Raw genomic sequence first — 245,347 nt, 5'->3', positions numbered from 1 at the left:
TTCAGCATCTTAAAGAACTCTCACCCTGGCTCAATAGCTCAGTTGGTTCGAGCAGTGGTCTCCAACCCCAGGCCATGGACCGGTACCAGTCTGTTGGCCATTTGGTACCAGTCTGCAGAGAAAGAATAAATAACTTACATTATTTCCGTTTTATTTACTTTATATTTAAGTCTGAACGATGTTTTATTTTTAAAAAATGACCAGATTCCTTCTGTTACATCCGTCGAAGACTCACCCTTGACACTTGTCTTGTAAGTTCAACAATTATATTTAAAAATACCACTGATTTTACGCCAGTCGCATAATTTTATTTTGTGCATTTATCCATCCCACCCTAAATGCCGGTCGGTGAAAATATTTTCTGACATTAAACCGGTCCGTGGCCCAAAAAAGGTTGGGGACCACTGGGAAGAGTATTGTCCAGAAGTACAGAGGCTGCCAATTCAATCCCTGGTCAGGACACAAAGCAACAGCTTGATGTTCCCGTCTCACTTTCTCTCTCTAAAATCAATAAACTAAACGTGTAAAAAAAACAATTCTCATTGTAGATTTGAATAGAATACTGCCTAACAAGACTTGTATTTCAAAAAAAAATGGAAAAACTATTTAATTTGCAATTAGCAAAGGACAGAATGACTTGAAAATTTTCCTTGAAGAGTTAGAAGTCTGGAATGTAGCCTTTACATTACTGGGCTAAATATGTCTACTTTAGCCCGACTGGGTGGTGGCACAGTGGATAGAGCATCAACTTGGGGCGCTGAGGACCCAGGTTTGAAACCCTGAGGTCTCGGCTTGAGCATGGGCTCATCTGGCTTGAGCACAGAGTTGCTGGCTTGAGGCCAAGGTGGTTTGCTGGCTTGCGCAAGGAGTCACTGGCTTGGCTGAAGCCCCATAGCAAGGCACATATAAGAAAGCAATCAATGAATAACTAAGGTGGCGCAAAGAGTTGATACTTCTCATCTCTCCCCTTTCAGTTTTTCTCCCTCTTTTTCTCTCTCTCTCTCAAAAAAAAAAATATATATATACATATATTGATATATATATATATACATACATACATACACACACACACACATATATGTCTGCTTTAGGATTTTTAAGTTTTTGGTATGTTAAATCACCATCAAAGCAATTATCCATTTAAAAATTATTAATACTTACTGACCTGTGGTGGTACACTGGATAGAGTGTCCATCTAGGATGCTGAGATCTCAGGTTCAAAACCCCAAGGTTGCTAGCTTGAGTGCAGGGTTGCCAGCTTGGGCGTGGGATTATTGAAATGGTCCCATGGTTGCTGGCTTGAGCCCAAAGGTTGCCGGCTTGAGGACCAATGTCACTGGCTTGAGCCCAAGGTTGCTGGCTTGAGCAAGGGGTCTCTGGCTTGGCTGAAACCTCCCGGCAAGGCACATATGAGAAAGCAATCAATGAACAACAAAAATAATGCAACTATGAGTTGCTGCTTCTTATCTCTCGACCTTCCTGTCTCTCTCTCTTTCTCTCTCTGTCTGTCTCTCTCTCTTGCTGAAAAAAAAAATTATTACCTGACCTGTGGTGGTGCAGTGGATAAAGCATCAACCTGGAATGCTGAGGTTGCTGGTTCGAAACCCTGGACTTGCCTGGTCAAGGCACATATGGGAGTTGACACTTCCTGTTCCTCCCCCTTTCTCTCTCTCTCTCTCTCTCTTCTTTCTAAAATAAATAAATAAAGTCTAAAAAAATTATTAATACAGATCTTCATATATTCCAAGTTATCTCAATATATGGACTGTGAAATGGTTTCCTAGTGTTATAAAGCTATAAATATATCTTCTAATATAGTTTCTCAATTTGTAATAGTCCTCACACTTATAGATTACTCTTAAGCTCATTAAAATATCAAGGAGAGAGCTCAATAGTCTCATACACACAGAGACACACATGCAAATACACACATAGTGATCATAAAGCAACCTGACTACTTGTTGTTGTTTTGTAATAGCAAATATGTCAAAACTAAAATATTCATGAATATTATTACCTTTAAAGAAGTCACTTTGGGAAGCTGTTTAGTTATTGAAGACTATCATGATTTTTTAACACATTTGGGGAATTCCTCTTTTATGGTTAATTTCAGAAGCTGGCATATCCTTTCTTGTATCTCTGATCATAATAAATATGTCCTTTTAAAAAAAAACTTTTTATTTTAATTTATTGATTTCAATGAGAGAGGAAGGGGGAGAGAAAGAGAGAGAAACAGGAACATCAAACTGTTCCTGTATGTGCCCTGACCGGGGATTGAACCGGCAACCTCTACATTTCGGGACATTCTAACCAATCAAGCTATCCAGCCAGGGCAATATGTCCTTTTTTTTAAAAAAATAAATTTTACTGATTTTATTGAGAGAGGAAGGAAGAGAGACAGAGAGACAGGAACATTGATCTGTTCCTGCATGTGCCTTGACCAGGGATCAAACTAGCAACCTCTGCACTTCAGGATAATGAGCTATCCTGCCAGGGTACAGATATGTCCTATAAAAATAAATTTATTATTATTATTATTTTTTTTTTTTCATTTTTCTGAAGCTGGAAACAGGGAGAGACAGTCAGACAGACTCCCGCATGCGCCCGACCGGGATCCACCCGGCACGCCCACCAGGGGCGATGCTCTGCCCACCAGGGGGCGGTGCTCTGCCCATCCTGGGCGTCGCCATGTTGCGACCAGAGCCACTCTAGCGCCTGAGGCAGAGGCCACAGAGCCATCCCAAGCGCCCGGGCTATCTTTGCTCCAATGGAGCCTTGGCTGCGGGAGGGGAAGAGAGAGACAGAGAGGAAAGCGCGGCGGAGGGGTGGAGAAGCAAATAGGCGCTTCTCCTGTGTGCCCTGGCCGGGAATCGAACCCGGGTCCTCCGCACGCTAGGCCGACGCTCTACCGCTGAGCCAACCGGCCAGGGCAAAAATAAATTTATTTTTGAAAGAGCCAAAAATTATCTGGGATCAATTCTTGTGAACTAAGTGATCAAAATAATATCTCCTTTCTAAAAGATGAGATATGATTATAAACTCATGTGACTCACAGTTTGATTTACAAGCAATGGCACAGCTTTGAAATAAAGTATATACTTATTCCAGAATTTAAAGGACAAGATTAAATTGGGTATTTAAATGTGTGAATGCACACAATCATTCATAAAGTGATGCAAAATTATTAAATAATATTTCTTTCATACCTTCTTGAACATGAACAGCTAGCTGTATTACCACTCCTACTTCTGGCTGCCAGGCCATGGAAAGCTGCAAGAAAAAATAATCTTGACCTCTTAGAAGGAGAGGATAAAGAGGGCAGGACGGAAAAATAGTATTCAAAGGAGTGCTGGCTGAAAAATTCCCAAGTTTGGCAAAAATCATAAGCCTATATTTGCCCTGGCCAGTTGGCTTAGTGGTAGAGCATCGGCTCGGTGTGTGGATGTCCCAGGTTCCATTACTGGTCAGGGCACACAGGAGAAGTGCCCATTGTTTCTCCACCCCTACCCCTACCCCTTCTGTCTCTCTCTCCGCCCACAGCCATGGCTTGATTGGTTAGAGTGAGTTGCCCTCAGGAGCTGAAGAAGGTTCTGTGGTCTCTGCCTCAGGCACTATAAAAAAATGGCTCTGTTGCTGAGCAATAGAGCAATGCACCAGATGGGCAGAGCATTGCCCCCTAGTGGGTTTACCGATGGATCCCAGTAGGACGCATGCTGGAGTCTGTCTCTCTGCCTCCCCTCCTCTCACTAAATTAAAAATAAATAAATAAAAATTTAAAATATTCATAAGCCTATAGTTTGAAGAAGCTAAGCAAATCCTAAATAGAATAAATTTAAAGAAATCCACACCAATGGGGGGGGGGCGAGGGGAAATAAGGGGGTGGGGGGAGATATATTTGGTGGGACACTTGAATCTATGTAAAGACAAATTAAAATTATTAGAAAAAAAAGAAATCCACACCAAGACACATCATAGTCAAACTTCTGGACACTATGCCAAAGAAAAAAATCTTGAAAGTAGCCAAAGAGAAGGGCCACATTGCCCACAGAGGAAAAACAATGTGAATGACAGATTTCTCACTAAAACCATGTAGGCCAGAAAAAAAGTGGCATAACATTTTTCAAGTGCAGAAAGGAAAGGACTGCTGACCTAAGATTCTATATCCAGTGCAAATATCCCTAAGGAATGAAAGAGAAAGAAGTTGTAGTTTTAAAATTTGGGATCCAATAACAAAACAATTTGGGAGTTTTCCCTTTGGAAGTTGAGGGTAAATAGCAAGACCAGGAGATACACTTTGGGGGAGCAGGGAAGGCATGGAGAGGTAGAGACTCTTAACTAAAAGACTCATCTAAGGGCTTAGAGTAGACTTGGAGAAATAAGGAAATCTCGGGGTATCCTGACAAATTGTTTCTGAACCCCATTTATACAATGACACTTTAACCAAGTCAGATGTTCCAAGGACTTAGCATTTATCACCTAGGAGCCAGAAAAGGGTCAGTCTTTTATTTGAATTGTACAGTTTGTACATCCTAAGCCTGCTGACTTAAACTTTTATTTCACATAGGGCAACAAAATGCAATTGTGAAAGTTGTTTGGATCCTGATTCTAATAAACCACTGTAAAACAAAACAACTTTTGTCTTTCAATAGCTTAAGTTATAATTGACATTAATAAAGTGCATATATCCATATTGTACAGTTTCATAAATTTTGATGCATGCATATATCTGTGAAATCATCACCACATTCAAGATAATAAATATATCCATCAGCCCCAAGAGTTTCTTGTTCCTCTGGAATCCCTCCCTCCAGCTTATCCCTGTCATCCCTACCCCAGGCAATCACTTATCCTCTGTTACTAAATTCATATCTTTTAGAATTTTATATAAATAAAGTATATACACTTTGCCTGCCTTACTTCACTCAGCATAATTATTCTAAAATTTATCTATGTTATTATTATATAGATAGTATATTTCTTTTTATTGGTGAATAGTATCCAATTGTTTTGATCTATCCCAATTTATTTTTACCTCAATTTGTCCATTACCTGTTGGTGAGCATTTGGATTGTTTCCAGTTTGGGGATTAAGGTACTATGAGTATTCACATACAAGTCTTTGTATGAACATAAGCTTTCATCGTTTTTGGTAATAACTAAGGGTGGAATAGCAGTGTCTTATGATAGGTATATGTTTAACTTTTAAACTAAAACTGCATGATAGACCTAAATGGAAAACCTAAAGCTATAAAACTTCTAGAAGAAAACATAGGGAAAAATCTTTGTGACCTCAGGTTAGGCAAAAATTTCTTGCCTAACAAAAGATATGATGCATAAAAAAAAAAAAAAGATAAACTGAACTTCCTCTAAAGTAAGAACTATACTCTTTGTAAAACACTATTAACAGAATAAAAAGGCAAGCCACAGACTGGGAGAAAATCTTTGTAAGTCATATTTCTGATAAAGGAGTTATTTCCAGAATATATAAATAATTCTCAAAATTCAATAATAAGAAAACAAACAACTTAATTTTTTTTTCCTGACATTGGAAACAGGGAGGCAGTCAGACTCCCACATGCGCCTGACCGGGATCCACCCGGCACGCCCACCAGGGGGCAATGCTCTGCCCATCTGGGGCGTCACTCTGTTGCAACCAGAGCCATTCTAGCACCTAAGGCAGAGGCCACAGAGCCATCCTCAGCACCTGGGCCAACTTTGCTCCAATGGAGCCTTGGCTGCAGGAGGGGAAGAGAGAGACAGAGAGGAAGGAGAGGGGGAGGGGTGGAGAAGCAGATGGGCGCTTCTCCTGTGTGCCCTGGCCGGGAATCGAACCCGGGACTCCTGCACGCCAGGCCGACGCTCTACCACTGAGCCAACTGGCCAGGGCCAACAACTTAATTTTTTAAATTGAAAAAGATTTGAACAGAAGATATATGAATGCAAATAAACACATGAAAAGATTCTCGGCAACATAATTATTAGGGAAATGTAAATTAAGACACGATGAGATACTACTACACATTTATTACAATGTCTAAAATTTAAAAGACTGACAATACCAATTACTGGCAAGGCTGTAGGGTAATTAGAATTCTCATAAACTGGTGGGAATATAAAATAGTTCTACAGCTTTGGAAAAAAGTCAGTGTCTTTTGTTGTATAATTTTGACTACAAAATACTATCAAACTTACATAAAATTTACAAGATTCACCCAAAGAATTCTCATATATCATTCACCTAAATTCCCCAATGGTTGCCATTCTACATTTGACTTATCATCATCTCTATTTTCTGAATCATTTGGGAGTTAATTACATATGCAATAACCATTACCCTTTAAGGCTGCAGTGGAAATTTTCTAATAAGAAGGACATTTTTCTATATGGCCACAGTACCGTTAAAGTTAGGACATTAATACTGATACAGCCCTGGCCAGATAGCTTGGTTGGTTAGAGCATCATACCTAAATTCAGGGGTTGATGATCCCCAGTCAGGGTTAAATTAGGACTAGATCAATGATCATGTCTCTCTCTCTCCCTCCCTCCCTTCCTCTCGCTCCCTAAAAATCAATAAAGTAAATATTAAAAAAAATAAAATAAAAAGCCTGGCCTGTGATAGTGCATTGGATGGAGCATCAACTTGAAACGCTGAGGTCACCGGTTCGAAACCCTGGGCTTGCCCAGTCAAGGCACATAGGACAAGCAACAAGCAAGCAATGAACAACTAAAGTGAAGCAAGAACTATGAGTTTATACTTTTCACTCTCCCCTCTCTTCTCTCTATAAAATCAATAAACAAAATCTTAAAAAAAAAAAAACTGACACAGCCTGACCAGTTGGTGGCGCAGTGGACAGAGCATTGGACTAGGGATGCTGAGGACTCAGGTTTAAAACCGGAGGTCGCCAGCTTGAGCGCAGGCTCATTGCAGGGTCTCTGGCCTGAGCATGGGATCATAGACATGACCCCATGGTCGCTGGCTTGAGCCCAAAAGGTCGCGAATTAAAGCCCAAGGTCGCTGGCTTGAGCAAGGTGTCATTCGCTCCGCTGTAGCCCCCTTATGCCCCCCCGTCAAGGCACATATGAGAAAGCAATCAATGAACAACTAAGGTGTTGCAATGAAGAATTGATGATGCTTCTCATCTCCCTTTCTGTCTGTCCCTTTCTGTTCCTCTCTCGGTCTCTGTCAAAAAAACAAACAACAAAACAGATACAATGTGCCATCTAATCCACAGGTCTGCCTTTACCTCAAATTTTGCTAATTGTTTTGATTATGTTCTTTATAACTCTAGATTCTAACTTTAGGCAAAGAATTTTGAACATAGATTGGGTATTAAATGATGTTAAGTAATTGTTACATTTTTACGCTGTAAGGGTGATATTATTGTATGTTATGTTTGTAAAGTCTTTACCTGTTAGAGATACATACTTAAGTATTTCTAGGAAAAAAAAGATACAATGTTTGAGATTTTCTTTGAGATTCACTCCCAGAGAAGTAGAAAGAAGAGTTGGGGGGGGAAGGGGAGAAATTAAATGAGACTGGAAGGATACCTAATTTTTCAAACTAGATGATGAATACAGGATTTATTATAATATTTCCTCTACTTTTATGTATGTTTGAAAATTTCCATAACCAGGATTTTGTTTTTGTTTTTAATAAAAAGACCAATGGAGAAATTGATGTAAAGGATGGGACTGAAACAACCATATATGTGATTTAGAAACATTACTATGGCTGCAATAGGAAAAAATGGCTTAGATTGGGGCAAGAATGAAGACCAACTGGTCTTCAAGCCATTGAAGACTTCTAGGGAAGAGATGATAGTGGCAGTAGGATGGTGTGAAGTGGCTGGGTTGAAGAAATGGTGACTCTCTGAATGTAAGAACTGAGAGAAAAGGAATCCAGGATCACACTTAATTGGCTTGGACCAATTTAAGGTGGGTAGTACAATTTATTCAGACAGGGATCCCTGGAAAAAGAGTATGTCCATGGAGAGAAGAAGATGGTTTGGGGATGCCATGGGTCAACCTGGTGCATTTGTGTAATCTAGCCAAAACTGAGTAGATAAATGACAGCAAGATACCCAAATAATCATTAGTTAGCAAACAGTACAGGGGTAAACAAGGTAGACAGAAGAAATGTCACTTAAACGTAACTTGATGTAATATGATTATTCTAAATCATGCAGCCTTCACAAGTGACTAAAGTTAAGTGCAGTGACAATGTCTGGGTAGATAAGTTATTTTATGAACTCGAAAAAATATGATTGTTGGCAGAATATTACAGAAAGATCCCTAAATGCACATTAAGTAAACTGGGCATGGAACATAATTGTTTTCATGAGACTGTAGCTCATGAAGATGCCTAAGTGGAAAGACACTTTTCAGTTGAAACTGCAACTGCGAGATCCCTAAAGGTGGGGCTGTAGGGGCAGAGAACATGCAGAGGGTGTGAAATTTATGCTTTAAAGGGATGAGTTTGGCAGTACAAAACTAGAGATAGGGGAGTAGTGGCCATGAATTTTACTCCTGGTGTGCCGGTAAGTGACCTGAAAACCCATCAAAGTCTGCCCTTTAAGATTTTCCTGTCCCTACCCATGACAGGGTGAAGGAATTTCTGTTAAAGAGACTTATTTCGTGAAAACGATGCCATTTGGCGTTAACAATCCTTCCGGATTGACTTGACGGCCCACGTTCCTGCAAATTCTTTGCTCGGGTTCTAGGTCTCCGGCACGGCGCCCCGCCCATCGACCGCCCAGTTTGGAGCGGGTCCACGGCGGGTCCGTGACGTGCGCGGAGCCCCGCCCACGGGCCAGGCCTGACGGCGGATCCCCACCCCGGAGCCCGGTCCCGCCCACCACCACCGCTGCCGGGAGGTCCGGTTTGGGCTGCAGGGTTGCAATGGCTGGGGGTCGTGGGGCCCCCGGGCGCGGCCGGGACGAGCCGCCGGAGAGCTACCCGCAACGACAGGACCACGAACTGCAAGCCCTAGAGGCCATCTACGGCGCCGACTTCCAGGACCTGCGGCCGGACGCGTGCGGACCGGTAGGAACGTGGCTCGTCGGGTGCAGGCTGGCATGCTGCGGCCCAGCCTCCCTCCGCTCGACCTCCCTGGGCCCGGCCGCCTCGGCCTTGCGGGAGCCCAGCCGCCACCCGCTTTAGGACTCTGCAGTTTTTTACCTTTCCCAATTCGACCCACGCGCACTTTCTGCCCTTGTAGTCGCTCGGCGGGTCTCCAGAACCTGCTCCTGGGCCGAATTCTCCAGCCGGGTCTCCAGAACCTGCTCCTGGGCCGAATTCTCCAGCCTTTTTTCCAAGTCGGCTCCTCTCGCTTGCCTAGCACTGCTTCTCATTCCTGCTTACACTCCATAATATCCCTGCTTCCTTCCAATCTTGCCCCCTTTTCCTCCTGAAAGTCCTTGAGTTTGCTACAACAGCGCATTCGAAGGGATCCGTGGCAACTTTGTTTTAGGAACGCTTTTTGGGCGCTTGCACAGACCTTACTGATGGCCTCAGTCAGTCAGAATTCTCTTTAAGTCTCACCCTCCCGTCTGCTCGCGACTGTAGAGGACGTACTCGCTGCTTTACTCCCCGGGCATGCTCCCTATGCTTTCCGGTATGGGGGAATTTTCCTGTACCTTCCTCTACGGCACTTAGCAGAGAGTAGAATACATTCATTTTTAGCTGTAATGGAGGGGAGAGTGTACTGAGTCTAGACATTTTTAAATGTCATTTGGTTTTAAATTTTATTTTCCTTTTTACTTGGAGTAAGTTAGGGCACGTTATAAGCTGGGGATACTTGACAACCAGCCCCCCCCCAATCCTTGAAGAGTTAATTACCGAACTGCTAGGTCTCGGAATATTATCATTTAAAAAGCGGTTTGTCCTTCACCTGCTTTTTATTGTGACATTTCACATCTTTTTTAAAAATAAATACATTTTTATTAATTTTAATGGGGTGACATCAATAAATCGGGGTACATATATTCAAAGAAAACATGTCCAGGTTATCTTGTCATTCAATTATGTTGCATACATTTCACATCTTTTGACCCAACCTTATCTACACATTCAGTATTTCCTCAAGGAATGGGATTTTTTTTTTTTTTTTTTTATAATTTTATTTTTTTAATGGGGTGACATCAATAAATCAGGATACATATATTCAAAGATAACAAGTCCAGGTTATCTTGTCGTTCAATTATGTTGCATACCCACCACCCAAAGTCAGATTGTCCTCTGTCACCTTCTATCTTGTTTTCTTTGTGCCCCTCCCACCCCAAGGAATGGGATTTTGATTACAGGCAATTGGGAATACAGCCCCAGACAAAAGACATAAACCCCTGCCCTCAGGGAACTTCTGTAGTTTTTAATTTCAAGAGTTTTTTTAAACCTGTAATATAAATATTATCCTTAGACTTTCTTATAATAAATAGTAACATAACTTTCTGATGATCTGGTAATTTCTCTGTTTCTAAACACTGAGAACCAGGAAGTTGGCCCAGTAAGCGGCCAAAATAGGTGACACACCTGGACTCCCTGCAGAGGCCCTAAGTCTTCATTCACAGTCAGTTTGTTTCCTTTATGCATGCCTAGTTATCTAGTCCTAAAGCTGAAGAAAAACGGAAAAGAGAAAGGAGCTGCTGGATACCAGTAATCCCAGAATTTATAATAAGGCAGAAGACTAAACAAAATCAAATAAAAACTATGGAACTTAGGCAGAAAAATTCAAATAGCTGTCTGTGGCCTGTGAGCACAAGGCAAGCAGCCTCAACACTTTTTTATAGGCCCCACAGGCAAATAATTGATGGTCATAAGGATTAATGAGAGTGTAGTCATTTAGCAAGTACTTATTATCACCTGCTGTTTGCAGTCTTCAGGGAAATGTTATGCAGCCACATCTTTTATCCAAAACTTTTTAGGACTGATGGCCTTCACAATTCAAAAGTGTTTGCATTCATGTTCTTTTGTGCACATTTCACACCTTACATAACCACTTGCCTTGATGTATTTTGGAGGGTTGGGGGCCAGCATCCAAAATCAAACAACTAAACATGTAACCTGGATAAATAAAACTATTAATAGCCTGTGTCAGTTCAGGCCAAATTTGCTGCCAATAAATTCAGGTCAGAATTTATTGACCTGAATAACTTCAGGTTTTTTAAACTTTCTGAAGTTTTTAAGTTCTTTTTGGGGGATGTGTTATAATGTAGATTTCAGTTTAGTGGCATGTGCATTATTACATTTGCAAATAACTAAACATTTTGGTAGTGAATGCTAAAAATTATTGTACATACCAAAAAGGTTTGGACACCACTAGTTTAAAATATAATTTCCTCTAGTTATAATATGATAGCTATTGCAAACTTCCCTCCCCAGAAGGTTGCTTTGTCTCAAGGCCCACTGTGAGAGTAGTTTTCTTACATTTTCACCAACATTGTATTGAATAGATGTCAAACTTTTTCATCTTTGCTAGTAAGTGGATGAAACATTTTTATTTCTTAATTATATATAGGCTACCTTTGTAAGCAAAGGATTTTTATTTTCTGTGAACTACTTGTTCATGTTCTTTGATTCATTTTTTCCACTGTATTGTATATTTTCTTATGTGTCAGATCTATTTATGTGTTAATAAATTTAGCACTTTGAGTTTATATTGCAAATATTTTCCCTAGTCAGTATGCATTTTGATATATATGTAATTAATGCAATTAAAAAAGCTAACTTAGAATGATCTATTTTTTGTTTTATGGTTCCTATAGGTTTATTTTTTTTAGAAAATATCTCTCTGCCCCATTACTAACAAAAAATGAATTTTTTGGCCCTGGCCGGTTGGCTCAGTGGTAGAGCGTTGGCCTGGCGTGCAGAAGTCCCGGGTTGGATTCCCAGCCAGGGCACACAGGAGAAGCACCCATCTGCTTCTCCACCCCTCCCCCTCTCCTTCCTCTCTGTCTCTCTCTTCCCCTCCCGCAGCCTAGGCTCCACTGGAGCAAAGATGGCCCGGGCGCTGGGGATGGCTCCTCGGCCTCTGCCCCAGGCGCTAGAGTGGCTCTGGTCGCAACAGAGCGACGCCCCTGGTGGGCAGAGCATCGCCCCCTGGTGGGTGTGCCGGGTGGATCCTGGTCGGGCGCATGCGGGAGTCTGACTGTCTCTCCCCGTTTCCGGCTTCAGAAAAATACAGAAAAAAAAAATGAATTTTTTGAGGTTTTCTTTTAAGTTTTTCATGACTTTTATTTTATTTATTTGTTTGTTTGTTTGTTTGTTTGTTTTTAATGTGAAGGAGCTAAGATAGTGCGGCAGATTCCCCCATGTGCCCTGACTGGGATCCACCCGGCAACCACTGTCTAGGGTCAATGCTGGAATACCAGGCTATTTTTAGCACCTGAGGCTGACTGGCTGGGACCAACTGAGCTATCCATAGTGCCTGGGGCCACTCTCGAACCAATTCAGCCACTGGCTGAGGGGAGGGGGGGGAGGAAGAGAGGAAGGGGGAGAGAAGCAGATGGTCACTTCTCTTGTGTGCCCTAACTAGGAATCAAACCCAGGATGCCCATACACCAGGCCAAGGCTCTACCCACTGAGCAACCAGCCAGGGCCGATTAGTTACCTTCTAAACCTGTAAGGAAGGCCCTACCCCACCACCTTCCCCAATACATCTTGGTTGTTAAACTATTTTTAATCAAGTTATATTCAGATCCAGGAGTCCTTGAATGCCCTAATATGAGGTAATGCTTGGTATTTTAAATATATTTTGCATAAAAGCTTCTTCACATATTGGGGAACCTCTCAGCTTGAGAAAAACTGGACAACTATTCTGTTATCTCTAAAATCAGTGTTCCCTGTCTCCCCCCATCCCTCTCAGGGAGCCAATACTGGTTGGGATTAAGTTTAGCACATACGATATAAAATTACAATGTTTGGTTTTTTTGCATGCAAAAGTCTGGAATCTAGGGCTTTTTCTAAATCACTGATTAACCATCTGTAATGTACCTTCATAATCCAAAATAGATGTCTGAACTTCAACCATCATATCTGCATTACAGCCACTTGGAAGGAAAAAGGAACAAAGAAGTTGCATGTGTTAGTTCTTTCATCTTATTGGCCAGAAATGAACTCAATCACTACACTTAGCTCTAAAGGAGACTGATAAATATATCCAGTTAAAAAATCTATTGCTAAGAACTGTCAACTTTTGATTGTTGGCATCAATTCAGTGCTGCCGGGGTCCAGCCCCGGCGGGGGGATCCAGGGGTCCCACAGGAGGAGACGGCGTCGGCGAAAATGGAGTGAGAGAGCCGAATTCTTTTCTTTCTCTTTATTCTCCGGTTAGCATTTACTGCCAGGCATCTCTACCAAATGCTAGTATAGCTCCCTTTTTATACACGCACACCGAGTTACAATCACATGGTGTTAATTATTACTTTTGTTTCACTATGTTTGCATGTTTCCGGATAACAGTTAATTTACATCTATGAGTCACAAATCAGGTAGCAAATCATTCAAAATACAAAATAACTTGAATAGCGATAACAACATCAGTAAAAGCTTTTAAAGTATTAGTCTGTTGTGAGTTAAGGGGCAGAGAGAGAGATTTAGCAGACCACTAACAATGGACCACCGCTTGCTCAGGTAAATGGCCTTGGGTTTATGCAGTGTCCTACTTTTTCTCAAGATTCTAAAAGGCTTGCCTCTAAAGAAATTAACATAACATCAAGAATAGCTTTCATTCAAAGATATGCAGAGTGCACTTGCAAGATAGCCCAACAGCAACACAAGACATTCCATGGATTTCCCTACAAGTTTAAATTTCATGAAAACATCTCATTGAGAAAGCCTAGCAATTGCCTTTAGTCAAAAGACAATTCTCTTAGTAAAACCTTCTTATCTTGCTGACTACGCTCATTCTAGGCCACACAATGGGCCATCCTACTATACCTTATCTAAGATACTATTGTCTAATCAAATATTACTTATTTATTATATTTAAACACTAGTTAAGTTCTGACTCTATTCTTCTCAGAATATACCACTATTTGCAGATCAAAGAAGAAAGGAATGTTTCTCTACTTATCACATGAAAAGGCTAGGGAGGAAAAAATGTTAAGTGAAGGCTGAAGGGTGCTCTGTGCACAGCCACTGCCTCCTAACCATTCACAAGTCAATCTATTCTTTTTAACATGATTAAGAAGGAATTCTCCTACAAACTTAACCCTTTACGAGGGATATCATAGCCAGCCTCTTATGTCTATGAGCCCAGTTCAAGGGGCTTACAGGCTTTTCTGTGGAACTCACACCCTCTGTCTCATTTCCAAAGAAATCACTACGAATCTACAGGGAAAGCACGGTACTATTATCCCTGTGCCACAAATAATAGCACACACCCAGAAAAGGAGGGATATAAGGCCAGATTAATTCAAAAAGTCAAAGGGGGGGAGTATCGTTGTGCCCATCCTTTGTGGTGACTTTGTCACTCCACAGCCATTGGTCTTCACTGCAGTGACTTTGTCACTCCGCAGCCATTGGTCTTCTCTGCTGTGACTTTGTCAATCAGCAGTTTTTGGTCTTCTTCTGCTGTGACCTTGTCAGCCAGCAGTTGTGGGTCTTCTCCTGCTGTGACCTTGTCAGCCAGCAGTTGTGGGTCTTCTCCTGCTGTGACCTTGTCAGCCAGCAGTTGTGGGTCGGCTCCCGACACAGTGCCATCAGGAATTCCCAGTTTGGGTGCGGTGAAGAAGGAAACTTTATTCAGTGTGAACAGCTCAGTGTGCTACACCATGGCTGTGCAGCAGGCCCCTTTCCAGATAGACCAGGGGTCAGGAACCTATGGATCGTGAGCCAGATGTGGCTCTTTTGATGGCTCCATCTGGCTCACAGACAAATCTTTAATAAAAAAATAATGTTAAAAATATAAAACATTCTCATGTATTACAATCCATTCATTTCCTACTGTTCATGGTTGCAGGTGGCTGGAGCCAATCACAGCTGTCCTCCGGGACAACAACAAATTTTTATTGGATAATGCGTAAGATATACGGGTCATTGTATGGCTCTCACGGAATTGGTCACTGTATGGTTCTCACGGAATTACATTTTAAAATATGTGGTGTTCATAGCTCTCTCAGCTAAAAAGGTTCCCGACCCCTGAATAGACAGTTCTGTTCTGCTCCTTGATGGTCTTCTCTGCTATGCTTCATGCTAATCTGTTCTGCTCTGCTCTGGTGAGAAATTTTTGGAGTTTTGGCTTACCTGTGAAATGAAGTCTTCAGTCTTTCATAGAAAGGGAAAATGCACTCTTAGAGCTAGATGTGAGCTGGCTTATATACACACAGAAGTCCCCGTTCCTGGTCCTTGATTGGTCTCCTCACACAAGTGGGGACTCCAAATCTTCCCAGTTGGATTGGTCCAAAAGGTACTATCCTGATTGATCAGAATGTACTCTGATTGGTAGGTGAAGATGTTGCTGGGGTTATAGCTGCGGCAGCTTCAATTGGATGGGCAAGCTTCAGTCCTATGAGTTGAAATAGAATTCTAGCCCTAGCCAAATAACTTGGTTGGTTAGAGCATCGTCCAGATGCCGGTTCAATCCCCAGTCAGAGCACATACAGGAACAGATGCTCCCGTCTCTCTCTTGCTCTCTTTCTCTCTCTAAAATCAATAAAATAAACATTAAAAAAAAAAAGAGCCTGACCAGGCAGTGGCGCAGTGGATAGAGCGTCGGACTGGGATGCCGAGGACCCAGATTCGAGACCCCGAGGTCGCCAGCTTGAACGTGGGCTCATCTGGTTTGAGCAAAAGCTCGCCAACTTGGACCCAGGGTTGCTGGCTCGAGCGAAGGGTTACTCGGTCTGCTGAAGGCCCACGGTCAGGGCACATGTGAGAAGGCAATCAATGAGCAACTGAGGTGTCACAATGCGCAATGAAAAACTAATGATTAATGCTTCTCATCTCTCCGTTCCTGTCTGTCTGTCCCTGTCTAGCCCTCTCTCTGACTTTCTCTCTGTCTCTGTTAAAAGAAAGAAAGAAGGAAGGAAGGAAGGAAGGAAGGAAGGAAGGAAGGAAGGAAGGAAGGAAGGAAGGAAGGAAGGAAGGAAAGGAGGGAGGGAGAGAGAGAGAAAGGAAAGAAAGAAAGAAAGAAAGAGAAAGGAAGGAAGGAAGGAGAGAGAAAGAGAAAGAAAGAAAGAAAGAAAGAAAGAAAGAAAGAAAGAAAGAAAGAAAGAAAAGAAAAGAAAAGAAGGAATGAAAAGAAAAGAAAAGGAAGAAACCCTGGTCAGTTGGTTCAGTGGTAAAGCATCAGCCTAGCATGTGGATGTCCTGGGTTCAATTCCCAGTCAGGGCACACAGGAGAAGTGACCATCTGCTTCTCCACTCCTCCCTTCTTTCCCTCTCTTTCTCCCCCTCTCCCATAGCCATGGCTTGATTGGTTCAAGTACATGGACCTGAGTGCTGAGGATGGCTCTGTGGAGCCTCTACTTTAGGCACTAAAAATAACTCAGTTGTGAGCATTGGTCCAAATGGGCAGAGCATTGGCCCATGAGACAGTGGTTGCCAGCTGGACCCAGGTTGGGGCACATGCAGGAGTCTATCTTCCCTCCTCTCACTTGGAAAGACGAAAGAAAAAAAAAGAAATAGTATTTCCAGAGCTCCTTTATAGGGGCTGGCTCAGGTGGCAGAAACACAATACAGGCAGGCACTTCAGTGCAGAGGCAGGTGGATCAGTGCAGGCTTCTCCATGAAGTGCAGTTTGCAAGAGAGGCCCCTGTTTAGAAGTGGCTGCTGGGCTCTGTTTTCTAAGATTTGATCCCAGATGGCCACCAGAAGCTCTTCTTAGTACATATGTTCTTTCCCGATGCACAGAAATAAAGGAAGAGTGGACATTGGGAAACAATTAATAAGCTCTGCTGAGGAATACCCTGAAGTCTGTGTCCTTTGGAGAGGAATATCACTCTAGTCTGGTTAGACTATCATCAGCCAAAGATAAAAGCCTTCAGAGTAGTCAGTCACCTGGTAGCTACAGTGCCCTGCTTTTTGGGTTGGCTTCATTTGGTACTCGGATCCAGACAAATTGTGAGGTTTTTGGTCAATCATGCACCATTCCTCAGTGGCCTTGGGTCTGTTCCTTTATCCAGGTCACCATCACTGGACTCCCTGTGCCTCTTAAACCTGAAAGCTTTATGCATTTAGGAGCCTTCACTTTTTATCAAAACTCTTTCCTCTTTCCTAAGAGTTTGATTGGATATTATCTGGGCTCACCACATTGTCACTGCTGTCCTCGTGGTGGTGCTGTGTTGTGGAGTAAATGGAACTCTAAGCCTGCATGTGTTATATGGCTGGTCCAGCCCATGAGGGTTTGTAGAATTTTAACTACTTTTGGGGGCTGGCTGAGAGAGGCCTTCTTCCCTGAGGGTTGCCAGCAATTCTTAACTAGATTTATGGTGTTTTATTAAACATTCCCTTTAGTAAAAGAGTATCTTCAAAATGTGTAGTCCTCCAATTTGCCTCTTTTTGCTGAAGCCTGCTTCTTATTTCAGAGACTTGGGGCATAAAGTGAAGGCCTCCCCTGTACCATTTCCCAAGAAGGTTAGTTACATTCAGATATACTCTTTACTTCCTACATTAAGATGAAAGAGAATAGGCCCTGGCCGGTTGACTCAGTGGTAGAGGGTCGGCCTGGTGTGTGGAAGTCCTGGGTTCAATTCCTGGCCAGGGCACACAGGAGAAGTGCCTCTTTGCTTCTCCACCCTTCCCCCTCTCCTTCCTCTCTGTCTCTCTTCCCCTCCCACAGCCAAGGCTCCATTGTGAGCAAAGTTGGCCCAGGAGCTGAGGAGGGCTCCATGGCCTCTGCCTCAGGCGCTAGAATGGCTCCAGTTGCAACGGAGCAACTCCCCAGATGAGCAGAGCATCACCCCCTGGTGGGCGTGCCGGGTGGATCCCAGGCCGGTGCATGCAGGAGTCTGTCTGACTGCCTTCCCTCTTCTAACTTTGAAAAAATAGCGCCAAAAAAAAAAAAAAGATGAAAGAGAATGTTAAACCAGATTTATTATCGTATATATGCAGAGATAACTCAATTCCTGTGGTATATGTTGTATATATGTTACAAGTTCGTTACCCTGCTAGGCTCAAGAAAGGCCTATTCTTTGGTTTGCCTTTGTAGTTTCTACTTATACAGCTTGCTGATGATTATAGTTCTGCTTATATTTTATGATACTTGCTTCTGTAGAGGGCTACTCCAACTCTGTTGCTTCAAAAACAGAAGATGTGCCATTTTTCCTGGGTGATGTGCTTGCATTTTAACATTCCAACTTACCTCTTTCACATTGGGCTTGTCAGGACTTGAATGTTTTAGTTTAAGAAGACCATCTGAATGGCATTTTCCCTCATTTTCTTACCATATTTCTTTTGCCTCTTTTCCTCAGTCGATACGGATTTAGAGCAGCAATATTCTCATTTCTCATTTATTGTTTAGAAATAAAGTTGTGGGTTTGTTTTTTGGGTTTTCTTGGTTGTGGGTTTGTTTTTTTTTTGGTGACAGAGACAGAGCAAGACAGAGAGAGATACAGATTGGGATAGACAGACAGGAAGGGAGAGAGATGAGAAACATCAGTTCTTTGTTGCGGCACCTTAGTTCATTGATCACTTGCTCATATGTGCCTTGACCCAGGGGGCTGCAGCAGAGCGAGTGACTCCCTTGCTCAAACCAGATAAGCCCACGCTCAAGCTGGCAACCTTGAGGCCTTGAACCTGGGGCCTCTGCATCCCAGTCCCACGCTCTACCCTCTGTGCCACCGCCTGGTCAGGCTAGAAATAAAATTTTCTAAACAGCTTTGGTTGACAGCCAAATGAGAAAATGAAAGGCCAACTAGTATATATGTGAAGATATATTAGCATGAGGTGAACTGACCTTTCTTAGGATAAGACTGAGTTCTACTCTATTTTTGTACTTCTTCCTACTTTGGTACTAAAATATTCTGCATTTTCTAAAATGATATATGAAGTAAGGAGGGAACAAAACAGTACTTTTTTTTTTTTTTTTACAGGGACAGAGAGTCAGAGAGAGAGACAGATAGGGACAGACAGACAGGAACGGAGAGAGATGAGAAGCATCAATCATCAGTTTTTCGTTGTGACACCTTAGTTGTTCATTGATTGCTTTCTCATATGTGCCTTGACCGCAAGCCTTCAGCAGACCAAGTAACCCCTTGCTCGAGCCAGCGACCTTGGGTCCAAGCTGGTGAGCTTTTTATTTTTTTATTTTTTGCTCAAGCCGGATGAGCCTGCGCTCAAGCTGGCGACCTTGAGGTCTCTTATCTGGGTCCTTCCTCATCCCATTCCGACGCTCTATCCACTGCACCACTGCCTGGTCAGACAAAACAGTACTTTCTTGACAAAATTTAAGTTGATGATCATAATGTCTCTTCAAAATGTGTGGCATGTTTATGAGATGAGAAAACCTGTAAAGATTTGATCTGGTAAAAATAAAACAGTAAAATTTTGTTTGAATCTAAGTAGCCTTTCAGCTTTGCCGCGGACCAGCGTGGCTCCTAATAACAGTGCGGAATTGAGGAAACACACTTGTCAAAACAAAACCGATGGGACCAGGAGGACTCTTCAAACTGCCTGGCAGTATCTGAGTGCCTCATAGCCCCAGTTCGCTTTATTATATAGACCAGGGGTCTCAAACTCGCGGCCCACCGAACAATTTTGTGCGGCCCGCAGACTAATCCACAGGCTTACTTAATTTTATCCAAAATATTTTGAACTTCGTGGATTAGTCTGCGGGCCGCACAAAATTGTTCAGCAGGCCGCATGCGGCCCGTGGGCCTCGGGTTTGAGACCCCTGATATAGACCTATGCAAATCAAGGACCCTGATACAAAGTTGCACATCAAAGGCTAAGACAGGAACTCTCCCAAGGCAAAAAACAGGATACACTAGTGAAATTTACAAACATCTGAAACAAACAAAGAGTCAGAGGAAGGGCATGTATATTGCTTCCTGCAACCCAAGGAAGCAAGTGGAGTGGGTGCAAATACTCAGCATCAAAGCCAAATATGGAGATGGAGAGGGGAGAACTTAGCCTTTTGCTAAGCCTCGAATCTATAATGGCTTCCTGCCATTAACGGTCCACAACACAGCTTTTACATCTCTGAAATGGAAATACATAAGCTCTCTGCTTCACTGGATTGTTAGAAAATGAGTAACGATAACATAGTAAAGACTATTTGGCATGATTTACATCAGAATAATCCAAGGTGGTGTTTGGAGGTAAGGGTGATATATAGATACATAATATTAGCCTTAAATTGATAATTGTTGAAACTGTCTGGCAGGTGCAAGATGTTGGTTTTATCATTATCAACTTTTGTTTGCGAATTTCCATAATAAAAAGTGTTCCCAAAAGAGAGCCTATTTAAGGAGACAGGTCAAGGCAATACTATTTCCTTTTCTTTTTAGCAACTGAAATGCTTCCTATGCTTAAGTCTATGTAATATATAAAGCAGATAACAGCTGGCCTGGCCTGGTTGGAGGGGACCAGGAGGCTTGGAGGCCCGTTAGTTCAGTCTCAGCCTTGCCCCTTTAAGGTGTCTTAGAGGAAACCCACCAGGCTCTTGTTTTTTTTCTCCTGTTCTTCTGTCACTCCAGAAGACAAGCTACATCTCCCATCAAATACCAAAGCCTGGTCTGTCTCTGTCATGCCCAGGATTCATCGCCTTCTGCCCTCTTCAGATCCTAATTTTGTCTCTTTCCCGCTCTTCCATAACATTCCCACCAACTTCTTCGCATGCTCTAGTATCTCCTGTCTTCACAACAGAACAAAAGAAATTTCTCCTTCGATTTCACACCCCTCTCTGTCTATGGCCCCATTCTGTGCCCCCCTTAATGGCCAAACTCAAACCTGCTTGAAAGAGTTGTCTGTCTAGACTTGCTGTGTTCCCTTTCTTCCTCACCAGCATTTGCTGCTCATCCCACTAGAGTCTGCATTCAGTGCCCACAAACCCATTCTTGTCCAGATCACCCACCGTCCCCACATTACCCCATCACTGGATGCTCTCTGTCCTCACCCTGCTCAGCCTCCAGGAGCATTGCGATAAGACACTTTCCTTCTGACTTGGCTGGATGGCTCAGCTGGCTAGAGTGTTGTCCCAAAGTGCAGAGGTTGCCAGTTCGCTCCCCAATCAGAGCACATACAGGAACAGATAGATCTTTCTTTCTCTCTCTCTCTCTCTCTCTCAAATCAATAAATGTTTTAAAAAACCTTTTTTTTTTTTTTAAAAAAAGGACACTTTTCTTCTGATTTCCTCCCTTGAGGCCAGTCTCTTTGTCAGCTTTACCTCAAATCCACCTTTTTATTTCTCCTTTGCCACCAACACTAAATTATTTTAAAAGCTTTTGACTTCTGTTCTTACTCTTCCCTGTTCATTCTTTACTCAGCCACCACAATGGTCTTTTAAAATATATGTTAGATCATATTTCCATCTTAAAACCCATCTTAAAAAGACAAATATTTTAGCTGGCTGACAAGGCCCACTGTGATCCTACCATTCCCTACCACACCTGCCACCCTGTAGTACTCCAGCCCGCTGGGAACTACTAGTGTCATGTGGAAAACACCTACTCAAGGCACAAACGTGTCAAGAGGAAGAGGGGGAGGCCTGCCAAGGGAGACAAAGAAGACCTCCCGAATCTCCTTCTCCCTTAGCTTTTATTGATCAGAGCAGAACAGAGGTAACAGAATTACAAGGGAGGGATATCAGGTGATTAGTGGAAAGAATGATTAATGGCTATTTGGCTGACATGGAGAAAGGGCTAATTTGGGTCAGTACATTCTTTTTCTTTTGCTAACTAACAAGCACAAAGGAGGGGACAATCTAGAATCTCTAGGCTAAATTTCTAAAGCCCTTTCTCGTGCATTCCTTTGTGTCTGCACAGAGGTCACTTACTCACACAGTTTCTTGGTGTTTGCATCCACGAAACGTTCACTCAGGGCTTTTAACTAAAGTCCCCCAATACAAGTCATAGAGGGTTCAGGGTTAGATGGGTGATTCCTTACATTCTACCTGGCCTCCCCTATTTCTCCTGTGTTCCAGACATGCTGGTCTCCTTTTGTTTTTCAGAATACACCAATCTCTTTCTTGCTTTGAGTCTCTTTACATGCTTTTTTCCCTTTTCTGGAATGCTCTTTCTCTGGCCTGTCTCAGCTTGTGCAGCATCGCAAATAGGTTTTCCCTGATGACCACGTCCAGGCATGTTGCCTCCCACCCACCACCACGCATTCTCTAGATAGAGTGTAGGGGAGGCAAAACTTGCCCTTACAGTCTCCAGCTGGGTCTGAGAACTAAATTGACATAAAACAGGTTAACAGAAGAAAAGCATACAGATTATTACATGTACTGTACTAGGAAGCCCCATAGGAAAATGAAGACCCAAAGGAGAGGCTAAAGTGTTTATATAGTAGGTTGAACATAGGCAGTTGTGAAAATGTAACTAAAATATATGGGGAGACGAAATAAGTTATTTTAGCAAGATCTGTATAGCATTCTCTTGGCCTCAACTTCCTGTCTTGGTTATAAGAATGTTCCTTTCTGGTATAGGAGGGCACATTTCACGTGGGAGTTTTATCTCTTGCTTTCAGGATGAAAAAAGAAGGTCAGAGTGCCCTTTCTGTTCCTGCTGTTTTCAAGCCCCTTTAACTCAAAATAATCCTTATGCTTAAGTGACATAATTTGGGGTGGCCTATTCTGTCACCCTTCCAGTGCATCATACCATCTCTTCAATAACACTTTTGAAACTTGTACTTATATACGTATTGTTTGTTTTCCCTACAAGACGGGAAGTTCCATGACAGTTAGAACTTCTGTTTTCTCACCTCTGCGTGCTAACAATGTCTTACAGTCAGTGCTCAGTAAGCGTGGGTGACTAGGTGTGATGGATGAATGAATGGATAAAAGACCTTGCGGATCACGGATGTTTAACCCTCCCTAGGACCACATTCACAGAATTGTGCTTTCTTGGAGCCTTACCATGGCTTTTGCCAAGGATTATTATAAAGCCATATAAAAACTAAGCTTACATATTTTATACACATAGTTAATGAGAACTTTATCATGTAATTCAGGGTACCATATGTAAGGCTTATGTTACACTTTTCTGCTAGAGTTTAGCATTGCAAAGTACTACTTTGTTGTCCCTGAAAGAATTTTCATATTCTGTCTTTTTGGTAAAATGTGATAAAATGTCACATGTCTCTTTTGGCCCTGGTAGCCTGGACATTGTAAGACGAAGTTGAGGCAACAAGTCAAGTCCCAGCAACTCAGATTGGCTGATGAAAAAGACACAGGTTTGGGAGTCAGAGTTGCATTAAATTTCAGCCCTATCACTGTTTATCTGTAAATAAGAAACTGAAAGTCTCTGAGCCTGAGCTGCTCCATCTGTAAAATGGAGACAGCACCTACCTTGCAGAGTTGGTAAAGTGCCTGGACTGTATGAGTACACGTTTCTTCCCTCAGCCTCTCTTTTCTCATGATACATAGATAATATAAACCACCTCAAATCTATTTCTTGGGAAAAGTGTACTTAAGCCTGACCAGGCAGTGGCACAGTAGATAGAGCATTGCCTGGGATGCTGAGGACCCAGGTTTGAAACCAAAGGTTGTCAACTTGAGCGTGGGATCATAGACATGATTTCATGGTCGCTAACTTGAGCCCAGGGTCACTGGTTGGAGCAAGGGGTCACAGGCTCAGTTGGAGCCCCCTGGTCAAGGCATGTATGAGAAAGCAATCAATAAACAACTAAGGTGCCACAACTGTGAGTTGATGCTTCTCATTTCTCTCTCTTCCTGTCTACTTATCCCTGTCTGTCTCACTCTCTATCTCTCAAAAAAAAAAAAAAAAAAAAGTGTACTATAAAGCTAGTAGCCGCCTGGCCCATGCAGGTTCACATTTGATTCAGACAGACGGTAATGAAACAACGGAGCCAAGAACTGGTGGGCCATTACCTTTAATCCTAGCTCGCACCCGGCAGGAAAGAAATAAACACAGTGGGAAAACACTTCCCTTTCCATTCAGGTCTCCAAAGCCAATGACTTATCTGAGTTTCCTAGAATCAAAGGTTTCTACCTCACCAGCCTTATTCACCTTTGTTCCCCATCTCCTCTCTGCACAAATGGGTTTCTCCTTCAGCACTCCGCCATCTTGGCTGCTTCTCCTCTGCAATGTTAATTTCAGGAACTGAGAGAGAGAGTGAGCCTCCAGTCTGCCCAATTTTATAGTATAGAAATCAGCCTGACCTGTGGTGGCGCAGTGGATAACGCGTCAACCTGGAAATGCTGAGGTCGCCGGTTTGAAACCTTGGGCTTGCCTGGTCAAGGCACATATGGGAGTTGATGTTTCCAGCTCCTCCCCCCTTCTCTCTCTCTCTTCTTCTCTCTCTCCTCTCTAAAAATGAATAAAGAAAAAAAAAGTATAGAAATCAAAATCTTTAAGCCAATATACAAACAAGGAAGTCTCTGACACAAAGCCACTTAATCTGAGGCTTAAATGGGATTCCTTATAAGAGTGCACCACTCCACATCATGCAACAGTCAAGGGTGTGGGAAAAAGCTTAGTGTTGAGAAGATTTTAGGACTAAAAGGGTGGGAAAGGCTTAGTCTTAAAACTAAGCCTTAGGCTATGAGAACCCTGCCTGCTCACAGCCTGTCCCCCACACCCAATGCAAACTATAAGCGAACAAACATATACATCATATTTGCAAACTTATTTGACCACATCTACTTAATACATTTTTTAAAATAGAGTATTTCATTATTTGGTAAAAAAAAAAGTTGATTGAAAGCTTATATGCGACAATTTTAGAAGAGCTCTCAGATTTCCATGTCAAGGGTTTCACTTATTATTCTTAGTATTCAATTCTCAAGTGAAATATCCTCTGACCCACCTGTCTGAATATCTTCACCCCACCACTGTGTTTCATTACTCTGCCATATTGTGTGTGTGTGTGTGTGTGTGTGAGAGAGAGAGAGAGAGAGAGAGAGACAGGCAGGCAGGCAGGCAGACCGGAAGGGAGAAAGATGAGAAGTACCAGTTCTTCCTAGTGCGCCACCTCCTGGTCAGGCACTCTGCCATATTTTCTTTACAGCACTCACCACTACTGGAAAGTAGTCACTTGTCTTCTAGTTAATAATATACTTGGGTCCCTGTCAGTCTGAAGTTACCCCTGTACTTCCAGCCTCTAGAACTGCACCGAGAAAGACATAATCACACTCAGTAACATTTATTTATTTATTTATTTATTTATTTATTTATTTATTTATTTGCATTTTTCCGAAGCTGGAAACGGAGGCAGTCAGACAGACTCCCGCATGCACCCGACCGGGATCCACCTGGCATGCCCACCAGGGGGCGATGCTCTGCCCCTCTGGAGCATTGCTCTGTTGCATCCAGAGCCATCCTAGCGCCTGAGGCAGAGGCCACAGAGCCATCCTCAGCACCCGGGCCATCTTTGCTCCAATGGAGCCTCGGCTGCGGGAGGGGAAGAGAGAGACAGAGAGGAAGGAGGGGTGGAGAAGCAGATGGGCGCTTCTCCTGTGTGCCCTGGCAGGGAAGCAAACCCAGGACTCCTGCACGCCAGGCCGACACTCTACCACTGAGCCAACCAGCCACGGCCCACACTCAGTAACATGTGAATGAATGGAAGCTACATGGAACATTTTGGTTCACTCCTTAATGTAACTGAAAAGGAAAATGCATTCTGCCTAGCACAGGTTTTATTTTTAACCTATGTTTTAGGAAAATATGGCCAAACACTGTATCAAATATAATTACATGTAACACTTAAAAAGTATGGTTTTTTTAAAAAAACTCCTATTTTATTTTATTTTATTTATTGGTTAATTTTTAGAGAGACAGAGAAAGAGAGAAAAGGAAGCATTTCTTTTTTTTTCCACTTAGTCATGCACTCACTAGTTGCTTCCCATATGTGTCCTGATCAGGGATCGAACCCGCAACCTTGTTTTTTCTGGATGGCTCTCTAAGCTAACTGGTTACAGCTGAAAAGTAGAACTTTTGAACTAAGATGATCATTATCTTATTAATGATTGGCTCTCTAGATTAAAATTTTTTTTTTTCTTTTTTAGGTCAAAGAGCCTCCTGAAATCAATTTAGTTTTGTACCCCCAGGGCCTGGCTGGTGAAGAAGTATATGTAAAAGTGGATTTGAGGGTTAGATGCCCACCAACTTATCCAGATGTGTAAGTACATCATAAATAGCTGTGATGTGATTTCAGTTCTCTGTTTTGACCGCATAGAAACAGGTAGAAATAAATAGTATTTTCTCCTATCTGCCACCTTTCCATTTAAAATTTCATATCCTATCACTTGTATTTCATTAAAACTATATCAACAATAGACATTTTCATAAAACCCATCTCATGTTAAGTCTGCTTCCAGTTATTGAATAGTCATTGCAGATACTAATATTTGCTCCATGACTAATTACTTCTTTTGATGTGTTAACTTTTTTTTTTTAATTATTTTGACAGACAGAGAGTCAGAGAGAGGGACAGACAGGAAGGGAGAGAGATGAGAAGCATCAGTTCTTCATTGCACACCTTAGTTGTTCACTGATTGCTTTCTCATATGTGCCTTGACTAGGGGGCTACAGCCAAGCGATTGACCTCTTCTTGCTCAAGCAAGCAACCTTGGCCTCAAGCCAGCAACCTTGGGCTTCAAGCCAGTGACCTTTGGACTCAAGCCAGTGACCATGGGGTCACGTCTATGATCCCACACTCAAGCCAGCAAACCCATACTCAAGCTGGTGAGCCTGTGCTCAAGTCAGATGAGCCCATGCTCAAGCTGGTGACCTCAAGGTTTTGAACCTGGGTCCTCTGCCTCCCAGTCCTACGCTCTATTCACTGTGCCACTGCCTGGTCAGGCTTGATGTGTTAACTTTTATTTAATTCTTCATAAACTGAGAAGAGGAACAATCTAGAAGAAGAGGATAAAGGCATGTTAACTTGTATATTTAGGTTTTCCTTTTATTTTTTTAATTAGCGAGAGAGACAGACAAGTCAAAAAGGAAAGAGATGAGAAGCATCACCTCATAGTTGCATCACTCCAGTTGTTCATTGATTGCTTCACATACATCCCTTGACCGGGGGCGGAGGGCGCGCTCAAACTGAGCCAGTGTCCTCTTGCTTAAGCTGGCTTGCCAGGATCATATTGATGTTCCTGCGCTCAAGCTGGTGAACCTGCACTCAAGGCCGCAACCTCGAGATTTTGAACCTGGGACCTCAGTGTCCCAGGTTGACACTCGATCTACTTTGCCACCACCAGTCAGGCATGACTTCTTAATTTTTAAAAAAATAATTATGCAAGGCTTGGCTTGGGGGAACGATTAAATCCTTTGAGACGATATATTTCAGGAGCTTTCTTTTTCTGCACAGTAATCCTTGCTGTCACTGTGAGAGAATCCTGAGTTAGATGGACCATGCATAGTATTGGGGCTATGTGGTATTTTTTTTTCTCATACATATAAACTTCTTTCTTTCAGATTCCCATCTATCCAAATAGGTAATTATTGTAGCAGCCTATCGCAACTGAAGCATTGAGAGAACTCGAACTCAGAGATAATGAGTAGTAAAGGGCATGCTACGATGAAATACCATGAATTACTCAGAAATGCTTGGTAGGAAGTAGAGTCCTACCTACATTGTTTAATGTCAGCGAGTTGCTATTGGAAGTTTATTGGTTGGGAATGAAAGGAAACCCAAGAGCTGGCTGTGCACTCTCCTTGAGTGTACTATGTTGAGTCTCACTTGGGCATGGTAGGGATGAAGAGGAGCATAGGAGCGTATTAGGTATCTTTGAAAGAGACAGAGCTTGGCCCTGGCCGGTTGGCTCAGCGGTAGAGCGTCGGCCTGGCATGCGGGGGACCCGGGTTCAATTCCTGGCCAGCGCACATAGGAGAAGCGCCCATTTGCTTCTCCACCCCCACCCCCTCCTTCCTCTCTGTCTATCTCTTCCCCTCCCGCAGCCAAGGCTCCATTGGAGCAAAGATGGCCTGGGCGCTGGGGATGGCTCCTTGGCCTCTGCCCCAGGCGCTAGAGTGGCTCTGGTTGCGGCAAAGCAACGCCCCTCCGGGGCAAAGCATCGCCCCCTGGTGGGCAGAGCGTCGCCCCTGGTGGGCGTGCTGGGTTGGGCGCATGCGGAAGTCTGTCTGACTGTCTCTCCTCGTTTCCAGCTTCAGAAAGAAAAAAAAAAAGAAAGAGACAGAGCTTGCAAAGTATGTAGGACTAGATCTATACATGAGTGAGTGAGCATTTTCCACCTCATTTACAAACAAAGTGAATGACTGCACCCAGCATGTTACGGGAATACTAGCTGGACCATCGTGGCTCCACATTATTCTTGTCCTGCTTGATGTTAGAGCACACATACTACAGCAAAGCACTTGGCCTCTTGCAGGTCAGCATCAAACCTGGGTTAACTGATGTTGGGGTCAAACCAGAATTGAGCATTACCATGCAAGGGAGTATGTGGTTAAATTATAGACTGGAGGCACACACACACCAACTAGGGTGATATTTTTTTAATGTGGTAAAATAGTTGATGTGGAAAATTTTTATCAAATTGTAAAACAGAAATCAGAGACAAGGACTTGGGAGATACTGGGATCAAGCCCCAGTCGGTCTGATCATCTTGAGGGTAGGGCCCCTGACAGCTCTGTTGCTCCCCATGGCCTACAGGGGGATCTATGACGAGCACTGTGTCAACTGAGCTGCTGGGGTGTCATTGAAATCCTTTGTGTTTTGTTTTTGGTTTTTCTTTTCCAAGTAAGAGGAGGAGAGGCAGAGAGACAGACTCCTGCATGCACCCCGACCTGGATCCACCCAGCAACCCCTATCTGGGACCCATGCTCTGGCCATTTGGGGCCATGCTGGTCATGAGCTATTTTTAGCACCTGAGGTGGAGGCTCTAGGGAGGCATCCTTAGCACCCGGGGCGAATGCGCTTCAACCAATCGAGACATGGCTGCAGGAGAAGAGAGAGAGAGAGAGAGAGAGAAAGAGAGGGGTGGGGGGGAGGAAAAGGGGTGGAGAAGCAGATGGTCACTTCTCCTGTGTGCTCTGACCAGGAATTGAACCCGGAACATCCACACTCTGGGCCGACACTCTACCACTGAGCCAAGCAGCCAGGGCCAAAATTCTTTTGAAATGAAGGAAAATTTTGCTGAGGGTATATAGAGAGGTTCACAAATGAGCCCTGGGTGAAATCCCCAGGCTTGGTGCTTAGAACTCTGCAAATATTAATGCAAACAGGCTACACTTTCTAGAATACTCTTGTTTTTTTTCTTTTTCAGAGTCCCTGAAATAGAGTTAAAGAATGCCAAAGGTCTGTCAAATGAAAGTGTTAATTTGTTAAAATCCCGCCTGGATGAAGTGGCCAAAAAGCATTGTGGAGAGGTAAGATTTGTCTAACTGGAATTATAAGAGGACAGTAAAAATCTCATCATGTTCACTGGTATTTGCCTTTCTGCCTTTTCTTTGGCTTAAAGGTTTTTCCATTGTACCTTAAATACAAATTTGACTAGAATGTTTGTTTTTTATTGATATCTACAAAGGAGAATTGCTGTTTATATTTCTTTAATTTATAGTATTTATGAATTACAAATTGTAGAGTATATAGATGATAGTAATTTTTTAAATTGATTTTAGAGAAGGAGAGAGATGAGAAGGATCAACTTGTAGAACTCGTAGTTGCTTCTCTAGAGTTGTCCATTGATTGCTTCTCATTTGTGCTTTGATGGGGGGAGGGGTGGAGAGAGCTCAAGCTGAACCCGTGACCCGTTGCTCAGGGCAGCAACCTTAGGATCATGTGGATGATCCCGCATTCAAACTGGTGAGCCTGTCTCAAGCCAGTGACCTTGGGATTTCAAACCTGGGACCTTAGTGTCCCCAGTATCCACTGTGCCACCACAGGTTAGGCTTTTTTTTTTTTTTTTGGCCACCTCGGGGTTTTGAACCAGGGAACCCAGCTTTCCGGGTTGACTCTATCCACTGCGCCACCACCTGTCAGGCTATAGATGGTTCATATGAACCTGGCCATATTTTTTGCACACTTTGGACCTGGTATCATGACTTGATCTTGCTTTTTGAACCTTTATATTGGAAAATGTTTACAAACAAGTGATTTCTGACCAAACTTTGCCACTTGTTTTTCCATGTCAGAAGATCTGATTCCTTTGCTTTTCAATAATTAGTGACATGCTCTAATCCTTCAATGCTCTTCTTTACCACTTAGTTCAGTGCTAGTTTTTTTCTTAATCTGCACATCAGGGTCTACCTGATTTCTCCCTTGGGTGACATGACTCTCTGGAGAGCTAGACTAGGGGACTTCTTAAGGTATTCGGTGTGCTTCTTAGGTCCAATCAATTACCTTTATATATAATCCTCACTTTTGTGTGAAACCACTCAGTGTTTTTGCTTAGCAGCTCATGCTGCCCTGTTCCATACTGTGAACACTGAGAGGAGTGAAGTGAGGACTAGCCCTAGGTCTCTTTCTATTTCAGACCTCTGTAAAGTACCTGGGCAGTTTTTCGCTTGCATTCTACAACGTAGTCACAGTCTGACCCGTGAAGTGCTTTTTGACATAAAAAATTTTGCTCACTTTAGTTGCTATTTCCACAGACTTCAGTGATTGTTGAGGTACAGCCAGTGGTTGTGTAACAGCCCAGACAAAAAACGAGGCCTTGGGAATTAGTGCAGGGTTCTTTGTAGTATAAAGGGACTCTGATGTCTAACTAAGAAATAATATGGAGTTGTATTGAAAATTCAGCTACAGAATTCTCTGGTTTCTTGAATTCAATGATTTATGATTCTTTTGAAAAAGAATTTTTGTTCTATTTTTTTATAGTACAGTGTTATTACCTATAATCAGTATGTTTTACAGTAGATCCCTAGAAGTTATTTACCTTAAAACTAGAAGTTTGTACCCCTTGACCAATATCTCTTTTGTTCCCCCAGCCCCTGGTAATCACTCTTCTAGTCTCTGTTTCTATGAGTTAAGCTTTTTTAGATTGCATATATAAGTGCTATCCTACATTAGTTTTCTTTCTCTGACTTTCACTTAATACAGCGGTTCTCAACCTGTGGGTCACGACCCCAGCGGGGTCTATATATATATACACACACACACACACACACACACATATATATAATATATATGTGTATATATCATATATCATATGTCATATATCATATATCATATATATTCCATGGACAGACACTTAGGTTGTTTCCGTGTCTTGGCTATTGTAAATAATGCTGAAGCACTGGGAGTACAGATGTCTCTTCAATATTCTTTTTTTAATTATTATTATTATTATTATTATTATTATTATTAAGTGGGAGGCAGGGAGGCAGAGAGACAGACTCCCACATGCACCCTTACTGGGATTCACCTGGCAAGCCTTCCGTGGGGTGATGCTCTGCTCATCTGGGACATTGCTTTGTTGCTTGGCAACCAAGCTATTTTAGTACCTAAGGCGAGGCCATGGAGCCATCCTCAGTGTCCTGAGCCAACTTGCTCAACCCATTCGAGCCATGGCTGCTGCGGGATGGGAGGAGAGTGGGGGTGGGGGTGGGGGTGAAGAAGCATATGGTCAATTCTCCTGTGTGCCCTGACTGGGAATCAAACCCGGGACTTTTACAAGCCAGGCCGACATTCTACTGCTGAGCCAACTGGCCAGGGCCAAATATTTTTTTCATTTCTTTTGGATATGTACTAAGAAGTGGGATTGCTGCATGATATGGTAGTTCTAGTTTTAATTTTTTGAGGAATTTCTATATTGTCTCCATAGTGGATGCAGTTGACATTCCCACCAACAGTGCACAGGGGTTCCCTTTCTCTATATCCTTACCTATATTTATCTGTCTTTTTGATGATAGCCATTCTAAGAGGTATGAGGTAGTATTTCATTGAGGTTTTGAGTTGCATTTTCCCTGATGATTAGTGATGTTGAGCATCTTTTAATGTACCTATTGGCCATCTGTATGTCATCTTTGGAAAAATGTCTGTTGAGTTCCTCTGCCCATTTATAAATCAGATTGTTTATGGTTTTGCTTTTGAGTTGTGTTAGTTCTTTATATATTTTGTATATTAACCCTTATCAGATATATGATTTGCAAATATTTTTTCCTGTGTATAGGTTGCCTTTTCACTTTATTGGTGTTTTCTTTTGCTATGAAGAAGCTTTTTAATTTAATTTAATATAGTCCCACTTGTTTATTTTTGTTTTGCTGCTTCCTTCCTTCCTTCCTTCCTTCCTCTCTCTCTCTCTCCTCCCTCCCTCCCTCCCTCCCTCCCTCCCTTCCTTCCTTCCTTCCTTCCTTCCTCTCTCTCTCCCCTCCCTCCCTCCCTCCCTCCCTCCCTCCCTTCCTTCCTTCCTTCCTTCCTTCCTTCCTTCCTTCCTTCCTCTCTCCTCTCCTCTCCCCTCCCTCCCTCCCTCCCTCCCTCCCTCCCTTCCTTCCTTCCTTCCTTCCTTCCTTCCTTCCTTCCTTCCTTCCTTCCTTCGCTGTCTTTTAAACTAGACTTTATTTTGAGGTAATTGTAGTTTCACACACAGTTGCAACAAATAATACTTGATCTCATGTACCCTTTACTTTAGTTTGCCCCAATGGTAACATTTTGCATCACTATAGTACAGTATCACAATTGGGATATTGGCGTTGATAGTCATACAGAATAGTTCCATTACCACAGGATCCCTCTGTTGTCCTTTTATAGCCACCACCTTACACCCACCTCCACACTCTCTGTCACCTGGCAACCACTAATCTGTTCCCCAGTTCTATAATTTTTTCATTTCAAGGAAATTAACAGGTACAATCTACAGTATGGAACCTTTGGGATTGGCTTTGTTTTATCTCGGCATAATTCTCTGTAGGTCATCCAGGTTGTTGCATGTATCCATAGTTCTTAATTTTTATTCCTGAGTAGTACTCTGTGGTATAGTATTTCATGTTACCACTGTTTGTTTCCCATCCACCGAGTGAGAGACATCTGGATTGTTTCCAGTGTGGAGCTATTAAAAATAAAGCTGTTATAAACATTCATGTATAGGTTTTTATGTGAACACAAGTTTTCATTTATCTGGAACAAATGCCCAGGAGTGCAATTGTAGGTATGTGGTAGTTGCATGTTTGGTTTTTAAAGAAACTGCCAAACTTCCAGATTGGCTGTATCACTTCACAGTCCCACCAACAATATGTGAGTGGTTCAGTTTCTTCACATCCTTGTCAGCATTTGATGTCACTTTTTTATTTTAGCTGTTCTGTTAGATGTTGTGATGGTTAATGTTATGTGTGAACTTGGCTAGGCCATAGTACCAGATATTTGGCCAGATATTTTTCTGTATAGGTATTTTTAGATGAAATTAACATTTAAATCTGTAGACTTCGAGTTTAGCAGATAACCCTCCATATTGGGTAGGTCTCATCCAGTTAGTTGAGGGCTTTAATAGAAAAGGACTGGCCTCCCCAGAAGAAGAGGGAATTGCCAGGAGATGATGGCCTTTGTACCCGAACTGCAGCATTAACTCTTCCCTGCCAGCCTATCCTGCAGATCCAGGACTTGCCAGGCTCCATAACTCTTACTCACATGAGCCAATTCCTTAAAGTAAATCTCTCTCTCTCTCAACATGCGCACACACACACACGCACACGCATACGCATGCATAGGCCCTATTGGTTCTGTTTCTCTGGAGAACTCTGACTAACATGGATGTATATTGTGAAAGTGAGAGTAGCTGTTGTAAATAAGGTTAGGAGAGCCTGACCAGGCGGTAGCGCAATGGATAGAGCATCGGACTAGGATGCGGAAGACCCAGGTTCGAGACCTCAAGGTCACCAGCTTGAGCGAGGGCTCATCTAGTTTGAGCAAAAAGCTCACCAGCTTGAGCCCAACGTCGCTGGCTCAAGCAAGGGGTTACTTGGTCTGCTGAAGGCCCGCAGTCAAGGCACATAAAAAAAATAATAATAAGGTTAGGAGAGGCCTCTGAACAAGGGACATTTGAGCAGATGCCTGAGGGAAGCAAGACAGTGAACCTTGTAGATAAGAGGAAAGAGAAGGATAATTGCCAGTTTTGAAAGTAGTTCTTATTTTCATCTAGTATTACATATTTTGTCACATTTGTTTGTTCAGAAAATGCTAGTAAATTAAACATATTAGCAAAAGAAATACCCTCCACCTGGAGTCTGGCTCCTTTCTGGTACAGAAATGGTCTCTCTTTGATGAACAATAGCTGTGGTTTCTCTGCATAACCTCCTAAGAAAAGGGCAAACACTAAGTCAGTTACTTAATAGTCTCGTGTAGCATGACTTCTATTGCTATTGACCATTGTGGTAAGTCCTTTTAGAAAATGTTTTAAACATATAATTGAAATAAGAATTTTGAAGCTGCTCTGTTGCATAATTGAGGAAAAAGTAGTCTCGGTGTTGTAGTTCTAATGTTAAGAAGGAGCTTGCACTCTTGACATTTGGGGTTGGGGTAGTAAGTCAGTATGAGGTCCCCAAAACTCTGTTCTATTGATTTACCAACCCCAGTATGATTTATGACTCCCAGGAGCAGGAGAAAGGGACTTCCTGTGGTCATATAAAGAATGTCTGAGCCTGACCAGGCGGTGGCGCAGTGGATAGAACGTTGGACTGGGATGCCGAGGACCCAGGTTCGAAACCCCGAGGTCGCCAACTTAAGCGCAGGCTCATCTGGTTTGAGCAAAGCTCACCAGCTTGGACCCAAGGTCACTTGCTCGAGCAAGGGGTTACTTGGTCTGCTGAAGGCCCATGGTCAAGGCACAAATGAGAAAGCAGTCAATGAACAACTATGGTGTTGCAATGTAGAGCGAAAAACTAATGATTGATGCTTCTCATCTCTCTGTCCCTGTCTATTCCTCTCTCTCTGCTCTCTCTGTCTCTTTTAAAAAAAAAAAAAAAAAAAAAAAAAAAAAAATGTCTGAGCCTGGCACAGTGGATAGAGCATCAGCCTGGGATGCTGAGGACACCGGTTTGAAACCCCAAGGTCACTGGCTTGAGGGTGGGCTCATCTGGCTTGAGCACAGGCTCACCAGTTAAGCACAGGGTCACCCACTTGAGTGTGGAACCATAGACATAACCCCTTGGTCACTGGCTTGAGGTCAAAGGTCTCCAGCTGGAAGCCCAAGGTCACTGGCTTGGCTGGAGCCCCACCCACCCCCTAGTCAAGGCACATATGAGAAAGCAATCAGTGAACAACTAAGGTGCTACAACAAAGAGTTGATGCTTCTCATCTCTCTCCTTTCCTGTCTGTCTATCCTTGTCTCTCTCTCTCACTTAAAAAATATATATATGAAAGCGGGACTTTTTCCTTCCGGTATTGTCTGAATGCTTCCCTAAGTGGACATGAAGTGCTTTGCAGGTATAGACTAGCCTCCTGCTGGCCCATTACTAGCAGGGAGATAATGAGGGCTTTAAGTATCTGCTTCCAGACCCCCAGTAGGGTTATTTTCAGTATGCAGTATGGACAGATGAAAGTTCTGATGTTAGCGTGATTATTATCTGTTCAGTTGTCATTAGATAGACAGGTTTTCTGGTTAGGAAGGTAGTTTTTTTCTTTTATGCAGTCTTAAACATTTTATCAAATTGTTTATACAGAAAAATATTTTACCTAGTTTATTATATAGAAAATGCCAATAAATGGAATAGGACTGCAAAAGACAAGTGAAGCTGCCTGACCAGGCAGTGGCGCAGTGAATAGAGCTTTGGCCTGAGATGCTGAGGACACAGGTTTGAGACCCCAAAGTCGCTGGCTTGAGTGTGGGCTCATCCAGCTCAGGCATACACTCACCAGCTTGAGTGCAGGGTCACCAACTTGAACGTGGGATCATAGACATGACGCCATGCTCACTGGCTTGAGACCTAAAGTTGCTGGCTTGAAGCCCAAGGTTGTTGGCTTGAGCAAGGGGTCGCTCAGTCTGCTGAAGCCTCCCCCCCATCAAGGCACATAAGAGAAAGCAATCAGTGAACAACTAAGGTGCCACAACGAAAAATTGGTACTTCTTACCTCTTTCCCTTCTTGTCTGTCTGTGTCCCTCCATCTATCTATCTCTCTCTTTAAAAAAAAAAGGAAAGAAAATTGAAGCTTTTTAATTTTTATTTATTTATTTAGAGAAAGAGGGGCAAACAGGTAGGGAGATGAGAAGCATCAACTTATAGTCATGTCACTTTAGTTGTTCATTGATTGCTTCTCACATGTGCCTTGATGGGGGTAGTGGGTACTTCCTAACCGAGCCAGTGACCCCTTGTCAAGACTGCAACCTTGGGCTTCAAGCCAGCAACCTTTGGGCTCAAGCCAGCGACCTTTGGGATCAGTCAATGATACCATGCTCAAGTCTGAGACCTACGCTCAAGCCAGGTGAGCCCATGCTCAAGCTGGTGACCTCAACATCCCAGGTTGATGCTGTACCCACTGTACCACCACTGGTCAGGCAAGTGAAGCTTTTTATTTATCTAGTGATTTGTGTTGATGTAACACGATGAGATGAATCCTGTTAAAGCCTTTTCCTGGTGTGCTTGCATTACGTTCTTAACTCAGAACGTGTCGTATCAAAATGAGTATCACTTATAAGTGGCTGTCTGATTGCCTGCATGTTTTTCTGTAGTCTCTCCTTCGCACCCTGTCTTCCCATTATTTGACCATTTGTGGTTGATTTTCATCTACATGTTTAGGTGATGATATTTGAACTGGCTTACCACGTGCAATCATTTCTCAGCGAGCATAACAAGCCCCCTCCCAAGTCTTTTCATGAAGAAATGCTGGAAAGGCGGGCTCAGGAGGAGCAGCAGAGGCTTTTAGAGGCCAGGCGGAAAGAGGAGCAGGAGGTAAGACCCTTGTCACCATGAACAGCCTGCCCAGACGACCGTGAGCTTCTATAGGCTGTGATTCTGTCTCCCCCTACACACCTATCTCTATTTAAGTTTTGCTCAAATTTGATTTAAGAACTGTGGGTTCATGTGAGAGGGCTGGCCTTACAAGTAAGTGAGAAAGTCCTTGAGCAGTTCCTTCCCATCAGTGCTGCCCCTATAGCCCTTAGTTGAGGTCTTTAAATAAAAGAATAAAGAAGACAGTTTAACCAAGCTTCTTGTGATCTTTCTGCACTTGTAAAACTATGCAGGAACTCGCTCAGTTTTAGAGGCTCTCTCTTCTTCTGTTTCTTCTTCCCTCTTTGAAACAAGTGTCTTATGCTCAAATGAGAAGCAAAAAGCAGAGATTGAATTTTTTTGTTCACTAACCGTTTGTAATTTTTCTTTACTTGTATAAGGCTATACACTCCTGCGTTATTTTTTAAATCCTTTAAGCAGAATCAGTATACATATCTAATTTTTTTTCTCAATTTTTAACTTGGTGAGGCTTTCCAAGCTTCTTCCCATAGATGTTACTACTTATTACAGTTACTTCTAGGGTCTTGTTTTTCCTGCTGTTCTTAAGTCTTACTCCTCGTTTGTTTTTTTCGTTTTTCTTCATTTTGTTCATCCTGTACTTATGTTAACACTGTCTGCTTGTGGGCCCCATTGAATTTGTTACTGCTTATCTCTTATTTAATTGTATAGGCTCATTACCATTTAGAATTTAAAGCTCCTTATTGTCATTGTTTTTAGGAAGGCACATTTTTATTAGAGGATAGTGGGCCCTGGCCAGTTGGCTCAGCGGTAGAGCATCGGACCGGCATGTGGAACTCCCAGGTTCAATTCCCAGCCAGGGCACACAGGAGAAGCACCCATCTGTTTCTCCACCCTTCCCCCTCTCCTTTCTCTCTATCTCTCTCTTCCCCTCCCATAGCCAAGGCTCCATTGGAGCAAAGTTGGCCCAGGCGCCAAGGATGGCTCCATGGCCTCCGCCTCATGCACTGGAATGGCTCCAGCCACAATGGAGCAGAGCCTGAGATGGGCAGAGTATCATCCTCTGGTGGGTATGCTGGGTGGGTCCCAGTCAGGCACATGTGGGAGTCTGTCTGACTGCCTCCCCACTTCTGAATTTGGGGGAGGAGGGGAAAGAAGATAGTGAATATTTAGCTGTCTTGTTTTGGTATACTGCAATAACTACCAATAGATTGGAGTATGTTTTTTTTCATTTTGTAATATTACTGTTCCAGGTTTTGGTAAGTGTCTTCTTTTTTTTTTTTTTTTTATAAACAGGTTTTTTAATATTTATTTATTTATTTATTTTACAGAGACAGAGTCAGAGGGATAGACAGGGACAGACAGACAGGAATGGAGACAGATGAGAAGCATCAATCATTAATTTTTCGTTGCGCGTTACGACTTCTTAGCTGTTCATTGATTGCTTTCTCATATGTGCCTTGACTGCGGGCCTTCAGCAGACTGAGTAACCCCTTGCTGGACCCAGTGACCCTGGGTCCAAGCTGGTGAGTTTTTTGCTCAAGCCAGATGAGCCCACGCTCAAGCTGGCAACCTTGGGGTCTCGAACCTGGGTCCTTCCACATCCCGGTCCAACGCTCTATCCACTGTGCCACCGCCTGGTCAGGTGGTAAGTGTCTTCTTAATAGTTTTGATAATTACAACTTTGAATTTTAGGGGACTGATAAAGACACATTATTTGTCCCTACCTAAATTGAGCAATATATACATAAGTTAATAGTATGGGGATCAAAATATCACTGTTAATACTGAGAAAGCTGAGTAGAGAATGCAGCTTGATAGGCTGTGGCATGTGGTGGTGGTGCCTGTGCCACCCTGGGTCCAGGCACTGAGGACAACCTGGCCCACCTCCACCAAGTCTGCCCTCTACCCACAAGTGCATGTTCTTCGCAGACGGGTGGACATCAAAAGAATGCGCTAAGTCAGGTGTGGGGGGACATGAGAGGCCAACAGTGTTGCTGCAGTGAAAGTCCCTCCACATGGAAACATGAAAAGTGGGAGGTAAATGTTCCTTCCCACAGTCTTCACACCTATTTAAATGGGAATGCCTGTTGCATAAGAACTTCGGTAAAAACAATATAACTACAGTTTGTACTAAGGTTCCACGTATTCAGGTTTCTTAGGAAAGGAGGGCTTGATTTTTTGAAAGAGAAACATCGATTATTTTGTCCTACTTATTTATGCGCTCATTGGTTGGTTCTTGTATCTGCCCTGACCAGGAAGTGCACCCACAGCCTTTGTCTATCGGGAGCTCTTACAAACTGAACTACCTGGTTAGGTACAAGGGCTTTCTTTTTTTTTAATCACAAGAGTTTTTGTAATTGCAGAATTTATATGTTGTAGAGATTTCAAAGATAGACATTTGATGGAAGTATGATTTCTTTCAGCAACGTGAAATCCTTCATGAGATTCAGAGAAGAAAAGAAGAGATCAAAGAAGAGAAAAAAAGAAAAGAAATGGCCAAGCAGGTACTCTGTCAAGTCTGCCATACTAAAATAGTTTAATTTTGCTAAACATAAAATCTTTTTATTGCCGTGGTTGATATTTTCCCCTCCTGTGTTATTATCAGTACTAAAGCTTAAAATGAAGAATCCCTAAATAGGAAGCACAACTTAGAATTGTGTATGTATTTTTTTGTTGTTGTTAAATGAGAAGTAGGGAAACAGAGTGACAGACTCCCGCATGCTCCCTGACCAGGATCCACTTGGCAAGCCCCCTACCAGGTGATGCTTTGCCCATCTGGGGCTGTTGCTCCATTGCTTAGCAGCTGAGCTATTTTTAGCACCTGAAGCAAGGCCATGGAGCCATCCTTAGCACCCAGGGCCAACTTAGTCCAACTGAGCCATGGCTGTGGGAGAAGAAGAGAGTGATAGAGAAGGAGAAGAGGGGGAAGGAAGTAGATGGGCGCTTCTCCTTTGTGCCCTGACTGGGATTCTAACCCAGGACATCCATGTGCCAGGCCAGCACTCTACCATTGAGCTAACCAGCCAGGGCCTAGAATTGTATATTTTTTGTAGATGACATAAGTTTATGTAACTAAAGTAGTTTATCAAATGAGTCGCGGGAGAGAAGAAATGGAAGCTTTGATAATTAATCCAGACTGGAATTCTTAATACTTAGAAAAATAAAACAATTTGTTCTTACTGAAGAGTGAGTGGGAACCATTAGGCTCTGCCTGAGATTTCATTTAGTGATAGAAAAGAAGGATTTAACAAAGCAGGTTTAAAAAGTAGTGAAAAAGGATGAAGTTTTTTTTTTCCTATATTTTTTTTGTGTCTAGCTTAAAAAAATACCAGTTATACATGTTTGGAGGAATCCAGAGAAAATTTTACTCATTCTGTTTTTTAGAATTAGTTGGCACTTAAACTATGAGGTGTAGTGGGAGGAGGCACTGATGTACGAGTAAGAAGCACCTGGCTTAAAAAGTTTTGGCTTTATTACTGCCAAATATTTATTCTGTGACCTTTAGGTGACACTCTCTGAGACTTAATTTTCTCATCTCTTAAAATGGGGCTTATGATGCTTCCCTTTGTAATTATTTCTACAGATAAATGTACGCCCCTCTGAAAGTACAAAGCCCTGCACAAATGTGAAATGATACCACTGCTTCCACCAGCTTTCCTGTCTTACATGTGATCTGCCTCCTGGTCTGCCCGAGCTCTCTCTTAGAATGCCTTCTTCTGTTCATTCCCTCTTGCTCTTCTTTCTGACTTTTTATGAATATTCTGAGTTCTAGCATTTCCATTTTAAATTCACTTTCTGTTGAAACTGTCATCTGACCTTTAGTTCCTGAACAAGTACATATTTGGACATTAAATTTTTCAAAGTTACCTGACTTGTGGTGGCACAGTGGATAAAGTGTCAACCTGGAATGCTGAGGTTACTGGTTCAAAACCCTGGCTTGTTGAGTCAAGGCACGTATGAGAAGCAACTACAATGAGTTGATGCTTCCCACTCAAACCCCTCTTCTCTCTCTCTCTCTCCCTCCCTCTCTTCTCTCTTTCTCTCCTCTTTCTCCCTCCCTCTCTTTCTCCCCCGCCTCTCTCTCTCCCCCTCTTCTCTCTCTAAAAAAAAATCAATAAATAAGATTTTTAGAAAGAAATTTTTAAAGTTCAGTTCAACTTGTACCCTAGAAAACAGTCAGTTGAAATAAATGTGTACTCTCTAAGGTATTCATAGTTAACTGTGATTGTCTTCCATTTATGACTTACATCTAAAGTAGGTTTTGCTTTCTTTTTTTCTAGGAACGTTTGGAAACTGCTAGTTTTGCAAATCACGATCATACCTCTAGGAAGGACCCAGGAGGACACAGAACAGCTGCCATTCTGCATGGAGGCTCTCCCGACTTTGCAGGAAATGGTAAACATCGAACCAACTCCTCTGGAAGGTCTAGGTAAGTCCTTGAGATTTCTGATCTGGAAAAATGAAAGGTGTAGAAGGAATAAAAACAAATTGTAGTAAAATTTCATGAAATTTCAGATAGTTTTAATAAGTTTTACAAAGTTTATATAAATACACAGTGTGATGCAAAAGTAGGTTTGCTGTTGTTCACATGGAAAATAATACAATAATTAATAATAATAACAAGAATAAGCTCAGTGTTTCACATACAGTTTTAAACCTTTTCCCCCACCCTCTTTGTTTGCAATATAAAACAAAATTTTCATTTAACACTTGCTAACTATCTTTAATTAAACCGTTTTATTCCTCATTCACCCTTATAATAGTCTATCATCACACTTCCTAATCTTGCCCCCAATGCAGTTTGATCTGACTTTTAATGATCTGACTATTCAATAAGTGATTTACAATTTTGTCTTCCATCAGAATCATCATCCAGTCAAATTTTACACTGTATTTATTTTCAGTCTCTTAACTCCTTAGGCCCTACCACAGATGTAGAGAATGCCCCAAAATGGACAGCTTAGAAGATTCTTTTCTTTTTTTTCTTTTTTGTGTGGAGGGTTCCTTACCTGAGAATGGGAGCCCCAGTTTGCTGCCAGGGCTCCCCTCCCTATGATTGCTGAGGACACTGGACTTCCCTGTCCACAGGTGGGCTCCCGGGTTATTTTCTGTCACCAGAGGTCGCATGAAAATACTACCTTTTCTGCCCTGGCCGGTTGGCTCAGTGGTAGAGCGCCAGCCTGGCGTGCGGAAGTCCCGGGTTCGATTCCCAGCCAGGGCACACAAGAGAGGTGCCCATCTGCTTCTCCACCCCTCCCCCTCTCCTTCCTCTCTGTCTGTCTCTTCCCCTCCCGCACCCGAGGCTCCATTGGAGCAAAAGATGGCCCGGGCGCTGGGGATGGCTCCTTGGCCTCTGCCCCAGGCGCTAGAGTGGCTCTGGTCGCAACAGAGCAATGCCCCGGATGGGCAGAGCATCGCCCCCTGGTGGGTGTGCCGGGTGGATCCCGGTCAGGCGCATGCGGGAGTCTGTCTGACTGCCTCCCCGTTTCCAGCTTCAGAAAAATACAAAAAGAAAAAAAAAGAAAATACTACCTTTTTCTCTACATCCTTTTCCACTAAAATAATGAGACTTCTCTAAATATTTTCTGTGACCCCTTGTAGATGAAAATTTTAATATATAATGCACTTATGAGTGGATGGATGATAAAGTAGTTTAAGTATTATAATTCAGCTTCCTTGTGTGTTTAAAGTATCTCTTTTGAGAATCTAAGCAACACTTCTATGGAAAGAAACATTTTAGATACCAAACTAAAGACTTTTCTTTTTTTGTGACAGAGACAGAGAGAGGGACAGATAGGGACACACAGACAAGAAGGGAGAGAGATGAGAAGCATCAATTCGTTGCAGCTCTTTAGTTGTTGATTGCTTTCTCATATGTGCCTTGAGTGGGGGCTACAGCAGAGCAAGTGGCCCCTTGCTCAAGCCAGCAACCTTGGGTTCAAGCCAGCGACCTTTGAGCTCAAGCCAGCGACCCCACATTCAAGTTGGTGAGCCCATGCTCAAGCCTAATGAGCCCACACTCAAACTGACGACCTTGGGATTTTGAACCTGGGTCCTCCATGTCCTAGTCCAATGCTCTATCCATTGTGCCACTGCCTGGTCAGGCCAAAACAAAGACATATAAACTTTCAGGTTATAGTTTATAAGAAGGAAACATTTCAGTTCTTTTGCTAATTACCCACTTTAAAAAAAACAAACATCTTAGAAATCATTTGGATATTAATGTTTAACCACCTACCGTTAAAGTGAGCTGAATTTTCTCTTGAATACTGATTCTGATAACAATTTAGTTTTAAGGTTATAACTCTTTACACCAGTTTAGATTATTTTTGAAACTGGGGTTCCAGTACACAACATAGTTTGAAGTTGTCAGAGCATTTCACTAAGAAATACTTAGAGCCCTGGTCGGCTGGCTCAGTGGTAGAGTGTCAGCCAGGCGTGTGGGAATCCCAGGTTTAATTCCCGACCAGGGATCACAGGAGAAGTGCTCATCTGCTTCTCCACCCTTCCCCCCTTTCCTTCCTCTTTCTCTCTTCCCCTCCTGCAGCCAAAGTTCCATTGGAGCAAAGTTAGCCAGGGCGCTGAGGATGGCTCCCTGGCCTCCATCTCAGGTGCTAGAATGGCTCTGGGTGCAACCAGAGCAACGCCCCAGATGAGCAGAGCATCACCCCCTAGGGGGCATGCCGGGTGGATCTCTGTGAGGCTTATGCGGGAATCTGTAGAGACAGTCTCTTCGCTTCTCACTTCAGAAAAAAAAAAAAAAAGAAATACTTACAAATTACTATTGCACTAGAATCAACAGAAATAAATCAACGCTATGAATAAGTCTTTTTTGGATATATATAAACAATTCTTTAAGTTTAAACATTTTCATTTTTGTAGCTAACTATAAACAGTGGGTCTAAGATTAGACTTGCTTTTAAGATCAAAAATCGTTTGTAAGTTTATTCAAGAGGAACGGGAACTTCTCTGTCCCCTTGACATAGGTAGAACAACTTTCTGTGTTATGCTTGTTGACTGATATTTGTGTGTCTTTGATAGAAAAACATTCCATGAGCATCCAAGAAAGAACATGAAAAGAAATAGTTTTCATCTATCTTTTGCCAAAGTTTTGCACATACCTGCATGGAACTGTCACTGTGTTGACTACTGAGTAGTAAAGAATGAATCTTTCTTCAAGTGTGTTCATGTGCTTCCTTGATTAAGAAATGAAAAGTCCTTGCCTGACCTGTGGTGGCGCAGTGGATCAAGTGTTGACCTGGAATGCTGAGGTTCCCAGTTTGAAACCCTGGGCTTGCCTGGTCAAGGCACATATGGGAGTTAATGCTTTCTGTTCCTCCCCCTTTCTCTCTCCTTCTCATTTCTCTCTCTAAAAATGAATAAATAAAACATCTAAAAAAAAAAGAAATGATAGAGCGTCGGCCTAGCGTGCGGAGGACCCGGGTTCGATTCCCGGCCAGGGCACACAGGAGAAGCGCCCATTTGCTTCTCCACCCCTCCGCCGCGCTTTCCTCTCTGTCTCTCTCGTCCCCTCCCGCAGCCAAGGCTCCATAGGAGCAAAGATGGCCCGGGCGCTGGGGATGGCTCTGTGGCCTCTGCCCCAGGCGCTAGAGTGGCTCTGGTCGCAACATGGCAACGCCCAGGATGGGCAGAGCATCGCCCCCTGGTGGGCAGAGCTTCGCCCCTGGTGGGCGTGCCGGGTGGATCTCGGTCGGGTACATGCGGGAGTCTGTCTGACTGTCTCTCCCTGTTTCCAGCTTCAGAAAAATGAAAAGGGAAAAAAAAAAAAAGAAATGAAAAGTCCTTGATATACCAAGTGACCTCATGATATACTCTTGATTTGTTTCTTCCTTACAGTTCATTGGTCTTTATGGCTTAGAAAGTCAAAGAAAATAAAGTGTTGCGTTTTATTGTTTTATTTTTATTCTCCTAAAAAGCAAATATGTACACATCTTTTAGGTGAAAAGAGGAAACATCAGTGGTATTGGTTTTTGCCTCTTTATTCTTTCTTTTCAAACTCAATGTGATTTACTTTGTATCCTTCAGAACTGTTTCTGCTGCCGTCTGTCTTAGTGGCATGTACCACATTTGCCATTTTCTTGGTACTTTTAATTTTATTTTAATCCTAGTGATATATCTTTTCTTATTAACACTCTTAACAGTCTCATTTGTGTTTGTACTTAACAATCATGACAGGGTGATTAATATTGTAAAACACCTTAAAACAAAGCATTTATACACTATAAACTAAAGAACATAAAGATGACCTAGACCAAAATGATTATTTGTACCATCGTTGGAGGGGGTAGAGCTGATACAGAGGTGCTTCTGGATAATCTATGTTAGTAAACCTAATATATTGTTTTAAATCTTTACTTTTATTCTTTTCTCCATAAATTTCAGTGTGTCCTGGTTATACAAATAACCAGGAGAAGCACAGTGAGTTTATTAATCATTCCCTGGTGTTTAGACTATGTGGATACATGAGACTCATCAAAATAGGGCTTATCAGCCTGACCAGGCGGTGGTACAATGGATAGAGTGTCAGACAGGGACGTGAAGGACCCAGGTTCCAAACCCCGAGGTTGCTGGCTTGAGTGTGGGCTCATCCGGCTTGAGCACAGGCTCACCAGTTTGAGCGAGGGGTTGTTGGCTTGAGCATAGGATCATAGACATTACCCCATAGTCTCTGGCTTGATCCCGAAGGTCTCTGGCTTGAAGCCCAAGGTCACTGGCTTAAGCAAAGGTTCACTCGCTCTACTGTGTCCCCCTCCCCCTTGTCAAGGCACATATGAGAAAGCAATTACTGAACAACTAAGGAGCTACAACAAAGAATTGTTGCTTCTCATCTCTCTCCTTTCCTGTCTGTCTGTCCCTATCTGTCCCTCTCTCTGACTCTCTGTCTCTGGGAAAAAAAATAGGTCTTATCAGCAGTAGAGTAGGGAAGGGAAGATGTGTAGGATTGGAGGTGGAGAGACCAGTTAATAATGCAGTGTTGCCCTGGCCGGTTGGCTCAGCGGTAGAGCGTTGGCCTAGCGTGCGGAGGACCCGGGTTCGATTCCCGGCCAGGGCACATAGGAGAAGCGCCCATTTGCTTCTCCACCTCTCCGCCACGACTTCCTCACTGTCTCTCTCTTCCCCTCCCGCAGCCAAGGCTCCATTGGAGCAAAGATGGCCCGGGCGCTGGGCATGGCTCTGTGGCCTCTGCCTCAGGCGCTAGAGTGGCTCTGGTCGCAATATGGCGACGCCCAGGATGGGCAGAGCATCGCCCCCTGGGGGGCAGAGCACCGCCCCTGGTGGGCGTGCCGGGTGAATCCCAGTCGGGCGCATGCGGGAGTCTGTCTGACTGTCTCTCCCTGTTTCCAGCTTCAGAAAAATGAAAAAATAAAAATAAATAAAAAATAAAATAATGCAGTGTTGGGCCCTGGCTGGTTGGTTCAGTGGTAGAGTGTCGGCCTGGCGTGTGGGAGTCCCGGGTTCGATGCCAGCCAGGGCACATAGGAGAAGTGCCCATCTGCTTCTCCACCCCTCCCCCTCTCCTTCCTCTCTGTCTCTCTTCCGCTCCCGCAGCCAAGGCTCCATTGGAGCAAAGTTGGCCCAGGCGCTGAGGATGGCTCTGGTTGCAACAGAACAACACCCCAGATGGGCAGAGCATCGCCCCCTGGTGGGCATGCCAGGTGGATCCTGGTGGGGCGCATGCGGGAGTCTGTCTGACTGCCTCCCCGTTTCCAACTTCAGAAAAATACAAAAAAATTAAAAAAAAAAATACAGTGTTGCATGTGTCCAGGAGAAAGTCTGAAATTATTACCTCAACAGGGCAGGGGAAATGGAGAGGAAGGTACTTTAGCAATCAGTTAGATGCAGGAGATCTAGGAGCCCAGGGAGACTCACAATTTTTACTTTTGAGACAAACTGGATGGCTGCCATGAACCAAAATAAGAGAACCAAGCGGAAAAGTCACATTGAGAGTGGGTAGGAGGGAGGTGGTGTTTTTTGGGGGTTTTTTTTGTTTGTTTGTTTTTACAGGGACAGAGAGAGTCAGAGAGAGGGATAGATAGGGACAGACAGACAGAAACGGAGAGAGATGAAAAGCATCAGTCATCAGTTTTTCTTTGCAACACCTTAGTTGTTCATTGATTGCTTTCTTGTATGTGCCTTGACCGTGGGCCTTCAGCAGACCGAGTAACCCCTTGCTCGAGCCAGCGACCTTGGGTCCAAGCTGGTGAGCTTTTTGCTCAAACCAGATGAACCCACGCTCAAGCTGGCGACCTTGGGGTCTCGAACTGGGTCCTCTGCAGCCCAGTCTGATGCTCTATCCACTGTGCCACCACCTGGTCAGGCAGAGGTGGTGCTTTTATTGACATTGCAGTAACTTGAGGAGTAAATAGAAGGGGCAGAAGTGGAGACTGCAGTGTAGAAGTTCAAAAACAACAAGAGTGGGTAAGGTGCAGGACTGATGGAGTAGAGTGTAGAGATGGGAGAGCTATATAGGCAGAGGGGACGGAACTAATCTATAGGGCAGATTGAATACACAGGAGAGGGGGACAACCAGTGGACCGGGATCCCAGAGAAGGCTGTAGGAAACGGAACTGAGGACAGCAGAGTTGACCTTCCTCAGAGTTTGAGAAAAAGGAAAGAATGATACAGATTCCAAGTAACTTTATAGGTGAACAGTAGAAAGTGTGGGTTTATACAAGAAGCAACTATAAGAAAGTGGGTTTCATTAATCATTGCCTCATGTTCTCTGAAAGTAGAGATCAAGCCCAAGTCAGACACCTTGGTTAGTTAGAACTTTGTCCAGGAGCACAGGGATTCCTGTTTCTCTCTCTTTCTTCCACTCTCTCTAAAATTAATAAACATTTTTTAAAAAGTAAGTAGAGGTCAAGATCATGCTTAGAGTGAGAGGGCTGCTTTATAGAGATGTGTCCATATGCCTCATCAAAGCATTTCTTACGAGTGCCCAATCCTGAACATCAGGAGTGCTCTCTCTGGCTATTCCCTATAACCCTCTCCCTCAATTTATTCATTGCTCTTTCTTTTTCATTATTCATTACTTTTGTATTGTAATGTTGCTTCTCAGAAAAAAAGGGGGGAGGAGTTTGGCTTTGAGTGTTTTGTTTTATTTATTTATTTTTATTGATTGATTTTTAGAGCAAGAGGAAGGGGGAGAGACAAAGACAGAGAGAAAGATTGATTTGTTGCTCTACCCATTCATGCTGTCATTGGTTGATTCCTATATGTGCCCCAATAGGGGATCAAACCCACAACCTTGGCATTATTGGGATACCACTGTAAGCAACTGAGCCACCCAGCTAGAGCTGGGCTTTGAGTGTTTTAGGGAAGTCATGAAGGGGAATGGTAGAGTATCAAAGAGAGTGAATGAGCATTCAGTGGTTGGGGGCTCAACTGGAGACCAGGAATTTGTAGTGCTCCAAACCCCTTTTTTCAGCTTTCTCCAGATGTGCATGTACATCTGAAATAAAGAGATTGTGAGGTCAATGTGGGTTGAGCTGAATCACTGTAGAACTGCTGTGATTAAATAAATGTTCTATATTAATGCTGTCCAACATGATAGCCACTAGCCATTTGTGGCTATTGAGTACCTAAATGTGACTACTACAGTTAAAGAACTGAATTCTTCATTTAACTAAATTTTAATTAACTTAAATTCAGTTAGCCACATGTGGCTAATGGTTACCATATTGGACAGCACAGACCTAGAATTGGGGGTTTGTAGAGTTCATGTGGAGAATACCTCAACAGCGAGTGGGGGGAGGTGAACATTTTTTCCTTTTGGACCTCAAGCTCAATTCTCAGTGGAGACAGATGTTAGATTGTGAATGGGCTAGTGAACAGGAGAAAATGGCCCTGGCCGGTTGACTCAGTGGTAGAGCATTGGCCCAGCGTGTGGATGTCCCAGGTTCTGATCCCAGTCAGGGCACACAGAAGTGCCCATCTACTTCTCCACCCCTCCCCCTCTTGCTTCTCTTTCTCTCTCTCTCTCTCTCTTCCCTTCCTGTAGCCATGGCTTGATTGGAGCAGGTTGGCCCCAGGTGCTGAGGATGGCTCCATGGCCTCTGCCTCAGATGCTAAGAAGAGCTTGGTGGCAAGCATGGCCCCAGATGGGCAGAGCATCACCTCCTAGTGGGCTTGCCAGGTGGATCCTGGTCAGGGCACACACAGGAGTCTGTCTCTTTGCCTCCCCTCCTTTCCCTGAATAAAAAATAAAAAGAAAGAAAAGAGTACACAGGAGAAAATGGATAGGCAAGAAGTTGAAAAAAATAATCATTGTCCAAATTTATTTTTAAGGCGAGAGCGTCAGTATTCTGTATGTAGTAGTGAAGATACTCCTGGCTCTTGTGAAACCCTGTATTTCTCTGTGGGTAATCCTGATCAGCTCATGGTGCACAAAGGAAAATGTATTGGTGAGTAAACTAGCTAAATTAATTTAAAGTTTATAAAAGCAAGTTAATCATGAAGAAACAAGGTGAAATAGACGCCATGTCATCTAAGCCATGTAGTCCAAGGAAGACTGGTAAGCGAACAGTCAGTCATTCTGGCTCCTATTCCTAATGACCAGAACAAGAAGTCACTCAGGTTTCCCCCTCTGTAAGATGGAAATTAACACGTAGGCCAGTGGTGGGATTTACCCGGTTCTCACCAGTTCGGCATAACCAATACCGAATTTTTTATTATTGAGTTCGGTGAACTGGTTATTAAAATGGCCCTTGTAATCAAGGTTCTCTCTAAGGTGGGCACCTAGGCAGCTGCCCAATGTGGAAATCACAAATTTACATTCTTGACCCTTTTTTAACATTTATCTGCGCTATATCGTATTCTAAGCACCTGTAATAGTGCTCGTTCCATCCATAGGTGAAAAGAATTTGACAGAACTATGCTCGTAATAATTTATTCATTTCATAAAACTCATACCTTTGATGATATACTACATTTTAATTCCCTCACGTTGGTTAAGTCAGTAAACAAACATAATGTAAAGAGAAAAAAGTGCCAACTAGGGGGTGACAAGCGGTCATTGGAAATAAATAACAGTATTATTTTTTGTCAGGTAGTATTTAATATTTTTTCATTAATATTTTAAAAGCCTTATGATCTATTTTTGTGTGCCTCTTTTATTCTTATTTAAGTATTAAATACATGAAATAACTACCTTTTGGTATATCATTTTTTGATACTTAAAACAGTCATTAGGGCAGAGAACCGGTTGTTGAATTATTTGAATCCTACCACTGACCTAGGCCCTTGAGCCCTGGCCAGATGGCTCAGTTGGTTGGACCTTCATCCCAGAGCACAGAAGTTGCCAGTTTGATTCCCCGGTCAGGGCACATATAAGGAATAGATCAGTGTTCCTGTCTCCCTTCTCGCTTTAAAAATATCAATAAATTTATTGTAAACACACACAAAACAACCCCTGGGCTCTTGAAAATATTGTTAGCGGAAAGATAGTTTGTCATTATAATTAGTCAAGCTTTTTAAAATCAAAATGGTTAAATGTTATGAATGAGTAGAATTTTGCATCACGTGCATTTATTACTGATGTATGCAACAAAATGAATTCTAATGCCAGTGATCTTTTTTAAAATATATTTTTTTATTTTACAATGACAGTTGATGTACAATATTATATTAGTTTCAGTAATTCCTGTGATCTTTAATGACCAAGTCATATTTTCTTAAGTTGATGTACATCTACTTAGTATCTTCCTCCTAGGCATGTGGGACCTGACTAGGAAAAACACTTTATTTTTTACATGTCTTGTATAGCAGTTTTGTCTGTTGGTAGCTATTTGGAATGAAGAGCTAGTTCAAGAATTTGGGATTTGAATTGTTTATATTAAAGTCAAGTTTTCAGTATCTACTTTGCCCTAAATGTATGTCATCTTTTACCAGCTGTAAAAGTACAGTAATGCCTAACCAGCTGGTGGCACAGTGGATGGAGGAGTGTCAACCTGGGATCCTGAGGACCCAGGTTTGAAACCCCAATGTCACCGGCTTGAGTGCAGGCTCATCTGGCTTGAGCGCAGGCTCACCAGCTTGAATGTGGGGTTGCTGGCTTGAGCGTGGGATCATAGATATGATCCTGTGGTTGCTGACTTGAATGCCAGGTCACTAGCTCAGCTGGAGTCCCCGGTCAAGGCACACTTGAGAAGCCATCAATGAACAACTAAGGTGCCGCAACTACGAGTTGATGCTTCTTATCTCACTCTCCCTTCCTGTCTGTCAGTCACTGTCTCTTTCCCTCTTTCTCTCTCTCTCTCTCTCAAAAAAAAAAAAAAAGATCCAGCCACTAAGTGCTGTAGGGATCACTTGGATATAATTAATTTGAAATTTTCAATTTCAAATGATAAGAGAAAGTTTATTTAAAAAGTTACAGAAGTAACAGAAGTGAGCCAGCGGGGCTGCCTAGGCCCAGGAGACAAGCTACAGAGGCAGAAGAAGGGCCCTTGGAACTTAGAAGAGAGAAAGGCAATGGTACACATCGGGGAGAAGGAGAGCGGTAAGAGAAAGGCACAGGCATGCTCCCAAGATGGGGAATACACCTACGTTTAATATTTAATTCCATGAATATTCTTATCAGAGCAAAGAAGTAGCCAAATCACCTAAATCAAGTTTGCTTTTTTTTTTTTCCTTCTTTAAGGAGATACAAATAAGCACGGGAGCTGCCAGGAAACAGGCACCAGGTGGAAGGAGAAGAAACCACATGTCTGAATAGTCTATGAACTGGACACTTAACCTTGGCTGCCTAGGTGCAGCCTGAACTGTACAGGATTCTGCACATACACAGAACCTGTCCTATTCAGGCAAAGCAGCCATCTGTGCAGGTTCAGGACCTGGGTACAGATGATTAGATTTCATCTTATGACTGTCCTAATTTAGGGCATTTTAGACTCGCGAATAAGCAGCATAAAACTCACTACTTTTCATAATCTGGGGAGATCAGAAAGGGAAATTAATTTAAATACTTACTACCTTAATTTGGTTCCCTATTCTCTTTGCTACTGATTAGACAGATGCACCTTAGTTAATACCCTCATCAGAAGACACATTTGAAATCTGAAAGTTTTTTATAAAACAACTATGTAAATTAACTAATTTTCTCACAACAGTTCTTGTTTTTAAAATGTCCTAATTTTCTGTGAAATGTTTTGATAAAAGATCAACTAATTAACATTTGTTTTCAGTTTAAAGCCTTTAGAACTTACTTATGGATAAAGCACTATAGACACTATCTGTCTAAATCAGTGGTAGTCAACCACTAGTGGGCGTTCCAACTTTCATGGTGGGCGGTAGCGAAGCAACCAAAGTATAAATTAAAAGCTAGATTTAACTATAGTAAGTTGTTTTATAAAGATTATTCTGCCAAACTTAGCGAAAATCCGACATAAAGTACTTGGTAGGTAATTATTATTATTATATGCTTTAACTTGCTGTAACTCTGCTTTATAAATTTTATAAAGTAAAGTTACTTCCCTACTTTACAAATCATCATTACTATGGAACCGGTGGGCGGTTAGAAAATTTTACTACTAACAGAGATACAAAAGTGGGCGGTAGGTATAAAAAGGTTGACTGCCCCTGGTCTAAATGATGATCATTGTTAGCATATATTAGACTCAGTTCTTTTGGGAACATATTTTCCTTCAGCCTCATTACAGTGTATTCTTTTTTTTTTTTTAAGTTTTTTTTTTTAAAAGATTTTATTCATTATAGTGAGGGGGAGTGGGGGAGGAGCAGCAAGCATCGACTCCCATATGTGCCTTGACCAGGCAAGTCTAAGATTTTGAACCAGCGACCTCAGCATTCTAGGTCAATCCTTTATCCACTGCGCCACCACAGGTCAGGCTTACAGTGTGTTCTTTTGATCTTTTTTTTTTTTTTTTTTTTTGTATTTTTCTGAAGCTGGAAACGGGGAGAGACAGTCAGACAGACTCCCGCATGCGCCCGACCGGGATCCACCCGGCACGCCCACCAGGGACGAAGCTCTACCCATCAGGGGGTGACGCTCTGCCCCTCTGGGGCGTCGCCCTGTCGCCACCAGAGCCACTCTAGCGCCTGGGGCAGAGGCCAAGGAGCCATCCCCAGCGCCCGGGCCATCTTTGCTCCAGTGGAGCCTTGGCTGTGGGAGGGGAAGAGAGAGACAGAGAGGAAGGGGGTGGTGGAGAAGCAAATGGGCGCCTCTCCTATGTGCCCTGGCCGGGAATCGAACCCGGGTCCCCCACACGCCAGGCCGACACTCTACCGCTGAGCCAACCAGCCAGGGCTCTTTTGATCGTTTTATTATCTCCATCATGCAAAACTGATAGACAGGATGGCAATAATATAATAAAACAAAAACCAACCAGCAATCATGAAATACCCACCTATCCCCAATTGGGGAAATATTGCAAGAAATTGTACTGCATAATGCACACATATAGTTAGGGTGTGTGTGTGTGTGAGAGAGAGAGAGAGAGAGAGAGAGAGTCAGTCAGAGAGAGGGACAGACCAGAACAGACAGAAAGGGAGATATGAGAAGCATCAATTCTTTGTTGTGGCACCTTCCTTGTTCATTGATTGCTTTCTCATATGTGCCTTGACCAGTGGGCTACAGCAGAGCAAGTAGCCCCTTGCTCAAGCCAGTGACCTTTGGGCTCAAGCCAGCGACCCCACACTCAAACTGGTGAGCCTGCTCTCAAGCCAGCAACCTCTGTGTTTCAAACCTGGGTCCTCTGTGTCCCAGGCTGATGCTCTATTCACTACGCCACTGCCTGATCAGGCTGTAATTAGTAGGCTTTATGTAAATAACATCACATTTTATCCCATAAACATTTTTAAAATTGATTTTGAGAGAGAGGAAGCAGAGAGATGAGAAGCATATCTCGTAGTTGCTTCACTTTAGTTGTTCATTGATTGCTTCTCATACATACCTTGACTGGGGGGCTCAAGCTGAGCCAGTGGCCCCTTGCTCAAGCCAGTGACATTAGGGTTTTGAACCAGGGAACTCAGCATTCTGGGTCAATGCTCTATCCACTGTGCCACCACTGGTCAGGGTATCTCATAAACATTTGATATCCGTGTTTGCAGTGTATACTGCTTAGATCTCACATTGCACAGGATGCTTCCTTTGGTTGATATATTGTAGGCATCAGGGTTTTTTCCCCTTAGCCTAAGAACATCAGGAGTTGTTTATAACTAGCATAACAGATCATTTTAATTAAACTTTCTTAAATTGTCAGTATTTTTCTAAAATAAGAACTGCTTCTTAAATAAAAAGTCTAGGTAAGCTGGTTCAGCCACATTTCTCCAAAATATTTTTGCAAAGGCCACTGTATCCTACATATACAGGTTACTCTACTTTTCATTTTTTAAATGAAAAAAAAAAAAAACTATTTCTTTGAATTTTTTTTTCAGTTTGGAGTCAATGTAGCATCATGGGAAACTATTATTTATATAACAACAGAGAAAGACAGAATATTGTATATCAGTGGTTCTCAATTGGGAGTGACCTTGTCCTCTAAGGCAGTGGTCCCCAACCTTTTTTTGGCCACGGACAGGTTTAATGTCAGAAAATATTTTCACGGACCGGCCTTTAGGGTGGGACGGATAAATATATCACGTGACCGAGACAAGTGTCAAGAGTGAGTCTTAGACGGATGTAACAGAGGGAATCTGGTCATTTTTTTAAAATAAAACATCATTCAGACTTAAATATAAATAAAATGGAAATAATGTAAGTTATTTATTCTTTCTCTGCGGACCAGTACCAAATGGCCCACGGACCGGTACCGGTCCGCAGCCCAGGGGTTGGGGACCACTGCTCTAAGGGACATTTGGTGATGCCTGAAGATATTTTTGATGGTTAAGATGAGGGTGGCGGTTGCTACTGGCATCTGGTGGGTAGAAGTCAGGGATGCTTCTAAATATATATCTTCCATTGCACAAGACAGTCCCCTTCCCCTTTAACAAAGGATTATCAAGTCCAAAAGGTTGTGTCAGGGTGACAAATTCTGTGATTTGGTAAATTAGGGGGAGAAAGGGTAGAGGGAACTAGAAGAGAAAATAAAATGGTGATATTGTGATTCTTTTTTATATTTTTTTGTAATTTTCTATTATAGTCTTTAATGAAAGTATAGATTTTTTTGTATACAGCATAAGGAATATAGCCAATAATATCATAGTAACTGCATGGTAGCAGATGGTTTCTAGACTTGTCATGGTGATCCTGTTGCAAGGTATACAGATGTCAAAATCACTATGCTGGGCCCTGGCCGGTTGACTCAGTGGTAGAGCGTCGGCCTGGCGTGTAGAAGTCCCAGGTTTGATTCCCGGCCAGGGCACACAGGAGAAGAGCCCATTTGCTTCTCCACCCCTCCCCCTCTCCTTCCTCTCTGTCTCTCTCTTCCCCTCCCGCAGCCGAGGCTCCATTGGAGCAAAGATGGCCCGGGCACTGGGGATGGCTCCTTGGCCTCTGCCCCAGGCGCTAGAGTGGCTCTGATCACGGCAGAGCGAGGCCCCGGAGGGGCAGAGCATCGCCCCCTGGTGGGCGTGCCCAGTGGATCCCAGTTGGGCGCATGCGGGAGTCTGTCTGTCTCTCCCAGTTTCTAGCTTCTGAAAAATACAAAAAAAAAAAAAAAATCACTATGCTGTACACTTGAAACTAATATACTATCCTATGCCAACTATACTTTAATAAAAAAATTTAAAGAAAATATAGACTTTTATACAAAAAGTGGTGGTATAGAAATTTAGCTCTCCAAGTATAAGTGAAAACCATATGCCTGTCACTAAATAAATGTCTCTCTCTCTAGCTTCAGATTTATTTATTTTATTTTTATTTTTATTTTTTTTTTGCATTTTTCTGAAGCTGGAAACAGGGAGAGACAGTCAGACAGACTCCCGCATGCGCCCAACCGGGATCCACCCGGCACGCCCACCAGGGGCGACGCTCTGCCCACCAGGGGGCGATGCTCTGCCCATCTTGGGCGTCGCCATGTTGCGACCAGAGCCACTCTAGCACCTGGGGCAGAGGCCAAGGAGCCATCCCCAGCGCCCGGGCCATCTTTGCTCCAATGGAGCCTTGGCTGCGGGAGGGGAAGAGAGAGACAGCGAGGAAGGCGCGGCGGAGGGGTGGAGAAGCAGATGGGCGCTTCTCCTGTGTGCCCTGGCCGGGAATCGAACCCGGGTCCTCCGCACGCTAGGCCGACGCTCTACCGCTGAGCCACCTGGCCAGGGCTCTAGCTTCAGATTTAAACTGTCATTTTTGGTTCCTCCCTCAGAACTGTTAGCCAGTTTGTATTTATTGAATATATTTCGATTTTGTGTTTAGAAAATAATTGGTGTTTTCAAATTTCCAGATTACTAAAACCTGTTTTTACTGTGCACACTAATGTACACTGATGGAGTAATGTGGGTAGAGTGTTCCTTCTGCCTCATTAGTTGATATTTAGCTGTGTGAGGGTGCCCTATTGCACCAAAAGGCAGTCATCAGAGGTGAACTGCTTATGAAAAAAACATTGTGAATACTGGCTACTAGTAGAAAACATTCGTCAGATACTAAAATCTCACTGTTGATTCTTGTCCCTTTATAGTAACTAATATTTGGGAGCTCAGAGTATATTGTTAAATATTAAAACTTAGTCTTAAAAGAGCACGTGTTATATGATGTTTTTCATAAGTAGCACGTGGCATCCACTAGTGAATGAATGTATGTATGTCCTTGTTTGTTTTTTTTTATCCCCACAGAAAATGTACCACTGAGAATTAATTACATTTTTTTTTACTGTGCAGGATGTGATGAGCAGCTTGGGAAACGAGTTTACAATGCTTTGGAAACAGCCACTGGCAGCTTCGTCTTGCTGTATGAGTGGGTCCTTCAGTGGCAGAAAACAATTGGTCCTTTCCTTACCAGTCAAGAAATAGAGAAGATTGCTAAGTGCAAAAAGCAGGTAAGCGTCAAAGAAGGCTCAGTGAGCAAAGGACCTAATCTCGAGCTTTAGGAGATGACACAGAATAGCTCTGCAGTTGATTGGCTAATGAAGATCAGAATGGTGTGAGATCTGTTTAACCAGAGAGATGGTGGAAGACCAGCACCTTCGTTACCGGTTTCCTCAGCTTCTTGCTGCCACTTTCAGAACTTTAACGACGTGGCCCAAATGTTTGCAGCTGCTTCTTTAACCTCCTTTGTCAGCCTCTATTATGGCATTAATAGCCATCTCTCCAACTGGAACTAAACTACTTCGTATTCATGCTTTTTGCAATCTTGAAAAAGTGCTTAAAAACTGAATTCAAAGGAAACTGGAGAATTTTAGAGTTAATTTATAATACTGAGTTTAAGGAGAAGATTTAATATTACATATTGAAGTGTTACATAATATAAAGGTTACAAAACAGTAGGTTTTACATGTGTATTTCTGATAGAAGAAAAACTGGAAGTAAAAAATGCACTGAAATCCTAACAGTTGTCCTTGGGTAGTGACCACATAGATAATTTGCTGTTTATTTTCTTGTGAGTTTTTTTTCTTTTGTATTGATTGATACTTACTAAAATTTTGAGGGCAAATCTTTATGACCAGAATGGGTTATTTTAAAATTAATGCTTCTTTTTTCTGGTGGTCTTATTGCAAAAGAAATTTTAAAAACTGTTCACTAATTTTGTAGTATTTGTATATAGGTTTTGAGATCAAAGAAGCTGAGAATTAACTAAATTTCTTCTATCTTTATGAACTATGGTTTAGGGGAGGAGTCAGTTTAGGGCATATTTCTTCTCTTATCCTTTAAAAGTACATTTTCTATTAAATATTCCACTCTTAAAGTGAAACACCAGTTAATGCTGATCACCCAATATTACTTTTTTCTTTCCTTATCAGATTCAAGGGGCAGAAACAGAATTCAACTCACTGGTAAAATTGAGCCATCCCAATGTAGTACGCTACTTTGCAATGAATCTCAAAGAGCAAGACGACTCCATCGTGGTATACATTTTGGTGGAGCACTTTCATGGGGTCTCCCTCGCTGCACACCTGAGCCAGTCAGGAGGCCCCATACCTATGCATCAGCTTCGCAGGTACGCAGCTCAGCTCCTGTCAGGCCTCGATTATTTGCACAGCAATTCCGTGGTACATAAGGTTCTGAATACCTCAAGTGTCTTGGTGGATGCGGAGGGCACCGTCAAGATTACGGACTACAGCATTTCAAAGCGCCTAGCAGACATTTGCAAGGAGGATGTGTTTGAGCAAACCCGAGTTCGTTTTAGTGACAGTGCCCTACCTTACAAAACAGGGAAGAAAGGCGACGTTTGGCATCTTGGCCTTCTGCTGCTTTCCCTCAGCCAAGGACAAGAATGTAAAGAGTACCCTGTGACCATCCCTAGTGACTTACCTGCTGACTTTCAAGATTTTCTCAAGAAGTGAGTATCATTGAGAGTCTCCCTAATTGCACTTTACTCCTGTACTTTTATTGTGCTTAAATGCTAAACATCTAAGTGATGTGAATAAGCTGAAAAGGATTAGAGTTAATTGCTTGTTCTCCCAATCCTTTCCCAGTGACTTATGTTGTTTTCTTGCTTGTGTTTGTTATTCCCTTAACTCCTCCTATACTCAATTGGGCTTAATAATAGATTTTCAAACTGCTTTTTGGGGACTGCCTGGCGTGCTCTAGGAAGTCAGTAGGGATGGCTGTGAGGGAGATGCCCCTGGTATTCCAAATGGAAGACCCTCTCTGTCTACCTTTACTTCTGGTCCCTAAGAGGTCAAAGGCAAGGCCTCTGGGTAAAGGTAGGGAAAGTAGAGGCAGAAAGAGACTTTGGCCTGATCAAGCAGTGGCTCAGTGGATAGAGCAGCAGACTGAGATGCAGAGGACCCAGGTTCAAAACCCCAAGGTCACCAGCTTGAGCATGGGCTCATCTGGCTTGACTCCAGGCTCACCAGTTTGAGCTCGGGGTCACTGCCTTAAGCTCAAAGGTTGCTGGCCTGAAGCCCAAGGTCACTGGCTTGAGCCCAAGGTTGCTGGCTTGAGCAAGGGGTCACTTACTCTGCTGTAGCTCCCCCTCCCCCATCAAGGCACACATGAGAAAGCAATCAATGAACAACGAAGGTGCTGCAACAAAGAATTGATGCTTCTCATGTCTCTCCCTTCCTGTCTGTCTGTCCCTATCTGTCCCTCTCTCTGTCTCCCTCTGTCTCTGTCCTCCCAAAAAAGAAAAGACTTCATCATTATTAGTATTCTTTAATAGTATTTGCAAGGAGAAGGTATTCATGTTTTGCTGACATAATTAAAAATTAATTTTAAATTTAAGAGGAAATATATTATCCAAATGCTTTTTGTTACCATGTTTTCTTTTTCTTTCGATGTATTAAAAAGGAGTACTTTACTTCTTAGTGCTCTGATATAAAAATAAAATATTACCATTTATGATAGCTGCTGTCACCACTCTATATAGGTATCGATTTTAAGTCTAGAGTTCAGAATGATGATTGATTCTTTTTAGGGTCAAGTGCTACCAAGTACTGCTACTTGGGTCATTTGTGACAAAAGCTTAGCAGTTTAGATTAGTTAATACAGTGGTTCTCAGACTTTGTCTCGCACTAAAATCACCTGGAGAGCTTGTGAAGGCACAGATTACTACCCAGACTCCCTGAGTTGCTGATTTACTAGGACTGGGATGGAGTAGAATTTGTATTTCTAATAAAATTTCCTGGTGATACTGGTACTGCTGCTGCTGCTCAGGAACAGGGTTAAAGATAATGGCTTTTTTCATTCATTCAGAAATAAAAATAAACAGGCCCTGACCAAGTGGCTCGGTGGATAAAGCAACATCCTAGTACGCCAAGGTCATTGGTTCCATTCCTGGTCAGGGCCCCTACGAGAAGCTGTCAGTGAGTGCACAAGTAAATGGAACAATTAAGTAGAGCAATGAGTTGATGCTTCTCTTGCTCTCCCTCCATCCCCCTCCCTCCCTCTCTCACCCTCACTGTCCCTTTTCCCCCCTCCCCTTCTTTCCCCTCCCCCTTCTCCCCCCTCCTTTCCCTATCCCTCTCCCTTCCTCCCTCCCTCTCTCTCTCTCTCTCTCTCTTTCTCAAATCAATGGAATTTTTTTTTTTTTTTAGCAAGACAGGAAAGGAGAGAGAGAGATGAAAAGAATCAACTTGTATTTGTATGACTTTGGTTCATTTATTCTCATACATGCCTTGATGAGGCAGGGGGGTTCAGCCAAGCTGGTGACCCCTTGCTCAAGCCAGCGACCTTGGGCTTCAGGCCAGCAGCCTTGGGATCATTTCAATGATCCCACATTCAAGCTGGCATCCCTGTGCTCATGTTGATGCGCCTGCGCTCAAGCAGGCGACCTCTCAGGGTTTCTAACCTGGGACCTCAGTGTCCCAGGTCCACACTATTCACTGTGCCACCACCAGTCAGGATCAATGGAAAAAATTTTTAAATACTAAAAAAGACTTGCCTGGCCTGTGGTGGCTCAGAGTTTAAGGCATGGACCTGGAATACTGAGGTTGCTGGTTCGAAACTGGGCTTGCCCAGTCAGGGCACATATGACAGTTGATGCTTCCTGCTCCTCCGCTGCTTCTCCCTCCCTTCTCTCTCTCTCTTCTCTAAAATGAATAAATAAAATCTTTAAAAATATATATTAAAAAAGACTCAAACAATAAATTAATAAGTTCAAGGAATGAAAATTAAAGTATATGATAAAATATGGAATTTCTAAAAAACAATTTTTTTGTTTTTTAAGTGAGAGGAAGGGAGATAGTGAGACAGACTCCCTCATGCGCCATGACCGGGATCCACCCGGCAACCCCATCTGGGGCGGCGCTCGAATACTAAGCTATTTTTGCTTCTTAGACTGATGCTGGGACCAACTGATCTATCCCCTGGGGGCCATGCTTGACCCAATCGAGCCACCGGCTATGGGAGAAAGGGGAGGGGAAGGAGGGAATCAGATGGTTGCTTCTCCTGTGTGCTCTGACTGTAATTGAACCAGGTTCATACATACGCCAGGTCGAAGCTCTGTCTTTGAGCCACCAGCCAGGGCCAAAAAATAGTTCTTAATTGTTACCAGCTTCATACTGTGATGAACAGGCTTTATCTAAAATATATCACATTGAACCCCAACCCTACATCAGATTTGCTTTTCCTTTGGAAAGCTTTATGACCAGTCCCTGGAAAGACCTGGGTTTGCATGGCAAGATATTGATCTATTAATGGGATTGAAAATTCATATCATACTTGTGCTGTCTCAGGTGGTTTAAAAATTGTTCTGCGAAGGTAAGTCTTTCTGCCTCTGGAGACTAGAGTAGTACCCCTATGCAGGGGGATATGTTCCAAGACCCCTAGTGGATGCCTGAACCACAGATAGTACCAAACACTATATATATTATGTTTTTCTCCTATATTTACATACTTATGGTAATTTAATGTATAAGTTAGGAACAGTAAGAGATTAACAACTATTAATAAAATATAACAATATACTATAATAAAAGTTATATGAATATGGTCTCAAAATATCTTATTTTAGTATATTCACCTTTGTGAGGCTGTGAGAGGATACAATGCCTACTTGATGAGATGAAGTGAGGTGGGTGACAGGCATCATGGGGAGCTTTAGGCTACTGTTGTGCTTGGAGAGCCATTATAAAGTAAAATAAAGGTTCCCTGAGCATAAACACAGTGGATCTGCTCACCGAGATGGATACTAAGTGACTAACAGGCAGGTTATGTATATGCTGGATGAAGGGATGATTCACAGAGCAGAACTGTGAGAGAGTGCATTGTGCTGCTCTGATTGGTGTCCAGTTTAAAACTTAAGCATTGTTTCTTTCTGCAGTTTTCCACTTAGTACTTTCAGACCACATTTGACTACAGGTAACTGAAACTATGGAAAGTAACACCGTAGATAAGGGGGGACTACTATATACTTATTTTTCCCCATTGAGAGAGAGGAAGGGACAGAGAAATAACTCTTTGTTCCACTTAGTTCCATTTAGTTGTGCATTCATTGGTTGGTTGCTTCTAGTATGTGCCCTGACCAGGAGTTCAACACGGGACCTTGGCACACAGGGACAGTGCTCTATCTGCTGAGCACCTGGCCAGGGCCTTGTATATACACTTTTTGATTCCCCACTTGTACCCAGCCTGGTGTTCAGCATGTAACTCCTGCAAAAATACGTATTAATTTAAATTCACTTCTGAATTCATTTTGGTCCATAAATTACATGAATTCTCTAATGTGGTATCTTTAAAAAAATAAACCCATAGCTAAATGCCTTGGATTAACTAGTTAAGCATTTATTCTGTGTTTCTGAGATTCTTTCTTCCCTCTCACTGAGATGTGTTTGCCTGGATGACAAGGAAAGATGGAGTCCTCAGCAGCTGTTGAAACACAGCTTTATAAATCCTCAGTCAAAAATGCCTTTACTGGAACAAAGTCCTGAAGGTGAGTCTTTCACCATTCTTTTTTGATAAGTTGCTTGATGTAAATTATTTTGAAAGTGTACATAATCCTAAAACTGGAAGGAACTACATAAATCTAAATGATTTTATCTGTTTTATGCTGAGCTATACATAAATCCATTCATTTAATGTGTCCTGTGTGCCTGAACCTGTTTTGCGTCCTGGTTGTTCTGGTCTCTGCTGATGGAGAGTCTACTGGCATAGCCCCTGTAGTGTTTACTAACCCTTGTTATCATGTCACCCTTGTTACCATGTAACTGGATTTCCCTGTGCTACTTAGGGAGCATATTAAGGGACCTCAGTTAGAGATCAGGATGGATTGGGAGACCTGGGTTGTGGTTCTGGCTCTGTCATTCCTGACTGTCTTACCTCCACCTGAAACATGAGCTAATTATATATTCCTACCTACTTTAAAGATGATAGGGTGAGGAAAGTATTAAAGGATCTGCCAGGTAAAAGATACTTTTTCAAACTACTGGTTGGGGCTCCTTCTTCCAGAGTTTCAATTGCTGTTGGATATTGCAGCTCTTTCTATATTTCTAATGCCTCATTTGCTTCTTTTTTTTTTTTTTTTTCTTCAGAGACAGAGAGAGGGATAGACAAGGACAGACAGACAGGAACGGAGAGATGAGAAGCATCAATCATTAGTTTTTCATTGCGTATTGTGACACCTTAGTTGTTCATTGATTGCTTTCTCATATGTGCCTTGACTATGGGGCTACAGCAGACCAAGTAACCCCTTGCTTGAGCCAGCGACCTTGGGTCCAAGCTGGTGAGCTTTTGCTCAAACCAGATGAGCCCGCGCTTAAGCTGGTGACCTCGAGGTCTCGAACCTGGGTCCTCGGCATCCCAGTCCGACGCTCTATCCACTGCGCCACCACCTGGTCAGGCTCATTTGCTTCTTGCCATTTGTTATATTTCAGATTCTGGAGGACAAGACTACGCTGAGACTGTTATTCCTAGCAGCCAGCTGCCTAGCGCTGCCCTCTTCAGTGAGACACAGAGACAGTTTTCCCGCTATTTCATTGAGTTTGAAGAATTACAGCTTCTCGGCAAAGGAGCTTTTGGAGCTGTCATCAAGGTGTGATACAGTTGTGCCCAGTCCATTTTAGTGCTCCTACTCTGTTCTGTTTCTGTAGACTTATGGACTTGACTTCTATTTTGAGAGTAGTGAGTGAAGTGAATTCGATCATTTGAAACTAGGATTACCTTAACCTTTATGGAGTTAAAGACTTAATTTAAAGTTACACTGAACACATTATGAATGCAACATTCCGCCCTGGCCAGGCAGCTCATCTGGTTTGGAGCATTGTCCCGATACACCAAGGTTGCAGATGTGGTCCTCAATCAGGGCACGTACAGGAATGAGCCAGCCGGTAGGTGTGTGACTGGGTGGAACAACAAATTAGTGTTTCTCTCTCTCTCTCTCTCTCTCTCTCTAAAATCAATAAATTTAAAAAAAAAAGAAGAAGAAGAATGCATCATTTGGATGTGAGGATGATCTGGCTGCGACATCTGTCACCCCATTGATTGCCAGGGTAGATTTGGCTGATCTGGCCAGCTAGGCGGGTGTCACCTTCCTCCCTCATCACTCCATGTGTGTGTCCCTCCTAAACTGCATGCTCATTTGAAGAGGACAGGCTTCCCTGACAGAGAAGACTGTTCTTTGGTCAGAGGTAATGAGGAGCTGCACACCCCTGCTAGAACCTCCAGACAAGCTCTTAAGCATGCATCATTCCTCTTCCTTTGGTTGATGCAGTGCATTAATGTGACCTCATGATTTTAACTGCCCAAGCGGAGTCAAGACCTTGACACAAATAACATTTTTGTGTGCTTCGCTTCAGAAAGAAAAGTCTTCTCTTTTTGTCCCATTTGCTTTTAGAGTTAATGTAGATAAAAAGGCTGCAAGGTTGGAACTAAGGTGGATTTCCAACTGGGAAATAGTCCCAGATGGTCTTGGTGGCTTTTCTAGCTCTTATTGAGATGGGAAATTAGTGACACGTTATTAAGGTATGCTATTGTTAGGTCTTATCTTCTTCACTCCAGTCTTTTGGGGTGACTTTTATTATTATCTGCCCCTTGAGGGAAAGATTTCAGCTATTTTTATATAATTTAAGTATTTTGTTCGAATTTAGGAGACCTAGATTAATATAGTATTATTAAATTCATATAAGATATATATCATTTTGCACATAAGAAAAGAGCCCACCATCAGTAGGGCATATGTCTATTTAGGATTCTGCAATTGTTATTAGGAAACATTACTAGTATTACTGTGGAAGGCCTTTTTAATTTTTCTGTGGTGATCAGGGACAGAAAGATCATCTTAATCAAATTTTCCAAAATGATGTTACAGTATGGGAAGTTTTTAATTTTCTTCTTGAAATTACAGACATTACATTTAGGTAATTAAACAGATACACTGTGAACAGATCTCCTGATCAGGTCATCTTAGTTATCTTAAAGAGGACTGAACAATTAAAGTATATATTATCCCTCTGGCTTAAACTATAGTTTTGATGAAGTCTTTTAGCTTTTTTTTTAGATTTTTTTTTTTTTTAGAGAGAGAGAGGGACAGATAGGAACAGAGAGACAGGCAGGGAGAGAGCTGAGAATAGTTGTGGCACCTTAGTCATTCATTGATTGCTTTCTCATATGTGCCTTGACCAGGAGGCTCCAGCCGAGTCAGTGACCTCTTACTTAAGCCATTGACCTTGGGCTTCAAGCCAGTGTCATTTGGGCTCAAGCCAGCGACCATGGGGTCATATCTATGATCCTACACTCAAGCCAGTGACCTCACGCTCAAGCTGGTGAGCCCACACTCAAGCTGGCAACCTTAGGGTTTTGAAACTGGGACCTCAGCGTGGCTTGATCCACTGTGCCACCGCCTGGTCAGGCTATTTTATATTCTTGAATGCAAAACATCAAACTTCATTTTCTTATATTTAAAAATTATTAAGCTAATATAACAAAGACATCACAGTAATTTAAGCCCCTGAGTTTTTCTTGTAGTTTCCCCTTCTGAGAACCTTGTAGCCCTCACACCCCATCTCTGTTTCCAGGTTAGGGCAGGGCAGTCCACTCAGTGGTCTGGCATTTCATTGGCAGTTGGACCCATAACTGTTTGTGCACCTTTCCATTTGAATAATTGAGTTCCTAGGAGTTTCCAGTACAGCAAGCTCAATGCTGAGACTTCCCACTATCCTCTACTCTATTAATGCCTCAGGAAAAGAGTAGAGGACTGGGGGGGGGTTTTGTTGTTGTTGTTTTTAATTTTTTTTTTTTTCAGAGACAGAGAGAGAGTCAGAGAGAGGGATAGATAGGGACAGACAGACAGGAACGGAGAGAGATGAGAAGCATCAATCATTAGCTTTTAGTTGCGCATTGCAACACCTTAGTTGTTCATTGATTGCTTTCTCATATGTGCCTTGACCACTGGCCTTCAGCAGACCGAGTAACCCCTTGCTCCAGCCAGCGACCTTGGGTCCAAGCTGGTGAGCTTTGCTCAAACCAGATGAGCCCGCGCTCAAGCTGGCGACCTCGGGGTCTCGAACCTGGGTCCTCCGCATCGCAGTCTGATGCTCTATCCATTGCACCACTGCCTGGTCAGGCAAGGACTGTGGTTTTTATTAGAGCAGTTTCCATATTTCAGGTTGTATGCAGGTAGCTTGCAAACATCTTTTATTCTCATGATATTCTTATAAGCAGACATTATCCTCATTTTCCAGATTAGGGAACTGAGGCTCAGAAAAGTTATGTAATTTGCCCAAGATAACAGAGATGAAAGCAGCATTCAGACCCGTATCTTTTAGTTGAAAGCATATGTTCTTGCAACTGTTTCCACACACAAAAAAAGGTCACCTGAAACTCATTTTTATAATACTCCTTTCTCATTCCTAGAAGTAGTTTTTAGTAGTCTAATTGAAGGCTTTGAGCCAAACATGAGAATGATGTGCTCTTTTGTCTTTTGTAATCAGCTAGTTTCTCCCTCTGTCCATGGCCAAGTTGTTGCTTTTGCTTACCTCAGTTGACCTGCAGGGTTAGGTCTAGAATATTCTGGTGAAATGGAATTTTATAAAAGCTACTTCAGTCAACCCAACTGCATAGTGAAATTGCCCAGCAGAAGGATGCCTGGAGACTTGCCTTGAAACTTTTACTTTTAATTTTTTTGTATTTAATTGTGTTCCTGATGATACTGTTCTAGTTGCAATACCTATTATTGGTAAATCTTCAGGCTTTGTAACAAAATCAGTGGGCATTAATTCTGTTAATGCCGACTGCTGTTACTTCCTGGCATGTTCCTCTGCAGCTTTGCCCGGTGCTTACCCACTTCAGCCCATTTGATCTTTATAGGTAAATGGCATAGATGTCATTTTGTAGATGAGAAAATTAAGTCTCAAGGAAATTAATTAGTCTCAATTCATATAGCTTTATAAGTTGAAAATTAGAATTTTCATTTAAGTCTGTTTAAATGTTTGGAGTTTAGTTTGTGTTTAGTGACTTTAAGTAAAAAAAAAAATCAGAGAAACTAAAATCATCTTCTAAAACCTTCCACATACTTTAGAAAATAATTACTTTTAAAACAAGGTTAAGAAAACAAAGTTTACTTAGAAATTTAGATAGCTGATGTGATACTGGAAAAGCAGGAATATAATTGTCAATAAAAATAATTGTTAAAAATGGAGATTCTTGGGCACTAATGAGTGGAGCCAGTAGATGAGCATGGGCTGGCATATGAATATCTCAGATTGGATTTCTGGTCAGGGCACAAAGGAGTAGCAACCATCTGCTTCTCTTCTCCTCCCTCTCTCCCTTCTCTCTCTCTTACCCTCTGGGAGTCAGTGCTTGGTTGGTTTAGGTACCTCAGCCTCAGGCACTAAAAATAGCTTTGTGCTCAGCTGCAGCCCTAGATGGGGGTTGCCAGGGTAGATCTCTGTGGGGGGCACATGTGTGAGTCAGCCTTACTATCTCCCCTCCTCTCACCTAAAAAAATAAAATTAAAAAAATAAAAATAAAGTGGAGATTGTTTTTCCCAGGGGCTCTTAGCAAGTTAAGACATCTAGTTTGGGGTGAGTTATTTTGTAAGTTTGGAGCAATCAAGATGTTTTTCAGCTTAAAGGGCCCCAGACTCCAGCTGTTGGTTTTCACTTAGAGCTGCAGGTTCTCCTTAGGAGGAGATGGGCCACACTACAGATGCCAGCCTGGTAAGGTTCTGGGCGACTGGCAGTACCAGGTTCCTTCCCCATTGCAGGTGCAGAACAAGCTGGACGGCTGTTGCTATGCGGTGAAGCGCATCCCCATCAACCCGGCCAGCAGGCACTTTCGCAGGATCAAGGGCGAGGTGACGCTGCTGTCGCGCCTGCACCATGAAAACATCGTGCGCTACTACAATGCCTGGATTGAAAGACACGAGCGGCCGACAGGCCTAGGCACTTCGCCTGATGATGTGGGGCCTCTTGCCCCAGACACCCGAGCCTTGCCCCCGCTGCCAGTGAGCGACAGCGTAGAGGCCGCCGCACCACCGCCCATCCTCACCAGCTCAGTGGAGTGGAGCACCTCGGGCGAGCGCTCAGCCAGCTCCCGCTTCCCCGCGGCGGGCCAGGACCTCAGCAGCGACGAGGATGCAGATGAGGATGAGCATGACGGTGTATTCTCGCAGTCCTTCCTGTAAGAGCACCCAGCGCTCACAGTGGGCTGTCAGAGGTTGGGCTGCCTGGGACCCGCCCACAATTTAATCTCCCACAAGCCTACCCCAGGGAAGGGGGGATTCAATTATCATCCAGTTTACCATGTTAAAAAAATAAATATATATAAAACCATATATATAAAACCCACTTTTACAGACCAACCAAATGCAATCCAAAGGATTCAAAAGATGTCTAAAATCCAAGCTGCAGAGAAAGGAAAAACATTTCTTCCAATACTTCATTTTAATACATTTAATAGACTGTTTTTAAAGGCCATTCTTTTTAGATAAGGGCTTCCAACTCTGTGGAACATCGAAGAAACTAATTTAGAGTCCTGATGTAGTCCCAACTGCAGCTCGAGTTACCAAACCAGTGATTATGATCCTAAACTAGAGTTACTCATCTCAGAATCCACCTGGGTCATTTGATGTTATGACTTTATTTCATTGTATCAAGTTAGATACAGTTTATCATAACTCTTAGCTATTAAATTTTTTCAGAAAAATTATTCAGGCCAATTTTTATTTAAATCAAGAGTTCTGTTTTTTTTAAGTCAAGAGTTCTTTATATCGTTATTAGGAGAATGCAAATGAGCATGGTATTGTGGACAGATTTATGCCTCCGGGGTCAGGGTGCGGTGTCTCTAGCCTCCTTGCTCTCTAGTCTTTAATGAGTGTTGATTTTCAAAATTATAGCAGAAATTTTGGTTTCTATAGTATTTTTCTATTTCTCTTTTTAAGACCTGCTTCAGATTCTGAAAGTGATATCATCTTTGACAATGAAGATGAGAACAGTAAAAGCCAGAATCAGGTAGATGTATAAATAGAAATTATACCATTTTATTCACCATGGGGTGGGTATGTAAGAAAACTTATTTTTGATGTTATAAACCTCAGGTAAAATAGTAAAGCCTTAATCTGATAGGCAAATATAGAATCCTTCAATTAAAAAATATAAGGTCTACCAGAAAGTTCTGTCCGTTTTTGGAATAAAACAAAATACAAATTTTTCTTACCATCAATAAACTTTATTAAATAATATAATTGCCATTATTATTAATGATTTCTTGCCAGCGTGAGGACAATTTGTATATCCCATTTTTGAAAAATGTTTTATCTTTTTTTAATTTTTTATTTTTTGCATTTTTCTGAAGCTGGAAACAGGGAGAGACAGTCAGACAGACTCCCGCATACGCCCGACCGGGATCCACCCAGCACGCCCACCATGGGGCGAAGCTCTGCCCACCAGGGGGCGATACTCTGCCCATCCTAGGCGTCGCCATGTTGCGACCAGAGCCACTCCAGCGCCTGAGGCAGAGGCCATAGAGCCATCCCCAGCGCCCGGGCCATCTTTTGCTCCAGTGGAGCCTTGGCTGCGGGAGGGGAAGAGAGAGACAGAGAGGAAGGCGCGGCGGAGGGGTGGAGAAGCAAATGGGCGCTTCTCCTGTGTGCCCTGGCCGGGATTTGAACCCTGGTCCTCCGCACGCTAGGCCGATGCTCTACCGCTGAGCCACCCGGCCAGGGCTGTTTTATCTTTTGATGTGAAAAATTGAACCAGTGCTTGTTTGGTATCTTCTTCATTTTTGAATTTTTTGCCCTTCAAAAAATTTGTAAGGACAAAAACAAGTGATAGTCGGAGGGTGCTAAGTCTGGGGAATATGGTGGATGCGACAGACATGCTTCTGTAGCATTTCTTCCTTGTTGAAATTCGTAAAAATTACAGTGGCATAAATGAACTTTATCAGTAGCCATGGGTACACTATCGCTTCACACATAAGACTAATGTGAATCAACTTTGTTTTAGTTAATTTGCTACATCAGTATGTATACATTAAGTGATAAAAATAGAGAGGCACACATGCGCCAAATAAACGTGCTTACGTGTCGAAACTTGCTGTGATAGAAATGGACAGAACTTTCCAATAGACCTTATACTATTTAAGATATATACTGCTTACATGTTTATTTATAGGACTTAATTTATCCACTGAATAGAATATGCCTGCTTTTAGAAAAGAAGTAAATTGATACCCTATACTTTCAAAATATAAAAACATACTCCTTGGGAATTTTGGGAAACTTTATATGGTTGGGGATATAGATTGAATATAAATTAATTGAGTAACTAAACAGCTTAATTGTGGAGTTAAATAGGTCTCTCTTTTATATCAATTAATCTTCATACCTTATTTTCATAATCTATCCTTATTTTTATAGTCCATCCTCTAGAATAGTGTTTTAACACTGAGCCATGATCCTATAATGGTTTATGAAATCAGTTTCGAGAATCACAACCAGCTGTATTTTTTCTTAGTGCTCTAGAGAGGAGTACAAAATACCAAAATGTATCACACTAATATAGTAAACTCTGTGGAACTTGTCTCATGAGCATGTGTGTTTGGTGTGATGTAAAATGTATTTATTCCTTCATGTGGATCATGTTCACAAAAGTTTAAGAAACACTACTCCAGGCCTTGAACTCCACTCAGTTCTGTTTTCTCATCTGCCTAGGCCAGAAAAGCCCCTTGATACTGGTTATGGAGTCCAGGGTGAAGCTTTGTGATGACTTCAGCCATCAGTTGCTGATGCAGAGAGGCATTCTGTACTTGGGGGCTTATTACTAGAAATAAAAATATGATCATTAGTTATTATAAGGGTCATTCATAGTAGATAAAAGTCTACATATAGATTCTATTAGATAAGCAGTTAAAGTGATTTGAAGGAAATTTGAATGTATTAGCTAGTGGTTTTTTTCTTTTTTTTCCTTTTTCTTTTTGAGGAGGGGAGATAGACTCCTGCATGTGCCCCAACCGGATGAACCTAGCAACTCCATCTGGGGCAGATGCTCGAATCAACCAAGCTGTTTTTAGCAGCTGAGACTGATGCTTGGACTAACCTAGCTATCCTCAGTGCCGAGGCCAACATTTGAACCAATTGAGCTGCAGGAGGGGAAGAGGGAAAGAGTGGGAGAGAAGCAGGTAGTCACCTTCAGTGTGCCTTGACTGGGAATTGAACCCATAGGATGTCCATGCACCAGGCCACCAGCCAGGGTTGGCAGTGTGTTTTTTTTTTAATAATTACTTCCTTTTCTATTAAAATCACCCTTAAATTTGTCTTCTTGACTTAAATTTGTAAATTATAAATTTAACCAGTCATAATAGTATAAATACTCTAAACTGTTAAAGCAAACGTTGTTTGGTTTTAGCATTAATTGTGCATTTAATTATTTTGGGGGCATCAAATTTGCAATCCTGCTTTTGCTCTGTTAAAGGAACTATCCCGTGGGCATTCTAATTGATGGGAGAAGTCTCCGGGAGATTAGCAATCTTCTACAGATAATCCCCAGAGTATGTAAATGATTCAAGAGTAGGATGTGATTATTTCCAGAGCAGAGTTTTTTCTTTTTTCTTTTTTTCCTTTGAAGGAAAGAAAAATGCTTCCACCAAAAAAACAGAAAAACCCAGTATTTTTCAGAAATAGTCAAATCCTTAGACCCAAATACCATATTTTTTTTCTAACTGAGCCAATTTTGAAATAATATTTTAAACTGGCATATTTGGCTAATAAATATAAGCAGTTTGGAGTAGAATAAAGACATCTATGACAAATAAAAAAAAGAATGGTCAAATACTGCCTAATGTTTTTTCTATGGGTGGGGTGGGTATTTTTTGAATAAAAAGACAGGAGTTAGAAAATTAGCTGTAGGGCAGTGGTCCCCAACCTTTTTTGGGCCGTGGACCGGTTTAATATCAGAAAATATTTTCACGGACCGGCCTTTAGGGTGGGACGGATAAATATATCACGTGACTTAGACAAGCGTCATGAGTGAGTCTTAGACGGATGTAACAGAGGGAATCTGGTCATTTTTTAAAAATAAAACATCATTCAGACTTAAATATAAATAAAACGGAAATAATGTAAGTTATTTATTCTTTCTCTGCAGACTGGTACCAAATGGCCCATGGACCGGTACCGGTCCGTGGCCGGGGGCTTGGGGACCACTGCTGTAGGGGACAAACAGACTAGCCAATGGGAAAAGAGTTGAGAGGATCAGTGGCTGTAAGTGGCATTGGAGTGCTTGTTCTTCAGCAGCAGAGCCCAGAGGTCATATGATCCACTGAAATTGTTTTAGTTAAAGATGAATTTCTAATCATCTGCTTCCAAAGGAAGGCGTTTTAGTAAAACTGAAGCCTTAAAATTCTATCCTGGATACATTCTGCTTTCTTTTTCCATAGAAAGATATTAATGGTAAGAACTGACATGGAGTCTTTCCATTGATTGCATGCCTTTCATACCTGCCTGTTTTCTATTTTCCCTCTCAGTTCTGTACTGTGACAGATGTGGAAACTATGCAGCGATAGATAATAGCAAAGTTGCCTTTTGAATGCTGTAAGCAGGCAAAGGACAGTGGTTGTGTTCTGCCCCTGATCTCCCCTCTAAGGCAACAAGATGGCCATGTATTTGTTGGGGGCAGGTACAAATGACTTGGTGATGATGATGACCTTGTTTAATTTCAGCCCCCATTTTGAGTTCTGTGTGCTCCTCTTGGTTTAGGATGAAGACTACAATGGAAAGAACAGTTGCTATGAAAGTGAGCCATCAGCAACCACAGAAGCTGTACACTACCTCTATATCCAGGTGAGGCCCAGGCGTGCAGCCTGGTGGCCAGGAGGCTGGTGGGCATGTTTCAGGAGGCTAGAGCAAGACAATGGGTAGAATAGGACTCACGGGCAGTACCAAAGATTAATTGGCTAGAGAGGGTAGGGCAGGCTAGAGGCCCTTTCCCTCAGCCTCAGCCTCAGCCTCGTGCTCTACTGTGCCATAGTACAAGACAGGATAGGACAGTGCTTATGGGCTTCAGACTCAGGCTGTGTGAGTTCACCTCCTGGATCTACCAATCATGGCTCTGTGAGCTCAGGCAAGGTTCTTCAGCACTCTGTGCCTCAGGTTCCCCATCTGTAAATTAAGTAGTAGCTATTTCAGTGTTTGTGTAGCATAAGTGAAGCAATGTATGTGGAGTAATTACAACCATTTCTGAGTTCCTCAGATGCTAGACTTTGCAAGTAAGAAACTCCACATTGTCTAACAAGTTGAATCTGGACAAATATCCTGCATGTGCATAAACATCCTGAGTGTGCAGAAGAAACACCAACATGGCTTTAGGCAAACTGACTTTATCCTGGAACCTCTGGAGGACAAAAGCCACAGCCAAACCATTTGTGTGTGTGTGTGTGTGTGTGTGTGTGTGTGTGTGTGTGTGTGACAGAGACAGGGAGGGAGAGAGATGAGAAGCATCAATCTTCTGTTGCAGGTCCTTAGTTGTTTATTGATTGTTTTCTCATATGTGACTTGACCAGGGGCTACAGCAGAGTGAGTGACCCTTTGCTCAAGCCAGTAACTTTTGGGGTCAAGCCAGTGACATGAGGTCATGTCTATGATCTCAACACTCAAACCAGCAACCCCACGCTCATGCTGCTTAGCCCTCGCTCAAGCAGGTGACCTCAGGATTTTCAAACCTGGGTCCTCTGCGTCCCAGTACAATGCTCTATCCACTGCACCACCACCTAGTCAGGCAGGCAAACTAGTTTCAATGAGGCATTACTAAAGGCTTTGGCCTGCTCCCACGCCTACGGGACGGCACCCTGGACAGTGGTGAGCTCTGCCAGCAGAGGGACAGCCCCAGACCGAAGAGGAAAACTTGCCTCTACCCCAACGGAACAGAACCATGGGTCATTATTATTATTTTCCGTCAGATGTGCAAGCAGGCAGATCTGCAAATGAACAGTAACAGTACTATGAGGAAGATAAGTTTGACAGTTTTCAGACAAGCTCAGTGTTTCGGTAGAAACTGATTAGGTGGTTGCTTTCCTGGGACTGGAGCTGGGTTTTGGTATTCCTTAAGAGAAATATCTTTGAGATACCACTCAAACACACAGCAAAAGCACTTGTCTCCCGAACTGCTGTTGAGTTATCTCTACCACATGCCATTACTCTCCAAACAATTATGAGACAGAAGTACGGAGAAGAGGTGCGTCTAAGGTGGGGTAGGATCGTGGCGTGGGATTCAGGCCCTTGTGAGGCATGGAGGGAGAGTCAGAATTTGTGGACAGTTCTGATCATGAGAGGATATTTCTCTCATTAAAATGAGATGTTCTGCCTGACCAGGTGGTGATGCAGTAGATAGAGCTTTGGCTGGGACACAGAGGACTCAGGTTCAAAACCACAAGGTTGCTGGCTTGAGTGTGGGATCATAGGCATGACCCCTGGTCACTGGCTTGAGCAAGAGGTCACTGGCTTTGCTGTACCTCACCCCACCCACCCCTGTAAAAGCACATATGAGAAAGCTATCAGTGAAAACTAAGGTGCTACAACGAAGAATTGTTTCTTCTCATCTCTCTCCCTTCCCATCTTTCTGTCCCTATCTGTCTCTCACTCTCGCTAAAAAAGAGAAGAGAGAGAGAGAGATGTTCCTCTCTTTTTTTTTTTTTTTTTTTTTTTTTTTTATAATTTTATTTTTTTTAATGGGGTGACATCAATAAATCAGGATACATATATTCAAAGATAACAAGTCCAGGTTATCTTGTCGTTCAATTATGTTGCATACCCACCACCCAAAGTCAGATTGTCCTCTGTCACCTTCTATCTTGTTTTCTTTGTGCCCCTCCCCACCCCCTATCCCTCTCCCATTCCCCCCTCCCCCCCGTAACCACCACACTCTTGTCAATGTCTCTTAGTTTCAGTATTATGTCCCACCTACGTATGGAATAATACAGTTCCTGGTTTTTTCTGATTTACTTATTTCGCTTCGTATCATGTTATCAAGATCCCACCATTTTGCTGTAAATGTTCCGATGTCATCATTTCTTATGGCTGAGTAGTATTCCATAGTGTATATGTGCCACATCTTCTTTATCCAGTCATCTATTGATGGGCTTTTTGGTTGTTTCCATGTCCTGGCCACTGTGAACAATGCTGCAATAAACATGGGGCTGCATGTGTCTTTACGTATCAATGTTTCTGAGTTTTGGGGATATATACCCAGTAGAGGGATTGCTGGGTCATAAGGTAGTTCTATTTGCAGTTTTTTGTGTTCCTCTCTTTAAAAACAGTAAAATCGTCCCTTATGAGAAATCTCAACCTGGAGCTTGTCTGATCTGTAGTCCAATTTCATAAATCAAGTGTTACATGGTGATTTAAGATTTGAATAATACTGCATTCTTTTTTTGTATGTGTGTGACAGAGATAGAGACAGAGGGACAGATAGGGACAGACAGACAGGAAGGGAAAGAGATGAGAAGCATCAATTCTTCGTGTGGCACCTCAGTTGTTCATTGATTGCTTTCTCATATGTACCTTGACCAGGGGCTACAGCAGAGTGAGTGACCCCTTGCTCAAGCCAGTGACCTTGATCTGAAGCTGATGAACCTTGTTCAAACCAGATGAGCTCGTGCTCAAGCCAACAACCTCAGGGTCTCAAACCTGAGTCCTCTGCATCCCAGTCTAACACTCTATCCACTGCACCACCGCATGCATTCTTTTCTTATACATCAGTGCAGGTTATATCTTAAAGGGTGAGATAGAGCCCTTTCTGGAATGTTTTTATATTTATAGTATTTTATTCTAGATTGGAAGGTCACTGTTATTAATTTAATGTACAAATGAGAAAGACTAATGATATCATTAGGTTCATTAGCCCTTTTTGAAAATTTGGGTTTAGAAACAAAATTGCAAATAAATAAATAAAATGATACTTCTCAGTTTTTCACAGTAGTTGTGACAGGGATTTAAACAAGTGAGTTATTTTTTAAATGAACGGTAATATGAAAAACTGGTGATGTTAGGAGGCTAAGATGATGCATGTTTTCTCCTCAGTTTTTTTAATAGATGGTTTCTTTTTTTAGTTAAAAAAGAATCAAGCCTTTTCCATACCTATTTGGATTCTGCGGTCTATATTTTAACAGGAGGGAGTACACTAATTGCGGTTGTTCTCCTTAGTCAGACACCTGGTGTAAACGCCGCGGTCTGTTCTTGTCTGCAGATGGAGTACTGTGAGAAGAGCACTCTGCGGGACACCATCGACCAGGGGCTGCATCGGGACACCCTCAGACTCTGGAGGCTTTTCCGAGAGATTCTGGATGGATTGGCGTACATCCATGAGAAAGTAAGCTTGACAATATTTCATATCTGAAAACTTATCTTTATATAAAATTTAGGATCAAACAAAAGAACCAAATAATGTAAGATTGAAGAAAAACAGAAATAGAGGGAAAACTGTAGGTATATTGAAATAATCTATATAGGAACTAGAACAGTGCATCAAAACACAAGAAAATAATACAGAAATTCAAAATTAAAAGAAAATATTGGGTCCTGGCCATTTGCCCAGTGTATGAATGTCCCAGGTTCAATTCCCAGTCAGGGCACACAGGAGAAGCAACCATCTGCTTCTCACCTCCTCCCTCTCCCCTTCTTTTCCTCTTCCCCTCCTATAGCCAGTGGCTCGATTGGTTAGAGCGTTGACCGGGGCATTGCGGATAGCTCTGTTGGAGCACATCAGCCTCAGGTGCTAAAGATAACTGGGTACTCAGTCATCGGCCCCAGATGGATTGCTGGGTGGTTCCGGTTGGGGTACATGAAGGAGCCTGCATCACTTGTCTCCCCTCCTCTCACTTTCAAAAAAAAGGAAGAATGAATGAAAAAGAAAATTGAAGCCCTGGCTGGATAGATGTTTTGGTCAGAGCATCATCCTAATATACAAAGGTTGCAGGTTCAAACCCCAGTCAGGGTACATACAGGAACAGATAGATGTTTCTACCTGTCTCTCTCTCAAAATCAATAAATAAAATTTGTTTAAAAAATCAAGTATTGAAGGTTAGAACAAGGAGTAACAAACTGTGGCCCACAGGTCTAATCCAACCCACCATTTATTGATTTATAGCCTGACCTGTGAACAAAAAGTGGTTTTTACATTTTTAAGTGGTTATTACCAAAAAAATCAAAAGAATAATATTTCATGACACATGAAAATTCTGAATCCATAAATAAAGTGTTGTGCTCATTTTGTTCACATGTTGCCTAGGGCTGTTTCTGTGCTACAATGTAGAGCTGAGTGGTTGCCACAGAGATTCTATGGCTCATACAGTCTAAACTATTGACTTTCTGATCTCTTACAAAAATAGTTTGTGACCTCTGAGTTAGGAGGAAATACATGAGTTTGCATGGAATGTGAGGATGATTCCTAGATCGGTTTAGAATAAAGTGAGAGTGTGACTGGTACATGCCAACCTTCTTAGGAACATGGAGGAACCAGAAAGTCATCTAGCAAGGACAAGAGATGGGACTTTTTGAGTAACATGGTTTGCCACATGTATAAAATACTATTTTAAAGCTAGAACTTGCCATTACAATATAATGGGCCTAGCTTTAAGATGAAACACTCCTTACTTTTTAAAAAACTTGGAATTGTCTGATGCATTGGCCAGTGTAAATATGTCTTTTTTTTGGTCTCAATTTTCTTTAATCTCAAAATATTTATACTGTACCATATTTCTACTAAAAAGCCAGGACTATAATTTACACATTTAAAATGTGTAGTTTATAAATGATTTGATGGAAACAGAATTTATAAGCCTGGAAATTACAATAATTGTGTGTGTGTGTGTGTTTTTAAGATTATATTAATTTATTTTAGAGAGGAGAGAGAGGGGTGGGAGGAGCAGGAAGCATCAACTCCCATATGTGCTTTGACCAGGCAAGCCAGGGTCTTGAACTGGCAACCTCAGCGTTCCAGATTGACACTATCCACTACGCCACCACAGATCAGGCCTAATGATGAGTTCTAATGAGGCCCCCAGAACTCTCTTATTATGACATCATCCTGGGGTCTGACAACTTTGCCTGTGTGCTCTCTTCTCTTGATATAATTTGCTCACTATGTACTAATCATTTGTTGGTATCTAACATTGTGCCACCTGGAAATACAGAGAGGCATGAGTATATGACAAACTCCATATTTGAGAAGTGCTTCTTGTTTTCTGAGAGAGCCAAAACTTAGTTTTGTGTAATGGTAAAAGATCACACAATGTGTTTTTATTATATTTAATTATCTTCTGTATTATAATACCTGAAACAATAAGCATTGTGAGAAACGCCATTAGGAAGGGGAGAAAGCATGTTCATGTAACAAATAATCATTGCGTACCGTCCATGTGAGCTGGGGATACGAAGTTGAAGTATTAGAATTACTATGGAAGGTTTCATGAATGAGCTGGCACTTAAAAATGTTGGTACAATTCAGATAAGTAGAGAGAAGCAAGAATTTCCCAGGTATGCCCTGGCCAGGTGGCTCGGTTGGTTGGGGCGTCGTCCAGAATTTCCTAGGCAGGGGAAATAGTGTGAAGAAAGGAATAGAAGAAAGATTGAAAATGGTGTGTGACTGCCTGATGAGAGCAGGGGTCTTGTGATGCAGCAGAGAGAAAGAAAATTGTGAACCTGGTAGAGGGGACTTACTGGTAGACTGGGAGATTGTGGTAAGGTCATTGACAGGCCAGTCAGGAAGCACTGCAGAGGATAAACAGCCTGGACCAGTATGGTCTGTGGGAGTAGGTTCATCCAATTTTGTCACTGCGTTGGCCTTTCAAATTAGGAAACAGGTATAACTATAAATTTGGTTTTGCCCTGGCCTTATAGCTCTATTGGTTAGACCATCGTTTCAAAGTACAGAGGTTGCCAGTTTGAGCCCGATCGGGGCACATACAGGAACATCTGTTCCTGTTTCTTTCTCTCCCTTCCTCCCTAGCTGAAATCAGTCAATCAATCAATCAGTAAATTTGGTTTCTTTGCTCTCTTCTGTCAGGGAATGATTCACCGGGATTTGAAGCCTGTCAACATTTTTTTGGATTCTGATGACCATGTAAAAATAGGTGATTTTGGTTTGGCGACAGATCATCTAGCCTTTGCTGTGAGTATTTTTTAAATTAGACTGTGCCTGAAAATGGACCTAAATGCCTTGAATATCATGAAAATGTTAGAAGACAGGATAATAATGAGTTCACTGAACTCTGCTGTGTAATCCCCAAGAAATGGCACAAGTCTGTAGGGTAAGCTGCAGATGATCTTTTACACTTTGAACTTGTGAATATATTTTAGTGAATATATTGCATTTGAGGGACGTAATTTAGGACATAATTATGTTGATGTTTAGGTCAAAGGCATATAATACTTGATGAAATAATTTGTATTTTGGTTTACCATATCAGGTACTGGGCTAAATGCTTTGCACATGAGGGACTTTTAGTTAAAGGAAATAAGGCTCAAAAATTATAAAGCACCACTCCCGGACACATAAAATCCACAGGTTTTTGTTCTTTACAACATAGTAGAGTAGTTGTTTAACATACAAAGCTAGAATAATGTGAAGTGGGCAAAATAGTGATATAAGAGTTAAAGACAAGGCCCTGGCCGGTTGGCTCAGCGGTAGAGCGTCGGCCTGGCATGCGGAAGTCCCGGGTTTGATTCCCGGCCAGGGCACACAGGAGAGGCGCCCATCTGCTTCTCCACCCCTCCCCCTCTCCTTCCTCTCTGTCTCTCTCTTCCCCTCCCGCAGCTGAGGCTCCATTGGAGCAAAAAGATGGCCCGGGCACTGGGGATGGCTCCTTGGCCTCTGCCCCAGGCACTAGAGTGGCTCTGGTCGCAATGAGCAACGCCCCGGAGGGGCAGAGCATCACCCCCTGGTGGGTAGAGCATCGCCCCTGGTGGGCGTGCCGGGAGGATCCCGGTTGGGCGCATGCGGGAGTCTGTCTGTCTCCCCGTTTCCAGCTTCAGAAAAATACAAAAAAAAAAAAAGAGTTAAAGACAGGAGAAAGTTTACATATGATTATGAGGATCAAGAAAGGCTGGATATAAAGAAAATAGCACTGCCTTGGCCGGATAGCTCGGTTGGCTAGAGCATCGTCCCAGAAGTGCAGAGGTTGCCAGTATAGCCCCTGGTCAGGGCACATACAGGAACAGATTGATGTTTCTGTTTGTCTCTCTCCATCACTTCTCTCTCTAACATCAATGAAAGAAAGAAAGAGAGAGAGAAGAAAAGAAAAAAAAAGAAAAGAAAAGAAAAAACTACTTCAAATGTGCTTTAAAGGATTGGTGAGGGCCTAGCAGGCCAAGCTTGAGGGCAGGGCATGGTGACACCAGGATAGGGGATTCCAGCAAAAACCGCATAAGCCCTGGGTGAGCAGCAGGCATGCTGTCTGGTTGGTTGAAACTATGAGGTGTAGGAGAGCAGTGAGAAGATGCTAGAGGGTTGGGAGTCTTGTAGGTGGCAGACCCTGACTGCCAGAGGAAGAATGTAACTTGACATTGGAAGACTGAGTTAATAAGTATCAAAATCTGTGGTAAATGCTGCTAATTCTAAGGGTGGTCAGAGAAAATAAAATAGGAATTGGGTTCATGGTAAATAATCCATTTGGATAAATGGTAAATTGAGGCTAAATTAGAAGGAGAGGTTGAAAGGAGCAGAGAAGGAGAAAATGGAAGGGGCACAGTAAGAACGTGGTCCTGACCAGAACAGGGCATTTTGAAGGGTGCTAGGACCAGGAAGGGCTAAATGATGGGGATCTTGATCTCAAAACTGAAGACTTTAACTTGCTTTCTGGAACACTTATATAGTCAGGTAGATAAGAGCAAAGCTCTGGAGGCCTACTGGCCTGGGCTAGAATCCTGTCTGTGTCACTTCTTTGTGGTGTGACATTGGACTAGTTAACCTCTCAATAACTCATTTGTAAAAGGTGCCTAATACTAGTACCTACTTTAGAGAGTTGTCAGCAGGGTAAAATAAGTATACTGCTCACAAAAATTAGGAGATATTTCAAGATGAGTATGAAGCGATAAAATATCCTTCAATTTTTGTGAGCAGTATAGCTAAAGCTCCTGGACAGTGCCTAATATCGAGAATGTTAAAGGTGCTAGCATTAATGACGGTGCTTGTAATAGCAACCTGTGGAGTGGCATCAGCAAAATCGCGCTTTGGGTTCATCTGTGAGGCAGCACTGTCACAGACCCAGTGGAAGACGGTGAGGCTTCTTGAGAGGTGTTAGCAGTGATAGTGGAATAGATTTGGTGACCAGGCTCCAGGGAAAAAAGAATAAAAGCTGACCCAGATAACTAAGAAAGTTAGAAAGTCAGGTGGTAGTGGTGGTTGTGAATATATTCTTACTCTTTCTAGTAAATAGACTCTGTTTTGGCTTCTGCTTCTATAGGCTTCCAGAGATTTTTGCCACAAAGTTCTATAGTGAATTGCCTTCTTGATCATACTGGGTTCTGGTAAGCTCTGCATTAGCAGGCCAACTGAATAAAAAAATTTAAAGCTCAAAACAAAGCATTATTATAATTATTTTGGTTTCTGTATATTTTTTATTCAGTCTTCATTTAGAAATGTAATAATATAACGATTTAATGTGATATTTGGCTTGTATTTTTAGGCTGATGGCAAACAAGATGATGCATCAGATCACTTAATTAAATCAGACACTTCAGGTAAATCTACTACATTTAATTCATGAATATTATAAAACATACCAGAGCCTACCCAGGCAGTGGCGAAGTGCAGTGATCCCCAACCCCCGGCCGTGGACCAGTACCAGTACGTGGGCCTTTTGGTACCGGTCCGCAGAGAAAGAATAAATAATTTACATTATTTCTGTTTTATTTATATTTAAGTCTGAACAATGTTTTATTTTTTTAAAATGACCAGATTTCCTCTGTTACATCTGTCTAAGACTCACTCTTGACACTTGTCTCGGTCACGTGATACATTTATCTGTCCCACCCTAAAGGCTGGTCCGTGAAAATATTTTCTGACATTAAACTAGTCCGTGGCCCAAAAAAGGTTGGGGACCACTGGCATAGTGGATAGAGCATTGGACTGGGATGTAGAGGACCCAGGTTCGAAATCCCAAGGTCGCCCACTTAAGCACGGGCTCATCCGGCTTGAGCACGGGGTCACTAACTTGAGAATGGGACCATAGACATGACCCCATATTCGCTGGCTTGAGCTCAAAGGTTGCTGGCTTGAACAGTGGGTCACTCACTCTGTTGTAGCCCCCTGGTCAAGGCACGTAAGAGAAAGCAATCAATGAACAACTAAGATGCCGCAATGAAGAATTGATGCTTCTCATCTCTCTCCCTTCCTGTCTCTATCTGTCCTTCTCTCTGTCTCTCTCTCTCTCTCTCTGTCAAAAAAAAAACAAAAAAAAAGGCCACTTAATTTCTTTTTTACACTCATTTTTTTTACATACAAAAATATATAATGTGTATAGCCTTAGGACTTTAGCGATATATATACACCCATGAAACTCACCATAATCTATGCAGGGGTCTCCAGACTTTTTACACAGGGGGCCAGTTCACTGTCCCTCAGACCATTGGAGGGCTGCCAAATACAGTGGTCCTCTCACTGACCGCCAATGAAAGAGGTGCCCCTTCCAGAAGTGCAGTGGGGGCTGGATAAATGACCTCAGGGGGCTGCATTGTGGCCCGCGGGCCGTAGTTTGGGGACGCCTGAATAGCATTCTATGCTATAAACATATCCATCACCTACGAAAGTTTTCTCCAGCCTTTTTATTTGTTGGTGGTGTTATTATTTATTTACTTACTTATTTTGTGATAAGAACTCAAATAAGATCTATCCTCTTAGGAAAATTTTAAGCATGCAATACAGTATAAAATATCTTAATCTGAAACCTGTTTTTCATTTGTAAAGATTTCATTCTAAAGCAAATTATAATTATTCATTAAATTAACAAAATTATGAAAACACTTTAATCATCATTTTCTTTTACTGTTTTAATTTTTTTCTTCAGAAAGCCAAAACATAAGAGCTTCAGTTAGAATAATTGGCTCCCATGGGTAGACAGTTACACTTTGGCTGCATGTGGTAATGTGAGTTGACCTTGTGCCCTGGGCCACCCCGGTCTTCTGTCTGGCACTGCCTCTCCTCTGCAACAGCAGAGACATCCTGTGTGGAATGGAAGGAGAGCCATAGGCGACTTAGTGTTAATCGCTTTATGAAATGCACACTGCTGCTTCCTGTGAATAGTGTAAACAATTAACAGATCATGCCTCACTCTGAAGAAACCTTTTTTTTAGTAAAAGTTTGCCACACCTCGGAGTCTTATTATTAGAATGCCTCTTCTTACTTCTTCCACGTAGGTCGTTTGACCGGAATGGTTGGCACTGCTCTGTATGTAAGCCCAGAGGTCCAAGGAAGCACCAAATCTGCGTACAACCAGGTAAAGCGGAAGCTTTTGGGAAAGAAGGGAAGGTCTCAAGAGTAAGATAATAGTAAACACATCAAGGTTGTGGCATTTGGGGTTTAGCTAGCAGCTGAAATAATCAGAAACATTTATTCACTTGATACACATACACATATATTGAGTAACACTAAATGGGACATGTTTTGCCCAAGGTGAGTGACTGAAGCTGGCACAGTTGCTCCCGAGATAGCTTGCAGTCCCTTCATCCATTCAGAGACTTGAACTAACCTGGTTCCAGGCCAGGCCCCAGGAACAGAAGTAATAAGGCAGTCGATAATAGGACAGATATGTATCTTATTCCAGCCCTCAGAAAGCTTATCCAGTAAGAGCTAAGAAGAAAAGGAGTACAGTGACCGGAGAACAATAGGGACGACATGTTTAGATTAGTCCAGGGAAAGTTTTTCCAAGTAGATGGTTTTTAGGATAAAGGAGAAGGGAAAAGCTATGCAAACTTGGAGGCTAGAGCATGCCTTGGAGGAGAAAAGGGGGTGAAGCGGGAGGAGCATGCATAAAGAGAAGACTGGGCACTCTCAAGGCAGTTGGGAAGAAAGTCTGTGGCTACAGTGTGGTGAGCAACGGAGAGAGGCACTCAGAGCTGGGAAGGGAGCTGGGGAGTCAGGTTATGTAGGGCCAGCCCAGCCGAGATAAGGAACGTGCAAGGGAAGCCACTGAAGGATCTTGAGCGAGAGTTCACGCTCGCTGCTGCTGGAGGCTTTGCAGAAGTCGAGGTGGAGCAGCTGATGGAGAGTTCACGCTTGCTGCTGGAGGCTTTGCAGAAGTCGAGGTGGAGCAGCTGACGGCTGGCAGCAGAGTGGTAGCGTGGGGGTGGGGAGGAGCATGCTGATACAAAATACATTTTGGGAGGAATTGACAGATTTTCCTTGGGTGAGGAAAAGGAAGGAAAAGAGGACACTGCTCAGGTTTCTGCCTGGGACAGCTGGGGGAAGGGAAGGTGAATGAGATGAGGAAATCTGTGGAAGGACATGGGGAGAAGAGGGAAAGTGGCAGGAGAACTCCATTTGAGACATGTTGAGTTTGAAACGCCTCATGAGAAATCCAGTTGTAGAGGTGCCGTAGGCTGTGAGAGACTCGAGGCTCAAGACTGAGAAAGGTCAGAGTCAGAGGTACAAAATTTGAGAGTGATCAGCACACAGATGGGACCTAAACCCATGACTGATGAGATCACTTAGGGCAAGAGTGCAAAGCTAAATTTTAAAAAGATGTAAGGCAGACAGTACACAATAAAGCATGTTTTTAGGTTTATAATGGAAACACAAACCTGGGTTTTGGCTCTGACAGGGAGCACTGGCCAGTGGCAGAGTTGAGACAGACTTCCAAATACCCATCTAGAGTGAGGGTGTGGGGAGATGGATGTGCACACACTGGGTGTGCGAGGGGACCTTCAGTGTCATCTTTCTGAGTGCAGTTCAGGATAGCATGACGAAATCCTTAAATGGGTTCTACTCTTTGGCCCACCTGTTCTACCTTTTGAAATGTACCCAAAAGGCAACAACCAGGGACAGTCCAAAAGAATTAGTGTGAAAAGAATTCTCCATAGTATTATTTATAACAGTAAAAAGTGACAGAAGTATAAAAGGGAACTAGTTAAATAAATTATGGGACTTACATGTGTTTTGAATACGGTATGTCATTAAAATCATGTTTTAGAAGCTTGTTTTAGAAAAATAATGCAGTATTTAAAGATACTCTTACTGTAGTAAGAGAATAAAAGTTATAAGTAATAACATGGTTGTAGTTTTATAGTGTGTATGTGTGTGTATTAATTTCAAAGAGCACAAAGTAGACACATCTTAGACATCAGTGGTAGCTACCGTTGAGTGGTGAGAATGTGAGTGCTTGCTGCTTTATCCTCAGAACTTTTCTATCTGTTCCACATTTTCTACAGCCAACACGTGTAGGAAATTCTACATTGAATGTTTAAGACTTTGGAAGTCACTGGTGGTAATTAGAGGCTATCCTGCTAAGCCTTGAATCCAACTCACTGCTAAGCCTCAAATCCACACTCATTCAGTTTTTCTTGAAAGTGGCTTCTGTGCCTGTGTGCAGTCCCTGTGGCCAGGCCCCTAAGCGGGCTGAGCGCGGCAGCCTTGGGCACACAGCCTTCTGGACGTTGTCCTCCCTTTGGCAGCTCCCTCGCTGGCACTGCACTGACTTGACCTTTTTCTTTATTTGCACTTTATTTTGTTAGGATTTGTCACATGATCTTCCTGTGCCATTATCATCATTTCCCCCCCCCCAGTGTGGCTTTGCCGTCAATAATAGATAATAGTTCATCTTTGCTGGTAAGGGCGGATTTGGGTCTGTGTTTCACTTTTGAGATTAGTAAAAATGCAAAGCAAATTCTTATGACCCATCTCAGTTGTCCGTGCTCTTCAGTAATTATTCTCATGGTTGACCAGTGGTTATCCATGTCTGTGTGCAGAGCTAAACCAGCTACAATTAATATTCCAGAAAAATGTTGAGAAGTCATGCCAAATATTTATTCTCATCTATACTTTATACCTGTGTTTCTTTAGAAGATATTGAAATTTCTTCTGTTTAATTGTCTTGTTTTTCACTTATGCAAACTTTAATTTCAGTTAACAGTGTTTATGAGATAATTCCCTGGTAAACTTCATATCAAGATTCTCTAAGTATAATTCTTTTTCCTCTTCAGAAAGTGGATCTGTTCAGCCTGGGAATCATCTTTTTTGAGATGTCCTATCACCCCATGGTCACAGCCTCAGAAAGGATCTTTGTTCTCAACCAGCTCAGAGATGTATGTATCAGGTGTTTTAGTGCATCAAATACCAGAGGCCTGAATTTTTTTTTCTTCCAGTAACTTGAATCTTACCATGGACATCAGAATTCAATGCAAGGTGTTTTTCTGGTATTTATAATATATATAATTTTCTATATTTCTAATAAATGGAAATCTACCTCTTACACACCTGCAATGATGAAAAACTCCAGTTTTGTTTATTTTTAGAGATCCTACTTAGAGAAATTGCTAGGTTATAGTTCCTTTTTTAAATGTATCCTGAGAGATTTACTCTTAAATTTAAAACAGAGGAGGACTTTAAGCATTTTTGTATAACATCAGTGCAGTTACAGCAGTAGGGCTGGGTTATAAGAATGATGTATATTTAGTTCTAGAAATTAAAGGTTCCAACTGGTTCCTAAAGAAAACCACCGTGACCAGAAATTAAAAGGAGTCTGGGGAAATATCAGCCACTTGAATTTTTTCCCCAGTGGAATTTTCATTTATGTTCTTGGGATGAACCCTGGCCCTTGTTATTGCCCAAACTAGAAAGTCACTAAGGTTACCAGTGCATGAGGTCAAGGATGCACATTAGAAAAGGCATTAAGATGAAAGGGGAGAGCAAGGTTCGGGTGAGGGTGATTTTAGATGTACATATTCATGAGCAAGAGATAATTGAGAGTCTTCTTTCTTCCTGAGCAGAGCTAAACAGTGCTTTGGAAAACACTTGAACTATTTTATTGTCAGAACAATCAGTACAAGGCCAATACCACGCTCATAAAGTAGAGGGGTAAATAAAGCGATCACTGTGCCCTTCCCTTGACTTGAGATGGTCTTAGTAAGTTGTGTCTTTGATGAAATGCCTTTCTCCAGTCAAAATTCATGTCTGTTCCCTCATTTCAAGAATATCTAAACTGTCAAGTTAATGCCATGATTAGGGTCTTATTTACCAGAAAGGTGAGAACTTTTGGGGAAGTAGAGGTTTCAGTTAATGTTTTGCTCGTACTCTGTGTTAATGGATTGGCGCTTTTGCCTTTTTCCATCTGTGTGTTTAATAAAGCTACTTTGTCTTTCTCTGAAACCATTAGATTTTTAAATACTTTGTCCTGAGATAAAGTGGTTTCTATCACTAAGGCTGTCATTTGGGTCAAGTTTGTATTAAAATACATATGTACTTGGAAGAATGAGCATCAGTTTTCAAGAAGGTAGCCTCAGTGTTCCCTTGTTAGCCCATTTTTATGTCTGTATTTGATTTTCTTACCTCTAGCAAAGAAATGCTTTTACTGTGGCAGTCTGCCAAGTTCTTACTGATTTGAATGTAATCTTCTTTCAGCCCACTTCGCCTAAGTTTCCAGAAGACTTTGATGATGGAGAGCATACAAAGCAGGTAATTTTTTGGTCCTTTAAATAGTGTCTTCTCTCCTGGGTTTTAATTATGTTTTTCTTCTTTTTCAATTAGTAATCTTCTGACACTCATTCTCTGGTGTCCTGGGAACAACATGGGGAAAAAAAAGAAAAGATAAAGCACTTCAAATATTACTATACTTGAAATACACCATAAAATGCCAAGGATTGGCATAGAAAATTAACAAACTACAGAGTTCTTTTGTGTGGTTCATTGTGCTTTTGAAATACTATTTGGAACCTTGCCTTAGCTGTTAAAAAAGAGAGAGAGAGATGTTTTACAGCTCATTGTTTTAAAGAGAGCTTGGGACTTCAAAAAAAGAAAAATAATTTAAAACTGTAATTTTGTTCTGTTTTGTGGTTCAAAGAGCTCATATTGTAAAGGGGAGGACTGGACAGTCTGAAGTTACAGTACTTTAAAGCAAAATAATTTCTCCCTCATTCTATAAACACTTGAGTGTGTGTATATATAACCTGTCATAGGTTAATATTGGCGTTCAGCTAATATGAAAGAATAATTATTAGTGAATTTGTGTATTGTACTTCTGGTGTACATTTTTTTCTTAGTTGGTTGGTTTGTCTTAGTGAAGCATTCCATAGTTAATACTCCTGCCATATGGACATTTATTCCTTAAACTGACCTTTCTTAACAATTATAATCATGACAAAATTCCTTACTTAAATAACAGTCATGTGTCACATAACAGTGTTTCGGCCAACAAAAAACCCATGGCCTGACCTGAGGTTGTGCAGTGGATAAAGTGACAACCTGCAACGCTGAGGTCACCTGTTTGAAACCCTGGGCTTGCCTGGTCAAGGCACATATAGGAATTGATGCTTCCTGCCCCCCCCCACTAGACTGAATAAATAAAATCTTTAAAACAAACAAAAAAACCTCGAAGGATGAATATGCAACAGTGGTCCCATTGAAATTAAAATGGAGCTAAAGAATTCCTATTGCCTAGTGACATCATAGCCATCTTAACATTTTAGTGCAGCTCAGCATTCACGTTTGTGGTGGCGGTGGGGCAAACACACCTACTGCATTGCCATTTGTATAAAAGTGTAACATTCAATTACGATAGGCTATCCCACCAAGGTTTGCGTGAGTGCACTCTGTGATGTTCTCACCGTGACAAAATTGCCTGTGAAGTCATTTCTCAGAACGTATCCCTGTCTTTAACCAGTCAGTGCATGACTGTGGTAATGTTGAGAATAGAAACCTAGCTAGAACATGGCATTTATTTACTGTTTCTTGCTTATTGATTATGTATCTGGGCAGACTATTCACTTTTCTAGACTTTTATTTTCCTCACTTATAAAATAAAGAGATTAAATACCTTTTATTTATATATAAGCACTAATATCCTGTAACTCAGTAGTGCTTAAACATGACAGTAATGGCTAGAGGGACCTATTCTGCCTCATCTATTGAATTAGTAAAGAACCATTAAGAAATACATTGAGTTGTGTTAGTTATCATTTTTTTGAACTGAGTCATTTCCTGTGTTTCTGGATGTCATAAGAAAATGTCGCCCTGGCCAGATAGCACAGTTGGTTAAAGCATCATCCCAAAGGGCAGAGGTTAACAGTTCTGTCCCCAGTCAGGGCACATACAGGAACAGATCGCTGTTCCTGTCTCTCTCTTACTCTTACTTCCTCTCTCTAAAATTAATAAAATAAACATTAAAAAAGAAAAAGAACGAAAATGTTTATTTCATAGCCTTTCCCTATAACAAAATCAGTCTTATACAGTATTTCCACATGTTGGCAGCTGTAGTAGCTCAGGAACTTTATCAAACTACAAACATGAGAGCAACTATGCAAACCATTTCTCACAACAGTGATTATTCTCCATCACAACTACTCATTGGGTACCCTTGAGCATTTGCGTTTAGACTATATAAAGTTTACTACAAAACCACCACTGCCACTTTCCAAAACATTGTAGTCATTACTTTTCATTTGAAAGGAGGCAGCATAGAAAATGCTTGTAGCCTTGCCTAGATGGCTCACTGGTAGAGTATTGGCCCAGCATGTGGAAGTCCCAGGTTCAATTCCCAGGCACGGCACACAGGAGAAGCGCCGTCTGCTTTTCTACGCTTCCCTCTCTCGCTTCTCTCTCTCTCTCTCTCTCTCTCTCTCTCTCTCTCTCTCTCTCTCTCCCTCCTCCCCCCTCCTCCTGCAGCCATGGCTCCAATCATTGGCCCAGGCACTGAGGATGACTCCACAGCCTCCACCTCAGGCGCTAAGAAGCGCTCAGTTGCTGAGCAACGGTTCAACACCCCAGATGGGCAGAGCATCACCCTGTGGGGGGTTTGTCAGGGTGATCCCAGTTGGGGCACATGTGGTAGTGTGTCTGCCTCCTCACTTATCAGTGAATAAAAAAAAGAGAGAAAATGCTTGTAGATGAGTGTAACATAGTGTTTGTCACACACAAAAATTAAGTATTACAGGGTCTGTTTTGCTGAATAGGCTATTGAGGTTTTTGTTGTTGTTGTTTGTTTTTAATTTTAGGGAAAGAGGAAAGGGGGAGGGAGAGAGAGACAGGAACATCAATCTGTTTCTCTGTGTGCCCTGATCATGGATCAAACTGGCAAACTGCGCTTCAGGTCAATGCTCTACCAACCAAGCTATCAGGCCAGGGCTAAGCTATTGTTTTTACTAGTTTAATTTGACATAACTTTTCATAAAAGTTCTATCATGTCAATTCCTTTTTTTATACAAAGAGCATTTACCTGTGTTTTATATCAGCCTAAGACTGCGGTAGGACCCTGACCTGTGGTGGTGCAGTGGATAAAGCGTCAACCTGGAATGCTGAGGTCATCAGTTTGAAACCCTGAGCTTGCCTAATCAAGGCATATATAGGAAGCAACTGCTATAAGTTGATGCTTCCTGCTTCTCCCCCCTCTTTCTCTTGCTCGCTCTTAAAATCAATAAATAATAAAAAGACTGGGGTAGAGTTTGGGGGTTGGGGTGGTGGGGGGAGCATACATTAAAGATATATAATTAGAAAATGCTTAATAAGATTCATCTAAAAATTGAGATTTTATTTTTGATTTCACATAATCTTTTAACTCAGGTATTGGGAACCTATGGCTGGCAAGCCAGATGTGGCTCTTTCAATGGCTGCATCTGGCTCGCAGACAGATCTTTTATTTTAAAAATAATAACATTAAAAATATAAAACATTCTTGCCTGGCCTGCGGTGGCGCAGTGGATAAAGCGTCAACCCGGAATGCTGAGGTTGCCGGTTCGAAGCCCTGGGCTTGCCTGGTCAAGGCATATATGGAAGTTGATGCTTCCTGCTCCTCCCCCCTTTCTCTCTCTCTCTCTCTTTCTCTCTCTCGCTCTCTTTCTCCTCTAAAAAATGAATAAATAAACATAAAAAATTTTTAAAAATATATAAAACATTCTCATGTATTACAATCCATTCATTTCCTACCACTCATGTTCATGGTTGCGGGTGGCTGGAGCCAATCACAGCTGTCCTCCAGGACAACAACAAATTTTTATTGGATAATGCATAACGTACATGGGTCGTTGTGAGGTCAGGAAGTAAACTTCCCTCCTTTTAATCAAATAGTCAGCTAGCTAATTGCAGAAACCCTTTTGACAAAGAAGATGGCTAAGAGAAAAAAAGATGTGGAGTATCATACTTTTCATAAGGAATAGACAGAGGAATTCACCTTTGTAGAGAGAGCAGGTTCTGCAGTGTGTCTAATATGCAATGATAAAATTGCATTGATGAAACTGTCAAATATAAAGTGGCACTTCGACACATGCCATACTACTTTTGCATTGAAATATCCAGCGGGGGACAGAAGGAAGAAAGCATGTCAAGAGCTACTGTGCAGAGTGCAAGCTAGTCAGCAGCAACTCTGTGTTTGAACCCAACAAGGTGACTGGAATTTGGCTAGCTTTGCTGGTGCTTTAGCAATTGTGAGAAACGGAAAGCCATTCACAGATGGGGAGTATGCCAAAACATTCATGCTTGATGTTGCCAATGAACTTTTTGACAACTTTTCGGATAAAGACAAGATAATCAAACGAAGAAAGGACATGCCTCTGTCGGCAAGAACTGTTCACAATCGTACCATCATGATGGCAAATCAAATTGAGGCAACACAAGTGAAGGACATAAATGCAGCACCATTCTTTTCTCTCGCTTTGGATGAGTCAACAGACATAAGCCATTTATCCCAGTTCAGCGTGATTGCAAGGTATGCTGTCGGTGACACACTACGTGAGGAAAGTCTTGCTGTTTTGCCTATGGAAGAGACAAGAGGGGAGGATTTATTCAAGCCTTTCATTGAGTTCGCTAAAGAAAAAAATCTGATGGATAAACTTATTTTGGTGTGTACTGATGGTGCTCCGTGCATGGTGGGGAAATACAGAGGATTCATAGAGCTTCTTTGTGAACATGAAAAGAGACCCATCCTAAGTTTTCACTGCATCCGACATTAGGAGGCGCTTTGTGCTCAGATGTGTGGTGAGCAGCTTGGTGAGGTGATGTCGCTGGTCATTTCGGTGGTCAACTTTATTGTTGCCCGAGCTTTAAATGATCGCCAGTTTAAAACACTGTTGGATGAAGTTGGGAATAATTATCCTGGTCTGCACAGCAATGTGCATTGGTTGTCAAGAGGGAAGGTGCTCAGCCATTTCACGGCTTGTCTGAGCGAAATCCAGACTTTTCTTGAAATGAAAAACATCGAGCATCCTGAGTTAGCTAACACTGAGTGGCTCCTGAAATTCTACTATCTCGTGGACATGACTGAACATCTGAACCAGCTCAATGTGAAAATGCAAGGCGTTGGAAATACAGTCTTATCCCTTCAACAAGCAGTGTTTACATTTGAAAACAAGCTGTAACTCTTCATCACCGACATTGAAACAGGTTGTTTACTACACTTTGAAAAACTGGGAGAGTTTAAAGATGCATGCACAGCAAGTGACCCTGCTCAACATCTTGATCTCCAGCAGCTAGCGGGCTTCACATCTAATCTCCTGCAGTCATTCAAAGAGCGCTTTGGAGAATTTCATGAGCGCACTCGTCTTTTTAAGTTCATCACCCATCTACACGAGTGTACAGTGGACAGCGCTGACCTGAGTTACATCCCCGGTGTCTCTGTCAGAGATTTTGAGCTACAAGCTACAGACCTGAAGGCCTCAGACATGTGGGTGAATAAGTTCAAGTCACTGAATGAAGATTTGGAAAGACTTGCACGACAACAAGCAGAGTTGGTGAGCAAACAAACACAAGTGGGGAGAAATTAAAAAACCTCAACCCGCGGACCAGCTGATTGTCAAAACTTGGAACACGCTTCCCATCACATACCACACACTGCAGCGTGTGAGGATTGCTGTACTGACAATGTTTGGCTCTACGTATGCATGTGAGCAGTCTTTCTCACATCTAAAGAATGTTAAGACCAACCTACGATCACGTTTAACAGATGGAAGTCTCAGTGCCTGCATGAAGCTTAACCTCACCACGTATCAACCAGACTACAAAGCCATCAGCAAAACCATGCAGCACCAGAAGTCGCATTAGTGGTAAGAAGTACTTTATTCATCACTGGTTAGCAACAGCATAACAACATTATTAAAAATAATTCAGAGACTATTGTACTTTAAAATGTTGGTCTTACATAAAATGCACACATTTACTTGTATTTAGTGTTAAACATATTGTATGGTTCTCACAGAATTACATTTTAAAATATGTGGTGTTCATGGCTTTCTCAGCCAAAAAGGTTTCCGACCCTGCTCTTAACTCCTTATAAACCCTTATTATAAACAAGAGAATTAAAGAATCATTAAGGAACGTTTAGAGGTTTATATTACCTTTTCTTTTTAAGTGAGAGGTGGGGAAGCAGAGAGACAGACTCCTGCATGCACCCCAACTGGATCCACCCAACAACCCCCATCCGGGGCTGATGCTCTGCCCGTCTGGGATCATTGCTCAGCAACAGGGCTATTTTAGTGCCTGAGGGGAGGCCATGGAGCCATCATAAGCATCTGGAGCCAACTTGCTCAAACCATTTGAGCGATGGCTGTGGGAGGAGAAGAGAGAGAGAGAGAAAGGGGAAGGGTGGAGAAGCATAGGGTCACTTCTGATGTGTGCCCTGACCAGGAATCGAACCCAAACTTCCCCATGCCTGACTGATGCTCTACTACTGAACCAGCCGGCCAGGGCCTTTATATTGCTTTCAAATTGTTTGCTCCTTCATGAGGTATTAGCTATGAAGGTACAGAGTAACATAAATCAAGAGAATTCAAGGAAATGGTATCGATATAGATAACAAATGGGAAAGAAAAAGTAAAAGCAAAATGTTTTATACTGCTTTAAGGATTCCAGCAGTTACTACACATTATAATTTCTACTAAAATTAGACATTTAAAGGTATTTGTTTTACATTCTCACTTTTTTTGGATACAATATTTTGTGTATTTAACACTTTGAGTAGTACGAACATTCATGTACATCCTCGTGCCTCCTGACCATCCAGAAAATGATTGTACAAAAATTTTTATTTTAAAAATGTGTAAGGCAACATTAAAAGAAGGCAAGTGTTTGTTCTTCTTGTTTCCATAAATTGGTTACCAAACAAACATGATTTTAGGTTAATAAAACTGTAACTAATTTCATTTTTTGAAAAAGAACTCACTCCCGGGAATCAGCAAGCATGAAAAAAACTCACTACTCAAAAGGTTAAAAGTCCTAAGTTCTGCTTCCAATTAGTTATTGAGGATTTTTTGGGTCATCTATAACAAAAAAAAATAAAATAAAAAGGGCCTCTATCTTAAGAAATACTCATATTATTACTTTGTTGCACAATACTGTAGCCATATTGAAGGGCAGGGGGGAAATGACAAATTCAGAGACTTCAGAAATGAAAATGCACTCACTAAGTACAAGAAGTGTGGTATCTTTTCTTTGACTGGAACCCACCACCAGCTTGTTAGATTTCCTGAGCATCATCTGTTGCTTCCCATGACCAGTATGCCTGGGTTTTGTTACAGAAATCCGTCATTTCCTGGCTGTTGAACCACGATCCAGCTAAGCGTCCCACAGCCACAGAACTGCTCAGAAGTGAGCTGCTGCCCCCACCGCAGATGGAGGAATCGGAGCTGCACGAGGTGCTGCACCACACCTTGGCCAATGTGGACGGGAAGGCTTATCGCACCATGATGGCCCAGATCTTCTCCCAGCGCATCCCTCCTGCCATCGATTACACCTATGACAGCGACATACTAAAGGTGGGCTTAAGCCAGGCTTTGATTAAGAGCTTAAGCTGGATCACAGAAGGCTCAAGTCAGTTTCTTATTTTTCATGGATTCCTTTAAGGCCTCCAACATAAATTCTTAATCTGAAGTCTGTATATGTAAAATGTGTGCATATGCATTATTCTGGGAAGAACCAGACTTTTCATCACTCACTTGAAGGAATCCCTGACCCTTTCCAGGAAAAGAATCTCCAGGTGTGAGGAACTTCAAGAATCTCTTTAAGGGTCTGGCCTGTGGTGGTGCAGTGGATAAAGCGTTGACTTGGAATGCTGAGGTTGCCAGTTCGAAACCCTGGGCTTGCCTGGTCAAGGCCCATATAAGAGTTGATGCTTCCTGCACCCCCCTCTTCTCTCCTCTCTCTCTCTCTCTCTCTCTCTCTCTGCTTCTCTCTATCTCTCTTTGTCTCTCCCTAAAATGAATAAATAAAATTTTTTTAAAAAAATCTGTTTAAAAGCTCCCAGATAGTTTCTGAAGCTTAGCCAGCTTTGGGAGCTATCAATGTTTTATTTTAAAAAAAGAAAGAAAAAATTATAATTAGCAAAATTATAGCAAAATGTTCAACTTTTATAAAATTGGGTGGGTGAATAGCAGATTTTTTTGTTACATGGTATGTATGTTTCTGTATGCTTCAAGTATTGTCATTTTAAAGTAGTAAAGGCAGTAGTGATAAGGTTTGTGGAAAGTCAGTAGATATTTTAGGAACCAAGCAGATTTTGCTGGCTGGCAATATTGGAAAGATACAGAATTATGAGTAACACTTGTCTTTGCTTATTTGTTGTTTCTAAATTTTCTCTAGCCTGATCTGTGGTGGCGCAGTGGATAAAGTGTCAACCTGGAAATGCTGAGGTTGCCGGTTCGAAATCCTGGGCTTGCCTGGTCAAGGCACATATGGGAGTTGGTGCTTCCAGCTCCTCCCCCACTTCTCTCTCTCTCTCTCTCTCTCCCTCCCTCCCTCCCTCCCTCCCTCTCTGTTTCTCCCTCTCCTCTATAAAATGAATAAATAAAAAAATTTAAAAAATAAATAAATAAATAAATAAATTTTCTCTAGTGAAATGGTACTACTTTTTTTATTTTTTAGTGAGAGAGAGAGGAACAGACAGGGACAGACAGACTGGAAGGGAAAGAGATGAGAAGCATCAATTCTTTATTGCAGTACCTTAGTTGTTCATTGATTGCTTTCTCATATGTGCCTTGACAGGGGGCAGGGGACTCCAGCAGACCTAAGTAACTCTGAGGTCAAGCCAGCAGTCTTGGGCTTCAAGCCAGCGACCATAGAATCATGTCTATGATCCCTTGTTCAAGCTGGTGACCTTTGTGTTTCAAACCTGGTCTTCAGCATTCCAGGCCAATGCTCTATCCACTGCACCACTGCCTGGTCAGGTGGTACTATTTTTTCTAATAAGGAACAAGTGAACAACTCTGGCCCTGGCTGGTGGCTCAGTGGATAGAGGGTCAGCCCAGTGTATGGCCATCCCAGGTTTGATTCTGGTCAGGGCACACAGGAGAAGCAACCATCTGCTTCTCCCTCCCTCTCCTCCTCTCCCTTTTCCCCTCCCACAGCCAGTGGCTCAGTTGGTTCAGGCGTGGCCCCAGGCACTGACGACAGTTCCCTTGGAGCGCATTGGCCTCAGGCACTAAAAATAGCTCAGAACTTGAGCATTGTCCCAGATGGGTTTGCTGGGTGGATCCCATTTGGGGCACATGCAGGAGTTTGTCTCACTATCTCTCTTTCTCTCACCTTAAAAGAAAAAAATCTAAATGCCATTTGCTTTTCACAGGGCCCATAGTGAATCACTTTAATATGTGGGAGAGGGCATGATGCTCATCGGGGTTTGACTGCTCTGTGGTGACCCTGAGAGTCCTCGAGGATAAAGTGCTTGTTTGACTGACTGTGTCTGAAAAACAGGTATCAACCTGGTTAAGAGCTTGGACTTTGAACCTTGCTGGCTCTCCTCAAGCAAGTGTATTTTAAGACTTTTGTGGTTTCTTCTTCCCTGAATATGTACAAAGAGGGACTAACTTGTTGAAATCTCTCCTATGATCCTCAGAATAAGCAGTATAATGCTGATTTCAAACCACAGATTAATATTTTAGGTGGTTCCTTTAATTAGGCTTTGATGACATTTTAATTGGTCATACCTTAGGGCAGCTTTTCGATCCGTGCAGCCAAGATACAGCAGCATGTGTGTGAAACCATCGTCCGCATCTTTAAAAGACACGGTATGTCCTTTTAAAAAAATCATGTGCCTTCTCAAAAGATAGGTTTTTTTGTTTGGTTTGGTTTGGTATGGGTTTTTTTGTATTTTTCTGAAGCTAGAAACGGGGAGAGACAGTCAGACTCCTGCATGCGCCCGTCCGGGATCCACCCGGCATGCCCACCAGGGGGCGATGCTCTGCCCCTCCGGGGCAGAGCGACCAGAGCCACTCTAGCGCCTGGGGCAGAGGCCAAGGAGCCATCCCCAGCGCCCGGGCCATCTTTGCTCCAATGGAGCCTTGGCTGCAGAGGGGAAGAGAGAGACAGAGAGGAAGGAGAAGGGGAGGGATGGAGAAGCAGATGGGCGCTTCTCCTGTGTGCCCTGGCCGGGAATCGAACCCGGGACTTCTGCACGCCAGGCCGACGCTCTACCACTGAGCCAACCGGCCAGGGCCAAAAGATAGGGTTTTTTAATTCCTAAAAAACTACTGTAAATAGATTTTGGTGCGATTATATTTTATTTTTAAATTCAGTTACAAACAACTGACGTGAATTTTAAGCTTATTTTTACAACTCACCTTGTTGAGGAGAAACAGATTTTAATATTCCAACCTTATTGTTAAAGTACAACTGTGGAGTCAAGAATATGACTAGATTGACAAACTTAGCCTTAGGTGAGTTCTCCACTGAGAATCAACAACAGGCTGATGAAGATTTCCATAGTCCCTGTAGTGGGGAACTTTACTGTCGGGTCTGTGTTTATTCTAACTTGCTTCTTAGGAGGAATGAGAATCTTACGATTAGTTATTTTTTCTGATTTGGTATAGGAGCTGTCCAACTGTGCACCCCACTACTGCTTCCCCGAAATAGGCAAATATACGAGCACAACGAAGCTGCCTTATTCATGGACCACAGCGGGATGCTGGTGATGCTTCCTTTCGACCTCCGGGTAAGGCTGAGCATGCTCTGCTGACAGTTCGGACGCCGTGTCTGGGCTCAGGGGTGCACATCTGTTAAAGAGTTAACCCTACTAATCCTTTTGGTTTTGGTGTTTTTTTGGCTGGACTTAAAATACTCCAAATATCACCTTTAGGGAACATTTTTAAGGAAGTTGTCAGACTGAGAGCATTACTGGAATTTAGGGATCGTTTGACCTGTATACATACATGCACCTTGCTAATTGCACAGTGGCTTTTGGCTCTAGAAACTGGAACCCTGCATTGCAGGTGCTGTCTGTACCTCAGTGTTGAGCTCTACTGAAGGAACCCTAGCAAGTTAACCGGCCTTCTGAGACAAATACGTGGAGTTTTTTTCTCCAGTTCCTGGGTAGATCTTTGGGTACTTCCTAACATGTTAATGTCTAGAACAATTAAATTTTTGTAACAGCAAGTGACTCTCTAACTCAGTGTGCTGAATTGTGCTCATCCTTGCTTTCTTTGGATCCCAAAGGTTCCCTTTTACAGTGACACTCTTAACAGTCGCTCAGTAATATGGCCATCTGTTGCACTATACATGCATGAGACAGACAAGAATTTAATACTCCTCATGTACTGAAAGCACTTAGAAGTAGAGACATGAGCAAAAAATATAACTAGGCAGTTCTCCAAAGATAAAATGTGCAGGGCTGGTAAACTTCCCAGACGTTCAGCCTCACTAATAGTAAGGAAATGCCAAGCAAACGGAATCCACGTCACCCATTAGACTGGCAAGAATGTTTAAATTAATATTCAGGGGTGACAAGGGTGTAGGAAAACAGGTACTTTTTTCATATGTTGCTGATGGAAACAAACTGTTAAACCCTTAGAAAAGTAATCTGAAAGTATTTAATAAAATAAAAAAATTTTTTTTTGATGCACAGACTGTATACTGTGAACCAACAGCTCCACTTTGAGGAATTGATTTAAAGAAAATAAAAAGCCTGACCTGGTGTTGGCGCAATAGATAGAGCATCAACCTTGGATGCTGGCTGAGATCCCAGGTTCCAAACCCTAAGTTTGCCGGCTTGAGCAAGAGGTCGCTGGCTCGGCTTCAGCCCCCAGCACAAGGCACACATGAGAAGCAATCAATGAACAGCTAAAAGTGATGCAACTATGAGTTGATGCTTCTCTTCTCCCTCTCACTCTCTCTCTCAAAAAAAAAAAAGAAGGGATCGTGTGCATACAGTGCACTATATGTTTGCATCAGCTGGTATGTGAGGGTGAAAACATGTTCTCACATTGCATGTGAATGACCACGAACACAAACTTGTTTGTGTGAAGTGTCAGAGTATACATTGAACCTTTGATTGCATTTTTCTGAAGAAGGTATGGAATCAAGGCATATTCTTTTTCATAGCTATGTTGTGCAGCTTAATGCAAGAATGTCTTTTATGGTTTAAGAAAAAATTCTTTACATATTCTTGTCTTGTTTTTCTTTTATAATAAGTAAAGTGGTTTTGGAGTGAGTCAGAGGTGAACAAATAACATACCAGAAATTTGGGCTCTGTTGAAGAAAGGGTAGAAGTATAAATTATATGGACAGTGATACTTAAAACTGGCTGCTTCTTCTCTAGACATTAGGAGACTAAAGTGTAGATTTTTAAACATCAGCTCCCTTTCTCTGAGCTGATGGATAGCAATTCCAAAAGATAAAAAGTAATAATTAGGCCTGACCTGTGGTGGTGCAGTGGATAAAGCGTCGACCTGGAAATGCTGAGGTCGCCGGTTCGAAACCCTGGGCTTGCCTGGTCAAGGCACATATGGGAGTTGATGCTTCCAGCTCCTCCCCCACTTCTCTCTCTCTCTCTCTCCTCTCTCTCTCTCTCTCTCTCTCTGTTTCTCCCTCTCCTCTCTAAAAATGAATAAATAAATAAAAATTTAAAAAAGAGAGAGAGAGAGAGAAAGTAATAATTACCCTTTAGAATTTGACCCATTAGTAAATGATACTCTCAGATCTCTTGGGACAATCTAAAAATTGTTTTATAAATTGTGTTGATTATTGGTGGGTAGTTATTAAGAATTTCTCCTAAGAGATGGATAGGAAAACCAGGAAATTCACTACAAGAGATAATGCCCATTTTGATTACATTATCATAAATGACACTTGAAAAAAATTCACGGATAACCAAATAACTTGAACTGATGTTAATTTGGCATAATAAAATTTGGCAGAGTATATTTAACTGAAAGTGAATTTTTCTCAAATTTAAAAAAAACCTAAGAGATACCACAGTGAAGAGGGTTGGTGGTATGTCCAGCATTCGGGCTACTGCGGACTGACACACTCAGGAACATTTCAAGGGATGTGAGTGACAGGCAGTGCCCAGCTTTTCTAATGTCCTTACGCCCACTGAACTGTGTGCTCTAGAAGGGTGAGCTCGACGGTATGTGACTTGCATCTCAGTAAAGCTGTTACTTAAAAACCAAAAGGAGTGTGTTACTTGGCACATGTTGACATTGACCTTTGCGACTTTATTTCTCAGGTTCCTTTTGCAAGATACGTGGCAAGAAATAACATATTGAATTTAAAACGGTAAGAAACAATACGGAATTCATTTAGTGGATGTGGGAAAGAAGCCCAGGAAGTACGTTTTATCTTCTGTGATCCTTATACAGTAAAGAATCTGGGATTTAAAGTATTGAGCTTGGAATATGGTCAAAAAGCACAGGCACAGTAGCCCTTTGTGTCAGTGACAAGGACAACAGCTTCATGTTTAGAAGGAAGGCAGCAGTTAGGTAGACACCCTGAGGTTCCTGCAGTCTATCCCGTGACTTCTCAGTTCCCAAGCAACACCACTAATCATTTTCACAAACGGTTGCTTGAAAAAAAACATCTGGCTGTTCTTTTTTTTTTATGAGTTTATTTTAGCTGAACTAATCACATATGCCAGAGAGCAAGATATCAAATGTTCCAACATCTGGCTGTTCTTGATCACAGATGGCCCCTTTTAAATTTTAATTGGAGGGCCCTGGCCAGGTAGTTCGGGTGGTTGGAGCATTGTCCCTGTGCGCCAGGGTTGCAGGTTCAATCCCCAGTCAGGGCACATTCAGGAATCAACCAATGAATGTATAGACGACTGAATGGCAGGTCTGTGTTTCTCTCTCTCTCTCTCTCAGAGACCAATAAATTTTTTTAAAATTTTAATTTAATTGGAGAAACAAATGGCCAATATGTGAAAACTGCCTACACAGGTAATTGAACAAGAGCTGTGTGTAGGGAGTGGAGTAAACCCAGCAGGAGTGCGGAACCGTGCGGAGCTCCAGGCAGGAGCGCTGGGAAAGGTGTTCTGTAGCCCCGTTACACCACAGGGGTCTGACGCCACCTCTCCGTGCATTGGAGCAGTATTGTTGTCAACGAGGCACCCTGCTTTAAAGCTCCTTCCCCCCCAAAAAAAAAAATCAAAGCTCTTACATGCTTTTATTCTCAGCTGCAAGTGAGCAATTAATAGTTTTAGTCCTAGATGTGGGTATCATTGTGTAGAAAGAAAGCACATAAGTAAAATTATTTTTGTGTGTAATTTTGTCTCTACTTCAGACATTTAATTTTAAAAAATTAAGCCTCGTAGTTTAATAATGGGAAAACTGGAAATTGGAACCTTGATCACAAGGCAAGAGACTGTTCTGAACAAATCTATCTTTAAGCTTTCTTGGTCATACCACTGATGAATTTTTTTTTCATGTTTGTTGCTTTTATCTTGTTTGACCATTTCTTATGTATATTTGATACCAGAAAGCAATGACCTTAGAAATCGGGGTTTCTCTCTCCAGATACTGCATAGAGCGTGTATTCAGACCGCGCAAGTTAGACCGATTTCATCCCAAAGAACTTCTGGAATGTGCATTTGATATTGTCTCCTCTACCACCAACAGCTCTCTGCCCACTGCTGAAGTCATCTACACTATCTATGAAATCATCCAAGAGTTTCCAGCCCTTCAGGTTCCTTTTCCATTTTCTAACATCCTGAGGTTATCCCACCGGAGACCTTCATCAAACATGGGGGCAGAGGGGGAGGCAGGCACTGACTACAGACTGCTCAGGGCCTGCTGACAGTGAATCCCTTTTTTACTGAGAAGAATGTGGTGATGCTGCTTTTGAGGTGCTCTTACCTCTGCCGTGACAGGAACAGGCTTTGTTTCTGTCTGTTCTGTTTTGGTGTAAGGGCCCATTTTAGGGTTTCTTGGCCCATTCTTCCAAAATGCAAGAAATTAGACAAGGATTCCTAAGATGCTTTTTTTAGCACGTTCATATCATAGCCTCCTACACCTGATCACTCAGTTCCCCAGCTTCACATTTAATCGTGTTGGCCTGCACCCTGGCCAGTGGAGACGGCTTCCAGCTCAACTGCCTGCTCTCCTCAGGCCTCTCCTCCCGTCCCACACACCTGCACTGTTCACTCCACGTTGCCGTCAGTCACGGGGTCCCTTGTCTTGAAAGACTTCTCTACCCAGCCTTGGCGTGGGCCCTTTCTTTCCAGGAAGCCTGACTGCTGCCCCACTGCTGGGCTAGCCACCATTTCTTTTCAACTCTCACGGTACTTGAGACATCACCTACTTCCTTGAGTTGTGTTCATTGTTAGTTATTCAGAGTGTATGCCCCTCCCCCCCCAATTATAGGAGAAAGCTTATTTCGAAAGTTACAGAGGTAGTAGAAGTGAGCCAGCTAAGCTGTGTAAGTTCAGGAAACAAATCACAGAGGCAGATGAAAGGCCCTTGGAGCTTAGGAGAGAGAAAGGCAAAGGTAACCACCTTGGGGGGAAAGATGCGGAGGACAGGAAGGCACAGACGTGCTCCCAAGAAGGAGAGTGCATCCAGAGTGTGTGCACTTTCCAGGCGGAATGTCTGTCTGTTTTTCTACATGCCCCACTGCACCCAGCTCAGTACACAGCTCACAATTCTGAACAGTTGGCTTCCATGGACAAAAGGAAGGACAGCTGTTCCACCCACCTGTGCTTACAAGTCATTTACCATTGAACCAGATCCTTTCCCTCTTGAAATCTGTGAATTTCTCAGGCTTTTTAACATAGCTAAAAGCCAAAGTATCTTTGGTAAGTGTTATGTTATATTATACTCTTTGACTACAAATGTATAAAGAATGTATATGAGAAAATAAGCTAGAAAGCAAGTCCTCCCATGTGTTAGGATAGTAAATTGTTGGTAAGATCCTAGGTTTGGTCATGTATCTATATTGTGTTTATAATGAAAATAATCTTTTTCTTTTCTGTGTCCTAGGAAAGAAATTACAGTATTTACTTGAACCATACCATGTTATTGAAAGCAATACTCTTGCACTGTGGAATCCCAGAAGATAAACTCAATCAAGTCTACATTATTCTGTATGATGCTGTGGTAAGTGATTAAGAGTAACTTCTGATTTTAAAAAAATAAATTATTATATTTATTATAAATTATTTCATTTGTAACATTAAGTTCTTCACTAACCTACTTCTGGAAGCAAAGAATCAGTCCTGATACTGGCTAAAAATAATCTTTTTGAGCACCTACTGATGTTGGCAAGCATTATTCTAACGTCTTTACATGTATTAATTCACTCCTTTCTCACAAATACTATCTTTTTTTTACAGAGACAGAGAGGGATAGACAGGGGCAGACAGACAGGAACGGAGAGATGAGAAGCATCAATCATCAGTTTTTCGTTGCGACACCTTAGTTGTTCATTGATTGCTTTCTCATATGTGCCTTGAACGCGGGCCTTCAGCAGACCGAGTAACCCCTTGCTTGAATCAGCGACATTGGGTCCAAGCTGGTGAGCTTTTGCTCAAACCAGATGAGCCCATGCTCAAGCTGGCGACCTTGGGGTCTCGAACCTGGGTCCTTGGCACCCCCGTCCAACACTCTATCCACTGCGCCACCGCCTGGTCAGGCTCACAAGTACTATTATTATTCTTAATTATTAAAGGCCAAAAGAAGGGAGTTTAATATTGAGAATAAAAGACTATGTCCTGCCTGACCAGGTGGTGGCGCAGTAGATAGAGCATGGGATGAAGAGGACCCAGGTTCGAGACCCCAAGATCGCCAGCTTGAGTGTGGGTTCATCTGATTTGAGCAAAGCTAACCAGCGTGGGCCCAAGGTCACTGGTTTGAGCAAGGGGTTACTCAGTCTGCTATAGCCCCACGGTCAAGGCACATATGAGAGAGCAATCAATGAACAACTGAAGTGCCACAATGAAAAATTGATGCTTCTCATCTCTCTCCTTTCCTGTCTGTCTGTTACTATCTATCCCTCTCTCTGTCTCTGTCAAACAAACAAAAAACAGACAAACAAAAGACTATGTCCTGGCCCTGGCTGATTGGCTCAGCGGTAGAGCTTCGGCCCGTCGTGTGGAAGTTCCGAGTTCAGTTCCCGGCCAGGGCACACAGGAGAAGCGTCCATATGCTTCTCTACTACACCCCCTCTCCTTTCTCTTTATGTCTCTCTTCCCCTTCCATAGCCAAGGCTCCATTGGAGCAAAGTTGGCCCAGGTGCTGAGGATGGCTCCATGGCCTCTACCTCAGGCGCTAGAATGGCTCTAGCCACAATGGAGCAATGGCCTAGATGGTCAGAGTATCACCCCCTGGTGGGCATGCCAGGTGGATCCCAGTCGGGCGCATGCAGAAGTCTGTCTGACTGCCTCCCCACTTCTGTCTTCATTTACCACCTCCTTCCTGTGGAACAGAGGCAGTGGCCCTTCCATTTATTGATCCTAATTAGCTACATCGTTGTGTTCGTTACTCTACAGTATGTGTGCAGAGCCTAGAGGGAAAACATTGAACATTTTAAATAATGTGGTATTATGAGGTTTGGTGTAGGTGAATGCTTGCTTATCTTTTCTAACTTCTTTTCATGTTAAATACTGTTTTATAATAAATAAGAGGCACCTAGCAGATTCAGTGACTAACACTGCCAGACCGTCTATGATGAAGGCAGAACCAATAGTGAAAGTCCATAATGGCTTAGTGCTTTTTATGCACCAAAAGGCTTAACTGGCTTTTCTTTAATTTGGTAGGTATACCTCGAGGACCCTAACATTACTGTTTCCTGTGGTCCTCTCCTGCCCCGCAGAGCACTGCTGCTGGTTAGCAGTGACAGAGACAATATGCTATCAGTCAGACGCTAGAGAAACCCCAGGCATCTCGCAGAGGGGCTCAGGTCAGCCTCTTTCATGTCCCACAGCGCAGCCTACCTGCTGGTGTGGGATGAAATGTGAGCCTGCCTGTAGGACCGTTGACTCCCCTCCACCCTCACAAACACCCTCGTCTAGCCTGTCCAGCTCTGAGTTGCCTCTCCATTTAGCAAGTTCAGCTTTCCCCCTTTTAATTCTTTCATGTCAGGGTTTTTCAAATTTTAAAATAGTTAGTTATAGTCTTTATGTGAATTGGAAAAACATTTTTTGTAAATCATAGAATTAAACCATCCTTCATGATTAGGAACAGTTTGTCCAAAATGAAGACCGTACTTGTCAGAATTAGCCTGGAAATTGTATCTTGTTCAGGGCCATTTGATCATTCTCATTGTTACCTTTTTTTCCCTTCTACATTAGACAGAAAAGCTGACAAGGAGAGAAGTGGAAGCTAAATTTTGTAATCTGTCTTTGTCTCCAAATAGTGTAAGTACATTCTAATGGTGTTATTACAGCTCTCTCTCTGTGGATTTGTTTTTCCAGAAAATGTTGCCAAATTCTGGCTTCAGGAGGCTGCAGCATTTCCTGATCCAGGGGCAGCAGGAAGTGCTGCCGCCTCACAGACCGCTTTTCCCTTGAGTGTTAACAGGTACCATGGCAACCTCTGGGACTAAGGGGAGAGAGAAACCAGTGCTGTGATCAAAGAGTGCCTCTCCATGCTGCTGCTTAATGTGCTGTAATCATCCTGTTCTTTCTCCATCACCAGATACTTCTCTTTCACACCCCTTGTAAAGGCTGTGCTGGGCAGCATCTCCTGCTGAGCAGACCTAGTACTAGCTCTCCTCTCTCCTGTGGGACTAGAATGAGTCCCAGAGCCCTGCAGATTCATATGGGTATCTACCCATCATGCACCCGACCCCACCTGGGTCTGTTGGCACCTCGGAACTGAATTAAAGCTCTTGCTTTTCTGGTACATTTCCTGCTCCTAAAATCTTGTCTTTGATCCCATTGGCCTTGAGGAACATCTCACGGGGTAACCGGGTTTGTTGTATTCTTTTACAGGCATCAGTGGACCCAGGTCTTTGGCATAGTAAACCACACTTAATTGAGTTGCTGAAAAGCAGAAGACAACAGGGCTTTTTATATCTTCGTGAATATTTATATAAGAAGATAAATTTTTTTTAAAGTTCTTCCAGAACCCTTGTAGCCCTTGGACTGACATGATCATGTGATGATCAGAATTCACATATGGGATAGACTAAAATATGATTGTACTCAGGTCAGGCAGAGTCACCCAGCCTCTTGGACACTTACAGTGGGCAGGCCAAGTACTTGGGGATATAACAAGTAGGTTGAGTTTACAGATGGCTTTTGATTTTTTAAATTAATACTGACTTTTAAAAAGCCATGAGGTGATACATGCAGCATGTATCTGCCCTCGGCCTTTAAAACAACTTTCACAGCCCTGGCCGGTTGGCTCAGCGGTAGAGCGTCGGCCTGGCATGCGGGGGACCCGGGAGATCAATTCCCAGCCAGGGCACATAGGAGAAGCGCCCATTTGCTTCTCCACCCCCCCCCTTCCTCTCTGTCTCTCTCTTCCCCCTCCCTCAGCCAAGGCTCCATTGGAGCAAAGATGGCCCTGGCGCTGGGGATGGCTCCTTGGCCTCTGCCCCAGGCGCTAGAGTGGCTCTGGTCTCGGCAGAGCGATGCCCCGGAGGGGCAGAGCATCACCCCCTGGTGGGCAGAGCATGGCCCCTGGTGGGCGTGCCGGGTGGATCCCGGTCGGGCACATGCGGGAGTCTGTCTGACTGTCTCTCCCCGTTTCCAACTTCAGAAAAATACAAAAAAAATAAAAAAAATAAAAAAATAAAACAACTTTCACAGGGCACATGTAGACCACAGTTTAAAGAAATCGCCCATACAGTTTGCAACCAAGGAAAGTAAACCAGATATAGTACATAGCACTAGGAATTCTAGAAATTCAGCTATGTAAATTTTAAATGTTAAATATTAGAGGTGATATTAATGATATACAGAGATCCAATGGCATACTATTCAAATGTGAAAAATAGTATTTATATGGCACCCAAGACATGAACACAGTACATACCTACATTCACAAGTAGTCCCATGTATCAATAGCTCAAAGAATCTGCTCAAGAAACTGCCCAGTTCAGTCATACCCCCAAAGGTTAAAGCCCAAGGGGTTCTTTGAACTAATGTCACATTTCAAAAAAGATTTCACATTTGCACAGGAAAGCTTCACTGGGTGCTAAAGTGTCAGCTCCTTTTTGCTAACTCTGCTCAGTGGTCATTTGATAATGATAAGCATTAGTTCAAAGTTATATGATCACTTTAAAATAGAACAATTAGTATCTAATAAAGGTAGTTGGTACCCTGTTTAAAAATAGAACTCTACTGACCAGTGGTGGTGTAATGGATAAAGCATCCACCTGGAATGCAGAGGTCATCGGTTCGAAACCCTGGGCTTCCCTGGTCAAGGCACATATGGGAATTGATGCTTCCTGCTCTTCTCTCTCTTTTCGTCTCTCTCCTCTATAAAAATTTGAATTAAAAAAAAACAATAACTTAAAAAAAAATTTTTAATATAAATAAATAAAAGGGGAGTAGAAATATTGCAAGAGGTTCAAATATCTGGCTCAGTTTTATTCTACAAATGAGGTGCTGAGGCCCAAAGAGATATTGTGAGTTGTCCAAAGTAAGTTGATGATACGGTGAGGACTCAAATCTGGGAGTGTTGACTCTACTGTTTCTAATATTTTGTTAATGGGAATTTCTTTTCTTTTTTTTTTGTATTTTTCGGAAGTGAGAAGTGGGGAGAAAGATAAACAGACTCCTGCATGCACCCAACCGGGATCCACCCGGCATGCCCACCAGGGGGCGATACTCTGCCCATCTGGGGCATTGTTCTGTTGCTATCGGAGCCATTCTAGCACCTGAGGCGGAGACCATGGGGCTGTCTGCAGCACCCAGGCCAACTTTGCTCCAAAGGAGCCTTGGCTGCAAGAGGGGAAGAGAGAGAAAGAGGAAGGAAAGGGGGAAGGGTGGAAAAGCAGATGGGCACTTCTGTGTGCCCTGACCAGGAATCAAACCCAGGACTTCCACACACACTGGCCAACACTCTTGTCGCTGAGCCAACCAGCCAGGGTCGTTAATGGGAAAATTTAATGTTAAAACTTACTGAGAAGAAATAACTTTATTAAGAAAATATTTAAATGAGACAATTTTTTAATTATTTTATTTTTAGTAAGACTGTAGATTTTAACACTGAACTTTTTAAAAAATACAAATGTAGGCCCTGGCCAGTTGGCTCAGTGGTAGAGCATTGGGCTGGCTTTGAGTAGAGCATTGGATCCCGGTCAGGCACATGCAGGCGTGTCTTTGATTCCCCACTTCTCACTTCAGAAAAATACAAAAAAAAAATACAAATGATTTATGACTATTATATTAAAACTATATTAAGACAACTCTTCCATCAACTCTGTTTCCAGGTGCCAATTTAGAGCTGAGCCAGCTTCTTCCTGCCTATAGCCTTAAAATAGCTATCATTTTGTCTCTTAATAATTTCCACTTTAGCTCCTGGGAGTATTCTCTCTGTCATTAGGATCCCAATTATTTCCTCTTTACCTGCTCTGTGCTAGCAATTGTGCCTGGCCCTCAGCAAGATCACCGCAGGCCCCGCCTCTCCTGGGGAGGACAGTGTGTGCAGCTGGTGGGAGCTGGGAACTGGGACCAAGGTCCTGGAAGGACAGAAGGGGAGGTGCCTGCAGCACATGAAATCTGAGCCGCATCCCCCAGCTACAAATAGGAATCATTCAAGGAAAGTGTAGAGAGGGGATTTATTCCTCGGAGTTGTATTAGAACAAGTCAGACTTTGCCTTCCTGCCTCCTCCCCGTTTGTGTGCCTGTAATGGGAATTCATGAGATTGGGGATGGGTAGGGAAACAGTACTGGCTTGAAAATATACAATAAAGGCTCTGCTAGAGCCAAGGTCTGCTCTATGCGGTCAGCATTAACTATGATAAGTGTGTGACTAAAAATGAACTTTGAGGAAGTGCCTGAAGCACTTCTGCAGGGCGCCTTACAGTCGCTGGAAAAGGATAATCCTCATCTGGGATTGTGGAAAAGGCTAAAATCGGCTTCAACTACAAAATCCTTCTCCTGGCGGTGTAAGGGCCCTGCTGAGTGTACAAAATACAGTGCAAAGTAAGTCCTCCCTGGCGTGGACTGGGAGCTAACTGTGCCTCTTTGCTTTCCAGCTCTGTCGACTCTACAAATTTATTGAGCAGAAGGGAGATTTGCAAGATCTAACACCAACAATAAATTCATTAATAAAACAAAAAACAGGTGTTGCCCAATTGGTGAAGTATGGCTTGAAAGATCTAGAAGAGGTTGTTGGACTGTTGAAGAAGCTTGGCATAAAGTTACAGGTTTGGCATTGTTTGATTCTGGCAGTACAGATATGTAGCATTAATAATAGCACAAGAGGGAAATGGGTTTTATTTATTAATGCTAATAAACATTTTATTTCTCCAGAAGAGCTCTGCTCTCTACATTTTTTTTTTCTTTTTTTTTTAAGTGCGAGGAGGGGAGATAAACAGACTCCCACATGTACCCCAACCAGGATTCCCCTGCAGCCCTGTCAGGGTCGATGTTTGAATCAGTTGAGCTATTCTTAGCACCTGAGACTCAAGTTTGAACTATCCTCTGCACTTGGGGCTTGACACTCGAGCCAATTGAGCCACTGGCTGCAAAAGGGTTGCTTCTCATGTGTGGTTGCTTCTCATGTGTGTCCTGACCAAGGATTGAACCCAGGATGTCTGTATGCTGGGCCAATACTCTATCCAATGAGCCAGCCTGCCAGGGCCTGTTCTCTACATTTTGGAACATTTGATATCTATTAATAATTTTGGCTTAAATCAAAATTTCTGTGCAAGCATCATGATTCCTTTTGTGCAGCAATTCTTATTGTGTCAGTTGGCCTCAGAGGAGTGATTAAAGAGCAGTTTCTCTTACTTGGCGGGCTACAGTGAAACAGACTTTGTGCCAGATCTTACTGACTATTTGGTTTATGCTGTACAGATTGTTCTGATGCTATTGATGGAAAACAGTGCCTTTGACACATTTGTGTGGCATTTTACTTGACAGATCTTGATCAATCTGGGCTTGGTTTACAAGGTGCAGCAGCACAGTGGGACAATCTTCCAGTTTGTGGCGTTCATCAGACGGAGGCAAAGGGCTGTATCTGAAATCCTTGCAGCGGGTGGCAGATACGATCTGCTGGTGAGAGCTGGCCCTAGATTTGTTGATATGTTCTGGCTTGATTTTACTTCTTCATAAACTTGTTCTGAATTTTTTTCAAACCTATAAAAAATTGAACCAGTGGTATAATTGAACATTGTATATCTTTCATCTAGGAATAGAAATGTTTTGTGAACCACACGTGTAATATGTTTAAACTTTTATTTTAAAATAGATTTACAGGAAGTTGCAAAGATAATAGAGAGGTATGTGTACCTTTTGCTCAGTTTCTTCCGCTGTTTAAACCTGGCAAAGCTCTAATAAATATCAACACCAGGAAATGGATATTGGTTTACTGCAGTGGTTCTCAATTTTTTTGAAGTCAGGGCACATTTAAAATCCTACAAATGCCTGATGAGGCGGTGGCGCAGTGGATAGAGCATCGGACTGGGATGCAGAGGACCTAGGTTTGAGACCCTGAGGTCGCCAGCTTGAGCACGGGCTCATCTGGTTTGAGCAAAGCTCACCAGCTTGGACCCAAGGTCGCTGGCTCGAGCAAGGGGTTACTCAGTCTGCTATAGCCCCGCGGTCAAAGCACATATGAGAAAGCAATCAATGAACAACTAAGGTGTCGCAACGAAAAACTAATGTTGATGTTTCTCATCTCTCTCCGTTCCTGTCTGTTCCTATCTGTCCCTCTCTCTGACTCTCTCTCTGTCTTTGTAAAAAAATAAAATAAAATCCTACAAATAATTGTAAGCAGACTATATACAAATTTCTGAGAAATATGTTATAATAATTAAGTCAAATATTAAAGAAAAAAAAATAAAGTTTAAGCTTGCTTTTATGGTAATTAAACAAAATGAATACGACAAAATTAAATTTATTCTGACATTAAAAAACATTTTTATGGCCCTGGCCGGTTGGCTCAGCGGTAGAGCGTCGGCCTGGTGTGCGGGCGACCCGGGTTCGATTCCCAGCCAGGGCACATAGGAGAAGCGCCCATCTGCTTCTCCACCCCCCCCCCTTCCTCTCTGTGTCTCTCTTCCCCTCCCGCAGCCAAGGTTCCGTTGGAGCAAAGATGGCCCGGGCGCTGGGGATGGCTCCTTGGCCTCTGCCCCGGGCGCTAGAGTGGCTCTGGTCTCGGCAGAGCGACGCCCGGAGGGGCAGAGCATCGACCCCTGGTGGGCGTGCTGGGTGGATCCCGGTCGGGCGCATGCGGGAGTCTGTCTGGCTGTCTCCCCGTTTCCAACTTCAGAAAAATACAAAAAAAAAAAAAAATTTGTTACATTTTTTGAGTTACGCTTTTTAGAATTCATAAAAGGATTGAAAAATGACAAAAAAGTTATCTTTTTATATATATAGATACATTCTTAGTAAGATTTTACTCTTAACTGTGTTGAGTGCAGAAAAACCCCACCATACATATCATCTTAACTTTACACCAAAGGATAGAAGAAACTTGCCTCCACTCTTTCTGGGGAACATGGGGGGTAGTGTAAACAATCTAGCACCACAGCTTAATAGCCTTTTACAACCTAATCAGACAAGTGAGGTGGGGGGTTGGGCAGACTGTCAGCTTACAGCCAATTCCCCACACCTCTGTCCCCCAAAAATCTAAACTCCAAAAATCCTGTTGGTTTTTTGGTCCCCAACAGGCACATATTTCTCTGGAATACCATAGGGCACACCTGGAAATCTTCTAGGATGCACCAGTGCACCCTGGCACACACTTTGAGAACCACTGGTTTACTGTATGTGTATAATTCTGTGCCATTTTATTCAAGTAGAGATTCCCGTAACCACCAATGAAGTGTAGAGCCTTATCTGTATGTCCCTTTATCCTGTCCCCCATTTATAATGTAATTGTCTTAAATACTTTCTCTACGTACATTGAGATCCACATCAGACAAGGTTATGCTTATTACTTTCTCAAACTCTGAGAAACTCAAGAGAAGGAGAAAGTCTATTGTATTCCGCTAACTCTTCTGATTTCTGATAAGAAATATGCGGTTATTTGAATTATTTTTCTCCTATAGAAAAGGTGATTCTCACTAGATGGTTTTAAAGAGTTTTGTTTTTTAATTTATCTTCGAGTTTGAAGTTTAGTTATGATGCGTCTTGGCTGGAACAGAGCAGCTGTTGTCTAAGTTTTCTGTCCTGTTGGGTGGCCCCTTTTTTTGGTCTTTTGGCCAGAAAAAGGTTTTCTTTGGGACTTTTTTGGGTTTTTTTCCTTGGCATGTCTGGGTTGCCAGTTTCTGCAGCACCCAAACCAAGATATACTAAGCAAAGACTAAACCCAGGGAACTAGCCACATGACATACGGTTCCTGGCCAGTCTGCCGCCTCCTCTCCACTTCAGAATCTAATGTTTGTTTTATATGTAGTGTGCAGGGTTTTTAGCTGTATTAAAGCAGGAGGAATAGGGGGAAGTATATTTACCCAACTTGGGTCCAGAACCTATATGTTACATCTTATTTTTTTTATTTTATTTTATTTTTTTTACAGAGACAGAGAGTCAGAGAGAGGGATAGATAGGGACAGACAGACAGGAACGAAGAGAGATGACAAGCATCAATCATTAGTTTTTCGTTGTGGCACTTTAGTTGTTCATTGATTGCTTTCTCATATGTGCCCTGACCACGGGTCTTCAGCAGACCGAGTAACCCCTTGCTCCAGCCAGCGACCTTGGGTCCAAGCTGGTGAGCTTTGCTCAAACCAGTTGAGCCCGCGCTCAAGCTGGCAACATCAAGGTCTCGAACCTGGGTCCTCCACATCCCAGTCCGACGCTGTATCCACTGCGCCACCACCTGGTCAGGCTATATGTTGCATATTAGATTACCTACTAATATCAAATAAGTAAAAAGAAACAAGAGGAATTAATTTTAATATTTCATTTAATACAGTATATTGAAAATATTATTTCAACATGTAATCAAACATTTTTAAGTTATTAGTGAGCTATTTTACAGTCCTTTTTTATTTGGAATCTTTGCAACCAGTGTGTATTTCACATACAGCATGTCAGTTCAGATGAACCATATTTCAAGTGTTCAAGCCACGTGTGGCAAGTGGTTGCCATGTTGAACAGCGCAGTCCTAGATGTAACATTTCCCTAAGTTTGCATGTGTGCTTGCTTCTCTCTCTTCACACACACACACACGACTTTCTGTTGACCCTTTGATGATAATTTGCTGAGAGTGCATGCCCTCTAATCATTGCTTTGCCCATAATTGCAATTTCTTCTCTATTTCATAATGAGAGCCATGTGTCTTTCTCGCAGATTCCCCAGTTTAGAGGACCACAGGCTCTGGGGCCAGTTCCCACTGCCACTGGGGTGAGCATAGCTATAGACAAGATATCGGCTGCTGTCCTCAACATGGAAGAACCTGTAAGTTCTGGCTTTGCTTTCCAGTGTGCCTTTAGTCATCTTTTATTATAGTAGTCATTTACATGGATCCCCAAATGTGGCATTGATACTTGGGTTTGGGGAATTATCTCTGCCATGATAGATAAGCCTAAAACTTGGTGTGAGTCCTTGCATTTCAGTCCTTAGCCTCTAGCTAAGGGACCTCAGATAATTCATCCTTTCTTTCCTAGCCTCACTCTCCTCATCTGTAGTTAGCTATGTGTGAGGTGTTATAGTTGTTAACAGACATATCGACACATCAAAGCCCCTTGCTCAGAAATCCTGCTGTACTCTACAGTGCTAAAAATGATTCTTTTTCCTTTGTGTATTTAAGCAAGATTAGTTTCTCAGAGGAAAAGTATCATCCAGATTGATGACTTAGGGGAGCTGAAATAATTTCTATCTTAAAAGACCAACATTAAAGTTTTTTTTACTGTGCTTTTTTTTTACTATAAAATTTTGAAGTAAAGGCTTCTGCACATATTTTGCTGTAGAAGATTTCAAAATGCCAGTCTGCACATGAATGCTGTTTCCCTTCTGATGCCAGTACCGCCTATATGCCTGTAGTCTGGCTCTTCTAAGTATCATCACTGTGTTTCTGATCCAGGTTACAGTAAGCTCTTGTGACCTCCTGGTTGTGAGTGTTGGCCAGATGTCCATGTCCAGGGCCATCAACATAACCCAAAAACTCTGGACGGCAGGAATCATGGCAGAAATAATGTACGACTGGTCACAGGTAATGAAACAAAAAGCACCAATCATCCTCTACCGCTTTGGGTTCTCACACTCTTATCTCTGTGGTTACGGTTGCTTCCTGTAGTATTTTCTGATTGCCTTAGTAACAAGTCACCACAAACTTAGTGGTTTAAAACACAAGTTTATTAGCTTACATTCTAGAATTCAGAAGTCTGAAACCAGTATTAACTGAACTCAACTCAAGGTATTGATAGTTATTCCTTCTGAAGTCTCTGCTAGGAGAGTCTCCATTTCTTTGTCATTTCCAGCTCCTAGAGGCTGCCTGCATTCTTTGGCTCATGGCCCCATCCTCCATCTTCAAACTTGACAGTGTAGCAGCACCTTTCCTCTTTGATCTATGCATGTCCTTATGTCTCTCTCTAACTCTGACCCTCCTGTCTCCTTCTTACAAGAACCCTTGTGATTACACTTGGCCCACCCAGATAACCCAGGATAATCAACCCCCCTCTAGAGCCTTAACTTTAATACATCTGCAGAGTTCCTTGTACCATGTAAGGTAGTATATTTACAGGATCTGGGGATTAAAACATGGATACATTTGTAATCCATTATCCAGCCTACCACATTTCCCAAAGGCATTCTGCGTTTAATGTGTTTGGCTGCTTTATATCCTCAGACCTCCCATCGCTGACTACTCACTTGCCTACGTGGGGCCTTTAGATAACTTCTCTACTGCCATGAGCGGATCACCAAAGGGGTGAAGGGATTGCACCCGTAGGTGATCATCCAGGTTGTACACATGTCCACTCGCACTCAAGGTACCCCAGAGCCTGAAGAGGTACTTGGGGAAGCAGAGCCTCACCCGCCCTCCTGCTACTTTCACATTACCTACCAAGTGGTTTCTGAAGCTGCTACTGTCCTTTTTTGTGTTATATAAAAATTCATGACAGAAGTAGGTTGAGTGATAGTTTTCAATCTTTTGAAACAGCAGTATCCTCTTTCATCTGTTAACTTGTTTCATAAATGGTTAGAGAAGTGCTCTGTCTTAGTGAACTGTAAGCCCAGTAATGGTGACTTAAATCCTGCACAGTGATATCCACGTGCAGACTTCTCTGCTCTGATGTTCTCTGCTTTATGATTCAGTTCTGCTGTTCACCTTCCACCAGTTTCTTTTGTTACCTTTGTTTTCCTCAAAGGCCTCTGTGTGTGTGAGAGAGAGAGAGAGAGAGAGAAAAAAACTTTTACTGTATCCTGACTACATTGATTGCTCACAGCCCCTTAGAACTATAGTGAAAGTAATGAAAACAAGAGAGCTTATTCCTCCTTTGAATTCTGTACACTTCTTTCTTAATATTTATAACCCCTGAGGTCAGCATGTTCACTTTGAGAATGCAGTTGAACACAGTGTTTTCATTCTTTTTAATCCTTGAAGCTGCACCAGGTGCTCTGTGTTCATTTCATACGCTGTTTGTTTCAGTCCCAGGAGGAATTACAGGAGTACTGCAGACATCATGAGATCACCTACGTGGCCCTCGTCTCAGATAAAGAAGGAAGCCATGTCAAGGTAAAGACCAGAGGAAATCTTTCACAATTCAATAGATTTCCAAAACTCTGTGTTCATATTAGAGCAAATTTTTGTCCTTGTTTTTTTTTTACAGAGGCAGAGATAGACAGGGACAGACAGACAGGAACGAAGAGAGATGAGAAGCATCAATCATCAGTTTCTCGTTGCGCGTTGCTACTTCTTAGTTGTTCATTGATTGCTTTCTCACATGTGCCTTGACCGCGCGCCTTCAGCAGACCAAGTAACCCCCTGCTGGAGCCAGCGACCTTGGGTCTAAGCTGGTGAGCTTTTGCTCAAGCCAGATGAGCCCGTGCTCAAGCTGGCGACCTCGGGGTCTCGAACCTGGGTCCTTCCGCATCCCAGTCCGACGCTCTATCCACTGCGCCACCACCTGGTCAGGCTTTGTTTTTCTCTTATAATAAGAATGGTTTAAATCTGTGTAAAGAAATCTTTTTATTGTAAAAAAAAGAAGAAGAAGAAGAAGGCCTGACCAGGCGGTGGCGCAGTGGATAGAGTATTGGACTGGGATGCAGAGGACCCAGGTTTGAGACCCCAAGGTCGCCAGCTTGAGTACGGGCTCAACTGGTTTGAGCAAAGCTCACCAGCTTGGACCCAAGGTCGCTGGCTTGAGCAAGGGGTTACTCAGTCTGCTGTAGCCTCCCAGTCAAGGTACATATGAGAAAGCAATGAATGAACAACTAAGATGTTGCAACAAAAAACTGATGATTGATGCTTCTCATATCTCTCCGTTCCTGTCTGTCCCTATCTATCCCTCTCTCTGACTCTGTCTCTGTAAAAAAAAAAAAAAGAAGAAGAAGAAAAAGAGGTATATGTCAGAGATAGTGTATGGCCTGCAAAGTCTAAAGTCTTTACTCTCTGGCCCTAAGCCAGGTGGTGGCCACCTGGCTTAGATCACTAATTATAGATTTTCTTCTTTTCTAAATATAAGCATTTATTCTGACCAGGAGTTGGTATAGTGGATAGAGCGTCAGCTTGGGATGCAGAGGACCCAGGTTCAAAGTACTCCACTGCTTGCTGTCCAATGTCTGAAAACCATTGTTTATATTTTTTCTGGTTTTCTAGTTTAAGGCAGGAGGGAAATTCTTGTAGTAGTTAATCCTTCATGGACAGATTTGGAAATCCCTACTACAAGTCTACGTGTTAGTCACAAAACCATAAATGGCCCTAAGTTCCACTAATCAAGCCTCTCAGCACAGTGATTGTTCCTGCAGTATTACCAAGAGATGACTGTCTAGCCTCTGCGGATAATTCCAGTGTCATAATGCACTGCTCTAATGGTTAGCACATTTTAGAAACTTCATTCGGAATCTGCTTACCAAAATTTATACTCACTGGTCCTAGTTCTACCCTCTAAAGTAGTCAAGGTGTAACACATCTAATTTTTCTTCCTTCTCTCAACTACCTTCGAGGAAATTTTAGAAGACGGCTGCCATGCCCCTTTAACTGCTCTTTTCTGGTGTAAGCATTGCAGTTACTTAAGCCATTCCTCATAACATGGTTTCCAGATCCTTGACCCTCTTGACCTCCCTTCTAGATGCACTTAACTTTGTCAATGTCTGTCTTTTAATGTGATACGAAAATTCTACAAAGTGCTCTAAGCATGTTCTTACTAAATTGGAAGGGTCTCTGACCTCCCTCAGTATAGATACCATTTCTCCTAATATAGCCTACAAGTGAGCTCTTATCAACCATGTGTTTCTTTCCACTCCTACTAAATTTAGCATCACCTAAAACCTATTAGGCTTTCCACAGTTACAACCATGTCAGGCTGGCCTTCTATACTGAGGGCTTCAATTTCAGGACTTCACATTTATCACCATTAAATGTGATCTTGTTCATTTTAACATTGTTTCAGCATGTCCAGCTCTTTTTAGTCTTGCTTCTGCCTCTGTTAATGATGGATCAATAGCATCATTTTCCTATTTGAAGGGCAAGGCATCACTTTATTCACCCATTCAGAAAATGCATTTTAAGCATTCAGTGTGGGAGGGATTAAAATTAGGTCCTTGAAGGACAGAGGGACATTTAAGCCACAGGCCCTGCTATTGAGGATCCTATAATCTGGTAAGGGACAGAAGACATTTGTGCATGATTATGACCTAGAAAATGCTAAATGCTAAATGAAAATCTTACAGAGAAAGTTCTCTGAGGGTTCACCGGCCCAGCAGATTATTTCAGAGGTAGCGAGGATGTCTTCAGGGTGGAGATGGGATTTATGCGGATCCTCATGGATAGGCAGGATATAGGTATGTGCTGAAGGAATAGCAAAGGTAATAGTAGTTCTTGCAGTAGATTGTCCAGAAGTTAGAGGCAGGCCAGCAGAGAACTATTCTGGTATTACCCTCAATAGTCTATTTTGGGTATAACAGTATTGTAAAGAAGGGGACTTCAGCAGGAAACATGGTTCTAGGTAGATCATGGAGATCAAAAATACCAAACCAAGAAATTTAGACTGTATTTAGCTATTAGTAGGGAGCCAGTGTATATTTTTAAGAGAAGGGGACATCAGAATTGTATATGAGAAAAATTAATCTGCAGAGATGTGTAGTAAGGCAGTGGTCCCCAACCCCCAGGCCGCGGACCGGTACTGGTCTGTGGGCCATTTGGTACCTGTCAGCAGAGAAAGAATAAATAACTTACATTATTTCCATTTCATTTATATTTAAATCTGAATGATGTTTTATTTTTAAAAAGTGACCGGATTCCCTCTGTTACATCCGTCTAAGACTCACTCCTGACGCTTGTCTCGGTCACGTGATACGTTGCTGCTAAAATTAAACCCGTAAACTAGCAAAATGAGTGAAATACAAAATTCCATCGAAAGTTTTTTTGCGAAGTAGAAAAGGGCCAGTGAGGAGACAGAAGAAGAACCTATGACTTTGAAGAAAAAGAAGGCTTCATTTAACAGACAATACCAGGGGTCCTACTTGAAGTATGGATTTATCGCAACTGGTGATTCTCGCGCACCAAGGCCACTCTGCATAATATGTGGCGACCGGTTAAGTAATGAGGCAATGAAGCCTTCAGAACTGCTTCGCAACTTGGAGACCAAGCACCCTACTTTAAGAGACAAGCCTTCTGAGTATTTCAAAAGAAAAAAGCATGAACAAGAAGGACAGAAACAATTACTGGTGGCCACTACATCAATAAATGCGAATGCACTGAGAGCATCATACTTGGTGGCTAATCGTATTGCTAAGGCTAAGAAGCCATCCACCATTGGTGAAGAATTGATCCTTCCAGCCACTAAAGACATTTGTCGTGAGCTTCTAGGAGAGGCTGCGGTTAAAAAGATAGCACAGATGCCTCTTTCGGCTACCACCATCACACGGCGCATTGAGGAAATAGCAGAGGACATTGAATCTCAATTGTTGGAAAGGATTAATAAATCACCGTGGTATGCTCTCCAGGTTGACGAATCTACAGATATTGACAACAAGGCAATGCTACTTGTTTACATGTGTTATCTTTATCAAGAGGATGTGCATGAGGATATGGTATGTGCACTATCATTGCCAACCAAAACCACAGCCGCAGAACTATTTAAATCACTGGATGACTATACATCAGGAAAACTGAAATGGTCTTTTTGTGTCGGCATATGCACAGATGGAGCTGCTGCCATGACCGGAAGGATGTCTGGTTTAACTACTCTGATTAAGGAGGTTGCACCTGAAGCGAGTCTACGCATTGTGTCATTCACAAGGAAATGCTGGCTAGCCGAAATTATACCACCGGAACTTAACAGCGTATTGAATGTCATTAGAGTTAACCACATCGCCCTGGCCAGTTGGCTCAGCGGTAGAGCGTTGGCCTAGCGTGTGGAGGACCCGGGTTTGATTCCCGGCCAGGGCACACAGGAGAAGCGCCCATTTGCTTCTCCACCCCTCCGCCGCGCTTTCCTCTCTGTCTCTCTCTTCCCCTCCCGCAGCCAAGGCTCCATTGGAGCAAAGATAGCCCGGGCGCTGGGGATGGCTCTGTGGCCTCTGCCCCAGGCGCTAGAGGTTGCAACATGGCGATGCCCAGGATGGGCAGAGCATCGCCCCCTGGTGGGCAGAGCCTCGCCCACGGATCCCGGTCGGGCGCATGCGGGAGTCTGACTGTCTTTCCCTGTTTCCAGCTTCAGAAAAATGAAAAAAAAAAAAAAGTTAACCACATCAAAGCACACACCCTTCACTCCACCTGTTCGAGCAGCTTTGTGAGGAAATGAACGCGGAGCACAGATACCTTCTCTTATACACAGAAATAAGATGGTTATCCCGAGAGAGGTCCCTGGCCAGAGTGTTTGAATTATGAGAGCTGCTGCAGAGATTTCTCTCAGAAAAAAAGTCACTGCTAACAGCACATTTCAGTGACAAGGAATGGGTCGCAAAACTCACTTGTGCGACATATTTAACTTCCTCAGTGAACTCAATCAGTCACTTCAGGGGAAAATGACAGCTGTCAAGTTGGCAGATAAAGTAGCTGCATTTAAAGCCAAACTGAATTTGTGGGGACGACACGTGAGCAGGGGTATATTTGACATGTTTCAAACATTTGTGGGAATTTTGGAAGAGACTGAGCCCAAGCCTTCATTGTCCCAGCTGGTGCACGATCACCTGTATTTGCTTTTAAAAGAGTTTGAACGCTACTTCCCAACCACAAAAGACCCACGAATTGCCAAGTAATGGATCCGCGATCCATTTGTCAACAAACCAGGTGAATTCAGTGTGTCTATGCAAGAAGAGGATCAACTACTGGAGATCGCAAATGACGGCAGCCTTAAAAAGATGTTTGAGACTACAACTCTGCTGGTGTTCTGGATTAAAGTCATGGCAGAATACCCCGAGATCGCCACAAAAGCACTAAAAACCCTGTTGCCATTTCCAACATCCTATTTGTGTGAAGCAGGATTTTCTGCAGTGACAGCAACCAAAACAAAATTACGGAATAGACTGGACATAAGCAACACACTTTGGGTGTCATTGTCTCCCATTACCCCTAGATGGGACCCTCTCGTTGCAGACAAGCTCAGGGCTCCCACTGATTTAGCTTTATGGTTGTTGAGAGAGAGGCTACTATCTCTCATTCTATATAAACATTATAATAAATAACCCTTAACTTATAATATTCATAACAATGGTGAGTTGTATTTTTCATGCACTTTATATTTGTTTTTCTGTTGTATCTTATTTTTAAGGCATGTTTAAATGTTACCATAGCGACTGGAAAGTGTTTGGAGGCAGAGGATGTTACTCGTGTTATGTTGTTGGTGTGATGTTAAGAGGACGCTTCTAATAAAGTTGCATACGAGTACACAGTGGATTCATGTTTATTTTTATTGTCGTAGGTTCATGATTAGTAGCGAGCCTGAACCTATCATATTACATATTGATGTCAGACATGAAACGTTGTCAGAATAACAAATTTAAATACAGCCTGAATAATGAGGACATGCTCGTTCCTCCTTTAACTTAGCCCAATAAATATCATAAGTTCGACAATTATATTTTAAAATACCACAGTTTTTACAACAGTTGCATAATTTTATTTTGTACATTTATCCATCCCACCCTAAAGGCTGGTCCGTGAAAATATTTTCTGACATTAAACTGGTCCGTGGCCCAAAAAGGTTGGGGACCACTGTAGTAAGGAATGGAGTGAGGGGAAAATTGAAGACAAGGGTAGCAGTGAGAAGAAAATTGGTCTGTCCCCCAGCCAAGGCTAAGTGCTGGCTATGGGAATAAAGATGAAAGGGCAGGTTCCATAAAAGCAGGATAGGATGACAGTATTTGGGTTTGGAAAGAAGAGGGAGGAGTTGTAGAAACCTTGGCGACTAACCAGAGGATGTTTAAGGGGAAGAATATATGAGAGAGAGTTTGGGAATATATGGGGAGGGGAGGGGAGAGAGGAGAGAGGAGAGAGGAGAGAGGAGATATATAGGTGCTGGTTTGTCCTAACCTTTTCTTTTTAAATTCTCTCATCTATGATAAGCTTGATAAGCTGTTCTAGTCTGGACTTGGCTTTCTTCACAGACACACTTCGACATCCATGGCCAGATAATTCCTTGTGGGGGCTGCTCTCTAGTGCATTGTAGGATGTTTAGCAGTATGCCTAGCCTCTACTCACTAGATAGCCCCCAGTTATCACAACCAGAAATGTTTCTGAGCATGACCAAATGTCCTTTGGGGAGCAGAATCGCCCCTGGTTAAGAACCACCAATCTAGACTTGCCTTGTCTTACTGTAATATTCTGATTTAGCCTATTGGCTTCTGAAATAATGGATCTGTTTCATTCTTTCTTAAGGTTAAGTCTTTTGAGAAGGACAGGCAAACAGAGAAACGAGTGCCGGAGTGTGATCTTGTGGACCATGTTGTGCAAAAACTAAGGACTAAAGTTAGTGATGAAAGGACTAACAGGTAACCTTAATAATCAAAAGCCCAGAAAATCAGCTTCAACTATCTATGTAGAACGTATGCACATTTACTTTAGAAGTCAGTTTGATCCTTTTTGGAAATAAAGATAGGTCTGGATAACTTTCAGTTGAACCTTTCTATTGCTTCTAACTCAGCACTTTAATTATATGACCCCCCTATATAAAACTAGTTTTATCTTACTTGCAACATTTGTTCTCTAGAACATGTCAAAGAATTATCATTTTGACAGGCCTAAATTTACTGCCAGACTCTGCCATTATCTTATTTGCTCTGTTAATCAGTGAATTACGGTAGTGTTTTGTCAATGTGTTTGAAAGGTCTAATAGGGGCCTGACCTGTGGTGGCGCAGTGGATAAAATGTCAGGCTGGAACACTGAGGTCGCTGGTTTGAAACCCTGGGCTTGCCTGGTCAAGGCACATATGGGAGTTGATGCTTCCTGCTTCTCCCCCCTTCTCTCTCCCTCCCTCTCCCTCTCTCTCTCTCTCTCTCTCTCTCTAAAATGAAAAAGTTTAAAAAAAAACAGAAAGGTTTAATATGTTCTGGGAAGAGAGCTCATATACTCATGATGGGAATGTAAAGGTTCAACTTTCTGGATAGGAATTTAATAAAGTAAGATTTAAAAGCCTAAAAATTAAAAAAAAAAAGAAAAGAAAAAGAAATAACCCCATATTGCACTTTCAGGAATTTATAGTGAAAATTATTCCACAGGGATAGGTATGCAGATGTCTATCAAGGCATTGTTTATAATAGCAGTTCTCAAATTTTCTAGTCTCAGAACCCCTTTCTACCCTTAAAAATTGAGGACCTTGAAGAGCTTTGTTTATGTGGGTTAGCCCTTTCAATTATTTGTGTAAGAAATTAAAATGTAAACATTTTTTAAATACTTATTTTAAAATAACAGTAATAGCGCAGTGGTTAGAGCATCACCTGGGAGGCTGAGGACCCAGGTTCAAAACCCCAAGGTTGCCAGCTTGAGTGTGGGAATCCTAGACATGACCCTGTAGTCACTGGCTTGAAGCCAAGGTAGCTGGCTTGAGCAAGGGGTCACTGGCTCAGCTGGAGTCCCCCGGTCAAGATACATATGAGAAAGCTATCAATGAACAACTAAGGTGTCGCAACTATGAGTTGATGCCCCCCCTTACGCGCACACACAGGGAAAATATGGTAATAAACCCATTATATGCAAACCTAAATAACATTTTTAATGAAAAATAACTATATTATCCAAAACAAAGTATATTTAGTAAGAAGAGTGGTATTCTTTCACATTTTTGCAAATATCGTTAATGCATTGTTTTACATCTTTTTAATCTCTTTAATTCCTTAATAAAAGAACCTACATTGTCAATACCTGCTTATGCATTCAATTTCTTGTGATACCCCACATCATGTAGTCTCTGGAAAATTCAATTACACAATTCACAAAAGGATGAGAATAAAAAGGATATTTTTGGATTATTGTAAAAATAGTTTTCACCTTAAAAACCTCTTATAAAGAAATCTCAGGGACCTTCAGGAGTTGCTGGACCATACTTGAGAATCTCTCACTTACAGAATTATGATAACATGAAATACTGTAGTCTTTAAAAATGATGATTCTAATAAAGCCAAGTTGATTGACATGGAAGGATGTCCACAGATAGGATGTACGATCCCATTGTCTCAACCAGAATACACAGCCCTTACATATAAAAATGTCTAGAATAATACACCACATTTTTAACTTGTAATTATTTCCGGTTATTGGAATTACAAGGGATCTTAATTTTCTTTAAGCTGGTCTGTGTATTTGTTCCTCTTGTATATATTCATAATCAGAAACTATATATGTAATACTCTACCTTGTTTGGCTTACATCAGTGTTCTCAACCAGCAGCGATTGTGCCCTCCAGGGCACGTTTGGCAATATTTGCAGACATTTTTGTTTGTTACAACTAAGGGCGCTACTGTAATCTAGTAGAGACCAGGGATGCTGCTAGACATACAGGGAATAGGACTGACCACCCACCCCAACAAAGAATTATCTGGCCCAAAATGTTAATAGTGCCAATACTGAAAAATCATGGCTCATATAAAAATAATGTTTCTGCTTTCTTCTCCATCCCTGACTCCTTGCCACCCACCTGCATCCAGCTTGTATAAATTCATCATCGGGCTTTTCCTGAAGGAATATGTTTTTGATGTCACCAGGTACTACAGTTGCAGATCTAAATCAAAGACAGCAATTTAGAAGAGAATACAAAAAAGTCAACTAATAGTACATGACCATTTTTAAGACACTTAATAAAGCAGATGGGATTTAGTTTTAGCAGGAAAGGTTTAAAATTTTTTCTCCCATATGATTATTTCCATTTTCCCAAGATAGAGTGCTGTTGTGTCTCCTAAAGGCTATATGTTGCTTTGTTCTTTTAATTTTTAATTTATTGACTTTAGAAAGGGGTGGGGGGAGAAAGACACAGAGAGACAGGAACATCAGTCTGTTCCTGTATTTGCCCTGACCAGGAATCCAACCAGCAACCTCTGTATTTTGGGATGACGCTCTAACCAACCAAGCTATATGGCCAGGGCTTAATTCCCTCTTTAAAAAAATGTTTTTATTTATTGATTTTAAAGGGAGGGCGAGAGAGAAAAACATCAATTTGTTGTTCCATGTACTTATGCATTTGTTAGTTGATTTTTGTATATGCGCTGACCAGAGATGAAACCCACAACCTTGACATATTGGGACGATTCTCTAACCAACTGAGCTACCCCATCTGGGCTAAATTAACTCAGTCTTTGAAAGAACACCCATTCAGCTTTTGAAAGAATCTCCTTCTATGCTGAATGTTCTCCTGAGGGGGATTGCAAAGTTGCTGCCATTAACAAAGGTGGGCCTGCAAATACATCCTTGTATTGTGAGGGGAGCAGAACTAACACCCATTAAATTAGATTTTTTTTTTTTTAGATTTTATTTATTCATTTTAGAGAGGAAAGAGAGAGAGAGAGGAGGGGTGAGGAACAGGAAGCATCAACTCTCATATGTGCCATGACTAGGCAAGCCCAGGGTTTTAAACTAGCGACCCCAGTGTTCCAGGTCAACACTTGATCCACTGTGCCACCACAGGTCAGCCTTTTTTTTATTTTATTTACTGATTTTTAGAGAGAGGAGAGAGAATGAAAGAGAGGGAGGGAATGAAAAGAAGAGAGAGAAAGAGGGGGGAGAAACAGGACACATCAACTCATAGTTGCTTCCTGTATGTGCCTTGATGGGAATCCCAGGGTTTCAAACCAGCGACGTCAGCATTCCAGGTCAGCTCTTTATCCACTGTGAAATTAGGCGAAATTAGATTCTTATATTGAGTCAGGATTTCAAATCCAGCTGAATAAGTCAGAATGTTGTCTGTAGGCATTTAATTTGAAGTGATATCCCTTATAATTTTTACCTGCTCTTGACTAAATGCATAATTTAGTGCAAATTTGTTATTTTTCCTCACTAATAACCAATATTTTAAAATACTTTAATATAAAAAATGGTTCACTCTTAGTTCACTGTAAGTAATCTGTGTTGCTTTAGGTTTATTGACTGTTTTCTAATTGTTTTTGGTTGGTTTTTAGAGAAGCTTCCGATAATTTTGCAGTACAAAATCTGAAGGGATCATTTTCTAATGCTTCAGGTATAACTACTAATTATAATTTAAACATAATGCTTTTATGGATGTGTTTGTTTTCTGTAAGCACTTACGACTGTGGCTTGTTGCATCAAATATATTTTTTTAAATTAACATATATACAATTAATTGTCTCAAATGGAATTTATCCCTATGCTTTGAAACTCGTATCCTAGAAAGTGATAAAACAACTGGGCATTTGGTGACTTCTGGTCCTGGTATTGTCTTATGTATTATTTTTACAAGTGGTTTAATCTTTTTTCAACTTAGTTTCTAGTAGAGATTTATTAAATATGAATACTTCTCCTGGGAATTTTCCCCATACGGAGGATTGAAGAAAAGTATTTTGAAATCGCTTGGAGAAAGACACTACATACTTTGTTTTCATGAAAGCCAAACAGCAGCACTGGTGATAGTTATGCCCTATTATTTTTTAATGTTTATTTTATTGATTTGAGAGAGAGGAAGGGAGAGAGCAGGAGAGAGACAGGAACATCTGTTCCTGTATGTGCCCCGCCTGGGAATCGAACCGGGAACCTTTGCTCTTTGGAACGATGCAACTGAGCTCTCTGGCCAGAGCGACAGTTATGCCTTTAACTTCATCAGATCTTTCTTACTGAAAAAGAAATGTCCTAAAAATGTTAAGTCCATGAGAAGACCTGTGTGGCTTTTAACAGAATTGGGTGTTTTTGGTTCATTTCTGTTAGCACTGACTCTGCCACCATCAGATTTCAAATACTTTGAGAAATTTAAGGCAGTATTAGAGTTTCAGAGATAATGTTTTTTTTTCTGATGTTCATGAGGTTCGGGTGCCTCATATTGCCTCCCTATGCTTTTTGTCACCTCCCACTCCCACCTGAGGAGAGAAGGCTGTTGGTCTTGACAGAAGCATCAAAACTGCTGGCTGTGGCCCTGGCCGGTTGGCTCAGCGGTAGAGCGTCAGCCTGGTGTGCAGGAGTCCCGGGTTCGATTCCCGGCCAGGGCACACAGGAGAAGTGCCCATCTGCTTCTCCACTCCTCCCCCTCTCCTTCCTCTCTGTCTCTCTCTTTCCCTCCCGCAGCCAAGGCTCCATTGGAGCAAAGATGGCCCCAGCGCTGGGGATGGCTCTGTGGCCTCTGCCTCAGGCACTAGAATGGCTCTGGTCGCAACATAGCGATGCCCCGAATGGGCAGAGTGTCGCCCCCTGGTGGGCGTGCCGGGTGGATCCCAGTCAGGCGCATGCGGGAGTCTGTCTGACTGTCTCTCCCCGTTTCCAGCTTCAGAAAAATGCAAACAAAAAAAAAACAAAAAAACCCAGAAACTGCTGGCTGTTGAGGTTCTGAGTTCTCCCTGAGCAAGTGCAGGCAGTTTCAGAGAGAAAGCAAGGCCCAGACAAAATCTAGCCCATAGAATTACCCCAGAGTGGTCTCTTATCAGTATCTCTGTCCTTTCTGTGATGTGTTACGGAACACGGGAACAGATAAGGCCATGAATTCTGAAATTCTTTGTTTCAGGTCTGTTTGAAATCCATGGAGCAGCAGTTGTTCCCATTGTGAGTGTGATAGCCCCGGAGAAGCTGTCAGCCAGCACGAGGCGGCGGTACGAAACTCAGGTACACATCAGAGTGTCCAAGGCTTTCTAATGTGGCCACAAAGGAGGAAAAAAACAAGAAAGGAAAATACAAAACAGTTTCCTGGAAATATTTTCCTTCCCACTTCCTTCACTTGGCAGCTTCTGAGAGTTTCAATACAAAGCATCTCTGGTGCCAGGATTTTGCCCCATCTGTCCTCCAGAGCGGCGTCAGTGTGGCCTGTGGGCACATAGAAAGCAGCAGCTGTTGTCAGAATTACTGGATCTAAACAAAAAGTTTCTGATAGGGCTCTAGTGGCAGATGGGGCTTGTTTTGCTTTAAATAACAAAGCAGAAGAAATTTATGCCAAGACTTGAGGCAGACTTCTCATTGCATACATATCTTTGGTATCTGTCATATGCTTGATTTGTGCTAAGTGCTGTGTAAACCATAAAAGACACAGAACATGGCCCCACTCAACGAGTTGATAACCTCAGAGCATATGCATTTTATAACTGAAGAACAGTAGATGAAAATAAGCAACAGAATGCCAAATTAAATATATTTGAGTGTTAGAGTGTACTACAGACAGACGGGTGAGACAGGTCAGAGTGTGCTTCACAGAGGTGGTCCCTGAGGAGCTGAAGGAGGCAGGGAGGAAAGGTCAGGGTATTCCAAATGGGAGGGACGGTAGGAAAGGCCGCGTGGACAGTGCTAAAGAGCGTAGTAAGGGCACTGGCCTCACTTGGGAAGAGGGTGTTAGTCATTTTTTAGAAATGTAATTAGATTTAAATACAAAAGATCAGGTTGGGTGGAAACTCATTTTTCACATCTTTCTACCATATTTCAGTTTCATGTTCTCACTGCTGTGACCTTCCCCTTTTTCCAAATTTAGCTCTGATGTGCATCGTTTCACTGCAGGGAGCTTTTACTAGATGTCACTTCAGAATTATAAAGAAATAAGCAATTAGGTGGGTTATTAAGTAAATTATAAAGATAGGCTATAAAATCTCATTTCCCCTGGGATCATAATAGGATCCACATACATCTGAGGTGGATTAAGAGCAAGTCCTAGAATAGTATTTCGGATCCCTTCTAGGCCTTGGTATGTTACCTGTGATTGTTTCCTGGAACAGGATGTAAAATGGCAAGAAAGACAGCTTGACAGGTTGTGAATTCTGACATGTTTTCTTCTTGTTAGGTACAAACCCGTCTTCAGACCTCCCTTGCCAACTTACATCAGAAAAGCAGTGAAATTGAAATTTTGGCTGTAAGTCACTTTCTTTTGGAGAACATTTGGAGGGTGGCTTCTGTCTGTACTGTCAAAGTAGTTTCCTGACAGGTCAGACTATTTTGCTCAGTGTCAGCAGTGTTGGGGTGCAAGCCTATTATCACTGATGTGAACCATGTGTAATCTGAATCTATAAAGAACTGGGGAGAAAATTGAAGGTTTCGTGTTTGTTTCTCCTACTTTCTTCCTCTGAAAGATGGAGGAGGCAGTGATAACGAAAACCATTTTTCTAAATGTTTCAGGCCTTTACCTCACTGAACCTATGCTAAGTGCAGGTAGTAGTGTCAGACCTTTGGAGTATGTAGTGTGTGGAACTGGGAGTATTAGTTCACCAGGGCAAGATCTTATCCATGCATGGTTCATTAAGTTTACTTTATAGCACAGTAGCATCCTAGACTGCCAGCCCTGGGCATGTTGTTCCATCCAAAGTGACACCATCATCACAAATCAACATGTGCTGCGATGGGTTCTCCAAAAGATGACATATATTTCTGTGTATTGATAGGTGGATCTACCCAAAGAAACAATCTTACAGTTTTTATCCTTAGAGGTAAGCAAAATGAACTCTTCTGCACTGTGGTTTTTAAAATCTCAAAGCCCTGTCAAAAGAAAACTGAAAATGGCATTATTTCCTTAGTAATTAATACTAAGTTTTTTTTCTGGCAGTTTCAGGAATTTAGTAACATTGTTCCTTTATGTGACATACATATTACTAAATCAGATTTTGAAGGAATTGTTCTCTCCTAGTGATTTTCTTTTAAATTTCAGAGATTTAACAAATACCTAGTGCTTTTATTGGTTCTGTCAGGCCTTGTCCTAAGCATTTTATAAATGTTAAATTCATTTAAATCATAATAACCCCAAGGGAGAGGTACAATTATTATCCCTATTTTACAGAAATAGGTTAAATACCTTACTCCAGGTCACCCACCTAGTAAGTAGTGGAGCCAGGATTTGAACCAAGACAAAGTAGTGTAATCTTGTTCTTAACCACTATACATGCTCTGCTGCCTCAAATCTTCGTTCCAACTAGGGAAGCTCATTTGTAGAACTAGAACTACTGTAGATGGAAGACCTTTTTGTAAAAATGTAGATCCTTTTTCTGTTTTTACAGGTACATACCCTAATTATCAAATAACCAAATAAGAATTTAAAGTTTTTTCTTTTTAATTTGTATTTTTATTGACTGATTTTAGCAAGAGGAAGGAAGAGAGGGAAAGACAGGAACACAGACCTATGTGCCCTGACTGGGGATCTAACTGGCAACCTCTGTGCTTCAGGATGATGCTCTAACCAACCAAGTTATCCAACCAGGGCAGAACTTTTTAAAATTTGAGTAACTGAACCCTTGCTGTTGAATGATTAATTATAAAGTCTACCAGAAAGTTCTGTCTGTTTTTGGAATGAAACAAAATACAAATATTTCTTACTGTCAATAAACTTAAATAATATAATTAAATAATATAATTGCCATTATTATTAATGATTTCTTGCCAGCGTGAGGGCAATTTGTATATCCCATTTTTGAAAAATGTTTTATCTTTTGATGTGAAAATTTGAACCAGTGCTTATTTGATATCTTCTTCATTTTTGAATTTTTTGCCCTTCAAAAAATTTTGTAAGGACAAAAACAAGTGATAGTCGGAGGGTGCTAAGTCCGGGGAATATGGTGGATGCGACAGACATGCTTCTGTAGCATTTCTTCCTTGTTGAAATTCGTAAAAATTACAGTGGCGTAAATGAACTTTATCAGTAGCCATGGGTACACTATCGCTTCACACATAAGACTAACGTGAATCAACTTTGTTTTAGTTAATTTGCTACATCAGTATGTATACATTAAGTGATAAAAATAGAGAGGCACACATGCGCCAAGTAAACATGTGCTTACATGTCGAAACTTGTTGTGATAGAAATAGGCAGAACTTTCCAGTAGACCTTATATAATCATAGCTGTAGGTGATTTTTTTTTCCTTAAAATTATGTTTGTTTGATAACCAATTTATGGAAACAAGAAGAACATACATTTGCCTTTTTTATTATTATTTTTTTTATTTTCTTATTTTACAGAGAGAGAGTCAGAGAGAGGGATAGACAGGAACAGACAGGAACGGAGAGAGATGAGAAGCATCAATCATTAGTTTTTCGTTGCGCGTTGCAACACCTTAGTTGTTCATTGATGGCTTTCTCATATGTGTCTTGACCGCGGGCCTTCAGCAGACCGAGTAACCCCTTGCTGGAGCCAGCAACCTTGGGCTCAAGCTGGTGAGCTTTTGCTCAAACCAGATGAGCCCGTGCTCAAGCTGGCGACCTTGGGGTCTCGAACCTGGGTCTTCCGCATCCCAACCCGACGCTCTATCCACTGCACCACCATCTGGTCAGGCTATAGGTGATTTTTTTTTTTTAATTTTTAGAGAGGAGAGAGTGAGAGAGAGAGATAGAAAGAGAGAGAGAGAGAGAGAGAGAGAGAGAGAGAGAGAGAAAGAAGGGGGAGGGAGGAGCAGGAAGCACCAATTCCCATATGTGTCTTGACCAGGCAAGCCCAGAGTTTTGAACCGGCGACCTCAGCATTCCAGGTCGATGCTTTATCCACTGCGCCACCACAGGTCAGGCCTAGGTGATTTTTGTAACAAGTCATATCAAAGAATACTTTGTCTATCCAGTGTTTAGCCACAGATTGTCAGATGAAAAATGAACTTTGCCCCAGAACATTTCATACTACATTTTGTGTTTTTGTCTTGTAAATAAATGCATACCACTATATTGGCAGTATACTGCTTATGATCCATTTGAATGACGCACATCAGAGGTGATATGTCTACTTTATTCAAAGTATACTATATTCGGAAATAACTGGTCTAACATCACATTAACACACTGCGGCTGCAGTACTGTTAATCAGGATCTAATAAGGTAGTCTGTTATAAAAACTGATGCTTCAAAGGAGGAACCCCAGCCGTCTCCCCACCAGTTCTAGTATCTCCCTATAATGATTTCTTCAATGTACTTAAAGGGGGGAATGGCACTGGCCTTTACTAGGGACCCAGGAAAAGCCAGTTAAAAACCCTGTTGTTAAGACCTATTTATGTTTTCCTAGTGGGATGCTGATGAACAGGCATTTAACACAACTGTGAAGCAGCTGCTGTCACGCCTGCCAAAGCAAAGATACCTGAAATTAGTCTGTGATGAAATCTATAACATCAAAATAGAAAAAAAGTAAGTTATCACTTAGGCATCATAGATTTCAAAATGGGTTAAAACTCAAGGAGAGGTTTTAAAGTGACTGTTTATAGCAAGGGTCGGGAACCTTTTTGGCTGAGAAAGCCATTTACGCCACATATTTTAAAATGTAATTCCGTGAGAGCCATACAACCACCTGTGTACCTATGCATTATCCAATAAAAATTTGGTGTTGTCCCGGAGGACAGCTGTGATTGGCTCCAGCCACCTGCAACCATGCACATGAGCAGTAGGAAATGAATGGATTGTAATACATGAGAATGTTTTATATTTTTAACGTTTTTTTTTTTATTAAAGATTTGTCTGCGAGCCAGATGCAGCCATCAAAAGAGCCACATCTGGCTCGCGAGCCATGGGTTCCCGCCCCCTGGTTTATAGTCTTGTTGAGGTTTAATGGCTCTTAAGCTGTTATGTTAGAACTGCAACTGGTAACCTGTAAATCTTGCTCAGGACTAAATCACAAGTCTTATCAATAATAAGAGGAGCAGCTATCCCAATTATAGTCACCCAGGTAGCTCCTAGAAATGTTTTAAGTAATAGAAAATAGCTGTGACTACTTTATGTCCTCATGTCAGAAGCCAGTTGCTCATATCATCTGCTTCAAGGCAACAACAAAGCCTGTGAAGAAAATGGTGGTGTCCTTGTGTAGGACCTTATACTGCATTGTTTTAGTGCTTAGCTTCCCATCTTGTTTTTGATTAAACAAAACTCTTACAGTTAAGTGGTCTAAAAATAATTTATTAACCCTGTTCTTCACCCATTATACTGATCCTACCTTTCCCCTTCTTTTGCAGGGTGTCTGTGCTATTCCTGTATAGCTACAGAGATGACTACTACAGAATCTTATTTTAATCCTAAAGAACAGTCATTACATTGTCAGACAGGAGCTTATACTATAAAATGTACATTCATTGTAATTTTAAATTAACTTTACATTTTAAGGAGCTGTCACACAAGGTTGAGTTTTGTAAAGTTTTTCATGTGTAATATATGTATATAAATCCAGCTTTTTGAATATAATAAATGCTTTCATATACTTGCTTTTTAATTGCAAATCTATTGACACTAAAGGTTTTGTGGAGCTAAAAGACAAGAAAAGCGTGTTCTTCCCTAGCTCTAAAAAGTATCCAAGCACATGAAAGTATCCCAACTGAAGAGCATAAAGAAATCAAGTACAGTGGTACCTTGAGACACGAACAGACCAACATATGAATTTTTTAAGATACAAGCTGCAACTTGGTCCGTATTTTTGTTCAAGATCCAAGCCAAATTCTGAGATACGAGTCGTAATTAAGTTTTTATGGTTTCATTTTAAATAAAGAAGGTGCAGTTTTGTTTAAAAAATGCAGTTTTAGTTTACATTTAATGTTGGGAAAGTGCAGTTTTAGTTTACGTGTCTACAGTGCCTGCATCCCTTCCTCCCTCCCTCCTCCGCCACTCACCTCCGTTAGCCGCACTCGTCTGTCTTCAAGGTAAGAACACAGTACTAAATAACACTTTTTTCTTTTATTTCATATATTTTGTTATGCATTGGTAAAGTATACAGGTGTGTTTCTTAATTAAAAACATGTCTTCATAATTTAGGATGGTTTGGGGATGTTTCACAGGGCTGGAACGGATTAAATCTATTTCAGTTATTTTAAATGGGAGTAATTTTTTTTTTTTTTTTTTGCATTTTTCTGAAGCTAGAAACAGGGAGAGACAGTCAGACAGACTCCCGCATGCGCCCGACCGGGATCCACCCGGCACGCCCACCAGGGGGTGGCGCTCTGCCCACCAGGGGGCGATGCTCTGCCCATCCTGGGCGTCGCCATGTTGCGACCCTCCTGGGTGTCGCCATGTTGCGACCAGAGCCACTCTAGCGCCTGGGGCAGAGACCACAGAGCCATCCCCAGCGCCCAGGCCATCTTTGCTCCAATGGAGCCTTGGCTGCGGGAGGGGAAGAGAGAGACAGAGAGGAAGGTGCGGCGGAGGGGTGGAGAAGCAAATGGGCGCTTCTCCTATGTGCCCTGGCCGGGAATCGAACCCGGGTCCTCCGCACGCTAGGCCGACGCTCTACCGCTGAGCCAACCGGCCAGGGCAAATGGGAGTAATTTGTTTGATATACGAGTTGACTGACTTACGCACTCGGTTACAGAATGAATTAAATTCGTATCTCAAGGTACCACTGTATCAACTTGTAGTCTTTATTCTTAAATTTATAATATACTTACCCTAAGATGGTTAAACAAACTCTCATTTGACTATGAGAACTCATTCAAATTTGCTAAAGAAACTGTGATGATGAAACTATATAGCCAATTGGGAAAAACACCCAGGAGCTAACAAGCTTTTAATAAAATTTTCAGGTTTCAATTCCAATAACCTGGAAGATAAGGCTAAAGCCTATTCATAATCACATCATTCCAGAATCAGTAGTTATTGCCAGAAACTATTACCATATTTCCCCATGTATAAGATGCACCTTTATTCAAAAATTTTGGGGTCTTAAAACTGGTTGCATTTTATACAGTGGTTATAGATTTTTTTTTTTTACTTGTATTTCCCACTTTTTCGCACTTGTTTTTGAGCTCATTGTTGAAGACAGTGATGAGTTGTATGAATTTTATGATGAATAAAATTTGAGTTCAATACCTTTTTTTTTTTTTTGCATTTTTCTGAAGCTGGAAACAGGGAGAGACAGACAGACTCCCGCATGCGCCCAACCGGGATCCACCCAGCATGCCCACCATGGGGCGATGCTCTGCCCATCCTGGGCGTCGCCATGTTGTGACCAGAGCCACTCTAGCGCCCGGGCCATCTTTGCTCCAATGAAGCCTTGGCTGCGGGAGGGGAAGAGAGAGACAGGGAGGAGGGCGCGGCAGAGGGGTGGAGAAGCAAATGGGCGCTTCTCCTATGTGCCCTGGCCGGGAATCGAACCCGGGTCCTCCGCACGCTAGGCCGACGCTCTACCGCTGAGCCAACCAGCCAGGGCTCAATACCTTTATATATTTTTTCCCCAAATTTTGGGCCCCAAAATTAAGGTGTGTCATATATATGGGTAAATACGGTAATATGGGGAGGGGAAAAGGAAGAAATAAGAAGAGTCGGTGCTGACAAATACAGGTTTAATGTATTCACACAAATGGCTGCGGAGCCTTTATAATCCAGAAATATACAACTATGCAACACAGACCAATTAAACAGATCCAAGATAAACTGGATTATAACTACCCTGTAAACATCACAGCTCTGCTTCTGTCCAAAGTGACCCTAATCTTACATGAAAAGTTAATGTAGGGGAACCAGAAACCTAGCTTTGTGGCCAAAAGTAAAATAGCAAATCAGTGGTTGGTTGGTGGAAGCAGGGAACCCGGTGCCCCTCACTGTGCTGCTTTGCTCTTCTTACTCTTGCTCTTTTTGTCCCTCTTCTTCAGCCCATCCATGTTAGCTCTCAACAGGTTTGAGTAAGCCTAAAAGACACAGAGCACGGCCTTAGTGGGAAAAGTGGCAAATTGGTAGAGCAGCTGCCCCATTTCTGTAATGGATTTAGTGAAGCCAAAATCAGAAAGTCTACCTGCTACAGCGTACAACACCACGGGGCACTGTGCCGAAAGGAAAATGGTCTAAGAGGCAAACACTCTTATTATGGCGGCTTCTGCAATACTCACAGCAAGATGCACTTTTTTTAAGCAAAAAGGGATAGATGCAGGCAACTTGTTCAACTTTACTATAGGTAGAACATATGTGAAGCCTGATGGCAAAATCTAGCTTATAAAAACTAAAAAAGGAAGACAGTGTTGAAAGTAACGTTCATAGCCTGGCAGCTTTGGTTTGTAAGCTCTTGGTAAAACATCTAGGAGAGCAGTGCGCCTAAATGTCAATCTTTAACCCAATGGTCAACAGCATGCTGACTCTTGTCCTGAGAAAAGGGAACATAGGGAACAGCAGAAACTCACCATCTGGAACTTGTTCACTTCTTTGGAGCTCACCTAGAAAAGAAGAGGGGAGAAAAGGTCACCCGTAGTGTCCACACAGGAATTCCCTGCCTCACCCTTCATAATTCAAAAGCCTCATGAAGACATCCAAATCATTAAAATATTTCTTCCCAACTTCAGGGGTCAAGATACTCTAAAGGCTGGCCTGACCTGTGGTGGCACAGCGGATCAAGTGTCGACCTGGAATGCTGAGGTTGCCGGTTCGAAATCCCAGGCTTGCCTGGTCAGGGCACACACAGGAGTTGATGCTCCCTGCTCCTTCCTACCTCCCTCCCTTCTTCTCTCTCTCCCCTCTCTCTAAAATGAATAAATAAAATCTTTTTAAAAGGGGGGGGCCTGACCAGGTGGTGGCGCAGTGGATAGAGCGTCGGACTGGGATGCGGAAGGACCCAGGTTCGAGACCCCGAGGTCGCCAGCTTGAGCGCGGGCTCATCTGGCTTGAGCAAAGAGCTCACCAGCTTGGACCCAAGGTCGCTGGCTCCAGCAGGGGGTTACTTGGTCTGCTGAAGGCCCGCGGTCAAGGCACATGTGGGAAAGCAACCAATGAACAACTAAGAAGTCGCAACGCGCAACGAGAAACTGATGATTGATGCTTCTCATCTCTCTCCGTTCCTGTCTGTCTGTCCCTGTCTATCTCTGCCTCTGTAAAAAAAAAAGGGGGGGGGGCCTGACCTGTGGTGGCGCAGTGGATAAAGCATCAACCTGGAAACGCTGAGGTTGCCGGTTCAAAACCCTGGGCTTGCCTGGTCGAGGTACATGTGGGAGTTGATGCTACCTGTTCCTCCCCCTTCTCTCTTTCCTCTCTATAATGAATAAATAAAGTCTTTAAAAAAAAAACAAAAAAAAAAGATACACTAAAGGCTATTTTTCTACACCACTTTCTTCTGCCTGGGGAACAAGCAAGGTAGCTCTGATCTTTTTCCTACAGGAAAATTGTACCAAAGTGGGAAAGAGACAGAAGTAGGTTCCTAAAGAAGCTATGCTTCTCACCTCTGTTGAAATCTCTTATACATGTGGCATTGACTTTTTCACCTTAGGTTTTTTTAAAAAAAATTTTTTTCTATTTCTTCATTTTAGAGAGGAGAGGGAGAGACAGAGGGGGAGAGAGAGGAGAGACAGAGAGAGAGAAAGGGGGGAGGAGCTGGAAGCATCAACTCCCATATGTGCCTTGACCAGGCAAGCCCAGGGTTTTGAACCGGCAACCTCAGCATTTCCAGGTCGATGCTTTATCCACTGCGCCACCACAGGTCAGGCTCATCTTAGGTTTTGAAAGATGTCAAAGAACTAAGTATTTATCTGATGTGCAAGATACATTTAAACTACTCCCTCCCCATCTTATTTCTTTTTTGGGTTTTCTTCTTCTTCTTTTCCAAGTGAGAGAAGGGGATAGAGACAGACATCACATGTGCCAAATCAGGATCCACCTGGCAACCCCATCTGGAGCCAATGTCCTGCCATTTTGGGCCATGCTCCCAACAGCTATTTTCAGTGCCTGAGGCCAAGGCTTCACAGAGCCAGGAGTCATCCTCAGCACCCAGGCTGATGCGCTCAAACCAATCAAGCCATGGCTGCGGGAGAGGGAGGAAGAAAGAAATAGAGGGAGAAGGAGGAAGTGGAGGGGAAGGGGTGAAGAAGCAAAAGGTTGCTTCTGTGTGCCCTGACCAAGAACTGAACCTGGGACATCCACTGGTCCAATGCTTTACCACTGAGATAACTGGCCAGGGCCCTTCCCCATGTTATTTCAAATCTACCATATTTCCTCATGTATAAGACTCACCCCTTTGAAAAATTTGGGGTCTAAAAACTGGGTGCGTCTTATACAGTGGTTGTAGGGGGGTTTTTTTACTTGCATTTCCCACTTTTTTTGAATAGATGAGTTGTATAAATTTTATGATGAATAAAATTTGAGTTCATTAACTTTATGGGGTTTTTTTTTTTCCAAATTTCGGGCTGCAAAATTAAGGTGTCTTATACATGGGGAAATACGGTACTTTCCATTAATTCAGGCCTCTAAGCAATATGGAAGCTACCGTGACAAGAAATTCTACCTTTAAAAATTCTGTAGGTTTTAGTATTTCATGATACCCAACTTTTATTTTAACAAGTGACCTTTGACTCTAAGGAACTGTTGAGCTAAAGCCAGACCCCAACTTTTATTTTAAAAACCACATAAACTTTACTGTAAATGTCCTTTCAAGATAAATGATAAAGGCAGGCATCAACCAATTATGATCTCTCATGAAATCCTCTACTGATGTGACTGGAGGGCAGTCTGGTTGTGCTGCAGCAGAATAAAGAAATACAGGCATACCTCAGAAGCACTGCGAGTTCGGTTCCAGACCACCGCAGTAAAGTGATGGATACATGAATTTACCAAAACTTCCAAGCTGCCCTTTTGCTGTTCCACTTGTCTATCTGACCCCACCCTTACTTACTGGACTATCGCCCCTGAAACAGAAAAGTTCTAGGAAGCTGGTCAGCTGCCCCGAGTTGAAGCGTTCCAGGAAGCCGAAATCGTAGGACTGCAGAAGGGAGCATACCAGAATTGCTGACTCAACGCACACTTGCACAAAGCTCTTCCCACCTTAATAAATGTTTGCCTCAGAGTCTGTTTTGGTGCTCTTCTCCCGGAGGAGTGCCCGCAGGGTTCCTTTCTTCCTTTCAATAAAGCCTGTTACTCTGGTCTTTCGGACTCCCATGGATTCAAACATAAAGGAAGTCACAGCCTTTTTGCTGGTGGAAGGTCTTGCCTTCAATTTATAATAAACAACATCTGGCAGCATAATAAAGCAAAGCACAATTAAAAGTATGCCTGTATTCATTCAGAATCCAGGGAGTCTCTTGCTTTGCCATATTCAACCTCCACCTTGAAAGGAAGGCTCTTGACTAATTTTATAATATTCTAAGTACCAAGTCTACATATAGCTTGCTATATGTAGCTTACTACAGGCTTACTACACAAACCATAAAGAATAGGAATAATCAGTTTAAAAAGCATCATCTAGTGACAAGTAATTGTTAATAGAAGACCCAGAGCACTTAATTAAGGGCATAGGTAATCATTTATTTATGCCAGCTGCTCCTTACAATGCTACTATGAGAACCAATACGCTAATTTTATTTCCAAAAAATTTCAGACCATTTGCTCTTGTGGTTTCTACTACTAAGGTAATAAAAGAAAGCCCTGATCCCCAAACAGCTGGGGAGCTACACAATAATTAGCCTTCATTTAAAAGAAAAAAGAAAAACCTGGTTCAGATATGTCACATGCTCCGTTAAGTCTTTAAATTCCAAAACTGTAGGAATCCCACTCACCACTGTGCTGATCTTTTTCTTCCCATCAGTAGCTCTTAACAGACACTTGTTGTCTGAAGGCTCAAAGCCCTCCACAGAACCTTTCCTTGGAATGGGTTTTGTTCGACCGTCATCTGCATCAAAAATACACCCTGGTGAACACATCCACAGACGTTGATAACAGGTAGTTAAGTTAATAAGTAGGAAACGGACAGAACAGGATACCTAATCCACCTGCATTGCTCTAGTTCTGTTAACTATGTCATCCGCCCTTATTGCCGGTTTTGCCAAAACTTGGGGAAACTGCTTGCTACTTCCACGACAATACTGTAACACCAAACCAGATTAAATCCCACTAATGGTGGGGTTTAGGGTCCCTGACAAAGACAAGAGCCATGACATGTTGGGCCCATTGTAACCGTTACCGGCTTAAGTAGCTAAGTGCTGGGAGCCGCACCCGCCACAACCCCGAATCTTCTCGGGTCCCTCGGCCCTCAATGTGCCCAGTACAAGGCGAAGAAAAGTAACGGAAGGCGCGATGGGCCGCAGACCCGGCTCATGGTTCCCAAACATCGAGCACCCAGGCTGGGCATCGCTCGGCCTCCCAGCTTCCTTCCCGCCTTGCCGTGCCGACAGCTGCTTACACTTCTTCAGGGTGATGAACACACTGCCCGACAACCGGCACTTCTGGAAGAGCCTGGTCAGCTCCGTCAGGAACTGGAACACAACACACCCGACCCGGTGAAGCAGCCCCAAAGCCCCGCCGCGTCAAGTCCCAACCCCACCCGCCGAAGAAGACACAGGTCCCCGAGCTAAACCCGAACGGCATCCCTCCCTCGGCGGGCCAGCTTGACCGTACCTGCTCACTCTCCAGCAGAACCATCCCGGGTCTTCGGGTTCCACTCAGTCAGCGGGAGACAACAAGCAACCGGAGCCGGAATTTCTGGCCAGTCTGGGAGGAGACTTCCGCTTTTAGAGTGCAACTCTCTTCCACCAATCCCGGCCTCTGCTCCCTCCTAGGCCCTCTTGCCCAGCGCCTGCGCTCTGGGATGTCCCCGCCTGTCCTCGGAGGAACGATCCTAAACGGAGTGGGATGTCACCTAAGGCAAATCCTCTCACCTAGTTAGGGTGAGGGAGTTGAGAGCGCGAAATTAAGGTTTAATAGAAACCTATAGTTGTTACCCAATTAAGGGGACCAATCATCCTCCTTTAGGGAGGACAGTCCTTTTGTAAGTTCCATCCTCCCTGGAAAAGTGTCCTCCTATATGTCTTCCTTTTTGATATTGGAAGACTAATCTGTAAATGTCCATATTTGATTGATGCAGAGTTGATCCATTGCGTGTGATGTGACGTATTTGTATCTAAATGAGTACTTTTTTCTTACAATTATTATTAAAAATTAATAGGCATGGAAGCATAATTACAATATAAAATATTACAAATGTTTTTTATTATGCATTTATCATATTATAGTGTGTTATTGCAATGAATAAAATGTTTCTTTTATTTGCGATATTGTTTTCTTCAATTTATTTTTGTCCTTTTCATTGTAAAAAAAAATTGGTCACCTTACTAATATCACAGTGCCTCAATTTACTCTTCCTTGAAGTGAGGATAATAATAGCATCCACTGTTTGTTGTGAAGAGGTAGGTAGGTAGGCAGAAGGAGGGACGCACAAAGCCTGATGAGTTTTACAGGAGGTTTATTTATGCACCTGCGAACAGAAGGGCTGAGACCCTCGTGCCTTCAGCAGAGAGCTGCAGGAAGGGGGTGTCTCATATAGCAGTGGTCCCCAACCCCCGGGCCGCAGACTGGTACCGGTCCGTGGGCCATTTGGTACTGATCCACAGAGAAAAAATAAATAACGTTATTTCCATTTTATTTATATTTAAGTCTGAATGATGTTTTATTTTTAAAAAATGACCAGATTCCCTCTGTTACATCCATCTAAGACTCACTCTTGACGGTTGTCTCGTAAGTTCGACAATTATATTTTAAAATACCACAGTTTTTTACACCGGTCGCATAATTTTATTTTGTGCATTTATCCATCCCACCCTAAAGGCCGGTCCGTGAAAGTATTTTCTAACATTAAATCGGTCCATGGCCCAAAAGAGGTTGGGGACCACTGGCATATAGGGACTACTGCAGGCATTTGGTGACATGGGGGTTGGTGCACCTGGAAATGCTCAGATTAGCATATCCTGGTTGGTGCCCTTGGTCACAGAGTGTCTCTCTTTCCCAACCCTCAGCCCAGATTGGCCAACCCTAGGTCATATGCTTGAGTCTAATGCCTGAGGGCAGGTAAGATGCTGACTTTCTGACCCCTTTATTTTCTTTGCCTTTCACCAGGAACCACAAATAGGTTCAGGTCCTGGGGAAACAAAAGCCGACATAGGTCTGCGCTACAAAAGATCATCAGCCTAAGATGAGAAGTGGGCAGAAGGTGCTGAACATTTGAAAGAAAGTGTGAAATTATCAGAAAGAAAATGAGATTAATTATGAGATTGCCAGAGAACATCAGAGCCCACTTGATAACGGTGGTCATGAATTTAAGTGGAACCAGTTGCAGTGTTTGTGTGATCTAAGGGTTGGCCTAAATGATGACCATTTTGCTCTAACCCTCTATCATTTACTGAACATTGAGCGATGTTCTTTGGAGCCATGGGGTTGGTGCTGGGGGAACCAGGGTAAAGGAAAGGCCCTACCCTAGAAGCAAACAGAGCCTGAAGGCCATGATTAATTGGAGCCTTCATTGGTATTAGCCCTCAGTTGGACACATCTCACTGCTTTCTATGGTCTCAGTCACACCTCAATTCTATTCAAGAATTAACAGTTATGCTGGCCCCTGGGTGACATCTCAAGGCCATCCACAACAGAATAAACTACTTTAGTAATAGAAATATCCAAGACTGCCAGTTTTAGCATCATACTTGGCCCAGTACAATTCAGCTACTGACAGAGGAGTCTTTGGGCTCTATTTTTCTGTGGGAAGTGATTAAGAGCACCAACTCTGCTCCTGGAGGGATAGCTTGATTAGTTAGAACATCATTCCAATTTATTGATTGATTTTAAATTATTTTTTTATTTATTCATTTTTTAGAGAAGAGAGACAGAGATAGAGATAGAGAGAGAGAGAAAGAGAAAGAGAGAGAGAGCGAAGGGGGGAGGAGAAGGAAGCATCAACTCCTACATGTGCCTGACCGGGCAAACACAGGGTTTTGAACCGGCAACCTCAGCATTCCAGGTCAACGCTTGATCCACTGTGCCACCACATGTCAGGCCTATTGATTGATTTCAGAGAGAGAGGAAGGGAGAGAGAGAGAGACAGGACATCAATCTGTTTCTCTATGTGCCCTGACCGGGGATAGAACTGGCAACCTCTGCACTTTGGGACGATGCTCTAACCAACAGAGCTATCCGGCCAGTGCCAATATTTTAATTTTTTTAAAAAAGAGTACAACAGTTCTATAGTCTAGTGAACTAGGTTCAGATCCCACTTCTGCTATTTATTAATTATATGACCTTAGGCAACCTCTGAAGATCTAAATCACTTTATCAGCAAAATGACAATAATACTTCATAGATGGTATAAAGATTTTTATAAAATACTATAATTAAGAACCTTAGGCTTACTCTAACATGGTAAGTATGGATGCTAAAGTTTAAATAATTAAAATTAAAGAAAAAATCCAATTCTTTAGTCTACCAGACACTTTTCAAAGATTCAGTAAGCACACATGTCCTGAATAGTACCAATATAGAGTTGTCATCACAAATTCTACTGGCTGGTGCTAATGTGGACGGCATGGCAGTGGTTCTGGCACATAATGAATACTCTGTAAATGGTAATAAACAGTGTTTTTATTTCTAGACCAGTCACTTTCCATCATTTGGATACCACCTTCTTGATTTTAGCTACTCTAATACCACCTGTATTATTAGTTAATATTTTTAAGTTGACTCACTTTATATGTAAACAAATTTATTTAAAATAATTATCATAAAAAAATAAAATAAAATAATTATCATAAATGAAAAACCAATAACATTTGCCATAAGTAAAAAGAATCATAAAAATAAGTACTTTGAAACAAAATAATGTGGCTCAATTTAAATTTTTCAGATTTCGGCCCTGGCTGGTTTCTCAGTGGTAGAGCGTCAACCTGGCGTGCAGGAGTCCCAGGTTCGATTCCCGGCCAGGGCACACAGGAGAAGCGCCCATCTGCTTCTCCACCTCTCCATCTCTCCTTCCTCTCTCTCTCTTCCCCTCCCGCGGCTGAGGCTACATTGGAGCAAAGTTGGCCTGGGCGCTGAGGATGGCTCCATGGCCTCTGCCTCAGGTGCTAGAATGGCTCTGGTCACAACAGAGCGATGCCCCAGATGGGCAGAGCATCACCCCCTGGTAAGCATGCCGGGTGGATCCCGGTCGGGCGCATGCAAGAGTCTGTCTGACTGCCTCCCCGTTTCCAACTTCAGAAAAATACAAAAAAAAAAAAATTCAGATTTCAAAAATTAAAAGCAATGAATAAAGCACTAATGAAGTAAACAAAATTATAAAAACAGATCTGAAAATGAATTCCCCAATGAAGAAAAAAAGGAGGGTTGTTAATGATCCATTGGAAATGAAAGTAGCTCAGTGAACATGAAATTGAGAATCTGTGTCAGAAAGACATTGTTAAAATTTGATGTCAAACACCCAAAATTTTACCTTGCAATTAGGTTGGTAGCTTTTGGCCCTTGGAGCAGAGGAGTATGTGAGGCAAGAAACTGGGTCATGGTTTCCAAGACACACTGGCCAGATCCTGAACTAAGAAATGAAAATGTCTCCCAAATCCCCTCCCACTTCCTGGGGCTTTCAGCAAAGGCAGCAGCAAGAGCAACACCAAGCCCTTCAGCACAGAACACCTGCTTCTGCTTGACCAGACTTAGCTGCCTCTTCAAGTGCAGGGCTGCTGCAAAAGACCCCAGAGAGAAGAACACCCTGCACTCCTCAGTGGCCTGGGGCCTAAGGGCCTGGTGAAATGTCCTGCTTGCACCACCTAAGATCATCTCTCCAGAGTGTTATGGGGTCACATGCGTCCTTTCCTCAGACAGAGTAAGATTGAATTTATTAGGTTTTAACTAGGGCTAGAGTTTGAATTAGGTTAGAAGGTCTTATTTAGGAGTGGGTTGATTAACTTACAGCTATGGTTACTTTAATGCAACTAAGCTTTGCAGTGTCTGGACAATAGAGAAATAGTTATAAACCCAGATGCTACATCCTGCTTGTCCGGGGTTGAATCCCAGCTCTGCCTCTTCTTGTCTAAGTGACTGGAGGTGAATTACACGACCTCTATTAAACGATCACTTTTTGAAAAAAGATGAAATGATTCCCATACAAATTTTTAAGATCGATTTAACTTATTATTAATGATGGAACCAGGGAGATGTTATAATCCATTAAAGGTGAATCCAAAGAACAGACCATTTAGAGAACAGGAGTATTGAAATGAATTTGTAAATGGAGACAAAAATTTAATTTCCTACAAGAGAGTAGGTTTGAGCAGAACATTTGCATATTCATAGACAGATCCTTAGCACTGTCTTCAGTCCTCTACAGCCTACAGGGTTGCAGACTAGCTCAAAGGCGTGGAAAGTTATAATCAGATGGCACAGAGGATGTGCTCTAATGTGCTTTTTTTTTTTCTTTTATTAATTTTTAGAGAGGAGAGAGAGAGAGAAGGGGGAGGGAGGAGCAGGAAGTATCAACTCCCATATGTGCCTTGACCAGGCAAGCCCAGGATTTTGAACCAGCGACCTCAGTGTTCCAGGTCAACGCTTTATCCACTGCGCCACCACAGGTCAGGCTCTAATGTGCTTTTAAAATTAGAAACACTGCTAATTTTTTATTCCAAATTTATTTGAATCCTTCTACCTCTCAATTTCCTCACCTGTAAAATGGGGACCTACATCACTGTATTTTGGGGAGGGGTAAATGAGCAAAGGTACGTATTATTACATCCCAGTCCCTTAGATTGGAGTTGGCTATTTCTATTTGTCAAGGTGGATTTGTTCTGCAGACGCAGTCAGAATGACAAGCATGGATTAGTGACCACCTTGCCAGATACTATGCTTGTTTCCATTTTCACTCTGAGGGGCACCCCAGGTTCTGAACTGCCTCACTGCCCCAGTGTGCTGACTTCAGGGTCAGCTCAGAATGAAGGAAGGTGGGAGGGTGTCATTGAAATGTAGCAGGGCCTGACCTGTGGTGGCACAGTGGATAGGGTGCCAATCTGAAATGCTGAGGTCGCCAATTTGAAACCGGGCTTCCCCAGTTAAGGTACATACAAGAAACATTTACTACAAGTTGATGTTTCCCACTCCTCCCTTCCCCCTTTCTCTCTCTCTCTCCTCTCTCTAAAATCAATAAATAAAATCTTTAAAAAAAAGAAATGTGGCAGGGAATGGCATTGTCAGTTTTGGGTTCAGAATGACAGGACTCACAGTCCTGAGGCCTAGAGACCTTCTGAGTCTGTGGGAAGTGATTAGCTTTGGTGGCAGCATCCTAGAGAAGGCCAGAAGAGTCTGGCAGAGCCTGACCTGTGGTGGCGCAGTGGATAAAGCGTCGACCTGGAAATGCTGAGGTTGCCGGTTCGAAACCCTGGGCTTGCCTGGTCAAGGCACATATGGGAGTTGATGCTTCCTGCTCCTCCCCCACTTCTCTCTCTCTGTCTCTCCTCTCTCTCTCTCTCTCTCTCTCCCTCTCCACTCTAAAATGAATAAATAAAAAATAAATAAAAATTAAAAAAAAAAAAAGAGTCTGGCAGAAGGAATTGAGGGTGTGTTCTACATGTCTGGGTGCCCAGGTTGAGAGAATAACCTCCCTGTAGCCATGGCAACACACTCCTTCAACTGAATCCACCCAGGCCTGACCTGTGGTGGCGCAGTGGATAACGCATCGACCTGGAATGCTGAGATTGCCGGTTCAAAACCCTGGGCTTGCCTGGTCAAGGCACTTACGGGAGTTGATGCTTCCTGCTCCTCCCCCTGTTCTCTCTCTCTTTCCTCTTTCTCTCTCTCTCTCTCCAATGAAAATGGATAAATAAAATCTTTAAAAAAAAAAAAGCCTGACCAGGTGGTGGCGCAGTGGATAGAGCATTCGACTGGGATGCGGAAGACCCAGGTTCGAGACCCTGAGGTTGCCAGTTTGAGCAAAAAGCTCACCCAGCTTGACTCAAGGTCACTGGCTGGAGCAAGGGGTTACTCAGTCTGCTGAAGGCCCCGCGATCAAGGCACATATGAGAAAGCAATCAATGAACAACTGATGTCCTAATGAAAAATTGATGATTAATGCTTCTCATCTCTCTCCGTTCCTGTCTGTCTGTCCCTATCTATCACCCTGTCTCTGTAAAAAAGAAAAAAAAAGAAAAGAATCCACCCAGACACTCAGAGCTACCAAGTCCTTTATTCTTTCCATCAGCCAGTCGATCAACAAGTGTTCAATGTGTGTCTTCTTAGAAGATGCTGGGCTCCAGGGTCTTCTGCCCCTTCCCACCCTCAGGGCTGAATTCCTGGGTTTAGATCCCAGCCACAATGCCCCAGAGAGACAGCATGAGAGTACTGGACTGGAAGTCAAGGTACCTGAGTTTGCAGCTGGTCCCTTACTTTGTGAGGGACTTTGAGCTAGGTACCTACAGGCAGTTTCCTCTGTATAGTACCTACCCCAAAGGGTTGTTTACAGGTGTCAATCAGATAATCTATGTAAAGGGTTCAAACTAAGCACAAAATCGATGTATGTCTTTTATTTTTCACCATTATATTAAGGACTTAGACTAGATTGCTAAGGTTACTTCTATTTCCAAAATTCTGGGAGCTACTGATTCCCTGATCCTGGCTCCTTTGTGGGGCCTGAGGGAAGTTTCAGGAGCCCACAGTGTCAGTGGTTAGCGCTGGCTTTCCCCTTGCTCACGGCAAATAGGAGAAGTAGCAGTGGTGGGATTCAAATAATTTAACAACCAGTTCTCTGCCCTAATGACTGTTTTAAGAATGAAAAAACGATATACCAAAAGGTAGTTTATCATTTCATGCATTTAATACTTAAATAAAAACAATAAAAGAAGTACACAAACCTAGATTATAAGAAAGAGTTTTAAAATATTAATAAAAAATATTAAATAATACCTGACAAAAAACAATAAAACTGTTATTTAAGATATTTCCATGTTGCTTCTTGATTGGCGTCCTCACTTGCAATTTTTTTCACCTATGGATGGAATGAACAATACAACGGGTGCTTAAAATATGCTGTTGCGCAGATGAACGTTTAAAAAGAACAAGGAATGTAAATTTGTGATTTCCACATTGGGCAGCTGCCCTGATTACAAGTGCCATTTTTTTTTTCTTTTTTGTATTTTTCTGAAGTTGGAAACGGGGAGGTAGTCAGACAGACTCCCGCCTGCACCCTACCAGGATCCACCCAGCACGCCCACCAGGAGGCGTTGCTCTGCGGTGACCAGAGCCATTCTAGCACCCGAGGCAGAGGCCACAGAGCCATCCTCAGCGCACGGGCCAACTTTGCTCCAATGGAGCCTTGGCTGCGGGAGGGGAAGAGAGAGACAGAGAGGAAGGAGAGGGGGAGAGGTGGAGAAGCAGATGTGCGCTTCTATGTGCCCTGGCCGGGAATCGAACCCCGGGACTACCTGCACACCAGGCCAACGCTCTACCACTGAGCAAACCGGCCAGGGCTACAAGTGCCATTTTAACAACCGGTTCGCCAGTATAGGTTCTGCCAAACCGGTGCATACCAGCTGAATCCCACCACTGGGAAGTAGGCAATGCCACTATGCCCTTCTTCCTGGCGGCATCTTGGGGCGGGAGCGCCCGGGTAGCCCTGCCTGCAGTGCTCCTTAGGGCCAGCAGGGTGTGCCCTGACTTCGTTGGACAAACACAGCCTCGAGCAGCCCTGGTCTTCCCAGATCTTTTGTCCCATTACCTTAGACCATAACAATATCCAAGATTGTGGTCATTATTTCTCAGTCATTTCTGCTGTGGCTAGATGTTTCTGTATAACAGATATTATCATTCATTCAACTACCATGCTGCCCTGTGTCTGTGCCCTCAGAGAAGAGCAGCTAATGGGTACAACCTGAGGGAAGCCCAGGCTGGCCACAGGGCTTTTTAGGTGTCCAAAGAGGTGGTAGGAAGCAGGTTTTTTCTCCCTCTTTCTTGGCATGGATCCACTTTCTAGGCCCCTGTCCACCACCATCCCATCACTGCCCCTGGTCCCCCACCAGCACACAGGCAAATCCTGCCTCCTGGGTCCTCGACCCTTGGCTTCTAGCCCCAACATCTTCTGGCTGTGTCTCTGGGGGAAAGTCACGTCTTTAATCCCCATGAGCCTCCAGTCTCCTCACCTGTAAAATAGGAGTGTGCTCCTCACTCTGCTGCGGGGTTGCTAAAAGTGAGAAAACATAGTCGAAGGCCAGGTTTCGTTGTCATTTCCCCCTCCTACTCAAGCAGTGCCCTGAGTACAAACATTCCATCCTCCAAACCCCCTCACCTCCACCCCCACCAAACCCAGTCTCTCTCCAACTTCAGCTGGCTGCGCAGACACTTCCATCTGGGAGCTAAACCATGCTAACATGTTCATGACAAATGGTTACATATGTCACACACACACTCTATTTTTTGGAGGCAACTTAGGCAATATGAAACAAAGAAAATACTCTGGCCTGACCAGGCGGTGGCGCAGTGGATAGAGCGTCGGACTGGGATGCGGAAGTACCCAGGTTCGAGACTCCCAGGTCGCGCGCGGGCTCATCTGGCTTGAGCAAAGAGCTCGCCAGCTTGGACCCAAGGTCGCTGGCTCCAGCAAGGGGTTACTCGGTCTGCTGAAGGCCCACGGTCAAGGCACATGTGAGAAAGCAATCAATGAACTAAGAAGTCGCAATGCGCAACGAGAAACTGATGATTGATGCTTCTCATCTCTCTCTGTTCCTGTCTGTCTGTCCCTGTCTATCTCTGCCTCTGTAAAAAAAAAAAAAAAAAAAAAAAAAAAAATACTCTGAAGGTGGTCTTTGGGGAGATTCAAAGGAATTCCCAGTACCCTACAGACTGCACCCCATGGGCAGTGGCCCCATGTGCCTAGTCAGCTGTGTACAGAATCAGGTAGCGGCCCTCACAAGAACACATGTGATCTTTGAGTGGTGCTCCTCTGTGATGATTTCCTTCCTTGATGCACCTTGGGAAGAGGAGGGTCATCACACCCCATATTATTATTATTTTTAAAATATTTTTAAGACTTTATTTATTAATTTTAGAGAGAGATAGAGAAAGCCAGAGAGACAGAGAGAAGGGGGGAGGATCAGGAAGCATCAACTCCCATATGAGCCTTGACCAGGCAAGCCCAGGGTTTCCAATCAGTGATTTCAGCATTGCAGGTCAATGCTTTATCCACTGCGCCACCACAGGTCAGGCACACCCCATATTATATGAGGGGAAACTGGGACCAAGAAAAGCAGGTGTGGTTATTGCTCAAACAGTCCCAGCGAGACTAGAATTCTGAGGCATGAAGAACTCTGTTGTCCACCCCCCTAAAAGAAAGAACTCTGTTCTCTTACTGCCTTCTTCCTTCCCCCACTTCCATGGGTAGTGAATGGAAGGAGGGGCTTCTTTATTCATGATGATTAGGGGTCCCCAAAATTTAAATTTCCTGCCTGGAAGTCAAGGACAGGAAATGATACAGTCAGAGTTTCTGCACAAATTACCCAGGTGTCCTAACTCCCAGAAGTAACAGATGCTGTTTATCTCTTGGCCTCTGTCATCATTCATCCCTGATTGTCCAAGGAAGCCCACTCTACCACTCTGACCAGCAGATGCAGAGATACGTAGGCAACCTAGACAGACACAGGGAACAGATTCTCGTCAGAGGAGAGCCAAGTCCTGGTAATAACATCCGTGAATCACTGACTTCAGTGAGTCACAATATCAAGCTGCAAGAAGCTTCCAAGATCTTTTTAGACCAACCCTTTACCGTCTGGTTACTGACAAGGAAGAAAACTGAGTGAGACCCGAGAGGTTACAGAGCTTGGTAATGGCAGAGTAGAAGCTGGAAGCCCTGAGCCCCAGGCCCCTGGTCTTTCCACCGCCCATTACACCCCTCTGAAAGCCCCATGAGACTGGGACAGAGGGCAGAAGGGAAAACACAGGACCCTCATGATTAGCCAAGGTTAGCTCCGGCTATCCCCTAGTGGGTGTGCGCTGTGTTGGCCTCAGCCCTCCTTTGGAAAAGAAAGAGCCCGGGGTCCATCCTCACACCCCTGGTGCCAGGACTCACATTAGAGTCTAGAGGAGGCAGCTTCCTGCTTGGCCCTCATCCAAGGCCATTTCACAGTGAGGGGAAGAGTGCAGGGCCGAAGAGTGTAGTCCTGGCTGCCATTCACTCCACCCCTACCTCAGCCCCTCGTAAACCCCTAGAGAGGAATGAGCTAGGCCTTCCCTGAGATTTGAGGTGTAGAAGGGAGACCAAGGCTGGAGAGTGCTGTGAGTGCTTTTTGAGTGGTGCCCTGGAGTGGACATGGAGGAAACCTCGCAGGTGCCCACCATTCTTCCCTTGCCCTTGCCATCCGCCTACAAGCAGGACAAGAGGCGGCTCAATTCAGGCCAGCCCCATAACACTCTCAGTATCGGTCAGAGGGAACCTGGGAGCAAGCCTGGAGAGGGGCAAGGCCTTAGCCAGCTTCCTGTAATGAGGCGATGTGACTGCCTGGCAGGACTGAAATTCAGGCAGGAACCAGGACAGAGACAGCAGGACGTTCAGCAAGGATTTATCATGCCCTTGTAATAGGGTGAGCTGTGAGCTCAGCTCTGTAAAGGATCTTCTTTGAAGTAGGAGACAGTGGTTCGGGAACCAAATGTTCCTATCTTTAAGTCTTTAAGAGGAGACAAAACAAACCCAGGTGAAATGTCAAACCACAAAACAATGCAGTATCAGATTGGGGCCCACTGCTGGACAATCCTAGGGCTGAGTGCCGGGAACAGGGCTAAGTCACCGCAGACAAGGTTGAGGGGCCCCAAGAGTGGCGAGAACTCAGCTCTGCAGAGATGATGGGAAAGGTCTTCCAGGCAGGGAAGGGAGAACGAAGCAGTAATGAGCTCGCACACTCAAGAGGCAGGACCCTGTTTGCACAGCAGTGAAGCTGGAAGCCCTGAGATGCATCCTTTCTCAGCTCTGGCTCTTTTACCCAGTCCTCCTCTGTGTCCATGAAGCCACTGGCCTACTAAGGCAGGTGACTGTGTAGAGAGCTAGGCAGAGGCAAAGTGGTGTCAAGGTGCTCAGCCCCTCAGTGGAGGAGCCCTCTGACAACAGGAAGCAGCTGCAGCAGCCGCCAGGGCTGTGCTGGTGTCTGTCACTCTCTTTCTACCCCAGCCACAGCCCCAGTAGAACAAACTGTTCTTCGAGAAGCTCTGGAGACAAAGGGTCCACACCTGCTCCCCAGGTTAATTTGGACAAGCCCCCGTCAGCCCAGGCAAGGTGCCCAGCAGAGCCATGACAAGGCTCAGCAGCTCTCCTCAACCCCGGCCTCATCCCACCCAGAGCTCTGCTGCAGCTTACTGAGGCAATGAAACACAAAATAAAAGCGGGGGGGGGGGGGGGGGGCACAACGGGGACTGCCTCTTCATAAAGAACTCATCTCCGGGTCCTAAACTCTGAAATGAGTGGGGAGGCTAAGTGGTGTGACTTTGCAGAAACAGGACTGGATCAAAAGTCAAAGTCGCCTGACCAGGCGGTGGCGCAGTGGGTAGAGCGTCGGACTGGGATGCCAAGGACCCAGGTTTGAGACCCCGAGGTCATCAGCTTGAGCGCAGGCTCATCTGGTTTGAGCAAAAGCTCACCAGCTTGGACCCAAGGTCGCTGGCTCGAGCAAGGGGTTACTTGGTCTGCTGAAGGCCCACGGTCAAGGCACATATGAGAAAGCAATCAATGAACAACTAAGGTGTCGCAATGCGCAATGAAAAACTAATGATTGATGCTTCTCATCTCTCCATTCCTGTCTGTCTGTCCCTGTCTATCCCTCTCTCTGACTCTCTCTCTGTCTCTCTAAAAAAAAAAAAGTCAAAACCCCTGAGTTATAATCTTAATTCTGCCACTACAAAGCTGTGTGACCTTGGACAAGTCACTTTCCATTCATAGACTTCAGTCTCTTCCACTGTAACACAGGGAGTTGGAATTGATGAAGACAAGGGTGCCTTCCAGGTTAAAAATGTGCAAGTCCAATGCTCTGAGGCAGCTTTGGAGTTGCTGAAGTGACTTTTAGGGGCTAAAATAGTTGGGAGAGAAATTAGGATGAGAATCTGATTGAGTTCTAGATTAGTTGGAATTAGATTCGATTTAGGACCTGAGATGGGTATTGTTTCCCCAGGTCCCCATGATAGAGATATGGGTCTGTCGGACTGACACATACCTCAAGAAGAGATAGTTTTATAAAAGAAGATTCCCCAGCACTTTGTGATGAGCTAGAAGCCTTCCAGTTATATAATTTGAGGTCATTCCTTAGTCACAGTCCCCAACCCCAATTTGGGATGAATTGAGAGAAGGTACGTGCTTGAGAGCAGCGAGCCAGTGTCGTAATGTCAGACAGGAAAGACCCCAGCACTCCCAACACTCTTCCTCACTTAAGCTGCACCTTAAATTCCTTTAGCTGGGGACCAAGCCTTTCATACCACAGTTAATAGCTAAAACTGAACACAACCATTTAAATTCTGTCTTTCTAGGACCTAGGGTATGCTGGGAGAGGCTTTAAGAGAGGTGGGACTGAAGGAGGCAGGAAAGGTGAAGTTCCAAATATCACAAGAGGCCTGACCAGGTGATGGTGCAGTGGATAGAGCATTGGCCTGGGGCACTGAGGACCCAGGTTTGAAACCTCAAGGTTGCTGTCTTGAGTGAGGGCTCATCCAGCTTGAGTGTGGGCTCATTCAACTTGAGTGTGGGGTTGCCAGTTAGAACATGGGATCATAGACATGACCCCATGGTCACTGGCTTGAGCTCAAAGGTCGCTGGCTTGAAGCCCAAGGTCGCTGGCTTGAGCCCAAGGTCACTGACTTAAGCAAGGGGTCACTGGCTCAGCTGGAGCCCCCTCGTCAAGGCACATATGAGAAAGTAGTCAGTGAACAACTAAGGTGCCACAGTTGATACTTCTCATCTCTCTCCCTTCCTGTCTGCCTCTGTCTCACTAAATATATATATATATACACACACACACACACACACACACATATATATATCACTAAATATAAATAAATATTTACATATAGATTCATATAGATATATATCATATATATTGGACCAGGTCCCTGTGGCTGGTGATATGGCAGAAGGCCATGGGCTTCCTACTTGCCTTCTGGGCCACTTTCTGAAACCCTCCACACTTGCCTCCCAGGCCCCACCTGAGAAGAGTAGCCCAGTTTAGCTCCTATGAGTCGACCACCTGCTCATCTTCCAGTGGGGTGGGGAAGAGGCCTAGCATCCCACCAGATTGCCCATGTGGTTTAGGTGAAATAGACTCTGTCTGAGCTGTTTAAAAAGGAGCCACACTCTAGGCTCTTGAAGGCAGCCACAGTATGGGGTGGAGTGTGTGGAGTGGAAGGGGGGGTGAGAGCAAGTGGGAGAGGGAACACGCCAGCTCCGTTGGCCTTTAGTCTACAGGGCTGCACACTGCCAAGACCAAAGTTGGCAAAAGCTAAGGGAGAGGAGGAACAGAGCCTGTACGTGCCACTTCTCAACTGCAGCCTGGAGCATGCAGACCTGGGTTCCGCATGCTCGTGTGTGTGTGTGTGTGTGTGTGTGTGTGTGTGTGTGTGTGTGTCTGTGTGTGTCTGTGTGTCTGTGTGTGTCTGTATGTGCACAAGAGGATGTGTGTTTGTTAGCCTGAGTGAGCACTGGCACTCACAATAAAGAAGATGCCAAAACCTCTATTTACCATCAAGGCCAATGGTGCTGGGAGACGCAGAGTCAGAGCCTACCTCCCACCCTTGCCCATTCCAAGACACTGCTTCTCACGGCACATGGAAGAAGAGGGGTGAGGAGGCCTGGAGTAGAGGCCTTGTCTTCAATGAGTGCTCATCCAGGCCAGCAGCCTTCCTTGCTCCAGTGCAGCCAGCCTTCTCCTTCTATTCATCAAGAAGCATTGAATAAGCAACTCCTTTGCCTGGGCACTATCCTAGCACCTTGTTCCTTTCCTCAAAACATATGCTACAAAGAACTTCAAAGCAGCATGTTCAGCCCGACTGGGTGGTAGCACAGTGGATAGAGTGTCCACTTGGGATACTGAGGACTCAAGCTCGGAACCCAGAAACCCAAGGTCACCAGCTTGAGTGCAGGCTCACCAGCACATATGAGAAGCAATCAATAAACAACTAAAAGTGCCACAACTATGAGTTGATGCTTTGATGCTTCTCATCTCTCTCCTTTCCTGTTTCTCTCTCTCTCAAAAGTAAATAAAGCAGTACCTCTAGTACCAACTTGTGGAGGAAGTAGATTTTAAGGAAAGGATTTGGAAAAACTGAGACGAGTGGATCAGGGGACATGAAAGGGGAGGAGAGATTTCAGGCAGGAGAAGGGGTTAGGGATGTGATTTACAGGCAAGGGTATAAGGAGCCCTCTTTGGTTATACTGACACAAACCCAAGTTAGCATTATCCCACAAGTTAAAGGACAAAATTCCCAGGAAAACTGCCCTTACTTACAATGCCAGATGCAAATAGGGTCCCCAGGCCACCCACACTTCTGTCTGATCTGGCTCCCACTACCCCCCTTCAGGGTCAATGATTTGCTAGAATGACTCACAGAACTCACTAAAGGGCTGTGTTTACAATTAGAGTTTTATTACAACACACAACTCCGGGACAGCCAAGGGGAAGAGGAAGACAGGAAGATTTGAGAGGAGGGTACGTGAGCTTCCAGGCTCTCTCCTCCTAGCACATTGAAGTGTTCACCAACCTGAAAGCTCTCTGAGTTTCAGTGCTGGGAATTGTTATATGGGGTTTCATTCCATTGGCATGATTGATTAAATCATTGACCATGTGATTGAACTCAAATTCGTCTCCCTCCTCCCCCCAGATGTTGGGAGTGGGTTAGGGATAAAATTTCCAACCCTTTGGCCCTGGCCGGTTGGCTCAGTGGTAGAGCGTTGGCCTGGCGTGCGGAAGTCCCAGATTCGATTCCTGGCCAGGGCACACAAGAGAGACGCCCATCTGCTTCTCCACCCCTCCCCCTCTCCTTCCTCTCTGTCTCTCTCTTCCCCTCCTGCAGCCAAGACTCCATTGGAGCAAAAGATGGCCCGGGCGCTGGGGATGGCTCCTTGGCCTCTGCCCCAGGCACTAGAGTGGCTCTGGTCGAGGCAGAGCATCGCCTCCTGGTGGGCGTGCCGGGTGGATCCCGGTCGGGCGCATGCGGGAGTCTGTCTGACTGCCTCCCCATTTCCAGCTTCAGAAAAATACAAAAAAAAAAAAAAAAAAAAAATTCCAACCCTTTAATCACACCTCTCCACAATCTTTTTGGGTGTCCAGTGCCTCACTTGAAACTAAGTGCTCACCTGAGTCACCTCATTAGCTTAAACTCAGGTATATTAGAGAGGGCTTGCTATGAATAACAAAAGACACTCCTATTACTCAGGAAGTAGCGAGTATTCTTTGAAGCTCTAGGGACAAAAATCAATGATCTATACTGTTTATTATATGAGAGCAAAGTAGGGGAGCTGAGGATGGAAAGTTAGGAGGGGACAAATTTATGAGGTCAGAAATTGATGAGTAAGAAACGAAGGAATCACTGGCCCCTCCTAAGGAAATGGAGGCAGAGGAAAAGCAGCAGAGACAACTCCCTCGCTTTAGTATCTTAGTAGAATCTCTCGCCCCTTTTCTATGTTTAATTTCCTCCCAGGTGTTTAATCCAGAAGGAGGACGCATCTCTCAGTCTCTGCTTTGGCACCAAGGCCCCCAGGACTTAGGTCCATAGGTCCACCTTCCCCCAACTCAGCCTATGACATTACCTCAATCCAGTTCCAGACACCTGCCCTGATGACCCCAGTGAGAAGTGACCCTGCTCTAAGTTCCAAAAGCCCTTTGGGTCAGTCAGTCCCCTGCTGGGCTATATTTGACTCATACACTTTTATTAAAAAGATTTTATTTATTGATTTCAGAGAGAGGAGAGAGAGAGAAAGGGGGAGAGGAGTGGAAAGCATCAACTCATAGTATATAGTTGCTCCTTGTATGTGCCGTGACCAGGCTAGTCCAGGGATTTGAACCAGCGACCTTGGCATTCCAGGTCGATGTTTTATCTACTGTGCCAGCACAAACCAGGCATGACTCATATTCTTATATTCCCAATGTGCTCCTAAGCACCTTGCCTTTCCTCATTCTGCTTCACTCAAAACAACCAGCACTGTGTGTTTGGTATCATTTGTGAGCTCTCTGCAGACATCCAGTATCATCATTCTCCTCTTCTCTGTCCCTGGAGAAAGTGCCTTCCCTCAGCAGAGCCCTGTTTCTCTGAATAGAGAGTAGATGTCTCTTTCTTTGAATAGAGCATGACTGTCTACCTTTGTGAATACAGTGTGAATGTCCACCTCACCAGAGCCTTGCTCTGTAGGGCAAGTACATACCTCTACATTTCAAGCCTTAGCACAGCCTAACAAGTAGTGGCTACTCGGACATGCGTGCAGAATGAACTCAGTTTCTCCTAGAAAATACTACATTTTTTATATTTAGGAAAGATCAAGAGAGTAGAAGATGAGTTATACTGGGGAGGGGGGATTAAAACAAGGGCAAGGCTGCCTTTCCCACAGGATCCTGGGCCTCCTGGGCCTTTTGCCAGAAGACGGCTTTTGGTGGGTACTCCACCAGCAGGCAGGGGCATGGCAGGGTGAGAATTCAGACCAACGCAGGCAGATTGGCAGGCAGATGGGTAGCATTCGCACCAGAATAAGCCCTGGGGATAGGCATAGCTGAAATGAGCCCTCCTGGGGACCCTGTGAAAGCTTTCCCTTTGAATGGCTTCCAGCTCCTTTGACAACCCCAGAGCAGTGTCCAAACCATGGTTTACTTGTCACTGACGGCTACCACTTGGAGACCCTGTGCTGAGGGGCGAGCAGGTCTGCTCAGCCACCTACCCCTCCTCTGAGGCCTGGCGTCAGGCTTCCCGTGGCAGTCCTCCACGGGGTCCTCAGTGGGCAGACCTCGGGTAGAGGCGAGGGCCACCTCTGAGGATGGGAATACCTCCTTCCAGGCAGGGTCCCATGACATGGAGTCACTCAGGGGAATGGGAAGCCAGACAGGAAAGGGACAGGATGCCCAAGGTTTCTCAGTGGTCCCCAAAGCTGGCCTGGAGCCAGGGCAGTGCCCTGGTCTCTCTGCAGGCTGCAGGGCCTCTCAGGTAGGGTTTGTCTCTCGCACCCCTAGAGCACAAGTTCTCCGACTTTTCTGTGGCTGTGTACCCCACACTCCCCAAAGTGATACCTGGCATCGTGGGGAAGTCGCAGTTTGGGAATGGAGAAGACTTGCTCCTAAGAAATAGTTAATCCTCTCCCCTTCCCCCAGGCCCCTTGCACCTGCAGGCTGCGGTGTGTGGTTTCCCACAGCTGCAGCTGGCTCTGAAGCAGCCCCCTCCCTCGGAGGCAACCTGAGAGGCCCCATGGCCTGAGGCGCCAGGGAGGGGCTCCTTAGCCTGGGTCCAGCTGCTAGGGTGGCATGAGAGGGTCTCTCTGACGCGGACATGGATGTGCCACAAGGACTGCTCTGGTTGAGTGGCCGGTCCTGGGAGGGGTCGACTGGGCTTCTTGCTAAAGCCAAAGGCAGAGATTCCAGGTTGGGAGGTATCCGCAGACCCCCTTTACAGGGCCTCTCAGCCTGTCTCTTGCTTCAACTTCAACTGGCTTCTGGAAGAAGCTGGTGGCCCCTTTAGTGTGGGCTTGCATTCCTTCTGGGGGGGTGGGGGGAGAAGAGGTCCTGAAGGAGAGGGTGAGTTGAGTGTGAGAGGTGAGTGGGAAGGACAGGAAGGAACAGGAGGAAGTGAGATTTGGTGGGGCCAGGCCTCTGTAGGTCAGGACAACCTTTAACCAACAATGTTAGGACTCCAGCAGGCTCTGTCTCTGTCTAGCCTAGAAAAGGGTAGGTTGTCACAGAGCCTGGGCAGATAACCATTTGCCCTCTGGGCCAGACATATGTGCTCAAGAGACACCTCTGAACACTACTCACTATGAAGCAATGAAGAAGAAGTGTGGGAGCTTCCCTGCTGGGACATTCCCCCACAACCAGTTGGCAGGGCTCCCGGCTCAGCCCCTTGATAACAGCCTGCCCATTGCCCCACCTTTGGCCACTGGACACGTGCTGAAATCCCAGGGGCACATGTGGTTGACGCTACATTGGGTGCTCCACCCCAGGTCATAGCTAAAGGGTGATCACTTGGGTCCAGAGTCACGGCTTGAGAAATGGAGGGATGAGAAGGCAGGGATCTGACAGGCACCAGGTGGTGACAGGGTTCAGGGCTCTGGCTAATATCACATTCAGCTCCAGGCAAATTGCTTCAATTCAACACTTTTCCTGTGAGGCCCTGTGACCTCCTGCTCCGAGGCTTCTTGGGCTTTAGTGGCCTCCAGTCTGGAGAAAAAGCCTAGCTCCCCCTCGGAGACAACTCCCCCACCAGGATAGAAAGAAGGAGGGCAATTTGGCAGAGGATGCTAGAAAGGAAACAGAACTACCCGTCTGCAGAAACCCCTGAGTCAGATGTAGGGAGGAGGAAGAGAGGGCTCAGCAGAAGCTGCAATTTGGTTCCCATTCTCCTGCCTTAGGAAGAAGCCAGCTGTAAGGTGGCAGCCAGGCCTGGAGGAGGTGAGGATGCATGCTGGGTGGGCACTGGGCAAGCTTTGGTTTGGCTCCCGAGTAACCTGACACTCCAAAAGGGGTATAACTGATGCCAACAACCCTTGCCAGGGCCAGGAGTCCACTGTGTTCTCCAGACTTGTACTTGGCCTGTTCTCAGCAATGCCACGTGGCCACAAGCACAGAGTGTGGCTGGGAGTTGGCCCCTGATTACAGTTTACCTTCAGGTATATGGAGGCAAAGCTCTGTGAGGAGCATTAAGCTCCTGAGGAAGGGGGCTAGTTGAGATGGCCCCAGGTGGTCTTGCCTTCACTGGGTTTCTGTTTTTGGTTTATTGCTATTATTATACTATATTCAGCATTTACTCATATGGTTGTCCAGATTCCTTGTGTCAAGAACATTCCAGCCTGACCAGGCAGTGGCGCAGTAGATAGAGCTTCGGACTGGGATGCGGAGGACCCAGGTTCGAGACCCCGAGGTCGCCAGCTTGAGCGCGGGCTCATCTGGTTTGAGCAAAAAGCTCACCAGCTTGGACCCAAGGTCGCTGGCTCAAGCAAGGGGTTACTCGGTCTGCTGAAGGCCCACGGTCAAGGCAATTATGAGAAAGCAATCAATGAACAACTAAGGTCTCGCAACAAAAAACTCATAATTGATGCTTCTCATCTCTCTCCATTCCTGCCTGTCTGTCCCTGTCTATCCCTCTCTCTGACTCTCACTGTCTCTGTAAAAAAAAAAAAAAGAAAAAGAACATTCCAGGAAATCTGTTGTTGGGAGAACTATGGCACTCATCTGCAGCTCCATCTTTTGATTCCTGACTTAAACAGTGTTGTTATTTTCCTTCCTGCTCAGATTCACCCATTTTGATGATTTTATAGCAGTCTGGACTCTTCCCCAAGAAGAATCGTTCCATTATTGAGTTAGGCATCTTTCTATTCATGCATTTATTTCGTTTTTCATTCAATGACTATTTAGGGAATGCCTAATGTGTGCCATCCACTGTGCTGTTGGAAACACATTGATGAATAACACAAGGCCCGTCCTTATAGGCCATGCCCCAAATGTCACAGCCAGCATCAGAGGAGTTGCTATCTGCACCCAAGCATGACTACTAAGCACTTTCAATTTCTTGAAATAATGATCTTAGAGTTATTAAAAAATGAACACTCCTCTCTAAATAGGACTGTTTTTTGTGTGTTTGTTTGTTTGTTTGTTTTGTGGCAGAGACAGAGTCAGAGAGAGGGACAGATAGGAACAGACAGACAGGAAGGGAGAGAGATGAGAAACATCAATTCTTTGTTGCAGTTCTTTAGTTGTTCATTGATTGATTTCTCATATGTGCCTTGACCGGGAGGCTATAGCAGACCAAGTGACCCCTTGCTCAAGCCAGCAATCTTGGCTCAAGTTGGTGAGCCTTGCTCAAACCAGATGAACCCATACTCAAGCTGGCGACCTCAGGATCTCGAACCTGGTTCTTCCACATCCCAGTCCGCTGCTCTGTCCACTGTGCCACTGCCTGGTCAGGCTAGGACTGTGATTTTTAAAAATATACTTTTACTTATTTATTTTACTTTTAAATATATGATAATCACATACAAAAATAACAAAATCTCAATAAAGTTTTTCCCTAAATTTTCCCTAAAAGATTCCATCTTTTTTAAAAGATTTTATTTATTGTTTTAAAGACTTATATATTCATTTTTTAGAGAGAGGAGAGAAAGAGAGAGAGAGAGAGAAAGAAGGGGGGAGGATCAGGAAGCATCAACTCCCATATGTGCCTTGACCAGACAAACACAGGGTTTCGAACTGGTGATCTCAGTGTTCCAAGTTGACGCTTTATCCACTGCGCTACCAAAGGTCAGGCCAGAACTTGGAAATTTGAAGGTGTCTCATACTGTTTTAGGGGGTGAAAGGAATTGTGGAAACTCCTCAATGGGATTTCTAGAAGCATTACCCAAGCATTCATGTGGCAAAAGCCAAACATCAACCCAGCTCTGTTCTGGGTGCTGAGAATACAGGTGTAAAAGGATAAAACCCCATTCTGTGGAGGTCTGAAGGCGGAGAGAGCCAGTAAGCAAATAAGTAAACACAAATATCTCTAATAGGAAGGGGGAGGGGCAGGAATTAGCAGTTAGGAGGGCTTATAGAAAAGAAGAAAGTTCTCTTTGAGGAGGTGACATTTGGGAAGACAACTGAATCATGAGAAGCAGTGATCCCTGTAAAGCCAGGAGCCAAGGCCAGGGCCACTATCAGAGGAGCCCAGCCCATGCAGGTTCGCATTGGATTCGGACAGTCGGTAAAGAAACCATGGAGCCAAAAACTGGTGGGCCATAGTCTTTAATCTAGCTTGCACCCGGCGGGCAAGTAAAAATACATACTGGGCTCCAAAACCCAGTCACATTCAGTGCTCACAAAGCTACTGATTTATCCGAGTTTCCTAGAATCAAAGGTTTCTAGCTCAACAGCCTTATTCTCCTCAGTTCCCCATTTCCTTCCTTATCCCAGATACAAACTCTGTACAAACTGGCATCTCACTCAGTACTCCGCCATCTTGGCTGCTTTTCCTGGCCTTCTCCACGTGGCCTCCTCCCGCTGCTGGCTCTATTCTCTCTGCTCTCTCATGCTAACCTCAGGAACCAAGAGCAAACTCCCACTCCGTTCCCATTTTATAGTGTAGAAATCCAAACCCTTAATCCAATATACATAATGGGAAGTCTCTAATACAAAATCACTTCTATGAGGCATGATAGAATTGTACCACCTCACACCAAAAAGGGTGGGACAGGCTTAATCCTAAAACCAAGCCTCAGGCTACAACAATTCTCAACACACATTAATATCACCTGGGCAACGGCCTCTTTAACAAAGTGAGCATAATACATTTTATCTGCCCAACAACCCCCTATGCAGATCCGAGGCAGAAAGAGGGTCAAGGATGGCCTGAGGGTTAAGGAGGGGGTCCTGCTTACAACCCTGCCATTGAGGCTGCAGGAAACGGACTGGGAGAGGCAGGCAACATGTTGGGGATCCTCTGGTGGGCTCCAGACCATGGCAAGCAGTTTGATTCTTATTTTAAGAATAACAGGAAAGGCCTGACCTGTGGTGGCGCAGTGGATAAAGTGTCAACCTGGAAATGCTGAGGTCGCAGGTTCGGAACCCTGGGCTTGCCTGGTCAAGGCACATATGGGAGTTGATGCTTCCAGCTCCTCCCCCCTTCTCTCTCTCTGTCTCTCCTCTCTCTCTCTCTCTCTCTCTCTCTCTCTCTCTCTGTCTCTCCCTCTCCTCTATAAAAAAAATGAAAAAAAAAAAAAAAAGAATAACAGGAAAGGCCTGACCTGTGGTGGCGCAGTGGAGAAGGCATCAACCTGGAATGCTGAGGTTGCTGGTACAAAACCCTGGGCTTGCCCGGCCAAGGCACATACAGGAAGCAACTACTGTGAGTGGATGCTTCCCACTCCTTTCCCCCCACCTTTCTCTCTCTTTCTCTCTCTCTCGCCTCTCTCTGTAAAGTCAATAAAAAATATTAAAAAAAAAAAAAAGGCCTGACCTGTGGTGGCGCAGTGGATAAAGCATCCACTTGGAAATGCTGAGGTTGCCGGTTCGAAACCCTGGGCTTGCCTGGTCAAGGCACATATGGGAGTTGATGCTTCCAGCTCCTCCCCTCATCTCTCTCTCTCTCTCTCTCTCTCTCTCTCTCTGTCTCTCCCTCTCCTCTCTAAAATGAATAAATAAAATAAAATAAAAAATAAAAAAATAAAAAAAAAAAAGAATAACAGGAAAGCCCTGGCCAGTTGGCTCAGTGGTAGAGTGTTCGATTCCCAAGTTCGATTCCCGGCCAGGGCACACAGGAGAAGTGCCCATCTGCTTTCTACCCCTCCCCCTCTCCTTCCTCTCTGTCTCTTTCTTCCCCTCCTGCAGCCAAGGCTCCATTGGAGCAAAGTTGGCCAGTGCGCTGAGGATGGCTCTATGGCCTCTGCCTCAGGTGCTAGAATGGCTCTGGTTGCAACAGAGCAACGCCCCAGATGGGCAGAGCATCGCCCCCTGGTGGGCATGCCAGGTGGACCCTAGTCGGGCACATGCAGGAGTCTGTCTGACTGCCTCCTCGTTTCCAACTTCAGAAAAATACAAAAAAAAAAAAAAAAGAATAACAGAAAAGCCTGACCAGGCAGTGGCACAGTGGATACAGCTCTGGTCTGGGACACAGAAAACCCAGGTTTGAAATCCCAAGGTCCCCAACTTGAGCGTGAACTCACCAGCTTGAGTGCTGGGTTGCTGGCTTGAGCATAGGATCACAGACATGACCCCATGGTTGCTGGCTTGAGCCCAAAGGTCACTGGCTTAAAGCCCAAGGTCACTGGCTTGAGCCCAAGGTCGCTGGCTTGAGCAAGGGGTCACTGGCTTGGCTGGAGCCCCCTGGTCAAGGCACATATGAGAAAGCAGTCAATGAACAACTAAGGTGCCACAACTATTCTCATTCCTCTCCCTTTCTCTCTCTCTCTCAAATAATAATAAAAAAAGAATAACAGGAAAAAGAAACTGGTCACAAAGACGCACGTTGCCTGATTTTATTTATGTGTTTAAAATAGGCAAATCCACAGGGACAGAAAGTAGATTCATTTCTCAGGTAGATGAGCCCAAGGCTGGGAGAGGTGGGAGGAAATGGGCAGTGAATATTAATGAGGGTGATGAAAATGTTCCAACATTGATGGTTGTAATGGTCACATAATCCTGTGAATATACTAAACAACTGTGGAACTGGACATTTTGAATGGGTGAATTATGTGGTACATGAATTATATTTCAATAAAGCTGTTATTAACAAATGATAACAGGAAGCTGTTGCAGGGCTGCTCTATTCAGGGAGTAACATGACTACTTAGGCTGCTGTGGGAGAATAAACTACATGGAGGCAAGAGCAGAGGCCAGAGACTGAGAGGCCACTGCCCTGAGCCAGGCAAGGAGATGCTGACTTGGCCTGGGCTGGTTGCTTTGTGATGGAGATTAATGAGGCAGTAAGACTAGGATATATTTTGAGTTTGATAATGGATTGCGTGTGAGGGGTGGGGGAGAGACGTGAATCTATGCCACTTAATGGCAATGAAGAAGACTGGAAAGACAGTCGGATTGGGGGGGTGCACAGGGAATCAGAGCTCTGTGTTGCCCACCAGGCAAAAAAAGATATCAGCATAAAGACACATGCAGCCCTATGTTCATTGCAGCATTGTTCACAGTGGCCAAGACATGGAAACAACCAAAAAGCCCTTCAATAGAAGATTGGAAAAAGAAGATGTGGCACATATACACTATGGATTACTACTCAGCCATAAGAAATGATGACATTGGATCATTTACAACAACATGGTGGGATCTTGATAACATTATACGAAGTGAAATAAGTAAATCAGAAAAAAACAAGAACTGCATTATTCTATACGTAGGTGAACATAAAAACAAGACTAAGCCCTGGCCGGTTGGCTCAGTGGTAGAGCGTCGGCCTAGCGTGCAGAGGACCCGGGTTCGATTCCCGGCCAGGGCACACAGGAGAAGCGCCCATTTGCTTCTCCACCCCTCTGCCGTGCCTTCCTCTCTGTCTCTCTCTTCCCCTCCCGCAGCCAAGGCTCCATTGGAGCAAAGATGGCCTGGGCGCTGGGGATGGCTCCTTGGCCTCTGCCCCAGGCGCTAGAGTGGCTCTGGTCGCAAGATGGCGACGCCCAGGATGGGCAGAGCATCGCCCCCTGGTGGGCAGAGCATCGGCCCCTGGTGGGCGTGCCGGGTGGATCCCGGTTGGGGGCATGCGGGAGTCTGTCTGACTGTCTCTCCCTGTTTCCAGCTTCAGAAAAATGCAAAAAGAAAAAAAAACAAACAAAAAAAAAAAAAACAAGACTAAGAGACATTGATAAGAGTGTGGTGGTTGGCGAGGGGGGGGGGAGAGGGAAAGGGGAGGGGGAGGGGCACAAAGAAAACTAGATAGAAGGTGACAGAGAACAATCTGACTTTGGGTGATGGGTATGCAACATAATTGATTGACAAGATAACCTGGACATGTTTTCTTTGAACATATGTACCCTGATTTATTGATGTCACTCTAGTAAAATTAAAAAAAAAAAAAAAAAGGTATCAGAGTCAGAGTCACCACCATGTAAATGGTCATATATGCTAGGGCCAGCAATTCTATGAGGAGAGTTCCTGCAGGATTGAGTAACAGTTACCCAAAGAGGAGGCCAACTCATTCACACAAACTTCTATCCCTGTTTCACTCTTTTTTTTAATTTTTTTTTTAATTTTTCTGAAGTTGGAAATGGGGAGGCAGTCAGACAGACTCCCGCATAAACCCAACCGGGATCCACCCGGCATGCCCACCAGGGGGCGATGCTCTGCCCATCTGGGCCGTTGCTCTATTGTAACCAGGGCCATTCTAGCACCTGAGGCAGAGGCCATGGAGCCATCCTCAGCGCCCAGGCCAACTTTGCTCCAATGGAGCCTTGGCTGTGGGAGGGGAAGAGAGATACAGAGAGGAAGGAGAAGGGGAGGGGTGGAGAAGCAGATGGGCACTTCTCCTGTGTGCCCTGTCCAGGAATCAAACCCGGGACTCCTGCACGCCAGGCCAACGCTCACTGAGCAAACCGGCCAGGGCCCCTGTTTCACTCTTCCTCTCCCTCACTCCTCTCCCTGGGTCATGTTCCCAGATACACTATTAATCCGTAAGCCTTTGTCTCAGACTCTGCTTTTGGAAGATCCCATGTAAGGTGCCATCTTACTATGACACAGAGGATTACTTAACAACAGCATCACGCCTTATCAGGGACAAAGCGAAGATTCACATTCAGGCAGGAATTTCCAGGGTTGGAGCTGCTGTTTCATTCTCTTCTCTGTTCCCCATTGCCTCAAAGATTCCAATGTCTACATGGTATTAAAAGGCACAGGCGCCTGACCTGTGGTGGCGCAGTGGATAAAGCGTTAACCTGGAAACACTGAGGTTGCCGGTTCAAAACCCTGGGCTTGCCTGGTCAAGGCGCATATGGGAGTTGATGCTTCCTGCTCCTCCCCCCTTCTCTCTCTCTCTCTCTCCTCTCTATAATGAATAAATAAAATCTAAAAAAAAATTAAAAAAAAAAAAAAGGCACAGGCCTAGAAGGGATCTGACCAGAGAGAGGCTGTAAACAGGAAACAAGCCCAGACGCCATGCTAACATTTAGAGCCCGAGAAGGGGAAGAGACAGTGAAGGAGTCCTGGACCCCAAGTGAAGACAGTGTTTAAAGGAAAGACAATATCTCTACTAAGCAAATGCTGCTGATAGCCTGAATAACATTACAGAAAAATGACCTTGGGATGTGCCAATAGGAGGTCACTGATGAGTTCGACAAGTGCAATTGCAGTTGAGTGACAGAGACAAAAGCTTGGCTTGAGTGGGCTAAGAGGGAATGGCAATGAGCATGTGGGAGGAAGGAAACAGCGCAGGGGCTGGAAAGGCTATAGAGTCAAGGGAGAGTTTGTTTTTAAGATGAGAGAGGCCTGACCAGGCGGTGGCACAGTGGATAGAGCGTTGGACTGGGACGCAGAGGACCCAGGTTCGAGACCCAGAGGTCACCAGCTTGAGTGCAGGCTCATCGGGTTTGAGCAAAAAGCTCACCAGCTTGAGCCCAAGGTCGCTGGCTCAAGCAAGGGGTCACTCAGTCTGCTGTAGCCCCCCAGTCAAGGCACATATGAGAAATCAATCCATGAACAACTAAGGAACCGCAACAAAGAATTGATGTTTCTCATCTCTCTCCCTTCCTGTCTGTCTGTGTCTCTTACTCTATCTCTGCCACAAAATAAATAAATAAATAAATAAATAAATAAATAAATAAAAATAAAAATAAAAATTACCTTTAAGATAAGAGAGATTACAGCATGTTTATATGCTCAGGGAATAATCTGGTAGAGAGGGGTAGCTGGACAGTGCGAGAAAGAGAAGGATGATTTGGGGCAGTCCTTGAGTAAATGAAGACACTGGAATCTGGCGCACAAGTGGAGGAGGGGCTGGCCTGGAATTCCAAAGGAGGCCATGAGTTGTAAGAAAGAAAGGCAGCCTTTTGACTCAGAGATCCCACTTCTAGGAATATATCCAAAGAAACTCTAAACACTAATTCAAAAGAATACATGCACCCCTATGTTCATTGCAGCATCATTTACAATAACCAAGATCTGGAAACAGCCCAAGAGCCCATCAGTAGATGAATAAAAATATGTGGTACATTACACAATGGAATACTACTTGGCCATAAAAAAAATAGAAAGAAAGAAAAAGGAAATCTTAACCTTTTGCGACAGCATGGACAGACCTGGAGATTATTATGCTAAGTGAAATAAGCCAGTCAGAGAAAGACAAATATCATATGATCTCACTTATATGTGGCATCTAATGAACAAAATAAACTGAGAAACAAAGGCAAGGGACACGTGGAACAGACTGACAGCTGTCAGAGGGGAGGGGGGTGGGGGTTGGATGGAAGAAGGCAAAGAAATTAAGCAAAAGAACACACCATATATGCAAACACATAGACACAGACAATAGTGTGGTGATAGCCAGAGGGAAGGGGGTGGTTGGTGGAGGTGGGCAGGGGTCGGGTGGGGGTGGGGGGAATGGGGATGGAAAGAGACTTTGTTTGGGGTGGCGGGTGCACAAAGCAGCGTGCAGATGATGTTTTGTTGAGTTGTACACTTGAAACCTGTATGGTTTTGTGAACCAATGTCACAATAAATTTAATTTTTTTTTTTTTTTTTTTTTTACAGAGGCAGAGATAGACAGGGACAGACAGACAGGAACAGAGAGAGATGAGAAGCATCAATCATCAGTTTCTCGTTGCGCGTTGCAACTTCTTAGTTGTTCATTGATTGCTTTCTCACATGTGCCTTGACCGTGGGCCTTCAGCAGACCGAGTAACCCCCTTGCTGGAGCCAGCGACCTTGGGTCCAAGCTGGCGAGCTCTTTGCTCAAGCCAGATGAGCCCGTGCGCGACCTCTGGGGTCTCGAACCTGGGTACTTCCGCATCCCAGTCCGACGCTCTATCCACTGCGCCACCGCCTGGTCAGGCTAAATTTAATTTTTAAAAAAAAGGAAAAGAAAGGAAGGTATAGCGTAGGGCACAGATGCCAGCACCTGGGGAGGTGTGAGGGTGAGAAGACAGGTACTTTTCATATGATTGCACTATTCTCTCCCAGAAACCAGGAGTAAGGTCCTTTGATAACAGCAGGAACAAAGAGGTGTTGAGGGTTGGAGAAGAGAGGAGACGATGTGAAACACTCATCTGGAAAGTGGGCCAGTGAATTTAGTAGAAAAACAGTAGATTACTGGGCATGCTGAGTGCCTGCTTGAGGTTTGTGGTCAGAAATGTAAAGTGTGGCTAGTCAGTGTGGCTGTGAGTGTTCCCCAGTGGTGCTCAGCCACTCAGTGCAGGTGCAGAGTAGAGAGGGCGCTGGGACTAAGCAGAGTTGAGGTGTGTTAGGAGAGTCCAACCACGGGGGAAAGGCCAAGAGAGTGGAGGGCTGTACAAAAGGGTGATAATTGTCACAGACCACAAAATCAAGCTGGAGCGGGAGGTTAATGAGGAGGTAAAGAGATTGATGGACAGTGAAAGGGGTGAGTTCAGTGGCATGGAGGTCCCAAAGGGGACAAAGGACAGAGTGAAGGTAATAGAGTAATTGATCTAAACAAAGAAAGTAATGATCAGGGGGTTTAGAAGAGCTGTCATTGGTTATGGTAATGGTCCTGGGAGTGGGCGAGAGGTGGGAAGAAAAAGACTGGTGTCAAGAGGTCAAAGATGAGTGGTAGGTTGGGAGAATCATCTCTGTAGATAACCTTCCCTGCCTACTGTCTCTAAGACAGTGCCACACCACTCCTTCACCTGCCTTTTCCCTTTTGCAGCATCTCTACCTAATGTTATATTATGCACTACAGTACTTATTTGTGTGTTAATCATTCTTGCTCCCATAAGAATGTAAGCACCTTGAGGGCTGGGACATTTTCTCTTTGATTTACTCCTATATCCTCATTTCTAAGAACAGTACCAGGCCTTCAGTAAGTGCTTAAAAATATTTGTTGAATCAAAGAATGAATTTTAAGGTCTTGAAAAATAATGAAAGAGTGATCTTCATCAGGAACCAGACACTAGAATATTCTGTGAGTGAGTGGGAATGGCCTAAAGCAGTGGTCCCCAACCTTTTTAGGGCCACAAAACCGTTTAATGTCAGAAAATATTTTCACAGACCGGTCTTTAGGGTGGGACGGATAAATGTATCACTTGACCGAGACAAGCGTCAAGAGTGAGTCTTCGACGAATGTAACAGAGGGAATCTGGTCATTTAAAAAAAATAAAACATCGTTCAGACTTAAATATAAATAAAACGGAAATAATGTAAGTTATTTATTCTTTCTCTGCAGACCAGTACCAAATAGCCCACAAATTGGTACCGGTCCGCGCCCCGGGGGTTGGGGACCACTGGCCTAAAGTATAGTAAATGTCTAGGAGGGGTTGTGGCTGGTTCGGTCTGCTGACATGGCCTTCAAAGAATATGGAGTTTTAGTGTGAGGAAGAAGGAGAAAATCCTGTAAGTAGCCATTAGGAGCAGAGAATAACTCCCCACTTCCAAACCCATTCATATGAGGGATATGAGAGAAGAAATAGCCACCACAGGAGGTGGCTGCAAGAATGTTTTGTTTGGGGGACCAGGGAGGTCTCCATTAGAGTAGGAAGGTAAAGGAATGCTCAAAGAGAAGGTTGAGTATTTGGGAGATTTTGCTGATGATAAACCATGAGTTCCAGAGAGCAAGGTGAAAAGATTTGGGGATTGGGTCAGATTATGGCATTACAGAGCTATATGGGACTGAAAGTCTGGGGGGTGAGGATGTCCAAGATTCTTAGGAACCCACTGGTGACTGGGGACACGAGGGCTGAGGCCATGATAGGATTGTCCTGATGGTTTTCCAAGGCAAGTTTGGTAATGGTCTTCTCCTCGCCCCCTCCTCCATCCTGGTCCCTCGGGTAGTATGTGGCAGCGAGGCAGCGATGTTGCCAGATACTAGCTGTGCGGAGTGGGAAGCGAGGGCAGCGTTGGGTACCAGAGGGAAAGCTGAGTGGGCACTAATGAGGCTAGATGATCATACCAACCTTTCTTACAAAGTTATATCCCTTTAGGCAAAATGGGCATCGTTTTTCTTATCTATAAAATGGAGAGGAGGTCTCTTCCAGCTCTGTACATCTTGGTCTCTCTTTCCTTCTCTTTTTTACGACCTCCTTTCCTCTCAGTGTCCCCACCACTTAGCCAAGACTTTATTCTTCCCCGGGCCCTTCTATATTAACCACACTCCTGCTCTCAGGGTAGCTGGGAGTCAGAACCAAGGCATGCCCTTCTCTTCCTCCCTGGCTTCAAAACGCTCTTTGCACTGTCCCATGCCACTCGAATCCCAAGCAACCAAGGGTGTAAGCATTGATGTGACTCTCAGGCGTAAGGAGAGGAAACTTCCCACAGGTGGTGGGGAAGACTCTAACAGGGACAAGTGACAAAGCTACAGACTGACGTGGAGAGGCTCCCCATGCCATCTGGAAGGGAACAAAGCCAGCAGTAATGGCTCAGGGATGAGCCGTTCACTATCCAGCAGCTCCATGAGCCTTGGACCTGGCCAGGGTACCAGCCAAAACAAGGGTTTTGCCAAGGGTTTGTAGTTCTGTCTAGGATGCAGGTTTCACCAATAGCAAGTGTGTGATTCTCTCTGGCCTGCGGGGCAGGGATAATAGTAAGTACCTTGCTCATCTCACATGTTGAAAGGTGAAATAATAAATGCTAACATTTGCTGAGTGCTCACCATGTGTCTGGCATTAAGTCATCCTCACAAAGACCCTCTAAATTAGATCTTCCTCTTAAGGATGAGGTGACAGAGGCACAGAACATCTAAGTCACTTGCCTATAAGCCCCACAGCCAAGCTAATAAGCAACAGAGCTAGGATCTTAACCTCTAAACCGTACATTAGAGATTTATTGTCATTTAGTTCCCTCAACCTGTGAAGCAGATATTACTGTCCATTTTACAAATATGGAAATGGGCTCAGAGGGGTTGGGGTATTTGCCAAGGTCACTGGTCTGACTAGGGTGAGACCCAGCATTTGAACCCAGGCCAATCTCCAAAGCTATTCTTCTTCTCACTGAGCCACATGGCACCCCCAGCAACAGCACAGGGACAAGTTTCAGGCTGCCCTGCCCAAAGCTCCAGCTGTGAAACAGAGGAAATTACAGTCTAACTCTGGGCAGGTTCTGCAAGGTCAAGGAGGCAGCTAGCCAGATGCTGGCAGGCAACGTTTTGCTGAGATGTGTCTCCATCATTCCAGAACCCAGAGAGCAATATCCAGCCTTTATGAAACTAATCCAGGTGAGGTGGATCTTCTGATGCATAGGAAGGGTGAGACCTACCTACATCTCTGGCTGCTGATATTGCAGCTTCTTTAGAGAATCTGTGGAGACCTTTCACTTACTATCAGCTGCTGTTAACCTCACCATTTCTCAAGTTGCACAACTGAGGCATAAAGGGTAGACTTCTTCAGTAAATCCTTTCCTAGTATCTTCCTTCCTTCTTTCTTTCTTTCTTTCTTTCTTTCTTTCTTTCTTTCTTTCTTTCTTTCTTTCTTCTTTCTTTCTTTCTTTCTTTCTTTCTTTTTTTTTTTTATCATGGTTATTCCATGTTTTTTTTAAATTATTTATTTATTTATTCATTTTTAGAGAGGAGAGAGAGACAGAGAGGGAGAGAGAGACAGAGAGAGAGAAGGGGGGAGGAGCTGGAAGCATCAACTCCCATATGTGCCTTGACCAGGCAAGCCCAGGGTTTTGAACTGGTGACCTCAGCATTTCCAGGTCGACGCTTTATCCACTGCGCCACCACAGGTCAGGCCTCTTCTTTCTTTCTTTCTTTCTTTCTTTCTTTCTTTCTTTCTTTCTTTCTTTCCTTCTTTTTTTTCTTTCTTTCTCTCTCTCTCTCTCTCTCTCTCTCTCTCTCTTTCTTTCTTTCTTTCTTTCTTTCTTTTTAACTTTTTTTTTTTTAGATTTTTAGGCTCTGGCCAGTTGGCTCAGCGGTAGAGCTTCGGCCAGGCATGTGGAAGTCCTGGGTTCAATTCCTGGTCTGAGCACACAGGAGAAGCATTTATCTGCTTCTCCACCCTTCCCCCTCTCCTTCCTCTCTGTCTCTCTCTTCCCCTCCCGCAGCCAAGGCTCCATTGGAGTAAAGTTGGCCTGTGCACTGAGGATGGCTCCGTGGCCTCCACCTCAGGTGCTAGAATGGCTCCGGCCGCAATGGAGCATTGCCCCCTGGTGAGCATACCTAGTGGATCCCAGTCGGGCGCATGCAGGAGTCTGTCTGACTGCCTCCCCACTTCTAACTTTGAAAAAATACAAAATAAATAAATAGATTTTTATTTATTCATTTTTAGAGAGGAGAGAGAGACAGAGAGGGAGAGAGAGACAGAGAGAGAGAAGGGGGGAGGAGCTGGAAGCATCAACTCCCATATGTGCCTTGACCAGGCAAGCCCAGGGTTTTGAACTGGTGACCTCAGCATTTCCAGGTCGACGCTTTATCCACTGCGCCACCACAGGTCAGGCCTCTTCTTTCTTTCTTTCTTTCTTTCTTTCTTTCTTTCTTTCTTTCTTTCTTTCTTCCTTTCTTTCTTTCTTTCTTTCCTTCTTTTTTTTCTTTCTTTCTTTCTCTCTCTCTCTCTCTCTTTCTTTCTTTTTTTTTAACTTTTTTTTTTTTAGATTTTTAGGCTCTGGCCAGTTGGCTCAGCGGTAGAGCTTCGGCCAGGCATGTGGAAGTCCTGGGTTCAATTCCTGGTCTGAGCACACAGGAGAAGCATTTATCTGCTTCTCCACCCTTCCCCCTCTCCTTCCTCTCTGTCTCTCTCTTCCCCTCCCGCAGCCAAGGCTCCATTGGAGTAAAGTTGGCCTGTGCACTGAGGATGGCTCCGTGGCCTCCACCTCAGGTGCTAGAATGGCTCCGGCCGCAATGGAGCATTGCCCCCTGGTGAGCATACCTAGTGGATCCCAGTCGGGCGCATGCAGGAGTCTGTCTGACTGCCTCCCCACTTCTAACTTTGAAAAAATACAAAATAAATAAATAGATTTTTATTTATTCATTTTTAGAGAGAGAGGAAAGAGAGAGAGAGAAGGGGGGAGGAGCAGAGAACATCAACTCCCATATGTGCCTTGACCAGGCAAGCCCAGGGTTTCAAAGGGAGACCTCAGTGCTCCAGGTCAACACCCCATCCATTGCACCACCACAAGTTGGGCTCTTTTTTTTTTAATTGATTTTTAAAAATTTATTATGTTGACATGGATTCAAGTGTCCCACTCAATATAACTTCCTCACACCCCAACAACATGCCCCCCATTACACCCCTTTTGTCCCCTTCTCCCTGACTCCCTCCCTCTCTTCCCTCTGGGATTTGCTGTCCTGTTATCTGTATCTATGTGTTATGTATATATAATTTCACTAATCCTTCCACCTTCTCTGATCTCTCCCCCATCCCCCTTCCCTCTGACTGCTGTCCCTCTGCTCCCTCTGACCCTGCCTCTGCCTCTATTTCGTTCTTCAGTTCATCCTTGTATCTTTTATGTATGACATGAGGCAGGTGGGGACAAACGTGTTTCAAGCACAGTCACTGCTCCCCAGAAGGCACAGGTTAGGAGAGCAGGATCATAGAGCTTCCACTGCCTGATAAATGCACACTGTTGATGGTGAAGTTATCATGCTGGCTATGTGGGTTGGGGACTTAAAACCACTCACACTAAAAGGCTCCATTTTCATCTTGTGGCTGCCCCACCACACTCCCATCCATAACACAAATATAATATGTATTCAGTAAATGTTAAAGAGCCTCATAAAGGGCTCAACCTGACCAGGCGGTGGCACAGTGTATAGAGCATTAGACTGGGATGCGGAGGACCCAACTTTGAGACCCCAAGGTCGCCAGCTTGAGTGTGGGTTCATCTGGTTTGAGCAAAGCTCACCACCATGGACCCAAGGTCGCTGGCTCAAGCAAGGGGTTACTCTGTCTGCTGTAGCCCCTGGTCAAGGCACATATGAGAAAGCAATGAATGAACAACTAAGGTGTCGCAACAAAAAACTGATGATTGATGCTTCTCATCTCTCTCCCTTTCTGTCTGTCTGTCCCTATCTATCCCTCTCTCTGAATTTCTCTGTCTTTATAAAAAAAAAATTACTTTAAAAAAATTGACTTTTGCCTGACCTGTGATGGCGCAGTGGATAAAGCGTCGACCTGGAATGCTGAGGTCGCCAGTTCAAAACCCTAGGCTTACCCGGTCAAGGCACATATAGGAGTTGATGCTTCCTGCTCCTCCCCCTTTCTCTCTTTCTCTCTCTCTCTCTGTCTCTCTTCTCTAAAATGAATAAATAAATTTAATTTTATTTATTTATTTATTTATTACAGAGACAGAGTGAGTCAGAGAGAGGGATAGACAGGGACAGACAGACAGGAACGGAGAGAGACGAGAAGCATCAATCATTAGTTCTTCATTGCGTGTTGCAACACCTCAGTTGTTCATTGACTGCCCTCCCATATGTGCCTTGACCGCGGGCCTTCAGCAGACGGAGTAACCCCCTGCTGGAGCCAGGGACCTTGGGTTCAAGCTGGTGGGTTTTTTTTTGCTCAAACCAGATGAGCCCGCACTCAAGCTGGCGAGCTCGGGGTCTCGAACCTGGGTCATCTGAATCCCAGTCTGATGCTCTATCCACTGCGCCACCGCCTGGTCAGGCTGAATAAATAAATTTAAAAAAAAATTTTTAATTGACTTTTAAAAGAGCCTTATAAGCCCTGGCTGGTTGGCTCACTGGTAGAGCGTTGGCCTGGCGTGCAGGAATCCCGGGTTTGATTCCTGGCCAGGGCACACAGGAGAAGCGCCCATCTGCTTCTTTGTCCCTCCTCCTCTCCATCCTCTCTGTCTCTCTCTTCCCCTCCTGCAGCCAAGGCTCCATTGGAGCAAAGTTGGCCTAGGCACTGAGGATGGTTCCATGGCTTCTGCTTCAGGTGCTAGAATGGCTCTGGTTGCAACAGAGCGATGCCCCAGATGGGCAAAGCATCGCCCCCTGGTGGGCATGCCGGGTGAATCCTGGTTGGGCGCATGCAGGACTCTGTCTGACTGCCTCCCCGTTTCCAACTTCAGAAAAATACAATAAATACATACATACATACATACATACATACATAGAAGAGCCTTATAAAGGGCTCAGGAAGGGCTTTGGGGAGGAAGGAGGTGATGTTCCACTTGAGCTTTGAAGGGAACTGAGTAGATGCAGAGATGGAATGATGGGCAAGGCCATATGCCACATTGGTGGGAAAGTATGTGTGAGATGAGATAGAACCAGAACGCAGAGTTCCTGAGTCTTTTACTTCCAGGGACCTGGTTACGACGTGGTGATTTACACATTCTGTTCAAGAGATTTTGACTTCTTTTAGGCCCAGACCCATATTTTGCTTCCCAAGCCTTATACTTGGCATGGAGCTGCACCTGCCCAGAGGGAAAACCTTTTATAAATTGCCATCAGTGTGCTCGATAGGCTGACAAGGGTCCTACTTGATGATCTGGCACATTCCCTTCATTGCAGTGACCACACTCAGTTCTCAAGAGCTGTCTGCAGTGATGGAAAAGTTCTCTATCTATACTGTCCTATATAGTAGCACTAGCCATGTGTGGCTACCAAGAACTTGAAATGTGGCTAGTGAGAATGGAGTGTGAATTTTACATTTATTGAATTTTAGTAAAACAGCCACGCGTGGCAGGCTGGTAGTCACTGTGTTGGGCAGCGCAAGTGCGCATTCCTGACTGGTCATGGACTGTGAGCTCTATGAGAGACTGTGCCTACCTACTTCTGCTCTCAGGCTTCTCCCCAGGACCCGCATGGGACCTGGGTGTGATTGGCACCCCATTAATTAAAAGCTGCCAGGTAAACAAATGAGTGAGTTCTCTGCTTCCCTCACTAACCTCTATAATCACTTTAAGAGCAGAGACTGTATCTTTTTTGTGTGTGTGGAAAAAACCACTAACATAAAACTTTCCATCTTAATCATTATTAAGTATACAGCTCAATAGTAACATATTCACATTGTTGTGCAATAAAAAATTTGTCATTTTGTATTTTCAGTACCTAGCACAGTGTCTGGCAGATAATCTTAGTAAACATTGGCTGAGGGAGTGGGATAATCCAGGCTTTTGAGAAGGCCAGAACAAAGCTTCCAGCGCCATTTCCTACCCCTCCCCCACACACTCCCTTGGGCTTTGAGAACAACTTTGAATGAAAACTCTACAGTACCAGGTTATAAAGAAGGTTCACAATACAATCCATTGGGGGTAGGGAATAAAATAAACTTTATGTTTTTAAAACCTAAAATAAAGTTTAATCCACATATGTTGACAGAAGTGTACATGTATATAGCTTACACATGTCCAAATATCTGGGAATACTACCTTTCAGTTTTTTGTTTATTGGTTGGATGCTACAGGCAACTGTGTATTTAAATATATTTATTTTTGAGCTCACTCCTAGCAGAGGAGTCAAAATTTAAGTTCTGGCAATCCATTTTCTGACTCTGAATTTTCTATACTCTTTTATAAAAGTGAGCTTTCTAAAAAGGCACCTTCCATCCCCTTTTCACACTGGACAGAATAGAGGGTTTTACAAGAGGAAGCAGCCCCTCTCCTCTATCCTGACCCCCACTGTGGGCACTGCATTGTAGAGCAGGTATGAGAACTCCAGTGACTCTAAAATGAGGTAAACAAGTCTTTTTGCAAGTCAGGTGGTTTCCAATTCTTTGTTTTCAACAAAATTGAAGGAGAAGCCAATCAAATTGTCAGTGGATCATTAAAAATAATTTGATAGTATTAGGCATATAACTTGGAAGAAGTTTCAATAATTGAATGACATTTCTGTAACAAAACTCATTGTTTTCCATTTATTTTTCTATCTATCTAGCTGTCTATCTGCCTATCTAGTTGAACAATGTTTCTGAATGTTTAAATCTATAAAAATAAAACATGGCAATAAAACAGATGCTAAACTGTTAGTCTAGCAATAAGTAATAGTCACCCATATATACATGGAATGGACTAATTGGGAAGAAAACCTGCCCCTACCACCGCATTAAGGGAGATATTTCCAAGAAAAAATGGACTTTTTATGTGTAATAGTTGTTTATCAAACTTTATAAATATTTATATCATTCTGATCAATTGTTAATCGTTAACAATTAAAATCATAACAAAAATTGTTAACACTTAGAACTTCACGAACAAAGAAAGTTTTACTCACGAAAAGATTGCCAATCATAATAATATATTACATTATGATAAAATCTATAACAGGGTAGAGTGGAAATAAAAGCTCATGGAAGGAAAGGACCAAGTAAACTTCCAGCTATTAAGGAGCTAGTTTGTTTCTCAATTTTTTAAAATGAATAATGGAGGACGTTAAATTGCCATGATATTTAGATTCCCATGGACAATTAAAAGAGATATTAAACATTTTATTTTAAAATGTCGATATTCATTTTTCTTTGGATTTTCGTAATGACTGTAATATACAATCCAATAAAGGTACATAGAAGTGAAAAAATACATTTTCATAAAAGGCTAGAAAGTATATTCTTTGGAACTATTTAAGCTTGCGATGAAAAATTTTAAATGCCAACTTAAAAAAATACAAGAGGGCGCCGGGATAGCTTGGTAGGTTGGAGCAATCGCCCGGAGTGAGGAGGTTGCCGGTTGATTCCCAGGTCAGGGCACATACGGGAGCAGCTCGATGTTCCTGTTTCTCTCCCTCTTTGCCTCTCAACAAAACAAAACAAAACAAACAAACAAACCAAAAACATGAGGTATGTAATATAAAAAAGTCTTCCAGAAGATTTGAAAGCCACTGTCTGAGAGTTAAGGATCCCGTGTCTAGAGCGCCTGCTCCCACCCCTAAGGTACCGGGTTGGCCCCTGGAAGTACATTTGTCCCGCTCTGCCTTATGCAGGGAATCTTTGATGTGGCTTTAAAAAAAGAAGAAAAAACAGAACGAAAAACAAAACAAGCCCCTCCCCAGCGCGCCCTGCCCTGGGGCTGTGCCCGCCGCCGTCCAGCCGCCCGCCCCTGAGTTCAGCCGGCCCTCGGCCCCTCCCCACCCGCAGCAGCCGAGCCCCCCTCCCCGTCTCTCCCCTGCGCGCTGGCCCCGCCGCCTCCGGCCCCAGCCGTCCAGCCCCGAGTAAATAAACCACCGGGCAGGGGCCCAGACAATGGGCCTTGGCGAGGAGTTAATGGGCTGGGCCTCTCGCGTTAGCCGAGTGTGACCGGAGCTGGCAGGGGGCCTGGCCTGGCGCCAGCATCGATTACGACTAGACGGAGCCAGGGCAGACTTGGCACGGGCGGGCCCCACAGCTGGCAGATTCAGTCACCCTGGCCATGAGGGCATTTGGCTTGCCCCGGGCGCCCGCTGCCACCCGCTGGCCGGGCTCCGGCCGGCTGCCGTCTCTGCCAATGGGGAAGGGCTGCCCGATGAGCCCCCAGACTCCCAGCCCTGACCTTTGGTCCTCCCCAGGGGACTGCCCCTGATCCGGCCTCTTCCTGTGCTAGGCTGCCTGGGAGGCTGCTCTGTGGCCCCACAGACTGGGGGTGGGGTGGGGTGGGGGTGGGGCAGTGGCAAGGAATGAGAACCTGTGGAAGTTGCTAAGCTCGGCTGGTGTCTGTCAGCAGGAAGAGCAGGTGAAGCAGGCTTGAATTCGTCTCCAAATTGGGGGCCTACGAGGTCTTTCTTTTCCTGTCCCTCAAAAACCCTGTGAGGCCACTTGGCTCTGCTCCACCTCAGCAACCCCACCCTGAAGAGCACGGCTGGGACAGGAGGCAGGGAAGCCAACCTGAGGGCTCTCCTAAGCTTCTGTGGAAGCTAAAAAAAAAATTAACACTTTTCCTCTCACTTTCTAAGTTCTTCTGGCAGGGCTGGTCATCAATTGAACAGACAGATTAACAGGAGAAAATTAAATTTTAATACATGTGCATGGGGATTCAAATAAGCATGGAAATTCCAAAGACAGGCAACATTGGGTATACATGACATTTTTAACAAAGGAGAAAAGGGTAGAGGGCAGAGTATTAGATTTCAGAAGTGAGTATGGGTGATTTACGGGTAGTTGAGGAAGAGCTGAACATATGTGGCAGAAAGATTCTTGCTTGGCAACTCAAACAATGGAACACAGTAGGTATCTAGCTGACAGGCTTGGAGTCTTTCTGACTAATGCTAAGGTGAAGATTCATAAGGTGATTAAGCCAAGGCGCCCTTCTTAAAGCAGGTTTTTCTGTCTGAATCTCTGACAGGAAAGGGGGGAGAGTCAGAAGTTCTTTCTGAGTCTTGTTTCTCAACGAACAGCTTAAAATCAGTATCCCAAAAGGCAGTTTCAAGGTGGCGAAAGTTTGGTTCCCTTCACTTCTCTGCTAAGAAGCTGTTCATGTTGCAGTTTACAAGCTGGGCTTGGCTGGGCGAAAAGGAAAATCTTTCTTTTTCAAAATTGACTTCTAGTTCCCAGACTCTCCTTGGACACTCTTCCCTGTGCAATGAAGTGTAGTATAACTTTTCCTCACTGCACGTGTCTCTGTCGCAAGTTGGCTCCTGGTCCTGTCCTGAGAAGATCCGTGGTCTCCACAGTCCTGCTGAGCAAAGATTTTGCAGGTTTGGCCTGACATCAGGGACACAAATCATTCCACTGGGAAGAGTCTCCAAATTTGAGGGGATGGTCAGTACACCTCTCCCCTGAGAGGTCCAGGAAACCCCACTGAGAAAAAACCCCACTGAGAGAAAACACCTGGCCACAGTGGCCCAGGGTGACAGTCTCTGCTCCCTGCGGCAACAGGTGGAGAGCAGGAGGTCAGATCCCGCTAGCACCTGATCATGCCACATCTTCAGAGCTGCAAGTAGAGATGCGTCCCCTCCCAGGAGGTAGCTACAATCCCACCCCACCCTGTTACCCAGAGAGAGAAGTTAACTAGGGGGTGAGAAAGGCATTTGAAACGAGCACCCTAGAGTTGAGGAAAAAGCAGTTAGGTCTCATGCCACTTCCTATTCTTCCTGGAGCCCTCACTTTCCCTTGCTTCCCGCCTCAAGCTCTAGGGCCAGATCGCATACTTTTCTGTGAGCTCTGTTCTCAGAGCACATTTGATATGTGCATCTAGCTGAGAGTGAATGGGGCTTGGGGGGTGGAGAGAAGTTGTGGCCCATCAAATGACAGCAGCTCCAGCAACACTGGGGAGTTGTGGCCTCCAAACTGACTGATGACACAATGAAAAGAGACAAAAGTGGTCTAGGGATGACAAATGTCCAGATATTTGAGACTAAAGGGAGGAATGGCGGGAGGGATAACTTTTCTATAAGAAATATGAACATCTGATGGAGAAATAGAAATACAGACAATTCTCCCCCCCACACACACACACAAACTTGTTAGTGTCCATTAAGGACCCACAAAAACCACTTAGGTCATTTAGGAACATAAAATGTGCCATGCATAACTTGGCTCATAAAATTGTCACCTTTGTTATATGGTTTTAGAGATGTGAATGCCTGTTAAAAACATGTTGTTAATGGAGAGTCTTTATTTTTCCCCAATATTTTTTAAAACCAAAAGAGTCAGGGAGTTTAAATTTTTTTTTCACCCCTGGCCTTCACATCTACAAACTAGACTCACCCCTTTGGTGTTCGTTTACACAGGTCCAGGAAGACCTCATCCTGGAGAACTTCACACCCAGGGCCAACTTCACAGACAGGTGACCCATGCAGCCACGCATAGATGGCCCCACACATAGAAGGGCTGCACTTGGTTTAATACTCTACTGTTGCCATCTTAAAATTCTTCATAATTTAAAAATCTTAGCACTGGGTTCCACAAATTACATAATAGATTCTGCCTGCACCCTACCAGTCCCTTCTCCTGAGGCCAGCACTGACCTCCTTGGTCCCAGTCCCTTCAGGCCATTGCTGGTCCTCACCAGCATTCTCTCTAGGATCTCAGATGGATAGCTTTGTCCTTTCTTTCTCTCTTTTTTTTTTTTTTTTTTTGTATTTTTCCAAAGCCAGAAACGGGGAGGCAGTCAGACAGACTCCCACATGTGCCCGACCAGGATCCACCCGACACGCCCACCAGGGGGCGATGCTCTGCCCATCCGGGGCATCGCTCTGTTGTGACCAGAGCTACTCTAGCGCCTGAGGCAGAGGTCACAGAGCCATCCTCAGCGCCTGGGCCAACTTTGCTCCAATGGAGCCTTGGTTGCGGGAGGGGAAGAGAGAGACAGAGAGGAAGGAGAGGGGGAGGGGTGGAGAAGCAGAGGGGCGCTTCTCCTGTGTGCCCTGGCCGGGAATTGAACCCAGGACTCCTGCATGCCAGGCCAACGCTCTACCACTGAGCCAACTGGCCAGGGGCTTTGTCCTTTCTTAACTCTCCTTCTGCTCTGCAGGCCTCTCTGCATTCCTCTCCTGATCCTCCCCTGTCCCCGGCCAGCTCATCAGCATCTACTTCTTACATTCCCCTTTTGTCTGGCTCTGGTGACCACCTGGAACACAACAGCAGCCCTGAGCCTGTTTCCAGTGCGGGGTCAGTTTGAGCAGCCAGGCTTGCTCCTCCCGCCAGCTGGTGTTCCCCTCCAGAAGCCGCACTTCACAGGGAGCGGGGAAACCTTCAAAGGAGCCATGCCTTCCTGGTTGTTCCTTTTGCATCCTGATCCAGTCTGAGGGTGTTTTTGCAATTTTCCTGTCAGCTCGGTGGGATAAGTTCAAAGAGACTCTGTCTTCCTCTCTGGCTTCCTTTCCAGATGGAGCAGCTTTCTGTCGGCGGCTCCCCCACCCCACCTCTCTCTCGAGGAAATTGGTGTCTTTCTTCCTCCCTCCCCTACCAAAAAAGGTCCATGAAAGCAGGTGTGTGTATGGATCAGGAAGGGGGTGGCATCAGAAGCACAAGGCAGGTTAGAAGTCAGCCAACTGCCTGGCTTTGGGGTCTCTTTGCCAATGTCCCCTTGTGGAGTCAGGCTCTGAGGATTGGAGAGGGAGAAGCAGGAAATTGAGATCCTGGGGCTAGAAGAACAGGAGCAGCTCTCATCAGAGCACCTGTGCCACCAGTTCTGAAAGAAGCCGATGGACTGTTCGTCATTTGCTTCTCCTGGACATACTTCCCAGTGGCCTGTGACAAACGAGAATTTGCCCCACCTGCTGCCTTTCTGTGGTGGAAGCTTAGTGACTGAAGCTATTCACTGGAAGGAACCTTGAATCCCCAGGTCTAAGAAGGGGACTCCAATTCCAGAAGGTGGGGCAGTCATTCCCTACTCAAACTGGTAATTTTCTGGTTCTCCCAAGGTATTAGTTCTGCACAGTGCTCTACTCAGTCAATTCTAACTGCCCCAGGAAACCTAGTGTAGAGCACTGGAAAGCGTGTAAGCACAGTTAGCATTCCTCCTCTGTCCCTGCTCTTCCTCTTTCCTCTTCCAACTATTAAAACGAGTCAACAGGACCTGGAGGTAGAAGGGCCTTGCCTGTTGTTCCCGTGTCAAACATAACCACTCACTGCAGAAGAGCCCGCCGGGCCCAAGGACAAGCCCTGTGCTCCAAGTCTACCCTTCATGATCAGCACTGAAGCCAGCCAGAGACAACCCATCTTCCGAGATTTGGGGGCCAGACTAAATAGGTAGGACTGTAAGCAGGCCAAGAGACAAGGTGAACAGTAGACAGAGAAGCAGCAAGAACACGCTCTGAAAATTTTAATCTCAAAAGAATCAAGGGGGCTGGTTTCCAGAGAGACCTCTTGTGGAGCAGAGGAATATTTATTCAGGCTCTGGAGAAAGGAGAAAGGCCCCTGGGGCTGGAGAAGGGCAGAGGAGCACATGAGGGCAGTCAGCAAAAATTACTTCTTACCCCCCCCAAAAGGGAAGAGTAAGGGTGGAAATTACTCCCTTAAGCAAGACTGTCAAAATACTGGGTAAAAGTGGAAGAGGAAGAGGTACACAGAGCTGGAAAATCACACCATTTGGAATCAAAGTGATTCAGTGAGTCTAGTAATAGAAAAGAAGAAAGGGAAGGGAATAAGTAGTGAAATTTAGCCATCTTAGTCAAAGGACTTTCCTTGCACAATTAATGCAAATGGATTTGGAATACCCTTTGTGGCCAGAGGTGTTACTTGTGCACCAATGAATTATGCACCCTTCCACAGTGTGCCAGTGATGCTGGAAGTGTCCACCCAGCCAGGGACCACAGTCCCCAGTTCCTCTGGCAGGAAACGTGACTAGTGCTCACTAATGGAAAATGAATGGAGATGGTGTGTCATTTCCAAGATAATGTGACTAAGAAGTAGATGTGCCTTTTCCATCCTCTCTTTCCCCATCTGTAGTGGCTTTTAAAGGTACATGTGAAGTTGGCTGCATGACAAATTTGACGGAGCCTGGATCCTTGAATCACCATATTGAAAGCCACCCACCAAACATCCACAGTAGACAACAGTTTGAATGAGAAATAAACTTTTTTTGTGTGTTAAGCCTTTAAGATTTTGGGGTGTTACCTATAGAGTAACTAGTTATTTCTTACCTCTCTGATCCAGAAATTGCATGTATAGGAATGTTTCCTAAAGAAGTAATCAGAGACACAAAGATTTATGGAGCCTAAGAACAATGAGCAAAACCTTAAATAGTTATAATCACTGTGAGCACTGCACAGGTCTCTGAAATATGGAAATGGGAAGTGGCCAGCAGAGGAGAGAAAATAGATTGGGCAATTGCACAGTAGGACAAATAACTAATAGTTGTGATAGGAAATAAGGAAGAACAGCAGTTGAGAAGAAAATAAGAAAACTGATCCACAAGCCTTGGACTTAGTGTAAACTGAACCATCTGTACAAACACTTTGGAAGAGGTTGGTGAATATCTTGGCATGGAAATAGCTTGTTAATTGCAATCGGGGTAATAAGCATGTTTTTTCCCTAAGAAATCCTTTGACATGTGATTAAATTATCAAGGTCTCTTTTACCTTTTATATCTGGATTTCTCTAGCACAAGTACCCTAATATTAGTGTTTTCATAAATCTGAAGCCTTTTCTTCTCCTTTTTGTAAGTGATCCTTCTCACCATCCTGTCTGGCCCAAGGCAGTAATGGTTGTATAGGTAGAGTAAATACTAGTCCTAATGTTTTAAAATATATTGTAGTTATATATTGCTTATACTTTTAAATACTGTTTCACTATTTTGCAGGATTGTAATTGCTACTTCAAACAGCATTTTCAAACTAGCAACTCACATACATACCAGAAATGGTTTTCAAGGTTCTACTATTTCATATTTTTGAAATAGTGATCTCAAATATGGTAGAAAATGAAAAAAAATAAAAATAAAATAAAATAAAAAACTGGCCCCGGCCGGTTGGCTCAGTGGCATAGTGCATCATCCTGAAACACCAAGGTTGAGGGCTCGATCCCTGGTCAGGGCGTGTATCAGAAGTGACCAGTGAACACACAATGAAGTAGAACAACAAAGTGACTGCTTCTCTTCCTCTCCCTTCCTCTTTATTTCTCTAGAATCAACCAATAAAAAACAAAAAAGAGGCCCTGGCCGGTTGGCTCAGCGGTAGAGCATCGGCCTAGCGTGCGGAGGACCCGGGTTCGATTCCCGGCCAGGGCACACAGGAGAGGCGCCCATTTGCTTCTCCACCCCTCCGCCGTGCTTTCCTCTCTGTCTCTCTCTTCCCCTCCCGCAGCCAAGGCTCCATTGGAGCAAAGATGGCCCAGGCGCTGGGGATGGCTCTGTGGCCTCTGCCCCAGGCGCTAGAGTGGCTCTGGTCGCTACATGGCGACGCCCCGGAGGGGCAGAGCATCGCCCCCTGGTGGGCAGAGCATCGCCCCTGGTGGGCGTGCCGGGTGGATCCCGGTCGGGCGCATGCGGGAGTCTGTCTGACTGTCTCTCCCTGTTTCCAGCTTCAGAAAAATGAAAAAAAAAAAAAAAAAGATAAAAAAAAAAAACAAAAAAGAAGAAAAACCTGTTCTCCTTTGGTTACTATATATATTAGTCAGGGTAGGCTAGGGTATGCTGTAGCAATAAAGTTACTCTGAAATTCCACGTCAGGGGGGCTCCAGATAGTCCTCGGGGACCCTGCATAACAGAAGTCATACCATGTTGTAGCTGCACTGTCTGGAACAAGAGGCCTCCTCAATCACTAGAACAAGGGATGAAGGAGCCAAGAATGGCACATGGGTATTTTTTGTCCCAGCCTGGAGATGACACACAACATTTCTGCTTATATTTTATTGCTCAGAACTTGTCACATGGCCCACCTAACATGAAGGACTAAATACAATGTTTAGTGAGCACCACTGTCTCTGCCATAATTACTATGTCTTCTCTCATCCTGTCTACCATTTTCCCTCTGGAATGGCCTCTTTTCTATTTATCTTCCCATATATATGATAATCTCACTTTCTGACATTGTACTAGGACAGGGTAGCAAATACATGCTACATTTCCTCCTGCCATGCCCAGCAGACATTGCTCATTGGTCACAGCACTCTTTTCTGTTAAGCCAAGAGGTAGCACCAGAATCTTTGTCTACACAGGTGGGCTGCCAGTTTCTCAGTATCGTCACTGCAGATGAAACTTCTTTGCTATTCCTTGCCTAAGGAATTTCACTGACCCTAGGACATGGAACTGGCTTGCTTGGCTCCACTTCTTTCTTTGGGATGGACATAAGACCAACAGGCACTTGATCATTTCTATTATCTGTACAGTTTACAAACATCTCATCTGGGGCCTCCAAAGTTACCAGCATTTTTGAGCTCTGGTATTTTCCCTTCAAGTCCTAGCACTTTGATCAGGGTAAGAACAATCAAAGGAAACTTGACTTCCTTCACAGCTAACATGGGCTAATACAAGAAAAGAGCTCTTTGGGGGAAAAACAGAAACCCAAAGCCTTCTGACTCCGAACTTTAGAATGGAACAGTTCAGACTCCTCTCCAGAAGCCTCTGTAGTTTCACAGGTCACTTCTCTAAACCAAGAAAGGGAATCTTTCATTCCTACCCTCAGTGATGTGGAGCAATGATAATATACTTCATAAAAAATATTAATAAAAAATTTAAGCGGGAAAGAAAATCTCTCCCTTCTTAAAGGTTAAACAAACTAGGATCTTTAGTGCTGGCTTGTTAGCCCAGTTGATTAGAGCATCACCCTGATACACCAAGGTGTGGGTTCAGTCCCTGGTCAGGGCACATACAAGAATCAATTAATGAATGCACAAATAAGTGGAATAACAAGTCAGTTTCTCTCCCTTTTCCTCTCTCTATTAAATCAATAAAAATAAATAATTAAAAAATTTTAAACAGGATCTTAATAAGAAAATCCAGAAAGTTCTCACAGCCATTAAAACTCTGCTCACCATTTTCTGTTCCTTGAGAGCTTTATCCTGAACCTCTGGGGTGGGGGGGTCTCTGATAAGAAACACTTTAGAAAAGAGAGAAGTAGGGGCAGGCTTTCTTGTGTGTGTGTGTGTGTGTGGTTTTTTTTTCCTCTAAGTCATTTCCCAAAATTGCTTAAAGTCCTCACGTTATACACCATGAAGATTTGTTCTCTTACACCAATAGTCAAGAAGTCTCTCTCCACAGAAGTTTTCACTACTGTTGCTGTTTGGAATTGGCTCAGCAGACGTAAACAGGGTCATCTGGGGCCAAAGAGGGTGGGTGTTTAGTTTTAATGCTCTGGGGTTAAGAGTGAAAGCATGTGACTTCAGCCTGGCCAGAAACAGAGAAGCCTTTGTGTGTACTGAGCAAGCGATTGGCAGTTCTGAGGCTAAACACAGGGGGAGAGGGAGAGAGCGCTGACACAGGTTTCCAGGGGCTGATAGGACACCACTGGAGGGAGGTTAACTCTTTGTTTCAGGCTCTGAGGCTTCCGTGCGGAGAGCTTCTGACTGAGGCTCATGGTAAAGCAAAAACACTTCAAAAAAGTAAAGAGAGCTTCCTTGGTTCGCAAAGCAATACATGTACTCCTGTAGCCAGTGTGGAGCTGAGGCAGGCTGAAGCAACTGGAAGCAAAAACAGTGTCTGGGAGCGGGTGGGGGTTGAGAGATAATCCAAGAGAACTTCCTTGGAGTCCTAACATCTAAACACTGTAGGCTGTTCCTGTGCCAATGCTCCCCACGCCTCCCCAGCTCCTCCCTCTTCTAGTTCTGGAGGACTAGGATGAACCAGAGGAGAGCAGGGCAGCCTGGACCACAGCTCCTCCTCACTGGCCCTCCTCACAGGGGAGGGGGTGGGAATGGTGGTTGGCAGTGCACTGCTAGAGGGAAGCTGGCAGGCTGCTGACTCAGCCCACCCTGGCTATGCCCTCAGGCAGCAGCAGCCTATTGGCAGCATCATTCACCAACTTGCTGGAGACCCGTGGGTTCTTGGTGAGCTTGGGCTCTGCTCCTGGTCAATACTGAGTGAGGTAGGTGACCCTCAGCCTGGCCTACGATCCTATACAGCTCAGAGCCCACCCAGCTCAGTGCCAGTGTGCCCTTCCCCCACTCCCACCTCTGTCCAGAAATTGTTGCATTGCATGTTTTTGAAGCGAGCACGTCAAGGTTCCTGAAAGTCTGCAGAATCTGACTTTCAGACTTTGGCAGGGGGAGGAAAAGGAAACAAACTTCACTCAAAGCCTGGATCCATGAGACTCCTCAGGAGTTCATAAATAAATATGGCAGTGGATGGCAGACCTTACTGATTGTCACATCAGTACTCACCCCATTCCTCCAGTCGTTACTCATCACGCCTTCCACAAAGATTTCTGAGCATTGTGCAGGTGTCAAGTTCTTCGCGGGATGGCGGGGATACAGCAGTGAATGAGACAGGCTAGTTCCTACCACCAGGAACCTTTAGTCTATCCAGACATGCACAGAGCCATTCACACACTAATGCTCATTGACCAAGAAAATAGTGATAATTATACTGGGTAACTGGTGACTGCCAGTGGTGAGGGGTAGTCCTGACTGAATGAAATCTAGTCTTACAGGTGGATTCAGTTTCCCCAATTGATGAAATGTCACCAGCTCTTTTTCTACATTTCAGGGAGAGATTGCTTACTGCTGGAATGACAATTAGAAGCAGCATATTGAGGCAGCACCAAGTCCTAGCACTTAGGCAGGAGCCTCACTGACCTCAGGCCTTGATCCACCAGAGTTGGGGCTGACTGATTTTTCTGTGGCTGCTATTTAAAACAGTATTCAGTCCCCTCGAGTGTATGTGTGCTTGTGTGTATGTGTGTGCGAGGGGGGCTGGGGGGGTATATAGTGCCTATGAAATTGGTGCCCAGTGCTCAAGGGCACTTGTCAAATGTAATGATGTGTTAGAAATGAGGTTGCCACCTGACCTGTGGTGGCACAATGGATAAAGCACTGACCTGGAACGCTGAGGTCGCTGGTTCAAAACCCTGACTTGCCTGGTCAAGGCACATATGGGAATTGATACTTCCTGCTCCTCCCCTCTTCTCTTTCTTTCTCTCTCCTCTCTAAAATGAATAAATAAAATCTTAAAAGAAAAAAAAATGAGTTTGCCACTGGGCACTGAACCCTCTCTACTGTAAAGATAGAGTCACTGAGCGGAAGCCTGGACTCAGGTGAAAAACAAGAACCTTTAATCAGGGCTGCCTAGAGTGCCCAGATTTTTGCCCTTGAGAGCTCCTGGGTCTCCCAGGGCCACAGGCCACATTCTCCTACACCTTTAGCATCTGATTGCTTTACACCAGCTCACTCAGCACAATGAAGCCTGAGACACCTTCATCAGGAAGCCCTTTCCTCCCTAAGTTTATGGAATAGCTCCTAGGCTCACTGCCCGCTTGAAGCGGGATAAGACAGCAGGGCTGCAAAGACAACTGTGGCCACAAATAACCTGTCTATGTGGGGATGTGGTCTCCCAAAGCACCAGACCATTGTCACAGCTTCAGTCTGAGTGTGCTGAAGGAGAAGCGTGCATCCCTGAAACCCAGAATGCGTATCACAAGCACAGGTGCATCCCAAGACTGCACCGCCCTGTCATGGTGAATGCAGAGGGTGCTTGTGTTACAGCATTCTGGATTTCAGGGAAGCAAAGGTCACTTGTTGTGATAGGAGCAAAGTCAGGACCAGAAAGAGGAAAGAACTGGCTTTGGCTTGTACTACTTGTTCTTCACAGATATGTAGTCTGGTCCTATCCCATTTAATTTTAACTTTTTAAATATATTGAGCATGACCTGTGGTGGCACAGTGGATAAAGCATCAGCCTGGAACACTGAGGTCCTGGGCTTGCCTGGTCAAGACATGTACAGGAGTAAATACTGCCTGTTCCTTCCCCCCTTCTCTCTCCCTCTCTCTCTTCTCTAAAATGAATAAAGTCTTTAAAAAAAAAAAAAAAAAAAAAAAAAAAAATATATATATATATATATATATATATATATATATATATATATATATGTATGTTGGCCCTGGCCGGTTGGCTCAGCGGTAGAGCGTCGGCCTGGCGTGCGGGGGACCCGGGTTTGATTCCCGGCCAGGGCACATAGGAGAAGCGCCCATTTGCTTCTCCACCCCCCCCTTCCTCTCTGTCTCTCTCTTCCCCTCCCGCAGCCAAGGCTCCATTGGAGTAAAGATGGCCCGGGCGCTGGGGATGGCTCCTTGGCCTCTGCCCCAGGCGCTAGAGTGGCTCTGGTCGCGGCAGAGCATTGCCCCCTGGTAGGCAGAGCTTTGCCCCTGGTGGGCGTGCCGGGTGGATCCTGGTCGGCCGCATGCGGGAGTCTGTCTGACTGTCTCTCCCAGTTTCCAGCTTCAGAAAAATACCAAAAAAAAAAAAAAAAAAAAAAAGAAATATATATATATATAGAGAGAGAGAGAGAGAGAGATTGGTTTTAGAGAGAGGGAGAGGCAAACATTGCTCTGTTTCTGTATGTGCCCTGATCAGGAATCGAACCCACAACCTCTGCATGTCAGGACAATGCTCTAACCAAAAGAGCTATCTGGCCAAGGCATTCCTACTCCATTTTTACAGGTGAAGACACCAAGGACAAAAGAGGTGAAGTCAATTCATTGCTCAGAGTCCTTCAGCCAATTAGTGACAAGGTCAGCCTAAAAACCCAGTCTCCTTAATACCTAATCAGGAGGGGTTTCCACTGCTTCATACCAACTAGATTTCTTTTAGGACATTATTTTGAGGGCAGGGATGCTGTGGCCTGTTTCTTTAAAATCTGTGCATGAGGATAGTGTAGTGTCTTGCTCATGGTAAGGGGCTCAGCCAGTGCTGTTGACTCATTTGTTGGACCTTGTCTCCTCTCATGGGCAAGGCTTGGCATTAATTCAAATGTTAGTGCCAGATTCACCCGCAAGGTAGCATGGAGCCAGGGGACACTTGAATAGTAGCAAAAGCACCAGCAGACAGGACATCCCTTACTCTTACTCTCCCTTCAGGGCATTTTCAACTCTAATTCCACTCTGAGCCTTCCCATTTAGGAAGACAAACACTTCTCCTGGGAAGAAGGGGATTAAGGACAGAAGGACTGGGTTTAGTGGTCCAATGAAATCTCATTTTCCATAGAAACTGGTTCCAAGACCTCCTGTAAGGCAAAAATCAAATGATGTGAAAAGAGCCCTTAAAAATCCTTTCAGGCTTGACCAGGCGGTGGTGCAGTGGATGGAGCGTTGGATGGGATGTAGATGACCCAGGTTTGAAACTCCGAGGTTGCTGGCCTGAGCGCAGGCTCATCCAGCTTGAGTGTGGGCTCACCAGGTTGAGTGCACGGTCGCTGGCTTTAGCCCAAAGGTCGCTGACTTGAGCAAGGAGTCACCTGCTCTGCTGTAGCTTCCCTGGTCAGGGCACATGTGAGAAAATAATCAATGAACAATTGAGGAGCCACAATGAAGAATTGATGCTTCTCATCTCTCTCCCTTCCTGTCTGTCCCTATTTGTCCTTCTTTCTATCACTATGTCTCTGTCACAAAAAAAAAAAAAAAAAAAAAAAAAAAAAAAAAAAAAAGTCCTTTCAGGCCCTGGCTTGATAGCTTGGTTGGTTAAAGCATTGTCCCAATGTGCAAAGGTTGTGGGTTCAATCCCCACTCAGGGCCTCAGTGCACATATACAAACAGCTTGCTCTGTTTGTCTGTCTCTCCTTTTCTCTCTAAAATAAATAATTTAAAAAATCCTTTTAGAAACCCATGAAGTACAAGCAGACATATCACTTCTCAGGAAACCCCAGCCAGCCAGCTCTTCCCTTAGCTTGGAAGAGAGCTCTGTTGCCTCAGGTGAGCAGCAGAGGAAACCCTGGCAGCCGGGGCCTTACTGGACCAGAAAAACTTATCTGTGAGTACAATGAGAGGCTGGTAGGGTATGAAGCCAGGTAAGGCCTGTCATGCACGTTCCCATGTCACACTCATTACAGGCATCACATGTTCACAGTGGAGGGCAGGAGACCCGTCTACTACACTGGATCACCATATACATCTCTCTCTCTCTCTCTCTCCTCCTGTGCACGCCCCCAAACTGAGCTTGTACAGTCAACTCTGTGTTAATTAAATGGACACTCCAGGAATTTCTACCTTAACACCAGCCTCTCAACCTGCTGCCACCTTAGTGCCACTCCCGACTTTCTGACCCACAGAAACTGTGAGATAGCCTGACCTGTGGTGGCACAGTGGATAAAGCGTCAACCTGGAAACACTGAGGTTGCCGGTTCAAAACCCTGGCTTGCCTGGTCAAGGCACATATGGGAGTTGGTGCTTCCTGCTCCTCCCCCTTCTCTCTCTCTCTCTCTCTCTCTCTCTCTCTCCCCCCCCCTAAAATGAATAAATAAATAAATAAAAATTAAAAAAAAAAAGAAACTGTGAGATAATAAATGTCTGTGGTTTTTAAGCTGCTCACTTTTGGGATATTTTGTTATACAGAATACAAATGCAGAATTCTAATACAAGGGAGCTGGAGAGGCAGGCTAAGGAACGTGAACCTGATTCAGTAGGACAAGTTGCTCAGTGGAGAGCAATGGGATTGGGTCTGCCTTTCAGAAAGGTTCCTGCCACTGAGAGGTCCCTGTGGAAGGAGCAAGGGTGGCAAAGAGACCAGTTAGGAGGCTCTACAGTTGTCTAGGCAAGAAAAATAACTCACATTAAGACAATACAACAGAAGAGAGGGGCATGAGACACTTCCTAGTACTAGTGGTTGAAACTTATTGATCAGCTGCCTACAAATAATAATAAAAGTAATAATATTATCAACTAACATTTACTGACAACTTAGTATGTACCAAGCACTACTCTAAATACCTTACACGTATTCACAGTTAACGCTCACAACCTTAGAAAGATACTATTGTCATTTCATCCTACAGATGAGGAAACTGAGACACAGAAAGGCTATGTGACCTGCCCAATGCCATTCAGCTGGTGAGCAGCAGAGCCCAGGCTTTAACTTCTCACTGGACTTCCTAGGGAGGGATCAGAGAGAGAAAGGGAAGGGCAGGGTGGGACAGGGGTGAGCTCTCAGGTTTCCAGCCTGGGCAACTGAGTGCAGCCTTACCCAAAGTAGGAGCAGATGACTTGAAAGAAAGACAGTACATCACCACTCACCTACTAATTCCGTGTACCTCACAGGCGCTGCTAATGGGCCCAACTACAACCCAGCACGTGTAATGTAGAATAACATCCGCACGTGGCACCAGGCCGCACTTCTGCCACACTCCAGTAAAAATAAACCTCTCTGTCCAAATATAGAGTGGTTAGAAGTGCCATGTTTTACAGGAGAAGAGGCAGTTATTTGGCATTAAAAATAGACGAGTTTTGGCTTCCCTGCAGATCTGGGCAAAAGCACTGCAATTTCCAAGTGGAAACCCAGATGGATGGGGTAGGCCCCCCTCGGACTGATTCAGCTATTTAAAAATCCCAATAAAAAACTGCATCCCCTTTCTGGGCCTCAGTTTATCATCCATTATACAAAGAGGTTAGACAAGATGGTTCAGCATCACTTCAAGCTCCCCCTGTCTATGACGGCAGGTACTGGAATCCAAGGCTGGTCCTCTGAGGGCCAACAGCATCCTGAACCGCAGGGCCCGCTAGGGCAAGGTGGCTGGCCCTTTGGCTCTCAGCTTACTGCTGACAGGACCAGGGGTGGTTTTCCCCAAAGAGTTTCAGAACTCTGTCAAGAGCTTTACATTACCCTTGAGTCAGACACAGGGTTGATCCACAAAGAAATGCATGCCAGAAGCAACCCCTACAACCAACCTACCTCCCGAGATGCTACTTTGATAAAAGAAAACCAAAGCCCAGGGGTGGGGTAATGGGGCCATAGGCAGGTCCTGCACATTCCCTTTAACCCTGTGAGGCAGGCATGGCTGTGTTTTACATGTGGAAGAACTGACAGCTCAGAGGTTACATAACTTGCCTAAGATCATTCGGCTGACGGAGGCTGGAACTGGATCCAAAGCCCGTGTCTTTCCACTTCATTGGGCTTCTGCTGTGCTGCTTGCTGTGTGGTCAGAAAGCTCTTCTCCACTCCAAGAGAGGAAGGGAAGTCCTGACCAGCAGGGAGCTTCAGGGGAAACTCAGGATGACAACTGAGACACAAGGTAGAAGTCTCTCTTTTTTTTTTAATATACTTTTTTCTTTTTTGTATTTCTCTGAAGTTGTAAACAGGGGAGGCAGTCAGACAGACTCCCGCATGCACCCCACCGGGATTCACCCAGCACGCCCACCAGGGGGCGATGCTCTGCCCATCTTGGGGCATCGCTCTGCCACAATCAGAGCCATTCTAGCGCCTGAGGCAGAGGCCACAGAGCCATCCTCAGCGCCCGGGCAAACGCTGCTCCAATGGAGCCTTGGCTGCGGGAGGGGAAGAGAGAGACAGAGAGGAAGGAGAGGAGGAGGGGTGGAGAAGTAGATGGGTGCTTCTCCTGTGTGCCCTGGCTGGGAATTGAGCCCGGGACTCCCGCATGCCAGGCCAACGCTCTATCACTGAGCCAACCGGCCAGGGCCACAAGGTAGAAGTCTCAAATTCCCTAATGGGTTCTCTCGCATTTTTACCACACCTTGAAACACACCAGCTTTGCTTTAAATGGTTTTATTAAAAACTGTACCAATTGATGGGGAGGAAGATACACACACACTCTCTCTCTCTCTCTCTCACACACACACACACACACATACACACACACGAAGAACAGAAAGCCAAATACTCTGTACAAGTTAAAAAACAATGGGTCCCCACTCCCCTCCCTCTTTCCCTGTTTCTCTCCCAGAGGCAGAGTGCCTAGAACCCAGGGAAACTAATCTGGGATGAACAAAATGCTACATTCTCACTGGGTCTCCCCTGACAGCCCTGGACCTAGGGATGGGGTGGCCCGCTGGGCAATGCCCACAGAGCAGGGAGAGGCACTGGCCACCTGTGCAGAGAGGGGCACTGTGGACCCGGGAGCCCACACAGCTCTGAGCACCTTCAGCCGTGAGGCTGGAGCACCTCTGGAAGGGCGGGGCTTTGTCTGCCATGCCCTCTAGGCTCTAAGTCCTCAGCAACCCTGGGGTGCTGCCCAGCGGCCCCAGGAGGCTTCACAGGCTGATTGGTTAGCCACTTCCTAGGACAAGTCTGGCCAGGATGGCCTGCCACGAAGTGCCACTCTTGCACACAGAGAGGCCCTAAGCTTCCTCTAGCCTGAGTCGCAGCAATGATTCACAGAAGCCCTGAGAGTGGTGGCAATTTAAGTCTTCCAGCTTCTGCTGTTCTCTCCTCTCCTTACCCCTCTTCACCATGTCCCTCCCCTCCCAAAAGACAAGCTTTCATGGGGCAGTGTACTCCTTGCTGACAAGGACAATCAAGTGGCTCCCCAGCCTTCTTCCCACAAGACTTCAGGCAGATGGAGGTTCTAGATGGATGGACCATGCTAATCAACTCCCTCCCTGCCACGCCCAGCCAGGAGCCAGGAGCGACCCTTGAACAGGGCTTGGCCATTGTGGACAGTGAGACAAGTCGGCTGGGCCCTTCTGAGCACTTTGAACGTGCGTGCCACATAAGCTTTGGAAACAGACCTACACCCCTAGAGGATTGGGGAGGTCACTGGAAGGTGATCTTTTTCTGCCTCAGATTGAGCAAGAGAGGGCCATGGGGACAGCTCTCTAGCAGCTCAGACTTTGAAGCAGTCAAAGGCAGAGAGGCCAGGCCCAGTTCAACCAGCTGGGGAAGTCAGATGTCTGGCATGGGGAGGGGGGAGGATTTCCTCCCCAGTTTTGTCCACAGGCTTCCAGAAGCCCCTACTCTGGAGCTCTGAATGAGAAAGGTTGTTTTGACCCTGAATAGCAGGCTTCCCTTCCTCCAGGGCATTTCTACAATGGGGAGGGAGGTTTTCGGTCCCTCTCCCACCCCCAACCATCAACAAACCACAAAAACTCCACAAGTCTTCAGTTGGTTACAGGTCAGGACCCAGGTCAGACTCTCCTTCCCTCTAAATCTGATTCTCCACCCCTCACTGGAGACAGCCAAGCCTCTGGGCATGGGGGGTGGGAGGAGGGGGCCCAGAGGGAGGGACGTGTCTCCGGAGGCTGGATTTGAGTAATGTTCAGACGCCAGGGGCACAGGGGGAAGCGGCCAGGTCTAGATCACTAGGCCAATTAAAAATAGCCAGCCAGGAGGAACTTCTCTCCCTCCTGGGGCTATTTTGGGAGTTACCTCCTGGGTTTTCTGAGGAGGAGAAAGGAGGGAGGTTTTCAATTTTGCCCTGGCTTGCTTAGGATAGTAAGTTAGATCTTGGCTCCACAGAAGCTGGAGGCGCTGCAGTCAGCCCACCTTCCGCTTGGCGCCAAGCTCAAAGTTCAGATGGGCTTGTCAGACTCTGGGCTCAGTTCTCGCACAGGCGCTCCTGGGCCTGGCAGGGTCCCTGAAGTGGATGGCTTTGCCTAGCACCAAAGTCTAGACCATTTATTTGCTCTCTCACTCAGCTCAGGTGGAAAGTCTGCCAAGAGGGGTTAAAAATGGTTGGTAGAAATAATCCTGGTTTTCTTGTGTGCTCCACTCAAGCATACACCAGCAGCCTGCCTATCACAGCCTTGGTCCAGGAGAAGGGAAGGCACCGCACGTACTCTGCACATCAGAAAGGGGATGGAGACAGGCAGAGGAGGCTGGGTTTCACAACGATCGGCGTGTTCCAGAGCCAGTCCTCGCCTATTCTCTGGGTTTCTTCTTGAAAGCAAGACCCCATCTTCTTAGCAGACAAATCATGGTACACACCCTGAGAATATAATTCTGGCCAAGAAGAGGTAATACCTCCAGAACATCTAAGTAGAACAAAACAAAGGCTTTTGCACAGTTTGAGGTCCTTCTCCTCAGGGCCATTGTGAGCCCGTATGGCACCTTCATGCAAACTAGGAAAGGCACCAGTTCTTCTGGGCAGACACAGCCCTACACAAGGGCGTACAACTCAGTGAGCCGAGCTCAGGCTGGATTCTGGCCTCCGTGACCTTCCTCTGCAGGTGCCCTCGTGCAGTGAACAACCCACGCTACTGTACATCCAGATCAACACTTCCTTCAACAGCACTGAAGACCTCCTCTTTGCCGAATTGGAGGAGCCTGAGCTTGTTCAGATTTGAGAGTCTACTCTGGACTTCTCCAATGTCCTTGGGTAGCCCCGGGGTCTTCTCTGCCCAGAAAATGTATCTTTTCTTTGGGCCTTGCTTCCCTGTTTAGCACCAATGTAATCTTTTCTTACATATGCAAAAATATCATTTACTTTCTAAGCGTCTGGTTAACAGATTCTGTTAACCAGAGTCTCCATCTTTCCAGATTCCCCGTGTCTGCTGTCCGAGCTGGCAGACGGGCTGCTTTCAGTTCTCTCCATTAGTGCCCCAGCAGGGAGAGAGGGCAGTTCAGAGGCAGCTGTGGTCCTGCTGAGCTCCAGAGCATGCCCTTCAGGCCTGGCTGGAAACTGAAGGAAGACAGGAAATGTGTACACACTTTGCCAGTTTTGCACTCTAATCATTGTCTATTGTTCTAAAAGACATATTTCAGCTGACAAAGTCACTGTGCTGGCTTCTTCCTGTGTCATACTATGTGTGAAAAAGGAATGGGGATACGGAGGAGGAGGTATGTTGTTTCCAAGGAAACCGAGGGGTCTGGGTTCCTCCAGGGCTGACTCTTCCGGTGGGACGGCCATGTTTCCCAGTCCCACTGCAGTCCTGCCTCTTCATGCCCTGGGGTCTGACATTGGGGGTGGAATGCAGTCTGTTTCTGGGTCTTTGGAAAGAACAGCCAACAAAGGCACAAACGGCTGGTGACAGCACATTGATTGATTCTTTGGCTCGTCCACGGCTGACACCTAGCTAGTTCCAAGAAGCCAGAGATGGCAGTGGTTCTGTACCTCAGGACCAATCCCGGGGCATCCAAGTGGGGCCACGTCAGCTTTGAGGCCTATGCAGAAGTTTGGTTCGTTCTGCAGCGTGTTTGCGGGGTCCTTAGAGAAAGCCAACCCTCCCTGAGGTCTGCTGGAGATGACAGGGGCTGGGCAAGGATCCCTGAGCCCTTGGGGTGGGCAGTGGTTGGGCCAAATGAGAACCCAGACAGAGGCTGACCGGCCTAGTGAAGCTGCACGCTCAGCTGGAAAGCCCCTGCCAAGGCCCTGGTGGGTTCAAGTGGTGTGACTCGTCTAGATCCGGGCCATCCATGGTGGAAGGCTGACGGGTTTGGTGGAACCAGAAGTGTAATCGGTCTTCCGTTGCTTGACTGAGTCCCTGTGGGCAAGCTTCAGTCCACTCATCGGAGAACATGACTACCCAGTCATCTCTGACAACTGCTAACTGAAGAATCTGCTTGTCAGAGCCCTTGGGAGGACCCACCATCAGAGATACATGAGCCTCTACTTCAACAGTGTTTGACAAAGGCCCCCATTCCTGGTCAAGGCCCTAAACAGGGAAAAACGTCCCACTTGGGTATGTCTTATGTACACACAGAGATACATTTTTAAGATAAAAACAACAAAAGACAACTTCACAAGACACAGTATCAGTCCTGGCCGATGTCCTTCCTTCCTGTGGAGCCCCATTCTGAGAGGGCAGCCCAGCCTCACCTGGGACCGGCCCCGTTCCTGTTCTCATCTCCATTCAAGGCCAGGTTGTGTATGAAGAGGAGGATCTGCCACCACATGCGATTTCGGTTCTGCTGGTGCTTGAAGGAAAAAAAAAAAGTCAGTGCGGCTCCTAAATGCAGCCTTAGATGACTCTTTATCATTTGCAATAAAAGGTCAGATCAACATGTCTGGGCGCGGCCCTTTAATCCTATCAGTATAGCAAACTGGGGGGTGGGTTTAAGAGAAGTGGTGATGAGGGAGAGATAGTTAAGTTCTCCAAAAACAATTGCAGTTTTAACATTAAAAAGAAAAGCCCAGGCTCTTTATGTACTGTGCACAGAGGATTAAACACCCCCCCCCCCCCGCTTGCAGGATTTTCCAGAGTTTAGCCAAGTGCTGCTTTTAATCAGATTGGCTCCTGAGCCCCTCAAACCTCAGCTGCATGAACAACAAACTTTCTTCAGAAAGAAAGAGAAGTGCCCCCCTCTCTCCTCCCACTCCAAAGTAACACAGAGAACAAGGGGGAAAGGGGGGAGCCTCCATCTGCAAGTGATTTGACACTGTGAAGGTCAAAGGGTTAATCTTCAATTTAAACCACACTGCTGAGGCAGCAAAAATCTGATTTCATCCAGTGCAAACACGCACACAGACAGACACACACACACACTTGTGCGCCCGCCCTCTCTCCCTTCCCAGCATCTCCAGCTCAGCACTGCCCTTTTTATAGCTGCTCTTGACAGTAAGCCATAAATAACCCCTCTTGGAGCGCTTTCCTACTGACTGGAGCCAATTAAACGTTAAGCAAGAACATACTTGAAAACAAAACAAAAACAAAGAATGCACACTACTCTCTGGAGGTTATCCCAGGTCCTACTGTCAGGCAGGGAAGCTGGGGGCAAAGGTCAGGGGCCAGTGCTCACAGGATTGTGGCTGGTGCCCCACCCACACAGGTACCATTTCCCTGGGGCCAGAGAGGCCAGAAGGGGACTGAGGGGTGAGGGAAGAGGCGGTCTTTGTTCTCTCTTTGTCTGCCCAGGCGAGAGCTCTGGGCCCCGGCCCTCTCCACAGGTTTCTCAGTGGACAGGGGAATAAAAACCTAGTGTGCAGAAAGAAACCAGTACAGGCTGGACTTGGACTACGCAGTGGCCCAGGCAGCAAACATTCATATGTCAAGGGTCGGGGAGCTGGAGCCCCATCTTGGGCTGTTCTTAACCACAGCCCTGGCCACCACCAGGGGACTCCTAGTCAGATAGGAAGAGAACAGGGTAAGTCAGTGGCAGAACTGGAAAGTGAGTCCGGGTCTCCTGGACTCCCAGAGCTTGGCAGATAAGTCTGGCCTGGGGCAAGCATGCAGGTTGCTGAGTGCTCTTTCACTCTGCCTTCCGCAGAAGGGAAGAGGGGTGAGGTGTTAGCTCAACTGACCTCAGAGCCCTGCCAACCTAGAACAGAAAGCCCTTTCCCCTGTGGCCCTGAGCCCTTTCCCTTGCGGAAGAGAGACTGGAAAACAACCCAGAAAGGTGGAGGCGCAGCCACTGCTGGGAGGGGCAGGGAAACTGGGCTGTGCCAATGAGGAGGCCTGGCAGACTGTGGCCGGGGAGACTGATGGCTTCCTCATGTTTTGTAAACAAAGAAGAGTAAAAAGAGGAAACACACGGCTTAACAAAATCTGGTCACAGTAAAGCAGCGTGAAAATGGACTCAGCTGCAAACCTGAAGACTCAGGCCTGCAGCAGCTGGGCAGAGCACTCTCCCCTTCCCCTCCCAGCTGCGGCCCAGGACAGGTGCAAAGGTCATGTGGTGGAGCAGGAGGAGATTCCAGGAAAAAGACTGGTCCCTGGAGAGGCCAGTCTGCTGGAATTCCCAGTCTCCTCAGGTGCCTGTTTGAAAAGGCCGAGTAACAATAACAGCCATGATCAGAACAATATAGTAACACTGAGTGTGCAAGCCTCTGTTTGGAGTGTTTTACATCTTTTCCTCTGAGTGTGGTCCATGGACCAGCAGCTTCAACATCACTTGGGAGCTTATTAGAAATGCAGATCTACAAAAAAAGAAAGAAAAAGAAAAAGAAATGCAGATCTACTGAGTCGTCAGAATGTGAACCTGTAACAAGATCCCCAGGTGACTTTGAGACAGACACAGTATAGTATGAGTAGCACTGCTTTACATACATTAAACTCCTTTGGTCCCCTCAACAACTCTGTTGAGGAAGGTTTTTATTATCATCCCCATTTCAGAGATGAGATCATTGAAAGACTTGGGTAACTTGGTTGCAAAGCTACTAAGTCTCAGGGACTGGACTGAATCCAGACTATTTAACCCTAGAGCAATTATCACTATGATCCGAGTATATACTTTTCTTTATAGCAAATCTGACCCTCTATTCTCCCCTTCTCTAAATCAGCACAATAGACAGAGAAGGGAGATCACAATTCTATGATTTGGGGCCTGGCTCAATCCCATCCCTGTAAGCCTCAGTTTCTCCCCAAATTCCCTTAATAGAGGCCACTGGCTGCCCGGGTAACTTCCTGAGCCTTGAGGTCTCTGGGAATAAGACAAGGCAGCACCCTCACTGCCACCATTGGAGGTGTTGGGAGACCCAGAGACAGCTATGAGCAAGAGAGTGCTGTCAGACAGGAAGGCTGAGGTCTTGCTGGGAAACAGGGAGGCTAGGCACAGGAGGGGGCAGGCAGTCCACCCTCAGGAAGGATCCCGGTTCTGTGCCTCTGCCTGCGACAGACCTCAGGGCTCATAAATCAGCAAGGAAGACTCTAGGCCAGGAATCAGAGGACCTGGCAGTAGGCTGAGCTCTCCCACCAGCCTGTCTGTGAGTCCTCACTCTCCTTACAAGTGAAATGCAGGTTCCCAAATCTGGCTGTGTTACAGAATCCACGGAGGTGCTGCTGTGAACACGGAGTCCACAGGTCTCCCCCAGACCACTGGCTCAGGATCTCCAGGGGAGGGGCCTGGGAATTTATATATTGAACAAGCTCCCTGGGTGATATTTTTTAAATCAGAAGTAATATTTATTGTATATGTTAGTCATAAAAGTAATAGATGGTAACTGCAGAAAATTGGAAAATAACAAGAAATTACAGAAGAGAAAATAAAATCATTCATGATCCTATTGCCTAGAAGAAAATACTTCATGATTTCGTGTTTTCTTCACTCTCTTTCAACCTCTTCCCACCAGAGTAATGACTTGGCCAACTCAGAGGTAAACCCTGCCCAGGTGGTTCTAGCCAGGCCACAGACAGGCATTTGAAAATCACTGAGGTGCTTTCCAAGCCCAAGGTTTGGCGATTTGGAGTTTGTCATCCACAATTATCTTCAAGATTACAACTCAGAGCTCCAACAACTGAACTGGTGAGCTTGGTGGAGGGTCTGGGGGCTGGAGAACAGGCCGCCTGTGCAGAGCTGAGCTGGCGGCTGCAGCAGCCATGAGACCAGCAAGAGCAGGCCTGGGGACCCCACAGGCCAGCAGCCTGTTCTCTGGGCATAAGCAGATGCCACACATATGTCACCGAGCCTTCTCCTGCCACGGGGCAGCCCCCACAAGGCCCTTTTCTGAAAGGAAACCAAGAGAATCAAAGAATGCCCTGCTTTTGAGGAGCAACAATAAATATTTTTTTAATTAAACAAAAGGGCCTGACTCGAAAGAAAAGAAAAAGGACTTGAAGAGAGGCCAGTGAGAGAAACAGTAAGGAGGAAGGAAATGAACATTCACCCGACAGGATGAAGTACACAAAGACACCAGAACACCAGAGAACATGGATACTTGAAGAGACGGTGTGGAGAAGGGGAGAAGGAAGAGGGAACCAGGAAAGAGTGTGCTTGGTCTCTGACTCTAAATATTCGGCACAGCACCCAGCAAACAATCTCAGATCAATGAGTGCAAACCCCAGAGCAAGGCCCAGCAATCCCAGACTCGGCTTGAGCACGCCTCAAAGTATGAGAACCTGCAAAGAGTGGGCATTCCCAAGTGCACAGTCAGGGTGCCCTTAGAGTCAGGGGGCTGGGCTACAGGGCGTGGGAAGCTGACAGGAATTCCAGCTTATCCCAGAAGTACTCAGATTTAGAGTCTAGAGGGTAGGACCAAGGCATGGAGGAAAACAATAAAGGTGAATATCCAAGGGAAGCAGTTCTAATATGGTGGATAAAAATATTCTCTTCATTTGGAAGGGGGTTAAATAGAAGGTAAACGGTAATGGATGGAGACTTGCCTTGGGGTGGTGAACACACAACACCATGTACAGATGATGTGTTGTGGGATTGTGCACCTGAAACCTGTATAATTTTGTTAGGCAGTGTCACCCCAATAAATTTAATAAAAAGGAAAAAAAAAACCTCCTCAGTTAAGGGAGTGCAACCAAGCATTAGAGAGAGGCCTATGGCTTTCTTTGACTCAGTCCCACTTTTTCTGCTGTGTTCAGGGGATGAAGGCAGTCAGTTGACAAGTGTTCCAGTCAGCCCCACTGTGTGCAAGGCATTTATCCTGTATGACAGGGATGGTGGAGGGACACACACAGGTACTCAATAAGCACACACCGGACTGACTATAGAAAAGTCAGCCTGCAAGATAACTCACTTGTCTGAGGCCAGGAACAACTGATGTCTGGCCAGGTCTTTTTTTTTTTTTTTTTTTTTTTTGAGTGCTAGCCGTGGTGTCTGACATAGTTGGATTACACAAATCAAACTGTTCCATCCCACGAGGCCTCTGCCCTAAGCACAAAGAGTGCTCCCTGCCCTCCCCAGATAGAACAGATAAGAATCCCCCTCTGCCTCTCCACTTTGGATCCAATTCACACCCTGGGGGGCGAGGGGCTCTGTGTGTCACCAGTCTTCCAGATGCTCTGGCAAGAGCTAATTCACCCCAAAGGATCAGAAGAAGGCTGTACTGTGGCCCTGACTTAAAAGAACCCTGCAAGTTTACCCAACAGATAGCAATTTATTATATCTCCTACTTAGAACAGAATACTTTCTTATCTTCCCGTTTGCTCCTCAAAAAGATCTGGGACATAGGAAGGGCAGGTACTCTCACTCCTGTTTCACTTTCAGGGAAGCAAAGGCTCAGAAAAGTTGCCCTATATCAATGAGTTGAGACAGGGGGTTATTCAGATCCCTGACTTCTGACTCCAGAGCTATGTACTTTTACTAAAATATTACAGTGTGTTTATTCACATTATAAAAATAGTATTAACTTTTCAAAGCAAATCACCACTGAACTGCTCCCCTAGTATGTTTAGAGACATTGTTTCCAGACCATTAACTATTTAGTAAGGATGCTGTGGACCAGAAAAAATAAACCTTTCAGAGGCAGAGAGCTAACTGAAGATCAAACAGAAATAAAGCTAAAACTGGGCTGAAATTATAACTGCAGAGCATGCCCTGAAAGCACACTCAGTTTCTTTAAAATGCAGAACTATATATGCTCTGCTTTATGGGAGACACACTCTCTACAAAGTGACACCATCCTACCTTTCCCGTTTACTCTAAACCCCATTCATACCCTCAAACCCACCTGCCCAGGTGAAGGAAGGAGACTTGCTGTTGAAAACAGGAATGGAGATAAGGGAGACTTCAGGAAAATTCCACTTGAAGGAAGTTAGGGAGATACTTTTGTTCGATTCAGCAAGCTTTTATCAAGCACCCAACTGTGCCAAGAGTTATGAAGGATACAAAGATGAGCAATGTCAACTCTGTCTTCGATTATTTTGCAATCCAAAGGGGAGTAAAGCAAGAACACAGACTAAGTGTGCCAGGAGGCAGAGAGGGGTCAGGGCAAGAAGTGGGTGCTAGACCATGTTCTTGCTTTTCAGCACGTGCTCACTGAGGAGGAGGAGTGGGTGGAGGGGGAACACTGTGGTTTTAGGATCAGCAGATGTATATGGCTTCCACCTCAGCCACTATTGTATAACCTGGGCACGTTACCTCACTTCTCTGAATCTCACTTTCCTGTAAGACGAGAATAATAGGGTCTAGAAATACAAGGTGGCTGTGGTGATCAAATGAGAAAAACCTATGTAAAGCAGGGGCCTGGTGGCTGCACTGGGCAAGCTCACCTCTCCTGGGGAGTGCCAGTGGGGCCTGGGCACACTTAGCTTTGCTGAGTCTTCTCTCAATACGCTCTGCTCAACGTTCCCTTCCAGGAGCACTATCTCCTGGACAGACTTGTCAAGTCCTTGGGAAATCCCTGACTTCTCACTCGGAGATAGGCCTCAGCAGCCAGGGGCAGCTGGGCTCAGAAGTCCAGGCTGCCAAGCCGAGCCAGGGACTCTGAGCCCCTGGGGCAGCCTGAGCCTAGTGGGCCCACTGTCCCAGAATGATTCTGACCCAGATACCCAAGGAACGAGTGATGAAATGGAAGAATAAAAAAGGAAAAAATATTCCTGGCCCAGAGCTTTCTCAGCTCAGCCAGCAGGGCTAACAGGCCTGTCCATGGTGGAAGCCACAGGCCACCACCATGGCAAAGGGCAGCTGGGGGCCAACAGGTTCTCAGAAAAGACAGGCCTTCCTTTAAAGCAACTGGAGGCCACTGCCTTCAGCCATGTGGGGCTAGCGATTAGAGACACGCTGTGCTTACCACTCAGGTCCCCAGAGTCCTGCTTTGCACTTCCCTGGCCTGGAGGTAAGGGACTGCTGAGGCCCTTGTATAGCTTCCCCCAGAGATGGCTCTGTGCTTCTATTTCCCCCAATCTGAGAACAGCTCCATCAAAATATCAGGCAACCTCTTAGGAGCTCAGAAGGAACCGTGGTGCGTGCGCTCTGGTCAAAGGGGAGGAAGGGAGGAGGGGGCAGGTCTGTTGTGGGTCTATAAGACTGTGGAGAAGGAATCCCAAGGTTCTGACTCCCAACCTGGGGCCTTTGCAGCTGGCTGTTCCTGTCTCCACCTGAGACCCGTTCCCTGGACAGGACAAGGCAAGCAGAACGTGGAAGATAGCTGGACCTTCCCCCTCACCATGGGCATTGACTGTTCTCATCCTGGTCATGGAACATGCCCTCTTGGTTGCCAGCAGTGGATCAAAAGGCAAACTAGACATTTTTCATTTTCCTTCTTTCTAATGCCTCCCCTAAACCCTTCCTCACATCACCCGCGAACTCCCCCCCCTAAAAAACAAAAGACAACTTCCATCCCTATGGCTTCCCTTGGTGGGGACAGAATGAACTGTCCATAATTACCAGACCCTTCTCCTAGAAGAGAGAGTAGTCAGGTGCAGATCTGTGTGGGGAACTTGGCCTCTAGTCAGCCACGCTGATGACTCAGAAGCTAAATATAGCGAGCGATATAAACAGAGCCAGCCACAGAGCAAACACAGGGCCCCCAAGCCCTTGCGCTGGCTCTCACGCACAGCAGCTTTTCACGGCCCCTCCCCCAGCCTCACTCTTCCCAGGCAATGTCCTCGGTGGACCTCCCAATCCTGGGATAGAGGCTGGCTCTGTTGGGGCCCTTCTCAATTTAAGGTATATCTCTGAGGCTTCTGCCCAGGGCTGCCCCATCAACCACACTAACAGTCTGAGCTCCAGAAAACCACTTGCTGACAAGGAGAGCATCCCAGAGGGTCAGGAAGCAGTCAGGGGCTCCCTGAACAAAGGATCAGGCTGCTGGCAGAGAAGCTGCTAGTTAATAAACCATGAAAACACCAACTTGGGCACAACTGCCTAAAAAGCTCCACAAGAACTACAAAAGGCAGGTCCATGTGAAATTCTAAAATCATCCTTTAACACATTTCTAAAAGTGTTAAACTTATCAATACCTTAATAGTTTATATGTCTTATAATTTCCAAAGAGCTTTCACATCAACTCTGCCAAGTAAGTATTAGAAACCAAGTCTCAGAGAAGATACATGATTTGCCTATGAACACAGTACTCACAGGTGACAGAGATCGGATTTGAACTGGGATCTGCCTCGAAGTCTGGATCCTTTCTCTGATATTGCAACTAAAGATGGTTGCAAATGAGTGGCTGAAATTTTTCTCTGATTTCTCTTTCCAGAAAGTCTAATTACTATTCAGGGAATTTCCAAATCTGACTGTTCTGAATGGAGCAAATCCCTGTCCAAGTGAAAAAGCCATTTCCAACACAAAGAATCCCAACCCTCCTTTAGCTTTACTCAACAGTCTACAGTAGCTACTTTCTCTCTCTCTCTTTTTCTTTTGAGGATTCTTGGCTTCTTAACATGGCCCCAAAATACCCCCACAAATTTAAAGATGGTGTCATTGGGACAGAAGACTTTCTCAATGGGAGGAGACACCAGCTACTGTCAATTCTAAGGCCCATGCAGGAGACGACCATGACAAGGGGAATGGAAAGAAGCTGGACTCATCCCTTCTGAAGAGAGCAGCCATGAGGCCAGCGAAGAAGCAAACTTGCACCTCCCCTTCCCTGCAGGAGCTGGACGAACACGGAAATACCAGGACACCCTAACGAGCCTGAGTCAAAGTAGACCACAGTCAACAGACCGAGCGAGGTCACCCGCTACAGCTGGTCAGCTCACAAAGGAGTAAAAGGGGAACCTTCTACCCCAGACCCAGCCGAAGGAAGGTAGAGTGTGTGACCAGGTTTGGAAAGGCTTTTACCTCTACTCGTTCTGCCTCTCTTGTTGCTTTGGAGACCTAAAAAGCCTAAGCAAGTACCTCCCTAACACCGGTCTGCCAGCCAATTCCTTGCTGGTTGGTCCAGAGGAGCCACCCTGAACTGATCGCTTGGGTAACCAAGCTAGACCTGCATGTTCTTTGGGAGGTACACTGGGAGGGCTTATGGTCAGCATAAGCTGACACCCTGAGAATCTGCACCCTTTTCATCTGGGGTCATGTTAATGAACTCAATTGCCATAATGACATCCTATAACACACTTACCCCTCATTATGCCCCCTCCCTCAGTTCCACATCTCCTAGGGAGAAGTTGTCCCGATACAGAAAAAGAATAAATGAGGTTCAAACCAGGGACTAAAGGCAGAGCTCACACTCTTACAGGACTGAGGGATCAATGGTCACTGTCTGGCTCTGGACACCATTTCTGAAACTGAGAAAGATGGGCAGGCCCCCTCAACTTCTTACTACCACTTGGGTTGTCTTTCATGGCTCTCTAACCTCAATCAACAATGACAGGGAATGACCATCACTCACTGAGAACGTACAGGGCCAAAGCCCATAGCTACATGGCTTGTATAGCAACTTTTCTGGACAGGGCAGGTAGAAGAGAGCACAGGTATCAGTGTGATGGGTGGCGTGGGAAACATGAAGGCTAACTAGGATTATAGGGAGACAAAAGCAAATAAGCATTTAAGAATACCTACTGTGGCCTGACCAGGTGGACAGAGCATTGGACTGCGATGTGGAGGACCCATGTTCAAGACCTCGAGGTTACCAGCTTGGACCCAAGGATGCTGGCTTGAGCAAGGGCTTACTCGGTCTGCTGTAGCCCCATGGTCAAGGCACATATGAGAAAGCAATCAATGAACAACTAAAATGCCACAATGAAAAACTGATGATTGATGCTTCTCGTCTCTCTCCATTCCTGTCTCTCTGTCCCTATCTATCCCTCTCTCTGACTCTCTCTCTGTTAAAAAAAGAAGAAAGAAGAAGAAGAAGAAGAAGAAGAAAGAAGAAAGAAGAAAGAAGAAGAAGAAGAAGAAGAAGAAGAAGAATACCTACTGTGTGCCTGGAATTTTCACAGGTATTATCTCAAGGTTACTGGTCAAGGTTACTGCCTTGACCAAGTAAGCTTCACAGTAAAATTCCGTGTTATTAGCTCAAATTTACAGAAGAGGAACTAGTCTTAGCCAGGTCAAGTGACTTCCCGATGGCTAGTAGGTGGCAAAACCAGTATTTAATCTGGGCTTTCTGACTTTCTAGTCAAAGCCTAAAGCCTAAAGCCTTTATCTTGAACCACCTCCTCCCCAGGGCCTGTTTTCCTACCTGTAAAGATGAGGGAAGGGAAGAGGGTAAAAAGATAAAGAACAAGACTATAGGAGTGCTAACAGTACTTTTAGATATAAAATATTACACTGTAGTTTACATGAAAATCACTCATTTCTTAAAACTAACTGCTAAAAGATCCTCGAGGTGCCACTATCCTAGCCCTTCCATAAGCTCCTGGTAAAGGTCTGTGAGCAGGGTTAGCAGGGAGGAGGGGTGTGAAGCAAGAGGACTCCACAGACAACAAGCTTGGTTCTTTGTAATGGAAAAGTCAGGCTAGAAAGGCTTCCCTGGCTCGCCTCCTGATACTGCAAGATAGAAAGAGGTAGCCGGCAGGTGAATCAGGGCACAGAAAACTCAGGAGCCGACATGGGGTGAGGTACAGAGAAGGGGAAAACTCTTTTACAGTTAGTTCTCTTGCTTTAGTCCTCCTCCTACCTACCCAGTTAGTGACTCTGGCTGAGATGACAGCGTCCTGTCTAGGGCTGAACCATGCCCTCAGAAAGGCAACCCTGGACTGGGAGAAATGAGGCCAGGCAGCAAAGAGCAAGGTCTAACCTTGGGATAAGGGCTGCCTCCTCCTGTTCAGGAATCAGGAAGAGCGGGCCCTGGGCTTGTTCTAGCCTCTCAACCTACCATATTTCCCCATGTATAAGATGCACCATTTTTAAAAAAAATTTGGGGTCTAAAAACTGGGCGCGTCTCATACAGTGGTTGTAGATTTTTTACTTGAATTTCCCGCTTTTTTGCGCTCATTGTTGAAGACAATGATTCATCTTCAGACACAGAGGAGGACAGGCTAATGGATGGGAGTTTTGATAGTGATGAGGAGTTGTATGAATTGTATAATGAATAAAATTTGAGTTCATTAACTTTATGTAATACTTTTTTTCAAATTTCAGGCCCCCAAATTAAGGTACATCTTATACATGGGAGCATCTTATACATGGGGAAATATGGTAGTCCCAAGCATACAGGAGCTCACCAATACATGGGGGAATATTCTGGGAAATACCTGTTGAGAGAGACCAGGTCTGTTGGAAATGAAAAAAGCTGCCTTGCAGACAGTCCTCTAGAAGTGTCTAGGAGACCCACAGCCACTGTGTCCTATATCAGCTCCAACATCAGGACTGGAAGTTGTTGAGCTGGACTCAGCCATAGGCCGCAGAGTTTTGTATGCGTCGCGACAGTTTTTGCATACTTCTGAATAATTTCTTAACTGTAGAAAACTATGTATGCTCTCCTAAAATGTCAAAGGCACCTGACAATAAACATTACATCTCTTCAGTGTACACTATTTGCCCTCTTAGAAAACAGAAAACAACATAGTATGTACAACCGGGGTAGAGTGAATGGGCAGGAAGGAGGCCAAGAGAAAGAAATCAAGAATCAGAGTAAGTCCACATATGGACTGAAGGGGAAACTCTAAGCCAAATTCCACAGAAAAATCAAACTAGATTTGACTAGACTAGAGACTGGAGTTTGGAGTAAGAAGAGGAGGCCAAACTGCCTTATTATCTCATTTTTTTTGTTTTGTTTTTTAAAGATTTTTATTCATTTTAGAGAGAAGAGAGAGAGAGAGAAGGGGCAGAGGAGTATGAAGCATCAACTCCCACATGTGCCTTGACCAGGCAAGCCCAGGGTTTCATACCAGTGACCTCAGCGTTCCAGGTCAACGCTTTAATCACTGTGGCACCACAGGACAGGGTGCCTTATTATCTAAGCATAGGACCATCCTCCCTTCCTGATCACTAAGGGACTGGGAGAGCCACCAGGACCAGTTCTAGATTCAAATTTTTCTCAGAACTCCTTGGCAGATGGCACTAATATTCTCTAACTCCTGGTGCCCTGTTCTCAGGAGACCCAAAGTAGATTTCTCTTCCCCCTAGTGCTGGTAATTGATTGGTCTTTGAGTCAAACCTACTACTACCAACAGGCCTCCTGTGGTCACCTGAAGTGACCCATCTAAGCTCAAGGTCTTGCCCAATCATGATGTTATTTATTTTCCTGATTTCCAAACAGACAGATAAGACAGACTAACAGACAGACCAAAACGCACACATACACACACATCTTGAGGGCCAGGGATAATGTCCCAGAGGTAGGGAACGTGCTCACTCCCAGGGGGTGCGCCTCTGCTTCGGAGGTGGTTGTACCAGCACAGAGCAGCCTCAGGCTCCTCTCACTGCCTTGGCAGCCATCCAGAAAGTCAGCCCAGAGAGGAAGGGTTAAGTGCCTGGAGGCTGCCCAGACAGGGCTGTAGAGCAGGGCAGCCTCCAGCCCGTGGCATGAAGGTTCTTCCAGCACGAGCCTGCCAGCCGCCGCCTTTGTTGATGGACTCAGCCACATGCTCCACTGACATGGGGTGCCCCGCCCTGGCGGGGCTGGTGCCAGGCTGCCGGCCAAGCACCGGCCTAGCACCCGGCCGGCCGCTGGTCTGGAGCGACTCTCTGAGGTACACGCTCCGGAGTCCCAGGCACCAGTTCCCAGACAGAGACAATGAGGAGCAGCCTCTCCAGCTGGGAAGTGTCAGGTTACAACCGGTTCCACCACTTTCCCCCACTCAGGCCCATCTCTCTGCCTTGGTTATTTTGGTTTCCACTGCACCTCAGCCAGGCACCCTCAATTATCCAGTTTCACCGTAGCACCCTAAAATTCTTCCCTTAAAGTCTGTAAGGTACAATCTCCCAGCCCTGGCCTCAAGAAGACACAGTTGGTCAAGCAAAACTCTAAAAAGCCATCCCATTTTCCAGGAAGGAGGGGTGGTAGCATCTCCCAACAAAACACTCTATGGAGCCTGAACTGTGAGTGGGCAGATAACCAACTTGGAGCTCAGAGATGAGGGTAGGCGTGCTCATCCAGTAGGGCCCATCCAGTCTCAGGAATCACAATAGTCAAGGCCAAAACTCTGGGACCATATCCTTGAGGTCTGGCAAGACAAAGTTACAAAGGCAGGCCCCAGCCCCCAGCCCCAGCAGACTCAAACCTTGCCACCCTCCACCCTACCCCAAGGTCCCATGCCTACTTGCTGCATATGAAGCTGATGAAACTGGTCTGCAATACACTGAAGCTTTCTGGCAATCTGTATCTCTGCTCGATGTTGCCACTGTCCTTCAGGGGGCTGCTCACCAAGGGGCAAGCCTGCAGGGAAACTGGCAGGGAGAGGGAGCCGGTAGCCAGCATTGCCTGCAAAGACAGAGGGCCCACATCTCAGTATCCTCCACAACTGCCCCTTTCTCCCCATGTCTAACACTTCTGGAAGAGGCCTGGGACCGAAGCCTTATCAGGGCAGGCTGGCAAATTTGGACAACCTGACTTGCTTGCTGCCTAAGTGTATACAAGTCGATGCTGGGAGAACAAAAGGGAATGGTCCCGGCCTTTTCTTCAGTTCTCCATTCGCCGCAGTGCCACAGCAGAGTAATATGTGTGGGTGAACTTGCCAGCCTTCTGTCCTTATTTACCAAGCTATGCTTGACCATAATTTATTATTCATGTAGAAGTAGGTTGAAGCTCTTCTCTGGAAAAGCACTGGAGGCAGCTCTCCAGACTTCCTGGGTTGCACATAGCAAGGGATAGAGAAAGAGAAAATAAAAATGTATTTTCGCTTTTTAGTGCAGAGGAGGAAGGCTGATCTCAGGTCCTAAAGCTCTGGGCAATGGTACAAAAACTAGGGAGAGAAAACTCATCAGACGCACAGAAAGCCAAGTTCCTCTCTGGAGGCAGCCCCAGGCAAGACCTCCAGTTCAGAGCTCCACGCTTACCAATGCTGCAGTCAAGCTGCCACTAGGGGCGCCTGCCTGCCTCTTCCCTCCGTTCCCTCTTCCCGCCAGAACTGCTGTGCCAGAATTACCCTATGGATCAGCTCCCTCCAGGCATAACTGCAGCATCTCCTCAATCAGACACAGCAAGATAGCCTCTGAACCTTTCTCCTAACTCCGTTAAGCTACTGTGCTAAAAGAAGAAAACAGACTGTGTGTCTAAACCGCCCTTTTACCAGAGGAGGGCATATTGCTCATCAAACCATTTATATCCACAAATGAAGGGGTCTTGTCCCGCTGAGTCTTGGAAACAGCCCCTGTGTTGGCATTCAGCCTATGCAGTCTCAACCTCTTTTTCCAGTTCCCCTTCCAAACACAGAAAGTCCCAAGTGACGACTGGGGGCCACCTTCTGCCTTCAGGAACCTTCTGTCCCAGAATCAGCTGGGTTTTCCCCTTCAGTGTCAACAGCAAGTTACACTGATTCCCCCAGCCTTCTCCAGAGCAACACTAGCCACTTTACAGAAGGTACATCATACCAGGACACAAAAGGCTAGACCACTCTACGGGCCACAGGATGTAAAATCTGGGGCTTGGGTACCCTCTCTTCAACCCAATGAGACACCATAGACCCAAGGATTCCTCCAGAAAGGGACAAAAGAACAGAAATAGTGGCAGAGACTTTGTCCTTCTTGGTGCTCAAGGAGCACAGGTAAAGAACAATGACAAGTAGAAAGGCAGCAGGTAAGAGTGGAGGAAATGACTAGCCCCTGCTGCTCAATTTGGGGAAGGAAATAATGAAGGGCAGGTTTGGGGAGGGAAAGTCCCCTCTTTTCCCCAATTCTCTATGGAGACTCTCTCTGAGGAGTCCTGAGGCTAAGAGCACTCACCATAAAAGAGTCGTTGGGGTTCCTCGGTCACCCCACAAGGCAGCATGACACCCTGGCTCGGGGAGGCTGGACTGAGGGTCTGGGTGGCCTTGTCTTCCTGGCTGGTGGGTCGAAGCCCAGGGCCACAGCAGTGGGTGAGAGGGAAGAGCTGCAGACGGCTGAGGGGGCAATCCAGCTGGCTCTGGGCAAACAGGTCAGCAGAGGGCAAGCTCCCCGGCTGGGTCCCCAGCTCATCCTCTGGCTGAAACACATCATCCTCCAGCTCTTCCACACACTGAGGTGGATCCATCTCCCCTGTTAGGGCGTAATAAAGCATCCAGGATGCTACCCCCTTCCAGGCCAATTCTGGAGTGGGAGTCCTGGAGGGGGGTGTCCTCCTCTACCCATCCTTCTCCCCTCTTCTCCATTCTTATCTGGGGAAGTAGAGCCAGGTACTGATGACTGATAACCTTAATGATATAATACTGCCAACGGTGACACCCGTCTTCCCAGATGTGGACTGCCTTACTGTTCAAGACTCTCTACAACTCTTTCCTGGGACCACCCAGAGCCACCCTCCCCTCAACCTTCTTCTGACCCAGCTGGTCATGATCATGAAGTTTGACTGCTACTGACTCTGAGCAATAGCAGGGGTATGATCAGCTGCTACAAGCGCTCAGGATACCTGGGGAAATGTCAACAAGACTAGCCTCTGTGAGTGGCTGTGGGAGGGCTTTAGAAGGGTGCTGTGACTGGCTGTACACACAGCACTCACTACACTGTTTCTCACTCACTGCCCTGAGTAACCAACCACCAAATTTGAGTTGAGTTCTAGGCTCAGCAGCAAAAACAAAAGCTAGCCAGCAATCCTAGGGCAGCCAGGTTCCCTCCAAACCTGCTAAGCCCCGCCCAACTGCCCATCTACTCTTGTCTCCACCCCCTAGCTTGCTCAACACAACAAACAGGCTCCCTGGTGTGGTAAGAGTGTGTCCTGGGAGAGAGAGGGAAGGAAGACCCAAGTTAGTAATTGCAGCTGCCCTCTCAGCACGGTAGAGCTGTCTGCCCATCACAGCTTGGCTTAGAGGGTAGGTCCAGCAGCCAGCAATGTTGCCAGCCTCCCCAACTCACTAGTCTCCAAGACTTCAAATCTCTCTCCACAGCCCACCATTCCTGCCAGTGCTGAACCTGAGATTAGTACAACCTGCCTCACAGGAGGAAGTGAAATTTGGCCCTTTCTCTGTGACCTCACTCACTGCCTGTACTACTCAGGTTGCTGATACGAGTTTCTTGGTAATAAAGAAGTTCCTCTTGCACCACCTGATGACTCTTGGAAGTCTGATGTTGGAGCCACCTAGCATCTTGAGTTCCCAAGCCAGGCCCCCACAGACACACACTAGGAACCCTATAGAGCCCCTGGAGCAGCCAGAAGCAACCACCTAAATGGTTAAGGATACAGAAAGACCATGTTTGTCACTGCCAGATTCAATTAGAGATTCCCTGGGAATTCTGCTTCCTCTTGCCTTTGAAGAAGCCAAATGGTCTCTGGGTCGATAAAGTACTTAAAGAAATCTCAGTTAAAATTCAGAAATCCTGGCTTTTCCAAATGCAAGCTGTCTCTTCAGTTGTTGATTGCTTCAACCCTCTCTCCATCCCATTTAGTCCTATCTCCACCCTCTTTCCTGGAGAGTGAGAAGATGCCCACTTGGATGGCAGAACAGGTACCTGGTATTCCTTGAATCGTGTTTCCCAAAGGGGGGTTGAGACGGGAAAACTCCAGCTTTTCAGCACCAGGAAACAAAGTTTCCTACTGAAAAGACTGCTGTCCTGCCAGTCACCTGGCAGAGACTTCCCTCCTGCCCTTCAACCTCTTCTCAGCAAGCTGGCAATCCCAACTTAAAAAGGGGCCCTCGACAGCCAATCACAAGCAGGACTCATTGTCTTGGTTCTTCCTTTGATGCCCACTACCTCCTCCTCCCACTCCCAGCAAAGCCCCAAAATTCAACCTTTGCTTAGACTGGACGTGGGGGAGGTACAGCCAGAGGGTGTGGCCCTGCCAGCCAGAGGACCCTTCCCACTCTCTACCTGAACTGCAGGTGGCAGCCTCGGAAGAGGTGTGGGCAAGGTCAAGTGTAAACTGGGATACAGTAGAGAGACCCTCTTCTCCCCCCTCCCCAGAGTTGAAGAGGTTATGTCCAAACCAATAGGAGGAGCACTTCCTGAGAGCACTACTAGGGAAGGTTTTACACCTAGCAAGGGGAACTAATGCCCTCAGCAGCTACCCCAGCCCCATGGGCTCTGACAAGGATGCTCAACTTAGTAGACTCCTCCTCCTAGGAAAGGGCAGTAGACAGACACTCTGAACCTCCACGACAGCCTAAAATCTGGGAACGCTCGCATACACACATTCACTTACTCACTCACACAACACACAGCAGACCTGGGTGACTCCAGGAGAGAGTTTCGGCCTCCGAGTCGCGATGCCAGGGCTCCGCGCCAGGGTCCAGCGTGACGAGCACTCGGGGGCTTGGCGCCCAGACTCAATTGGGAAGGAGGGAAAGCCCAGCTGTTAAGGAGAGGGGCCTTCAGACTCCGCAGGGAGGCAGGACGCCCCAGAACTCCCTGCACAGCACCAAGTAAGATCCAGAGGCCGGGCCGTTCTCTGGCGCCCAAGTCGGTTCTGCAGTGCACCGCAGGTTCCTCCCCTGCACACCTGAACCCAGCTCCTTGGACTCTCAAATACTACTCCCCCCAACTTGCCTCGTGGAGAAGCGCACTGAGATGTGGGTCTCCGTAGCCCAGCGCCCCAGTCCTTCATGTTCACCCCAAACACCCGCAGCCCAACCCTTCCCGGGCCCCCACGCGCAGCGCGACTCCACTCCCCACTTCTCCGAGGAGGTGCGATCCAACTCGGCCAGGCTCCCGGCCGCCCGGGCGCTCACCGGGCTGTTGCGGGAAGCGGGAGACGCGAGCAGGGACCGCAGCCGCAGAGGGCGGGCGGACGCGGGAGGAGGCCACTCAGCACCGTGTGTTATTGTTTCCAAAATACGCCCGCTCCGGGCATCCCGCAAACAGCTGATGAGGCCCCGCCTCCAGCGCGTCACGCCAACGGCTGGCCAATGGTGAGTGGAACCCCAATCCCCGGTTAGACGGCTGCCAGGGACGGTCAAGAATGTACGAACCTTCCCTTGGAAACATTGCAAGGGGCCGAGCAAAATTCTGACCCGCGCCAGAAACGCAATTGGTGCCTTGTTGTCCTCGCAGATTCGGTTCCTAACGGGAAGCACGGGAGAGTCCCTGAGCCCTTTCTACTAAGAGCGAGCGCGGGGGCGCCAAAGTGACTTTTGTTTTCTTTCTCGGGAATGGGCTGAATAAATACGGCGTCTAGACAGTGAGGGGAGGAGAAGGCGGAGAGCTTCTACACGCAGCTAGAAGCAGCGTCCAGTGGGTGCAGGTGCGGGTCTCCGTGGATTCCAGCCTGGTGGCAAAGCAGCTTCCCGCTTACCGAAAGAGTGAGGAGAGAACTCCATCCCCAAATCTGTAGGAATCCTGAGAATGTGTCTAGAGCTGTAACTGAATGATTTCAAGATCAAACACATCCAAAGGGACCCTCAGGTCCTCTTCTTGATTGGGCGTGGACACATCAAATACGCATCTGGCTGGGAAGAAAGATCAAGAATTCAGGGACCACCTGACCAGTGGTGGCGCAGTGGATAAAGTGTCGACCTGGAACGCTGAGGTCGCCGGTTCAAAACCTGGGGCTTGCCTGGGCAATGCACATGTGGGAGATGGTGCTTCCTGCTCCTCCCCCCTCCTCTCTCTCTCTCCTCTCTAAAATGAATAAATAAGGCCTGACCAGGCAATGGTGCAGTGGACAGAGCGTTGGACTGGGACGCGGAGGACTCAGGTTCGAGACGCCGGGGTCGCCAGCTTGAGCCCAGGCTCATCGGGTTTGAGCAAGCAAGGCTCACCAGCTTGAGCCCAAGGTCACTGGCTCAAGCAAGGGGTCACTCGCTCTGCTGTAGCCCCCGGGGTCAAGGCACATATGAGAAATCAATCAATGAACAACTAAGGAACCGCAAAGAAGAATGGATGTTTCTCCTCTCTCTCCCTTCCTGTCTGTCTGTCCCTCTCTCTGACTCTCTCTGCCACAAAAAATAAGTAAATAAAATAAAATCTTTTAAAAAAAGAAAACACGTAAAAAAAAGAATGCAGAAACCTATCTGTCCCTCTCTCTGTCTCTCTGTCTCTCTCTCTCTCTCTCTCTCTCTCTCTCTCACACACACACACACACACACACACACACACACAAATGCAAGGACTTTATTCACAGTAGCCAAGACATGGAAACAACCAAAGTGCCCTCAATAGAGGACTGGATAAAGTAGATGCGGTACATATATGCAATAGAATACTACTCAGCCATAAGAAATGATGACACAGAGTCATTTATAACACCATGGAAGGACCCCTTGAGAACATTATACTGAGTAAAATAAGTAAATCACACATAGGTAGGATACAAAGCTGAGACTCATGGACCTAGATAAGAGTGCAGTGGGGAGCAGGGGTGGAAGATGTAAGGGGGGGGCTGGGAGAAAGGTGTAAAAATGGACAAATATGAGGTGATAGAAATTGATTTGGCTTTGGGTGATGGATATACAACATAATTTACTATTGAAATGATGTAGGGATGTTTGCCTGAAATCTACGTACACTTATTGATCAATGTTACCTTGTTAAATTTAATTTTCTAAAAAATAAAAATAAAGAGAATGCAGGGACTGCTTGGGCAGTTGACACATATTTGTTTATGGTGGCATCCAGAGGCCTGCTGGTACTGCCAGGGGAGCAATGTGTCCTGAAGATTGTACAATATTGGTAAGAGTGGCTTAGGACTATTTCACAAACATTTATTGAGCACCTGCATCATGCCAGGTACTGGGCTAGGTGCCAAAAACCTGGTGTCTCCCCTCAGGGAGCTTACTATCTACTCAGAGAGGTAGACCTGAAAATAATGAAAAGCAATATGAATTGTGTTAATTTCAGGGATAATGACTGCTGGGAGATGCAGAAAGATTCAGAATGCAAAGGCTGGAGAAGGCGTCAGGGAAATGGCTTTTGAGTTGGGCCTTTGAAGGATGGGGAAATTTTTCAATAAGGAAAACCAGATAAAATAGCCCAGGCCTAGGGGCAGCAGAATAAAGTGAACTGGGGAATCTGTCTTGGGAGTAGGATAGAGGATGGGATCATTGGGTACACACTAAGTGTCCTTAGAATGCCAGGCTAGAAATCTGTACTTTATTCTGGAGGCAAAGGGGAGCCAGCAAAGACTCCTCCCCTTTTTTAAAGACTTTATTTATTTATTTATTTTAGAGAAGAGAGAGAAATGGGGAGGAGCAGGAAGCATCAACTCCCATATGTCCCTTGACCAGGTAAGCCCAGGGTTTTGAACTGGTGACCTCAGCGTTCTAGCTTCATGCTTTATCCACTGTACCACCACAGGTCAGGCAAAGATTCCCCTTTAAAAGGGGAGAAGAGGAGTGACTTGGCCAACCCTGAATTTTAGGAAAGATAAACAAAGAGGCCAGAAATGAGTGAGAGGGAACCAGTCCTTGCAATAGACTAGATGATCAGTGATGGGGCCAACCCCAGTGGCAGTGGGGATTGGTGGTCCTCTGACTAGCAAGCTGTTCTCTCTGAGTTGTAAACTCAGATTTTTTTTTTTAATTTTTTTTTTTCATTTTTCTGAAGCTGGAAACAGGGAGAGACAGTCAGACAGACTCCCGCATGCGCCCGACCGGGATCCACCCGGCACGCCCACCAGGGGCGACGCTCTGCCCATCCTGGGTGTCACCATGTTGCAACCAGAGCCACTCTAGCGCCTGAGGCAGAGGCCACAGAGCCATCCCCAGCGCCCGGGCCATCTTTGCTCCAATGGAGCCTTGGCTGCGGGAGGGGAAGAGAGAGACAGAGAGGAAGGAGAGGGGGAGGGGTGGAGAAGCAAATGGGCGCTTCTCCTGTGTGCCCTGGCCGGGAATCAAACCCGGGTCCTCCGCACGCTAGGCTGACGCTCTACCGCTGAGCCAACCGGCCAGGGTATAAACTCATATTTTTAAGTAGAGCTGGAATCCTTAAGCCAGAGAAGCCTAAAGTCATTTTTTTTTTTCTTTCCTTCTGTTTTTTAAATTGATTGATTTTAGAGGGAAAGGAAAGGAGAAAGGGAGAGAGAGAGAGAAAGGGAGAGAGAGAGACAGAAACATTGACTTGTTTCTGTATGTTCCCTGACTGGGAATCAAACCAGCAACCCCCTGTGTATCTGGACAACACTCCAACCAACTGAGCTATCCATCCAGGGCCTGAACCTGAAGTCATTATTTTTCTTCTTTTCCAAATGAGAGGAGTGTATAGCGAGACAGACTCCTGCATGTGCCCCGACTGGGATTCACTCAGCAACCCCCATCTGAGGCCATGCTCGCACCTGAGGCAGAGGCTTCAGTGCTGGGCCAGTTTGGCCATGGCTGTGGGAGGGGAAGAGAAGGAGGAGAGAGGGAGAGGAGGAGGGATGGAGAAGCAGATGGGCACTTCTCCTGTGTGCACTGACCGGGAATCAAACCCAGGACATCCACACACCAAGCCAACACTCTGCCACTGAGCCAACTAGCGAGGGCCTGAAGTCATCTTATAACTTTTTTCCTACCAATTTTTTCCGTAGCTCTCTCAAAGGGTTCCTGAAAGAGAATAAACCAGGCATACTTAGGGCTATGGTTGCTAGAGTAAGAAAACACTGTCCCAAAAAGATGGAGAAGAAGAAAAAGGGAAAGGGGAGAGTCAAGGTTGGCCAGCAGCCCAATCCCCACAGGAGTTGATGGACATCCAAAAAGAGGTACTGAAGCCAAAAGAAGGTATATTATTTTACCAGGAGCCTTGACCAACAGGGAGTGTCAGAACCCGTCAGGGTGACCGTGCACTTATGCCATATGTGGGGAGATGAGTAGACTAAACCTGGCCTCTGTGCAGGGTTTCCAGGAGCCCTCATCACGTTCAGCATGCACAGATCACCTCCTCTTTCCTCCTATCCTTCTTATTGGCTTCCCTCCTGGGCCAGTGTTTCAGGCTGGCCAGTGATGATGATGGGAATTACTTATGGTAAAGAGTGAAACTGAAGGACGAAGAAGCTCTGAGTCTGTCCTCTGGGGCAGCACAGGCCCTGGGGAGCGGGGGTTATCTTAATTTTCCTGACCCACTCAAGCTGCTAAAGCTCTGTCTGCCTCTCACAGCCCTGTATGGCGGCATTGGGTCCACAGGTCAAGGAAGCTGGAAGAGCAGGGTGTTTACCTGGGATCCATATATTTGCAAATCACCAGGGTCTCTCAGCTTTAGAGTCTGTGAACCCCTGACGCTGGCTAAATTTTGGGGGTTCACACAAACATTTTTGGAGGGGTAGCTCCATGGCTTACAACAGTTTCCCGAAAAGGTCTGTGACCCTGTAAGAGGTTAAAAATCACCATTGCAGGGTAATAGGGCTGGGGGGCAGAGGGGATCATCTTAGTGGGTCTGGGCAATTTGCAAGACGAAGGGAAGGTCACACCCTCCAGTGACATTTCTTCTGAGACCTTTCTCCCAGGCTTTCCCAGGCTGCTCCCTCAGGCTAGGACACCTGGTGGTTTGGCCTCCTGTGTTCTCAGCCTCTAAGGTCAAGCAGCAGGGGCCCAGCTTTCAGAGCTAGAGAGACCAGAAAAGACTGTCAGGGATAAAGGGGTCAGGGAGGTCAGGAGCCTCATTCCCCACCTCTCATCACTGTCAATGCAGACCCCTCCCTCTCTGCCCTTTCTCCCCTGCCAGACAGGGCAGACTCAGCAGAGTAAGGACCTGCTGGGCCAGAGATCTGGGCTCTGAGCCCTCTGTCCAACAACACCATGCTAGTAACAGACAAACCCTACGCTTTCTACCGCGCTCAGAGCAAATGCACATAGCAGCCGCAGCAGCCTTTATTTTGGAGAATTTTCTTTCTTTCTCTTCCCACCCCTTGTCCCAATTTGTTTTCTCTTCTGCTGACTGATCCTGGCTCTCCGGTCTCCTGAGAAAGCAAAGTTGCTGTGACCAGCATCAGTATGCAGGCCTGAGAGGGAGGCAGACCTTCCCCCACAATCTGGGAGGGATGCAAAGAGTTAAGGGGAGTGCTTTCAACAGAAGAGAAAACCAGCTCCCTGTAGACATCAGGCAGGAGCTCTCTCCATTGTTTCACCTGGCTATAGGATTTCTCTCTAAGACAAGGAATGGGCTCTAAAACTCCGGTAACTGGATCACTGGGAAGGGAGGTTTTTTTTAAAAAAAAACCCAGCTGACAGCTGAATAATAGGAATTACCAGGCAGGCCGCCCTGGGGTTACTGAGGCTTGTAACTCAACCCCCAGGGAGGAGTTAGATTGGAAACTGATTTATGCAGAAGGTGGGGGTCTTGGTAGGGGAGCAATAGTGCTTGACCCCCTTGCCTCTTAACTCCCTCGAGGAGGGATCCTGAATGTAAGAAAGACCAGGAACCTGGAAGGCTTGGTGTCCTTCCCTCCTGGACTTGATCTAACAGAGTGAATTTATCTCTGTGCATGGTTCCATCTGCCTGCAAAGAATTAGTTTTTCTCTTCTGAGTTGCAGAGGTGTGTGTGTGTGTGTGTGTGTGTGTGTGTGTGTGTGAGAGAGAGAGAGAGAGAGAGAGAGAGAGAGAGAGAATAGCAGAACAGACAGCAGACAGATTGGCTTCTGCTAATTGGATAAACAAGTGGAGAGACTTGATTTCCCAGTCAATGAGCTCACTACATGCCAATCACCAGTTCATTGGGACTAAAATATAAAAAGCAGGTACTAAAGAGAAAACAGTTGGTAATTCAGAAACCTGGATGTAAAGGCAAATGAGAGACTGAGGCTGCCATGCTAAAGCCCAGGGAAACCTAAAAGATAAGGTGAAGTCCATGAATTATGGCATTCAGCACATATTCAGTTTTGTTTTGGGGGACATGCAATAAATATTTCCTGAGTGAGCAAATGGATGAAAGTACATTTCCACATTTTAAAAAATATGAAGAGTTCTGTATTGGGGAGTGGAAAAATCCTTCAGTGGGGCACTTTGCATGAACGTCCAATCTTATATTGTGTCTGCCACTTGGCATGGTTGGCCTTAGCGGAGATTCTTCTCACCAGCAGAGCCTCCTCTTGGAAGGCAAAGGTGATGCCATCAATGCTTTGGCACCCTCCGACCCCCCTCCTTCAGGCTTGGCACATGATGGCACTATGTCTGTGGAGATAAGTGTATAGAAACACTACAAGCATGGCCTTGCCTCAGCTCTCCTTCCCCCCCACCTCCTGTCCAGCCCAGGGCTCAGCATGCCCAGCCTATGGAAAAAAGTTGGCTTTATCCTGCTAAGAGATGAAGAAATCCAATAAAAATACACTTCCTTTTTTTTATTTACCACTTATTTTTTATTGATAATTAGGGAAAGAGGAAGGGGGGTAGAGAGAACGAGAGGAACATTGATTTGTTGTTATATTCATTCATACTGTCATTGGTTGATTCTTTTTTTTTTAAGATTTTTTTTTAAATTTATTCATTATAGAGAGGGGAAAGAGAGTGAGAGAGAGAGAGAGAGAGAGAGAGAGAGAAGGGGGGAGGAGCAGGAAGCATCAACTCCCATATGTGCCTTGACCAGGCAAGCCCAGGGTTTTGAACCGGCAACCTCAGCGTTTCCAGGTTAACACTTTATCCACTGCGCCACCACAGGTCAGGCCCATTGGTTGATTCTTGAATGTGCCTTGACCTGGGATCAAACCCGGGAACTTGCCATGTCTGGACAATGTTCTAACAACTGGGCTACCAGGTCAAGGCCTCAAAATACTTTTTCTTTAAATCTACTTCCCGCCTGACCTGTGGTGGTGCAGTGGATAAAGCATCAACCTGGAACACTGAGGTTGACAGTTCGAAACCCTGGGCTTGCCTGGTCAAGGCGCATATGGGAATTGATGCTTCCTGCTCCTCCTCCATTCTCTCTCTCCTCTCTAAAATGATTTAGTAAAATCTTAAAAAAAAAACTACTTCCCACAGATGCAGCCTCTTTCCTGGGCAAAAGTACATCAATACGTCAGTACATATTTATACTTTCCTTGGGATTGTCAGGGAAACCTTGAAATTTCCAGCTGAGGCTAGAGATGATGGATTGCTATCAAGGAAAATTGTCACCCCAGAAGAGCCAGAGACTGATCCCTTCTGGGCCTAGAGACTGCCCGGTTTTGAATCTGGTGTTCAAAAGAATCTAGGCAGGGAAGATGAGTTGGATCAGCTGTTTCCCAGCCAACCTCTCAGCCTCCACTGTCCTCAGTGGGGAGAAGCTCAGTCACCTAGATGTGAATTCATTAAACATTAATTGAGCACCTGTCATGTGCTAGGCTCCTCGTCAAGGGCTAGAAGTGCGGATAAAGTCCCTGGTGGGATCCTTGAGCATCCACACCCTTTCTTTCCAAACATGAACCTTCATATGAACACCTATGAAGGAGGAGGGTATGGCAGGGGAGCTGCAACCGGACAAGCTAAGAGTTAACAGCTTTCCCAGGGACGCTGGGCCTGCCCAAGTGGTCTTGCCTTTCCTTACATAGAGGCATTCTGGAAATGTTTGATGCCCCATTTCTTCCCTGTTCCCAAAACTCATCCGTCACCAGGTTGAGTAGAAACAACTCCAGACTATATGTCAGGATATTTGGGTTCAGTTTCCAAGTTTGCTATCAACACATGACCATCCAATTCTCATATACATATTCTCAACCCAACAGATTCAGATGTGATATAATTTGGGTAAAGTCTGGCTTGGCAGGGTTAGGATTTTGGGCAACATGAGCCTCTTATCTCAATCCTGCATGAGGTCCCTGGGCTATAATCCAAACAACTCTCACCTGCTGAACACCTACTGAGTGCCAGACATGTGACAAAAGGTGTCTCATTTAATCCTAAACAACCCCAACAAGGAGCTCCCACCAACAGTGCCATTTTACACTCAAGAAAACTAAGGTCACATTTCTACAGACTGACAAGCAGTAACATAACTATGATTTGAGGCTACATCTGTCTGGCATGAAAGCTAATGCTCACATCCCCTATAACTATTGCGGTAAAGGCACAGCCAGTCCCTCCTCATAGACAGAATTCACTCCCTTCCCCCACCAATAACACAATGCCCCCTGTGCCCCCAGAACAGGAAGGCCAAGCGTGAGGCAGCCTAGCGAGGTAAATTCCAGCTTCTCTCAGTTGCAAACACTCCCACAGCTACCACCTGTGGCAGAAGCGATTGCATCACCCGCAGGAAGCGGTCCAGCAGCCCAGCATCAGCTCTGGGGCACATTTTCAGTTCCTGCTTCTATCCTTGCTTGCGATGAGCATACTGCCTTATCTTCTACCCCTGCTCTGGCCATGTGGGTTTAGGCTAACGTGCATGACTAGACAAGGGACTGTGGTCTGTTGCCTGGATGAGATGTGTACAGGGCCGACAGGGGCCCCTTATTCCATTTCTGAACACTGCCAGATGGGGGAGGGAAGGTCAGACTGAAGGGGCTTTCCCAGCCAAGGACCAATCAGAGATCCCATGGGCTTGGAGAAAAAACAAATCCTCTAGGATGCAGGAGACAAGTCCTAGGCAGCCACCATTACTTCACATCTGCCTTTCAAGGATGAGTACCCGCATGTCTGGGCCATGTCCGGTGTCAGGTGGGCCAGCGAGAGGAAGGTGCTGAAGAGCCTACCCACACAGCCAGGATCTCTCTGGTGTGTCTGAGCCCGTCAGATTGGCAGACACACGGCACTGGGCTTTGCTTCCCTCCCTCCATCACCACGGAATCTTCCGGAGCTGAGGATGGATCCTCACCCCTGTAGTTCCTCTTCTGCCCACCCTGGACTTCTTTTCTCTCTCCGCCAGCTTCTACCTCTCCCCCACTCTTTATCTCCTTAATCTCTCTTCCGACCCTGTTTTTTTCCTGCATTTGCCACCTCTCTCTGGCCCCCACCTTGGCTGACTGCCTCAACAGTCACCCCTTTATGGGCTCATACAAAGCTCAATGTATTAGTGGAAGTCATCCTGTGTGGAGGTATCGTCCCCATTTGAACATGGTTTGCTTGAGTCTGAGTGACAAGTTAAATGACTCTGTGAGCGGGGTATTGCAACCTTCTCACTTGGAGAAAAAGCTATATTAAACAAGTGGCTGATATACGGATCTTTCCCAGCTCTTGCATGCTCTGTGTGCCACTAAGCTGGCTTACTCCTTGGCAGGGGTGAGGGCACCTGAATAAGTGATTTGCATAAATATCAAGTTGTTCTTTTAGGACCAGCCCAGCCTTAACTTAACAACACTGGTTTACTTTGTTAAAAAAAAAAAGTCAAAATGCAACATGTAACTGAGTAATGATTGGACCATTTCAGGCTCTCTCCTGAGGCTTCATGGTCATCAAACCTGTTCAAGATGTAACAAACCTCTAGCAGGCGTCCCCAAACTATGGCCCGTGGGCCGCAATGTGGCCCCCTGAGGCCATTTATCCAGCCCCCACTGCACTTCTGGAAGGGGCACCTCTTTCATTGGTGGTCAGTGAGAGGACCACTGTATTTGGCAGCCCTCCAATGGTCTGAGGGACAGTGAACTGGACCCCTGTGTAAAAAGTTTGGAGACCCCTGCTAAGGAATAAAGGGGGACCCCAAGGACTCTGAGCTCTTCCCCCAAATCAGACCAGGTTTTAGAGCCTTTTCTAGGTTTCATGGCCTCCTCAGCATCCTTAGAGGCTATGTGAACTCATGATGAAGAAACCAAATATCAGGGTCAATCCTGGGTTTCACAACTGAAGGAAGAAGTCAAAAATTCCTGGATTCTTCAAAGTGGAATAATTTTTTCAATCCTGAGACGCCTCTTACAATGATGATAAAATATACAAAAGTGACCTCTGTGTTTAAGTCCCTAGCATACATTCTTACCGACCCTAGGGAGAAACTACTTCCCTAACTTATTTCAGCTCCAAGACAGGCCATGATGATGATCTTCACTGTGTCTTTGGCCTAGGTAAACTCTCAGAGGGGAGGAGAAGAGAATCTTGATGTGGCTCTGGTTTAGAATGCAGATCTTTGGAAGGCAGTCCTAGAGTTTACTAGTATCCTTGTCTGCAAAAAGGAAGTTTGTTTTACTGTATATTTCTCAGATTTCCCCCATAGGCAGAGAGATTCTGTATTCCATTTCTTTGGCACTTCAAAAGAAATTTGTGTCATTGTCATGTAATTTATTTTTGGGTTTATTTATTGATTTGAGAGAGAGAGAGAAACATTAAGTTGTTCCTGTATGTGTCCTGACCAGGAATCGACCAGCATTCTCAGTGTTTCTTGGACGAAGCTCTAATCAAGCAAGCCATCCAACCAGGGCAAAATGTGATTTTAAGAAATAATTTAGTTTTATGTTTGGGGGACTTTGTTTCATTTGATCTCTTTTGGTTCTTTGGCAGCGGGGATCTATTCCTGTTTCTACACATCCCTAATAGGTGTAACTTCTCTTACGCACTTTATTACTTCTATGAAAACAAAACATTTCCTTTAATTACTTATTGAGCACATACTACATGCCCCAAACCATATTAGGAATGTTAGGAAGACCATAAATTATAAGACACATCTTCTGTCTGCTTTCCCATTGCCTGCCCTTTGTAGTCTTTATTGAGCTATAACTGAGATATAATTCACCTGCCATAAAATCCACCCATTTAAAGTGTAAAACTTAATGGTTTTTATAATATTTCCAGAGTTTTGTAATTACTATCACAACTTTGGAACATTTTCATCACCCCAGAAAGAAATCCCATATCCATTAGTAGTGTCTCTTCAATTCCCCCAAACCCTCCTGGCCCAACTAACCACTAGTCTACTTTCTGTCCCTGTCGATTGGCCTGTTCTGGACATGTTACATAAATGGAATCGTATACTATGTTGTCTTTTGTAACTGGCTTCTTTCACTCAATGTTTTCCAGATCCATCCATGTTATAGCATGTATCAGTATTTCATTCTTTTTTTTTTTTTTTTTTTTGCAGAATAATATCCCATTACATGAATATATCTCATTTTGTTTATCTATTCATCAGTTGATGGACATTTGAATTCTTTCTACCTCTTGGCAATTATGTGTTGCTATGAACATCTGTGTACAAGTTTTCATTTGAACACCTGTTATTTATTCTTTTGAGTATATACCTAGGAGTGGAATTGCTGTGTCAAATGGTAACTCTTATGTTTAGTCTTTTGAAGAATCATGTAGGTTTGATTTGCATTTACCAAATAACTAATGCTGTTAAGTATCTTTTCATGGGCTTATTGGCCATTTTTATATCTTCTTTGGAGACTATTTAAATCCTTTTCCCATTTTGAAATTGGATTAGTCTTTTTATTGTTGAGTTGTAACAATTCCTCATATATTTTGGATACAAGTCTCTTATCAGATACATAATTTGCAAATATTTTCTTCTATTCTGTTAGTTGTCTTTTTACTTGTTTTGACGATGCAATTTGCAGCACAAAAGTTTTTAATTTTAATGTAGGTTTTTATTTTGTAGTAAGAGACAGAGAGAGGGACAGATAGGGACAGACAGACAGGGAGGGAGATGAGAAGCATCAACTTGGAGTTGCAGTACGCCTAGTTGTTCACTGACTGCTTTCTCTTTTTTTTTTTTTCTTTTTTTTTAATTTTTTATTTATTAATTCATTTTAGAGAGGAGAGAGAGTGAGACAGAGAGAAAGAGAGAGAGAAGAAGGGGGGAGGAGCTGGAAGCATCAACTCCCATATGTGCCTTGACCAGGCAAGCCCAGGGTTTTGAACTGGCAACCTCAGCATTTCCAGGTCGACGCTTTATCCACTGCGCCACCACAGGTCAGGCACTGACTGCTTTCTCATATATGCCTGGACTGAGGGGGGGGGGGTGTCCCAGCTGAGCCAGTGACCCTTTGCTCAAGCCAGTGACCTTTGGGCTCAAGCCAGTGACCATGGGGTCATGTCTATAATCCCATGCTCAAGCTGACGACCCTGTGCTCAAGCTGGTGAGCCCACACTCAAGCTAGGGACCTTGGGGTTTTGAACCTGGGTCCTCAGCATCCCAGGTCGACGCTCCATCCACTGTGCCACTGCCTGGTCAGGCTTAATGTAGTTCATTTTCTCTATTCTTTCTTACATCACTTATGCTTTTGGTATCTTATCTAAGAAACCATTATCACAAAGATTTACTCATGTTTCTTTTAAGAATTTTATAGTTTTAGCTCTTACATTTAGGTCTATGTTCCATTTTTAGCTAAATTTTATGTATGGTATAAAAGGGTCCAAGCCTGACCTGTGGTGGCGCAGTTGATAAAGCGTCAACCTGGAAATACTGAGGTTGCCGGTTCAAAACCCTGGGCTTGCCTGGTCAAGGCACATATGGGAGTTGATGCTTCCTGCTTCTCCCCTCTTTTCTCTCTCTCTCTCCCCTCTCTATAATGAATAAAATAAAGAAAGAAAGAAAGAAAGAAAGAAAGAAAGAAAGAAAGAAAGAAAGAAAGAAAGAAAGAAAAGGGTCCAAGCTCATTCTTTTGTGTGTGGATATCTTGTGGTCACAGCACCATCTGTTGAAAAGACTATTCTTCGACTCATCAAATGGTCTAGTAGCCTTGTTGAAAAATCAGCTGATCATATATGTAAGAGTTTATTTCTAGACTCTCAATACTGTTCATTTTATCTATATGTCTATTCCTTATGTCAGTATCATGCTGTCTTTTAAAAATATATTTTATTGATTTTTAGATAGAGGAGAAAGAAGAATAGGAAGCATCAACTCATAGTACTTGTTTATCATATGTGCTTGACTGGGCAAGCCTGGGGTTTGAACTAGCAACCTGGGTATTCCAGGTCAATGCTCTATCCACTGCACCACAACAGGTCAGGCATGCGGTCTTGACTACTGTAGCTGTATAGTAACTTTTGAAATTGGGAAGTTCATACTTCCTCCGCTTTGTTTTTGTTTTTCAAGAGCATTTGGATATTCTTGGTTCCTTATATTTTCTTGTGAATTTTAGGATCCACTTTCAATTCCTGCAAATAAAAAGGCAGCTGGAATTTTTATTGGGATTGCACTGATTCTGTAAATCTATTAAGGAGCATTGCCATCTTTTTTTATTTTTATTTATTTTATTTTTATTTTCTTTTATTATTTTTTTTCAGAGACAGAGAGTCAGAGAGAAGGATAGATAGGGACAGACAGACAGGAACAGAGAGAGATGAGAAGCATCAATCATTAGTTTTTTTGTTGCGACACCTTAGTTGTTCATTGATTGCTTTCTCATATGTGCCTTGACCGTGGGGCTACAGCAGACCAAGTAACCCCTTGCTTGAACCAGCGACCTTGGGTCCAAGCTGGTGAGCTTTACTCAAACCAGATGAGTCCGCACTCAAGCTGGTGACCTCGGGGTCTCGAACCTGGGTCCTCTGCATCCCAGTCCAATGCTCTATCCACTGTGCCACCTCCTGGTCAGGCGCACTGCCATCTTAATAAAAGTCTTCTAATTCATGAACATGGGATGTGTTTCCATGTATTTAGATATTCCTTAATTTCTCTCAAAAATGTCTTAAAGTTTTCAGTATATACATCTTGCACATTTAAAAAAAATTTATTCCTAAGTATTCTTTTGGTGCTACTGTAAATATAATTCTTTTCTTAATTTTATTTTCAGATTGCTTGTTGCTAATGTATTCAAATACAATTAATTTAATTTTATTTTTTAGCAAGAGAGACACAGAGAGACAGATAGGGACAGACAGGAAGGGAGAGAGATAAAAAGCATCAATTCTTCGTTGTAGAACTTTAGTTGTTCACTGATTGTTTTCTCATATGTACCTTGACTGGGTGGCTACAATTGAGCCAGTGAACCCTTGCTCAAGCCAGGACCTTGGGCTTCAAGCTAGCAACCTTTGAGCTCAAGCCAGCAACCATGGGCTCATATCTATGACCCCACGCTCAAGCCAGTGACTCTGCACTCAAGCTGGTGAGCCTGTGCTCAAGCCAGATGAGCCTGTGCTCAGGCCAGTGACCTTGGGGTTTTGAACCTGGGTCCTCTGCATACCAGGTTGATGCTCTATCCACCGTACCACTGCCTGGTCAGGCAATACAATTAATATTTATATGTTGACCTGTTATTTTACAATCTTGCTGAATTCAGTTACCAAAATTTTTTCTTTTTAGAGGATTTGTAAGGCTTTTTTCTATGTACAAGATCAAGTCATCTATGAATAGATATTGTCTTACTTCTTCCTTTCCAGTCTGCATAACTTTTATTACTTTTTCTTGCCTAATTGTCCTAGCTAGGACCTCCCGTGCAATGTTGCACAGAGTGACAAAAATAAACATCCTTGTCTTGTTCTTGATCTTAGGAAAAAAAGCTCTCAGTCTTTCACTATAAAGTATGATGTTAACTGTGGAGGTTTTTTTTTTTTTTAATTAATTAATTTATTTATTTTAGAGAGGAGAGAGAGAGGGAGAGAGAGACAGAGAGAGAGAAGGGGGGAGGAGCTGGAAGCATCAACTCCCATATGTGCCTTGACCAGGCAAGCCCAGGGCTTCGAACTGGCGACCTCAGCATTTCCAGGTCGACGCTCTATCCACTGCGCCACCACAGGTCAGGCTTAACTGTGGAGTTTTGATAGAAGGCCCTTCTCAGGTTGAGGAAGCTCCCTTCTATTACTAGTTTATTGAGTGTTTTTTATCATGAAACATGTTGGATTTTGTCAAATGTTTATGCTGTGTCTATTGAAATGATCATGTAATTTTTGTCCTGTATTTTCTTGATATTTGGTATTATATTGATTGATTTTAGTTAAAAAAATTTTAAATTTTTGTTTATTCATTTTAAAGAGAAGGGTGGAGAAGAGTGGGAAGCATCAACTCCCATATGTGCCTTGATCAGGAAAGCCTAGGGTTTTGAACCAGTGACCTCAGTGTTCCAGGTCAATGCTTTATCCATTGTACCACCACAGATCAGGCCAATTGATTTTATATATTAAGCCAACCTTGCAATGTTGGAACAAATTCTACTTTGTATATAATGTTTTTTTTTATATGTTGCTGATATCGGTTTGCCAATCTTTTGTTATCTTCATATTTTGAGGAGGTACAATTTACACAGAAGTAGTAGAGGACATTTAGTGCAATGATGTGCTATAATATAAGGTACAGGCATTCGGTACTTACTATTCTATTAAATACAGACATATCTTGTTTTATTGTGCTTTGCTTTATTGTGCTTCAGCAATATTTTTTACAAATTGAAGGCAAGACCATCTACAAACAAAAAGATTATACTTTGCTTTATTATGGGGATCTGGATCCAAACCAACAATATCTCCAAGTATGCCTGTAAATAGTTATTGTGCATCAATTATGCGCTAAGTATTGTGGTTTGAGGAGATAAAGGCTGCAGGGGCCAATGGCCCTTGGGGGCCAGCATCTCCAAAGTCATGAAGACTTCCCCAATCCTTTTCTACTTTAGTCATGCCCAGGGGCCATTGAAAAAGGAGCCAGGACTCCTTGAGGATTCAATCAGGTTGCAAGAGATAATACTGTGACACAGTTAAGAAGCCCAGAATAATAGGGTAAGAACAGGATTGGGTCAGACAAATGGGGATTAAAAATCCCAGCATTGGCACCTACTGATGATATGGGAAGTAAATTAACCTCTCTGAACTTAAATGTCAAATGGAAGTAATTATAGCACCCTCTGATGTGGTTGTTGGGGAGTAGAAATTAAAGTAAACTAAGCAAAACACCTCACCGAGTGCTTTGGTACCTAGCAGATGCTCGACAAATCATAGTTATTACTTTGTATTCAGCACTGTGTGAATATCATAGGATAGGGAAAGAAAGTCCAGAAGAAGAATGGAAGAAATCACTGGCCCTATTTTCAGAAGGTGTATGTTGTAGTCGGGGAGTCAAATCTAGCACATACAAAATAAATGTAGCATTATAAAAACAGCATATATTTTACTTAAACAATCATATTATACAGGCTGTGACAGGAATGAATGAGATTATAATATGTAAAATCTCTGACACCAAAGTGCCTGACATATAGTAAGTACTAGATAAATGGTAATAGTAATAATTAACAGTTGCCTTCACCTTAAGAGTCACTCTAGAACAGTGGTTTTCAAAGTGTAGTGACTGGTCCAGCAGTATCAGCACCATCTGGAACTTGTTAGAAATGAAAATTTTTGCTCTCCTTGCCAGGTCTACTGACTCAGAAACTCAGAGGGAGGGGCCCAGCAATCTGTGTTTTAATAAGTCTGCCAGGTGATTTGAATGCAGTAGTTCTAAACATTGGCTGCATGGAATTACCTGGGGAGCTTTAAAAAAAATCCCGATGGCCTGACCTGTGGTGGCGCAGTGGGATAAAGCGTCGACCTGGAACACTGAGGTTGCCGGTTCAAAACCTTGGGCTTGCCCGGTCAAGGCACATATGGGAGTTGATGCTTCCGGCTCCTCCCTCCCCTTCTCTCTCTCTCTCTCCTCTCTCTCTAAAAATTAATAAATAAAAAATAAAAAAAAAAAAAAAATCCCGATGCTGGCCCTGGCTGGTTCGCTCAGTGGTAGAGCGTCAGCCTGGCGTGCAGGAGTCCCAGGTTCGATTCCTGGTCAGGGCACACAGGAGAAGCGCCCATCTGCTTCTCCACCCCTCCCCCTCTCCTTCCTCTCTGTCTCTCTCTTTCCCTCCCCCAGCCAAGGCTCCACTGGAGCAAAGTTGGCCCAGGCACTGGGGACGGCTCCGTGGCCTCTGCCTCAGGCGCTAGAATGGCTCTGGTTGCAACAGAGCATCGCCCCCTGGTGGGCATGCCGGGTGGATCCCGGTCAGGTGCATACAGGAGTCTGTCTGACTGCCTCCCCGTTTCCAACTTCAGAAAAATACAAAAACAAACAAACAAAAAAAGATTCAAAAAAAAATCCCGATGCCCATGCTCCCCACAAGCCCAATTAGAGTCTCTAGGGTTGAGGCCTTAGTTTTGTACTGGTTTTTTTTTTGAGAGAGAGAAAGAGAGGGAAGGAGAAGGACAAGAGGCATCAACTCATAGTTGCTTCACTTTAGTGTACTGATTGCTTTTCATACGTGCCTTGACTGGGGATTAGACCTCACACTCAAGCCCAAGTCAGCAACCCTTTGCTCAAGCTGGCAACCGTTGGGCTCAAGCCAGTGACTTTTGGGCTCAAGCTGACAATCTGTTGGTCAACCCGGTGAGCCAGGCTTAAACCAGGTGGCCTCTGGGTTTTGAACTGGTAACCTCAGCATTCCGGTTCAATGTTCTATCCACTGTACCACCACAGGTCAGATCTCAGAATTTTTTAAAGCTCCACAGGTTATCCAAATGTACATTTGGTATTTAGGGTTATACCTCTAGGTAGAGTCTTGCATTAACAAAAGAAAGAGAAGATTCAAACTTTAAAATTAATAAATTAACAATACAAGTTATGGAAGAGGCCCTTGCCTAAGATACTCCTTTTCCATCTGTGGGGCATCTATGTTAGGCTTGCTCACGAGGTTACCAGATGCAAGCACATGAGTACGGGCTGTGCCATGTGTACATATACTGCTCACAAAGATTAGGGGATATTTCAAAATGAATATGAAGCTATAAAATATCCCCTAATTTTTGTGAGCCGTATATGGCCTTTACAAGGCTATGGGTGCTTGCACTGGAGAGAGAAGGAGGTTCGTGGATGCACAGATTGCCTGCCCGCCACTGTGAGGGGCTATTTGCTGTTTGTTTGACTAAGAGGTGATTTCTTCTGCTTGTGTGCTTGTCCACCGTTGTGAGACTTTTTTTTTAATTTTTAGATTTTATTTATTCATTTTTCAGAGAGAGAAGAGAGAAGCGGGAGGAAGAACAGGAAGCATCAACTCCCATATGTGCCTTGGCCAGGGAAGCCCAGGGCTTCAAACTGGCAACCTAAGCATTCCAGGTCGATGCTTTATCCACTGTGCCACTCCAGGTCAGGTCGTTGTGAGACTTTATTAAATGGAATGGCCCAACCCTTTCTGGCTCCACAGTTTTTCTACTGTTTGCCTGAATCTAGTGTGGACTTGCCTGGCCTTGCCACAGGCATGACATGTGGTGTAGTGGGCAAGATTTGGAGCAGATGGGTATGGAGCTGCTGACACCCTTGAGGGGTGGGGTAGAGGGCTGGTTGTTGTTATGGCTGCACTTTGCTGTCCTTTTGGAGACCGTGGGCTGGTTGTTTTTTACAGTTCTCCAGAGGAAACAAAGAGCTCTGTGTGAGAGGTAGCCTGAGGTCAAGAGCTCCAGAGTGAGTTTCGGACTCAGTGGCAGCAATGGCTTGAACTGGAGCGAGCGCTGGAGAAGGAGGCTGAACAGGTTGCAGTCTGCCCTGGAAGCAGAACGTTGGCAGCGATGGCTGTTGGAGAAACAACTGCAGGTTCAGGAGCTCGAGAGTCAGCTTCAGGCTGAGAGCCGGCAGCCTCAGGAGCCGAGAAGGGTGCATTAGATAGAGCTGCATTCCTGCCGGTGGAGTGGCTCTGAGTCAGCAGGAGCAGGTGTTTCTGACTCTTCTTCTCAGGGGGAGGCTCAGGCCGCAACTGCTGTCTGCAGACTCAGAGCTCCCGCCGGTAGTCGCCAAGAAGGTAAAGACCCAGCAGCCAGGAGTCCCCTCAGCAGCAGCCACAGCCCCCTCCCCAGGTAGTGGAGCACTCTGTGGTCTGGCCCTACACCCAGGCACAGCTGATGGAGTTGGGGGTGAAATTCAGGCAGAAACCCACTGAGCCCCTGGCAGCCTGCTTGGTGCGGCTGCGGGACAGGGGGTGGATGGCATCATGTTGTCTGGAGCAGAGGTGGAGAGGTTGACCACCGTTGCCATGTGCTCCTCCTTAGAGCAGTGTCTTCAGAGCTGCCATGACGGCAGGAATGGGGGGCCCTGAGGCCCTTTGTGAACCTAGTTGCCTGTAATGGACCTTTACCTTGCTGATTTGCACAGACAGCTGGGCTGTCTATCATGGACTGATCTTAGACTGGGACCATGAGAGACCCTGATGGGGGGGTGGCACCTGTGGATGCCCTCCTGTACCAGGAAGTTGCTCTCACCCAGTTGCAGAGGGGCACCAAGGGCACTTTTGCTCTCAATGGAATGGCCCTGGACTGTACAGGCCCCCCACTACAATGGGTGGCCTTGTTGGCACCATGGGGTGAGAAGTTAGAGGTGGGCCTCTAGGTGACACCCTGGGCAAAGTGCTCAGGGAGACACTGTGAAGGGCACCTTTGTAATTATTGTGTAACTTTTGCTGTTGCTGTAGTCTGTTTCTTGTCATGTAGATTGTGAAGCGAGCAACACTAAAGGGGTGGAATGTGGGGCAGCTATGTTAGGCTTGCTCCCTGGTTTCCTGACTGCAAGCACTTTGCCTGATTAGTGAGTGAGCACGTGGCAGCGCCACGTGTGCATGGCCTATATAAGGCTATGGGTGCTTGTGCTCAGGGGGATTGCAGATGTGTGGATTGCCTGCCTGCCACTGTGAGGGGCCATTTTGCTGTTTGTTTGCCTGAGAGGCGGTTTCCCCTGCCTGTGTGTTTGTCTAACATTGTGAGACTTTACTAAGTGGAATGGCCCAACCCTTTCTGGCTCCGCAGTTTTTCTACCGTCTGCCCAAATCCAACGTGAACTTGCCTGGTCTTGGCCACCGGCATTACACCATCTTATGCTCCTTCTTCCAAATCTACCTGACAGGAAGAGACACACAGAGAAGACAGAGCCTCTTGCCTAACGTGAAGTTGAGCTGGGGGTCACGAAACAATGCATCCCGCTCCCTTCCCTTAGATCTACTGCCATCCCAGGAAACAGACAATGAGAGCTTAAGCCTGATGTTCATTTTTAACCACTCAGTGTTGAATTCCCTCTGGAAGACAAGGAGGCATCTGCCTTCAGCACAAGAGGGTCTCACATCACCCAAATACTTATTCATGAAACAAGGAAGGTCCTTTACCAGCCTCAAGCGTCCACTGATCCAGATTGTCCCAAGATGCAGCCTGTGCACCGCATGTGTGCTGGCTACACTCCGCCCAACCTGGCATATCTTTGGTACCTTCAAAGTTCAGGATGATTTCTCAGAAAGAGAACTCAGTATGGAGCTTAACAGAGTATAAAAGTGAAATGGAAGTCGGGGTAACCTAGAGCCCACATGCCCTCCTGTATAAGTGGTGTTGCAAAATGATGCCTTTAAGAGCAGCAGATTTTGGCCTGCAATTAGGGAGAATGGCCATTAGACTCATTGGTTATGTTGGCCAGTAAAGCAGACGCTTCCTCTGCTACGGGCTGTTTTAGAGAAGTAGCTAGCAGTGAAAGAAGGGTGGGGTCTGGAGTCCTCAGACACAGAGAAATCCTGCTGTGCCTCTTATAAATTATAAAATACTTCGAGTCCTAGTTTCTTCATCTGCTTATAAAAAATGAGGATTAAACCAGGTGACAAAACATGCATGTCCTTAGCATGGTGCCGACCACATAGATGCTCAGGAAATGTTAGTTTCCCTTCCCTTTCCCAGAAAAGGGAAGGAGAGGCAGGTTTATGATTAGTCAGCTGTCCAAGCCTTCTCTGTGGCCCCCCACCCCCAGAACCACCAGTGTCCCTGCTACTCAGTGTCTGCGTCTTTCAGAGCTATCACTAATTAAGAACAAGGTAAGACTTTTATGTTAAATATTTCTCTAATAATTCCCCAGATGGGGCTACAGCAAACTTGTGATTGAATCCACTTTCAGTTACAATCTACATTCCTAGCACATAACTTAAAAACTCAGAGCATAAAGTTTACTTTAATTCTTAAATTATTGTAAAAAATAATAAGACAATCTTGTGACCCTGACTCTTCACAGGGGAGACAGTGCCTCACAGGCTGTGCCCATTCCCATTAGGACTTGGGGCTTTCTTCTTCGGGTTTGGGTTCACATTTCTTCCTTCTCTGAATCTAGGGCTGAATGTCTAAAAGAAAGAAGAAAAGAAAGTGGAGAGGAAAATGGGTTGTTTTCTTTCAAAAGAAATGGTCTCATCCCTGGCCAGTTGGCTTAGTGGATAGAATATTGGCCCGGTGTATGGACATCTTGGGTTCGATTTCCAGTCAGGGCACACAGGAGAAGCGACTATTTGATTCTCTCCCTCTTCCCTTCCCACAGCCAGTGGCTCAATCGGTTTGAGCATTGTGCATCAGCCTCAGGCACTAAAAATAGCTTGGTTGATTGGAGCACTGGCCCCAGATGGGATTGCCAGGTGGATCCCAGTCAGGGTACATGTGGGAGTCTGTTTTACTATCTCTCCTCTTAAAAAAAAAAAAAAGAAAGAAAGAAATGGTCCAAATCTTTCAATGCCCTCAACCCTCTGGAATGCCCACATGAACCTCAAAATCCCAGCTTGGGAATCTGAACAAAAATAGCACTAAGCATCTTGGGACAGCCACACAAGTTGTGCTTATTTGCATATATTTACATACAGTTAGAAGCAAACATGCACAGTGAATTAATTAGGGCTCCCTATGGTGACTGCAGTGAAAGTCAGTATTTCAAGCTGTTTTGTGGGAAGCAGGTGGCATGACCACAGGGTAGGGCAAGACAGTGCTGCATTCCAGAAGCAGCCATTACTCTGGGGCCTCCTTGAGTGAGGGCCAGAAACCCAGTGTCACAGAGACCTAATCACAGTGTAACAGTGATTAAATCACAGAGTGCCCTCTCAACTTCCTCTTTTCCCTCCAGATCCAGCCCCAACTGCCCTCCCTTCTCTCTCCTGATCCAGGGGAGGCCATGGCGCAGTGACTCCTTCCTGAAAACACTGGGTTAGGGCAGGCCTGAGCCCCACAGGATCCTCAGGCTGCACAGAGCTCCTTAGTCTGGGAAGAGGAGGCCTGTGGGGCACATACCTTTTGACAGTGCTCACCCCTCCAGAGAAGCTGCATCGTAGCTACAGTGGGACAGACATACAGGAGCGAGCGACAGCATGGAGACTCATGAGGAAATCTCCAGCAAGGCAGGCAGAGAAGCAGACCTGGGAGTGTGGGGGAATTTGGCCCAGATCCATTACACCTGCTTTAAAACACCCCATTAAAGTTTCATGCTGTTTTCTTCCCATATCTGTGGAACCCTTTGTCCTCTGGTCATTCCTGACCAGCTTGGCTCCAGGACAAAGCCAAACAGATTGTTCTGAAGTTTGGATTTCCACTACTCTCTGAATCTAATGAGCTGTCACTCAGATTTCTGCCCCAGAAGCCAGTCAGTGCCTGGAGGAACGAGAGCAGCATGGACGGCAGCATCCAGGGCCGGCCTGAGCCTCTCTAGATTTGAGGGAAGTCTGGGTTGCCCTGACCTCTGGTCCCAAATTCTACTCCCAGTGAGTTCTGTGCCCTTATGCCATTAGTAATCTGGTCTCAGAAGGACAAAGCCGAACGGTGGGCAAGGTCTCTAGATCCTGCATAAAGCTCAGGCCAGAGCCACATACATGGCTTTGCTACAGTTACCTTCTTTCTTCACAAGATTGTCCACACTTAGGCCAAGATGGCAGCTGCCAATATGGAATGGTGTGAGAAGGGTCCCCAAACCTCTGGGTTCCCACAGCCTTCCCTAGGCCTGCAGATTCCACAATTTTAATCCCTCTTTGGGAGTATCCAGAAGGCTCTGTTCAATACAGCTGGTGCCAGAAGCAAGCCTTGGAGAAAGGGGCTGTAGCTTCCCCTGCAGGAGGTGCTACAGCTTCTCTGTGCTGACATTCAGCCAAAACCTCCTCCCAATAAGTTTTTCCTTGCTGTGGTTTAACAGGAACAGTAAAACAGACCCACAAAACAAGTCATTTCAAAAGTGCATTGCCTCTAACCATACATAAAGTGTACCCACTTCCTGACTCACGCCAAAACTGAAAGAGTCCTGTGTTGAATGCCTAGAATAGGGTTGCTCAGACTTTAATAAATCACCTGGAGATCTTATTATAATGTGAACCACACATTGATTAGCAAGGCTGAGGATTCAAAGAAGAAAAGCCAAGGTCCCTGACCTCACTCTGCTTTAAATCCAGACAATACAGCATGGGAGGGTGAGATGTACCATAACAGAGGCATAGAAGAGAGCACAGCAGAAAGAGATAATGTCATTGGTTTCAATCAAAAAGCACAAGATTTTGGTAGATTTCAAACCTCAAACCACTTGACAGATTTAATGTCTAAGAGTATTTGACAAAAGGGTGATCTGAGGTAGGGGTGGGGTGGGAGGAGACACAAAAACTCAGAGAAGTGTGCATGAAACCAACATCTGTATGATTCAGGTAAATATGCTATTGGGGTTCCTACATTTTCTTTCTCCATTCTGATGGAAATTGCTGGAAAGGAAGGAACCACAATGTTGGCCTGGCCAGTGTAGACGTTTTCTGTAGGCAAGGAAGGCCCAGGATTGGCTGTGAGGAGCTTCTGAAAAAGCAGCTAGAAAGAGTGCCTCAGAGGGAGGTGCAGAGGACCCAGATGTGGACCCTTCTTATAAAGGGAGAATAACACAAACAGGACCAAGCAGCCAGGAAGAGTATAACTCCTCGTGGGTTATATGCTATTTCTAAGCAGGGAGCCTGCTTTCTTCTTTCAAATCAGGCCTGCTTTGAAGGAGTGCAGATTTTGGTACAACCTTAAGTCTAACACCAGCCCTGAGGGATAAAGCTGATTAATGTTAGGCTTGCCACTCAGTATCTATACAGGGCAGGAACCATCCCAGCATCATGAGATTTTAGAGCTGTAAGTTCCTTCTTTGGGCCCAACACCTTCTCTTTAATGCAGAAAGACAGCAAACTCAAACGCAGACCTAGTGTTCTCTGGAGCAGCCCCCTGTGACTCCCTTCTCCTGGAGCTACATCTCCCATGAGGATGGATGGCTCCACAGTCCTTAGAGAGTCCTGCCTGTGCCCCTCATCAAGGCATGAGGAATGGAAATAAGAGAGGCACATCTGCCTGGGGTGGAGGGTTGGAGTTGAAGAGGGTTGGTTTATCAGCTTTGATGTCATCCTCAGAGACCAGTAGGCAGGACTCTGTTCCTGGTGATTCAAACCCAGGTAGTAGAACCCACCACTTGGCCGCTGAGATCAGTGAAAGTTAACCTGGATTGTAACGCCCTGGTGAGATGGAGGGCCAGTGGGCGTGGGGCCCAATGGGTACCTCCCTCCCTTAGAGTTAGGAAGGCCATATGTACAGGTTAGCCTAGGACAGTAGTCGGCAAGCTCATTAGTCGACAGAGCCAAATATCAAGAGTGCAACGATTGAAATTTCTTTTGAGAGCCAAATTTTTTAAATTTAAACTATACAGGTAGGTACATTCCTTATCGAGGTAGCGCCTGCATGTGGTATCTTGTGGAAGGGCCACACTCAAGGGGGCAAAGAGCCACATGTGGCTCACGAGCCGCGGTTTGCCGACCACTGGCCTAGGATAACCCCAGCATATATGTTATCCAAGAATAATTATTAAAAGTTCCCCCTTTTACTATCCATCACTACTATTGTTTTACACAGTTATTTCTATGCTTGCTCTGGCGTGGCTCCCAGTCTGACTGCAGAGTGGGGTGGCTAAGTCCCTGCTTGGCCCCACGGGGCCTTCCTTCTCTGCCACTGCTCCACTCTGATGGTTTTGAATGCATCCCCATGATCCAACACAGGAAGGAGTAGGCGGCTGGGCTCAGGACTTCGTGGGGAGCCTGGGAGGCTCAGCCTGGCCTGGAGCAGCTCTGGAAGGGTGGAGAGGGGGCCAAGAAGCACTCTGGGGCTGACCCAAGATGGGAGATTGCCCTTGACTGCACCAAGCCACAGCCAGGCTTGTGCAAAAGCTGACAAAAAGCCGCTTACCCAAGAGAAGCAGGGCTTGGGTCAGGGCACATACTTCTTGGCTAATGGCACCATGTTGTTAGACCTTTCCTGGGAAAGTAGGGAGGATGACAGGAAGACAACAGAAACTGGGAAGCCAGGACATTATGCCAAACAAGGTAATCAACTAGAATTAAAACCACAATCACATTATTCATAAACCAGTTATATCACTGCAGGTTGTCTTTCTATACTCAGGGACTGGCTCCAGTACAGTTCCACTACAGGCCTCTGGGAAGGTCATACTCCAAGGAATTACATGCTAGACTTCGGGCCTTTGTCTCTGAAGAAGCCATATTTTTCTCCTCCCATAGCAGCTGAATGGGGCCCCAACTCAACTCCTTTTCTCTATTATAACATTCTGCTCCCCAACGTGGCAAGCAAACTTCATCCAAGCCCAAAATGTTCCTGGGATTCAGGTGTCTAGAGTGTCTGTGGGCCTCAGGAAAGGTCCTCTCTATAGCAGGTGAGATGGAGCTGGAGCTAAGGGGATGTGTCGTGGGTGAGGCCTGGGGCTGGTGCCTCTGCTTATCTGAAGGGTCCTTTATTTAGCTCCTGGCGGGTAATTAGCAAGAGGGCCTGTGTTGCAGCTGGCAGCCTAAGCACCCTGAGGACTTGTGGAGCGGAGCCACCATGTTGGGCATGGCCTACCTACCCCAAGACAGTCACTTGAGAGAGAAATAACGTCTATCTTATTGAAACCATGGGTATTTTGAGTATTTATTACCCATAGCCAAACCTAATCCTTACTGATATAAGTATGTTAAGACTTGCTGTTCACACTCCACTTATTCCCCAAAATAATTTGAGACAACTTATGGTAAATGACAAAGAAATGATAGAATCATGCAAACAAGGATACATGAATAAAAGGCGTATAATAAAAATTGGGTGATGGTTTTTCCAGAAAATGTGCTGTTAAGAGTAATTATTGTACCTGCATACAACATTTCACATCCAATTTCCTGGCAGCCAAGTCAAGTCAAGCCTACTTGGTGACTTAACACACCTCTTTATCAGCAACCCGGGACAAGACTCTCATCTTATTTGTGTACCCACTGCCTAGTAGCACCTGGCATGTTATAGCAATGCTCAAAAAGGGTTTGTTGACTGAGTGACTGACTGAAGGAAGGAATGGGAGTTGGGTTGTGCTCTCAATTTCACCCCCAATATGCTGTGTGACCTTAGGCAAATAGTTTCTCTGAACCTCAGTCCCATGAGCTTGGAAGACAGTTGCACTAAACCAGTGATTTTCAACCTTTTTCATTTCTTGGCACACATAAATTAATTACTAAAATTCCACAGTGCGCGCACGCACGCATGCACACATTCACACACACAAATATATATATTTGCCAAGGTATAATTTTGATTCATTCACCCCAGATGGCTATTGTTGTGTTGGCTGTTGTCATTTTTTACATTTGACAATCTAAGGGAAAAAAGGTCAGTGCTCCTGACTAAATAGGTATCGCTTGTTTTAAAAATTCTTGCAGCACACCAGCGTGACACAGCATGCAGGCTGAAAATCTCTGCACTCGAAGATCTGCAAGACCTCTTCTCATTCTGACATTTGGTGATTTTTAATTTTTTTTTTTGACATTTGGTGATTTTTAACTTCTACCTCAGATGAAAGAACTCCCACCTCTGGAGTTATTTCTCTAAATTGGGACATTAGCTATCCAAATATCCTGTCAAAATACACATATCCCACATGGAAAGGTTAGCATAATAAAAAACCCAACAGCATCACTAAAGGAAATTCTCTGATGTTTATAATTAGCTGGTCTCAGAGTGAAGTGTTTTGGAGGAAGGGGCATAGGAGAAGTAAGTTTGGATATGGGTAGGAGAGAAAGTCTGAAGCAAAGTATACTATCCAAGCACTTTGGGACTAGTTGAGATTTTATAGGAAATAGGTGGACAATAAGCCTGGGTAACTGGAAAGTAAGGGACATAAGGACAGTGAGGAATTCTGGGGGCACAGAGAGCTGCCAAAGAAAACACTATCAATTGTCCATGTCCATCTAGCGGAGTAGCTGAGCACGATGAGCCAGACTGGGGATCACAGAGGCGGGGTGGGGCAAGGGCGGATACCTTGTTCCCGGAGGGCTGGCCAGAGGACCAGAGGTGAGGCCCCTGTGGGCAGCAGGTTGTCCAGACATGACCTGTAGCCATTGGGACTGTGATACCCTGTGGGACAGTCCTCACGGATCCCACTTGGCTGAAACTGAACACGAGAGGGAAGAGACTGCCTCCCATGCCTCCAGCTCCCTCCTCCACCATGCATATGCTGGGAAGGAGTCAGATCTAAGGCAAATGGCATGCTTCCCAAGATGCCTACTTTTGTCTTTTTTGCATAGCCTGTCACGTTCTCCTCCGCTCACAGACAGTTTTGCCACGAGTCTAGTGGTATTACTTTATTATTAGTCACTCAACTCTGGGTAATTCTCTTTGTTTAATCCCACGTGCATTGGCATAATCACAGTCCTTGGTCTATAGCTCTTTCTTCTTTGATCTAGGCATAGCCTACTTTTGTGCTTATTTATGTTTATTTATTTCAAAAGATACATAAAATAAAAATATACAAAAGAAACATAAAGGATACAAAAGAAACATAAAAACCCATTGCCAGAACTAAAATATCTACTTACCTACGCCTCCTTCATCCCATTCCTCTCTATCTCATCCCACTACCCCCCGCCTCCCTCTGTAGATTTTTTAGAAATTTGATTTCCAAGGCTTGTGAAACCTCAGACCTACTACCAGAGTTTTGAACCTCAGACCTACTACCAGAGTTTTTGAACCCGGACCAGCGTTTCTAATTTCTTTTTTTTTTTTTTTTTTTTTTTTTTTGTGAAGCTGGAAACAGGGAGAGACAGTCAGACAGACTCCCGCATGCGCCCGACCGGGATCCACCCGGCACGCCCACCAGGGGCGGTGCTCTGCCCCCCAGGGGGCGATGCTCTGCCCATCCTGGGCATCGCCATATTGCGACCAGAGCCACTCTAGCGCCTGAGGCAGAGGCCACAGAGCCATGCCCAGCGCCCGGGCCATCTTCGCTCCAATGGAGCCTTGGCTGCGGGAGGGGAAGAGAGAGACAGAGAGGAAAGCGCGGCGGAGGGGTGGAGAAGCAAATGGGCGCTTCTCCTATGTGCCCTGGCCGGGAATCGAACCCGGGTCCTCCGCACGCTAGGCCGACGCTCTACTGCTGAGCCAACCGGCCAGGGCCAGTGTTTCTAATTTCTAATTTGCTAATCTGCTCCTGCTCAGAGGGCCCAAGCCTCAGTCAGTGACGTGTTCACAGCATTGTGACTAGAATCACCAACTTGCAGTGAAGTCAGACTGCTCACAAATATATTTCACATTCTTTAAAATTTTTATCTAACCTAGGGTTTCTTAAACTTAGCACTCCTGACATTTTGGGCTGGATGAGTCTTTGTTGTGAGGGGCTGTTCTGTCCTCTGTAGGATGTGTAGCAGTATACCTGGCCTCTCCCCAGCAGATGCCAGTAGTACCTCTGCCTCCACCCCCCTAGTTGTGACAGTCAAAAATGTCCCCTGGGGGGAGGGCAAAGTCACTCTTGGACAGAAACTACTGATCTAAACAAATATTTGACAATATTCAGGTCAACAAATTCTGCAGACAAAATGCCCCTCCCTAAAAGAAATACGCGCATTCGAGTTGTAGAGCCTAGTTTCGCAAAGTATGGTCCTGAACCAGCAACCTGAGTAACACCTGGGAGCGCTTTAGCACAGGTCCCAGGCCAGCCTTACAGAATTAGGGTCTGCATTTTAACAAATTCCCCGGGTGATTCATGTGCACAGTGACACTTAAAAAGCCCTGGTGTAGAGATTTACACAAATTGCATTTCTGTGAGTCAGGTGGGCCCTAATGCAGTGTTTCTCAGTGGGGGAGGATACGACCATTTTGGATGGGACAATCAGTTATGTGGGGTTGTCTCCACCTTGCAGAGCAGCCCTGCTCCATCCCCATGAAATGCCCACAGGGCTCCCCGATCCCTAAGGCAACCAGAAATACCTTCACCCTCCAGATGCCCGCTGGAAAGCAGAACCACCTGGACAGGAGTGTTCTTGCAGTTAGACAGTGTGCCTGGCAGTAGGGCCTCCACAGTCTGCAGAAGGGTCCAAGAGGCAAGAAAAATTTCAGAAATTAAACTTCACAGTGCCCTCCATTCTCAAGTAGGAAGAGGGATGGTGCCAAGTGATGAGTACTGGTCAAGGAGGAGACACACCAGCTAATGAGAACATGTCAGGAACAGGGACAGCAAGAACAGGAGCCGGGGAAACACAGGCATGCTCTGGGAGAGATAGGTGCTTGGACCAGCAGCCCAACCAGTCATACCAACTGGGGCATACCACCTGGTCAGGCCAGAGATGAGAACAACTTAGTGAGGAAGGAA

General features: G+C 44.6%; 3 protein-coding genes across 14 annotated transcripts; 1 reads left to right on the top strand and 2 right to left on the bottom strand.

The window, feature by feature from the left end:
- The first annotated feature begins 8,858 nt into the window (after positions 1–8,858).
- EIF2AK4 (eukaryotic translation initiation factor 2 alpha kinase 4) lies at positions 8,859–136,527 on the top strand. 6 transcript variants are annotated; one of them, XR_010731328.1, is made up of 40 exons: positions 8,859–9,041; positions 26,122–26,234; positions 29,344–29,446; positions 36,746–36,898; positions 39,343–39,423; positions 41,200–41,348; positions 49,229–49,344; positions 56,708–56,865; positions 57,787–58,325; positions 62,254–62,360; positions 63,301–63,458; positions 67,629–68,044; positions 68,805–68,874; positions 72,618–72,701; positions 76,102–76,224; positions 78,919–79,023; positions 81,539–81,593; positions 83,268–83,347; positions 86,049–86,150; positions 87,466–87,519; positions 94,563–94,799; positions 96,971–97,046; positions 97,848–97,969; positions 100,481–100,530; positions 101,766–101,934; positions 103,227–103,343; positions 105,536–105,601; positions 109,396–109,566; positions 110,285–110,419; positions 113,660–113,767; positions 114,393–114,521; positions 115,959–116,045; positions 122,352–122,464; positions 126,081–126,139; positions 127,628–127,725; positions 128,885–128,953; positions 129,480–129,524; positions 132,072–132,190; positions 133,009–133,686; positions 136,312–136,527. XR_010731328.1 is itself a non-coding variant. In XM_066277129.1 (39 exons), the coding sequence occupies exons 1-39, from the start codon at positions 8,898–8,900 to the stop codon at positions 133,064–133,066; spliced, it is 4,938 nt and encodes a 1,645-aa protein (XP_066133226.1). In that variant the 5' UTR covers positions 8,859–8,897; the 3' UTR covers positions 133,067–133,868. The 6 variants fall into 6 exon arrangements, 4 of the variants coding, with proteins under 4 accessions (XP_066133226.1, XP_066133228.1, XP_066133229.1 ...); XM_066277129.1 differs by lacking the exon at positions 136,312–136,527 and having other exon boundaries at positions 133,009–133,868; XM_066277131.1 differs by lacking the exons at positions 110,285–110,419; positions 136,312–136,527 and having other exon boundaries at positions 133,009–133,868.
- SRP14 (signal recognition particle 14) lies at positions 135,305–140,479 on the bottom strand. Of its 5 annotated transcripts, none has more exons than XM_066277134.1 (6): positions 140,345–140,479; positions 140,130–140,202; positions 139,507–139,637; positions 138,627–138,713; positions 136,153–136,185; positions 135,305–135,666 (listed from the first exon to the last, which is right to left on the bottom strand). In XM_066277134.1, exons 1-6 carry the CDS (start codon positions 140,366–140,368, stop codon positions 135,577–135,579), a joined length of 438 nt encoding a protein of 145 aa, XP_066133231.1. In that variant the 5' UTR covers positions 140,369–140,479; the 3' UTR covers positions 135,305–135,576. The 5 variants fall into 5 exon arrangements, 4 of the variants coding, with proteins under 4 accessions (XP_066133231.1, XP_066133232.1, XP_066133233.1 ...); XM_066277135.1 differs by having other exon boundaries at positions 139,507–139,619; XR_010731330.1 differs by lacking the exon at positions 138,627–138,713 and adding an exon at positions 136,864–136,994 and having other exon boundaries at positions 135,584–135,666.
- A 53,620-nt stretch (positions 140,480–194,099) lies between these two features.
- On the bottom strand, positions 194,100–216,068 carry BMF (Bcl2 modifying factor). 3 transcript variants are annotated; one of them, XM_066277126.1, is made up of 5 exons: positions 215,928–216,068; positions 215,426–215,551; positions 213,010–213,303; positions 211,389–211,549; positions 194,101–198,546 (listed from the first exon to the last, which is right to left on the bottom strand). In XM_066277126.1, the coding sequence occupies exons 3-5, from the start codon at positions 213,296–213,298 to the stop codon at positions 198,445–198,447; spliced, it is 552 nt and encodes a 183-aa protein (XP_066133223.1). In that variant the 5' UTR covers positions 213,299–213,303; positions 215,426–215,551; positions 215,928–216,068; the 3' UTR covers positions 194,101–198,444. The 3 variants fall into 3 exon arrangements, with proteins under 3 accessions (XP_066133225.1, XP_066133223.1, XP_066133224.1); XM_066277127.1 differs by lacking the exon at positions 215,928–216,068 and adding an exon at positions 215,746–215,916; XM_066277128.1 differs by lacking the exons at positions 215,426–215,551; positions 215,928–216,068 and having other exon boundaries at positions 194,100–198,546.
- Between the last annotated feature and the right edge of the window lie 29,279 nt (positions 216,069–245,347).

The sequence above is a fragment of the Saccopteryx bilineata genome, chromosome 4 (genome assembly GCF_036850765.1).
Source record: "Saccopteryx bilineata isolate mSacBil1 chromosome 4, mSacBil1_pri_phased_curated, whole genome shotgun sequence".
NCBI lineage: Eukaryota > Metazoa > Chordata > Mammalia > Chiroptera > Emballonuridae > Saccopteryx > Saccopteryx bilineata.
The sequence above is the reverse complement of the archived record's forward strand: the minus strand, read 5'-3'. Positions and strand labels throughout refer to the sequence as shown.

Coding starts and splice junctions, on each gene's coding strand:
- EIF2AK4 (XM_066277129.1), top strand. CDS start 8,898: ATGGCTGGGGGTCGTGGGGCCCCCGGGCGCGGCCGGGACGAGCCGCCG. Junction 79,024..81,538: donor CAGATCATCTAGCCTTTGCT/GTGAGTATTTTT, acceptor TTGTATTTTTAG/GCTGATGGCAAACAAGATGA. Junction 100,531..101,765: donor AACATATTGAATTTAAAACG/GTAAGAAACAAT, acceptor TTCTCTCTCCAG/ATACTGCATAGAGCGTGTAT.
- BMF (XM_066277126.1), bottom strand. CDS start 213,298: ATGGATCCACCTCAGTGTGTGGAAGAGCTGGAGGATGATGTGTTTCAG. Junction 211,550..213,009: donor ACCCCAACGACTCTTTTATG/GTGAGTGCTCTT, acceptor CTGTCTTTGCAG/GCAATGCTGGCTACCGGCTC. Junction 198,547..211,388: donor ATCAGCTTCATATGCAGCAA/GTAGGCATGGGA, acceptor TTTTCCTTCAAG/CACCAGCAGAACCGAAATCG.
- SRP14 (XM_066277134.1), bottom strand. CDS start 140,368: ATGGTTCTGCTGGAGAGTGAGCAG. Junction 140,203..140,344: donor TTCTGCTGGAGAGTGAGCAG/GTACGGTCAAGC, acceptor GTTGTGTTCCAG/TTCCTGACGGAGCTGACCAG. Junction 135,667..136,152: donor AAGTGAACAAGTTCCAGATG/GTGAGTTTCTGC, acceptor TGTGTCTTTTAG/GCTTACTCAAACCTGTTGAG.